Source organism: Furipterus horrens, unplaced genomic scaffold (assembly GCF_987537825.1).
Source record: "Furipterus horrens unplaced genomic scaffold, mFurHor1.1.pri manual_scaffold_15, whole genome shotgun sequence".
Classification (NCBI taxonomy): Eukaryota; Metazoa; Chordata; class Mammalia; order Chiroptera; family Furipteridae; genus Furipterus; species Furipterus horrens.
In genome coordinates, this window is record NW_028327185.1 from 5,910,424 (window position 1) to 6,198,781 (window position 288,358).

The 288,358-nt window shown below is 44.3% G+C and overlaps 1 protein-coding gene across 2 annotated transcripts; it reads right to left on the reverse strand.

Annotated features, from left to right (window-relative positions):
• Positions 1-1,617: 1,617 nt before the first annotated feature.
• On the reverse strand, positions 1,618-239,577 carry ESRRG (estrogen related receptor gamma). 2 transcript variants are annotated; one of them, XM_090263305.1, is made up of 8 exons: positions 239,166-239,577; positions 233,306-233,399; positions 138,493-138,908; positions 117,534-117,650; positions 49,822-49,932; positions 46,074-46,235; positions 11,214-11,483; positions 1,618-2,090 (listed from the first exon to the last, which is right to left on the reverse strand). In XM_090263305.1, exons 3-8 carry the CDS (start codon positions 138,893-138,895, stop codon positions 1,846-1,848), a joined length of 1,308 nt encoding a protein of 435 aa, XP_090119431.1. In that variant the 5' UTR covers positions 138,896-138,908; positions 233,306-233,399; positions 239,166-239,577; the 3' UTR covers positions 1,618-1,845. The 2 variants fall into 2 exon arrangements, with proteins under 2 accessions (XP_090119431.1, XP_090119430.1); XM_090263304.1 differs by lacking the exons at positions 233,306-233,399; positions 239,166-239,577 and adding an exon at positions 180,570-180,754.
• Between the last annotated feature and the right edge of the window lie 48,781 nt (positions 239,578-288,358).

The window sequence follows — 288,358 nt, forward strand, 5'->3', positions numbered from 1 at the left end:
AATTGTACATCCAATATTGTCTCTAATTCTACCCTGTGTCTAAAAGCACACACCACAAGAATCCAAACACCACAAGAACAAGACAAACAGTCTCGGAATGCAACAGAAAATTCAGGAAAAGCACAGCAAACATGAAACATTGAAAAGCTGAACTACATCTCTTTTGTTTGTTAGGATTACAATTTTAATTACATCTGTGTACATAGAAGAAGACTGTTCACATAGTACAGGGAGCAGCTGCTAACACTGGCCCATTGGGGTCGCATCGGACGGAGGTTACTGTTTCTTCGTTGTTCAGTGACTGTAGATTTCGGGGGCATCTAATCGATTTTGTCATTAGGTCACACCTCTCCACAGTCTGGAACCTGCCTGACTTTCTGGCTGTGAGAATACTGGTTGAAAAGCAGATATATCGGCTTAGCTCTTGGCAAAAACTGCAGGTTACTTTAAATGAACATTCCTAAATGAATCCACTCGTATGGACAGGTTTTAGAATTTGGTCAGGCCTCTGCTGTCTTTGATGATATTTTGGCATTGTTCAGATTCTGGCATTTGCCTTATTGCCTCTGAAATGAAGACTGGCTCGCAGCTCCTTCTGGGAAAGGGTCTGTAACTTCGCAAACAGGCAGTAACTGATTCCTAACCACCGTGGCAGCGCAGCTAGGAACTGTATGGCAGCGGCACCTTCCAGGTAGACAGGCGTGCTTCTGAGAACCCTCCGGATCTGGGTTCCCCGTGCAGTGCTGACAGACGTGACTGCCCAGAGGCACCCGTGGGATGACCTGCTCCTTTGTGTCAGTGAACATTTAGGTAAACTGGAGCTCAGGTGAAGAAACTGATGTTTGGGACCAGACTGGCACACAACATAAATTGCATCCGTGATAATATGCACCTTCCCTTCAACTATTGCTTAAGTTAAATTCCCATATTAATACATGGCTGAGAAGTGGTAAAGCTGGTACAAAAAAAAAAAAAAAAAAAAAAAAAAAAGAAAATCTCCATTTGTAAGAAGAAACAAAACGCTTTTAAAAATCTTCCTTCAGGATTCATTTGTCCTTCATTATTGTCCATAATTGTTCCAAGCCAGCACAAACCTGCAGTATTCTTATTTCTCTTTAGTATTGCATGAATGAATAAAGCTTAAACTATTCCCTGAAAAAGTTATATAGTAGCTAAACTAACAAATACCTGGAAGACTTGAAAAAACAATTAAGGAATCAAATGGCTGTAACTGATCTAGACAGGAAAAGCAATGACACGCAGCAGGCGGGCCAGCGAGGCGGCGCTGCTGAAGCTGTCCAATCGGAGGCTGCTCCCACGAAATCAAACCCTGGACTCAGCCCGTTCGCTTGTGTTGCACTGTCCTCTAGGTACGTGGGCTCCCTCTTTGATTCCTTAGTCATCGGGGACGTTGTGGTTCACAATAAGCTCAGTGGCATCCATATTATGGATTTCCATCCTTTGGCAGGGCTGGCTTCCTTCTCTCTTCAGTTAGAGACCGCTTGTAAAAGTTCCGCAGTGGAGAGAAGGGAGGGAGGGGAGGAGGAAGGGAGCAGTAATCAAGGAAGCCAAGAAATACGGGAAAGGAGGAGGAAGCGAGGGAGGAAACAGCATGAAGAGGAAGAGAGATGACACAAAATAAAAGAGGAGATTAGGTAGAAAGAACTTCATCAGGAAGATGCGGAGAAATCTGAAAGCTGCTTCATAGTCTTGCTGCTAAGTGATCAGTGCAGTCTTGGTTGATTTGTGACGGTGTTAACTACACGCTAAGCTTCTTCGACCTCGCTCTTGGGTTTCTCTTCCCTCTTCCGGCGTGCAGGACGAGAAGGCCCGCCACGCCGTCCGTCAGACCTTGGCCTCCAGCATTTCCAGAAACAGTTTGTGCATGGGGACTTTGCCTTCGAGTTTGACGTTGTAGAAATGCTGCACGGCCTTGGTGGACGTCTGCCGCAGCAGGGGCAGCGTCATCAGCATCTTGCCGGCCCTCCGCGGGTCTTCCATGTGCTGCCCGGCCTCGTAATCCTGCAGGGCTTCGTGTAAGACGTCCTGGAGCTTCTGGACGGCCTCCACGTCCTCTATGTGCATGGAGTCTGTGCAAGCGGGCAAAACAATACAAACGACACTGTTAATAATACAAAACGATGCCTATCGGAGCTATGAGCGCTAGTTGTCATTCCCCAACGTCTGAGCTCTAGCTGGGATGTGCTCATAGCCTCAGCCTTCCCATGCAGACTTAGAACATGGGAATCACTACAAAGGATCCATTATTTAAAAGTTGTGGGATTTTTGTTTGTTTGTTTGTTTCTCTTAAGACCGAGCCAGAGAAGCCTTTCTTTGAACGGATTACAACCTTGGCTATTTTATTCATTCCTTCATTCGTGTATATTTTTTCATTCATCCAACAAGTACAGAAGGCCATCTATTGAAAGTATTACTTCCAATGCTGGAGAGGTATAGTTGTTTAAAATTCGGGCCTCGCCCTGAAAAAGCTCCTATGTCCCAAAGGGAAAGAGAAACATGGACAGCCAAGATTTTAAGAATCCCATTACACACCCTGGGTCTAACACCGGGTTCAGCCGTAGAGTTTTTAGTGTACTGTTCACAGCAACGTCAACGATCCTCACAGAGCCTGCTTCTCCACTGAGACACAAATACAGCCTTTAGATTCATGAGGTCTGAATTTAACATAAAAACCTACTTCAATCCGGCAAGGAAAGGGTTAATAGGATTGCCACAATTTTTCTTGCAAGAAATGAGAGATGGTGGGGAAGTGGGGGAGGGGGGTATCCAACTTACAGCTCTAGTTGTAAACCAGACACTTAATTATATACAAGTTTGAATCATTTAGCACGTTTTATTGATTCTGATGACAGTTTATCTGTTAATTACACATAATGGGGTCTTTGGGGGGATTCTGCATGTTTAATAATTCTGGTTCTTGGAGAATGCAGCGTTCTAAGATATATGTAGTCGAATCTTTCATATAATTCAAATATCGCTTCATGTGCACAAAAAGAGAGACAAAATGGGATTTAAAATCCAGTGGCTAAACATATGATTAAAAAAAAAAAAATGGCAAAGTCATTAAAAGCTTAACTGCTGTTATTTTATTTTAAAATCTCTCTTTTTTTTTTTAGCGAGAGAAGGGAAGGGAGGGAGAGAAACATCGATGTCAGAGAGGAACAATGCCCGGCTGCTTCCCCGCGTGGCCCAGCTGGGGCCAACCCTGCAGGCCAGGCAGCACTCAGACCGGGAATTGAACCAGTGACCTTTGGGTTTGCGAAGACAAACAACTAACGGATCCACACCGGCTGGGGCAAAAGCTTCACTGCTGTTGTGCATGGTAACATGTTCTTAAATCTTCTCTGTATTTTGTTTGTTATTTTTTTCTTTTATGTGGTCATTTTGAATCATCTCAACCAGATCATTGGAGAATTGATCGCTATTTACATTCGGTGGCTGATGGCACCTTCCTTTGAAAGAGTTTTGAATAATCCGGAATACTGCTGTTTGTAAGTGTTTACTGCTCAAGACTTGATTCCTGCCTGAAGAAGCCCGAAGAAGGGATTCTTCCACATGGGAAGTGTTGACAGTGGTGCCCTGGGGTGGTAGGTGCTCAAGACCTTCTCCTGCACACCCCCCCCCCCATGTGCCTCCTGCATGGACGGTGATCTCACTCACTTCCTGTGTGTCTTGTCTTTAGAACAAGAACACAAAATTTTCAGAGTTGCCTGAGGGTGGGTAGTATGAGTGACAAAAACTAGTCCCGGAGGTGCCAACCACACGCTCTGATATTTTTCTCTGTTTTTGCACTGTGTGCTGTCCGAAGGGAAATGAGGGGCAGGGCCACGCACTGATGGTGAGTGTCCGGGGTCACAAAAGACGGACCCGGTGCAGGAAGGGGACGGGAGGAGGTGGGCTTCTCCAGCAGGTCCTGGGACTAAGTGAGCACTGAGAAGAAAGAGAGGGGACTGAAAGGATGGAAAAACAGAAATCATGCTCTTTATAGACAAAATTAAAACAAAGTAACTATTTCCAAGCAGAACAGCCCCCAGAAGCAGAGCAAACATAATAAATATACCAGGTATTAAGCACCTGTTTCAGGGGAGGCCTCTGATAAGCCCTTGGTGAGCACCACCCCGTTTCATCTCCCCACGGCCCTGCAAGTCACGTGGGGGGAAGGGTCAGAGCTAGGCGTGAGCTCGGGTTTCTTAGAACCATCGTATGCTGCCAGATTTGTAACACTGGACATGACAATTCCTTTTATTTTAAGTGAGTTGAAATTGTCCTCTGAACTCATCTCCTTCCACCTTCCACTTGCATCAGGAATCCTTTCTACAACGTTTTCATAAAGACATTGAGACATTCCCAGTTCTCTGTAGAGAGAGCGTTCCATCTGACAAGGGGCGGAGCTAACTATTAGCAATGTCTTCTTCCTATTTCTTTCAACTCTGTCTCCGGCTTCCAGACTTTGGTCCGGGCACCAGCTCCCGGGACAATACAGGGTAAACTTCCTTCTTCTACGAGGCAGGTCTTCCAATGCGGGAAGTCGGGGCGCGGCCGCCCCGGTACTCACCCCGAGCCCGGCCCTCCCCGCCACGCTGGCCCAACGAGAGATGTATTACAGGGTGTCACAGGAAATGAAGCAGGCACCGTGGCGGGGCGAGATGCTCGCAAACAGCAATTAAGACTTCAAACTATTCTTTAAGGGCTGTGATTTAGCTTGTGAGATTTAAAAATGATTTAATCAAATTACTATGATAATTTAACTTCCCGTTTGCAGAAAAGATTCTAACTCATTTCAGCTTTACCCGTGCTCGGATATGCTGATACTTTAAATACAAACTCCCTAAATCTGAACTATTTAATCAGACCACGATTCAGCTGGCAGACTGCTGAAGGAAGTATTAATCTCCATCAGAGATCCTAGTTCAAGTTCTGGCTCTGTAGCTTTAATCTTTGTTTTTTTCTAAATTTCTATATTTATGCCAGGCTCCATAGAACTGGCATTCATTTATGTAATTATTTAGTTTTGGTTGTTGGTGATGGTTTCTTTAAGCATATATTTTTAAAGGAAACAGTTCCAGTATTCATGGAAAAAAAAAAAATATGCCTAGGCTAAAGCCCAGGCCTATTAAATCGGAAAATTAGAAAATTGGGGCTGGATCAGGTCATCAGTATCTGTTAAAATCGAAGCGCTTCTCTGGCCATGTTAGGGTGGAGAACAACTGTACTGGACAATAAGACAAACAGGCTATTTTGAGATAATCGAGATTTCAAAAGATAACTAAACCGCAAAGGATAGGCATATTATCACCCATATATCAAGTTTCAACACCTAATAATAAAATAGAACCAGTTCCTAACTTCCGATGTTTTACTCTCTAAAGTGGGACCCTAAAGGAATGTGACTCTCCAACCATTAAAGGAATGAAACCCAACATGATGGAAGTGACAAAGGAGTGAGAAGGAGCCTCTGTCTAAACGAGAGCTTGTGTCCCCACGTTTTCGTACACAGCCCATGAGGAGTCTAACGCAGCCTCCCCTGGGCGGCAAGGAGCTGTGGCCCTGAGGCGCACTGGCTCGGGCCACGGCAAATGGGCTCCTGATGGATGTAGGAGCCGGTCCCATGTTTTTTTAAATTGCCAATCATAACGTTTTGATTAAAAGCAGGTCAACTGGATCCTAGGAAGATGTCAGTAGTGGCAGCAAAATACTTTAATCTCTCTAAATTTGCATACGAAAATCAAGAGATCAAAAGAAAAACTGGTGGCAAAACTAAAAACCCAGAGATATCGCTTACATAAAAACTAGGTGGCAAGGTATCCCCAAGACACACACACACACACACACGCAATGTCAAGGTCATTGTGTGTGCATCTGTGTTCTCGCCTCCATCCACTGTAGGGGCCCAGGATGAATGGCCAACCCAGGAGTAACCAGCAACCTAGCACCCAGGCTACACTTGGATTCCAGGCCCTGGCCCGGAAATATTCAAGATGAGCATGAAACTCATGAGACAGGAAGGATATTATTAAACTATGACGTCATTCAAAACGATACCAGAAGCTAACGTGAAGGCTGACCCAGAGTAGAACTTTACCAACACGAAAGAAAGGCAACCCCTGTGATCCACACTGACCCCAACTGGGACCATCTGAGCTTGAAAAAAAGATTATAACTATAGCTGACTGAAATCCATTTAACATGCTTAAATGCATGTTTCTAATGACATTAAAAAAATAGGGTGCCAATTCTTCATCTTTAAAACTGATAAATGAAGAAAAAGAATCAAACACTTAGCCTACCTTTCCTAAACAAACCATATTCCTGGTAACCAAATAAGGATGAGAAAAAGCATCACTTTATATAAATAGCCCAACTACTGAGTGAAAAAAAGAAATGGTAAAATTACAAACCACTATTTTGCAACCCCCAGCGATGAGTGGATTTAGGTAATCGCATCCAAGAGAGACAACCAGACCTTACACGCTTCCCAGGGAACAACGTACCACCTACGGGTGCCACAGGGATTGAACCTAAGTCTGATTAAGTTTCTAGATCCAGATGCTAATTTGCACGACATGCAAAAAAGTTTCTGATGGATAAGACAGAACTATTGTGTCTGGGGAGACACAGGTAGGAATAAAACCATCGTAAGACACAAAGAATTGATGACTGTCAAAGTCAGGACAGGACAGTGGTTAATTTTGTGGGGAAGGGAGCAGGTTGACTGAGATAAGACACACAGAGGGGTATCTGGCAAAGTTTTATTTCTCGACCTTGCTTTTATGTATATTCGTGGAGGAAGGCTGAAAACTGCGCCTTCAAGCGAAATCAAGTGTTTTTATAAGACGGAGGTAAAGGAAGAAAAAGGCCATGGCACCAGTGAAGCAAAAGGCTACCCTTCTGGCTTTGAAGAGGAAGGTGCCCTGCAAGGTGAGGCCTGCTGCTCTGGAAGTTGAAAAGTCAAGGTCACAGGCGGTTCCCATAGAGCCTCCCTGTGGAGAGGGAAGGGCGCGGCCCTGTGGATACCTTCTAGTCGCCAGAACTGCAAGAGGATGAATATGTGTGGTTTAAAGCCACCAGTTCTGGCAATTTGTTACAGCATCCATAAGAAGCTAATACTCGTTAAGCTATACATTTGATTTTTGTATGTGCCTTTTTAAAATGTGTTGTGTTCTATATTAAAATGGTGAAGGGGATAGAGAGGGAGTGAGAAACTGGATGGAATGATCCCTTCTAGAAGCTAGGGAGCCAAGGAGAGTTCCCCTCAAGACGATAGAAACACTCGGAGAACATACCAAGGAAACTGTTCATATATCAGGTAGGGAGCTGGATCCAATAACTATTAGGCCTTTTCTAACTCAGAGAAGTTATATTTCTAATGTTAAAATAGGAAGAACAATTCTGATTTTGTGCTGAACCATGGTGAGAACTTCTGACTTCAGCGCTTTCTGTTAGCACACGCTTATTTTTCAGGAACGCTGTTCTCTTCCCTTCCGGCTCTGGCTACGAAGCCAGGATTTTACGTTTGCACCAGCCACAGTGATCACCCCTATAGAGATCCTATCAAACGCTGAGCCACAGAAGGCGCGTGCAATCCACAGTTTCCCTCCTGCAGACTCTTCACGCAAAGCCCACGTGATGCTTGGCCCTGCTCCCTTTCTCTCACCGAGTGAGATTTCCCTGCTAGGTCCCTTCTACAAGTACTCAAGGACTTCTCTGTCCCTCCAGTAGCTTGTATTTTTCTAGGAGCTTTCTAACTCCATTTACTGGAAGTGATAGAGACAATTATACCCAATAAGTGAATGTTGATTCCAACGTGGGTGGTAAGTCTTTCAGCTTTCCTGCACATCATGAATGATCTGTACTGTGGTCATGAACTTTTGTGACAGAATGCTTATTGTCTTAAGACGGGTAAATGCAAATGATGTCATGCCGCTCCTTAGAAGTAAAATAACGGCAAAGCGCTTTACATGCTTATTACCCAGGCTGGAAACACAGATATACTTGAAGCAATATTTCCTCCACGGTGTCAATGCATAGTGATCACAGAGCATGATAAAAAATAAAATTAAAAAAAAATTAAGAACCAGTTTTTATTGTTTTCACATATTTGCAATATAAATATGTATGAAATGTAAGGATTGCATTCAATTAAAAAAACAACCCAAATATATTATCTTAACTAAAATGAAAATAATGCAAACAGTGACGGCAGATTTGAGCAAAAACCAAAGAACAGCAGAATCTGTAGTTTAAGTGAGCCTCTGAGTTTTGTGTGTTTTAGCTTCAAAATTAACAGGAACAATTATTTAGGGTTTTCAAATCTTTAAATGTGAGAATGACAGTGTTAGTTCATGATGTATGTGTGTATTTTTGGTCATGTGCCTTAAGACAGGGACTACATACACTTCCACTGCTGTTCCGGTGTCCTAAGTGTTCCTGAAGTCACATATGACAGAAACACAGCCACAAAAAATATGACAGCCATTAGCAGGAAGCCAATTCTCTGTTTCCCAAGCATAAGCACAACAGTTATAATTATTGAATAAAGACAGATGTTTAAAATAAGCTGAAATTTAGATTAATGAGACCGTGGTGGTTAACACCTTCAGCCATTTAGGGGCTGCTAAGATATCTATAAATAACACGGAAATAGATTTTTTTTTTGCACAAAGAGTTACTTATGGTGATCTGAAATCTCTAAATAAAGAAAATCAATGAGCTTTTTAGGGTGTCTAGAAATAGTATTAAAACATTTTCATATGGATGTATTTATGAGCAGTTTAAGAATCACTGGATCTAAGGAAAATCAAATCTACAACTTTATCACTGTCCTCCCATTAATGATCAAAAAAATAATAATAAAAGAAAAACAAAAGAAATGAGTGCATCATAGACAACACCGGAGAGCAGAGAGAAAAGGGCTTTCGGAGTCATCTGTTACAAGCTAAAATGATGGAGCCTGCAGGTGAGACAGGAAGAGAGAGATCATATTTATACAACACGGGGGGAGGGGCACCCCTAGGAATAAAATAGTCCTTATCGCCCTTAGTCATTTCTCTCCAGTACAAGTGCTGACTCAGATTCTATTGGTTTTGAGAGGCTAAAAGACTGTTAAAATAACACGCAGGAAAACGTGGTGACGTGGCGAAATTTTCTTAGAAAACATAATGCTGCTCAATATTATAATAAAGGGGAAAGGCGGGGGGCTTGTTAATTGTTTCTGGCTTTAAACAAGAAAAACAAACTAACTAGTTCTTTAAATACTCTAATCACCAGTCTGATAAAGTAGGTCACTTCCTCCCGCTAAGGGAAGAGTGTGTGGGATTCCAATATGTATAAAAATATGAATGATTATACTTCTCAACAGCAAAGACAGACATGCTGCCATTGAGGCATTCTGAATCATAATCCATAGCCAGGAAGTACGCATCTAACTTTGAACATTATACAGTTTTTAGCACTTCTGATGATAAAAATCTTAGCATTGCTCAGCATTCATGGTTAGTTAAAAATCGGGAAAAAGCAATTTGAACCATAAGTGATACAACCCAAGCTTGCTGTGCTTTCTAAATAATTACCCATGGAAACGTTCGGATTTGAATATCTATAGAATTGCCAAATAAAAATGCTTTCCCAAATCGTTCATCTAATGACGAGGGGGGCTGTAAAACGAAGCCTCTGCACGCTAATAAATTCTCAGAGAATTCCGATCCCATTTCCCTCTTTGGCTTTCCAGAGAGCAGGACCAGGCGCTGGTGAGGCTATGCCACAACCATGCCATTTGTCATCATGAATCATATCTCCCAGCTTCCCCGGCAAGTGGGAGAAGAGAACGGTGTGGCAGGAAGAGGGCTGTGTTCACAATTAAAAGCGTGAAACGCTAAACTCCATTATAAAGACAGATAGGAAAGTATAACTTCATTGCTGAGAACAATTTCCCTCCTATCAGTCCAAGGATTCGTGCATCAATATTGCAGATGAACGGTTAATTACAAAATCAATTAAAAATTATTTCTAAAAACAGTCACGCGTCCCTGGATCTCATGGGGGCAATTTGGGCAGAAGGTCTCATCTCACTAGGACCGCGCCAGATCACAAAGTCGTCATCCACAACTAAGCAAAAGCAATCTGGTTTTTCATTTTTCAGCGCGGCTGAGCCCAGCCTGAGATTGATCGTCACATATGGCCCCAGAAAACAAACTGTCAATACCTTGAATGCTGCAGAATTTGAACAAATAGCCGTCCGCCCATTCAAGCCACTCACTGCATCCCATTTAACAGATTTTATTGACAGCTTCCTTCTTGTAATTAAAGGGAAAACTACTGGCCGGCAACCAAGATAAAGTTCAAAGATAGGGTCAAAACAAAAGCAGATGGGGAGGCACGGTGTGACTGTCAGTGGCACAGAGCATCAGAGCGTGTTATTGACGCGCAGGTACCTAATGATCGGCCCGTCATTACGGAGGGATGTATCCGGAACTTTATGCAAATGCCGGAACAGACTTAAGACCACAAGAAAGCACCCAGGAAGGCACAAAGGGAAAAACAACAAAGCGCCAACGATTTTTACTTATCAGAGGTTGCTCCCTACTGCAGCACCTTCCGGTTCAAATGTAAAGACTGTTTATTCCCATAATTCTCAACCCTGACTGCATAGGCAGTAAGTACCTTTGAGGGGATACTCCCTCGGCAGAATTCGACTTCTAGAGAATTCCAGAAGGGAAGAAAACAGTATCCATTGATAACCAAAGTTAAAATATATATTGTGTATATATAGAGATAGATAGATAGATATAGATATATTATATATATATATATAGAGATTGCATATCTATATATATATATGTATGCAATTTTTTGCAGGGGAACAATGGTTTGTGTGTATTTGTAATTCACACTTATGTTCCCTTGTGCATAAGCGAATAGAGCTGATTTTGCACTGGGAATGGCCATACACTATCTGTTAGTAAACGCACACTGTGGCAAAAATCCCACAGCTTTCAATAGGAAAATATAATAAAGATAATTCCCCTTAAGTTGATTTTTCTTATTTCTAACTTTTCACTTGAAAGCTAGAATGATTCTAATTTTGCTGTTTCATACAGGAATTTACAGCCAGGTCTAGCAAATCTCTGGAGAAGTTAAGGCAAAGGCTGATACTGATATATTCAAAAATGGAACAACGACCACATCATGCCAACCTGAATTAGCAAGAGCTATTGCTTTGAGGGTGACGAATTCTTCTTTCTCCAGCTTCATGCTCTTGTATTTCTTTACCAGCTGCAGAATAGCATTGTTTAGGTCAAGCAGGCCCGCTAATTTGGACTGGTCTTCATCCATTATGTAATCATCCGCATAGACAAGTTCATCCTCAAAGGAAAGAGATCGGTACACAACCCCGAGGATCAAGATCTCCATCCAGGCGCTTTGCAGCAGGCTCATCTGGTCGGCCAGGGACAGCGTGGAGAAGCCTGCGTGGGAAGAGGGCAGACCCGGTTAGTCCAAAGCCAGCATTTCATCATGGCACATTAGTTTCCCGCGGGGGGCGGCCTCTGCCTTGGGGCTCAAGATCATGCTGAGTTTCGGTCAGATGCTCTTAACTTTCCCCCGATGGTTCTGCGAACGGCAAAGGAAAAGGCACCAACCAGCTTCAACGTGGTGGGTGTTTTCCTGAAACTTTATACACTGGGCTGAGGGGACTACAATAGAGGAGGAGCTTTTTATCTTTCACTTGAGAAGAAAATGGAATAAAATCGTTAAATAGATTTGATTTTCTGGTTCAAGTCTTAATGACTCTCATAGAAAGTCAGATTTTCAACAACCTCACGTCTAAAAACTACTATTGATAAACAACATAAAAGTTTCTTTATAAAAAGCCCAAAACTAAAGGAAAACAACTAATTTAGGTCACGTAGTGGAGTGAAGTTTGGAAACACTTCTCTACAATGGTCAGAAACGCCTTTGTAATTAAATACCTTGTCCCCAATGAGATTGAACATGAATTCCTTTTTAAAATGGTGATTATTGGTATAAAAGAGAGTGGGGCACTTAGCACCCTGGCCGCTCCACCAAATAGAAAAGTGAGTTTACTCTTGGGATTAAAAAGTTAAATGGGGCACTGGGGTTTGTGGAGAGGCTAGGAGCAGGGCCACATCTGCATTTAAATATTGGCTCCAGGGAGGTGCTGGCAATTTCACCTCGAGGCAGACAAGCGACTTGTGCCTTAATTTCTTAATGGAAAATATAAAAACCATTCAACAAGACACAAATGTGTAATATGCATTCAATAAATGCAGCTACATTAGGTATTATTTTTATCTGAAATACCTGGATGACTGTTTTCAGTTCTTCACTAAAAATCTGGTCTACATTTACACATGCACGCTTACAGTCCTTTCTGAGTCTGAGTAAACATATGTAAAAAATGTATACATTTTAAAAAATGAGGTTCAATAGGAAAAGATGTTGTAAAATTAAGCTTACTTGGAGTAAAGACATATATTTATAACTTAGAGGAACCAGATCTAAATTCTAAAAGAAATTTAAAGAATAAGGTCTTAGTGAATATATTTGATAATCAACCACATACTTTTACCAAGAGTCCTAAAAAAAAGAAAAAAAAAAAAGGTTATTATTATTATTGTTTTTTTTTTTAAAGTTCACCATCATTTCCAAACTTATGCCAGGAATTCCAAGGGTAACCAACCAGCCCCTCCTGTGGTCTTTGACGACAGTGGTACCATGATTTAAGGTCCTGCTACCAGTAGTTCTACAGAAGAGAAAATTTTTGGATAATGCAACTTATAAAATTTATTTGACTCCCCTTCTAGACTTTGTTACCCAAATCAAAAATACTCAGTGCCGCCCAACCTTCTCAGGCTGCTGCTATGGTCACTGCTGTCCCCATCGTTACGCCTGTTCAGCGGTTCACACCCCACGTGATATCCGGCGTGACAGCTCGGGGAGGGAGAGGAAAGGATTTCCTGGCCCGTTGGTGATAACTAGTAGTGTGCCATTTGGCGCTGGTAGGCAGAAGTGTTTAATAAAATCATCAAGACGGATTAGTCAGGCTGTAGGTTAGGGGTGCATCAGGCATCTGTAAAAAAGCTTTCTTTCATTGTTTATCAAGCTGCGGACACCGTGCTTGACCGAGCCTCCTCTGGACGGGCGGTGTGAGCCTTTTCAGAATGGGGTCGGATTAATAAATACCCTCATAAAATCAGCCATACCAATTGATATTTTAAACAGGGATTCCAAAGAGCAAAATAATGATCTTATGTGAGGATGTCTGGCTCCATCTGCTTCTGATTTTGAGAAGGTGATACTCACAACAAACAAGTAATATTGCCCTAATTTCTGCTCCTCCCCTCCCGCCCTCCGCCCCAAGAAAAAGAGGTCATGCCTACCCAAAAATCTAACTCAAGGAAAGGGGCTATGCAGAAATTTCTTTTGTCAATTAAATGGATGAAAAATTAAACGGTCCTCTAGGAAGCTGTGACCGAAAAGGCATTCTCAACGTGCTCAGCGGCCCTCTCCCTTCCCACCTCCCCACCGGCCGCTTTTCTGCAGCAGCAGATGGACGGAGCCCTCCACCCGCAGCCCCTTCCCGCGGCGGCTCTGTGCTCCCTCTGTTAGTAAATAGATTTACACATTCTCCAATCTCCACACATCTTTCTGCCGAATAATTAAAAGCAGGATGATTAGTTTATTGAGTGGAAGGAGGAACTTTTTTATTGAGGTCCCTCCATGATTTTATCAGGGCCAGCACTTTTACGTTGTCAGGAGGGGGAAGCCATCCAATTTTTCTTATCTGCCTGATTAATACAAACGCTGTTTCAGGACGCATTAATTAACAGATACAAATCTGCGTTCTCATGGAAGGATCAATACGGAGAAGAAAAGAGGCATCAATGTGAATTTAGTGCTGATGATGGAGAAGGCCCGCTATCGACATTCACGGGCACGGGAGCCGGAAAGTTGCTCAGGGCCCCTTTGTCCCTGCGACTTACAAATGAACAGGTTTTCAGCCATAACAGTGTTTCACATATTTCTTTGGGGTTTCATTAACAAAAAGAAAAAAAAAAAGCAATAAAAGTTCTTTTTTATTTTTTAGATGGATCCTGCAATTTGGTTCTTCTATGCCAGTAGCTGTGTGTGTGTGTGTGTGTGTGTGTGTATTTATTCTTCCTATAAACCTAATTTTCCCCCTTTCCACTTTCACTTCTTAATAATAATAATAGCAAAAATTAAAAAATAGAAGGGAATGGGTAAGGGAAGGTCCTACTCTGCGGGTGCGGGTCAGGGAGGACGGGAAGATGGATAAACCATACAAGGTTGGGCAACAACCCACACTTTACACAAAATAAATACCAGTCTGGCCTTTTCTCTCTTCTGGATCTATAAATAGCTGATTATCAAACACATTAACACTTTCCTACCTCACCTCTGTGATCAAGAAGGTAGCAGAAAAAGCTCTCCCGACCAAATGCCCAGGTAACTGTCTTACGATGAGATAGCTGTGCTCACCTGATCGCTAAGGAAGCTGCCTACAGAGCAGATTATATTTCCTTCCATTCCACAGAGTTCACCTACCGGCCGTCTAGGAGGGCTAGTGATATTTTACATACAGAAAGACACTTAGATGCAACACTATTTTTATCAGTAGATCTGAGCCAAGCCTAAAACCTACATGACCAAGACCTAAATGAAAAACACACGTTTTAATAAACTGAGCCTAAGGAATGTTGTAAACACACGATTGCGGTATCGGCACACACACACACACACACACACACACACACACACGTATCCAAATGGTAATTACTTGTCTGTGCTTTAGCAGCATTTACTGGTGTTTTATAGCTACAGGGTGAGAAGTTAGAGGTCCTAACCATCCATAACATTCAGCTCCCTTTGGAGAGAAACCTCTTTTCCAAGTGAAATAAAATATGCTTCGCGGTTCTGTCATTGGAACTTCACGTTTTGTACATCCCGAGATCTGAATCTTCGGTGTGTGACAGGTTCTCATTTTAAATGTTCAGCCGTATTACGGCTTTTTAAAACACACTGATACCACGGCACACTTTTTCCCTCCCCAGCTACAGCCCATCGCATGCGTGTTGCTGACAACTCCGATCTCTCTTCATCTGCCTCCTGGAGTCGCGCCGTTTACTGTATCTTGGGCATTTTGCTGGCAGAATGACCCTCTACCTTGACCCACAGCTAAATAGCGTGTTTATCTGCGACCCAGGGTGCTCCAAATAAACCAGATGACAGCTGGGAAAACATCACTGGGGAGGACTGAAAAGCAGCCCGCGAGGCAGGCTCCCCGGAAGTCACAGACTGGGAGAAAGTATGTTTGGGGCCAACCCTCTTGCCTCCGCCTTCCGGAAACTCCAGAGGATGACAGGGATGCCCTGGGCACTTGTCAAGTATTTTTTTTTTCTTCTTCTTAGCCTGACACACAGAAGCACTTTGCAGTCAACTTACAGAAAAGGCTAAGCATCGGAAAGTGGGAAGGGCAGAAAACATCTGACGGCTTGTCTTCAAAAATTCACTTTCATTTCAGAAAGCATACATGTTTATTTCCCGAACGGAGTGTTGGCAGAACTAGGCTGCTGTGCCGTCGTTTGGGACGAACCCCTGAGAGGCATTTTCTTCCCGGCTGCTTCCCAGAAACAGAGGGCGAGCTTCGTGTCTGTTAATATCAGCTAACCGTGGCATTGATTCAGCCGCTCGCCGTTTCTGAAATGCAGTTTCTCTGTGCCCCAAAAAAGCTGACACTTTCCAACAAACAGCACATCATGCTGGAATTATAATTATGCCACCATGACTCACCAAGACGCAAAGGAAGTTCACTGAGCAACGTGGCAACAGTGAGATGCTTTCGCTTCCATACGAATAAACCTCATGTGTCCAGGAACCGGCAGAGAAAAGAATAGTCTCGGCCCGAAGTTCTAGTTTTTGCTACCAAGAGATGCATAGATGCATAACTCTTGTTAGAGAAAAACTTAACTCTATTCTTAAGCTAGCTGACTCTTCCACGTGAGCAGACATAGGTTCTAAGATTCCAGATCATAGCTCTGGGGCCTGTAGCGTGTGTGTGCATGTGTATGTACATGTATTATATATATATGAAGAGCTTCTTCTTTGTGTTTTCATACACATGGACTTCATAGACTAGGCGTCCCAAGAGCCAGAGGTAAGCAGCTACCCATGGTCAAGGGCAAACGTGGGAGCTCAAATATCTACCTGGTGCTATTAGAAGCATTTTATTTAAAAGTCTTCTTGACGAGGGATGATGGTTATTATCTCTCTATTATATCAGGTATATCAGGACTTACGGGTTAGATATGATACCTACAGTGCGACGCTTTGAATCTTTTATTCACTCCAGATTTCAGTACGTAGGTTCCATCATAATCGGTTTGGATGAAATGAAAGAATACAGATAAAAATGTAAGCATAACTGAGAACAGTGGGACAGTGTCTTTTCCTGCTAATCAATGTTTTAACATTTGTTGATTCCTTAAGAAATTTGTTTCTTTAGTCCTTCTTTTACACTGCAAGCAGGGATCACAGAGATTTTATGGAGCCATTATTTTTAAGGAGTGGTTTCACAGGATAACTGTGAACCACTCAAAGACTCAGCTCAGATTCAAAATTTACTTCATATCTATGTGGCAGAACTGACCACCATCTACTGAATTTAGCAAACAAGTTGGGAGTGGGGTGATAAGTTAAAAGAGAGGAAGAACAGAATTCTAAAGGTGATATCTACCAGGCCAAGACAGGATCATCACTCTTTAAAAAAAAAGTATTGATTTTAAAAAGAGAAAGCAAAGGAGAGAGAGAGAGAGAGAGAGAGAGAGAGAGAGAGAGAGAGAGAGAGAGAGAGGGAATGTTCCACTTATTGATACATTCATTGGTTGATTCTTGTTTGTGCCCTGACTGGGAATCGAACCTGCAACCTTAGTGTATCAGATGATTCTCTAAGCAACTGAGCTACTCCGCCAGGGTAAGAATGACCACTCTCACGTGAGTTCACAGGTGCACCTAGCAGACAAGTTTACAATCTGCCTCCTCATGGCACAGAAATGTACCCCCTGTCCCCACGGCACTGGGAAAATACTTTCTTTAGCCATTGCCCCTTGTCTCCCAGTACAGCTTGCTAGAGAAGCTAAAAGTGTAACGGCAGCTTAAAAAGGGTATTCTCTAGTGGCAACACAGGAACGCCTCAAAATGATGACAAGGGTTTTCTGTTTGTTTCTGTGAGTGGGCGGTTTGTAGCCGCCAACCTTCCCTGGAAAATAAAGGCCGGGATATAGGGCAGGTGGCCGCAGAATAAGAACGCAGAGAACACGTACGTGGTGTGTGCCGTTCCGTCTGCAAATCTCACTCCCCCCCGCCCCCCTCCCTCCCAAATGCCTACAGAGGACCTGAAATAATGCCGCTGGCTTTTCCCAGGCTCCCTCTCACTTGGCCTCAACGTCTTCTGTCCTTTCATCTAAGCCAAGAAGAAAAGAAAAATTGCTGGGCGCTCTGGAGGCAAGTCTGAGCTGAGCTGCTTTAAAGGATGAAGAGCCAATGACCCCTTTACGACAGGCTTTATTTTCTGATAGTTGAAAACAAGTAAGTTTTGCTAGGAAAGATCACCTTTTTTGATGTGACTAAAATCTGACCATCAAGAAAAAAAAGGCAGGCAGTGCCACAGAATACAGGACTCTGAAAAAAAATCTTAGAACAGGGCATTTTCAGTCCTACTTCACCATGAGATGGATGCCGAGGAGGGAGAGGCATTGTTTTGAAGCCATGGTTCTGATTTGGAAGCAAAAGAACCTGTCTTTGAATCTGACTTGCTTTTCCCAATCACCGGTAAGAACAGGTTGAGATATAGCACAGGATGTCACAGGGCACTGACCAGTGGTCCAAGGGCATCCACTGCATGAGCACCTCCTCTTCAGGAAACCCCCAAGCAGCCTCCATCAAATGTTGCCTGATTCTTGATTTGAAATCCAGGACTCCCAAATAAATGCATATTGACTCTGTCTTGAACTTTGGGGATTTGTAAAGCTGACAGACATTTCTATAGAGGTTCAAAGAGTCAGTGGGAAACATTTAATGTCAAATACCCAAAAGCAAAGGGTTTGCTGTCATTGAGTGACACAGGAGGGCAAGAAGCTAATGTGAGGAGCGGTGACCTCGAGGTCTGGAGGTCTGCGTCCTCGTTTCACTGTGTTACAACACGCTGGTAACCTGGCCCCTGTTGGGGATGAACTGCATCTCTCCGAAGACTGTGGGATCCTAACTGCTAGGACCCGTGAACGTGACCTTATTTTGGAAACGGGGTCCTCGCAGATAATGCTGTGAAGATGAGGGCATCAGGGTGGGTGCTACCCTGATATGATCGTACTTTATAAAAAGGGGAACTATAGACAGAAACATACAAACTGAGGGAAACTGATCTGAAGGCACACAGGGAGGGTGCCGCCTACAAGTCAGGGGATGTTTGAGGCCACTGGAAGCGAGGAGGGAGGCAAGGAACAGATTCTCCCTCGTGGCCTCAGAAGGAAGCCGCCCTCCTGGATCCCTGGTCTCAGGCTTTCAGACTCTGGAGCTGTGGGACAGCGCATGTCTGTTCTTTAAGCCACCCAGGCAGAGAGCCTTTGTTACAGCAGCGCCAGCAAGCTCATACAGACTCAGAGTTGACTCTTCACCAGACACCTTGGGAGGATCTTCCATCGCCAACCCTGTCTGATTCAGAGTAACAAACTGAGAGCTATGTCTGTGAAGCACAAGGCTGTGGGGGCCACGTGAGCCTCCACAGATAAAGGTCACTGGGTTGGGAGTGAGTCAACCCAGCACGGGGGACGACCTCTGCCACCAAGTCACTGCGTGGCTCTGAGAAATGACTCAATTTCTCTGGTTCCTGATTTCACTTCTGTACCAAAGGTCTGGTCCAGGCCAACATCACTAGGTTCCCAATGGTGCCCCAGTAACGAGATTCAGATGAACTGACATTTAGCACGCCAGGAAAGGAAGCCCCATGCTTAGGACCATCAGAATGCAGAAGATGAGCGTCACAGAATCCCTGCCCGCTAAGGTTTCACGGTCCAGTAAAAGTATCATAGTTCAGACCACAATGAGGAAAACACGTGCAGTGCCACAGAGAAGGAACAACGTGGAAGTACACGCAGAGGAGGAAAGTTCGCTGTTAGATTGCACACGTCCTTCCAAGTGTGTCCATCACCTTCTCTGCATTCCCCGCCTCCCAGTTTTGGTTCAGGCCTCCACCATCTTTTCTGGGATGAAGGACACCTCAATTTTTATATCTGCTGTTTTCCTCCTTCTCCCCACTCGTGGCTACTCATCTTCCTTTGGACGAGGAAATAGAAGGATGCCATCTGCTCATCAGATGCTCGCTTTCTCCCACCTCTGCTGAAGGACAACACAGAAACTCTCCGGCATGCCATGCAACTTCTTTCACTATCCTGCCCTCTTCTCTTCCTGCCGCGTTTCCTGCAAGTCTCCCCCCATAACTCCTCTGCAGATGGTCTACCTTGCTGAAAAGTGAGCTCATTGCCCCAACCACAGTGACAAACCCCACAGCTCCGTAACGTCCCAGACTCACAGCAGCACCGCCCCCAAGCAGCCTCACGGGGTCTCTCGCCAGCTCTTCTCTTTTGTGTTTCTGGAATCAACTGCTTCCCTTCCCTTCCCTTCCACTTCTGCTGCCATTGTCCTTGTTCCCAGGCAGCACCCGGGGCAATGTGCCATCGGAAGTCGGAAGGGCAGACTGAGAGACCCTGGGTGTTCATCATGATGGTTTGCCCCTCCCTGCATCAGACATGGCAAAAAAGAAGGCCATGCACTCAAATGTGCAATTCATACGGCCTCTCCCTCTCAGGCCATTGGAGGACGACAGAGTCTCAGGAAGTAAATACTCACGTGTCAGAAGTATCGGTAACACGGCAGCCACTGAGCCGCACAGAGGCAGTGAGGTGGCTTCCGCTCTAAAGCAGCAAGTCGGACATTTACAAACAAGGAAGACGGTGCTTGTCAGTTGCAACCTTTCCCTCTGTCTGCATAAGACGGTGTCGATGCAATTTAAATGCCATTTAGACATGTTTCAGGCTTATCAAACTGGTCTGGATATCCATTCTTACGGAACCATTGTTGGGGGAACCATTTCTCCCTGCTACAGGAGCAAGCTGGGAGAGCCCCACACAAAGACTCTGAGCAAGTCACTGGGGCTGCGCTTAAGTTTAGAAAAAGTGAGGATGGACTTTGAGGAAATCATGCAGGAGCAGAATGATTTTTAATAAGTTGGGTAGAAATTCAGATTCAGATTATTTTGTAAACACTTTGTTTTTCTTTTTCTTTCCCCCCACTTTTGTGTGTGTGTGTGTGTGTGTGTGTGTGTGTGTGCATACCTGGCTAGAGTTTGAACTAATGAGCAAACAAATTAGGTATGTTGGGGACCATAATTTTTCATTTAAAATAGAGATATGGAGAGAAACAGAAGATGAATTTTGCTAACATAAATTTTAGAATCAAATTCATGTTTTTTATCATACAGAGTTTTAATACACGAACCAATAAATTAGTATTAAGGCAAGTCATTTGTCAGACTTCAGCAAGAGATAGAGGTGCCTTTAATAAACTTTTTAACTACCGGAGAAAACCGAACTATAGTTTTGTTAGCTTTTCTAAACAACAAATTATGGCATGTTAAGCTTCCCTTTAAATTTCTAACACTTGATATTTTCACTGTGTTTCTAACCCAAAAATATTTTTAAAATTAAAAATGCATTGTTGTGAATTTTTCTTTTGCCCACACATGAAGTTTAATAACTTTTTTTAAAAAGAGGAACCGCTTCTCTTGGGAACATTCAACCATTAAAGGAAATCTATAAATAGTAAGTCAGCCGTGGCTGGATTCTTTCTGTTATATGTGCCCTAACATAATATCCTGATATGGAAGAATCTAAAAGAACATTCTGTCCATTGAATAAATTAGAAATAAGCTGTAGTGGGTTAACAAATATATGTGTATGCATATATATATGCATATATATATATATATATATATATATCCACATATGTGTTTAAATATATATAACATATTAAATTTACAGTCAGCACAAAAGAGACAATCAGAAGGAAGAAGGAAGAAACCCTTCACCCACCCTGATCTAATTTTGGAATAAATGCTGCCCATCCGAGAGAGGTGGGAGTTCTCAGTTTCTCCCAATGTGTCTGCTCGCATTGATGAAGGCGGAGTTTCTGGCATTAAGGTCACAGAACCTTGTGACTGGAATCTTTTTGTCATCATTTTCCCATTTGTGAAGGCCACACCTACACACACTAAGGCACCACGTGATGTTGGTATCGTGAATACCTGGGTAATGGCATGAACTCACCTAAAAAATCTGGAAATTTTATTTCAGCTACTAATTACTATAGAATGGAAAGCGGTGGTCAGCTGGTGAGGCTTCCCTGACAGGACCAAGAATTGATTCTATCTGGGGTCTCTAAGAGAACATCACTGACAATTCCTGCATTAATTTTAAACAACACGCCTTCAAACCTTTTCAAATTTATCTAATTGGTCCCTTGGTATAGAGACACAGTTTCCAACAAGTACACTAATTATTAGACTTGGTGTCTTTGGTGTTAGTATTAATATCTCCCCTTTATTCACTTTTACTAGTTACACATAAAGCAGAAAAAAAAAAAAAAAACATAAAGAAAACCCTTCAGGTGTGCTTTGCTTGACTTTCTCAAAAAGAAAGACCCTATAGCTTAGTGTCTCCAACATAAGGCCTGGAAGGAGAAAAGGGAGGGGAAAAAAAAAAATCAGGTCTTCAGCATAAATGCAAGTTAAAGGATTTATAGCACTGGCCATTAAAAACAAAGTGTCATATGTATTCATGAAAGAACGCAGAAGAAATATGTTATCCATGAGATGCATGTCACAGACAGGAAATTACAGCACGCTGAACCTGACACTCCACATTCAAATACTGTTAGAAACCCTCTCAGTCTGTGTGTGAAGACCTGGGCACAGTCTCTGCTCGGGACAGTGTGGCCAAGCCAGCGTCTCTGAATTTCCAGCCCCGGGAGTTCTCTTTCAAGTCAGCCTCCTGCACTATTTTTCTCTGTGGCTAATGAAGATCTGTTTACGAATATTTACTCCCAAGTTCACGGCTGGTGTTTGCTGGCTCAAGCAGAGCGAAGTCATTACGGCTTGGCATCCGTTCCACTGGGGAGACGAGCAGTTATCTTATTGACAACAGAGACAACCCCTTCGATTCCTCCCGGCCCCCCCTTCTTTCCCTCCACGCTGCCCCCAATTTGGCTAACTGGCCGAGTTGAAATGAAACAAAAGCAAACACACAGGAAACAACACAGCTCCCGGAATTCCTCAGCCACACGGATGCGGAATCGTTATCCGGCGTAAAGGGCTGCCTGGCGTTGTGGATCGCAGATCCGTAACACACACACCGAGCCGGTGCCTCTTCTAATCACTCTCGCGGAGGCGCTCTTCCGTTCAAAAAGGGGGGCACGCGGGAGGGGAGCGGGGCTGTGGCGACAAGGCTCTCAGCTGAGTCCTCTGCTCCCTGCAGGGACACAAGCGCCCAGGGCACCGCTCCGGCTCCCTGCTGTGACCTCTAGGGAAGGGTCTTTATCTGTGCGTCCCATCTCCCTCTAGGCTGTGACCGGTCCCTTCCACAGACCCAGGAAATCCTTGCGGCTCCCACATTAGGTTCATGTAAGGAAACAAGCCCAAGAAAAATAGAAGGGGGACCGTCCGGGGGCGAATCCATTGGGAAGTTGCGCCGTTTCAACTCCATTTAAGTAGCATGAATACAATGTCCATGGCCAGAGACTCTTCACGTCTTCAAGAGTCCAAAATAAAAGGGGGTTAAAAGGAGGGGAAAAAAAAAAGCTGCCTGATTCTAATACACCTAATTAGCCATCGGCAGACTCTTAATTGCATACATTAGGGTGATTCCTTAGCGGAGATTAATTCTAAATATACCCAAGCAGCTGGTTACGAGGCTGTGGATTACAGTGCGGACTGTACTTTTCCACTTAATTAGATATCAAAATTAAGCAGCAACAAGCATTTTGACATCACAGCGATGGAGCCGCCGCCTGCTCTCCCAGAGCTGCACTAAAGTGACCGCTAAACAGAGCCGCACAGATGGAGAGATATTAAATGCCTCACTGGAAAGTAATTTCAAATAATAAAATATCAATATTTACATTTTAATTACCCCTACTGAGAGCAGCTCCGTCATTTTCGCTCTCGCGGACGCAGCACGGGGGAGTGGAATGACATTGTGGCTCTGGCTGCAATGACTATTTTGTTTCCATTAAAGGATGACAAGTGTTTTGGAGGCAGTGACACCGGGATGTGAACAAGAATGACAGCGGATCAGAAAATTCCCATTAAGGGACTAAATGTCTCAACGAGAGAATTTACCCTGAGCAGACGTTGGCTCCTCCTTGAAGCACTTCATCTATTCCAAATTCTCTGCTTAAAGTTTATTATGGGGGACGCCCTGGGGAACTTGCGTCTCCCATGAAATATTTAGATCCCTAAAAACGTTATACGCTGATCATCAATTTAAAAACAATAATCCTTGACGTAAACGAATATCCAGGAATGAGGGGGAACGCACTACCATGTCCGGGCTTTCCTTTTTTATTATTTTCTCTTATTGAAAAAGACAATACCATTGATAATGTTTCCTGGGAACATATCTATTTCCTGTCGAATACAAGGGGGGAAGCCTGGGAGGTGGCTTAGAACCATCATCATAAAAACGCGGGGTTTGTTTTCACTACCTTTGTATTAGTATTTCATTGCCTGCAGCCATCTCAAACAGAACTTCCGTGACATGGCAAAGGAAGCCAAGTAGGGGTCACGGGTTGCATGTGTAAAATGCACAGACATGTGTGTGTATACTGTAGATTTTCCTTCAGCTTCTGTTGTTAGTGAAAACGAGTCAGTTCCCCACCCCATTTAATTACTCTTTATGGGATGTGACGATGAGATCGTGGGAAAAATAAATAAAAGGTACATATCCGAGGTGACATACTGCGTTCACAAGACAGTAAATGAAAACACGGAAGGCCCCCTTTGGGGATGACTGTCAAAACCAGAGAGATCCTGAAAGAATTTTAATGCCTCCAGATACAAGTGTATCAGAGAAAGTCCACGGTCAGTATACTAGAGAGGCAGTTAACTGACCCCCTTTCTCCGAGCCTGCATTTATTTAATGTGTAGAGATGAACAACTATAAATGTGATAAATGGCCCACAGCAAGAGGCTGAATAGAATTTTTCAAAGAGGAGAAAAAGGGAAGTTGGGGAGTTATACAGGCACTTGGCACACGTTGATTTCCATTTTTTAAAAAATCAGTTTTCAAGATGGAACAAAAACTTGATCACAGACATGATATACTAATAATGCTTGTTCTCTAACCAGGAGGTGTTCCTCTTAGCAAAAAATAAAAGTGCCCGGGAAAGTATTGCTGAAGCATCCCTAATGCTTCTAGGACGAGACAGATCCCCATTTCTCAGTGACTAGTACCTTTTAATCTCTGAAAGAGCCACGGCTGAAAATCTTAATTAATTGTTCCATACTGCTTCAGGATCATTATGCAATGTAATAAAGGCCGTGTAATTATGAAATTTTACAGCCATTACCGAGGCTGATGGCTCGTATTTCATCCTCAGCTGGACCCGACGGCTTTTAGGAGCTCAGCTCCTCTTTGATGAACTACAGACAGATCTATCAGGCCCAAACAATATCCAGGCGAGGCGGCTATAATAGCTACCTACAGATGAAGCCATAGATAAAGATAAACTATAAATCTACACACACCAGTGCGGGCCCATCGCCTGGGGACGGCGGCGAGAGGGGAGACACTTGGGGAAGGCGTTGTTCCCACGGAGGCGGCCTCCTGCGTCCCTCGATTTCATAAAAGATGGAGAAACCCAGGTGAACGTCTCATTTATTCTCTGTATCTCAAAACCAAAGGAGGGAAGGAAAGGGTGTGCCTGCGTCCATGAGCATTGTATCTAGTGCGTTAGTTAAAGGGCAGCGACTGCTCAGATGGTCTAACATCTATTTCAGTGGAGGGGGGAAAAAATAAAGGTAAATACCAGGGATTTTGTCCCCTGCCCATAGAACTTATACAGTAACCTGAAATAAGTACTCTGAAATACAGTAGACTATAGCCCATGAGTATCTTTCTTATAGATAGTACCAAAATAATTCAGCCCTGGCTGGTGTGGCTCAGCAGATTGAGTGCTGGCCTGCAAACCTAAGGGTCGCCAGTTCGATTCCCAGTCAGGGCACCTAGCTGGATTGCAGGCCAGGACCCCAGTTGGGGGTGCACAAGAGGCAACCACACATTGATGTTTCTCTCCCTCTTTCTGTTTCCCTTCCCCTCTCTCTAAAAATAAATAAATAAAATCTTAAAAAGGACTAATTCAAGAACAAAAAGGTTCCCATCCTGAAACGTAGACAAGGAAAATAGAATCATATTTATATGTTACTAAAACGCTTGTAGCTCAAAAGTATTTTCATTTTGGAATGTAATCATTCATTAGAGCCTAAGAACTAATAAAACTGGGTCTCCTTTATAGAGACCATTTTAAATATCAAGTTAAATGGAGGAGGGCCATCCAGGAGGGTCATTGAACAGCCGTAAGTGCCACACTCCAGGGAGCAAATGGTTCAAGTCTACCTTGGGGACCCGGCAGTCACTTCTCAGAGCTGAAGCCCTCAGTCCTCAGGATGGCATCAGCCTCCTGCCGCGTCACCTCATGAACACGACCAGCCGCCAGCCTGCCCGCGCCAGGCCCCGCCGGGAGGAAGTGCCCATCTGGGGGCTCATCCCATTCAGGCTGCGGGCGGTGGCCCACGCAGGGCAAGAAAGGGAAGCAGCAGGAAGCGTGCAGGCTGTCTTAGAGAGGGGAGGTTGGCCAGAGGGGGTGCTGTATGTGTGCACAAAGGGGGGGGGTCGCATAGAAAAGGAGGTAATACTGGTTTAAGGGGCATTAAGTCTCTGGAAAGCACAGCTTGAAACAGTTCACCAAAAGGACAGATGAAGAGCGACACACACCGGCTTTAGTACTATCTCGGCTATAAACCAGCGGGATGACCTTGAGCTGGTCACTGAATTGCCCGACAAGGTCGCTGGACTGGACTTACCGGTCCACGGTCCACCCCGGACGGAACACCCCAGTGTCTGTGAGGCTCTTTGTTTGGGGCGGGGAAAAAGCGTGTATCCAGAACACGCCTTCTCTCCGTGAACACACGGCCTCTCTGCCTGAACCGCCCCCTCGGCGTGGCTGCACTGAACTCTGCGATGTCCTCTCCCCTCCCGCGGTGGGGAGCCTTGGATACCATTCTGTCCCAGCCGTTTTCTGCTCAGCGCCTCTCCCTTTCTTGTCATCTCCCCGCCCGACGTTCTGTTCCTTTCCAGCCTGTTCTCGCATCATCTGCCCTCCACACCCGAGAGACAGCTCTCTGCCTGTGTCCGCCTGTCTCTCCATTCCCAGCCCGCACCCTCTCACCATCAAAAGTCCTGACTAACCAGCGTGCTCACGCTCCTCTGCGGCCATTCATCTGAGCGCGCTGGCGTCTGGCTCGTGCCCCAGCAGCTCTATCATGTTACAGTCACCGGGATCCCCTGTCGGATCCAGTGGCCCATCCTCCTTCAGATTCTGTGTCCTCTCTCTGAGATATTTAGCCCGGTCTGCCCCCTCTCTTCCTTCTGGAGCCCCCCCCCCCCCCACCCAGTCTGGCACCTGAACACATGTTCTCTCCCTCTTCCTCTTCTACCAATCCCTGCCATGGGGCACTTTCAGTAAGTCTGCCTTGGTTTCCTGTTTTGTCCCTCACCTGCCCTCCGCTGCTGTGGGCGTCACAAGCCCACAATACCAGCACACACCTCTCCGCAAAGTCCCAGACTGGGCCATCCCCATCGAAACGTACCACAGGCAACTCACTCAAAATGTCCAAAATGGAACTCACTGTCCCCGCAAACTTATTCCAATGCATTCCCTCGAGTATCATCAAATCTTCAACAAGACAGAATCAAAATCTGCGAGTTATCTTTGACTCTTCTCCTATGTTCAATTTTTCCTCTGCAGAATCTTAGCTCCACCTCTAATTTCCACTCCCACTGCCTGATCCAGTCCCTCAGTGTCTTCCACCGGAACCAAACTCCAGGTTCCAGATATTTTCATCTTCTGAAGACTCTCAACAAAGCCAATGGCCTCAACAATCCATATATTATAAAATGGGTGTAAACTCCCATACTCTGTGCAGAGAAAGAGTTGACAGATGATTCATTACACTTACTTTTCATTTAATACACACTTTAAATTAGAACAAAAAGGTGTAACATCAGACTCGTAATCGATACCTCTAACTGAAGATTGCGTGTTGCCATAGACAAAGGACCTTATGTATTTTGTTGACGGGTCTCTCTGTTACATCACAAAATAGGTGCTCAAATATGCACAAAACTTACAAACTCGCAAGAACCAGGTGTCTTTACCAGTCTCCATCGGGTTTAAAATAATGATGTGCTTCAAATGTTTCATTTCCAAATTCAATTTCAGTATAAATAAAAATATTCAAGTAACTCTGCATTTAAAAATCCACTGTAAAGACATAGATGTAACATTGCTATGTGCTAAACTCAGTTTCAGCTTCTTCAAGTTCAAAGCCAAGAAAGTACTTGAGCAACAGAACTATAGAAGAAGCAATGGCTAGAAATAAAGACTTATTCAAAGCCAATTATATCCCAATATGACCCTTTCTTTATTCTTGTGCTTTTACAAAGGTATGTTCTTTAGGCAGAATAAATTCCTGCGGTGCTTGATTAAGATTTTTCGCTACTTAAAATTCAACAGTTGAGTAATTTCTTTAAAAAACAATCAAAGAATCTGCTCTTCTATTCCTATTGAAAGCTGGCAGTTTTTCAAGAGGTCCCTTTATAACCCAGGCAGATGACATTACCAGTGCGGGAAGGAGACAGAGATCCCTTTCGGAGGCAGACAGCACTAATAAAAAAGATATGCTTCAATGTGTTCGCTATTCTTCCAAGTTTTATTAATTAGGCAGAAAGCCTTTCCCACTGGAATAGCGCAAGGTATTTATTAACACTTCTTCCCACAAATAGAACAAATGAACAGCATAGGAGGTAATTATTAAATACACCGATCCCTTTATCAACTTGGCAGGGGCAACCCAAAAGACGGTTTCTGATTATGATCTTTTTCATGATATTTTAATTGTGCTTCTTAACCTGCTAAATTAAAAACTACAGGGCAATCTCACTTAGATCACAGACAAAGGAGATCATATCAATTTGCAACAAAATGTATGAATGTGCCTATCTGCTTTAATTACACCAAGAATTTAACGGGCAAATTCAATAGGATCACAGAAGGATTGAGAGCTCAATGTTATCTCTTAGCCAATGGCATTATCATCTCCCGTATGTTGTTACACATTACGGAGAAAGAGCCTCTGTTTAATATTAAGTTTGGGAAATAGTAATATGTGAGAGAGAGCGGTTGCCTCAGATATTTCTGAGTCTGTTGGTGACTTTGTGATCAGCTCTTCTATACATGTGACCTCGAACATAAGATGAGGGAGTATGGAAAATATCTAAACTGCCTTGGGTAAGAATTCCCAATATGTTTTTGAACTTCTATGTCTGAATGTCTTCAGAGCAAAATCCTGCAGGTGATTTTTGAACGTCTTCCAATTATATCGTTAGAGTTCTTTTATCTAGAATTGTTTGAAGTTCTCTATCACCACTCCAAAAAAAAAAAAAAATTAGGGATAAAAATATGTTTCTTTCTTTAGCACAAACATCCTGGAAATTTCTTCTGTGCCTCTACTGACTCCCGCCAGTTCTAGAGGAGTACTTCCAAAACGACTTTCCCTGACCTCCAAAGGTGGGGGATCGCCTTGGCAGCATAGATTTATGTCACATTAGAATTCCAGTGACCTTCTAATCATGTTTTGTTATCTCCAAGTTAATGTCCAAGTTTGCCTCTTGAAGGCTTACAGCTAAACTCTGGATTAGAAATATGCTGCATTTCAACATGTATGATTACCATTATTTCACTTATTTCCACTGGTTCGCTATCCAAACCATGATTACACTTGGGGCGCATTTTCTCAATCTGCTGAACAAAAACACCGTGCTCACCATCAACTGAAGAGTATTTTAACACTAACTTAAACTTTGCGGGACTCCATTCATACTTAACATCACCGTGACAAGTAATGTGACTTCACGTATTTTTTAAGGAGATTGGCGAGTAATTGCCCAACTATTAATGCAACGCAGCAATATATTTACATATAGTAATTTTATGTAAACTTTATACAACTCCTTGACAAGTTTATGACATACTCACCCCAACTCATGGGTTCTAAAACTCTCCAGATTAATATTACCATATCTAGAGTTATTGTGATGTTATTTGTATATGCTCATATAAAAGATTTGTCAAAAATTCAAATGTCTTTAAAAATACACACTTACTGAGTGCTTAGAGCATTTATCACTTAAAGTTTATACATTTTTATAAACATTATTTACAATCAGATAACTAAGAAAAGGTTTCTGTTTGATGAACAAATACATATTTATATACTGGTTACCCAATGTGCTACAACTCCTTCCTTACCATTGTATGTGAATCTGTAATTAGTCACATAACAAATATCCCCTGTAAAATTCCCAAGAAAGCTCTTCATTCAGATGTGCGTGGTCACTTTTCAGAGTTCCTTAAATTAACCTTTCTGTCTTGCTTTTAAACACCAACGAGGAAACTTACTGGCCCCCATGAATCTTCACTGATCTTGTTGACAAAGGGGCGAGGCCTTCTCTTTGGTAATAAAGCTTCCATATTTATTGATGGCTTACTTTATAAGGCTTCGCAAGACTGAACACGAAACTCCCAAACCTCACCAGGGTGATGGTCTAGGACACGTTTCTCAGTCTCAACACCACTGATATTTTAGGCTGAATCATTCTTCACTGGGGAGGAAGGGGTGTGAGGCTGCCCTCGGATTGGCAGGGTATTTAGCTGCCTCCAGGATGGTGACCATCCATGTATTTCTAGATGTTGCCAAACGTTCCCCGTGTTGCAAAATTGCCCCTGGGTGGGAACCACTTGTTAGGAACGATGACAACATCTTTCCCTTTCTAAATTAAGGACTCATCATTGAGAATGACGGTATTAAACATTTCTTGTCTTGGCCTACGTAGCATTTCCTCAGACCTGGCCATACACAGACTTCAACAAGAGGGACTCCTCCCTCTGCCAGCCCTGCCTCCAAGGCCAATGCCCGCCTCTCCCAACACCACCAGGCCAGCTTCATGCGCACGTGCCCCGGGCAGAAGCCGCCCTCCTGGGTGAATGTTCTGCTGCTGCCATCTTGAACTTCAAGATAAATGGTTAGCGATCAGTTCTGCGTTTTCAGTTTGTGCTGTATCCTCTCGGTTCTGTGGCCAGTCCTGTGACAACTGAACAGACCCACATTACCGAGATGCACCAATGGCACCTATGCCGTGAGATACTATCACACTAAAAAACAAACAAACAAACAAAAAAAACAAATCAAGTCTGGACAAAGAAACAGCTAGTCTATACCAGCAAGTTGGATGGGCCTAGTAAATAAAAAACAGGATTTGGAATCCAATTGATCGGAACGGAAACGGCATCTTCACTACCTTACTGGCTTTGGGATCTCAGGCAAGTAGTCTGACTTCTCTAAGCATCAATACCCTCCTTTGTAAAATGGCTTCAGAAGCAATCCTCCACGACAGGGGTGCTTTGAAGAAGAATTGAGAGGACGTACCTCAAACAATCAACGCAGGCCCTGACACCGAGTGCTCAGTGAACATGGCCCCATGAGTGTGATGATTCTGCCCAAGTCCGCTCTGGCTTGGGGGAAGAAAACAACATTCAGTTTCAAAAGTATATTTCCACAATTCAAAGCGTCGGTCCTTTAGGTTGAATCATACTTGCCCGATATTTTCCATTCACTATTCACAAGAAAAAGTCTCCAATGGAAGTCTTAAATAGGCAATCAGGGACTGAAACCCTGGCCCTGAACGGACACACCCAGGTCCCAGTGCCCAGGGCAGCACATCAGGGCAGGGCCGCGCGTGCGTGTCTGGTGATATCACGCCAAGTGGATGGGGCAAGCATGCGCGTTACTACGTTTCATACATTAAAGATGTAAATTTGATTCTTCGAGCTGAAAGCCAGGTGATTAATTCTCATAGCATAGTGATCAATTGGCGCAGGTGCTCCACCTGTATTAATGTTTGTTTTTGTGCGCATTAGGAGCAGGAGCACACCAATAACACAGGTGTCTGCCACGGAGCCGTGCGGCACTCCCTGCAGCCGGCAAACACTGGAGAGCCGCAGTTAGGCGGCACGTAGCACTGCCAATTTTTTCAATTAGACCCATTATTGATTTGATGAAAAAGCAAATTAAACATACCATGGTGGTATGTAAATCGGTTAGAGAGAGCATAAGGCTCTGGTACAAAGCTTCAAAGGCACGAGCTGTAGAGCTTTCCTCAGCTGTAACTCGTAGGGGCTCCTGCCCACTGCTGCAATGTCTGGGCTTCCTCGGGCCGCGTGGCCTGGCTGGCAAACCATCCCCTGGAAACAACGGAGCTATATTTAAAAAATTCACAACCGTTTTTGCAGAAAGGAAAAGCATGCTGGAAATCTAACTCCGAGTGGATGCTGAGATGCTAGAAGATGCAGAAGCGGCATAATACTGCTTCCGGGAAGCGACGGTGTATGTCATCCGCCCAGATGGGTGGCAGGGAGAGCGGCGCCACAGCAGCGATACACGCGGCAGAGCTGAGAAACTGATTCCGCTCACCCGAAGGTCGCCCTGACCACCACCCTAGGCTCCTGCAGGTATCCACCATCTGCATTTGGAACCACCTGGCCTGCCGTGATCAGAGTCTAATCCAACTTCCATATCCTAATCTCTTAAAATTTGAAAGACTGTGCTTCATTCATCAACGAATGATGTTCGTCAGTCCTGCTGACAAATGGGGCAGACAGATTGAAAATGGACCAGTTTAACCTTCGTTATTGGTTTCGTTAACAGAAGGAAGCTAATGTTTAATTAAAACTTCATCTTGATACTGCCCTATAAATTTGTCTTCACTGGATTACTATACAAGAAGGCTTCAAGGCTTTAAGAAGCCTACCCTGATTCCAGAGTTAGAGTTCCCACCACGATGTAGCTCTGGGACATGCCGCTCCCCATCACTGTCCTCACGACACTGTGTTACAGTTTCCTCTCTGCTTGTCAGTGTCCCCAATAAGACCTCGTCCATCCTGCTTACTTTGATAGCCCACTGGCAAGAGGAGCAATTAAAGATACCAACATATTTAAAATAACTAAGTAATGCTAACAAAAAAAATGTAATTTTGTCAATTTTAAATAAGATATTTGTATTAAATAATAGTGCCAAGAATTTGCTTTCGTCATGACTTTTCTCCAGTAGGTTAAAGGATTGGCAATCCCACAGGTTAAGCTCTGAGTTCAACCATAAAGAATATGATAAACCTGTCAAGACAAACTGGATTCAGTCGATGATGACTGGAACTGCCACCGAAGCAGCAGGTGCACCAAGGTCATATAAATGTGTTCTTCACATCTTATTTAGCAACTTACACTGGAGGGAGCAAATCACTTCTGCATAAAAGGAAAGGAAAGAACCAAAGAGACGTCAGTAACCAGAGGAGGTGGAGGTGAAACAAAAATCAAAGAGAGAAACGTTGCCAATGTTAAATGTCATCAGATCAATGACTGAAAAAAACATTTTTTTAAATAATAGAACTCAGGAAAAGAGAACTAGATAAACAAGGGACAAATACTGAGTAAGGACGGAAAAGTAAGAACAGACTGCACTGAGATGATTATATAGAGACAAGAGATATTGGATAGGATTCTCCATTTGTGAGAATTTCTGCAAACCAGCAAATGAGTGAGTGAGTGAATGAATGAATGAATGAGCAGGCAATTGTCACCATTCGTCAGAAGACACCGAGCTGCCAAGCAAGCCTAATTAGGAAAAAATACTCAGCTCAGATAGTCTACCCAAACACTTTCATTTCTTATCCTGTGAATTGTAACATTTTATACTTATCAACACTGAATTCCTGTGTCCCAAATTCACATTCTGTTTCTTCTCTGGCCACAGGAAGGCACGACACACATACATCCCCCCAACAGAAGCACTAAAAACTGAAACTTAGAAAAATGAAAAAAAAAAAAAGTTTTTGTTCCCTTCTTCCCCCTAGGGAAACGATTCCGTCAAAACAGATGAGGATGGAATAAAGCAGCTGAAGAGTTTTTGGTTGTTTTTGTCTCTGTTCTTACATTTGTGAGTTCACTTTCTTTTTTCACAGAAAATACAGAAGACTGGAGCTGGCGGGGTCAGCGGTTTCTGACGGGAGAAACGCATACGTTCCCTGTCACGCTGGCACTGGCTGTCACGGCCACGCAGAAGCCAGTTCGAGTCCTCCCATCAGAGTGGGCGCCACCGGAGGGACACCGTCGGAAGTTGGAAGCGAGCAATGTCCATTCGGAGCCCGTCTGTGAACTTTGCATGAACCGCTGGGAGTAATGTAGTGCGATGACAAACCAGTTATACCTTCCACTAAATTTGCTGTCTGGAATGAGCTGAAATAGTGTTTGGTTTGTGTAATTACGTCCATCTATCTTTATATTCCAGCGGCATATCGCAAATTGAAAATACTAAAAATTGACTGTTGGTTCTGATATTTAATGATTGCCAAAGACAAGACGATGATTTATTGGTTACTTACCGATGTGACACATTTGCATCTTATTAGACGGAGATTACTATTCCTTAAAATGCGGACGAGGCCTGATCATGTCTGATGGATTGATTTGATTTGCAAATGTAATCAAACTAATAAGAGGGGAAAAATGAGCAATAATGCCTTGTTTTTCAACTGGCAATCACTCCCCTGCCAACAAGGCTGATATCCCTGACTAAGCAGCCTTTCCACAGTCTTCCTGTCGCCTCAAATAAACAAAGGATGCTAAGAGCCTGATGAGAAGGTAACAAGCCCAGTATGGATGCCGCATGAAGGCCGTGCCTCTGAACCACGCTGCGGCGGGCGGGAACGGAAGTTTAACAATGGGAGGCGCAAGCGACCTTAGAAATCTCGAGAAAAGCTACAGTAGCATCACCTCTGTGCTCTTGGATTAGTTCAAGGTAAAGGGAGGACCTTTTCTTAAAGGAAAGGAACCCTGACTCCCTGGTGCAGTAAGCAGGCCACTAACTGTTCATGAAGGAACTCTGTTCCTAAGGTAGTTCAACGGTTTAACATTCCAGTGGGTTCAGAACAACCACGTACGTGTGGTTTGAGAACCACAGAAAAAGCCTCTCAGGCAGCCGCTGGTCCTTAGTGTCACCGGTGAACCCGCACCGAGACACAGAAGCAAGGGTTGGAGAGCCAGACATGGACAAGCTGAAACACCAGGCTGACGTCCGGCTCCACCGCTCTCTAGACTTGCGTGCATGTGACAGAAAAATGAAAATCATGACCAACATTCTGAAATCAAAACACGGTAAGTATTTGGATAGCCAATCAATGAGGCCTCATAATCATAAAGGAACGACAAAGATGATGCCCCACAAAAATTTAGTGGAAGGTTGTACCTAAGTAGGCTCTCACTACGGATTTTGGTTTGGTGCCTGAATGAATAGGTATTAGCTTGCTACAAAAATACATTGCACATGATGTTTCCATCAGGGAATTGAATATTACAAAGTGTTTAGGAAAATGTCAAACTGAATTTATAGAGCTCATTACCATATTCAGATATCTCAAACATTATCGCGGCTGATGTTTTGAGAGAGCCCATCACCCGTTCTCCACCCATATAAAATTTATTCAACCATACCAACACAGTAAGATCAGATTCAAATTAAATAATAAATAACTCCATTCTAACTATGTGAAATTGCCTTGGAAGTCTGAGTTAAAGTTTCATGGCAAATGCAGGGATGTTAAAACCTAAACCCTCCCTGAGTGTAAATGGATTGGATAACTGACCGGGTTAATTAAAATCCATACATTATTCACAAGCTAATTTTAACCAAATGTTATATACCGATCTGCCAGAGACATTACTTTCAAAGATTGCATCAGTGTTTACATAGCATGTATATTCAGAGGTGCTTCATAAATATCACATTGCGTGTATTTGTGTTATTTTACCTTTACGTTACCTAGACACTAAGCTCTGCATCGAGATACTCCACTGAGACCATTTTCGGCCCCATTGGGCTGTTGGCCATGGCGGCCAACCTTCAGCCTCAGTTGGGGTTTCTCTCTGCTGTATCTCCCGGCATGAAAGAGAAGGATCCTGAGCCAGACTAGTAAATGCATAATCCTTCAGGAAGGGGTTTGATCTGATCAGTCCAGATGTGACATTCAGTGTATAACTGAGAGAACCAACAGATCGGTTCATTGCTTATACTTGGTGGTTTACAATTTTTAAAAATATACCACAATAATGTTTTCTATAACATTTCACCGATAGCTTATCTTGAAGAAATATGTTGTCCATATACATATATGGACATGTATGTGCATAATGTAATATGTGGTATAATATAGAAAAGAGGTAGAGTTAAAATAAATTGCTAATATTTAATACTATGCCTAAGAATGCATACACTTCTCTGCAAAACTGGTAGCAGCAATGACAAATGTCAGCTGGTGCCCAACTGGGAGTGAAAAGACCAGAGTTTTAGTCTCAACAAGCTTGTGACTTTGGGTGAGTCCTTCTACCTGCCTGACTTTAAGCCTCTTTATCCATAAGTGAATGTGTAAGTGAAGGCATTTAACATTTATTAAACACCAACAATTACATGTCAAAGACTGGACTGGGCACTTTACTTACATTAGTTCACTGGATTGTCCTAGCAACGTATAAAGTAGACATTCCTCTCCCATCTTATACTTAGACAAATTAAGTTCATGTATTGTAGCAAAGCAGAATTTAAACCAAAGTATCTAACTCCAAAGGAGGCACCCTGTTCACTACAATATACGGTATAGTACCTCCTCTTAAAATGCAAGGTTCTAGCAAATGAGCTCTAAGGTCCAATCTGGCTCAATAATCTGAGAATCTGGGGGGAGGAGATCTCTCTTTGATAGTACCCCACTTATTTAAAAAGGGTGACACAAAGATTCCTCTAGGCGTGTTCCTCAAGAAGCCGGCGTATTTTAAAAACCTTGAAAACCCTGTCACGAAACACTCCCCATCAGAACAACAGCAGCAGAAATACATCTGAGATGCCGTTGGTAATTGCCCCGGGGCTGTCCCCCAGAAGCTTCGCCGAGGAACACGCACACTTGCGACCACCTCTGCCGTGCGGCCCGCGTCTGGGTGTGAGCCTGTGCAGAAGACGCCCTGCCACGACCCGGGAAATCACAGACCTCTCCCACGAATGTGCTGACGCCGTCAGGAGGAGCCCGGCGTTGCATGAACCCCCAGCTGCTCCTTCCCCCTGCCCCCCTCCTCAGCCCCGGCCACCATGTGCCCAGCCGCAAACATGCTGACTGGCGAGGGGGCCCCGCACTTCAGGTAATTAATCCTTTCCTAATGTAGGTTAAGCAGGTGTGAAGCCTCCTTCGTGCGGAGAGGAGGGAGCTGCTCTTTGGGGACACCCCTGGAGCTGCGGCATTTAATTGGGCCCCGCTGACCGTGCACCTGGAGGGCCGTCCTGCCGACCCCACATCCACGCACCCACCGGCTTCGCCCGCGTGCAGCTGAAGGCACTGCCCTTTCTCCTCCTTGATCGACGATGGAAACTATTTACAGTTCGGATCTAATGCCCGGCCTGGCCATGAACATATAATTTCCTTACTGGATGCAAAGCTCTGTGATTAATAAAGACTGCTGAAATTTGGGGTTTAATTAACTTGAATTGACTAGATAGCTCTCAGGTGGTACTTTTTTATTCATACAACAATCATCTGAAACTGCACCAAAAGTGATCCAGGTACGAAACAGAAGCTGAACACCCTCTTTACGGCGTTTGTATATTTCCTACAGTGCTTCAGAGGAAAAATCAAATCATACTCTCATTTTTTTCTGAGAAAAAAAAAGAGAAAATTTTCTACTTCAGAGAAATATCAAGGTATTATGAACAAATGGAGGTATTGTATCTGTTTCTCATACAGCATAAACTTCTTAGAAAGTTTGGTCAATGAAAGTGACTTGGGCGGGTAAAATAGGATTCTCTACCAGGATTCTTCTCATCGACATTCATTTAACGATGTTTAAAAACTGGCTTGGCCCTGGCTGGTCTGGCTCAGTTGGTTGGAGAGTCATCCCATAACCAGAAGGTTGTGGGTTCAAATCCTGATCAGGGTACATACTCAGGTTGTGGGTTCAATCCCCAGTCCAGGCATGTGCAGACAATTGATCAATGTTTTTCTCCCTCCTTCCCTCTCTCTAAAAGCAATGGGGGAAGGAAAAAAAAAGTCCTCGGCTGAAGACTGAAAAGAAGACAAGAAGAATAAGAAAGAAAGTTGGCCTGAACTAGGGAGGAAACAGGTTGATTTTAGGGAAACCATATACCTTTGGCCATACCTAGTACTGTGTTAAGATATTGCCTGATTTGTAAAATGCCACCAATGTGGATAGCTTGGTTTGCCTTGGACACAGGTCTGTGGACATTAAAGGAAAGAGAATAATAACATATATAGTTAAAGGGAGGGTAGCACCTTGACTATGTGGACCCCGATGTTGGTTTAATAGGAAAACTCATTCTGAACAAGAACAAGGTAAATGAACAGCAAAATTCAGCTGTAGGTTTCGCCTGCCCCTGTCCTTTCTATACCTGAGGATGCCTCCACAGGAGGGATGCAACACTCTATTAGATCTCAGCGTCGCAAAGTATTCTCCAAGATCCCTCCCGCCTTTAATTCCTCCCCAGGTGCCCACAGTGAGCTCAGCCACCTCTCTTTCCCCTCTGCTTCCTCCACACCAGCACCGTTTCTTTTCACACATCCAGCCCACACTTTGGGTCTTGAACTTGATGGTGACTTACTCACTGAACCTTGGTCCGGCAAGGAGGTCGGCTGCCTGAGTCACATAAAAATAACACGGCCAAGGCTGACGTTCTCGGGGGAAAACGGATACTGTTAAGCAGAGTCACATGGCTGTTCTCTACTGAAGTTGGTGATCCAAAATTAATTCAGATGCTTCTTATGGCGAAAAGCTCCATTCTTTACAAAATGCACACACACACACACACACAAATACTACAGGTACCGGCACTTGCAAGTTTCCCATTTTATTTTGTGTGATGATTGGAATATTTATTTTCCCGAGGAATTAGGTTACTTCCCAGCTTTCATGAACTAATTTTGATATGTACAATCCTGCATTACACAGCTATTTTTATCTACAAAAAGTATATGTACTGTACCAGAATTTCTGAGTTCAGCTGAGTAATAATACTTGCACCCTTTTCAAAAAGAAAACTCAGCAGTTACATTTTTTTTTTAAGAAACCACTTCACTCTGTGTGTTTAAATAGTGCTTTTAAATTGCTCTTGATTCTATAGAAAACTGTTTCTCTGATGCTCGAAGCCTCCAGCTGCCCCACAATTTATATCTCTTTCCTCTGCTCTTTGTTTTTCAGCCATTTTCCCTGAATGTCAAAGTCAATTTAGTGCATTTCACTTTGCTGAATAAATCAGAGGCGAAATCCTTGCTAAAAGTGAAAATTTGATTTGCTAAAAGGAGCTTAGGGCAACTATTAATCAATATATCCAGAGTGTCAAAGCCAAGGCCAGGATAGACATGCATTCATTTGGAGATTGGCTGAGGCAGATAAAGGGGGGCACAGGGGAAAAGGGCCACCAGCCCACAGGGGGGAGGCGGATTAGGGTTGAGGAGAGGGTCAGAAAGGAGCAAAGTGGGAAACAAAACATGCTGGCATCACCTTGGGTTCTTCTCCCTCCGATTCTTTAAGAGGTTGGCACATTTCTTAATTACGCATTTAAGCATCCAGGGGTTACCCTAATCATACCAGCTTTCATACAACAGTTTCCTCACATGACACAAAAGCTCTTTAACTCATCAAGGAGCCTTGGGAAGAACCTAAGAGTCAGAGGTAAGAGCTCCCTTTACAAACACAATTCCAGAACAGAAAGACACGAAATGGGCCAGGTCTACAGAATGCCAGTATTTTGATCATGCTCGGATACTTTCAGGCGATTTCACACTTCTGAAAGATCATGGCACAGAGTACGCTGGAAGGGCTTAGCAAGTACCAAGATCCTGCTGAAAACGATAACATTTTAAGACACAGAACATACAGAAATCTTCAATACTCAGGAATGTAACATTTTCGAAAGTATTGGGTAATCTTTCTCTATGCAAATTGACTCAATAGCTATGATTTTAATCTTTTCAAAAGGCAGTGCCAATCTTAGCACTCAGTTAAAATTGCAATGGCTCCCCGCTGCCATCGGTACAAAATGTTATTTCCTTAGCACGGAATTCAAACTTTTACATGATGGGGCCGTGGCTTCTGTCTCCAGGTTCAAGGCACACCTTCACCCCATTCTGTCCCTTCCATCCATCCATGTGACTCTGTGTGAGAGAACCCTCAGAGAGCTCCTCCCTGGGGCACAGCTGCCCAGTCGTCTTTCTGAATCTCCTGCTGCACCGTGAGGGTCTTGCAGGCAGACCCTGTGCTGTCCCACGTGTGTACTGTTCATGTGCAGTGCCTGATACAGCTCACTAGATGCTTCTATGTTTCCTATAGTACCGGACACGGTGCGGCACAGAGCAGACATCAAATACTTAAAAGTGCAGCCATGACTGCTATGAAACTGCGACTCCTCCCTGGTCACATGTATACGATGGCGTGGCTATGTTTGGATGGCAAATATATTTTGGGGACACGTTGTAATCGAGCAGAAGCAATGCCGGAACAGAGGTCCCAAGAGCTCAGGTAATTCAGCATGTAACCGAGTGGTGACTTAGGTCACTCAAACAATGGCACTGAGTGGTAAAGGTCACTCTCTGGGGGCATCTTTAAAACGTCTGGGTGTCTCTAGAAGCCGGGTCTGTGTCTAAGAAACCCGGCGACGTGCCTGTCGGTCATACTTTTTCATTTCTGCTGACTGTAGCTGTGGAAAATGAAGGCGGCCTTAGGAGACATTTCAGATCATTTTTTTCACAGCGTATTTCCCGACTTACTAGTTTCTATTTCCATAACACGGTTGTAGCTTCAGAAGCTAGGAAACATTCGGTTACATTAGGTTTGGCCAATGAGGATGGACTGAATTATTCAGGACAGAATGGTGACAATACCCATACATTGCTCCTCCTGGTTAACGGGCTCCCCTCTTCCCGATTACAGCCCGCGCTTGTTCTGAATGGTTTTTGAAATGGCTTTTATGAATACTAACTTTTTGGATCACTTGGTTTTCTCTGCAACCAAACGACAATCTACACGCAGCATTTTAGAAACTAAAAGGAACACTGAGTATGTTAGGCTTAGATCGTGCTTTGTAACTGGCAATTTAATTACATGTATACCTTCTGTGTATAACTTGCATGTGTATGTTTCCCCTCATTTGATTTTCATTATATAACTAACGGCTATAGCAGTTAAGTAATTTACAAAAAAGGCACTCAGCTAGTGCTACTGAGGCTTTCTGATTTTACTCTCAGATTCATTTTACCTTACGTACCACAACTACAAGTACACAGATTTAAAACCACAGGTGCACTAATTATAACCTCCAAATATTTGGTAACTGGATATGCTATAACTTAAGTAGTATTATTAAGTGCCAGGGCTTTGGTCTTAAATTCATATTTCATTCACTTACCTACAAGACTGAACTATTTCACAGTTCTGAAATCATGAAGTTATATGCAGAAAAGAAAAATTCATCTTGAGAAAAGAAGCCGCAATTGCTTTAATTCTTCCATAGCAAAATAGAAATTAAAAGCATGAGCAAATTCAGTTATAAAATGGGGTGGAATGCGTGTGCTCAGAGGCAATTCAGTCTTGTGCTGGGTAGTTTTTCAAGGTCGCGGGTTTGATTCCCAGTCAAGGCACATACAAGAAACAAGCAATGGACATACAAATAAGAGGGACAACAAGTCTCTCTCTCTCCCTCCCTCTCTCTCTCTTTCTCTCTCTCTCTCCCCTCTGCCCTCCCTTCCTCTCTAGAATCAATAAATTTAAAACGTTAAAAAAGCCTAATCGTAGAAAGCTCATCAATTGCCAATGAAAAGATCCAAAAATCCAAAACAGAGTAACAGGTGCTATTCATGTAAAACTCTTAGTCAGCGCTGCCCTGTTTCATACACTTTAAACTATAAGCACATCCTTCCACATATGGAAACATGCTTTCTGCTAGAAATGAAATTTGGATCTGACCGGAATGATTTCCACTGCATTTCTGGTGCTGTTGCCCATATCATAATCCTTTAACGATGCTACCAGTTTAAGATAAACAATGGGAATTTAAAAAAACCTATCTTCCACAACTTTGGTTGGGGGATTATATATAAAAATTGCTCTCTACATAAAATATTTTAGAAAAATAAAGGTATCTTTGAGCAGTGTTATTAGCAATAAGTGTTCAAAATTATTATCCCACAAATTTATCTCCTAATGTAGAACGAGCGTATCCATGTTCTTTAGGGATGTCTGTCATTTTTGGAGAAGTCTGAATGCTGCTGTTAAAATTTTTAAATGCCAAATCAATGAGGTCTTCAGACTACCGTCCTCACACAATATGTTTCAGCATAAATGGAAAATACTGGCTTCTATACGTTCAATTTCCATTTCTAACATGAATAACTAAAGCTAAGGACTGTTTTCTCACACTGTTTTCCCAGTGTGGTTTTCTTTTAGCACTTAATATTCCTGCTTTCACTTTACATGAAGCAGAACTGTAGGGATTTTTTCTGTTTGTTGTCCTTACAATAGACACAGTTTTAAAAACGTGACTGAGAGGCCCCAAACTTGAACAGAACACTCCTCCTTCAGTAGGTAATTATTTAATTTGTCATGCTAAAAATAAGCAGGCCTCCCTGAAACTCTGCCATATTTGATAAAGTACAAAATTGTCTAAAACCCATTCATTCCCTTAATTGTTCAAACGCCTACCTATTCTTTTCAAGTTAACTCTCTGGCGAGATCCATAAATATATTTAAGCCACTTATATAGGTCAACTAATATGGGTTATGCTTTTTTAAGCAACATCTGACTAAGCACATTCTGCATTTTGCTAACAGAGTTACAGTCCATAATAATATTTTAATCAACTCCGGGGAACAATAACAGATCGGGCTGTTGGGCTGATAGTCGTCTTATCACACCCTGTGAAACCTAGCTCTGCTATCTGACGGCGACTCCATGACTTGGCAGCCCGTTCTGCAAAAGGCCAACAATGGCGAGAGAATGAAGTGGAGTGTGCCGAGCCTCCGTATCTACATAAAGGAGATTAGGGGCGACAGCATTCCATTTTACAGCTCTATCATATTGTGTTAGCATGCGCTTATCCGAGCGCGGACGAAATTGAAAGAGAAATAAAAAAGAATCAGGCAGATAGGAACCAGAAAAGCGAGGCGTGAGCAATTTCTAAGGATATAAAAGGATGCTAATGGCGGGGCCCTGTCATTCTTAAAAAGGGCTATTAGGGTACCATCATCTGTTCTCCTGCCCTTATGCTCCTCCAACGAAAGTCAAGCATTTTCTAAAGACCTTGTGATCTCCCCCCGCCCTGTAGATAAAGTATGGTCATGTTTCATAACAACACACTTTTCCATTTATGTGATTCATTAAAGGAAGTCTACTAATTCTATTTACTGATAAAAAAAAGGCCCACTCCATATGTATTTTTCAATATTTTGTGTGGGATTCTTCACTTTTTTATGTAGCAGAGGGAGGTATACAGAATAGTACATTCCCAGCAAGGCAGAAAGACTGCTGATCTTATTGTAGATGTGAAACTTGATCTTTAAAAAGCATGTATGTGTCTCTCCGCATGCATGTGATAGTCAACAAACTGAGAACAGGATAAATAAAGAGATTAGAGGCTTAAATTTTAGTATATTAAAAGAAAAGGCTTCACGAGTGTTAGGAAACCTAGTATTGTGAATGGACAAACTAAGACAGAAAATCTCAGTTCTGGATTTGGCTTGAATTCCAGCACTGACCCCAGTTATCAGGTCTGGCTCAGGTTATCAAGACCCCGATGTGACTTTTAGCAGGGCAGAAATGTGACTCTACTCTTCCTCGTCTCTCCATCTTTGCACCCCACTCCCACGCTGAGCGTGGCTGCCGTGCCCAAGTCCCTGGTCCCCAGGTAGACCAGCACTCCGAGAGCAGGGCATCCTTCTAAGTCAAAGCTCCACACGGCGTCCTTCTTGTTAAACTGGTAAAAAAGAATTTCCGTTAGTTCTTGTTTTGCTAACCCCCTTCTGAAAAGCCAAGACACTCCTTGCAATCATTTAAAGTTCCCTCAGGGTGTCACAACAGCCAGAACCGTGAGCTATCACTCCACAGTGACCCGCTCTGGCGTTCCCCACAGAGAGGGAATAACGTCAGTGCTCACCCATTCTAAGCCTCCGTTGAAGTCTGAACACATAATTGTATAGTAATTGTTTCCCCCCTGGTACCGCTGTGACTCATAGTTATTTAAAGTTACGGCCTTCACAAAAGTCACGAGAGCCCCTTTACGATGACAAGTTCTTTTGGAAGCTGACATTTCTACTTCCATGCACAACTGGACCCACAAAGGCACTACTGACGTCGTCTTACCAGAGAATGTGGGAAGGAGGTGTTGAGTTTTATTGGTCCTTCGTATGGGATGTCTGTGCAACATCAAAGCATTGGCTAACAGATCCCTTAAACCAGGGAGAACCTGGGGAGAGTTCTCTTGGGCAATGGATATTTTGGAATCATAGTGACATAGCCTTCCATGCTGCACTTATTACTAACAATATCATTATTATTCTGAAATAGTTATTTCAAGTGCGATCAACCAGGACAATAAAATATACTGACCCGACTCCAGGAAGCAAGGCGCTGGGCGCCTCTGTGAGCCTGTGCCTCTGTGTTTACCTCCCTCTGCGCCAAACGCCCCTTTCACTGAACTCGGGATAATGGTAACCGGCTCCTGGGTTGGAACGACGATGCTCAGTTAGGGACGGGCACGATTCTGCCCTCCAGAGGGCGTCTGGCAATGTCTAAAGACATCCTGGTGTGTCACAACTCAGGGGTGGGAGTGGGCAGAAGCAAAGGATGCTGCTGAGCATCCTACCCATGAACGGGACAGTCCCCCACACCAGGGGGTCATCTGGTTCCAGATATAAAGGGTGTCAAGGCTGGGACACCCTGGGTTAGAATAATGAAGAATAATGATGCTTTACATATGTGAATATGTGAATGTGTGTGTGTGTATAAAATGATGAAATACGTAAGTAAAAATGCCTACACACACATACAAATGTTAGTGTTGTTTCTTTCGGCTCTAAACCCCTAACACTTTCCTTTCCGGTAAGTTTGTATTTATCATTCAAGCAAATTCTGAGCGTTTCCACTACTATCATTCCCAAATATCTTAACATCTTACAGTGCATCCTTTCCTTTTGGCTTTTTCTAAGAGTCACGTAGATGCAAGTACCCTCCCAATGCAACGTCAACTCTCCGTACGCTCCATTTCTCATACATTCTGTATGTACAGTGACCCTTGTGTAGGCGTGGTCTGAAGAACACACTTGAGCTCCCCTCTTTAACGAGTTTTGACTTAATTTGGGGGGCTTTATTAGCAAACAGTGTAAGACAAAGTAGCTGGTATAATGCAGAGTGATGTTTAAATTAGTTTACAATTTGCTGGGCCTCCTCCAGAACAGCACCGAACAAAGCCATTCAGAAACGTCAGCTGTGGCCCTAACCACTGTAACAAATTGTCGCCTGCACGATGCACACCTAATGACTTCAAATTAGCTTCCCTGCGATAGCGCCTGACAGTCCGTTACGACTGTTAGCAACATCGCTGGCGTATCATGACCAATAAATTGGTTTCAGTGTGGGTTGGGGAAGGGACTTCCATCAATTTGATTAAAGAAATTACTGTAGCATTCAAAGGATAAAGACAAACTAGTTTAAGGAGACAGAAATAAGTTAACTGTACCAGAAGAACATTGCTCATCATTCAGAAACTTGCTTATAAGCTATGTGAAGATCGAAATTCAAACAAACACAGAATAAGAGTGCTAGGCTACTAAAATTCTCAAAATTTGTGATTAGGCATAGTTTTGGTATTACAGGATGAGTCAAAAGAGAAAAGTAGTAGTCTATTTGAAACTTCTATTTTTAAGTTACCATACGAGAAAATTTCTGATATCAATTTAACATTTCTTTTCATAATTTTTTGGTATAAATTCATGGTAAATACAAAACTGCAAACCAAAGCTAACTTGTGAATATGAACAGTATAGGACTAAATCGTATAAACAGCCACTATAAACATCAAAATGCATTATTCTTAACAAGCAGAAAAAGGTATATTAGACTACTGTTGGCAAAAACAACTTTTAACATGAAAAGAAAAAGTAAAAGCATAGCCTTCAGAGAAAGCTCAGAATTTTGAAAGCACAAAGAAAAAGAAACTAATTATATTTGCTTTATCTTATATTGGCATTGTACCTTCATACATGAAAAAAAAAAATTAACAGGAGTTCAAGTTGTTACAGATATAAAAAGATTTATGGTTCTATGAAGCTCAGCAAAGCTCTAAATTAAGTAGGATAGTCAATAACAAACAAACGTAAAGGTTAACAACACTCCTAACGAGAACATCTGGAATTTGCCTGGATGTACCTGTGCAACTGTGGGAATGAAACGCAACCTTTTCTTTTTCACAAGACGTACCTGGGATATGCTTCGCCCATCCGATGATAACCACCAGCTCACGGTCGGCCAGGTCGCACAGTGTCGTGAGGGCTTTGATGTCGCTGTCGGGGACAGTGGGGTCGGGCATGGCATAGATCTTCTCTGGTTCAGCCACCAACAAATGTGAAACAATCTTGTTATCTGCGGGATCAGACCAGAGCACTGCAAGATCACTGTAGCATCACCCTTCTCTTACAAGCCTCAAAGCATGTGGTGCTTTGAAAAAAAATCCAGATCGCCTACAATAAACCCAACATATTCTCTCCTTCGGGTTCCATCTGTGCATATTAAACGGTGCTCAGGAAAACTAGTAACAGGACACACGCTGCTGCAGTCAGAGCGGAATTCATTCCTTTCTTCTTCAGTGTCCTCCCTGCCTTTGGGGGAATGAAGCATTTGTTCTAGAATGAACATTTCTTACAGCAAACAGATAAGAGAAGTTGGATGCTCTCTGGGTTCGCGCTTTGATTCTTAAGTGGGATTTGTGGAAACAGATTAAATAGTATACAACAGCTTTAAAATAACCCCCCCCCCCCCTGTAAACCACTGAAATCTAGAATCTAATGTGGGAGACAAACAACTATCAGTGCCCGCAGTCCTAATGGGCATGAAAGTCATTAATTGTCTTAACTCCTTGACGGTAGAGCAAAGGTCAGGGCCTTCTGCCTGGGTGCATGACAGACTATATAACTCTATCTCTGTGGGACGCATGAAAGGGAATTTCTTTTCTTTTGCCCTCTCCCTGCACACCCAGCCAATCTTCTGAACAGAGCCAGTATCAGTTTCCAGAAAAATACCCCTACTTAAACGTGACAGCATTTTTTTCTTTGGCGCGCCCAATTCTTTCATCCTATAGTTTCATCCGTCCTCTTCAGTTCATTCTCTGGTTCAGATTTATGGGTCTGAAATTTGTGAGAGATGTTTTTAAAAACCTTCATAAAATAAACACTAGAGACAAATGAAAAGCCTCACATCAAGGGTGTTTTATTGCTCAGGGGCATGTGTGGGTTTACAGCGGGGGCTGCGGAGCCTTGCTAACGGAGTGATTTCTCCTGCTGGCCCTGTTTTCAATTTCTCTGTGTGGCTTTAGCTTTTATACTTTCTGCTAAGTGAGGAGATAGAAGTGGGGAAGAATAAAACCAAGCATCTCAGTGTTCTATGTTCTATTACTCTAGAAAACGGGGGCATTAAGTGGGATTTTTGTGAGCGAAGGTTACATTTCCTCTGCTTACTCGATCCTTTCCTTTTTGCTCTAAGTTTGTAACATTTTAACCCAAATTGAAAGGCTTCCTATACTTTAGAATGGAAAACATAGCATTCTTGTAATCTCCTGTAACACAATAACAGGGAGACTTATCCAAATCATAATTAGCATTTTTCTGACATAATTTAAAATTTTATTATTATGGCTGTCACAGGAATTATATTTACTGCAAATAATCAACAAATAACCATTCATTGGCAGCAATATTCAATTACCATTAAACTGAAAATTTGGGAGAAAATATTCCCGAAGGCCATATTTTCTAGCAAAAAAAAAAAAAAATTGAAGTTAAATAGATTCTTTTTTTTTTTTAATTTGCAGGATCTGCAAAGAATGGCATCTGTCTCTCGTAGACGCTCTAGAAAAAACACCCTGTGTTTTTAGTGACACTTAGGCCCCTTTACGCTCCCATTGCTCAGACTGTGTACCAAAACCTGTCAGCAAGCACTAGATTCTCAGGGTCAGAAGGAAATGCAAGGATAAAGGGCGCAGACATGAACCCGAAGGAAATCCTGATTCTCGTTCTTACTTAGCACAGAAAAATGTTTTATCCCAGTCAATGGGTCAGAGAAATCTGGTGGAAGGTTGCAAACGCCCATCATTCAGATAATGGAATAGCCAGCAGCACTGTTTCTAGGTAAATCTTATTTAATGTCTCCCTAATTAGAATCAATAGAACCCAATTTTCATGCCTGGGCTTTCGTGGGAGACAATCAGTCAGGATCCAGAAACCTCCCCCAGCCACTGTCTGCGCCAAGCCCAGACACCGTCTCTTGACACTTATCTGACGGGATCTGAAAATTAAGTTTTATAAATGTTTGTTACAAAAACACACTAATTGGATGGACTCCGGAAAATTAACACAGAGGCCTGGAGATAATGAGTAATGATTTAGTAGGAGCCCTCTTTATCTCTGACGAAAGCGGCTCACGGAAATTGCTCTAATCTTCTTAAAGGTGCTTGACGAGCCGCTTCCCCATTTCTCAGGTTCACACAGAAAGCCATCCATGTTCCCCTGTCATGGGCTGGTGTGCATTTTTCTCCCAGGAGAGGGAATTATCAATGGCTTGAGTCAGTGTTTGCATACAGCGAAGGAGAAGGGGGCCCTCTGTGTGTCACTGCGTCCAGGAAAACAAAACCTCTGATGAAATTAAGCATCAGTGTTTATTGCACTTTATTGTATTATCAGAAAGTTTTTTAGTATAATGTGCAAAATCTGCTTACTGCAAGCCCTGGATCGGGTTTGCAGAAGGCCAAACCGCTTTCGCGGGCTGAGGAGCGGCTGCCAGATTGGACCATTGAAGGAATAATCAACATAATGTTTTTTGGAAAGGCAAAAGGAAACTATGCCATATGTTCACTTAAGCTTTAATTTTATGTAAAACTGGTTGTTCTTCCTTTGACGTAGCTGAAATGTCCTTTGGTTTACAGTTCAGGGTCTGTTTTATTTACTTAACGGAGCCCCATATGCTCGCTGAATGGTGCCCAGCAGCGACCCCTCCTGGAGAATCCGTAAGAGAAGCGAGTATTTTTTTCTCTTCCCTTGAAAGCAGGTTTGAAAAATCAAAGGACCCGAGTCTTTTCTAGATCTGCTCTCCTCTCGATGCATTTCCTCCGGCGAGGGCTGGCTGTGTCTTCTGAGACAAAGACAGCTCAACGTGAGAGCCGTTCCCACGAGAGCCCTCCTCGGCGCCTGATAGGAACACGGGGCCTAAACACACTAGAAGCCGAGGTCTGCTGCAGTACAGCTGTGAGTGGATTTTACAGAAAATGGGATACAGTGATTGCCTCAATCTATATTCCGGATCTTTTTAGTTAATGGCAGAGAGAACGGGGCTTGCCTCTCGCATCGCAAGCCGGCGTTCTAAAACCGTGGGCTCTTTAAAAACAATTCATAACACCCATAAGGGCATCTGAGACGGAACAAGCAACCTATGCTTGTTATTAGTATGGCCCATTCCTGCTTTAGTCTATTGCTAGCTAGAGTGCTAACCTTCTCGAGCTCCAAATTAATGAGGCTCCTAATAGATTTTCATTGGGAGGTTGAGCAGGCAAACTCATTTGGTTAGTGAAAACTACAAAAATCACTTCCTTGTGAAATCTGAAACGAACAGCTCCAATGGACTAATGATCACAGTATGATCCATTTTATGTACCTCTGAAAATAAAGATAACCAGTAAATGTGAAACTCGCACTATATAAGCTGGGCCTTAATATGCGCAGTCTCCCACAAAATGACTGGGTGAGAAAACGTGCTGGGGGAGAGAACCGTAGGGAAGATACAGACAATGCGCTGAGCTGCTGTTGCTCATCCAGGGCGATCCTTGCGAATGGAGCCATGGCCCCCCAATGAAGGCAAGTGCCCTTGGAGTTGGTAGGGACGGGCATGCCGAAACTGATGCACTCTGCCAACATGGGGGCACCCTGTGTGTCGGGAAGCCAGACACGTGTGCTGTACTTACATGGCTTTTTGGCTGGCTGCACCAGCTGAGGGTTCAGGTACGGGCTGTTCTCCGCATCTATTCTGCGCTTGTACTTCTGCCGACCTCCACGCACTCTGTCGAGACGTACTCCTGTGGGCAGAGACAGTCACCGACTTACTACTGAGGTATGTATCTTTAAAACCAATTCCATATGGAGAGAACACCACCTACGGGTGCTGGGGAGACAGCCAGGAAATGCAGACGGGTCCAGTGGTACTAGAGGGAAGTAAAACAAAAAGTGGCGGTGAACCCCAGATGGAGGGGGTGGAAACCAAATCCGGCACAGGATAATAAACCTGATAGACGTTTTATGCCAGGCCATCAAAGTCACATTTACACATCAAAGAAAAGGCAGTGTCACGGGCATTAACGCAAAGCAACTTTCTCAAAGGAAAGATGATGTAGTTTCTCAAATTAAAGACAATGGCAATTTGTGTCCTCTTGATCAGTTCACCCCGAAAGCCCAATGTGTAGGATTGGACAGACTGGGTGACCAGATATCCGACCCCGGCATCTACCAGAGGACGCAATACAGACCTGTGGGACTGAGCCACCTGGAAAGCACCTGCCTGCTGCGGAGGCGAGATGCAAGGACTGTCCCATATTATTACGACCCGATATTAACATGTCTCAGAAGGAAACACACATCTGTATTTTCTTCCAAATGAGAGAGACCAAGGAGTAGGTTTGGACTGAACACAGGACAGAAAGAGGAGCTTCCCGAAAGAATCCAGGCTACCGTGTCCAAGAAGGGGTGTGTTAGTAGCTCAAAGCAGAAGGGTGAAGCTAGAGGGGCTTTAGGAAAACTTTCCCTCAAAGGGTGATGGGTTGGGTCAAAGTTCAAGGAGTTTTTGCTGACAGTGGATTTAAAAGATCAAGGAAAGAGGAAAAAGAAAAAGAAAGGAACTCAACATAATGTTTCCTTTATCTGGGGGAGTGGTGGGAAAGAGCTTGTTAACAACCTGGTTCCTGGTACAGACTTGTAAAGTTTAGAACAGGAACACAGAACCTTTATCAAACAAAAACATGGTCACTTGGGAGTAAGCGTGAGGTGAGACCTCTTTTCGTGGGATTAGGCTGCACGTTAACTGATGGAACAGTACAGCATTATCTGTTAATAAATTCAACCCAGTAATGCATTGCACGTATTTTGGCATTTTTCAAACAGTGTACAAAATAGATTTGGTTTAACAGCATGATCAGTATTATTTTACTGAAGGGCCTCTCAGAGCCTTTAATATGCAAATAGGCCCCTCGGAGGGGGATATAACCTCTGCGATGTTTGCAAACCTATTTAACCAAGGATCCCATTTTTGGCATATTATTAATGTCATGTGACATGTGAGTGTGGGTTATCTGTGGTAGAGGAAACAGACTGGGAAGGCTGATATAGCTCCACCTGAACCCTGAAAGTGAGTATATATATTCGAATGGGAAGGATTATTATTGACCACAAAATAAAGAAAACACAATTTTTCATGTTATCTTAATAATAAATACTACTATCTTTTAGTGAAACACACAAACACCCCGGTTTCTAGGTAAAGCACACAACGTCATCCTGAAACATCAAAGCAGAGTTTAAATAAAATCAGGAGACACCTCCAAGAGCTCTTAGGTTTAGACAAAAAAGAAAAAAATTAAGTACACCAAGTATTCACTGAAAATAATACTGCATGCACAAAAAAGCTATATGCAAGAACATAATAAATTATTCCTAAACAGTATATGAGGAATGTGTTTCTTAAAGAAATAAAACAAAACTTGCAAGGCAGGACAGTTGATTTTTTTATGACTCTTTTGTTCTCTGGCTTTGGAAACTTCGATGAGTTCCTTAACTTCTTTGCTTTTCCAAATATAAGAGGAAGAGAAAGACAATACCCCCCCCCAGTGTTGTGCTGTAGTGATCTAATATTACATTCACATATTAACATATTTGGATACTATACAAATGTATCATTAAATTAGTTTATAAACTTTAAAGTGCCAAGAAAAAAAAAAGTTGCCACTATATCATAACATTATGGAAATACTGCTATATTATTTTATTTAAATGTATTTTGATCATTTATTGAAAAATCTCTCCCCATGCAGTTTGACAACCTACCCTGCCTCGGTCCTACAGGTAGACAGATTTGAGGTGTGATCGATTGGTAAGATAACTCAGAAAATACAAGCCAAATAATGATACTATTTGATGTCTAAGTGATTTTTAGAAATATTTGGTATCCCGTTCTATTTACTACTCATCCCTCTCCCTGACAATAGCATTTACACACATGATTATTTTAAAATAGGCACAGAAACTAACCCAAATTCCATCAAAAAGGATGCTTTCTCTGACTTTACCTAAAAGCACACAATACAAATTTGAATAAAGAACTGATAATTCTCCAAATAATCTGATAGATGATGTCAAAGCCTCTATTATAGCAGAAACAAACAAAAATAACAATATTAACAATCGGGACCTCAGAACTCCAGATTTCCCATAAACAAACATTAGTCTAATCCAAACATTTCCATCGAAGGTGCCAAAGCCTACTTCTTTACAAGTTTACAATCTTAAATACCAACGATGTCTGTTTTGACTTCCCCTGTAAGCCACTTACGAAGAAGTCTCGAAATAAGACTTCTGCCAAAATACAAGATACTCACAACGTTCAGTGTTTGACAGGATTTGAAGTTAATTAAGGCAACTTAATAGGTTTTCTATTCATGTGGAGGCTGCCAAAAGATTTTAATAGCTGGCATTACCCTACCAGGTAGCACGCTTCCCCTTCCTGCCGCTTCCCAGCGCTGCATGCGCCTACGCTGCCCCGAGGGAGTTGCAAATCTCATACGTTGTCAGAATTTACAAAAAGGGGAAAGCAAGACAGGCCAGGGAGGGGGGAAAATGCTGGGAGGCAAATAAACTCCAAAGGAAGCAAAGCGGTTCAGCACCAGGCCTTCTTAGGTCAGCTCATTTCACGTCTCCATTTTATGCCCAAGTGCAAATTTTTATATTAGATAGTCCAAAAGCAAACGTATTTTTCACATTTTTAATAGCACAAAGTCAAAGGCATTTCACAGGATAATAAAAATTTTCCCTTCAGAGAATTACACAGGATACTCTCACTGACTTTCCCAAATTTAAAACATGCCTTTTAATAATGTTGTTTCCAAACAAAGGTTTGCTAAACACAGGAATTACAAAGACCCCTGGAATGCTTAAGGAAGATGCAAATAGTCATATTAAAGTAAAACTAACTTTTCAAAGAGAATCGAGTTAACGACTTACTAGATCAATAGTTAAATAAATGTTATCAAACGTGGCTTGTAACTGAGCATCGAGAGCAGACTGGAAGGAAGCAAGACTTCTCAGACAATACGGTGAGGAGGGTGGGAAAGGCCTCCTCCACCATGAAAGGAAACCCCCCTCCTTGAAGTACCTAGCAGTGCCCTTGAACTGTCCTGAGGTTGCTGTGGGGGAACCATCATAGACAGAGGAGGAAGGAACCCCTTTGAAAAGCTGCGAGAAAAGGAACCAAGGCAGATGGGTGGTATCAGACAGCACAATGGAAGTCTAGTGGTCGCCTCTGAAGGGGTTCTCCTTTGGGACAGTCCCCTGACCGGTGTTCTAGTTTCATCCAGGGTAGCTGTCCCTAACCATGGGCTTCTTAGGAAGGGGGTGAATGGCTATTATTTGTGTATTCACATATATACTCCAGGGAGACAATAAAAGAGCCCATCCCCAGATAGCTTCTCCACCACTGCCCCCTCTTAAAAACAGCGATGCTGCCAAACGTGGCATCCTGAGTTGGCCCCTCCGATCCTGTTCCAGCAGCCTTCACTGCCTGACCCCGACAGCTCCCTGCCAACCAAAGTCTTCATTGTTAACGGAACACCTCCATCGCTACATAAAATGCCTTGGGAGAAACCAGAACGGGAGCCAGTGGCTGGCAGTCACTTGCTATGAAGAGATGATGCTACTCCAGGCAATGGGTTGTGGGCGTATATTAAGACATTTAATCCTTACAGCCATCCTGATGCGATGGGGCTATCAGGATCTCTTTTTGCAAATGAGAAAACCAGAAACAGCAGGAGGCAGAGTGAGGAGGGGGAGCTGGGGGGAATGGCCGTAGATCCCACTTTCTACGTACCATGTTCTACTCTTTCTTTGCCATTCAACTCTGTCTTGGGGAAAGCATATTTGGTGCGTGCTCCAAACGCAGAAGCACGGGCAGATAAAACCCAATTATCACGGGGAACAACACTCCCGTCATGATACAGGGGGCACGTAAACAGGTCAACAGAATGTCGTAGGGGAAATGCATGGATATTTTTCTTCAATTGAAAGGCTAGTCATTTTGCGCGTGTCCCTCCGTTGGTGACTTCACTTAGCAACGTTCATGGCCATAGGACTGTGGGCAAGCCAAAAGCGATGGAAAGATGATTCAGTCACTCTACTTTTCCACCGACACAGGGACCCAGAGATGATAACTTCCTTGCTCCGTGGGTCTCCTTAATGTGACTGCAATTTATACAAGGCCTGCTTTGCCCAGGCCCCAGAGACAGGGCAACATGAGGCCTGGATTTCAGACTTCAGGAGAGAGATCCAGGCTTTTTCATAGACACGTCTGGCCAACGGTAACATTCACTCCTGCTGGGATATCACGACAGCTCAAGATCACTGGAGATCGTTGGATTACAGGTAGAAACATCACTACGATTTGTTGAGCTGCCCTGACGGGCGTGGCTCAGTGGGCTGGGCACTGCCCCACAGACCGAAAGGTCGCTGGTTTGATTCCCGGCCAGGGCACCTGCCTGGGTCCAAAGCCCGGTCCCTGGCTGGCTGCCGATGGATGGGTCTCTCACACACCAGTGTTTCTCTCCCTCTCTTTCTCCCTCCCTTCCGCTCTCTCTAAAAATACATAAATAAAATATTTAAAAAAATAAATCTGCCGAACTAATAGGGTAAAAAAAATCACACAGGGAGAGAAAATGCATATCCATTAGGCGAACTTTTTTTTTTAACTGAGTCCTCAGTCACTAAAAGAGATAAAAGGCATGACTCACATTAAAGCCTCCTTGCTCTACAGATGAATTAACAATTAGCAAGGGGAAGTCTTTCGTTTTGGTCTCCTGATAGCTATCTGGACGATTAAACATGCGCGGCTTGCATAGCAAATTGCAAAGGCTTCCCTCCAGTTCAGGTTCCAGCTGCATCCAAAATACATTTGTAACAGATTTCTGTGCATAGGACATAACCCCGAAGAAGTTCCTCCTTCTTTTCTACAAGATGTGATTCACTGTTTGGGGCTGGTTCATATCTATATGAAGTTTATAATCTGGATTAGGGCTGAAATCAAGATGATAGAAATCTGGAATAACCTCAGACAGAATATTTTGCCGGGGACACGTTGTTCTATTAGCGTGAGCCCTAATCTATGAAACGTACACATACAAATCAGGTCATTGCAACAGGTGACACGTTTTAATTGAATGTCTTCTGTCTTCAATTCTGACAAAAGGTGAATGGAAATAAATGAGTCTGGCCGGACAGCCCTGAGTCTTACAATACCCAATATCTCGTGATTTTTAAACAGCTGTCTATAAACTGATGCTGACAAGCCTTGGACCTTTGCTTTCCGCTCAAGAGGAGGTGGCTGGGAAGGGGGAAAGAAAGAAAAAAGGAACAGAGGCATCCAGGGCGTTACATTAAACACGCAACACCTACCATTTTCACTCCCCCAATGTAATTAAAGCCAATCTCCCATTCAAAAGGCACAACTTCTTCCTTTGCTTGATGCCAGGAAGAAGAAGAGAGACCATACTCAGGCTGCACTTGCTAAACAGAGAGACTGCCTCTCTCTCTCTCTCTCTCTCTCTATATATATATATATATGTCTTTTCTTTCCCTTCCTTCTTTGTGCCTGTTAAAAATTTCATAAACCGCCCTGGCTGCTGTGGCTCAGTAGATTGAGCATCGGCCTGCGAGCCAAGTGTCGCTGGTTCGATTCCCAGTCAGGGCACATGACTCGGTTGCATGTCAGGTCCCCAGTTGGGGGCACCAGTGAGAGGCAACCACACAGTGATGTTTCTCTTCCTCTCTCTCCTTTCCCCTCTCTCTAAAAAAACAGATAAATAAAATAAAAGAAGTCTTTGTTTATAAAAAAAACTTCATAAACCATTAGAAGAGAGATTGCTGACTTATGCCTATCTATACTCTATTCTCTCTTGTCTCTATTTGATACTGGTGACTCTTCCCTTTATCCTTTCCCACATTGCCTTCTCGGTGACTAACATTATGAGTTAGCGGGTAACGACGTGAAATGTGGAGGCATATCAACATCAGGAGAAAGGGACCTGCTAATCCTCAATTACACGTGACACTGGCGGCAGTAAGTTTAACACAATAATACAGTCATAGCAGTGCACAGCACCCCATGGGGATGCTCTGTGCAAACAGAAGCACAAATATTATTTATGCAAAATTCAATGCTCTGTAAAGATGAATTAAATATGAAATCAACCCAGCTGGGTTACAGGTCGCTGGGTTGAGAGCCACAGTCACGCCGTTCCCTTCAATGGAGCGGAATACAGTGGCGTCTAATGACCAAAGAAGCACCCGCAGATTTTAAAGAGAACACAGGTTTAAAAAATACAGAAGGACTGACTCAGGTGACGGGGGAAGGTGGCAGTGAGTCTGGAGGTCATGTGGCTCAGCACAGGAGACCCCAGGTCACCTGGGCCACACAGAAGCGCTTACGAAGCTCAGAGGAGAAGCTTAGCATGGTTTTACTGGCGGGGAACGTTCTGTGCGGGCCCATTTGTTCGTCACGCCCAAAAATAACAGAGAAGTATTACTGGACTCAAGGAGAAATTTGGAGAGCCAAAGAAAAGGATGCCTGATGTTTAATCATATTTATTTTTCTGGCGATTAGGGTTTGGCAAAGTTAAGATCTGCAGTTAAGTAAACCTGTTACAAAGAACATGGCCAGGTCATGTGAAAAGAGAATTATACCTAGCACGTAAATGATGCAGGAAGAAAATCAGTTCAACAGATTAAATGTCAACGTAATATTAAGGTAGACAGGCCCAAGTCTGATACCAGTGAGAACTTTTCTCAGGACACGGACCCTTATTTCTCATCTCTGTGACTCTGGCAGCAGTAAGTTTGACACAGTGGTAACAGCAATAACCAGGCGCAGGCCTCCGTGGGGAAGTTCTGTGTAAAAAGCAGCACAAATGCTCTCTATGCAAATGTCGGTGCCCTGCAAAAATGAATTAAATATGAAGCTCAACAAGCTCATTTAATTTTGGTTTAGCCAACGGAGAGGAATGTAGTGGAGCCCACAGAACGTCTTCAGTGGGGTCGAGAAGAATTACCATGGTGTGTTCCCCCAACGCTGAGGTGTTGAAAGCTAATCCTCACGGTGACAGCATGTGGAGGTACGGCCTTTGGGAGGTGACTAAGTCACGATGGGATCAGTGCCCTGAGTAGAGACCCCAGAGAGCCCCCCTGCCCTTTCTGCTATGCGAAGACATAGGGAGAAGACGGCAGACTATGAACCAGGAAGCCCTCACCTTGATCTTGGGTTCCTCAGGCTCTAGACCTGTGGGAAACAAATTTCCCTTGTGTAAAAGCCACCCAGGCTATGACATCCTGTTACAGGCGCCGGAAAGGGCTACAAGAGAAATGCGTGAAGACAGCCAAGGAGTGGGAGAGACTCTCACGGGTCGGTGCAGCGTGTGTCGTGAAATACAGTGTTCCCGTCCCCTTCTCGGCCAACCCCACACGTGACCACTGACCTCACGCCCCTGCCGCCTGCACGGGTAAACATTCGCGAGGAACGTTAACGGAGGAAGGAAAGGAGCAACAGGAGAAAGTACGAGAGAACGCGACAGCCTTGGAGAAAACACACACGGAAGCACGACAGTCCGTTCTCAGTGGCGCCGAGTCCCGAGACCTCCGCAGGAGCCAAGAGCCGCCGCGCGAACTCTTTCAAGCTAATTAGACTACAGTTTTTCTCCCGCAAAGATGGCAAACTAGGCTGCTGAGGGATGTAAGCCCTCGTGAGAAAAACGGGGCTAGGAGAAGCAAGAGGGGCAGGGGTCGTAACACGCTTCCACGTGCGTGGCATGTTCAGTCGCATTAAAGAAAGGCCAATACGCAGACACTACCAACAGCAGACACGCTAAATAAATAATAGTTTCTCCACGGTTAATTCCCATTTATCATCCTTTGGTCTCTTGCGTATTTTCAGAATTTTCCTTCTACGTGCTTTCAGCAAGATGGGTAGAAATTCACTTGGATCTATGGTAAACAATACGTCTATGAAAAGATATTTTTATTACATCTGGTTTGTGAGCCACATGCTCAAACAGCGCTCTTATTTTACTGCTCTGTGCATCTACTTTTAATAAAGAGCTGCTCCAGATCCATGCTGAATTGTTATATAGCGTTAAAGATTTGGGGGGCAGTTGTACATAAGTAATCTAAACATAACCAAATTTCCTGTCAAGGCAAAGAATATTGGGGCAACGCATACTCTCAGGGCCAGAGAAAATGCACAGTAAAGGGCCGTGGCAGGTGGAATCCACAGCCTATACTTTTCTTCTTCCGTTAGGATGTGTGAGGACTATGTGAATGAACACAGAAGACCCCAGTGATAGTTCCAGATGCCAAACGGATGGGGTCTTAGCTGTGGGAAGCCTGTACTTGAACCAGGCTGTGGATTTCCTAATAGAACTCCCTGTGCTCTGCTGTTAAGCGAGGGGTAAGATGGGGGAGGGGAGTACTGTCCTGTCCTCAATATGGCCCCCCTAGCTAGGAGGGATCATTGCATCCTAAGGTGTGCCAAGGAGAGACAGACATACTTTCCTAGTCTTGCAGCAGCTCAAGACTGGATCCTGGGAGGAAAGATGCCAGTGAGACAGCCTCATATAGGAGGAAGAGGTAGATTTTCCAGTGTCCCAAACCACCTTCCCTTACTCTTTCCTCTCAACGGGGTCTCTCTACATTTTTGAAACACAATCTGGGTTTAAATCAAACTTCAAGCTATTTTGTGTATTATTTATTATATATTCATCTTAATGCCACAAGAAACTGAGGGTGGAAGGCACAGCGAGACAAGCTCCTGCCCCGGAAACAGCTTCAGAGAATTAAAATGTAGCCAACTGATCTGGTAGACATTTTCATTGTCTATTGCTCATTATGGCACACGCCTGCCACATAGTAGGTGCTCAAAAATACTTAGTGAATAAAGAAATAAATGTAAAATGTGCATTAGAACCATGCTCTCATCAGCTGTTTTTCATGTGATGCTTTCCTTATGATCTCACCTAATCCAGGAACCTAATGAACAAAACAAATGAGCAAAACAGAACCAGAGGCATGGAAACAAGGGGCAGACTGACAGTGACCAGAGGTGGGGGAGGGGAAGGATGGGGAAAGATGTGACAACGGTAAGAGAACAACAATAAAACAACAGAAAAAATAAATAAATGATGTATTTTATGGAGGAAAAATTTTAAAAACTAAACCTGAAATGTATACACAGAAGGGTATGAACTTAGAGTCAATAATTCCTGTTTATTGTTTTCCATAATGTACTAGTGTATTCCAGCTTTAGGAAAGTACAGAAAACTTGAAGACAACATAGCATGAAGTACTTAAAAAAAAAAAAAGGTATGACAGCAGAATTAATTTTTTTTTCAACATCCATCCTGGACAATATAAGAGGAAGTTGCATCTGATTTCTTCTGGGAAACCCTCAGAGAGATCCCTAGAAAACCTGACTAATGAGAATTATATTTAGCTACTGAATATCGAGCGAGAAGGACCACAGGGTGCCTATCCTGGGGAAATTTGACAAATGGAGAAAACCCTTCCCTCTCCCGAGGCGTTTTTATTGCCTGGAAGCCAGTGAATGAGCTGGGTCCCGTGCCCAGCTCTCTTCCAGCTCTCGGCTTCTATGAATGAAGTGCTGCACTTAAAATGATGCAACTGACCCATGGACTCCGCGTACCATGGCTTGGCAGTTGGAAGCATCAACACACTTCATATTTCCAGTCGGGGAAGACCAGAGCCAAGTGGACGGCACGAATGAACCAGATGAGCAGAAGGCTTTCTGGCCCGGGTCTCCGCGCTCCCCTCCTGGTGACCTTGGCCAAACGCACTTCCTTTTGTTCTTGGCGATAATCAAGTAAACCAAGTGCCCATGTTTGAAAAACGCTTCTGGCTTATTACTGCATTAGGAAAAGATCAGTGCCTGTGGCACATCGCTGTGGGGACTGAAGTATGAAAAATCATACAGAGCTTCAGGATGGTGGGCCCTTTGCAACATACAGACTAAATCACACCGAGGAGAGGAAAATAGGCCCTGATAATGGATGTTTTGAAGACAGGCATTGAGTGGCTAATGGCTACTCTCTTATTTAACCAAACTTCACCTGGAGTTTGAGTTTAAAAATAAAAAGGCAATCCCTGGCTGGGTGGCGCGGTTGATTAGAACATCGTCCAGATATGCCAAGGTTGTAGGTTTGATCCCCGGTCAGGGCACATACCAGAATCAACCAATGAATGCATAAATAAGTGGACCAAAAAAAACTGATCTTTCTCTCTTTCAAGTCAATAAACTTAAAAAATAATTAAAAGGCTTTGGCTAAATATGATCAGATTTCAGTAAATATACCATAATGGGTATATTTTCATTTCATCTATGGTCACCCTCTTTTCAGAAATGATAGTACATATGTGTATTATATGTGTGTATATATATATGCACATACAATACAGACACACAGATACACAGATATATACACATATATAATTTGAAACTAGTAAGACATAATTCAATGCCTTTATTTTCCTGGGAATGATTTGGCTGGCTACATAATTTCATAAGAATTATTTATTTGCAAAGTGTTCCTATGCAAAGAAAATGCATGTTATGTGCGTTTATACTGATATTCATATTAGGACTGTAAATTCAAATAAGTACAGGGATTGTTGATCTAAAGTGAATAAATGGAATGGACTATGTTTTTAAAAACAATGAGGGGTCTCTGGTGTGGTGAGTTAGAGAGCACCTAGCACCTGACCCCCAAACAGCGACACCCCCCTGCCGGGGCCAGTGAGCTGCGATCCTGCCACAAAGGAGTCAGGCAGGCACCTGAATGGGAGTCCAGAGTTTGCAGAACTTCTGTTTCCAAAGGAGGCCAGCAATCTGGATCTTTATATAAAATCCCCCCATCTTTAAGTGTTCACATAATTTTCTTTTAGCTAATTGGTGGCCCTCAGGCTACCAGTTTATTGCTTTCGATCTACAGTCCTTTAACGTAGGTGCCAAGTGTGGGAAGGTCCCCCATAGAGGCCAGGTCTGACACCGGATGGTGAAACCGATGACATTACAATTGGCCCACGGACTCGAGGAACAACTGTTTGGCCGTTGGAAGCACCGACGCACATTGCAAGTTGGTAGCTACTGAGAAATTACCCTTTTATTTCACTTAGGCCCACATTATACGTGGCATAAATTAAATTGCCTAACTGCTCAAGTTGTTCTCCAGGCTACATCTTGAAATGCTAACTTTAAAATGCTACTGAGTAGGGTTTTAAGTATAATAAAGACAATGCATACGTGATAAGGGTTTTCATTAGAAATCAAACAAGAAGAAATAAAAAATAATCACCTCTGCCCATACATAGCACCTGTCAGTTAGGAATGCTGGCACACATTGGTCCACGCCAGCCCCTTAAAGAACTTCTTGCTAAGCCCAGGTCTCCGCGGCTACTTACAGGCAAAGGTAGCAAAGGCTGCCTTCAAATTCATCCATGACTTCTACTGAGTGTTTTCACTTTTCGAAGGGACATCTTTCTGCTGAGTGAAATCTGTCGCAACTGCAAGCCAATTATCGTAATATAATGGGGTACATCTCCAGAGTCACTAAGACACACCAAATTAGTCATTATTGGGAATTAGCTGAAAGTTAAAAAAGAAAACAGTAGCGATGTTACTAGCATTTTGATAAAGCAGCATTTGGACCTCGGAGAAGGAATTAATGCTTTATAGATCGGAAACCCCGTGCCTTGGAGTCTCCGTGAACTTCCATTCCAATAGTTAAAGTACATGTCTATCAAACTGCTTATGAGAAAAAAAATTATGGAAAATAACCAAGAGTAAAGCTTTGTTCTTATTAAGAAACATGAATATGTATGTAATTTTAGCCAGACTAAATGAACCCAAAAATGAATAAATAAAAAAAAAGAACAATAATTGTCACAAGAGAAGGTTTCTCTCTCTTTCTGCTCTTCTGGAAGCATTTGTGTTTAGAGTTGTAAAACAGAATTCACATTTTTAAATACAACTATCCAGAAAGAAACAAAAGAAAAGGAAACCACTCTAGAGCAAGAAACATATACAGTGTGCCTGTCCTACCCCCTGCCTTAGTAATAAACCTTTGTAAAGCAGGGACCGCCTGCAGGCTTGCTATGACCATAACACGTGACCATCCGTGTTCACATGAGCAGCGTGTTAGTCCTGAGGTGTGTCCATATCCTAAGCATGACTCTATTTAGAAAGGTTACCTTAAGCCATTAACCCTAATTGTACACTGAATATCTTTTGAGACCACGTGGGCCCTGAATAGAGTAAAATCCGATTTTAGCAGCAACCTTATAAGTATGAAATGTATCACAGACAGTTGTAGGAGTTCCTCCACATGTCTGCAGACATGGGACATTAACACACATGTGCCCTGGCTACTGTTCCATTGTCAATTACCACTATCAATAAATAAGTGGATGATATCTGTGATTCCACCTTTATTCTCAGTCTAATGGTTTAATCTGAATAATGTCCACTAACCAGGAGGGGTTTTAGTATATGAAGTCAATTCTATTTGAGTTTAGCAAGCTTGCCAATTACAGTACTGTTATCTCTCTTTTCTCATGGGTTATTGTTTCTTCTGCAACCTTTTAATGTGGAAAGACCCCCATACAATACCCTAAATGATGGGAGAGGGTTTGGAGAGCTGCCACGCTGATGAATACGCTACTGAGATGCTGGGGGGGCCGGTGCAACCAGGGAGGGCACACGAGCTCTGGAACCTGCCCACACTCTGCCTTACGCACATCTTCCCTTTGGCTGGTCTTCAGGGGTGTCCTTTACAACCAAAGTAATAAATGAAGCGCCTCCCTCAGTTCTGTGAGCCGTTCTAGCAAATTATGAGACCTAAGGAGTGGGTATAGGAACGTTCACTTTAGAGCCAGTGGGCCAACCGTATGGGCGGCCTTGGACTGGCGACTGGCAGAGGAGGCGGCCTTGTGGGACTGAGCCCTGAACTGTGGGGCCCGCTGCTAACTCCATGCAGAGACTGTCAGACCGGAACGGAATCGCTAAACGCCCAGAAGGTGTCTGGGGAACCAGAGATCTGGTTGTTGGTGTCGTAAAACACTCCAGAAAGACAAAAATATATTCGCAATGGTGTCTCGATCTCAGTTTCTTAATTTCATTCTACACCACAGAGAGCGAAAGCTCCTTGGAGAGAGAGCCGGCTGTAAAGGCTGCGGGACAGAAAGTAGCAAACGCCTCGGGATTGTCTTTTCGTGCCAGAAAAGCGAGAAAATGAACCAAGGAGGAGACGGACAGGTCCAGAACCCCTAAGAAGCCAGCTTGAAGGGGCTCCCACCGGGTAATCGGGGACGATTTGCGCATCACATTAAACACGGACATCAATTGAGTATAACTCACTGAATGAAATAAGAATCCACAAGTCAGTCCATATTGACACTGATAAATGCATACACTGAAGGGTGAATGGGGAACAGATTATGTACATAATTCTGAAATTATCACCCCACAAAGCTCTTATTACTCTCAAAGGGGAAGCCTGGAAGATACCCTTGACCAAGGGGCCAAGCCATTACCATCAGTAATATGACAAGGGGGGGCTGATGTGCCCCCCGATATGATGCAACCAGATCGCTGCGTCATCTCCGCGGTATTCATGCCAGACACGTAGCCTGAGCCTGACCCTAACGAAACACCATAATAACCAAAATCGCAGGAGATCCTACAACATAAACTGGCCTGATGCCTTCAAAATCGGCAGTCCTGATACTCATGGAAATCACGTACATTTCATTATAAATCCATATTTTGTGTTGGGTCAAATACAGAGGGTGGGGTCAACAGGTTATAGCTGTGAGGATGCAGAGCGGTTTCTTCTTAAATAATTATGTATTGATTATTGCATTGCGTTCCATAGGAACAACTATAAACCTGTATGTGCCCCATCCTGTCCTGGTCTTAAAGAGTTTTCAGTAACCCCTTGAGGTTACTGTTTTCATTTTCAGGTCCTTCAGTGCGGCGCCCTCTCTTCTCAGCCCTGCCTCCCTCGCTCTTTCTTCTTCTCTCCCTTTCCCAGACTCCAGAAGCTTAGCGCCACCTGAAAGCAATGTCACCCACACGCGCCTTCAAACACTGATTCCAGTTTTCTTTTTCCACACTGTGAACTTGTATTTTCAATTGATTTTAAAGACAATGGAGTTAGCGCGATTTCAGGACGCACTCCCATCTTGGCAAAACCTTTGAAAGGTGATCATTTGAAAGACAGCTGGGTGCTGCTTTGTGGTTTACGCAACACGTCACCTAGCGTATATCAGAAGAGCCTCACAGCTGCTCAGAGAGACAGGCATTGCCGTTTCCCATTTCACAAGAGAGGAAATCAAGGCAGCTCGATCCTGTACGGGGTCCGTGGAGGATGGTGAGCATGCTCCCAAAAGCACCACAGGGACTGTCTGCATTTCAGCATTATAATAAAAAGAGAAAGCAGAAATCAATTAGACAGGGACGTCCCCTGGAATAAGCTCGTATTGTGCCCCTTGCTCGGTGCGAGTGAGTAACAGTCACCACGCTGCTATCTCAGTTAGCGCACGGGAGTCTGCGGCCATCTGTCTTCTTGCTCGCGGTGTCGCGCTTCTTGGCTAAAATGGACGGTGCTTGATTGTTCCTTGTGATTTTTTAAAGAAGAAGTGTAAAGAAACGGAACAAAGTCCATTATAGTTGTGGGTGCATTCCATATATCTGAGGCACAACTTTATTGCTTTAATTAAATGGAAATGGAGACCATTGTGTTACAGACATTAAAAAGACAATTCCCACCCTGAGACTGGCCCCTCCCCCCAACCCTGTCTTTTTAAACTGGAATGTGTCTGACACCCAAGCCGACCACTATCTGTCTAGAAGACTGGATTCTGGTCAACTGTAAATCACTACCTGTGTTCTAATTACTCCTCTAAAAATCCTACTAATTACAAGTTTACCACCATGTCTATTTTTGTAAACTTTGAATAGTTATCTAGTTCAAAGGTTTCCTGATAAACTTAGCATATCTGAAATCAAAAGGAACTCTATATATGTTTGAATAAAATTCTAGGATTTGGTCCATCCGCATTGGCTCAATGTTAATAGGAGTGTGATTCCGAAAACACAAGGGAAACCTCTTAGAACTGGTATAAAGGAAGCACTGCATGGTGGCATTGTAACTTTAACTGCAGGAGACAGGGTCAAGTCCCCACCCCTCAATTCCCAGGCGTGAGATCTTCAGCCCCTTGGGCTTCGGCCTGCTCATCGCAACTAAACGAGAAGATCCATCTCCGGTACGAGAAATGTCAGCTGTTCTGAGCATTTACCACGGCATTGCGCGTGTCCTTTAGGATCCTTTAGACATTGTTTCAGTTTTCCAAATTCTGTTCCAGAAATTAAGGCATTTTATTTTCAAAGAGAGCAATAATATTGTTTGTTTACACCTCTTTGAATACTGTTGTAATATTGGAAGGACAGCAAAATGCCCATGAATAGCTCTTTACTCAATGCTTCCATCAGTCCCACTGTGTGGCCAGCCAGCCAGGCTAGAGGAAGATGTAGCAACCTGTCTTCTCTAGGCTCACCTTTCAGAGGCCCCCCCCGTGTCTATCCCACTAGCTGAACAGAGCACTCAGCATCCTGGGGCCAGCTGATAAAACCTGATCACTCAGTTCACCATGAAGGCCAGCGGGAAAAAATCATTGGTTGGAGTTTGGGTCACAGGCTCCCCCACTTTCTGGCAGTGTGACCTTTGCACAATTCGCTAACACCTCTGAGTACCATTGTCCTCCTCTCCTGTGGAGGAAGAGTGAAGAATTAGATAAGGGACACCCCAGAAAGGCCTCACCTGGACCTGGCAGACAGCAGACATGCAGTCACTATGGACTCCCCACGGCCTTCATTTTTCTTCCTCCCAGGAGGGATGCGCAGGTAGAGCGCGATACAAAGAAATTTGTCTTTACTGGGGGGACTTTCAGGACTCGGCATTGGTAGAGAAGGTATTTGGGGACCTGGGGCGCTTCTAGCGCCTGTCCCATCCCCACAGGCAACCGCTTGATCCATCCAGCGGGGAGGAGACTGTGGCAGAGGCGACACTTCTGTGAACGGCTCTAGGGAAAATCCTGCACGTACTCGTGAGAGAATGGGAAGTCCATCCCCTCTCCTGTGAAGACAGACGGGAGAGGTGTGGTGTTCTAGGCGAGTGTTCGCAACACAGGCTTGCAAACAGACAACAGTATGATCCGAATACCACGCAGCACGTTACACAATGTTCAGTCAGAGAAAACATGGCCTCTGGCTCACGACTGACATGAGTGCTGGATGTCTAAAATTTGCTAGTCCTCATGATACTCCGCTGTCATTACTTTAAGAATGCAGGTCTGCTTGGCAATGACAGGGTCACAGTACAGAGAGAAACAGGGTAAGACATGGCGCACGGCTCCAGACTAACGTCTTCAGTTGTGGTTGGACTTACTTATTTTCCCACTTGATAAAATATACTCAGGAAATCCACTGAGAAGAAGATACAATAAGAGCCTGTTTCAATTATTTCAGAGAATTAAATTTCAAATACTTTTTAAAAAGAAAATGTGACTATCAAATTTCAAACACATGAAATGTCAATTTCTTGGAAAGGGGGCAACACGGATTTTACTTCTATTATGCTTTTAGTACCTCTCCTCTATTTTTTGTAGACATGTAAATTTTAAAGAGGGCTTCTTCATTAGCTGTCTATCCAAGTACGACTCAGGAAAATAACAAACGGCACTCCTGGCTGTTTTTCGCCAACTGCTAATTTCTTGAGATGCAGAATTTCTCCTGCCTCAAAGCCCTTAGGATCAAGGGAAGATTTTATTTTCTACGCTGTCGAATTATGGAAACAATTATACAAAGGACCCGTAGCAATTGTTCTCTGCATAATTCTGGTTGAAAAATGGAAGAATTTTAGAAAAGAATCTGCAACAAGTTGGGTGTTTGCGTAGAGCACAGGAAAGACAGGCATTAGAGCCACGCTCCGTCTGTGTTACTTTGATGTACACTGTCCGCAAAGCCAATTCAGAGAGCAATCAGGGATTCCCCGCAGCTCCGTGTTCTCTGGGGAAGCACACGTGTGCCTGCACCACTTCCAACCCGCCCCAGCCCCTTCCCTGGGGTCGCCGGGCTCCCGGAAAGCTGGCTGAGGAGCAACCTGTCACACGATTGCTGCTCAAGTCTCCCCTACCTGCTCTAGCAGCCGTCACTCTGCCCTGCATACACGGCTTTCCATGACTGCCTGAATGCATAAAGACCTCCGTCAGGGCCACAGCTTTTCATCTTCGGGGCTGTTCCCTCTTCTCCTGATAAGACTGCCACAGCCACTCTCAGGAAATGAGTACCTGAGAACACTTTGTTTTCCACGTGTGAAAACAAAACAAAACAAAACAGGGCCATGGCCCAACTTCAGAGATGGGGGGGGGGTGTGTGTGTGCGGGTGCTCTGTCTTCAGAGTCAGACGAGGATGTTTGAAAGGGATTGAAACTGACCAGGGAGCCTCTCTCCGAATCAGGAGGTTGCAGCTGAGCCATTACACTGGCCCATGGGCCTCCCTTCTCTTTTAGAGGTCTCATTGGGAGTGGAGGGAGAAGGGGTGGGAGGAGGGAGGGGGGGTGGGAGAAGGGAGGGAGAGGGTGTGGGAGAGGAGAATAGCCCAGCTACCTTTAAACCTATTTCTGGTTGTGAACATTAAACATTTGCATTCACTTTGGCCAAAACCACGCGCTGATGTCACCGCCACAAGTCTGTGCGCGGAGCACAGATGGCCACACCATCCCAACGCAGTCGGTTCTGAAATAAGTGAATCACGGCTTCGTCTGCCACATCCAAACAGTAACTAAATTTAATTTTTTTGCAATCAGTGGCATATGTTTGCATCTGTCTACCATATGACTTGGACCGAATCTGATCTGGCCAGGGCATCCCGAGGAACTTAGGCTAAACAATTCCTAGTGTTAAATGTATTACAAATAGCACAGGGGGACGGGTTAACTAATTAAGACTTTTTGACCTTTTGTGCATCTACCATGTTTGTGATCAAGGTAAGAGAGCTACTGACCATCTAGAGAATCTTCTCCGTTGCATTGCTAAAATGTTTAAATGTGCTCCACCCAATAGTAATAACAATAAGTGGACCACATTTAGTTTTCTATTACATCTAAAAGGGATCGGTCTGCCCTGGCTGGGTGGCTCGGTTGGTTGGAGCAACGTCCTGTATACCAAAAGGATGCAGGTTTGATTCCCACACTGGGGTTGAGGGTTCAATCCCCATGCAGGGAGCATACAGGAGGCAACCAATTAATGTCTCTCACATCTCTCTCTCTCTCCCCCCCGCATCAAATCAATATAACATATCCTCAGATGAGGATTAAAATATAATAATAAAAAATAAAAGGGATTGGTCTTATCTTTGTCCTCAGAGATTCACCCAATTCAATTTATTCAGATATGTATACAATGTTTATTTTGTGCTGGTCTCTGGGGCAGGTATGGGAGAGCACTGGAGTATTCTTTCGAGGGCTCACAGTCCGGTGGGGAGTCAGGCAGGCAGATAAATAATTATCACCACATCACGCTTGCTTTCTAACTGAGGTATGGGCCAGGCCCTAGGAGGAGCGTAAGGAAGAAAATTTAACGTCTCTGGCGAAGTCAAGAAAGGACTGGGCATTGCGGAGTCAAGACGTGAAGGCACAAATAGCGCAGAGGAAGCTGGAAGGACACTTGAGTCTCGGAGAGCAGCAGCGGCCGAGAAGCATGTGAAAAGAGGATCTGGAACTTTCTCTCCGGCATGGAGCCTTTTACATGTTTTGTCAGCGCATGATGACAGAAGTTCCCCTTTGGTTTCTCGGGCACACTGGCCGCACCTCAAATGCTCCGCAGTCCCATGGGGCTGGGGGCTGCGGGCCAGGGGCTGCCGTGCCAGGCAGCGCAGCCACAGAACGCTCACTCCCGTCACAGGCGCCACAGCCAGCGCTGCCCGGGGACGCGGGCCTCTGAGCATCAGCGCGCTGTGAGGTCTGAAACGCAGGAAGGGCCTGGTTCTGTCTGTCCCGAGATGCTACCCAGAGAAACAGAGCCTTCAGCTTACAGTACGTGAAGAGCCACCGATGAATTTAAGTCAGCGACTGTCAACCTTTTCCATCTCGCGGCACACAGGAACTGATTCCTAAGAGTCCGCGGCACACCCCAGAAAGACATTTTTTGTCAGTCTGACAAAGAACAGGCCTAATTTTGACTCATTCACACCGACAGCTTTTGTTGTGTGGGCTGTTGTCATTTTTTAAAGTTGGCCACCTAAGGGAAGAGCGGTCAGTGTCCCTAACTAAATAGTCAGGTATCGCGTATTTTAAAAACTCTTGCAGCGCAGCAGTTAAAAATCGCTGATTTAAGTGGTGTAGTAAGTAGTGGGAGAAGTGAGGGAGAGAAAAAATGGATGATTTGATCAGATTTGTGTTTTAGAGAAAACTTCGTTCCAGCTACAATGGTAGGGGGTGGTACACATACACACATACACACAGACACACACACACGCACACACACACAGGTATATCAGCTATAAATGCTTTTTCCTCTTAGTGTTCAGTGAGTAACAATAATAATAATGATCGTTAACATTTTTGAATGTTCATTGTGAACCGGGTACTGTACCCAAATATTTCATTTTTTTTTCAAATATTTTATATGTATTAACTTATTAAGATCGAGAGGTGAAAAGGTACCTTAGTGAACCATGTTGATGTCTCTGGGCCAACATTTCTGTTTAATTCTTCATATATATTGGTTTATGGGGCTGGACATGAAGAAGTGGGAATAGCAGCAGTCACTATAGAAAAACACGCGAACAGGTGGAATTGGTGGTATAATTCATTCTGCCAACCCAACATGATCATTAAGCAGGTTAGCCTGGAACTTCGGGCGGGGCGAGGTGGGGGGAGGCGTGTTGCTAAGGTGATTGTACTGGCTACATACGCTTGAAAATAGGTGACAGGATTTTATGGGAGTTCCAGTAAAAACCTCTTGAGTGGCATTAATGGGAACTTCTCTACATAGGACAGGCACTGAAAGCCCTGACGGGCAGTGTTCATACTGAAAACCTACATTTAAGAAATGGAGACAGCAACACTAAGCAGTGACTTCTCCAGGGACCCACATCTCATTTAAATCGTGAATGGAGGTGGCTGGATGTCTGGCCAAATCTTGGCTTCCTTCATTTTCCTAGGTAGGGCATTTTGCTCACCATCCTAATCACTTAAAGTCACACTGTGCCCCACAGTAAGCCAGCAAAATAAACTTTCTTCTTTCATTGCCAAAACTTGACCTACATCACAACAGGGGAAATAAAAGGCCTAATATGGTCTGGGACTTGGATTGCTTTCCCACTGCTTCCCTATAACTCATTGAGTGGGTAAATCAAAAGAAATAATTGAAAGCCTACTGTGTGCAGAGAAGAGGTCATGGACTAGAAAGAAACTCATAATTTTGACACTAACCTTTTAAAAATCTGGTTAAAAGATTTTATTTTTAGATATGTAGGAAATAATATAATAACAATTAAAAAACAATGAAGAGTCAGTTTTTAAAATATTATGTAATGACCTGAATCATGGAGCGCCATAGAGGTCTGAGAGTCTAGGAGTGATAGGGCTAACGACATGGGGCTAAGACGGAGAGACAGACCACCTGAAGGACATTGGTTGTAAATCAAGTCATGAAGGAAATGTTGGGGAACGAAACACGTTATTAAGTTTGGATATTTATAATGGGTCCCAGTGCCTTCTTTCGGATCTTTGATTACCACCACAATCAGAGTTTCAAAACTGAGAAGAGATTTAAGAGGTAAACCACACGAAAGCTTCCACAGCACGTCCTTGAAGAACATTGCTTTGTTTCATATCGTTTGGTTATCCTGTTGATGAGATGTTTGTAGGAACTTAGCTCCTGTTTATATCCATGAGCCTATGGTAAAACTGACTTCATCATACGTGGTCACACTTAAAGTCACAGTGCCTACGGACGACACTGAGTGAGGACTTACTGTACTGCTTCATAGGTCATTTTCCAAAAAAAAAAAAAAAAAAAAAAAAAAAAAAGAATAAAAGCACATTAAGAATTATATGCCTTTAACATTTCCAATAAGGAAGGAAACTTTCCACCAAGTCCCGTCCTTACAATTTCTCCAAACTTCGCTATTTACAACTTTTTAATATAATTAATGGGGTGTTTATATTGCTTAATGCTGAAAATCCTCCGATCCAACTAATTTTTAAAATAAATTATTCCACTTAACAAGGAAAAGAAATCATTTCGGTTTTTGCCCACATGCTGCAGTGCTCCGAGTATCCCATATTTCCAGCCATTATCCTTCCTTACAAAGAACCCACTTAATAATGTTCACTCCAACAACCTCATTTATTTTCCAGAAAATTAACTCAGTTTCAACCCTGATTAATGATTTCATCTAAATGAATCAAATTAAAAATTGAAAATTATATTTCAAAAGCCCAAGGAAAAAAAGTTGACCATTTCCAGTTAACAAATGATCCTTTCAAATATTAAAAGATGACCATGAAGAGTGGGTTATGGTAATAAAATCAGGCTCGGGCCTGCTGCTTATCTGGAGATCGCGGACGAGGAGAGTTAAAGGAAGAAAAAAGGAAGAGAAAAAGGTACCCGGTGCATTTTTAACACTCAAGTCCCTTGGGATTCCAAGCTGACTTCTCTCCTTAGGCTTTGTCTGTAATCACGATACCAAAATAATAGCATTTCCTGTTAATTAACACTGGTAGGGCTGGTGATGTGGTCTGTGGAGGGGGATTAGGAATTCTCTCTCCCTCTCTCTCTCTCTCTCTCTCTCTCTCTCTCACACACACACACACACACACACGGACGAATGGCCCCTGCTAACAAAACCTGACCCATGAAAGGTGCTTCCTGCTATGATGTCTTGTCTTTGAGATGGGAGCAGTCCATAAGGAAAACAAGCAACTCATTACAGAGAAACTCCTTGCCTGACACTTTTTTTTTTTTAATCTACTTGTCCACAAAGCTCACAGTGGGGAGCGATGAACAGGCAGAGGCCGGAGGATTTCTAGGGCCGAGAGAACGCTGCCGTGGGATACTATAATGGCGGGTCAGTCACACTCCACTTCTTCAAGCCCACAGAACACCAGGAGTGAGCCCCATGCAAACTGTGAACTTTGGGTGACAATGATGGGTCAACGCAGGCTTGACTGGAACAAATGGACCGCTCTGGTGGCAGATGCTGGAAGCGGGGGACAGAGTGCCCGTGGCAGGAATACAGGGACTGCGTTCCATTCGGTTTTGCTGTGAACCTAAAACTGACTTAAAAATGTCTTTAAAAGAAATAGACTCCTCCCTTCAAAATAACGCATTTCTGGTCCATAGGATTACTGCACTGATCCCAAGTCTTGTGAAAAAAATAACAAGACTTGAGAATAAAGCATCATGTAGTTTTCAGCTAGATTTCCTTATTTAATTCCGTTCTTTGAATGTGTGTCCATCAAGAGGAAAGTGAGGCGGCGTAACTGGTCTGAAGGCTGGCCTCAGAAAACGGAACGGAGGCATCCTGGTGGTACGTCCTGTCTCCTTGACAGATCCATCCTCACCGAGCCTTCCCTTCAGAGCAGATTGTTAAATTCTCAAGTTGCGAGAAGAAAAAGCTGCTTCTGCATGCCTCCCAAAGTCCCGCTGGGACTTGGCTCACGTGGGCCGGTAAGTGCCTTGCAGGTCTGTGAAGCCTGCAGCTGCGGGGGGGGCGGGGGGGTGCCCAGCTCAGAGTGCCAGCTCCAGCCCCCGACCACCCAGGCTGTGCACCAGCCCCAGATGGGCACACAGCCAGGGGTTCTGCTAGCCTGATGGGCAGCCGTGGGGGTGGGGTCACCCTGTGAAGGAAACCTGGCTGCCGGCCAGGGTCCCGGGACCTCCCCGGGGCTCCCCTCCATGCTGATTTCCAGGGACTGCAGTGCTCATCAAGAACCAACACCAGAGACGCAGGCCATGAGCCACGGTGAAGGGGGGCGATCTCCCCAATACCTAGATGCTCAACAGCAGGCGCAGATCTTGAATGTTATGGGGAATCAAGTGGGTAGGTTATTTCGAATATTTTCTGAACAGTATTAATTCCTATGAGCTGCTTGGGTTCTGCCAGGGAAACAGGACTTCAAAATGAGTCAGCAAGGATGCACGTTGGTTCAGGGAAGAAGGGGTGTGTTTGGGGTTTAGGTTTTAGTGCAAGTTAGCACTCCTCGGTGCCTTTCACTTTTGTGGTTTGTCCCCATGTCCCTACCGCAGCTGTGTGCCCGTGACCCCTTTGCCCACACGTCAGAAGACTGTTTCATGAATCACCAGCACAGGAGGCAGGTACTATTACCAGCAATTTACAAGGGGAAAAATAAAGACAGAAGAAGAAGTGACTTGCATCGTGACCAAAAAAAAAAAAAAAAAAGTACCATGTTACATGGCTCCTTACCTGTTATTACTAATCTGCCAGACTTTCTACAGCATACTTCATAAAACGCTAGGATCTTTTCAAAACTGCAAGCCATTCAAAGCCCTTACAACTGTAACGACTCTTAGGGCGCATTTTTCAAACACTTGCACTCCAATGGTTGAATGACTGGTCTAAGGTCGCCCAGCTGGTGTATCTGTGAAAGTGTCTGAAAAACTCCCAGGGTTTCTGTAGCCTGCTTAACTTATACTTTCATAGGCAGTAATTGTTAAACACACAGTTAAGGTTTCTATTCTCAGCAGCCTAGAAGGTGCTGGCTTGAAGGAGCCTCTCCCGTCTGCAGGGAATTTCTAATGATTCGGGGGGACAAGGATCAGGACCTAGCCATGCTTGCTGTACAGAAGATCCCTCTTCTGTGAAGTCACACTTACCCAAAATGGCTAAATGCTCATGCAGCCCAGCTTGTCATGAACTTGACAAGACTCTGTGATTATTCTAGGTACAAATAGTCTTTTGATGTAAATAAAGAAAATTGTGTCTATGGAAGTAAATATTCTTCCATACCAAATACCATTGAGTGCTTTGCACCTTTCAAACAATGAGGCTGTTTTTTTGTCTGTTTGTTTTTAAATCAGTACGAGGACCAGCTGTAACAGTTGCTAACAGAAGTCTTCCATGAACCACTGTGTCTGTATAATACATACTCTGACCAGAAACGCGTGGGCCATTTTAAGGCCCGGCCTCTGTGGGTATCTATTGCAGGTTAAATGTTCCCAACTGATGGCTGATTCAGCGCAATAGAGAGAAAGTCTGTAGACATCGTTCTAAAATATACAAGAATTTCCCTGATGTACACTCTTGATGAACCATATTTTCAAAATTATGACTCAGCGAAGTTCCCAGCCAAGCAACGTCTTCCCAGCGTGACGGAGCACGGAAATGAGTCTCCTCAAGCTTAAGGTTCGGAAAATAAACGGAAACTCACTGTACATTCGTTCTGTTTTTAAATGAATACCTGATCAATTATCTGACCTTGTTTCCACTGCCTACATGAAAAAAATTAAGAAAATAATTTTTCAGCTGCATCATAACTTAGTGCTAAACTATATTTATACAGGAGGAAGGAAGACAATAGGTAGACGTATTCTGTTTAATTTGATTTCTATAGATAACAATCTGATAACAATGATTTCAAAGGATTATCTTTTTACTTGAATTGCTGAATTTAGCTGGTATCTATACTGATCACGACAACCACATTAATTTTCTTGCTCTGACAGCTGACGTTACTGAAAACTCCTTTTTAATCATTAACTATATTGAATGACATTTCTAAAATAATCTAGTTTTAAAATATTACTTAATTTTCATTAATTTCTCTTGTGTTTCTTTTAACACTAAACTCCTTTGCTTACTTTAAAACATAACTAAAACCCACACTCTACACAAACTTCCTCAAAATTTATCTTATTCATCCATTATCCAAAAGACTGACACAATCCGTAGATCAACCGTAATTTTCCCTGAAGTAGTTTGCAAATATTTGCCATCACATCATTTACCTATTTGCTTTCTCTGGTTTGACTACTAGCTAGATGAAGATAGATTTCTATTCAATCTTCACCATAAAAAGACATTACAGAATCCTAAGGAACCTGTGAATATCCCACAAAAGATTATTCACTGAATATCAGTTTAAGTTACAGACATACAAAAAAATAAAAAACACGGTGACTCATCCATTTCAGTAAATTTCAAACTATTCTATACACCTCGGAGATTTCCAGTAAAGGAAACAGAAACAGTGTTTAATTTTAGCTACAACAACCTGGTCTTCCATTCCAGCACCCAGTGGGGACATGAAAAGAAATATTGTACATAAAATCACAAAATTGTCCTTCCCCATTTGTCAAAGCCTCAGACAGGAGCACAGAAACCATACCAGGCATTTCAACGGGGAGACTTAAATGTGTGAAATTGGCTCACAGGGTATCGGAGAATGTCAATGGCAGGGATGGAAGAGGCATCATAACCGCAGGAGGCGAGGGCTGCTCTTGGGAATGGTTGGGACCGAGGGAAGAACTCGGAGCTCTGGGCATCTGGAAGCTGCCTCAGGCTGAGAGGTGGGCCTTTGAGGAGCAGAAGCCAGTGGCCTGTGCTAGGCCTTCCGAGGGGCACTGTGCTGCTTGGTTGGGAGCGCCAGAGAGAGCCAGAACCTATGCCAACTGTCCGTGCCAGGGCAAGGGGCCTTTGACAGGGTGGCACCGTCAGGAACCGGTCAACAGGAAGCAAACATAAAGATCAAATGTCCCCCCAACCCGCGGCCTCCTGCTGTAAGTCCCAGCCCTCGCCTCACAAAAAGCATGGGTCTGAGCTTAGAGACAATGGCTGGAGAAAGGGCGTGTCGGCTTAAGGGGCTTTCATAGCCAAACACACCCACCTCACCACGAAGAACAGTCACCTTTCCATAAAAGTGCATCCTAGGCCACTGTCAGGAGCCGATAATCTGTTGCTAATACCTAGTGCTCACGCCCTAACACCCGCAGGACATTCTTTTCCATGGCCTATGTGACCTGCAATATTTATCCATGGCTCTTGGATCAAGATGCTTATTCTTGATCTTTTTCCCTTAAAAAAATTTTTTTATATCATCATTTGTCACCAAACACACCGTCATATTTCTGTGCAGGATGAACACGTCTTTGGAACACATTGAAACCCTAGCCTGGGGGCCTTGGGCTGCTTTGGCCGGTGACCAGGTGGACAGGTGGACGGAAGGGGGAGGGTGATGTCTGAATGGGAGGGGGGCTGAAAGCGTGTGTACTCTGAGGCCGCGGCCGTAAAGAGGAGCACGGAACTAGGCCAAAAAATGTAACAGACACAGCTCGAACCAGAACTTGATAGAGGGGTCCGTGTTCTTTTTCTATTTTCATTTCATTTTTTTGCATTAATGTTTTGGGTCAGATCCTTAATGTTGTATGAAAACAGAACCGCGGCCTCTGAACCAATTTACTAAACAAATAGCAGCTGCAGGAAAACATCTGTTTGGGAAAAAGGAAATATCAACTCATAAAATCCAGGGAAGGCACTGCAGTCCGCACTTCCACAAGCATGTGGGGGTCACACATGTGGAGCAGTTTGCAAAAGACGATCAATCATTCTATTAAAAAACAAAGTGTAAAACAGATAGCGTGACGATCTTTGCAACAGCAGAATAGCCAGTATCTGAAAAAGAGTTTAGAAAAGGATTTGCGAATATTTCTCAGCAATGAGAGGAACCATTAACATCGCCCTTGCAAAAGGTAATTTTTTTAATATAAACCGGCATTATAGCTAAAGGTAACTATATTGTCTATACTGTCACCAATAGTAGCAAGATTGGCATAATGCAATTACACGAGACTAAATGCAGTAATAATAACAACAGGAAGGACAAATTGTATGCGGAACTTGGGGAAGACATCTGCTCTATTATGCATGGATCTGCCTTATAATTCATCAGAGCCAAAGCGACTTGCTTTCTAAGATCAATCATTAGAGGACCGCTAATAAAAATTTCAATGAAACTATGAAGAGAAAGTAAACGAGAAACCGGATTTCATCCTTATGCTGCCAGCATGGGAAACAAGCAAAAAATCAATAAACAGGGCTGAAATTAAAACACAAAACAAAACAAAACAAAAAACTCTTTCTGAGGATGCTGTTTCCATTTTCATAATCACAGGAAAGCTGGTTTTTTTTTTTTGTTTGTTTGTTTGTTTGTTTCTTTTAATACTTTGCTGCTGCCGGTCACCTCCTTTCCCTTTGATGCACAGAGTTTAGGTTAAAACCAAGGAAAGACATACCACCCCCTCACCCCCCAAGTTCACATCATGAGGATAAAGCCGAGCAGAGAGCGGTAATAAATGTCAGACTTAGAAAAGCCCAGGCAGAAGCAGGGTTCCTTTTCTTACCTGTCCACACTTAAAAGTAAAATACCTCGCTGTTATCTCGCCGCCTGCAGAGCCTCCCCATTGTAGATTCAATAATACGAGAGGCTTCTTATCAGCAGCTCGGGTGACTGATTAGAGCTTCGATATGTTTAGACAATACACTGTATTTAACTGAATTTACAGATGCCCCAACTCGGACGCGGCAGTGAACGCCAGAGACTAATAGGAAATTAAACATGTACAATGGACTGACCCCGTTTGCTCTCACCCCGGTGTAATGCGTTTAGTTAACTTACTCAGAGTCACACTTTATCTTTTTCTCTATGGATTCCCTGGGATATGTTTCAAATTGTCCAGAGATTAAATCTTTTCAATTTTTTTTTTTGTTGCTGTTACCATTTTATGTAACCATTTCCCTTGTTATCGGCCACCCTTCCCCTTGCAGAGATCAGCTAACCAAGATGATGGTCAGTACAGCCCCCACCCCCCACCCAATGATCAGCTAGTCAGCAAGGAATGCAAAGGTACAGGATTCCATAATATTAATATTAATATAACATGAGAGGAACAAAAATCAGTCACTTATTTGAAAGCAATGGTGTATTTAACTCATTTGAAATTTAAATGTGAATTTTAATGTGCCCGGTACGTAACATGTACATACATACAGAGAGACAGTGTGGGAGATACGCTTTAACTCTTCACTGTTTCATCTGTTTGCTCATAAAAACAGCTGTGAGCACTCAGGTGTCTACCGCACGGCACGGCACAACTGTGGAGGGGGACAGGAAAGATGTCCCTGTGCTCTAGTACTGTCCTTCCGGTTAACGGAGGAAGGTAATTTATCACTGCACAAATCCACGGATTGATCTGTAGGTCTTCTTTGAAAAGAGGCTTTCGACAGAGTACCTCCCTCGTTATGATACAGCAACTGAATCCATAATGGGTTTGTGGTCCTGAGGATTCTATGAGGAATTTCTACGTTCATGTAAGCATATTACCTAGAAAGTATAATGGAAATCTCTAATCTACTCTGATCATAGTTAGACTTCCTGAGAGGGTTAAAGACAGTTTCACCTCAGTGCCGACCACATGCTCATATACCCCAGCCGGGACTTGATCCACTTTTCTTAAGAACAGGGTCTTGGGCATCATCCCAATACACCAAGGTTGTGGGTGTGATCCCCAGTCGGAGCACATATAAGAATCAATGAAATGAATGCATAAATAAGTGGGAACAACAAATCGATATTTCTCTCTCTTTTTTTTTTCTCTCTAAAATCAATCAAATTTTATTTCAAGTGGATGGCATTAGATGCCCCCAAACTGGTGACTAAGGCTGACATGATAGTACCATGGTGCTCTCTAATTAACCTTTGACATTTATTATGTAGACAAGCCGAAATACTTTTGCATCAACCTCATTTACAAAATAAATGTAAGAAAGTCCAGAGCAAGCTCAGTGGTCCAGAAAGATGGCCAGAGTAGGAGGTTGCAGTTCCCTATACATACTCCAAGGTCTACAGATTTGAAACTGAACAGAAAGATGTAGCAGCATAAACGCTACCTACACATATTCACACCTGCTCCTGAAATGCCAGCCCCTGGACCTACCACAAGGTCAGCCCCAATCTGATACCCCAGGAGACCCAGCCCAGAAACCACGATCTCAACATTACCAGTAACATCGACGACGGTCTCTTCCATTTTCTATTTTCTCCATAGCTATTTTTACTGAGTACACAAACTATTTTATTAGAATTTTGCATCTGGTTAGACATAAATATTTAAACAAAACAGAGAAGAAACATGTGACGAGGATGATAATGATAAGTGCCCGTATGTAGTCCTTTCAAACAGTTCTTCAATTGACTTGTTTTTTAAGCAAGGATGGCACCCAAGGAAAACACTAAAAGCCCAGGTAATCACCCAAAACCACTAATCAATAAAGCTGACTTAGAATTAACCATCCCAAAGGATTATGACCCCCCCACCCCAAATCAAAATTTTCCTCCAGGGGAAGAACAGAATAGTATGATATCAAGAGGTACTAATGTCATTTGAAAATCAAGTTATAATCAAATAACCATTACTCAGTGAAATGGACGTCGCAGTAATCACGTCTTTCTATATCTGAGCAGTCCAATAAATGTTACTTTCTTAATCAGTTCTGATTGGTATTTGCTATATGAGACAGAGACAAATCTTTGACCAATCTTTAATTAGTATCACTGATGAAATATTTATTCTTTTAATTTGAATTTAGAAACCCAATAAAGCCATGTTTGCATCTTTTATCAACTTAAATATTATCCTCCTTTATTGCTTTTGTTCTCACTGCAGAATCTGAAAATATCCTCCCGCAACAATGAGAATTTCACACATTCAGAGTAGCCCTCGCCTCACCACTTTTAGGGCAAATATTTAATACAGGCGTTTGGGTCCTCAATTCATTTCAGGCCTCTTTTGGAGGGGATCACGAAGTAGATTTCCTCCAAGTGTCAAGAGACAAAAGGAAGATATTTTTAGACACCCTGGGACCTTCGCAGGGAATCATAAATTCACCAAATCATAGCTTAATCCTCCCGGGAGCTCCTGGCGTCCAAGCCACAGAAACGAAGAGGCTGGACCGCGTTGCTGGGCCCTTGCGCAGGGGATGCGTGGGATTTCTGGTGCCCAGACACTGAACTCAGAAGCCAGCGTGCTATTTTTGGCTCCACAACTGATAAGCTGCCACCTCTAGCTTAACACATCCCTCCAACCAGAAACACTGTTACACAGTTCCCAGACCTGACGGTTCACGGGGACTGGAGCTCATTTAAAGGAGGCAGAAACCACCAAGCATATTATTAAAATCTAATGAAGCAATCAGGATGCATCTTGTTATAAAAAACTTTTGCCATTTTCCTCCAGTCCACAAAACACCTCTGAAATCAGGATATGCGAGATAATCTAGGGAGGTTAAAAAAAATAAATAAAAAAGAGGAGGGATTGTATCTTCTGAAAGACAGACATGTAAATGTCACATATGTCTTCCGTGTTGTTCTGAGGAGCCCCCAGTACCTGAAATTCTTTCCTAGTTACTGGTTTTGAATTTTCTTCCACTTCCTCTTTTGCCTTTTGCAATCTCCAGTGAAAACTCCCTCTCTCTGACGTGTTCTGTCACAAATGGGTGTTTGTACCGTGTACGACATCAGATGTCTGAACCAGACGTCCTGGTTAATCTGATACTCTACTGACATCGCCTACCTCTGATACCCCCATTACATTTACCCATGAACTCATTATACATTAAATTATAAACTTTTCCAGGGCACGGATCATATGGCTTCTGCTTACCATTATGTACTTAAAAAGCCTACCACAATGCCTGGCACATAAACATCAAAAAAAAAAAGAAAGAAAGAGAGAGAGAGAGAACACAGATGTTTTCTTAAAGAAAGCAACACTTAACTCCGGTCTTGAGAAAGCCTTGGGTAGAGTCCACCCCTACGGACCCTGGAGAGCTCACTTCCTCCGCGCTAGCTTCTGCAAGCGAGCCCGGAACTCCAGGTGGGCACGGTCTGACGCTCCTACATCCCTATTTCCACCCAGAAACAACGAAAGCCATCATCTACGTTTCACGGCTCGGCACTACCTACTTTATGAAGAAATGCAAAGTAGGATCCCTACCTGTTTTAATCAGATTCAATAAAACAGAAAACTCTGAGATTCATTAAATCATCTTCGCTAAAAACCGCTTTAGAAGTAACAAGTCTACTTTTTCTTTCCCTTAAAGTAATCTGTCATGAACGAGACAGGAGACATAGATATAAAAATAGCATAACTGTCGACACATTAGCTAACATATATGATGTGCATGTTGGCATTTCCTGTCAAAATCTTCATTAGGAGTTAATTCTGTCAAACAAAATCTTGACCTACAATTCTATTTGGTGGCGGCTGTCAGCTTGGCTTTCGCGCGTTCTCAGGATTATTTAAAGGTACTTTTCCATATTTAATATATGATGGCTTACTGTACCTTTCCGCTGGCATTTATCACCTCTCAGGAGTGATCAGTCTCCACGAAAGTGAAGTTCACTGTCACCGAGGGGTCTAGCCCTCATTTATTTCCCTATATAGTATTTGGTAGAGAGCAGGGTGTACAAAGCAGGTGTGCCTTCAATTTAGAGGTCACACGCTTAGCGACAGAAATGTCAGTTATTAAAATAGACCTGTAATCTTCAAAAACATAAACTGCCCTTAGAGTCAAGTCTAGATAATTGCACAAAATTCAATGTATATATTTTCCCTTGCTTGGGGTTCTAAAATGATCCTAAAGCTGCTGCTAGTTCCCAAACTAGAGTTCCTATTGTTGGCAGAATTTAACATTAAATTTTGAAAACTATAAGCCTATACTATCCCTGTGACCCAACTTTATCGTTGCCTGATTTCCTCATCTCTGTAATAGGTTACGTCGATGGAGCTGCGGGACTCGGAGACATTTAAAGAATATTTAGAGGAGTATTTTCTTTTTTTTTTTTTTCTATGCCACTTAGCTTCAGCACAATAAAAACCTTAATTTTTTTCTTCTGAATCTTTTAACCATTGATTAGAACAGGCTCAGATCAAGAATGTTGCAGAAGGAGTGATACAGCAGTGGGGAAAAAATAAGTGCCTAAAGCTTTGAACTTTTCAAACTATTTCATTTATTTATTTTTAGAGAGAGGGGAAGAGAGGGAGAAAGAGAGGGAAGAAACAGCCATGTGTGGCTGCCTCTCACACACCTCCAACTGGGGACCTGGCGGCAACCCAGGCATGTGCCCCGACTGGGAATCGAACCAGCAACACTTTGGCTCACAGGCCTGCGTTCAATTCACTGAGCCACACCAGCCAGGGCCCTGAAGCTTTGAATTTGATCTCCCTTGCACCCATCCCAGCCCTGCTACTTACAAGCCCTGTGAACACCACGCCCTAAGCTTCAACTTCCTGATCTGTAAAGATATGAGAATATTAACGCTACTAAAGCATTTATTTGTTATTTGTTGACTGAGCACTTATCGTGTTCAAAGCAATGTCTTAAGTGCTTTACATGTAGGTCATATAGTCCTTACGAGAGCCCTATGAGGGGAAAAAACAAAGGAAACAGAAGTACATAATGGTTCAGTAATTGCTCCTGAACCAAAACCAGCAGAGCCAGGATCGAGCTATTGTCCTGCCTCTGAGAAGAACTAAGATGATAAGAAAGCATCGAGGACAGTGCTGGCACACAGTAGGTCTTCAATACGAATGATAGGTTCTTCTTTCTCTGTCTCTGATCCTCTGTGTCTTGGGTTTCCTTTCACATAAATCATAGTCAGATTCTCTTAAGAGTAGCCTGAAGGACTAATTTGGTTAGTTAATAGATCCTAGCACGGAGTCACTAGATATGAAATCTGATAGGAGTGTATATAAGCATGAAGCCTACTAACAAATATAACACACATATGTGCTCAGACACACCCCCGTGTCATGTAAGTAAGCCTCCAAAGAAAGCCCTTGGAATACCCACTGCCATCCTCAATATTGATGGAACATGGATTCAGGTCACAAACATTACGCTGGATTTAGGGGGAGGAGGAGAGACGGTCAGACAAGAATAAAACTTACTGTCTGCTTTAAGGGCCCAGAATCCACTGGGGTACTCACTGTAATATATTAATAACGCACTGTAATATATGTTGCATTATGCGAGAGGTATGTAAAAAAAAAAATAAATGCCCTGTGGCATGTAGAGCTAGAAACAATGAACTCTGCCTGAGGATTCAGGAAGTCTTCACAAAGTGAAAGTGATTTCTTGTAGGTGTTGGACTTCCAGGCCAAGGTGGGGGTGAGAAGGGCCGTCCAGGTTGAGAGAATGACCGAGCCAAGCTCTGCAGACATGAAGAGCAGGCTGTGCTCATGAGAAGAACATGCTGGTCGAAGCATACGGTGCCTGAAGAAGGTTAGGGAAGTCATTTCGGTTCCAACGGGAAACGCAGCGTACGCGACTGCGAAGGAGTCTGGAGCTCATTCTATGCTGTGCAGACGAGGATGGGAAGAAGGGCCCTGAGGACACACAGAATGTGATCTGTCCTCAAAGGGGATGGACAGGGACGGAGCGAAAGGATGTGCTGTGGGTAGAACCCACTCAGATTAGCAACTAAGAGGAGCAAGAGGTTAGGAAAAGAATGAATTCCAGCATGTGTCCGATGACAGAAGTCTATATACTTGATGCTCTTAAGACTTACTCTTGCTCAAAAAGAAGGAAGGAAGGAAGGAAGGAAGGAAGGAAGGAAGGAAGGAAGGAAGGAAGGAAGGAAGGAGGGAAGGAAGGAAAGAAGGAAGGAAGGAAAGAAGGAATGACTAGCCTTTGAGGAAAAGGCAGGAAAAATACTTTTTCAGTTCCTTGGTGCCATATGATTGAAGCAGACGAGTAGCTATCTTGGGTGACAGTGAAGGGCACCGAAAGGAGCTTGTTGGGGCCCCTTCCCCAACCCCCCAGACGTACAGATGACACACCACACACTTCCCTTGTGTGCCCTTCTGTCTTTGACCCGCTTTCCTGTTTCCCATCCCTCTTCCCTGTGGTTCTTCCTGGGCACGAAAGCATCGGCGGGCTCACCCTACCAGGCAGGAAAAACCCGTAGAAATGATGGTCACATTCCACTCACACTGACGTTATTGTCACAAGCACTACTCACGTGACACTCCTCAGAATCTCATTATCGAAATTCAGGTTTTCCCAGAACTGCTTTGCGGGACTTACTTAACGCGCCCTGGAAGAACTTAATACACACAAGTGACGGGGACGCCTTTGCGTTTCCTGTGCAAACACTGCCCAGAAAAGCCATTCGTGGGACACATGGAAGGGGACCCCGCCAGCTAAAGACAAGGGTCAGAAAGAGCAGCGTGACTCAGCTGGTCTTCGGGGGCCTTGTTCTCTGCTGGTAATTTTCTTAGAACCAGTACCAGTGAAGAAGCTTCAGCTTTTTGAATTGAACTGTAAACTGTTTCCTGCTTTCCACAGCATCCTAAAGGAATTTCAGGGGGAATTTTTCTTTGGTCTGTAAAAGGATTCCCCATGGACTTGGGGAAGTCTTTTGGAAATTTCTGGGTTACTCTTGGGGGATTTTTCCTGAAATTAATTCTTCCTTAGAAATAGTTGGATTATCAATTTTCAAAATATATTGGAATTTTTTTATATATCAAAGTAGTAGCATGCCCCCAGGTACCTCTTCACAAGATTCATACAAATGCTGTCAGAATGGTAGCATCTCATGATGGCGGGAGTGTTTCTACCCTGCATTATTATTCACTGCAGTAAGAAGTCATTATTTAAAAAAAAACAAACTACAAAACACAGAATGTGTTTTTTGACAATTCTTCGTTAACCAATTTAGTTTTGGCAGAAGTGCTAGCAAATGTTTCCTTCTTATTTATAGAAATATGTTATTAGTGATTCTGGGAAACAGACTATGAACTGATGTGGAAAGCACCTTAAAACGCCGACGGGACCCCTGAAAGGCTCACGAGAACTGTCTGAGGCCGTGTTTACTGTGCTCCACCCTCACGCCATTTACTTTACTGACAAGCGCCTGCCTCTCTCCGCATCCCAATTCTGACAAAAGCCACCTTTGACTGTCCGTGACCCCCCTGGGAAACCTCCGGTTGCATTAGTAATGGGGACCGTTCACAGGGTCCCACGAAAGCTCCTTCGTAGCATTCTCCTCGTGCTTCTCTTGCCGCTGAAGTTCAAAAACACCAACCAGCACAGCAGGCATGTGAACGGTGAGAGACGGGAAGGCGAGGGCTGGTTTCACGTCACTGAGAACCACCTCCAATGACATCCGGACGCTTTTCTGCCATGGCTAACTTTTTCCCACACAAACAGGTTTCCCTGCGCTCTTCCCCTGGCTTTGCCAGGCGTCTCCCAAGGCCCTCTGCTCAGTCTGCACCCAGGGCAGCGGGTGTCTCCACAGGGCCAGGCCGCGCTGCCTCTGAAGTCCCTTCTCCGGGCCTCCGCTCCCAGCTTTACAAAAACACACAATTTGCAGATCAAAGAGAGACGATTTATGCTTTCATCCGGCTGACAGGCGATTCAATTAAAACAGATCAGCCGTGGGTGCCCGGGCAGGTGTCTCCCTCCGCCACGGCCGGCCCGAGAGCGATTAAATCGTGGCTGGCGAAGATGGAGGGCCTTCCGCTCCTGTTCCCGCAGTCACAGATCACACGGTGACAAATGAGATGTTACCGCTCTTGTAAAGCAAGGCTACAATCTGTCAAAATCCAACATAATTTGTGACCCTCTGTGACATCCTCTTTCTCTCCCTCTTTTTGACATTTGAATACAGTGATTGTACTAGAGTCAAGTTCATTTAAGTGAATATAGTCAATTCTATCTAAAGGCATACAGCCCGTGAGCTCCACCGTGGTAGCGGAACATACATCTGCCGAGGGCTCCGGCGACCCTTTGTGTTAAGTACATACCATTAACAATGAATTCTGATTTTTTCCAAGTTATATAATGTGATATCTTGACAGCCCAGACACTTAAAGCACCACTATTTGTTTTAAATGGCTTTATTTTATTGTTTAAATGTCAGTATCAAAATAAAGTAATGCATACAGTCTTGTCAGTTCTAGCGCAGGGGGAAGTGTTCCTGTTGAGAAGAGTCTTAAAAGAGTTTGTTCTAAAAATGGACTCAAAAGTCAATGGCGATGTCTCTTGGCTGAATCCTTAAGTGAGTCATGAAACATGTTTATTCCGCGTTTTCTGTTTAGCTGGCGCATTTAATAAGGCGCTGAAGCATAAACAGCAAAGGAAGCGGAGCATCTTAACATACTGAAGTTGACATCGTTGCTCGGTTTAAAAAGAAAAAAAATATACTGACTCTGGGAAATAATTGAGGAGTGCTTGATGGAACCCACAGCCCGGATAAATGCACAGACTCTCAGCGTGCTTTGATCGTATCATCAGCTGGATTATTAGAGTGGTTTAGTCTTAAAGGAAGAAAATAAAAGATTTCAACAGACTGGTTCAGGATAATTTCTCATGTTTTTCTCTATGAGAACAGCAGGGAGAATTGATTCTCTCATGCCCTCACTCGGCTCAGACCTGTGTGGGGTTGAGGGGCCTGTCACATTTAGAACCGGCATTGACTTTCTACTTCAAAGTCACTGAAGATCTTTTTCCCAGAGACTTCTGTTGGCCACAAACCTTTAGGCAGGGTAACGCCAGCCTTCAGGGAAATCACTCCGAAAGGGCTTTGTTTACAGAGAATGAAAGTGTAGCCAGAGCCTTTGAGCGCTTTTCTTCTACAGTTATACTTTAAGGGTCTTGGGCATCAAATGCTGTTCTGCTTGCAGAGCTCACTCTGTGATATACGTGTGTGAGTGCGCTCAGGTTATCCTGCTCAGCCGGGTCAGGTTCCCAAACTTTTCACTTGCTTGCCCAGATTTTAAAGTGTCCCCAAACTGTCCCACTTAATCTAAGGACTTCGCTTCAGAACCCCAGCTGCCTCCAGAGCAGACCCCAGTTTATAGCATTTCTGAACCATCGGCTGGGACAGGAAACTCACCTCCATTCTGCCAGGATGGACCCTTAAGGCCTCCCCAGGTTTAACGCCTGTCACCGCCGAACTGCTACGCCCGCGTGGAAAGGGTGTACACGATTGTAAGACCTACAGACCTTGCCTTACAGAGGCAGGATTTCAACCTCAGTCTGAACACAAAGCAGGTCAGCACATACAGAGATCTTCGCAATAAAACTTGGGTTTTGCACCCATCAAATAACATTGTCATAATATGAAACTCACTTGATCTGTTTCCTTTCGACCTTTTCAATGTCTGTTATATGATGTCGATTGTATCTTAACTTCCTCCCAACCTCTACCAATTTCCCTGCGTGTCCCAAGACCGGCTAGCTCAAACTCAGATATTCTCACTTAACTTTTCAAGTGAGAAGGACAGAAGTGCATATGAGTGGCTGATGTTAGCTGAACCAAAAGCCACTTGAGAAGGCCACCAAAAGAATAGTGGCTGAAGTCAATGAAGAGGCGACACTATTTATAAAGCATCGACACAATGTTTCATGCAGTGTAACAAAGCCCAAACCCTCATATTGTTAAAAATCCTCTTCCTGTGCCCAATGTCTACATAAATAGCAACATGCACACAGTGTCCTGAGCTGTTTTGTTTGGTGTCAGGCTAATCACAGGCATAGAACCAAACCCTTCCTACCCACTGCTGGTCTGCCTTGAAGAAAATCTTTTGGGGTAAGGGAGACTTCCAATGTGAGGAAACATAGTTATTACATAGTTCAAAAGAATCCAAATGATCTGAGCATCCAGCAACGGTCATACATGGTGGTCGTCACGTCTGACAACAGCATTCTGATAACAGGAATTCTAGACTCTTGGCCTGAACCTCACCCACCCAGCACTTGTTACTGCTGGGAGATTAATGTCATCTCTCTATTTGAGTAACCCACACAGACATCCAAAATTAGACTGTAAAGTAAGAGTACTCTTGGCTAGAAAAAAATGCTTTTAAACCTCAAGTTATAAATACTGTAAAAAGGCAAGTCCCTTGGCCTCAGGTGGATGACTATGCATTACAAGATTTTGTGATACCCAAACCCTGGAATTCCAGAAAGATTTAAGTTCAAATCAACATGCATTTATTCTACGGTTCAGCGCTATGGAAGGCTGATGGCATGAATATTTCACAGTAATGTTTCAATATCAGAATCCCCGTACTGGGATTCTGGGGCAACATACAAATTATATGTAACTATCAAAAACTTCAATGAAGCACTTATTTGATTATTGGTAATAGTAGTCATTAAAATTTTATGATCACTTAAAAGAATACTAAACAAAGACCGTTTAGCAAATTCCCTATTTATACGTATTTTAACAAGACTTACATAGCAACATCGGAATCATATTGAATTTGAGAATAAAATTAAACTTGCCCTTAAAAGAACAGATACATTCTGGATCCACCTGAATAAATTTGCTTGTTTTCACGATAGTGGGATGAGCCGCACTGACTCATTCTGTCTGCCTTTGGGTACCAGATGCAATATTATACAAGCTCTGCCCAAGAATCAGGGGTTCAGTCTACAGATCAAGATCAGAAGTAACTGAAGAGGTTTTACATGAACTGAGCCCCCCCATCTTTGCCTCATCTAGTACTACACCCTCTTTGCTCTGATAAAAACACATATAATGTTACACATATATAAAAGGAACCCCCGAATTTTACACATATATAAGTAATGCATATATAACTATTCCCGCCTATGTATAAATACGTGACTCACTTTGATTTAAAACTTTTAATAATACTTAGGCAAGCTCAGGCCCTGAAGCATTTTGATATTTCGGCTTGTTGATTTCTCATAGCATTTTAGAACACTGAAGAAAAGAGTTTTCAAAGTTGTGATCCTGACAATTTGCACAAACCAAAGACAGAATATAAAACTAAAAACATGAGTGAGATTTTTTTTTTTTTTTTTTACTTTATATGTTTAAGGTTAAGAATGATCACTGTAATTCAATAAACTTGAGTAAACACTAGACCACTAGAGATTCTCCAAAAGAGACAGATATGTGTGGGCACCCGGGGAAGCAGGGTACTCTGGGTCAACAGCCAAAGGTCACTTTGGTTGGCGTGGGACAAGTGATTTCCTGGCAAGCAATCCACTAGAACCCTTTAAGGCTCTGAAGGAATTTGAGACTCCTGGGTGGCAAGTTCATTTCACAAGGCGTGGAGCACCACAAACCCCCAACGAGGAAAATACCTTAAAATGTCTTCAAACTGAAATGCCCCTTCAATGTGCATTAGAGAAGGCCTGGCCAGACAGCATTGACCCAGCAAGACACAGCTGCTCCCTCCTCGGTCCTTCCCAAGGGTTCAAAATTCAAAGAACAATTCCTTTGATATTAAAAAGATCTCATTATATGTAGAATATAAATTCTCATATAATTTAGAAGGCTTCCACTCTATAACAATGAGTAGTATAGGTATTAAAAGTCTGGGCTCAGAAGTCAATTAACGGGTTTGAATCCCTGCTCTGCAACTTCTCAGCCATGCAGTTCTGGACAAGTTATTTAATACCTCTGTTCTCCGATTTTCTCATCTACAAAATGGGTTAAAAATAGCGCCCGCCGTTGTTCTAAGGATGAAATAGCTAAATGCACATAAAGCTCCACTTGTAAACCATCGTTATTATCTAACACATTTTAGGTCAGTCCATCAGAGAGCCAATTCGCTAGTTTAAATGCTATGCTGCCCCCAGAGAATCCTGTTTACCCAATTCAGTCCTTTATTCGTGCATTCATTCAATTGCTCATGTTCTCAGAAAGAGTTTGGAGAAGGACACACCACTAAAGGAATGGCAAGCCAATAAAAAAATTAATATGGCCCACTCTTGACAACAAGCATGCATTTTGGTGGGCTGGAGTAATTATTTGGATTATATAAGATAATCATCCCTGGCTGGTTTGGCTCAGTGGATTGAGCGTCGGCCTGCGAGCTAAGTGTCGCTGGTTCGATCTTCCAGTCAGGGCACATCAGAGAAGGAAAACTCTGACTCCAAAAAACCTCCGCTGCCTTGCGGCATACCTCTTCAGGGGAAAGGCTAAGGGAGTAAACCCCGACAGAAAATCCGGAGCCGGAGTCCCTAAGGCGGTTTGACGTTGTAGTCAACACCGGCAACTCCTGCGGCGCACCTGAAGCCAAGCTGTATCGACTCGTCTTTCCCTTGGACCCTTCAGCTGCGAAGAGAGGGGGGGTCTGCTCCATGGGCAACAGCAGACCCTCCATATCACCCTGCCCAGGCTCTGTAGCTTCAGCTTCACTGGAGAGGACACTCCAGCGTCATTGCAAGATGTCGATTCAACACGGGAGGAGACAGATACCGTGTCACTCCCGAGTCGGACTGCACAGCCATTCTCGGCGGTGCAGATAGACTCTTAAGAAGCTACACCATCGTCTCTCGAGACGGACGGCTGCCGATATATAAGATAATCGTTTCACTCATTCTATTTCATTCACCTTCCACGTAGAGTACAAAATGAATAAGGGATGTAACCACGTATCTGTGGTCTAGGAAAACGTTTATGATGTATTTTATTTGACCCCAAATTAAAAAATACTGATAATTACAAGAATGCGCATTCCTACAAGGTGGTGATCTTCTTTCAACCATGGTCCTTTGATCTGTGTCTGTAATCACCATTTGGAGCATCAGTCTCCTTAAACATCCTATATTTGCAGAAAACAGTTCAATGCAGAGCAGTGTTTTGAATGATGGAGAAAAGGGGATTGATCTCTAAACACGTTTGGCTCGCCAATCTGAAATCTGCGAGGCCTTGAGATAATATCGATATCATCATCAAGCTTGGGCACCAGATGTCAAGATGCAGGGTCTCCCATTGCGTTTTGCTTTTCCATCAGCCAATGAATATGAATAAGACCCTGAAAGCAGCCCCCAATATGTATCCACAGCAGAAACTTAATGTGAGTGGCATCTAAGTGATATTTATGTATAAAATGTTGCTTACTTATGCTAGGCTAAAGCACTCAGTCCACTAACCTTGACCTTCTCTATCAAAATGGGCAAAAATCCAATTTATTATCCAATTAAAGAATTTTCTTTTCTTTATGTTTCATTGGAAAATTATGCCTGTCTACTACTAAAAGAAACCTCCCAGTGCTACTAAAAGAAACATCCTAGAACTATGTGCTTAAAAGACTTTTGACAAAGAGGTCCAATATGGAGGGTCACACGCAGTAATTATTTTTGTCAAATCTGTACATCCAATCAAAAGAGAGCCATGGGCGCAGGAGAAAAAAGATGGAGAAAGAGCTCAACCCCCATAGTCACGGTGTCTGAGGATAAAGCCACACCTCTCTGAAGAAAGGATTCCTTTGGGCATTTCTCATCTTCAGTCCACACTGGAAGTCCGCAACTGTGACATTCATGCAGGCCATCTTGAGGAAGCAGAATGCGCCACAATGAACCAAGCCATTTGGGAACAGGCTGTCATCTTGGCTTTGCTGCTCAGAACTACAGTTGGGCTATAGCTCCTTCAACAATATTTCCAAATCCACTCTGGTGCTGGGTCAGGCTAACTTGGCCTTTAACATGTTTTGTGAGCTCACCTCTTTCTTGGTGGCATCACTGCCACCCCTGTCGTGGGGACCCTCATGGTCTGACACCGAAATATCTGCAATGATGTGCTCTCTAGACTCCATGCCTGCCCTCTCTTGATTCTTCCATTGTAGACGCATGGGCATCTGTGACTTCCCTTAAGGCAGGGGTCCTCAACCCCGGGGCCACGGACAGGCACCGGTCTGTGGCCTGTTAGGAACGGGGCCACACAGCAGGAAGTGAGCGCTGAGGGGGCGAAGCTTTGCTTGTATTACCCTCTGAGCTCCACCTCCTGCCCCTGTGATCCGTGGAAAAACTGTTTTCCACAGAACCGGTCCCTGTGCCAAAAAGATTGGGGACCTCTCCCTTAAGGCACCAGAGCCTTAACTGGTGACTACTCTGTACAGAACACAGGCCACATGTTGGGCCTGGAATTCAAGCAACATCCTCCAGGATCTGGGCCTTGTCTACTTGTCCATCCTCATCTCCAAACTCTGCTACTCACAAAATTTGACTCTAGCCAGGATGACACTTCCTGTTCCCTGCCAACACACTTCACACTGGTCTGTGACTTACTATACCTGTGTGACTTTGCTGGTCACGATTACTCCTGTGAGGCAAGCCCTTCCTCCTGACCTCTGCAGTTCTTAAGAACTACATTTCTTTAAGAACGACAAAAAGTTCACTTCTAAAGGACTTCTTAAGACACTCCGGTCATCCTTAGTCAGTGCAGAAACTGAACTCTGATAGCTCGTGTCTGCCATATTTACACGGCACCTCTGGTGGGCCCTCATGAATTGTTCATTTTCTTTTCGGTGTTCTTTGATCTTTCACAGCTAAGTCATCAGCCCTTTAGGGGCAGACACTTGACACATGAAATTCCCTGTACATGTTACAGCGACCTACCCGTCATGGAAAATTTGTTCACTATGATATTAAAAGAAATGCGTGTTTCTCCCTTTTATTAAATAGCTTCAATGGAAAACAAAGGAAAATTATTTATGTAATTATGGAGCATTATATATGTAATTAATATAAATTATATACACACACACACACACACACACACACACACACATACTTCTGCCATATGAGAGTATACATAATCATTTCATTAGGATGCTATGTTTTTTATCCGTTTTTTGTAAGCTCAATTTATAAGGTTAGAATTTTCATAAAGAAGAAATTTAGATGTATATGAACCACGCTGGTTACAGATTTCTTTTTACAAAATACTCAACATTGATTTAAGCCTTTTGAAGTCTCAAAATAAATAAATTCCTAGTATATTTGAAAGAAATTCTGCATTTCTAGATTATATTGGCACTTTTTAAAGGTACGGAAACAAAGAAAGAACGGGTATATTAGTCATGTGAACTAATCAAAATACTTCCTTGTTTCCTATAGAAGATATCATCCATTTAACAATATTCCTCTTTTTCCTCTAGGAGTTTAACATATGTATTTCCCTAGTTATAGTTCAATGCAACTTAAGACTAAACTTAGCATCAGTCAGAATCATTGAATTCTACCTTTTAAAAATGAGAAACAGGAAAGATCTCGTTTGCAGCATTAAACAGATCAGCATTATCCACCCAGGGGAAACTACACTCGAGCTAAATTGCTGCATCCTGTGACCAGTACACCCACGTGGAGAGAACTCACATCAAGTACTGCCTGCCTCGCTCCTCTAGCAGAGCAGACGGAGAGCCAGGGACAAGCTCTGCTATGGATGACTAAGGATGTTGAAGAGTTACTCTGAGGACTGTTGAGGGTTCAGGAAAGGACAAAAGACAAGTTAAAATGAGTCAGATGCTTGCAAATATGGACAAAGATAACTAGACCTTGTAGCACTAAACATGTACTCCTGTCACATGAATGACCTGTTTTGGAGGCATGACCCCCTGAGTGATGTTAGAAGCAGTAGTAATCAAATATCGAGGCTGTGATGGGCACGCACAGCTTGTGTGTGCATGTGTAGCAGAATGCACAGAAACACATATAAATATACCACAAGGGCAGGTCTACAGAGAGAGTAAATCCTCATGGTGCTCAAGGAGGGGGCATGTCTGCGTGGCTCAAATGTCCTCTTACAGCAGGACCATCCTTTATAACGAACTCTAATAGCCAAGTGCATATTCTCACACCAATACTCTTTGGGAAAGATCTGAAATGCTCTTCTTTTCCCCAAAATACGCTAGACCAGCGTCATTTCCACTAAGACCTAGCAAAAAGCTCTAAGAGGGCACAAAGAGGGCAGGAGTGACCACCAAACGCCAGCCTCCGTCTCCTTTTCCCACAAAGCACAGGCAAAGGGGTGCTGACCACTAAAAACCTGGAGAGGAATAAATTCCTAGAACCATGAATAGAAACCCGCCTTTGCTCATTTCCAGTAATACCACGCGTTTCTGTTCCTGTGTTCATTTATCGTTGCAAAGATGAAAAAGCGTTCAGATACTTAATGGCATCTAATAATAGGAGACAGTTTAGAACTGAAATAATTCCAGGCCTCTAAGAAACCTGTCAAAATTTCCCAGAGGTAAGAAACAATGACCTACAGTAGACTCTGGTCATGACCTCGGGGTCCAAGTGCTAACTCTAAAGAAGTGCCAAGAGATATTTGATGATAGGTGATCAAGACATCATTTTTACACCCTAGGTGGACCAGATAATATACTCGGAAATGAATATTCAGCACACCCACCTTCAGTACCACATGGGGATTCACAGACACACACACACACACACACACACACAAAACATTCGTTTCAGTTTAGGCTCCCCTTAAATAGACCCCTGACACAACTCTCACTGTCCTACTGCTCTCAAATGAATACCCCCATCCCTGAAATTCTTACCCCATTCCAGCCTCATAGTTCTAGTGGCTGTGAGTTTTCTTGATTCAGACACCCCAATATGGCCCGAAACACAATGACTCCATGCTCAGTACTTACCGGAGGGAGAGACTCATAAGACAGAGAAATACTCAGTAAGTAAGTATTCGGTGAATTGGTGTGTCTTCTCATACCAACTTCCACTCCCGTGGTCACCAATTCTGTCTCCCAGCCACGAGTTTCCTACTTAGCTTCTCTGAAATTATTGAGTCTTATAAAGTTGTTCCCTTCCCTGCCCCGCCCCATCTCTCATTTAAATGCTCACCAAATCTCTCAATTTCTTTCCCCATAAACTCCATCAAAACTACCTTTTTGAATGCTATAAGCCCTCAATCAGATACTGACTGCCTAATGCCTGGGCCAAGGAAACTTGACTCCTAATTTCTCTCCTTCCTTTGGGATCCACACTGGTACCTGCCTGCGTTACATGAACTCCGAACTACCACAACTATCTTTTAATGTCTCTGCAGACCGAGTTCACCCTACCTACCCACCCTCATCACACAGAGAACCTCCCCATAGCACCCTTTGGGCTTCTGTCCTAACCACACTTAGGCAAACTTCCTCCTGTCGTTCAGCTGGGGTTAAAGCATCGGTATTAACATTTTTCCTTCATACGAGGTTGGTCCTTATCATACTGTCACTCCTGATTTCTCTTCTGTTCCACCCGAGAGCATCATGCTTCCCTACACAAGAGGCAATGCACTCTACAGTGAGCCAAACAAACTCTGGAGGAGACTGCTCAGGTTCAAACCCCAATTTCGACATTTAAACATTAGATGACCTCAGACAAGCCTTATAACTTCTGTGTCTCAGGATTCTCATATGTAAAATGAAAATAATAATAATAATAATGATGATGATGATGATGATGATAATGATGATGATGATATCTACTTCATGAGATTGTTTTAAGAATCAAATGAGCATATATAGATATATGTGTGTGTGTGTGTGTGTGTGTGTGTGTGTGTGTGTATAATGTGCTTAGAAGAGGACCATGGCATGGTAATCACTCACCTGTTTTTAGTAGTGATTGTACCTCTTGGAGCCACTGTTCCCATTCTCTTCTCTCTTGTGCTCTCTCTCCCCTTTCCTCCCCCCTCTCCATTTCTCTTACCACCCCACTGTCGGGCTTGGGGGAACACTTGTCCAAGTGCATCCCGTGCAATCCTCAGAGTGAAACTCACCCCTTTCTCACTTCTGCCCACGCCGCCCTCAGGGAACTGTTCCTGCCCGAAGTCAGCTGTGACCTCGCTGCCAAGACCACAGGTACCGTGCATGCAGCATGGTGCCAATGTGACAACAAAGCTGCGCTCTCCTTTGGTGTGAAGGTTAATAAATAAACATAGGAAACCGCGTCGACACAAAGCCATGAGAACGTTTACTGCGGTTAGCTGCATGAAGCCCCGCCGCTTCCCCAATACCTGGGCAGAAACCTAGAATTCCGACAGCGTACTTATTTGAAGGAAGTGGAAACGTATTCAGTCCAAGCAAAGCATGAACATTATGCTGTATAAGAGCAATTCCGTCAAGAAATAAAAGACAGGCATGTGATTATTATCTCTGCTATGGAAGATGTGTTAGTGTGGTGATCGTGAAATAGTAATTAGTATTGGATCATTGTGGTATGCGCTCTAGAGAGCCTTAAGTTTTTTTCTTATACTGCGTGATAATGTTTAACATATACAAAAAATAAAAATATTTCTATGCTTGTTTTTTATATTTACAGAATATACAGTATGCTTGGAATCAATTAATTTCCTCACAAAGGCATGTGTATGGTTCTCTGGAAAACATATTCCACATGCCTCTATGAGAACGGTTATTTTACAATGTTCATGGAAAATGCACTATAGAATAAACCTGGTGTACCTTCTTCATATCTGCTGATTAATCTACCTATGATGTCATGATTACTATCAGGATTTCCGAGTTGGAAAGGATCTTCGGGCCTAGAGCAACAATGTTCATTTCACGCGCTTCTACATTTACCGTTGACATTCCACGTGTGAATACAGATAACCCCATTGAGCCAATGGGCTCCCATCTTAAAGATTCAAGCTAAAAACCAGCCTGGAGGAGGCACCCCGTGGTCCTGCTTCTGGAGTTGAGAAGCGCGTGAACGAACGTGGTCTGATTATTACCATCATTATGAATAAAAATTCCTACTTTTGAATGTGATGGGGGAAAGGAAGATCACAGACACAAACTGGAAAGAAAGTCAATAAAATTCTTTCGGAAAAGGGCAGCGAGGGCGGGCTTGCCTTACCCGCACACTCACATCCCGGGCTCCTTCATCCTTTCTCCGGCTGTACAGCTTTCTTCCTCAAACATAAATCTACGCCTGCCCCAAACAAGAAAGAACCAAACCTTCAAAGCTCCTCCTGAACCTCAGGCAAAATGTATAACCCTTAACTGGTGATCAGGATCCTTGGTCTTCATGGCCCTGCTCCATCCTCATCACCAGGAACCTGACTCTGTTTCCTCCCTCCCCTCACTGCTCTGTCCTTTAGCTGCGCTTACCTTTCACGTCCTCAAAGGAAGAACACTCTCAGGGCCTTTGAGCTTTTGCATCAACTGAGCTCTCTAGGACCCTGCCCTCTTACCCCCTCTCCCTTCCCCCCAACCCCGACCCTTCACGAGCTCATTCTTCTGGTATCAATCTCTACATCCCTTTTCAGAGACCCAAGACTGGAGATGTCCCTCCTACACGCTCCCACGTCTCTTCTTCCCACCACCAACCAGACAGTAGACCACTTCAACCACTAGTCCTCATCGCCTAGAATCCCACTTGGGAAGAAGAAGAAAGTTAACACAACTTTGTAGAGTAACTCAATGAATAAACAAAGGAATGACCCTGAGATCCCAGCGGGTCATTGGCACATAAACCGAGGAGCTGACGGCGAACATTTCAGGGTTCCATTTTATTAAATGTAAAAACAGGAAGGTAAGATATTTTTTCCCCAGACATAATGTTTGGATGCCAAATAATTTTGCTCGTTGGGTGTATATGGAGAAAAGATAGCCCCGTGAGAAACAAATTTAAGACACAGTTAGCCAGTTAAGTCAGAATGGAATAATGCTGGAAGGTTAGTAAAAAGTCCCTGTTGGACTTATGAGCCCTAATATCTAAGTCGCTCCCCGGGGAGGACTTGGCTCTTAAGTAAGAATGCTCACTTGTTTTCACCAGAACAGAATCTAATAAAGTGTGCCGATGCCGCAATACAGCTAATGACAGTGGAGGCCCAAGGCTCCTCTTGTGGGTTCCTGACGTCTTACCACCGGGAAGTAACTCGGGCACTGAACAGAGCAGGGATCTGAAAAACAGTTACGTGAACCTGAGGGAGAGCAACACCCTTGCTCTGCGCCAGGGCTAGAATTCGGTGATCGTTTCTTTAGGCACAGGGTTCCCAGACAGAAAAAGTAAACAGTCAGTTTGCAATTCCTGTGGTTGTCTATGGCTGGCTTCAAACACTACTTGGGTAGTTATTTTAGATCATTTAGTTAATTCTTCCCTTGTTAAAAATAAAGCAAAATAAAAGCCACACAGATGATGACTCTGACACCACAAAGATTAGTCAACTCCTGCTGAAGTCCCGGAGGACACTGGGGAAATAACCTGACTGTTAAGCACACACTGCACTTTCGCCTTTAATTCACAATGATCTGATGAAACACTAGTAAGAGGGTGCTATGAAAATGATCTGCTTCGAATTTTGGTGTTTCAGTCATCGGATACTTTCACTTTCTGGATCTTCCAACACAAAATGATCGCTGGTTTATAGTAAGGAGTTCAAAGTCGTGCCTCCCTGCCCATCAAACTTCATTTTGGCAATTTTTTGAAAACTTTGTAAAACTTGTACACAGACACTTACATCGCACAGGAAAAGGTTTCTACCTCTGCCAAATTTCAGCTGGGAACCAATTTTTATGGCCGGCTAATAAACCTGCTGAAAATAGGAGTTGATAATAGAAACCCTCCCGCGTCCTTAACCACAGTGCGCACGCTATAATAAAAAGAATTAATGCAGTCAATTTGTACTACTGTTCTCCGAACAAAAAACCCTATTTCAGCCCCGGCCTTTTCAGCAGCTGATTGGCAGCTCTGTCCATTTCCCCTCTCCAGCGTTGTCAGGACTCTTCAACATGATAATGAGCCTGTCACCATATTCAAATAGCCCTGTGACAGCAAGTTTTGTGAGTGTGACGTCCACGGCAAAGGGTCTGTCAAAAAGCACCTTTCAGGAAATGAAAAAAGAATGTTTTCCTGACGATCAGCCTCATTTCTCCGCTGATAAAAGAGTGAGATTTGTCATCAGATTTTGTCAGGGTTGTGTTGAATTTCTCTCTTCAAAGGTTGCTGTTTTCTCTTTTGTTAATAGACATGAATTTACATTTGGCCGTGGCGGGGGATAAATGATGAGGAAACACACGTTTTCTGTCCAAGGAAGCCGAGTCCCTCAGGTTACCATGGAGGGAAAGGGAGAAAAGAGAGAGGGAGAAATCTCTCAAGGTTGTTAGTTTGGGTTTTTTTTGATCCCATATAAAAACAAGCAAGAAGAGGAGGAGACTAACCTTTTACTAGTTGTCCAATAAACTCCCAACTGTGGACTACAGATCTGGGTTTATTCACGGGGACCAACTGCACCCCCCCAAAAACGTCCGCAGGAAGAGGCTGTGTGTGGCTGTCTCCCCATCCAGCCCCTTCCTCCGGACGCCAGGGAATCGTGATGTGTTCAGAGCGCAGAGAAAGCCCCTCGTGCAGGATGGGAGAGTTCTGTTGTCTTGGCAAATGCTGTTGGTTGGCTGAGTGCTGGGAAAATGTGTTTTCACCCCATTTCTACACATTAAACAATGTGTGTAACTGAGACGTTAGGAAGTTCTATGGCAAAGGGGAATGGAACAGTTGCTCTTCAGTTGTGAAGACGTATTTGATGAAAAGCCCAGTTCTGTAGAGGAGTGAGTTTCAGCCTCTTTCATCTCAGGACACACATAAACTAATTACTGTAATTCTGTGGCACAGAAAAACCCGTATGATACTTTTTTGCTGATCTGACAAAAGTAGGTGTAATTTTGATTGACTTGATAATAATAATAGTAATTACCTACCCTTTTTGCTCCAAAGTGACTTTTTAAAAATGTAGGTGCTTATCCTTGTAACTCATAGGATTTCTGGTACCGAGAATTAACCAATCAGACGCAACTTGATCATGCAACGTGAGTGACAAGATGCAGCCCTATTATACGATCTATATACTTATGGTGCAAGGAGACAGGCACCCTGGACGGTCTTGTTGTGCTTCCTGTCATCATTCCTTACGTGACAGTTTAGGAGAAAAAGAGGCCAGGGCCCCTGCCTAAATAGCCAGGTATTGCATGTCTAAAACATTCCCGTGACACACCAGTTGAGAGTTGCTGCTCTAGAGTATTGTTAACACTGCTCCCCACACACCCCAAATAAAGAAAAATCTCAGCATGTTCGGCCTTGATAAAATACCTAATTTAGCTATTTTCTCAGAAGGGGCACATTTATGGATATGTATGTGTATATAAAATGCATATTACATACTTTGGATATGCATTACATGTGTATATAAAATCCATGCACATACAGATGTACTGGACATGCATATAAAATGCCCGAACATACATACATGTATGCGTCGTGCATGTGCGTGTAACACACATACACGTGTAATGCATGTGTGCTCGTGCATGTTACACACAGTGGAAAGAATGTTAAAGTGTCACTTTTCTTGAATGTTAGTGTATCGGATTTTAATAAAATTCATACAGGTGGGTACTCGAGGAAAACTGGGAAGTGCCCGGTTTTCATAGTAGAAACAAGGGGGCAGAGAACTGTCATTCTCTCATTCCTGAGGCGCCCTGAATGCCAGCTTCAAACGCACAAAGACACCTGCAGATGATCCCAGAGGCTTTAGAGAAAGAACACCTATGAAAGTATTTAAATCCAACGCGTACTTCATCTCAGGCTCTGTGGTGAAAAAATTAAGCTTACATTTGAGAGCGCACACCTGATATCATATGGTTTAATTCATTGTATACAACTGTATTCAAACATTTTAAAAAGATACTGTAAAGCACACACAACCTGTGTCTCGTGCCCTGATTTTAGCCGATGCAGGTTTCATTTTAAAAGCAATATTTCCTTTAGTCCTTTGGTCTTCTGGCAACTTAAGCCTCTGTATGTGTTGACAGCATTTGAAAAGTCCTTCTGCTATTCAAAAACAGGAGAATCCCTGGGATTTTCATTCTCCATAATTCAAAAACATACAATCCCAGTATGTCTCATTTTGGCTGAGGTCTGGTTATGTCCAAAGGGCCCATAAATGCAAGACAAAGATAGTTTCCTGTTTTTGCACTTATCATATATATAAAACTGATACAAGTAGAGAATTTTCTTAATTAGAAATGAAGACATTTTGGTAGGGGGATACCTCAATCAATCTTTGCAGAAGAGGTTATTCTAAATAGATCAGAGAAGATTAAAATGCAAAATACAAAAGACAGTTGTTTTTTTTTAAAGCATGATTCACCCTTACTAGTTAACAAGTAATGAAGCTGAAATTATTGAAGAATTTCTGGTTTTTGTTTTGTTTTTTTTAATTCCAGAGAAAGAAAAGGAAGCAAAGAGGAAAAGTTGGGTGGGGCTGGAGGAGAATGGGGCCTCCCCAATATGGATAAATCGAGTCCCCAAAAGAAGATAAAAGTCCTTAAGGATCAGCAATACATTTGACTGATTTTAAGTTCGTTGGCTGGAGGGAACCATTATGAAGCCAGGAAATAGAGCTGTAGACAGCTCGCTTGCCTAAATGTTTAAACCATGACTTATTTGGGATTTAAAAAAAAAAAAAAAAAAAAAGAAATCTCAAACTAAGCCATCCCCAACATACAAAGCAAATTCCAGAATCTTGAAGACTTTCATTGTCTCTGAAAGTCATTGTCACCCCCCTAATCCCCTCATTAAAGCCGCAGAAATGCTGGGATGGCATTAAAATGAATGCAAACCATTTGCAGCCATCTCCTGCTCACGCCACCTCCAAATGAAGGCAGGCACATTGCATAATCCAGGCAGCCAGAGCTCCTGACAGGTGGATGATTTATGCTCATAGTCAGAAGAATCGGAGGGCCTGCCGAGGAGACAGCATGAGCGAGGCGTTGGCGAGACAGATGCTCTCAGCGGGCTCGCGGGGGCTGGCAGGCTCCAGCTAGTTCAGGTGCAACCTGGGCACTTTAAGTGCTGAGCTCCCATCGCCTGGATTCCAACACTCCGATGTGCCATTTGCAATCGTATATGCAATGCACACAGTGAATAACCTGCCAACGCCGGGCAAGCATGGTAGTCAGGCACAAGACCCCTCGCACACATCAGTGGCACGTACAGAAGGCCCAGCGCAGAGGGGGGGAGAAGCCAGCCCACGGGGGTCCGGTGAGTCTTATCAAACAGATGCAAATATTATGTCGCTCAGGAATCTTCAGTCCTGAAAATATTTAGCCCAGGTAGGGTAGGTGGGGAGTGACAAGATTCCCTAACAATTGGATCGATAGTAAGGATTGCACCGTGGGATTAGGAGAAAGACACCTCAGCAGAAAACCGACGTTCCTGTCAATTACATTAATTATTTCTCAGATACAGGACACGCTTTCGTGGCCTCACGTTCTGAAGAGGCATTTGGATGTTTGAGAGGAAAATGAATAAGGGATGGCTAAAAGGAAGGATTTCTGAGGGGCTGAGCTGCTTTGGAAGGAATCTGGGAAATAGTTTTTCAGAATTTCTCTCAATAGCCCCAAACCATAACAGTCTGGCAAAGATTACCGTATTGGTTTAAAGGGTAGATAAACCTCCTAATTACAGCTATTGATGACAAATTCCTGCTACTCCGATCTCTAACAGAAGGTATTAGCCAGCTCTTGACTGGTCAGCAGTAAACCACAGGTGGACAGAAAAATTCACCCCGTTGAGCTCCAAAGATCTCCACAGATCACTGTTCTGCTCAGCTCAGTATTAGAGCCTCAGGAATCAGCGAAGAGCATGAACATCGAAATGCATCAGCTGTGGGTTATTTCGGGTGAGTGTGACTTTCCTTTCAACCCCCAGATATTGCAGGGTCGCAGGTAAAACCGGCAAAGAGCGTTAGAGACGCAGGCATCCCTTCCTTTAGACAGCAGGATTCAAAGGCTTGGAAATTCCCAAGAAGCCACTTTGCGAAGCAAGATTTAGGGTACTGGCTATTTTTTTCCTTTTGAGGGGAGCAAGGGATGGGCGATGGGCTTTTTCAACTAGGCACCCCAGGAAGAGAAATTTTTGAAAGAACAAAATGGAATACACTGTCAGTAACGCCAACTGCCTCCAGACTTCAGAGGTCTCCCTAGAGAAAAAACTCAAACAATTTGAAGTCTTCACAAACTGTATCCAAATCCTTTTTCTAACTTCATTAAGCTCCAGTGCTTAAAAATCGTTCATAGCAAGTACTTTAATTAGAGACGAGCCAGGGCAGAAATTGCTGGGAAGGCAGGGCGCCCCCCCCCCCGCCCCCCCTGCCCCCGTAACCAGACTCTTACTCAGCCATGCGACTCCGTGAAGGGACAAACTGGGGGGTTGATCCAGTCCCCCCACCCCCAAAGAACTGAGGGTGTGGGGGAGTGGCCTGCAGAGAGAGAGGCAAACAGCATTCTGGCCTCATCAGTATTCTGCCAGTTGGCCACTGTCTGCAGGGAGCAAGAACAGAAAATGTGTTAAAGAAAGCAAGTTTTTCTACGAGAAGCAGCAGCAAAGTCATCTGTCCTGCGTAAGCCCGTTCTTCCTCTTTTGTCTCCCCTCCTCTCCCCCACCTTTCATCTCTGCTTTCTCCTTCTCCCTCGGACCAGCCTGCCCCCCAGCACTAAGGGACGGCCCTTGGCCATAGCAACTGCAGGGGCCCGCACGAAAGCAGCGTCCGAGCGCACAGGTGCCAGGCGGAACTCTGGGAGGCTGACACTTATTTGATGTTCTGGAGTCAACCCCGCGGTGAACCTAGGAGTTCAAGTCCACGCAGGAGTAATTTATACTCTACTTCCTGGCTGCAGGAAGGGCTGGGAGGCAGAACCTGAGAAGACAAGGAAAGAACTCACAGGCTCCAGACTTGCCAGAGCTGTAAACCCGAGTTGTTTCGAGATATAGAAACACAGCGAGCCAAGTGTCGCTGGTTCGATCCCCAGTCAGGGCACATGACTAGGTTGCACGTCAGGTCCCCAGTTGGGGGCACAAGTGAGGAGAGGCAACCACACAGTCATGTTTCTCTCCCCCTCTTTCTCCTTTCCCCTCTCTATAAAAAGAAATAAGTGAATAAACAAACAAACAAATAAATAAATAACGCTAACAATTAAAAAAACCACAAAAACCTAAAACAACAGCTTTTAATGGATCACGTGCTCGGTGAAAGTTCTAGGTGGAGGAGGGAGCCCCTTCTTCCCTCATGACTCATATATTGCTTTATCCTAAACAGCTTGAACCGCATGAACATTAGCTTCTACCCAAAGAAAAAAACCTAAAATCAAAAAGCTGTTGACGCTACAAAGTCCACTTGGGAAAAAGTTAGCAATGACCTGGATGAGAAGTGATTCTGGGAAGTCAAGGTCATTTGCTTCTGGTCTGTGACAGACTTTCCTGCTGTCCCCCCACAGCCCACAGAGGGGTCTCTGTAGTTCTGGCAGGTCCTGCTGACCCTGCCTGTCACCTTCAGCTCTCATGAGCGCGCGGAAGGGTCTTAGGCTGGAGTCACACAGCGCTTGATCGGGGACCTCTGACCCCGGTGAGTCACGGTGAGCAGCCGCGTGCGGACATCCCAGGCCCACTGTGAACACAGCACTCGGTCATTTTGGAGGGGAAAAAAACCACACAACAGGAAACGAAGATGACACTTGAGAGCAAGCAGAACGGATCTGTTTTGGTTGAGCCAAGCAGCGCCCTAACACCTGGGCACTGAAGAAACGACGCTGCCGATAATAAAACGGCGCACACTTCCCGGGGACTCACATTCGTCAGGCATTGTGTGAAGTATTTTAAACACATCATCTGCTTTAAACCTCACGGCAAACTCTGTAGAATACGCATTATTATCATCATCGCTATTTTATAGATCAAGAAAAAAAAGAGGCTAGAGACACTAAGAAACCTGCTAGGAACTGCCAAACCAACAGCAGCTCAGGACCGTCTATTAGCAAATTCCATGATCTTAATAACAGGCTGCGTAGAACAGTGTGTTCACAATATAATTCCCAAGGTGCTAGCGTCATTTAGCAAACGCTTGTATTAACCTCTGCCTTGGTGAGGCATCGCACTACCTCCTAGACTCCTGCAATGGGAGAGGAAACTAAGAATTTGTCATCCCCACCCCCCCTTTCCCACAGGCCCGAATTTCTTTAAAATATCCAGCCCAGAAGAAAAAGGAAAGCTTTTTTTTAAAAGAAAGTCTAAGGTACAGGTGCCTTAGCAGTCACGTCAGAGGACTTTTTACCAGTGATCGCTCTCACTGCGACGGAAAGTAGACAGAAGAAAAGACCTGGCAACTAACCCCAGCCTCCCGGCCCATTAGCTGTCTTCTGACGTGCAAACGACCCGGTCTCCCAGGACTGGGGACGGGCCCAGCTGCCTCTGCACGAGCAGGGTCCCCTCCTGGGCTGCCGGTCGCATTAACGGAGGCCGCTCAGGTTCTGCCGCGGCAGGTTAAGGCAGGGAGGTGAGGACAGGAAGAAGCCGTCGCTTCCTCAGCCTGGGAACTGTCACAGAGGCCAGCTCCCGAGGGCCACTCAAATAGAAGTGGAATTGCTTGCAAAAGCTAAAGGGGGGGGGGGGTGGCTCTTGCTACAGAGCCTGTGACGGGTTTTCGCTGCGGGAGCGCATAACCAAATAGTTAGGAGATTTGTGAGCTGACCAGGAGTTTCTCGAACGTCTCTGAGGCACGTGGCGTTTAAATTGAATTCCGGTTCCTTTTTCTTTGTCACCATTAGCAAAGGTTTATTTTTCTCCACTGTCCTCTCCAGATCCTAATGAATGACTTCAGGGGGGACCTCCAGACATGGACGGAATCATGGGGAAAATACGTGTGCTCACGGACCGCAAATGCGGACCTGTTGACAGCCAAGCATGAAAGCGAAGGGACAGATTGAAAATGAAATCATCAGGCAATGAATGACCTGGATGGCCCCTCAGGATGGATGCTACAGTCTCTGCCGCGGCACGGGAGGGGTGCCGTTCAGAAACATGAGCAGATCCCACATTACTCAAACCATTTCTAAGGAAAGATGGAAGTGGTCTCCACAGAAACTTCATGAAATCCTACGGTGGTCCTGCAGAGAGCAATACTTACAGAAATCAAAACACATTCCTGTCCTTGCCTAGCCCTTTTGTTTTAAAGTGTCTACACCAAGGGACAGTTCTGGAATCCTAACAGCTCTGGTACCAAAGGCACTCCCTGAAATGAAGGTCTCTGCTCACAGAAGGAAGAAACAGACACCGGTTACTGCCATGTGACGGGAATATTATAGTTCACCTCTTGACATGCTAGCAACATGACTGAAGAGGAAAAACCAAAAGGCTTCACTGGGAATATATCAGCTTCAGAGTCCGCGAAACCCAGACCCAATCCTGGCTTTCCCAGCTAGTTGTCTGATCTCAGGCAAGTTATTGATATAAAGGACTTAAAATAGGTCTTGCTTTTCTCATTCCTATTCATTAAATTATCAAATGTCTATGGAGGTCGATTTTTTTAAAAAATGCCATTTCTCGTTTTTTTCTTTTTCTCAGTGCCGGGGGCGGGGCAGCACTCAGGTGATACCAACTGTTATATAGTCAGAGTATTCAATATAAATTCAAAACGACATGCCTGCTGAAATCCAGTTCTGTCCCAGTCACACACAGATAAAGGGAAATGTAGAAATAATGTATATCTGATGATAGTCTCTGAATTGTTTTTAAAATCATTATTTATGACAAAATTATCCCTGCACTGAAATGTCCATAATGGAACTAAAAGCTAGGAAAGAAAGCGTGTTCCATTTTACTGAGCACCTTCTATGTATGCAGCCAGTATGCTAAGGGTCATGGAGGACTAAAATGTAAACAGACACACAGACCCTGTCCTCAGGTCTTTCATGCTTTCCTCCGTGACACATACTAAGTGACTAGCAGAATACCAGAAGTTCATACTCACACAGTATTTCCTGAGTGCTGTCTGTTTCCCGGGCGCCATGCCAAGGACATCCCATCTATTACCTCATCGAAACCTCAAAGCAGCCTCTCCTGAAGTTATACATACAGCCCCCACTTCACAGATTAGGCTTAAAAAGTGCAAAGTAACGTGCTCAGGACCACACGGCAAGTACTGAAGCTTGGGTTGCACCCAGACTCCTCTTCGGCACCACCCCGTCGTCACCAGCCACGCGGGGCTCTTTAGGTAAAATTAAAAATTCAATTCTTCGGTTGTAGGAGACACGGTGCAGGGATTCGGTCAATAGTCACAGATACCATCTGATCTGAGAGACCAGGCCTTTTGTCGTCACAGCCTACGTGCCTCTGTGGCCGAAACATGAAGTTCACATGCTCACCGGTAGGAAATGCCATAAATGCCGCTGACATGCAAACGGGGGGGACATTACATAACCGTCCACCATGAGGCCCACGACAAACTTCGCGGGGGCAGAAACGGGGCTGCCCTGTTCCCCTTTCACCTCTGGCACTTGATAAAGTGAGCCGTACGGAGTCAGGCGTCAAAAAAGGATCACTGCATGGATGGTGAAAAAATAAATGAATCAACACTTCGAGAGGAGCCAGACCAACATGTATTCTTTAGATCCACAAGGAGCTCCAGGGAAGCCCCAGGAGGAATAACCTGACCCCAGCTCAAGCCGTTATAAAGAACTGGATGTATTTCTTGAATAACAGACAAAAATATTTACATGGACTAGACCATAAGGCAAGAATCCACATTCCTTCCAAATATTTCCAAATTGTGCATGAATTGATAATAACCCAAGACTGGCTAAGGTCAGAGCAATTGCCATTTAATTGGCTTCAAACATACTAATGATTATGATAATGTTGCTACTGAGGAGACTTAATAGTCCTGGAGATGAATGTCTAAGAGATCCAAGAGGTGGGTGCCTGGGAGGAGGGGCAGGGAGGGAATAATTATGGAGGTCAGATGCTTGGGGGTCACCAAATGGTCACTCGGCACAGTTGTGAAGAAACTTTGCTTTCAGAAGAAATTTTAGGACAAAAAAAAAAGTTTTTTCAAAAAGGAGGGAGGGGAGTGGAAGAGGAAGTTGTATTTCCCCAAAAGTGATTGTACGCGGGAGAGGTTCAGTTGGGAGAAACTCACTGGACAGTCCAGGGAGAGGCCACTAACTCAGGGCTCAGGTGGCCACAAGAACAACACGGAGCTGAGATCTGAGAAGCTGGCCAGGCGAAATGGACTTGACCTCCCAAAGGGGTATGTAGCAGGCTGTGTGAACTGAGAGATCAGGACAGACATCTGTACAAAATGCACATTATCTAATCTGTACGGATTCTACTCCGTCAGTTCCCCATGTCCCCGATATAGCTAAAAACTCAAGTAAAATAGTCCAGGCATCTTAAAATTATGATTACACAGCCTATGTAGAAAAGACTTCAGAGCTGAAAACTAAATAGTTGAGAAAAATAGGAATTCTGATCCTAGATACACGCACTCTTTGGACCAACGGGTTAGCCAAAGGGCCACTGCTAAGAAACCCTCCCTTCGGGTTTTGCCTTGGGTCCCCTTTCATCACCACAGTCAGATCTATAAAGTAAGAGGTTGTTAAAACTGGGCCTTTAAAACAGTGGGAATTCTAACAGTCCTGCTTCCCAACATATTTCCATGCTTTGCTCTTTCCGTGGCAGTGTTCAGATTCATGCCAACTTCAGAAGGCATTGAAGCTGATGTCAGGTAAAAATTAATTCAGGATGGGGACGATCGGCTGAAAGCCATCACACCTGAGCATCTCCTCCTGCCGTACCTGGGCTGTGCACGGTCCCTGGGCAGCATGGCTGAGTGGGAGTGGCCGGTCCCTGATATTTGTTCTAGAAGCCACAAAGCCACATTGGCTCTCAAACAGCACAATCTGTCATTCACTGAAGTCTGGTTTGCCAGGAAGCCCAAGGATGGACTCCCCACCAGTACCATCAGGCTCAGGGAATTTGGCTAGCACCAGGCACCTCAGACTTCTGCCAGCTGATTGGCTTTGGGGAAGCCGCTGACCTACTCTCCACTGAGTGGTTTTTGTGAACCTGGAACGCAGCCTGCCTCTCATCATTGACCAACCTTGGCCAAGCCAGCTGGCTTGTTCCTTTGCAGACAGCTTGCCTTAGGGAACCTGGTTGGTGGCTCTGCAACCTACTAAGCAAGAAAGAGACACAAAACTACAGAACAGTCTCTTAAGAACGGACCAGTGCTCCTTTTCATTTGAGGGCAACTTAGGAATGAACAAAACCATGTAAGATACCTGAGTAATGTGGGTGGAGTAGAGTCTTAACAGAAAAAAAAAAAAAAAAAGGAGAAGAAGAAGAAGAAAAAAAGGTAACTAACAGGTGAGGAATGGTGTCCAAATGAACTAAAACCAGGAAGCACATCCTTAAACGAGCCTGACTCACGTCTGCCAGAACTCCTTTACATTACATTTAAGCACACTGTCATTAACATCAATGCCATGTTGACATACGTGTGCATTGGGGAAAAGGAGCAAGACTGTTGTCTGGAGACAGGTGGAAAAAGAAATTCAACCCCAAGAGTCCTCTGTGAGTGGGGAAGCACCCCCCGCCCCCACTTTGAGTGAATGTTGAAGCAGGCTTTCCCCTGCCAGCGGAGAAACCCACTGGGGATTTTCTTATAATCCAAAAGGAATAGAAATGTGGAGCATATTAGATATCTGCCGGCTTCCAATGGAAATGACAAATGGGGACAATCAAATAAATGATTAACTTTTAATAGTATTCCAATTAAAGCAGGCGGAAGGGAGCTAAAAGAACTGTTTCTTAAAATTCCAATCTTTCAGTCCTCTCTAACAAAACGCAGCGAGGGCAGGTTTATTCAGTTCAAACAATTCTTTGGTAAGTTTACATGAGCCAATCCATCTACTTCATTTCTAATGTAGCTATTGTTTTTGAAAAATACGTACCAGTGCAATTGTTTCAGAGAACCAGATGTGCACAGGGAGCCTGGGACGGCCTAAGACCCCCATGGGTTATACACAGAATCAGGGACAACTCTCTCAAACATCCGTACTTTAATTTCCCCCATTTATGGAACGGCTAAGATTGTAATGCCCCCAATGGCCGTATTCTCAAAATAACCGAGGCCACGCATCACACACCCTCCTCTCTACAAACACAAAACTTACAGGGAATTTGGTTCTGAAGTTCCCGGTCTGAAAACCGGAACCAGAGAGAGAACGTCTGCCCCAAGGCCCAATGTGCCTGGATGCTCCGATTCAGACTTAAATACGGTGTCATTTACTGTTTCACAAAGCCTGAGATCAGGTTCCCAGGAACTAGACAGCTTGAGCGTGGCTGATGTTTAATCACGCAGTTTATAACACACAAGTTATTCCAAAGATTATGTTGGGAGCGTAAGAACCTCAGAGTGGGATGACACCATGGAAGATAATCTAGTCTAACTGCCACATGATACTTGGACTTGATCTGACATCCCTTGCAGAGGTAGGAAACTCATGGGCCATTCTATTTCTGGAGAGTAAATCATTAAAAACAAACAAACAAACAAACAAATAACACAGTTTACCTGAGGAACCTTTTGAAAGCTCAGTCTCTTATGATATCCACAGCCTCAGAAGAATCCCAAGCTAACTGTATCCTGGACGATTTCAATCATTCACAAAGAAAAACTACATTAAACACAGAGCACAGGCCTGCAATAATATCCAGACTCCATCACTCAAATTATTGTGAGCACTTTGGCAAGTAAGGGTCTCTCTAAGCTTCCGTTTCCTCTGGGAAATGCCCACCCCTGGGGGTCATTGCAAGGCTTAGCAGGAGGGATGGGGATGGGGAAGTAAATCCAACTCAATACACACCACATAGCCTAATGCATATTAAGCTCCCCAAAATACGTTATTACTTTTACCTGCAAAATTTTTGCTATTCATTTCAAGATATGTTCTATCAACCAAAAGATCTCCAGCTGGTTTTCTGTACATGAAATAACTTTTCTGTGGCATCTTAAATATATTCCCCGGTGGCTTAGTGTCAAGGCAGGGCTCACAAAGAAGGTGCTCCTTGCTATTGCTTCTGTTACAATTTGGGAGTTTTGTTTAATACTCTGCATTAATGAGGGAGCTTCTTAGGGTAACATTACAACAGAGAGCAAGGAATACCGGGGAGGTCAGCGCCGTTCTATTAACTGTCACTGAACACAGAAATATTTTCCTTGAATACCATTAAAGCTTCCTCTTTTTCTTTGTTCTGCTTTTTGAAGGCAGTAAGAACCTAAATTTCCCTACCGATAATTTCTGTTTTTCAACTTGGCAACATAATGATATCAGACTTCAGGGGGAAAAAAAAAAAAAAATCACCTTGGCAATGTCTTCTTCAGAGGTTTTTACAAAAGGTATTTTGCTAGGATAAATTTACTAAGCAGGCTCTTTAAGTAAGCAAAAACACAGCTGCTTGTTACTAAATGACCTGAGTAGCTTTTTTTTTTTTTTAAAGAGAACCTACCTGGAAAATGCTACACCCTCTAAATGAACTTTTCATTAAAATGGAAGCTACAAAACGGAAGGGTAATTAGACAAGCGAGTGGCTCTTTGCTACTCCTGCTGATAGGGTAAACCCAGGGGGCTCCGAGGCCCCACGGCCACGTGGACATGAGGACTCGAGCTGCGGAGGCAGCAAAACCAGTGCTGGGACGATTTCTCCTTATATCCTGGGGCTCGAGACAACGGATGGGCGGGATGGCATGACAGCTCAGTGAGTCAGCCTGTGCTGTCGCACGTAAAATGTTCCTCGACCCGTGATGCGCTTGGGTCCCGATAAACCCACGCTAAGATAAAATTATCATGAGTCGAAATGTTTTCACTATGTCTGACAACCTCCTGAACTTCGTAGCCCAGCCCAGCCCACCTTGAACGTGCTCAGAGCCCTCCTATGTCCCCACGGCGGGCAGAGTCACCCAAAGCAATGAGTGCCTGAAGGTATCGCGGTGGACTCCTGAGATCGTGTGGCTGAGCAGGAGCTGAGCTCACTGCCCCCGCCCCGCACCACGGGAGAGCATCGTATAACTGCACATCGCCAGCCCAGCAAAAGATCAAAATTCAAGGTATGACTTCTACCGGGTGTGTGCCATTCTTGCACCACCATAAAGCAAAAAAAAAATCGTAAGCTGACCCATCCTAAATTGGGGACTTTCTATATATGTCTGTAGGCACACACAGATGAGGTCTAAACTGAAAAAGGAGAGGCGGGACGTGGCCCTGTGGGTGGTGACGGCACAGCTCAGAGAGGAGAAGAGGAGCAGCTACCGCCTACCACCGGGAGACTCCCATGGCTACCAGCATTTTCCTGGGGATTACACTACAGACCGGAGATGTTAAGGCCCATTTTTTAAAGGCAAAGTCTAAAAGCATCTTTTTTTGGCATGCAATAACTAAATTGGTCCTCCGTGCCCGGGCATTCACGAATACCATATCGTGTCTACATGGGGGTGTCCTGCTTCCATTTGAAAGAGTCAGAAAAAAAACATTTTTTTTTCAGCTGCCAATGTAAAACCCATCAGGGCAACCAACCACAAAAAACCCTTCAACCTTTGATCAGTGAATTCTGTACCTAAATAAAAATAATTACTGCTTTCATGAAATGTCTCTGTTTGCCCCTGACAGAGAGAAGGCTAAACCAGTAAGCCTTTAAATAACCAAGGAGAGAGATCAAAATAAAAATAAATCTTGGCCAGATTTATAGGAGCACCTTGATTAGGTCTTGTTTTTCCCTTCAAATAAACAATACCTGCAAAAAATGAAAGGCGAATGTTGTGGCCAGATATCTTGTAACAGATGGGTTTTCTCTGACATACACTATACGGCAGAGTGCCGGAAAAAATAGTGCTGGCCCATCATTTGTGAGGCTTCCCAGCTAAGTATAGCTCAGGAAGAAAAAAAAAAAGGTGGGGGTGGGGGATTTTTCAGGATGCAGCAAGGTGTAACCACTCAGATTTGAACAAACTATCATTTTTTTAAGAGTACTTTTTTAAAATTGATTTTTAGAGAGACAGAGAGAGAGAGAGAGAGAGAGAGAGAGAGAGAGAGAGGAAGTGGGGAAGAAGAACATCGATTTGTTGTTCCACTGATTTATTATGCACTTGTTGGTTGCATCTTGCATGTGCCCTGACCAGGGATCAAACCCACGACCTTGGCTGATCAAGATGATGCTCCAACCAACTGTGCTCCTCAGCCAGGGCTGAAGTGTACTTTTTTTTTTTTTTTAAGGAGGTCAGTACCCTGGCTAATCAGTCAGGTATTGCATGTTTTATTTTATTTTATTATTTTCTTTATCTTTATTATTTATTTATTTTTAGAGAGGAGAGAAGGGAGGGAGAAAGAGAGGGAGAGAAACATCACTGTGTGGTGGCCTCTTGTGCGCCTCCATCTGGAGACCTGACCCACAACCCAGGCCTGTGCCCTGACTGGGAATCGAACCGGCGACCCTTTGGTTCTCAGGCCAGTGCTCGATCCACTGAGCCACACAAGCCAAGGCTGAAGTGTACTTTTTTGAAGTTTTGTTGTATTATGTGGTCTTTTGTTGGTTCTCCAGACAACTGTTTCATTGCTTCCACTGGTAACAATGTTTTGATTCAAAAATTCTAACGCTAAAATCAAATGTATATTCAGATACCGTCCTAGCGCCGGCTCAGGAGAGGGTATATCTGATAAGGATTTAATCATGCGCAACGTGACCTAACCGGGGCTGTTCCCCCTCCACACCAGCACCCCCTCTTGCACCCCACACCGTTCGCAGAAATGGTGATCGCTAAAACTAAGGATTATTATTTTTAAAAGCGTGAAAGTCTCATTTTTCTATAAAGCACCCTTTTAATAAAAACTTCATTTCCCTCAGGCTACCCTTGATAGAAGATACATTTGGCTGGTTGAATAAAAATACCGGTTACAGGAAAGAAGGTTCCCATCAAAGCTGTTGAAACCTGATTTCATCTCAGATTCCAGAACTAATGTTGTTTTTTGTTTAAATAGATTTTGCCTGTCAATTTCCAGACCTGCTGCGCCTTCGGCCTCTGTATGGGCTGCTGTGGTCAACCTGGGGGTTACAGCAGCAAATTGCATTATGGACTGGTAATTGAATTGAACAGGTTTACATTTGAATAGATTTACTACATCACGATCTCTGACATACTGCAAGGGACTGAAATCCCTCTCCATCCATAAAGATACATTTAAGACGGTATCATTCTCTCCAGGTTGAGAAGGCAAGTCTTGAGCCAAGGAGATGGCCACACATAATCGTGCATTTATATGCAGGGCGGAATGCTATATTTCACTGCCTTTTTTTTTTTTTTTTTAAGTACAAAAGAAAAAGAACATTCCATATTTACTCATAACCATGCTATCCTTTCTCTTTGAGGGAGGGGGTGCTCAGAGAACTGGTATTTTCCCATCAAAGTGGGCAGAAGGGGTAAAAGAAAATAAATTATTGTGTGAGTGTATCAGCCACAGCAGGGTTGTCCTTGAAAACAGACGCTCCAAAGGCTTGGAAACAGCACTGAAGATGTGTGACTCTGAGCTCAGCACCAGGCCCACTGACTTACACCAACGATGTTGAATTAAGCACAGTTCACAGGTCTTCGGTCACTCTACACACCCTTCAAGTTTGCTTTTGCTCAAAGACCACAACGGGGACATTTGTTTAGGGGATAACATGTTTTTCTACTTCCTCCTTAAGCCTGGAAGGGCACACAGTCGGGTAACTTATAGTAGTAAAATCAAACTTGTCGAAACATTTTTCTCTCTACCTGGACACGGAGGTCTATCCCAATGCGCTCCAGTTTTTGAAAACAAAATCGAAACCTAGAACACGTCAGTTCAAATGCTGTCAATCCACATATTACTTTTATAACATTTTAAAAAAATACTGACTCGCTTTCTGAAACTAATGACTTCTCAACTCCCAACTCTTAATTAAGCCTTCTTAAGAGAGCGCAACTTTAGTCTGAGTCTCTACGGCTCACCTAAGTGGCACATGAACACTGAAAACTAACCATCCATCACTGCATGCTGAAATATGTTTTGCCTCTTACTCTGCTGTTGGCTTTAAGGCAGTGATTGAGAGAATGTTTTTCAACTGAGAAAGGTAAGCTACCACCGCCATCCTCTCTAGAAGGAACACGCTTTGTGGTTGTCGGGTTTCCAGCCCGCGGGCCCCTCTGTGCAGAGCCGTCCCTTTGGCATTTTTCCGTAAGGTCCCCTCAGCAAGAGCGACCGTGTGTCTTCTCCACTGTGTTCCTGGAGCCGAGAATAGCGTCTGGCGCGTGGGAAAAAGCTTAGTAAATACTTAGCAAACAGACTGTAACTGTAAAACACATTAACTGCCCTAGCAGGACCAAAGGCTATCCATTGAAAGAGAAGAAGGACATCATTACCCAGCCTCGTCTCTATCCAGTAGTGTAACACTGTTCCCTGTTTTTGTCTCTATGCCATGGGGGTGCCTGTCACCTTCTGCCATTCTCTCTCCTTTCTCGCTATAGAAATCATTCATATGATAATGTACATTTTAATAAAATTTAATTTAATATAAATGTATTTTTATATAAAATATACTTACATATACACTAAATCATTCTAATAGGCAATTTTTTTTATGTGGCAATATGTTTTGGTCATTTTTTCTGCAGGCTTTGAATATATAGTTATACACTTGTTTTGTTTTTTTTTTTACAGTTTTTTTACAGTTGAACACAGAAAGAAGAATTTGAGAGTCTTTTTTGTTACTATCAAGGAAGGGGTCAGTTCTTAGTGGACAAGAGAAAGAGAAACAGAACATGAATTCCACATAGCCAAGCACCTGATCCACTTTTCATCCTATTATAATGCTCACGGTAAAAATCTTGGAATGAGACCAAACCAGGGAAAGATACAAGACTGGTAATCACAACTAACTGAAGCTCTGGAACACGCTGGGATCTCTTTGGATTTGGAAGTTAAAAGGCCAGTGATCTCTAGTAACAACAAGATACACAAACTCACAGAGCCAACCTTAACAGAAGCTGTACATTAAAGTATTCAATTTAGCTGATTTTCTTTCCGACTTCAATGACCACATTTTTATTTTGTTCCTTCATAAAAGTATCATATTTACTTTAAATCCTGGCAAACTTTCTGAAGAGACAGAACTAGTAAAACCGATGGGGGCCTCAAATGTTGGAAAATGTTAGTTTCGGGTAACAGCTTATAAGCTCAGTAATCAATGTGTGTAAGAAGCTATTGTTTCAGGAATTGGAGGTATGACCCACCTCATTCCAGGAGACCATAAATGGTTCCACCTTTGGGCCTCAGGACGGCAGGCAATCAGGATGGTATCTGAGCCACTGCACCTCAGGGCGAGGTGACCAAGCCCAGGACGCAGATGAAGAAATGCTGCAGCTTTTATCTGATTAACTTTTTCCCTGAATTCCAAACCCCTTACCTACTCTTCGCCTTGTAAAAAGGGCCCGTTTATACTGGAATGTAAGACAATCTGTTAGGGTACAAACCAGCTGTCTTCTCAGACTGCCAACCATCTGAATAAAGCGCCATAAAGATTCCATCCCTATCTCTGCTTATTGGGTCTGGTAGGTGACAGGCAGAAGGGACACCACTTTTCCGGTTTTAAAACCTACACGCAGTCTGTAAAGTGCACATTTACAATAGCACGCACAGGTACAAAGCTACCTTAAGAAAACAAAACAGCTAAATCTAGGACTTCCAAAGAAAAGAATAATTTTCCTCTAAGCTAAAATATTAGTTTCACCAGACCTGCTGAGATACACAAATATTTCAGGACCTTTGATACAGGTGGAAACTGAGTGAATTCTAAAATCTAACTCTCTGGTGTCGGTTTCTGGCTGTGTGAGCTCTGTCAATCTGTTGAGCACAGAATACACGTCCTTGCTCATTATTCTGGGTTTGTTGCTGTTAACCCCAAATGAGAGCAATAATTTTAATGCCATTATTACAAGCTCTTTATAACAGACAACAAATTCCACAGGTAAGATCAAAGAGCCTAAAGAGTGCTTTACGTGTAAGATTAATTAGGAAAAAGAAAAATGGCAGCTCTGTGAAGTAGTGGATATGTTCATCAGCTACATGGTAGAAATTATTTTACAAAATGCACGTATATATATCGAAAGATCAACTTATGCACATTAAATAAATACTTTGTCAGTTCCACCTCCACAAAGATGGGGGGAAATCTGTGAATCGAATGAGGAGGAGACACACAGAAAGACGGTGACAGGGGCCTCCTGACTGTTCTTCTCCCTCTGTCTTTTGGAAACTGAGAGGATGAGAAGGACCAGATCTTCTGACACGTACCTGGTAGGTTGAGCCGCCCATCAGACATGGCCTACCACGTCCCTTCCTGTTGATGTCAGCCGTTGGCCAGGAAGTAGCAGGAAGGTCAGACAGCGAAGGAGCATTCTGCCTTCAGGTTCGGGGTACTCACGGTGACCCACCTTTCCCTGGGTTCCCTACCCTTGCCGCAATGCCCTGTGTACCCCGCCTGCCCCCCGTCCCGACCGCAAGCACAGGGCTGCTGGCGAGGGGCCTTACCTTCCTTCAGCATGCCCACTTTCAAACACTTCATGAAGCGGCAAGCTTGGCAGGATTTACGCCGGCGCTTGGTGATTTCACATTCATTCGTGGCCGGGCAGCTGTATTCTATGTTACCTAAGACACAGGGAGAGGAGAAGAGGAGATGTTAGGTGGGCGAGAGCCAGAAATATTAGCGTCCCAGATGCAGAGCTAAGTCTGTGATTCCTGTCCCCTTCCTCACAAAAGAGAGAAGAAAAAGGCACATGGGCTTCCTGAGCAGGTCACCAGCGACACAAGGCTGGACGCCCCATGACAAGTACAGACAATGCAGAGAATTCACTCTGTTTAAAATGAGCCTTTAAGTCATGATGCTTAGGGCATCCAGGCAAAGGTCTGTCCTTCCAGGCTCTTAGGATCCAAAAGAAATTTCAAGGCAGATTATTTCCATAAAACCACACACATCAAAGCGGCCTTTCTGTGTCGTCAAGCCTGGACCTGTTTTGGTGACTAACGCTGGGACGCATCGCGCTTATTGTCTTTCTGACATAAACTTCATGGTGATAAACCATCGGACGCTGTGAGGCAGGAACGAAGGAAGTTACCTGCTTCTTCCTGCAACACAGACCAGTCTTACAGAACAACGTAATGCCTGGTAAATGCTTCTCTTTGGTGAATCGCGGATCACAGTCATCGCCGTCATCATCATCATCATCATCACTGTCATCGTCATCGTCCTCATGCTGTTATACTACTTGCATCATGAAATCCAAACACTCCAGCCCCATGAAATGGTCATAGGTAAGAATAAACCGCTCTGAAATTGTATTTTTACTACTAGAATTTACATCACCCGCAGTAACGCCCACACATTTGAAATGACACGGAGCCAGAAGATGCAAACTTTAACTCGATTTTCTTTTTTAATCTGTCACAATGATAGCATGTGGTATCTGCCCTTGGCCTGCACACAGCTTTGTAAAGAAGCTGCCTTTACACCAAAGCTTCTCGGTCCTGGCCAGGTAGCTCAGTTGGTTAGAGCGTCATCCCGATATGCCATGGTTGCAGGTTCGATCTCAGGTCACGGCATGTACAAGAAGCAACCAATGACTGGATCAATAAGTGGAACAACAAATCTCTTTCTCTCTCTCTCTCTCCCTAAAATCAATAAATAAAAATTTTTGAAAAGAAGCCTCTCTTCTCATCAGCTCCGTGTCATAGCGCTGGACCGTCTTCCCTTCTTCCTAACCCTTTCCCCTTGTGATTAAGTGCATTAGTATCTTAATGAAAATGCATTCTGTTTATTGCTCTCTGGGGAAGGGGGAGGTCAGCACACCCGATGCATAAATTGTCATCAGAGACAGTCCGAGCATAATTGCAATTTTGCTGTCCCCGGTCTACAATACCCAGGGTCCATCCAAGTCCCCTGAAACCAGGGCAGACTCCAGTAATTAGCATAGAGTCTGCCTGGGACCACGGCATTGATGAAATATTTCAGAGTTAATCACACTTTGTAAACACTGATTTATATCGACTACCTTTCTGCAGACTGATGTCGCCTCAGTAAATATCACATTAGGGGATTGCAGGATGGGACAGACTCAAATCCTCAGCCACTGCTAGTAACACCTAACCACATATAACCCCTGAAAACTGGTTCAATATGCATGACTTAAAAAAAGCGGGGGACAGGGGGTGGAGAGGGGGAGGCTGTGCATTATCACTTGAGATAAGCCTCTCCGAACTGTCTGACTACATTAGCATTCTAATTCAGGGCATTTGTACTACTAAAAGCAACTACTTTTTTTTTTAACAGAAGAGGTTAAATAATAAGAGTACATAATACTAACAGCATGAATGGAAGTACGCCCCAGCACCTTCCTCGGAGATACCACTGATGCCACGTTCACAGAAAACCAAGGATAAGTCAAAGGAACCAGCCCGGCTGGTTTGTGTCTGAAAATAAAAGGATCTAGAATATGAACTTCAGATGAACCATTTTTCACTGCAGAGTTTCTTAAACCATCACTGAGAACTTATTTGGCACCAGAAGAGTGTTGCAAGTAATTTCCTAGGGGTTCATTAGTATCCTACTACTAGAACCTTCCAGCCACGTGGCCCTCCGTATACGTATTTGAAAAGAAACCCAGGTCTTTGCTTTCTTAGGAAGAGCCGAACAATGATTAGTTAGAAAGAAAAACAACACAAAACAAACAATAAAATAAAATAAAATAGAATAAAACATTTTCCTGCCAGTATTTCTTCCCTTTACGATGCCTGAAAAGTCAACAGGAAGGCAAACTGGTCACTTCCCAGTATGGAGGTGGGAGCAGTAGGTCCCACGCTCAGAACGCAGGGCTGGGGACATCGACTGGGATGATCTACCACCCACCCCCTCCCCCACCCTCCCCACCATCATCTTTCCTTTCAATCTAGTACCTACGCCTCTTTGAAAAGCACACCCTCATCCTGCAGGACAGCAAGCTTCCGACAGGAACCTGACCCAGGCCTGGGTGGGCACACACCTGGGCGACGGCCACTGTGCCCTCACTGATCCCTGTCCAATCCAGGCCGCGGGCCCCTGTCACGTCCCTCTTCCTGTGACTGCTTTGATCACTCACCACCCTAGTTTTTTTAAAAAAAAGCAATAGATCCCCATGGTCTCCTGGATGAAATACATAATATTAGACTAGCTAATGAGGTCCCCACCCCTCAAACGCTCCCCTCCTTTCCCAGCGATGTAACAATCATTGCCTTCCACGAACCTTCTGATGCAGCCGATTTGATGTATGTATTATATTTAATTATTTATCGTGGATTTTTCGTTATATCGTGGGATTTTGCGGTACTGTATATGTATGTTGTTAAAGTTAGGTAGGTTTAAGAGTGTAGAATATGTTTAAGAACATAAGTAGTGTTTATAAAAGTGTGGAAAAATTTAATAAGGGAGTGGGGAAGGTTAATAAGGGACTGGGAACGGTTTATAAGTGTGTGGGAAGAGTTTATAAAGCCTTAAAATATATATAAACACTAAAATAAATGTAAGGTTCCTACTTCGCGGATTTTCACCTATCGCGGGGGGTCTAGAACATAACACCCGCGATAAGTGAGGGATCACTGTATTCCTTTTTGCTGTGTCCTTCAGACTTCCCTGACAACGAGCTATCTTTGCCCCTCGTCTCTTCTTAAAATTACTTCCGTCTCAACGTTCAACTCAAAGTTCAGTCAAACCTCTCATGAACGTTTCCCAGCCCAACCTAGCAGAAAACGATCTCTTGGTTCTCATGTCTTTTCAGGTACCGTCATCCTCCAGACGCTGCAGGCAAGAACTCTTTCTGAGGCGGTAGAGAAATTTTCAACAAGAAAGTAGTGCATGAGTCAAGCGACATCCCTGGAGTGAACTAATATTGTCTTGCCGTCTCAAGGTCATTTATGTGGACGTCAATTACCAGGCCGTCCTGCAGTAATTAACACCCACAAGGTCAAGTGAACTGGACAGCCTATGAGGAAGCCATAGTAAGGGCACCAGGAAAATAATCGTCCAAATCCAGAGGTGTAGGAGAAAATTTAGTTAATTTTCCAAATCTTGAAAAGTACCCTTGACAACAGGGGAACTGCATGACAAAACAGAGAGATTATCAAGAACAAACACAGTAAGACAGAGAGGCTTCTGGGAGTAAGGGGTGCAAAGGGGAAAAAAAAATGTAAGAGGCTTTAAAGGAACTAAAAGTGCACCTTGATATGAAAAGGATAAGAATAAAAGAAAATATAAAGTACAGATAGTTATTTAATTTTTATCTAATGATAATACTCTCTCTCTTTTAAACAATATAGGTACTCTAAGAATTGCAGCCACATTGGAGACTATAATGTAGTTACCAGTAACTCAACAACAGCAGCTAAATCTATGAATGACTCTTCTATGAAGGACTGCACTAAGATTTTAAAATTTCTTCATAAAACAGAATTAATTGTCAAATGGCCACGAGACTGAGGCCGCATACAAAGAACTAGTCTAGCTCCCTTCCTCACTGTTATATTCTATAATTCTTCAATGACAAAGAGAAAGGCAAAGGCTGAAGAATTTCTAATAGTGCCTTAAAATGAATTATAGAAGGAGGAGCTCGGTCTTATTCCTTGCTGAACCCTTGGTACTTTTCGATGAGCCTGGAATTTCGTGTCGTGTGCTGGGACGGGATAGACAGACAGATGTGGCTCCGGCTCTGGAGAAGTCCCAGCCAGCCTTGCAGTGGAGACCAGACACGTCAACGCACGGCCCCAGATCCAGAACGACCACCCACGCTCACACACACGCACCTCCACAAAAGCAGAGTTTACGCTCAGGAAAGCCTGCCAGCCCTTTACCCAGGTGCATGTGTTTGAATTATGCTGTGAAAAGTATATAAATAACTACGTTTAGGTAAAGACCTTTTCCCACAGCTGCAGGAAACACGGCTTTGTAAGAATTTCACCGTGAATAATAGATGGAAAATATAGTGCTCCTGAGTGTTTCCATAAATCACATGTCTGTAGCTTAAGTGTATAGAAACTGTTTACGGTGAAATCAGGTATGCTTCGGCCAAATGTCCTGTTTCAATACATTTGTCTTGACATACCTGGATGATAACCTTGATTTCACTCAGTAACACCGGTTCATATCTTGAAAAACAAATCAACACCCTTCTGAAGAACTCAGTTGCTGGAGGAAAGCCTCTCTCATCTCCGCGAGCTCCCATTGAGCTGCTTAGTTCCTTGCTGTTGGCTAAGATCACCCACCCAACAAAGTCTTTGATCCATATTAGAGTCCACAGCGATGCTGCCCTTGAAAAACATTCCCTGGTCCTTTCACTACTCAAAAAAAAAAAAAAGAAAAAAAGAAAAGAAAGTGCTGCCCCCAGCATGGGGGCACCAATGTTCTGTCTATTTTGGTAACGGCGCAAAGACATGACTCCCAGCAGAACTTAGAGTCTTGATGGGGCGCTTGTTTTCCTCGGTTTATGAAAGTGGAGACCGCATGAAACTATTTCCAGCGGCCACTGTGGGCACCCGGAATGTCACCACGGGGCCCACGCTCAGGACGAGGCAGAAGTTACGTGCACGGCCAAGGATTCTTTCAGACACGGAGTTCTCCTGGCTGACTGCTTGCGATTTTCCACGGCGTGTTTGTTAGAAGGAACCAGGGGCCGCATCGGGCAGCTCGTGATGGCAGGACGGGGATCGTCCCAGTTTTGTCAGGAGCCGGGGCAGTGGGCCGAGCTGAGAGGGAACTGGCATCGGCGTGGAAGCCGTGGGGGTGGGAGGCAGGCTGACGGTAATGATGGGGCCGTTTCCAACATTTCCTGGCGGCCTTTCAGAAAGGCCTGGGATCCGAGTCCTGGTTTCAGAGTCGTCTGTACAATTCATTTGCAGGCAATACAATTTTCTCACTTACTGCTTAATAGAATCTTGCAGCTTGCTGGCGGATGGAATAACAGGGTCTGTGTAAAACTGCGGCCTGGAGAGCCGGCGGGTAATTTGTATATTCCTTTCAGTCGCTTAATGGACTTTTACAGTTTGGCAAGCGAAAGGGCTGAAGGATGTAAATTAGCATGGCATCTCAAAATAAAAATATATGTCAGACCTCCTCCCTGGACGTACATCGCTTGCACGCAGTAATGAAGCGTCCAGACTGATGGAGTTCCCGAGAGTTGCCCTCTTGCTCTGAAGCACGGACATTACGGACTTCACAATTACAAAGCCCATTTGGAAGCATCTGCATATTTCCCCTCAATTGTTTTAATTTTATTAACAGAAGCAAATGGCTGGCGCTGACCCACAGGGCGCTCCAAGTGAGGTTTATCCAATTGTTTTCCAACATTAAGTGATTTTAAAATAATGGGATTGCCTCAGTACACAATTACAGAGCATTAAAAACACGTAGGCAATAATCTGCAGTATTTTTGTTGTAAATGCCCCAAACAAAAGAAAACCTTTTATTGTACGGTAGTAAATGTCCTTTTCCATACAGAGAGAACTTCCCTGTCCTTTTCTTTCCTGTTTTTAATGCTTCCTTTGTTTCTAGCTACTTCTGGCTCATTCCACCTGAAATTAAAAAAATAAATAAATGGCATCTATCTCTGGGATCATATAATATGGAATAATAATCGATTCCATACCTGCTGCAAAAAGTCATAACTCCATCAACGTGCACTTAAGTTGTGTTTTCTTTTTCCAAAGAAAACACCCACAGCTAGACTTCCAGATCACTTACCCAGGGACACGCTCTCTGTCCCCAAAGGCCTGCTTCCGACACTTGTTGAAGCTTTCTTAGAACGGCCACTAGCATTGCTGTACAACCGTAAAGGGGAGGAGGCCCAATTACACTTCATTCGTCGTTACCCAGAACACCGGACTGCCCTCTTTATTGCAAGACACGCTGCCAAGTGAGTTTTGTCCATTATTAAGTTTCAAATCTCCCTAAAAATGTCAAAGCTCTGCAGGTCATTGAAGCTATGTTGAGAACCAAGGGTCTGCCTCCAGCTCTGAAAGAAGACGCCCGAAATTATTACAAACAACGACAGTGGCAGACTCCTAGCGGGGCCCTGGGCCACCTGCGAAGTGGAGGCTGGGATGAGGGCACCGACCCAGCTGGCACCCATCATGCCTGGCGTCACAGAAAGCAATGGTACACACGGGGTTATGCCAGGATCTTATGTTCTTTCCCTTTTTGCTGCCTCTCTACCTTCTAGAAAATGAGGTGGGAGACAGGCGGGTACAGAAAAGGTCTTTTGATATTTGGCTCTTTAAGTGTCTACAGAATGAGCGTCTGATCATCACAAACCTCACACATAAGAGCCATAACGGTACGTAGGCAAGAGAGAAGGCTGTGCATAGGAGAAAAAAAAAAAAGATGAGAAAGAAACCCACAAGCAGACAGACCCTGAGCAACGCGTAGGGACTGGAGACCAGAGCACACACTCTGGGCTTATCGTCTGGGAGAGCCGGGCTGGGCGGGTGGGGCCCCGGAGCCTGCACGGGAACCACCGTCAGGGGTGCCTCCCTGTACTGCCTCCCCAGCCCCACGGCCACACGTCCCCATCGTACTGAACAACAACAACGAAGTGGTTCAGCAAGGAAACAAAGCTGTGACGCGAGGTGAGATCTAGCACTGGTTGCTTTCCCAGTTCAAACGAACATATCCCATCTCAGTGTCTCCCAAACTTGTCAGCATGGCCATCCCTTTATGACGTGAACGCTACAACCACGAACCAAACACGAGGCCCTGTGCACGCGCACCTCAAAAACAAAAAAAGCTGGAAAGCGTTCCCGGACGCCCATCCTCAGCATCTTGCCTTGCGTATGGCTCAGGAAACCACCCGGGGACGAGGGGACAGGAGGAGAGGGGAGAGAGAGAGGCAATGACAGCGCTGGCTTCCAAGCCCAGCTCTGCTATCGATGAGCTGCATGAAGCTGACTTCGTCCCTTCGCCTTTATGATCCTCTGTTCACGGAAGGGCACGGGTGAATCATCAAACCTGCTTTATACACGTTTTAAGCATCACATGAATCCTGTTATTGAAATCACATACACGTGTGTTCTTCCTCCCGGGAAGAAAGGAGGGAAACATTGTCAGAGCCCGTTGTTTATGAAACACTGTGACTCTGGGGTCGAAATCTGGGGCTCGGGGTACGAACAGGGTGTGCCATTGACCCAGAGGAGCTGATGGGGGATTTTCTGTTGCCAGCAACTCCAGCAAGTGCAGCTGTATTTTACAGAGACCAGCAGAGGAGGAAAGTATAATAACTCGTGCCATTTTTAAAGCACCAAACTGTCTAAGAAGTGGATTTCTGAGACGTCACCCCCGTCTCCTTGTGAACATGTGCTGTCACTCCGCCGAAGCTCATAAACGGCCCGTCCCTTTGTGCGATCTGATTATAACGGAGAGGAAAGCGTGTGCAAAGCTCTTCAGAATCTCACCGAGCCTTATCTGTTGCCACCGTCCCGGGGCATCTCTACCCCTGTCCCAAGCCCACGCCCTTGTCTGACACCCACACTGACTCACTCCAGTTTCATTTCTCCATTGAAGCTTTTGTGGGGCCCACAAGACTGAGTTAGGGGGCCTCATAGGATTAACCAGCTCATCTCGCACTGCTCTTACCACTTCACATACTTAATCGCATGTGTCTACCGACCTGCCCGCCTCCTGTCTCAACTCTACAGAGTCCCTGGGGGCAGGGACTTACTCCCCGTGGAACCCCGTGTCCACGGTCCACTCAAGTTCATCGCCCACAGGAGCCTCTCGTTATCTGTCAGCGTGGTTCTTAGTCATCCTGATCCTCATTCCCTCATTTTAATGTTTTGCCTCAAATCATTCAAAAACAGAAAACAAAAAACAAAACTAAGCAGAGTCAGTAACACAGAATAAAAGTGACAGCGATCCCCCGACAATGCATTCCGTGGCATAAAGCAACACAGATATATAAGCCATTAGGCTTCGGAGAACTCCTCCACCCCAGCGGGTCCAGCCCCCGTGTCCTACGCAGACCACACAGGTGAATGCGAACTAACCACCTATGAGTACTTGACCCTCTTCACGAAGGTACAGGCTAGGGAACTGCAGGGCAGACTAAAATGCGGACACCCTGCTATCCAGTAGATTACTCCTTCAATGCACCCATTAACACTTGCTTATCAATCCTGTAATAAACATCAGGGGTGCCAGGCATTCCTCTTTGTGTTTTACATCTTTGAATCCCCACCCCGCAGGGGAGAGAATTCCGTCGTCGTCGGCAGCCGTCCGTCTCCAGAGACGATGGTGTAGCTTCTTAAGAGTCTATCTGCACCGCCGAGAATGGCTGTGCAGTCCGACTCGGGAGTGACACGGTATCTGTCTCCTCCCGTGTTGAATCGACATCTTGCGATGACGCTGGAGTGTCCTCTCCAGTGAAGCTGAAGCTACAGAGCCTGGGCAGGGTGATATGGAGGGTCTGCTGTTGCCCATGCAGCAGACCCCCCCTCTCTTCGCAGCTGAAGGGTCCAAGGGAAAGACGGAGTCAATACAGCTTGGCTTCAGGTGCGCCGCAGGAGTTGCCGGTGTTGACTACAACGTCAAACCGCCTTAGGGACTCCGGCTCCGGATTTTCTGTCGGGGTTTACTCCCTTAGCCTTTCCCCTGAAGAGGTATGCCGCAAGGCAGCGGAAGTTTTTTGGAGTCAGAGTTTTCCTTCTCTGATAGGGGAGAGAATTACGGCCCAAGAAAAGAGGTAAACTTACCCAGCGTCACATGGTCAACCAGGGCCTGAGCTCGGATTTGAACCCAGGCACTCTGGATCCAAAGTCTGTGCTCCTGACTGATACATGCCCGAGGGCGGGGCACTGGGGGTTGAGTGGAAAGGGTAAGAACATCAGTAGTGCAATTTGGGAGTCACAAGAGTCACGGAGATAATATAAAATATAGCGTAGAAAATATAGTCAACACTATGGTAGCAACTCTGTATGCACCAGATGGGTCCTAGAAATATCGGGGGCACCCTTTATGAAGTACATAATTGTGCACCCACTCTGCTGTACACCTGAAAGTAATACAAAATTAAGTAAAATCTGTGCTCTTCACTGGGATGCAATGCTGCGTGACTCTGATCTTTTGAAAGTGAGGGAGTGCTGTTCGAGGTAGAAACACAAAATAGAATTCCTGTCTCCTGAGAGGCTGCTTCACGGAGCTGTCACTGCTGCCGCTGCTGGCCGGGAAGGGAACCCTGGGGCCTGCCCGGGGTGACGTGACAGTGGACCCTGGCATTGCCTTGGCTGTGTCCGACTCACGGTACAAGGGCAGCTGTGGGAGTGGATAGGGTTGCTTTTAAGAGAATGGAATCTCTCAGCACCTCACAGAGAAATCCCTCAACTTATCTCTGTACCAACATGGTCTGCGGCCAGTGTAACTCCACAGACACCAGACAGACCCGTCACCAAAGCAACAGGTGTCAGCCTGTAAACAAGGCATTTTAAAGATCCCCCAATAATGCTATTGTTCATGCCAGTGGGGGGGGGGATGCAATCCACCATCAGGAAGATGTGTTCTGACACACATTTAAGAGAGAGAATGTTTGTAATATAAAAATACACTCGCTGATGAAAACAATGAAGAACATAAGTATCCCTGATCCAAGTTCTGCAGAAAGTCAGTGTTTTCAGCTTTGGCATGACGGTACTTACTTGGAAAAGACACTGCTGTTCTGCAGTGCGGGACATCGCCCACGTGCGTTGTGGGGCCAGTTCATCTTCAGTTGTGAGTCCCTACGGTGCGGGGGCCTGTCACAGGAACCTTCATACAATGGTAGGTGTCGGGGTACAATTCTAGGAGCTAAACTAACCACTAAAAAAACACGGTGGTGAAGTGAGCATTAGCAGATAAAAACCAGGGACCGAGACGGAAAACTGACGTGGCGGTACTGAAGAGCTGGACTCTCACACTTTGCATTTAGGAGATTTCGGAAAAGGATTTATAAAAAATTAAGTACTTTTAAGACTTACTTTTGACTGTTTGACTGCCTCCTCTTTATAAACCTTTACTATCATCTAACTGATGGGGGACTCAAATGCTGGAAAGTTTTAGTTTCAGTAATCAATGTGAGTAACAAGCTATTGTTCCAGGAATTGGAGGTATGACCCACCTCATTCCAGGAGACCATAACCGGTTCCACCTTTGGGCCTCAGGGGGACGGCAGGCAATCAGGATGGTATCTGAGCCACTGCACCTCAGGGCGAGGTGACCAAGCCCAGGACACAAGGACCACCGCCCGGGCACAGATGAAAGAATGCTGCAGCGTTTGTCCCATTATCCCATTAGCCTTTTCCCTGAATTCCAAAGCCCTTACCTACTTTTCTTACAAAAAGGGCCCGTTTATACTGGAATTTAAGACGGTCTCTTAGGGTACAAACCAGCTGTCTTCTCAGAACACCGACCATCTGAATAAAGCGCCATAAAGATTCTGTCCCTGCCTCTGCTTCTTGGGTCTGGTAGGTGACAGGACGCACGGACACCCCTTTTCCAGTTTCATAATCATCTTGTGGGGAACAGTCTTAATTGCCCGTCTTTAACAACGGAATGAAGAATTTTGCCCATGGACTGAAATCTCTCAAGGGAGATTCATTCTAAAATTATTCAGTACTTTAAAAGCTTTAAAAACACATAAAGTAGGGTAAGGAGGAGGTGAAGAGCAACACTCGGGGTTGGAATGTCTGAGACCTGACTGTGTTGGGCAATTATTTCATTGAGCCTGAAGTTCCTCGTGTACAAATAATACAATAATGTGATAGAAGAATTAAATGAGATAATTAATGTAAAGCACTTAGAACAATGTGTGGCGCATCCTAAAAATGGAAAACTCTATTATGATGATGACAAATCAGCAAATTCTTCATCTATTACAGGTACAAAGACATTGTATTAAACTCAAGAAAAGGAAAAGGAGGAAGAGGAGGAGGAGGGGAAGAAGGAAAGAAGTACCAGAGAGGAGGCAGAGGAATTAGAACCCTGGGCACTGCTGGAAAAGAGTATGGTGATTTCTCAAAAAACTGAAAACAGAACTACCATAAGACCCAGCAATTCCACTTATGGGCATAATTTTTTTTAAAAAATGGAAACAGGGTCTTGTAGCGGTAGTGATGGGGGACTCAGATGTGGAAAATGTTAGTTTCCGGTTACAGCTAATAAGCTCAGTAATCAATGTGTGTAAGAAGCTATTATTCCAGGAATTGGAGGTATGACCCACCTCATTCCAGGAGACCATAAACGGTTCCACCTTTGGGCCTCAGGGGGACGGCAGGCAATCAGGATGGTATCTGAGCCACTGCACCTCAGGGCGAGGTGACCAAGCCCAGGACACAAGGACCACCGCCCGGGGCACAGATGAAAGAATGCTGCAGCGTTTGTCCCATTATCCCATTAGCCTTTTCCCTGAATTCCAAAGCCCTTACCTACTCTTCTTATAAAAAGGGCCCGTTTATACTGGAATTTAAGACGGTCTGTCAGGGTACAAACCAGCTGTCTTCTCAGATCGTCTACTATCTGAATAAAGTGCCATAAAGATTCCGTCCCTGCCTCTGCTTCTTGGGTCTGGTAGGTGACTAGCAGCATGAACACTGGCTTTTCTGACTTCAGTATGTGCACCTGCATGTCCGCTGCAGAATTATGATAGCCAAGGAGGGGAGGGGAACAACCTAAGGGCCATTGATGGCTAAATGAAGAGAGAAAACATGCTTTCAAAATGCAATGGAATATTATTCAGCCTTAAAAAAAGAAGGAAATCCTGCCACACACTACAACGTGGATAAACTGAGGACATCTCTCCAAGTGGCCTACACTAGTCATAAAAAAGACCAATACTACATGATTCCACTTATGGAAGGAGGTACTAAAAGTACACAGACTCACAGAAAGATTAGTGGGTTGCCAGGAGGTGGGGGGCATGAACCTGGGGAATTGTTAAATGGATACAGCTTCCGTTTGGTAAGGTGAGGAAGTTCTAAACATCTGCTGAACAATGATGCGCCATCATGAATACCAGTGAACGATAAAAATGGTAAAGATGAAAAATTTAGTGCGATGTGTTTGTTATTTTTCACAAGAAAAATTAAAATAATTTTTTAAAAAATAGAAACAATGCTGAAACATCATTAGTTTCAAACATAAACTTGCATTTACTTTTAATATAAACTAGAAGACTTTACCAACATCCTTTCCCTAACTTTGGTTTCATACAGTGTTTTCAGCTTGTTTAAGGGAACGCCAATGACTCGGCCTTCACTTGGGTGAATGTCTCATCAGCAATTTCAGAAGAAACTGAATTAATGTGGTGGGTTACTTCATCGGTCCTAAGAGAGTATCTGAGTTTATCGAGTAATATATCAGAAAATGAGTCCTTGCCTTCCTTTCCCTCCACGTTCACACTAAAGAAAAAGAACTTCCAAAACAGGCCACTGAGCCCACGCTGCCCTCCCTCACAGCGTCCAAGACTGGAACGTTAACAAGCAGCAATGTGTCCTTCTCTTAGGATTCAGCAAATCATATCGAGACATAAACTTCTGAAACAAATTAGAAAAAAAAAAAGTGATGCTACTATTCACATCAAAAGGAACTTCAGACAACAGAACTCTCCTCTCTCTCTCTCTCTCTCTCTCTCCCCCTATCTTTATTATAAACATTTAATCTACTGTAACTGGATTTAACCATAACAAATTCTGAGTTGATTGGAGAAAGGGTCTTATCATATAATTACTTTAACATATGGGATAAAACGCATGAATTTTGAAGAATATAAAGTACAAAATATCATTCTTACAATTTGTACTCAAGCATTTAACATGGTGCCCCTCAGACTGGAGCTATTCAAACAGGGTAATTTACTGGGGGCCTCCGGGAATGAGGCCGCCTTACTTATCAGGGCTTTGTTCTGGGCTTTGAGAGCAGAAGAAAAGAATGAAAGGTTTAGTATCTTAAAAGATACCTTGGGGCTTGGAAGTTTATCGTGCAATCCAAGAACAGCCTCCACACAGTGGTGAGCATGGGGACAGGGCCGAAGTCCCGTCTCAGCCCCAGCCCACTACCTAGGAAGCACCACTACAAATGTCAAAACCCGCACCTTGCTAACAGAGGGAAGTCAGTGCACTTTGAGAGACTTAATCGGGACCCACCCGTGAAGTCCCTCAGATGGAAGCATGCCAACCCTGCCGACTTCCTTCTCAGTGGGTATCGTCGGGAGGTTGGTGGGACAGCCCTTAGGGTTTGACGAGCTGTAGGCTGGGGCGGGCTAAGACAAGAGACTATGTCACCAACAAAATCCCTGGAGGACAGGGCGATGCTTGGGCTCTCTTTTCAGAGAGCGATGGAATCCGGAACAGGAATGTCTGGATGCTCAGGCGGGTCAGGGCGCAGGAGAAACGGGCAGGTATCACTGGATGGGGGATGCTGCCCCCCTGGGGCCAGAGCAGCTGGAGCTCTCAGGCCAGCTCCGCCCACGGCCTCACCTGCGAGCATCTTCCCTTCTGGGCTCTTTCTGAGGCCAGGGGCTCAGGTAAGCCCCAGGGAGCCTGATTTTATTTTCCCAGTGCCGAGGGAAATTTTCGAAAGGAAAAAATGTATTAAAAGAAAAGAAAATACATATGTAACGATAACCCAGAAAGCACCCTCATTTTTCCTGATGGTATAATGGAAGCCATATCAGAGCAGAACCAATGAAGAATATACTAATATGATGGGTATACGAGAAGCTCAGTGAAATATGAAGGTAGAGCTATTTCAAAAGTTACTTAAAAGCTTCCTTTTTAAGTTAATTGTGACTAATGTACTTTTAAGAATTTGTGATAATAGTACTACTACAAAATAGCCTTTTTCTAATAAATAAAAATAAATTAATATCATTTGCCAAACATAAAATACACACTGTAACTTCTTTCTCATCACTGAGAAATGACAGACACTATGACGGTCACTCGTTTTGTAAACATACTGTAAGGAAAGTAAATTCTGTCCGGCTAATTTGACTAATTGCCAATCTCACTAATTCAGAGTGAACTACAGTTGGACATTTTACCATGACAGGGAAGTTACATTGCAAATTCAGTCCATCCCTCAATGCCACTGGCATATACCCCTCACATGGGGCAGGCTCTTACCCCACGTCACCGGGAGGAAAATGTGCCCTAAGAGGGAAAGTTAAAATGATGTGTCACCTTTGAATGACTTTCAACACACCGTACCATAATATGATAAGGTTAAGAAATATGGAAAATGACAGCAAAGATTCTGGGGTCTCGAACCTAAGCTCCTAGCAGCTGCAGGACAAACTATGGTGACAATCATTAAGCTTTCTTGTGTTTTCTTTTCCTTGATTAAAGAGCAACCATGCCATTTAATCTCTGAAAATAATTGCTCATTTTATACAACCCAAGACCCAGCTTTCTGTCAGCCATGCTCTGCGCTACTTTACCTTAATTTACATTGATTCTGTTTTCTGATTAGCTTGCTGATACACTCAAGGCTATGTCATTGTGAACCGAGAAAAGGACTAGAAAATTCTGATCCCTGGAAAAGTAAAAATACTCTGAATACTGAGATAATGGACTAAACAGTCTTTGTGACAGAAAACGTGCTTTGATTTAAACAAATGCTATGCGAAGCTGTGTAGGAAGTCTCCTGGAATGAAAATCTTGGTAGTCAAGGCTGCTTTCAAGGAAGTACTTTGAGGGTGTTTGGTACAGCTGACATCCAGCTGCGGCTAGCAGTCAAATCAAGTCTGGGCCTGTTTTTATATGGCCCCAAGCTCAGGATGGCTTTTATGTTGTTAAACACCTTTAAAAATAAAACCAGGCAGAGTATACAACAGAGAAGGTATGTGACCCACAGATCCTAGGATACTTAGAATCGACTCACTATCTGTTTTATAACAAACTCAGTAAGTAGTGAGGAAAATGTGGGTCAATTCCTAAAAGTCAGAACAGACTATGAAAAACAAAACATTCATTCATCCCAGGAAGTAGGTCTGCTAAGTTAAAACTAAGAAATAAAACCATAAATTATGCTATTTCCTAAGACACCCATTTACATAATATATACTCTCAACAAGGAAAGTCTGCAATACTATTGAAGTAAACACTGAAGAGAAGTGTTAAAATGGCAGGAGCAGACTAATATTTCTCATTTATAATTTGGCAACATTAATGCATTTCAAAAACTAGACATAATTGGCATCAAATGTAAGGAAAAAAAAGTCACACTTATAATAAAAGCAAGTTCTGAGTCAAAGCAAATGAATTCTTGACAATATTTCTTTTGAAAATATTACCACAATATTTAATTGAATACCGCATCTACACTTATAAATCACTGGGATTCTTCAAGTCAATTTAGACATTTCTATATTATTTGGGGTTTTAATTTTAGAACATATTAGAGATTTCAAGCTCCCATTTACAAGCCAGGGTAATTACCTTCTCTAAACACTAAGTTAAACAGAAGTTAATTTATGATGTTTCTTTGGAAAGTTCCTACGACATAACAGATCATTGGTAAGTACCTATTTCCTCCTGCGCCGCAAGCAGTCCATCCCACAACCAAAATAGCACATGATGGCAAAGAAAATGCAACACCCAGAGAAGGTCCTCTAGGCCCACGCGCCGTTCAGGAAAGGGCCGGCCATTCAGGGCGGAGAAGTCTGCAGAATCAAACCCAGGCGATGTCTGTCCATAGCCTGCAGCACACGACTTGCAGGCAAGTGCCTAATCTTTAACGTCCCCTGTTGAAGGTGACGCTCAGGCTCTTACCACTGCCTGCTGAGACCCTGACAGTCCTGGGCTTTGTTGCTAGTACCAGGGATCCATCGACAGGCCAAGCCGACAGCCCAGCTGGGGCCCACTCCCTTGGACCCCACAATCCCGAGGACCGAGAACCCTCGACTTTGCTGGCTAAATTGCAATATGCTCCACTCCGGGGCCCTTCCGCGGGTCCACTCTCTGGAAGGGTCCTGGGCAGGACTCCAGGGCTGCTGAGCACAGCTTAAGGCTGGTGCAGAGCCAGGGGGCAGCTGTTTGGGGGGGGTCCGCGGGCCTTGGACACGTGAGCAGGGGTGTCCACACTACGTACAGGACAGGACAGGAGTGGAGGGGGGCAGACGTGGGCTGGCCACCACCACCTGAGGACTGACTGCCCAAATCCACCGAAGTCAATCCCTTAGTGAGCACTCACTACGGGCCAGGCGCTCAGCACCGTCCCGCCTGAAACGGGGGCTCACAGAACCCCAGGTCTCGGGGCTGGTAAGCGGTGGAGACTCGGGGACCTGGTTTTATAGGAATCCAAACCCATGCTATAATGGACATCTGAAAAACAACAGCAACAACAATATATATATAATGTTCTCCTTTTAAAAGTGGAGAAAAGAAGGCTTCTTGTCTCCAGCCCTGGGATGATCAGTTGCTACATTAACCATACAAATATATGTAAGTAATAAAATGGGTATTGACTTTTTTAGGTATAAAGACATTTTTCTTCTCTTGCCTCCCTAACAAGCATCCAGGGAAAACATAAGAAGATAAAAACAAAAAAAAAAAAAAACAAACAAACAAACAAAAAACCCCTACTCATTTATGAATTGAGGCCAAAATTAGAACCAGGGGAAAAAAATCAGAATTAATTAATAAGCCTAGAAAATGACGCTGAAGTCACTGCTTCCCTGTAACACTGCTGGATGATGGGCTAGCACTGTCAACATCTTCTAAAAAGATTTTGGTCAACAGAAAACACAAACAAACAATCAAAAATCTTGATTTTTACCTAGCTACGTGCTGACCTAATTCAATACTTTTCCAATGATAACTTGAAAACATTCAATAAATAAAATAGGCCTTTCTGGTTGACGTTCCCTGAAATCTATGATTAATTACCTTTCAGAACCGGAATATCACGCTCAGCTTTGCCAAGAACAATTCTCATTACTTTTCCCCAGATGCGCTCTGGATATATATATGTTCTTGTGGCTTTAAATGGAAGAAGTATTTTTCCCAACTTTTAAAATGTGTATGTATTACATGTTGTATAACCCATCTTAGAAATAAATTATTATACTAAGAATTATGCGTTGGGGTGCACCCATCCCTTGGTAAATTCAATGAGAGCAGAAACCACACTTGTATCAAGTCCTGGCCACCGGGGCTGGGAGACCCGGGGAAGACTGTTCTTAAGGCAAAATGCATAATTGCTGGGCTATCTAGGAAGAGCTTAAAAGGAGGGAATGGGGAAGCTACCATTGATCTGTCAGAGACAGTTTGGCTTCAGTGCTGCCTGAAGGCTTGAGAATGGATCCTCTGGTCCTTTCAGGCTCTGAATAAACATCTGGGAGGACACCTACCAAACCGGTTCCGTCACTTTCAAATCTCTGGAGCTCCATTGCTATCACCCTTTGACCACAGAAGGGAGGGGCCGTTCCAATCTTCCTTACAATTACCACCCTAATTATTACATTACGCTTTCAAAACGTAATCCCTTTATTTGCCTCACTGCCTTTCTGGGGCCAAGCAAGCACCGAGGTGGGCTGCCCGCCGGTGTCCTCGCAGCGGGGCCTCGCGCAGTGCCACGCAGCTGCCAGCGGGCCAGGTGGGCCCGTCCGGAGTGCTAATCCGGACAGTGACATCTCTGTCTCCTGCTCCAAATCCGTGAGAGGTGCCTGCTCCAACACGGAGCAGACCTGAGCATATTCATCAATGCCAAGAATCACCCTGTGCTCTGCCCTGTTACGCGTTTGGTCGCGTTTCAGCACCGGAAGGAGTAAGCAGGCACAGCGTTCCAACTGTTTCATTCCACTGATTGTTCAGTAAGTAACGGCTGCACAGCTATTCATACCTAAGCTAGACGGTCTGCTTAAACAGCTCCCAGGAAATTGTGTTTTTCAAATACTTGTTCTAGCTTTAGAAAACATACTGAGGTCCAAAGAGTTTAACCTACCCTCTCTCATCCACCCCAAAATATCAGGTTTTCCCTCAAGACAGGAGACATTTGTATGAGGAGTTCACCTCAATCCACCAACCTTTGGAAACAGAGCTTTAATAAAATGTAGATAAAAAAATAAAACTCTAGCCAGCAAGCTGCCTGGCTCACAGCAGATTCTCAGAAAGTATTTGTTGAGAAAGTGGGAGTGTTTTACACACTAAGAACCTTCTTCATATGTCAGTATACGCAGTATTTATTAAAGCATCACAAAGTATCTGCTTATCTTTGTGTAGGGAGACTCAGAGCTGTGTACACTGAGTTAACAAAATCAACTTACTAACAAGTCAAATATTAGATACGCTGTAACGTCAGTATTCTGATGCTGTTGACAATGGCTGGTAAGCACCCCAAAACTGGAAGTGCATTTTATTCCCAAGTTTTGCCATTTTGTAAATGGCCCAAAGAGTTTTTTCCAAAGGGAAGGGAGGCTTTGCATGTAGACTGTCATTGTTTTTACTTACATGTGATTTTATACTTCACTTAGGTAGGAATGCCTTCAATTAGAGTAAATAAAAGAAGGATTTTAATAAGAAAATGCTAATAAAATACGGCAATGATGATCCAGAAAATATGAAAGGATAGCTATTAAAACATTTCGGTCCTCCTCCCTAAGCTGGCTTACGTTAGCTATAACTATGAAAGACTATGAAAAACTTGGGCTTACATATCTACTCTATTATGTAAGCGTTATGATGTCTGGAGAAACCATGCGTCAGCCATGAGTCCAGGAAGCCACAGGCCAGAACACACCCAAGCCAGGAGGAGGTGGTACAACCTGCCCCTGAATGGGCACCGGAACGTTCGCTGCGACTGATCGAGAAGCCCTGCCCTGCCAGATGCTCCTCCAAGAAGGGTAGGGGGTTCCTCGGGTGCACAAAAAGCGTTTCAGAAGCACCTTTGGATCAAATATTGAGAAGGATCCGAGTTTCACAAACAATCTCGTTTGCACTTTAAAACCTGGAACATCACGAAGTCATTAAACTGATTTCTGCTGGGCCCCACGAGAGACCATGAGGTGACAATGGTCGGTGCCAAACCAGCAGCAACGTGGTAATAGAGAGGGCGTTCCCCCACTTGGGTGAGAGTCTTCCTGGGGGGCTTGGCAAGCGCAAACCGCTGGGCTCACCCCCGAAATGTCTCATGGAGGTGATCTGGGTTCATATTTCCAACAAATCCCCACATGCCCAGGTGATCTAGGGACTGCATGCTGAGAAGCAGTTACAGAACACAGCCCGGCATAGGGCAGTAGTGCCAACCTTGGCTTTGCCTTGAACATTAGCTCAGAAGATTTCAAAACCCACCCTGTTCTGGGCGCACCCAAGGCCAATTAATTCAGAATCGGGGGGTGGGGGGCAGGGTGTGAGCCCTGGGATCGGTGATTTCTTAGTCGCCAGGTATTTCCAGTGAGCTGGCAAGATTGAGAGCTACGGAGATGTGGCGGGAAGGCACCCTTGTATCTGTAACTATTTACGAAGATGCATTTTGTAAACCACTGAACAGAGCAGAATCACTGATGTGCTGAGGATTCTCAATAAATAATTCTTCCTTTCCCCTGTTTTCTCCAAAAGGTTATCACAAAGGATCTAAAAAAAAGGGAAATACGATTTTCTTGAAAGAATACAGGTCTTTAACTTTTGAAATGAACTGACTGTGTTCTGTATTTGTGGATTACTAATTTAAAGAGGCACATACAAAGTTGTCATGTTTTTTCTATATTTTATATGGGAAATAATATTGTTAATTATAATCTGGAGACCTAGAAAGGCTTGGGTATGTCTAATATATGTGTACTTTAATTTGGTATAATTTGGAACAGTTTTTAAATACAAATTCATGAAAAGGGTGGAGAAAGTATAGCCAATCATAGAGAAGGCAGGAAAGCAGTAGATAATTAAAATTGTCGAGAGCAGCAGTTCTCGAAGTCTAGTCCCTGGACCAGCAGTGTCAAAATCACCTGAAATTTTGTTTAAAAACATACATGCTTGGGCCCCTACCCCAGGTCTGAGAAATCAGACACTCCGGGGGTGGGTCCCAGAGCCTCGTGTTCTAACACTGTCTCCAGGTGGTCTGGTGCAGCCTGCAGCTGGGAAACCACTGATCTAAAGCATTTATTATTTCCACGCATCTGCAAGAATAACAGGAGAGCCCAAAGCGCTACAAAGCCCGTGTGCATCTGTTCGGTCGCTTTATAGCCCGACATCGCTCTGATCACAGCCACGGTCCTTTGTTTCCATCCTTCGAGCGTCACAGAGAAAGAAGAATCGACCGGGGGCATCCCTGGAACAGTTTATCCTGTAAGGCCCCCTCTATCAATTTTAATCTCTTTCTATTGTGAGCTCAAGATAGAATTAAGACAGTGAAACTTGACCAACAAGGTTAAGAACTAGGGAAACCAACCAACCCCCCACCCAACCCTCAGGTGAGTTGGCACGAGGTTAGGGGGTTCCCAGGTCCCAAACTAACCTTGAATCGTCCTCTTGAAGAACGCCTTGCAGGCTTCACAGGACGCGACCCCATAGTGGTACCCAGAAGCGATGTCGCCGCACACCAAACACAGTCTCTTGGGCATGGAGTTGAGCATGTACTCGCACTTGGTCTGGGGGTCTTCCACAATCGTGCTGGAGCAGTCATCATACAGTTTCCTGACGGGCCCACTCCCTCCGAGGATCGGGGCGGAAGGGTAGAGCGGTGGCGAGTCCAGTCCGTTCTGGTGGCCATTCATGGTTGAACTGTAGCTCCCACTCGCGTCCGAAGAGCCCCCGGGGCTGTGGTGGTTGACGCTGTCCGTCAGGGAGGCCGGGCTGGAGGGTTCCGTCTTGATGAAGGACGAACAGCTGGAATCAATGTGTCGATCTTTGTTGGACATTCTGCAGAGAAGCCTGCGATTGAGGGAGAGACAAACAGAGGGAGGAAGAGAAGGAGAGAGAGTCAAACACAGCGGCCACAAGAGGCAGAAACAGAGGGAAGGTAAAACAAAGTAGAGGCAGTGAAAGGGAAGAAGGAAGGGAGGCAAAAAACAGAAGAATTCCTATATTAAAGACGATGCTCTTTGAGAGCGCTGCCTCAGGCCCAGGGGCTTCGCATCACTCACACGCTCGTCAATACCTCTTGTTGTACAAGAAGGGGATCAGCATGCGGGCGTGACCGGGTTACAGAGAAGTGCCCAGACAGCCATGAATAAAAGCTCTAATGGGTCCAGCTCCCGTTATTTTACCTTCCTCTTGGAGAACCACTATCAACATTCAAATCAACTCTCTAGATTATAAACGGTCCCACAGAGCAGGAGGGACTTGCAAAGTCCCCATCAAGTCTAAAATAGTATTTATTTTCACTCTGCTTTTCCTTTCCCCTTTCGGATTCTGCAATCCCTTGATCATGAGAAGAATCAAATTTTTATTTTCAAGACTGAACAGATGAGTCTCTGGCTCTGGGATTACCGTTGGTCAGCATAGTTCCTTAAGCATCACCATGTCCTTGAGTGATCTAAGACACGAAGGGCATATACCCTCCATCACGTGGCTTCTTTATTTAAATGGTGCTATTTCATAGGCATTAAGCAATATAGAGAGAGATCAAGTATGAAATTCTAGGTGATGTCTAAGGATTACTTCCTAGAGCCCATACAACTCATGAAATGATCACCAACATTGAATAATTCTGTGTGTGTGTGTGTGTGTGTGTGTGTGTGTGTGTGTGTCATTTGCCACTGTAGGGAAGATGAAACAGTAAAAGCCACCTGAGGCTCCAGTATACCTGTGCATCCACAGATTTGATATTTTATATTTAGCAAAGTAAGAAGGTGTCACATTTTATACTAGAAAACCATGAGATTTGTAATGGTCCCCCTTTCTCCCTGTCTTGTGGTCTTTGAACATGATACCTTCTGAAAACAAGTATGAACAGCTATTGCGACAAACTCGCTTATCTAGAAGAAACTTACTGCCCATCTTTCTTTATTGGGCCCATAAGGGATTCTGTTTCTGAAAAGGCAATTAGATGAAAAGATATGATTGGACCTATTTTACTTCCGCTTAGCCACAGGGCAAAATCCCTGTCAGCAAAGTCTCTAAGACCCTTCTGATCACCCACAGAAAAAAAGAGGTGACAGTGGAGAAAGGGACTTGGATCACTGCTTTGGAATGGAAAGATGATTTCTGGGAACCACCCAGGATATCGGTCACTCACCAGAATTTGGGGGAGTCCTCACAATATAGCCAGGTGGACACAGTGATCTCTTTCACTATAAATCTAGTGATATGTTAATCACCACACAGACCTCACGCTCTCCTCCACAAGTCCCTTCCGTCACTGTCCTGTTACTTTAAAATGAAGGAAAAAAGGAAGGAACTTCCCATCAGGAATGTGAAGTGTTCCACGAAAACCACCTCTAGAGCAGGAATATGCCTCCCGACCCCTACCCTGCCCATCGGACATCGCGTTCCGCTTCCTGAAGTTCAGCAGCCTCAGGACGACGTGAGAAAAGCAACCAGGAAGGAGAAAGAGCCCAGAAGATGTGGCCAGTTGCCCACCCGTGTTTTCCTTTCCGCAGGAACCAGCAGAAGGAAACATCGCCCCGTGGCCAGCCTGAAAGAGGGTGCCCTGTCCTCCCGTCGGGGGCTTGTCCCCGTCACCGCTAATGAGCGCTGTAATTAATAGATGGCTCTCCCTGTCTCCCTGCTTGCTCTGGGAGCTGAGCACTTCCCTCAAGTCAGCGTTTAAAAGAAAGCGGGTCGGCGCTGACTTACACCAGCCTGCAAATCCCTTTTAATTTAGAGCACTTACCCCACACTCTTCACTTATTACCTTATAATTACGGGGCCGCTCGCACATACATTATGATCTTAGCCTAGAACTGGAAGTTATTAGGGTACTAAAACATGGCTGTCCCCGCTTCCTCTCTGTGGCACTGCATTTCTCGCAGCTATGACAATTAACTCTTTCGCCTCGGCCTGCCGGCACCGCTTCTGAATTACCCGCTCCCGCCCGAAAAGAGTTGCTATGCGCTTCTTCATCGCAAAACATACCATGTTTCCTTCAGGCCCTCTTTTTTCTTTCTCTTTTCTTTTATCATCTGTGGTCCCTTTTTCCCCAATTTTCTCTCTCCCAGACTTTCACTCATAGACTTCTAAAATTTGCAGAACGCTTGATTAAGGAACAAGGCCACACATGACCCTTCCATAAAGAGCGCAGTTACTTGTTACATCACTAGATGTTTATGTGTCAAATGCACGTTGTTACGGTGCCTGAAAAAATTGGGGAGTCTCCAGCCAGCTGTCTCCTCCAGAAGCTCTGTCCACAGCTTGGCAATCACCTGGATAGACTCAGGGACGCCGAGGAAATTCAGGGTGTCGGGGAAGTCTCTGAACAACGGTACGTATTACCTTTCAGAGCCTCAGAAATTTCCTGAAAATCATACAGCTAGAAAGCATAAGAGCTGGGATTCAAACTCAGGTCTGACCCCAAAGGCCAGTGTAGACATGTCTTAACACTACCAGAGAGATTTTAAAGGTGTTCATTGATTTCTGTAAAATGGCCAAACAAGGAGGGGCACGGTGTCACCAGTGGGGACCTATTCCATCCACAGCTCAGCCATGAGCAGAAAGGGGACCCAGGGGTCACTGCACTGGCTGAGGGTCGTTCCTGCTGAGTCCCCTCTCCAGTATGGGAGCGATGCCTGAGCAGAATCTCTGGAAGAACACAGTGGTCTCCTAATGACTATTTAGCTCATTATCCTGAACACCTCCTAGACACCATTCCATTATACCCTAAAACTACAGCGGGTCTTAATTCTCTCCTCTCTGTCTCTGAAATTCTATAGCTCTATTATTCAAGCCTGAAATATTCACAACTATCTATAAATTCAATTGTCAGCTGGTGGGTTTTATTCTAGACTTCACTTCAATCTAAAATTAGAGGCACTAAAATTCACATTAACTCTAAGAGGAATGTAGTGAGTAAGACTTTATTTCAAAAGAACACCTTTTTGTCAGAAAGAGCCATTTTCAAGATGATGGCTTTATCTGTAGCCAGAGAGAATAAGCCCAGTTCCACATTGTGCTGTTAATGCAGAAATCTCCGGTCACATTGGATTAATAAAAATCAGAATTTAGTTAAGAATTATGAATAGAAATAACATACTGAAAACTGTGGGGAATATTTATCTTAAAGCCTTAGTGTGGTTGCTTTTATTTTATTTTATGTTATGAGAAATGATGAGAAGCACAAGGGACCAAGATTGTGATTTTCCAAAACCCTTCCCTGACCCACCACCCCGAAAACAAACTGAGGGAAAAATAACTATGTCAAAAATATGTCATTTCTGTATAAGAAACTATATTTGGGAGGTTTAGCAGCCTTCCCAAGACCAGAGAAATTTCAGTGCTTTCGAAACACTTGGAGCAGTTTGAGATATGTCTTAAGTAATTCTGATTTTCATGCTTCATCATAGGAACGTGTTGCCTTGCCTTGCCTTGCCTAAGGATCGCAAGGGTAAGTTTTATATTTGGTGTTAAGATATGAAGGATCAGCCAAATAAAACTTCTTGGTTGCCAAACTACATAAAAATGTAATTTTTGGAAGTTAATTAATTGTGTGTATATGTTTCCACATACAGAAAGAAAGAATAAGAGTTCAAGATAATCTCTAAGTTATATTTAATTTATATCATAATTATGAAGCAAGCTTACTTGTTTTCAGGGATTCCAGCCAGATGCAGGTAAATGTGTGATCTTGAGTAAGTGGCTGTGAATGTCCACTCATGCATGTATGTCTGGTGTGGTCCACACTGCCCAGGAGGGGCTTAAGCATCACCAATACTGTCATTGGTAAATGCTGGGATAACAATAATATTCCATAGTCTCATATATTATTATCCCATTCATCAAAGTAAAGTTCTTAACAAACAGCTGTATTTCATCTTTGGAATTTCATGCAAAACTCCAATGTATTTGCTACTTCAGTTCCCTACTTAAAAAAAAAGGTGCATAGAATCCTCATAAGAAGCACGTGTGCACAGCTGTTCTTTGCCTTCCCTGATAATAACACGAGGCAAGAATCTTTGAAACGTTTATTATACTTAAATCAGTGACAGACACCTTAACAGGCTCAATGGACAGCTAAACAAGACACTATTTTATTTTCTTTCTTAAGAGATGAAAAAGATACTCATTGTTATAAATTCCAAATACATTATCAATTTATAGCCAAGGTTACAAATACAAGATAAGGAAGAAAAAAGAGGGGAGGGGAGGGGAGGGAAGGGGAAGAGAGGGGAGGGGAGGGGAGGAGAGGAGAGGAGATTCCTTAGCCTCATCACCCAATTATAGAATTTCAGGACTAAAAAGGAAGGCAATCAGGCTCCACACCTAATGGCTAACCTATTCAGAGTAGGAATGAGTCTGAGCATTTGTTAGTCTTCTACCTTCTGAAATCACCAGACAAAATATTTAAGTCATTGTGTTAAAAAAAAAAAAAAAAAATTAACAAGCTTTTATTAGGTTATTTTGTTTTCTGTTAATGCTTTCGGAAATACACCTCCAAGACAAAGCTGCAGCTCCCGGCAGGCCAGGCCTCAGAGCCCAGGGCCCCGGCAGTGCCTCTGCAGCCCCAGAGTTGCAACTTCAAACAGCTCCTTTCCAAGAGCGTTTTTCTCCCGGCTTCAGATAATTGCACTCCAAAGTGGCAGACTGTGAATCGCTTACTAACAAAATGGGCACCAGTCGCTACTGTCAGAGGGTGGTGATGCCCAAGAAAGGGAAAGCAAGCGAATGAAGTGTCATGTCAGAAATCAACTGTGCAACGTGTGATTTGGGAAAACATGACTACTTTACGGAGACAGGGTGTCATTACAGCATCACTGTAATACGCTGCTTTGACAACTGCCGGCTCTAACGTATCATCATTGCATTAAGGTACACTGGCTTAGCTGGGGAACGGAGAGAAAGGATTTTTTCTTTTAATAAGAAATATCTTAAGGTCTGCCTGGTTAACCCAATGGATGGAGACCATTAATGGTAAAGAAAGAATTGTAAATCCGGACCCACAAGCTCAGAAAGATTAAAACTTGGGAGCACACCTATGCACGCACGCTTGGGTATAATCTTAGGCTTCTTCCAAGAAGCGGTGAGGCCAATCTATTGAAACATTTCTGCAGAGTGGGATTGCCATGACCTAGTCATGCTGCTCCTGGATTCTCTGAACAAATAACCTGAGCACTTAGTCGAAAAGTCTCTTTCCAACTGACTCCGTCAAGAAGAGGGAGCAAACAGCTCCCCGCCAAGCTGGTGCTTACGCTGCTGACGAGAGGCAGAGGCAGCTACATGACATGGGAACAGGGACCAACTCTCTGAAATAACAAATCAGAGCATCCATCTAAGCTAAACGCTCTTCTAGTTCAGTGAAAGGCTGGGCTTTACACCAAAAAAAGAGGAACTTTAGGACAAATCAAGAACAGACTGGTCTTTTCTGGCCAGTCATTGAAAGGCAAGTGCCCGTGAATACAGGGTGGGGCCAAAGTAGGTTTCCAGTTGTACAACCCAGAGTTGATTCTTGTATTATTATTTATTAGTTACTGTATTATTTTCCACATGAACAACTGCAAACCTACGGTTGCCCCAGCCTGCGTAACTTCATACCTAACAACTAAACCACGGTCAGGAAGCATCTCTCCTAGGCCCTATCTACCTACTTTCAGGGCTCTAGAGTGCAAAGCTTTTTTCTCTTCATCGATTTTGTTGTAACCTTAGTTTGGTCGACTGTCCTGGTTTAGTCGCTGAAATCCTGTGTCCCAGGAACCAATCAGTTTCAGGCAAACCGGGATGGTTGGCCGTTCAATCTGACGGAGAAAACTATAGAAGCATATGACTCCGCCCTTACCGTTATTTCTAAAGCAAAAGAGGGAAATGGAGAATATTTATTTTCAGCGACGGAAGCCCAGAAAGACAGCAAGAGACATTCACTGATAAAAGCACACGACCTAACAAGACTGGGGGTGTGGTAAGCGTGTACGTCTTAGAAAGTGCCTTCAAGACATTTTAGTGAAGTGCTGATGGCCTTGTTAAGTGATCCAGACTGTGTTAGATCTAGAGAACCGTGGTTGCTTAGATTTGCATGGCCAGGCAATTTCTGATGCTTCCGGACTGATAAACCTTCATTAATGGGGAGAAAGCATGGCCCTGGGACACCATGATGTGTTGCTGTACGTTATGATGGTTGACACTGGGTTCGACCTGAGGCACAGGTGCCTCATAGTGTAATTTATCCTCAGCTTGTTTTCTTGGACCCATTTCAATCTGGGGGTGCGCATCTCTTGTTTATAGCTCTGAATACAGTAAGTGAGCTGCTGCCAGATCAATGCAAGTATTAAATGTATAATAATGCTGGGTAATTGCATACATGATGTTTTGCATAATTAACTGTCTGAGCTTTTCTTTACTATAATGGGCACTCATGTAATATAGAGTAGCTATAAGTCTATAAAATATACACAGATTATATGCACCATGATTCTGCTTAAAACTCCTGCTAATCATTGACATTGGCTTTGAAGGGAGAGCTCTCCTCCACTGCCAAGTTCAAATCAATCCTTATGACATTACTTTATAACTAACATGATATTTAACTGATGATGGCTATTAGCCATTATACAGATTGCATTCAAGGACTGTAACAGTAGGGGGGAAATACCACTTCGTTTAAGCAAACTTCTGCCATGTAATCAATATTATTGAGGCAAATTAAGTGTTTTAACAAGTGTGTATATTTGCCCTAATGCAACTTAATTAACTATATCCTCATGACTGCCCAACTCCATGACACCGGGGGATGGTAACAAAGAATGTCAAGAAATGCCTAGTCAGAAACTCAGATGCTCCACGGATGTGAAGCAAGCATTTTATCTCTGGGCCCTAAGGATATCCCTTTCCTTACACAGCTCCTCTCCTGGGACCAGAAGCCTAAGACCAGAAGGGCTTTGGAATAGTGCACCCCACGTCAACTGATTTGGGGCGTTAAGTGCCCAAATGCTCACAAGGTCACTGTCCCCAGGGCAGGGTCACACGGCCCTGGGGACGAGGTGGGGGTCACTGCTGGAAAGGAAGGTTAGTGTAGGGTAAAAAAAACTACATGAAATAAATCATCAAAAGGAAGCTTGCACTATATGCCGAGGGCAACATTTATTCGGTCTTAGAGATTTACTATGCCATGAATAGACCTCCTCTGCGGTAAGCTTTCCGGAGAAAAGAAATAGTCTCCGACTTCTACAAATCTCTGGTCTTTCAAGCAGAAATATGGATCAATAAAGTTTGCTTGTGTTCAGACACTTCCGTGTTCAAGCAGTCAAAAGAGCACACCAGAGGGAAAAAGCCCGCACGACAGGAGAGGACTGACAGCTAAATGAAGACCTTCTGACATCATCGCGCCGGAGGAGACATCTACAGACGTCCAAGTCATAGAGAGTCTACGCACTGATCTTCACAAATTACAACGGAACGCAGATGCGTCACACACTCTCCGGTGATGGAGTTCACGAATAAGATGCAGGTCAATGACGGCTCGGGCTGCCTGGATCCCCTCTTCCTGTTCTGTCTGCTACGCCAAGGCAGGGAGGAGAATGCTCTCCGGGGTTGATGTGACGCTATGGAGGCCACAGTATTAATGTCACCCTTTACTTAGGAAGAAAATGTTTTGCAAAAGCAATCACAATGACCAAGAAGCCTGCTGCCTCAGTCAGATTGGCCAGTTCACTCGGAGTGGCGCTCAAAAACGTACCCTAAAAATGGGCGATGCACAGTGGTGAGAGAATCTCAACTCTGAGAAGGAATCGCTGCTGAAATCAAGATTGCTTCGAGCACACGGGGACATTTCTATAGCAGGGAGAGATTCACAGTACCGGCACCGCCAGAGATAAAAAACCACATTTTCCCCTGCTGGACAGTGGTTGAACTTTATTTATACTTTTGACTTAACAGCTTAGTCTGCACTAGTTAACATCTGGATGCAAATGCAGCTGGTCTGGGAGGATCAGCAGAGGTTACGATGATAGTCTCTTGGTATCGGGTGTTATTCAGCTAAAGCAGGAGTGGGGGAGGCGTAGAGGAGGGGAAATCGGCTAATTATGAACCCTGAGACGTCTTCCGCTGATCTCTCTCTTTTTAAACATTTCAACGAGCTCGCTGCTGGACGTCCAGGTGAAGCTTAAACCCACGAGCTGCTACGTGCAGGCCAGGGAACACAACGTGACACACGCACACAGTTCATTCCAGCCCCGGAAATGGCCGCGGATTTGCTCTGTGGCTGACCAGGTTTCGGAAGGATTCTTCAGCAGTGAGACAGCACCCAGCAAAGCCAATGGACAGGCCTGGAGCTCCGATCAGAAAGAGTTGCTTGTCGTTTCTCCTTCAAAGGTCCCTCCAAAAACGTGCAGCGAACAATTTTGAAATCTCCATTGCAATTCTGAAAAGCTGATTAAAGAAGAAAGAAGTACTGCGGCCGAGTCCCCACAGCTTGCCTTGGACAGGGCGGCGGGGGTACGGGCTGGCTCTGGGCCGGGGCTGCGGGACCCGAGGCTGATCCTCAGGGTCCTCGTTTGTACAGTGAGAGGATTCACCAAGCCGCTTTCTGAAAGCACTTCTGCCACTTTTAAAACCTGTATTTTATTCAAATGAAGACCCCGCTGGCCTGCGATTTAGATTAGACCAGTAGCGGGGGCTGTTGCATTAAAACCCACTCCTCAGATTTCCATTTCTGTGGGGGCTACTGCACGCAGCAGACGTTCAGGGCCATGACAGTGTGTGTCTGTGTGTCTCTGGGTATGTGTGCACCTGTGTGTACATGAGCCCGTGTATGTGTGCCTGAGTCTCTGTATATGTTGTCTCTGTATATATGTGTCTGGGGAGGTTTGCACGCGTGTCTGTGTATGTGTGTCTCCGTGTGTGTCTCTGCGTGCGCTGCATGACAAGGAATAATTACAGAAACAACTTGCTACCTAACAGCGGACGTGCGACAAACACGTGGAGCTGAGAAATCCTCCCCAGTGGCCTACAAACGGACAAATGCGCAGGCCTCTCGGTTTTCCCTAGAAATGGCTCTCCCTTTGCTCATTACGTGTGTTGGGTGGGAGGCGTTGCGGCAAGGGCAATTCCCTGCAATCAGTGCTTAAGTGAATGTTTGTCCCCGCCTGCGACACCATGCTGTCAGCAAGCAGTGGGGAGCCCGGAGTCGTTACATTTGATTTGAGTGCCGGTAGGAGGCCTCATTTCCACCAACTGTTAGGGGCTCGCTCAGAGAGAATCTGCTCTTCATTTCTGGAGTGGTTTTTCCCTCTTTCCTATTTCCTGTTCCTTGATACGTCGTAAGCCCAAATGCCGCGTGAGTGTGTCCGGAGGGGACGTCAGTGACTGTGGATGTTCTCAGGCCGGGGGGCCCGAGCGGAATGGGTCCAGGCAACGGGTTCTAGTCTCTCCCTTGGAGTCTCGGCGTTGGAACTCTGACTCCTTAAAGCATCCTGAGGTCAACACGGTCAGACTGGCCCGGCCACACTGTGCTTCCATCATTCCGCTGGGTGGGACTTATTTTAGCTGATGGAGCGGATGTCCCCACAGTTTTTATTAACTCCCCAAAAGTATGGCCCCTCACCTTCTTGGGCAATTTTGTTGAAATCATTGCTATTTTTTGGTAACTGCTTCCAATACCTTTCATTTCTTTTTCCGATTTGATCATCTTCCTAGAGCCTATGAAAGAAAGTCCTTCTCCTAAAAATGATGGTTTGGGTAATCAGGGTTCTCTCAGTGCCCCTGGCAACACCTTTGGACAATGAAGAGCAACTTTAGAAACAACCAAAGCACAGGCATGAGCCAAAAGTGTGGAGGAAAAAAAGAAGGAAAAATCCCTCAGAGACAGTACAAAAATTGAGGCTGAATAAAAAAAAGTAATTAAAACCAAAGACTTAAAACTGTAATTAAGAGAGAATTCCATGAAGGGGAGGCGGGTGACCCCGTTTTTCTAAGCACGACACGGCGCAGTGTGGAAATAAACTAGAGGCAGGTTTCGGTGAGCGGAGCGGGAAAGCCGTGTCTTTAACCAGATCAAATTCTCGAAATTGGCTGTCAAGACAGCTCTGCGGTGATTTATACCCGTCTATCAAGTTCACGAGCAGGAGAGACAGAGAGAACAGAGGCAAGCTGCTGTCGCTCCCGTTCCCAAAGACCCTTTAATTCCCAGAGCACCATCTGTTACCAAATCTCATGCACGTTCCCCCTTAATCTGGTTCAGTTCCATAATGTTAATTCTTCCCCAGCCCCTAGGAACACAAACTGCTAAAAGAAAAAAAAGCTTTGGTTCTTGGTGGGTGAGAAATTGAATATTATAAAGTCAAGGTGTTAAGGCGCTAGTGATCTGAACAATGCATCGTCTTCTCTATTAAAATGTATCCCTGGTAAAGGGATTTGTTTTCCGCCAATGCAGAGATATGAAATCGTTCATACTGGGGGTGAAAGAAAACACTGATATAAAAGTAGGCCACGGACTTTAAAAGCAGAGGTTGTCATAAAATCCAATTGTTGTCAAGTTTAGTCACTTTCAGAAGTGGCTATAAAATCACTTTGTCATGGTTTTCACATACAGAAAGCCTGAAATTATATTTTTGTTAAGGAAACTCAAGAGGGTGATGTATATATTCAGAGCAGGGTAGGGGTGAGTCCAGGAGAAATGAGAAGGGAGAAAAATCACACAGAATTTAAAATTAAGGGATGAACACGGGTAAACACAAATTCGCCTCCTCGATCTAAGATTCTATTAACACATTTTCGTTCCCCATCATTTCTACTCAGAGCCAATATGATACGATATTGATTGGAGCTATAAAATTATAAAGTGCTTCTTGCATCAGAGAAAGATTAAACTATGCGTAGTAAAGATTTAGTGTGAAATGCATTTTATTGCCTTCTGATGCTCTCAAAAGGCAACAGTGACTACGGAGCTCCTGGCATACAGCACATAAGGGAGGAAAAGATGTCTGGACGCTGGGGAAGAAGTTTTGGCTACGTGTTTAGTCAGCAGGCTCACTACCTCGTTCTTCTATGAACACTGGAGGAATTATCCTTTGGTTGTCAAACACTGGCTGGGTTACATGCTATCAAGTCCTCACATTTTGTAAATAATCGGAGAAGCTGTGATCAAAATAGTTACTTTCATGCTAGGCATCATTAGTGCCCATAAATACATTTTGGTAGAGAAAATTTTAATATGTAAATGCCGTCACTGAATTGGTAGTATCTTATGACATAATTTAAACACATCCTAAATCTGTTAGATAAAGATAAATACTCTCAGGAAAGAATATCTCATTTGATGAAATCTTCTGGTTAACTAGTCATGAAGATATTTCCAACTATTAGCAACAATAAAAGCCTGAATTTTGCCCTGGCTGCTGTGGCTCAGTGGTTTGAGCATCGGCCTGCGAGCCAAGTGTCGCTGATTCGATTCCCAGTCAGGGCACATGCCTGGGTTACATGTCAGGTCCCCAGTTGGGGGCGGAAGTGAGAGGCAACCACACAGTGATGTTTCTCTCCCTCTCTTTCTCCTTTCCCCTCTCTCTAAAAGTAAAATAAATAAACAAAACAAATAAAATAAAAAGAAAGGATTTGTTAAAATCCTGATTTTTAAGAGATACGGGAGGTTATGAAAGACAAACTGTCCACAGTCTTGTTATGAACAAAAAAAATTGAGACTATAAGAAATATGCTTATATAAACACGTGAACATTTTATATATAGATCACCTATAAAAACATCAATGGATGTCGTAAACAAATGTAAGTGATTAAAGATAATAAAGATGATAAAATATAATGGCAACACTGTTAAAGTTTTCAATATGCAAACACTGTTAAAGTTTTCAATATGCATTAATGAATATGCTAATTCTGATACCCTTAAGTTATAAATAGCAATTTGTATTGTTTCTATTAAAGTTGTAAATTTTAAAAAAAAATTTAATTTTCCTCACACATAAAAATGGCTAAAATTCACAAGACTGAAAACATCAAATGTTGGTGAGAATGTGGAGCAACTGGGACTCATATGCATTGCTGGTGGGTATAAAATGGTAAAAACTGCTTGAATGTTTCTTATAAAGTTAAAACAGACACCGTATCACAACAATTCACTCCCAGATATTTACTTAAAAAAAAAGAAAAGCAAAAATGTGTCCACAAAAAATAACTATTTATATACAAATGTGTAGCACAGTTTCATTCATAATATCCCAGGCAAAAAGTAAACAGATTATCAACACACACACACAACACACACACACGCACGCACACAATGGAATGCTAGTGAACAATAAAAAAATGAACATTGATAAATTCGATAATACGGCTGGATATCAAAGACACCCTGGCGAGCAGACACAAGGCAGACACAAGGAGCGCATACTCTAAGATTGTTTGTGTGACATTCTAGAACAGGCAAAACTATTCTTTGGGGATAGGATGACCAGTGGCTTCCTGGGGCAGGGGCTGGGGACAAATGGACAGAAAGGAACTGGTGTTGGTGTGTGCTACACAAATCCATTTGTCAGGAGTCATTTAACTGTGCACTGACAATATGCATTCTGTTATATGTGAATTTTACCTTGATACAGTTGATCTAAAAGGAAAAATTGGAACAATACATTCAACATAATGACTCTGTGTGGCCAGAAGTTTCCACTGATTGCTATAGCCCTACCAGGTCTTAGATACCCGGATCTAGGCTACTTTTCGTCAGCAGCTAGCTCTAAGTTTCATTCACACACAAGGACACAGCGGGTCAGGGAAGGGAGACAGATGCCTAATTCAAGGCCCCTCATAATGAGAGGTAGAACCTAGTCCATTCTGGGTTTTCATCTCCTGGGCCAAGTCTTTCTTCTAACTTACTAAAGAGGCAAAGGATGAAATCAAAGTTAGACTATAAGGGATAATAATCTACTGATTTGAATGATAAACCCATTTCTGTATGCTGTTTCTAAAAACATGTAAAATACTTGTTACTGGAAACACGAAATAGTTCCATGCATTCACGTGCATATTTTGGAAGTAAAGCAAGCTAACCTGACTTCATTCCCCCTTGTCTGGGCACAAAACATGGCCCATTATAAAATGGCCTTTGTAAATATGCAGCACGCGCGTAGTGACATGTCTTTGCAAGTAATTCAAAGTAGGTTTTAAAATTTTTTGGTTTGGTTTGGTTTTATGTTTGCAACAAGGATGTGGGTGTTATGGGAGATAGAATAAGGGGGAAATTTGGGGTTTACAAAGTGAATGCTAAAAGAAAGAGAGGAGAGCCATCTTTTAAAAAAAAATACGGTTTAGACATAAGTATAAACAAAGTACCAAGTGTTGGGGGAAAAGATGCAATATATAAAACATGAGTAGGTAAAATTACACATTTCAAAAGAAATGGCTAATTCAAAGAAGTTTCCAGGCAAGAAAATGTGCATAGTTAGGCAAACTTAAAAAATGATTTCATCACCAATTTACTAGATAGATGCTTCTTAGGTGGGGATTTCAGATGACTTTCCTTAGCGGGAAAGGAACCAGATCTCAGAGCGCACAGCGCTCAGGACTCGTGGACCAGAGACGACACCCTCATGTCGCTGCTTCCCATTCTCCTGCAGAGAGGACTCTGCAGAGAAAAACAAAACTGTGTATTCCTGAAGACAAATCCGGCCAAGTTCAAAAGCGGTCCCTGTCGACGGCTCCACACACTCTACAGGCTCAACCCCAGGGCCCTGCGCCAAGGAGCCTGGCGCCCGCCTTCACTGCCCCGGCTGGGGGCTTCGCTTCAGCCCCAGAACTCACGCCCCCAGCCTCGGACCTCACAGGTGCACAGTGCCTATGACACGTGAGTCCCCACCTGTCCGCTCTCCCGTCTCTCTGCAACACAGCCCCTCCCCTCGGCCCCATCACCTGGCCAGCTTGTACTCGCTAGTTAAAACCTCATCTGAGTTATCGTGTCCCCAATAAGTCTTTCCTGACACCCCAGTTCCCCTTCATGTTCCCATAACACCGTGAGCCTATTTCTACAATGACACTTAACACCCTGCTTTCTGATGGTTTCCGTTTTCTTTTTCAATTACAGTGTACGTTCAGTATTATTTCGTATTACTTTCAGGTGCAGAGCGTACTGCTTAGATAATGATATGCTTTACAAAGCTGTCCCCTTGCTACTTCCGGTACCCACCTGGCCCCATAAATAATTATTATAATACTGTTTGGCTCTATTCCCTATGCAGTACTTTACATCCCCATGACTTCTGTAACTACCAATTGGTACCCCTCAGTCCCTTCATTTTTTTCACCCGGACTCCCAATACTCCTCACCTCTGGCAACCATCAGTCTGTTCTCTGTGTCCATGAATCTGCATTATGTTGCTCATCTATATATTTTATTCATTAGATTCCACATATGAGTGAAATTATACTGTATTTGTCTTTCTCTGACTTAGTTTACTTAGCAGGATACCCTCTAGGTCCACCCACGCTGTCCCAAACGGTAAGATTTCATTCTTTTTCATGGCTGAGTAGTATTCCACTGTATATATGTACCACAGCTGTTTTATCCACTCATCTATTAATGGGCAACTTGGGGTACTTCCGTATCTTGGCCATTGTAAATAACACGGTAATAAATATAGGGTGAAATAGTTAACAACTTGCTTTACTGTATGCACTTAGGTTTCTGCCCCTCCACTTCAGGAGGACCATGCATTATTTTCTATTTCTAAATTTAACCCTTTGTCTGAGTTGCTGAGTGAGTAAACAAACCATGAAATCACATATACACCTAAAGCAGTGGACTTTAAATGTCAGAGCACAAACTTCCTAAATTAAAGTGTTCATGACAATCTCAAGAATCTGTGAAAGAAAGCATCAAGCATAGAACGGTTATGTTTATACGTCCCTAAGTTCACAGTAAACCTGTTAAGAGATTTGATGTAAAACATAACAAAACAAAAAGCCCTGCAGGGTGAAGGGGTAAATGATTAAAAGATTTTTAATGAGATGCCCAGGCTCTAAGTTCACCAACACTGTCATTTATTAACTGTGGGCTCTGACATGTTACCAACAAACCTCAGGTGCTGAATCTGTTAAATGCGGAGTACGTTTAATACTGAGCGGTGAGAACGTGAAATAAAAGTTATTTGCAAAGGCAGCATTGAATTCAAAAGACCATCCGTGGGCAAGAAGGAGAAAGGGCAACGTTAGGATAAAGGAGGGTGACCCAGAAGTGGGGGAACACGTGGCAGGCGCAGAGAATGAAGGAGGGGTTGGTCCCGAAGAAATATAGGGAATACTGAACCTGCTCGGTGTCTGAAAGCAGGCTGGGGCCAGATCGTGGACAATCTGAAATTCCATGGCGTTCAGATTAGGTGCAATTTTGTAAGTGATGGGAAGCTGCTGAAGATTTCTAAGGAGAAAAGAGATATCACCTCATGTGTGTTTGCATTAAACACAGTTTTGGCTCCAGCAGCACCCATCTCTCACCCATTCACCCCTATCGTATCTTGGGCATACAGCCTGATGAAACAAATAGACCACATCTCTGCGCTCTCAGTGTCTGGAGCCCAACTAGGAAGCCCTTGGACACACCCAGAAACATGGTGAGGAAGCTGTGAACTGAGGTGGTGGAAGAGGGAGGGAAAAAGAAAGGAGAGAAATACCAGAGGCATCATCAAAGGAAGCATCCGCACCCCTAGTGATCCATAACTAATGTATAAGAATCAGCCAAGCTAAAATTCCTTTGACAAAGTAAAATATAAAAACAAACTAACTCCTTGTGATAGAACCACTTTTTATCTTGACTGTGCTGGGAGTCAAAGGGATCTACATGTATAATAAAATCACACAGAACGACACATCTAGAAATGCATGTAAAACCGGTGAGACCTGAATAAGGTCTGTGGATCGTATCAAGGCCACGTTCCTGCTTGTGATAATGGACCATAATTACTCAAGAAACTGAGGGAAGGGTACGGGAATTCTCTGTATTCCTCCCAACTACTAACTGCATGTGAGTCTACATCTATCTCAAAATAAAAAGGTTTTCAAAGCATTTTCCTTGAAGACATGGGCTGAAGTCTATTTTACTTTGTGTTCTTAGTACTTTGGACTATGCCGAACTCATATTTGCCACTTAATAAATGTGTTACTTAAGAGACGTAGCTGAATGGATAAAGAATAAACTGCAAGGCAGTATGTCAATTGAAGACACTATTATTTTTTCATCATTATTTTTTACTAACATTGTTAGTAAATTAATCGCCTGATCACATGGGTTTTTATGTCTGGCTTGTATCCGTCTGATATCACATTAAATATCCAAACTATGACTCTAGTAAAAGTTAGTAAGGTCACGGAGATGATGGCACAGAGGAGCCTCTATTCTATCGCTTAGGATGGCAAATTCTCAAGGTAATGTTCTTTAAAATATTGATATGATCTCATATGATCCAAAAAGATATCTGGGATTTATTGTATTTTTCTCCCTATTAGTGGGAGTAAAAGTTACAGCCACGTACTGGTTCTCAAGACAACGCTGTGAGACAAGCTTTCCCTCCATCTTATAGAGGAGGACGCAGGCCTGTGACAGAGCCAGAACCTTCTAGGCCTACCTTCTGTACTCTGAAGTACAAAATGCTGGGCCCCAAAGATTTAATAGCATTGCAGCGGTCCCTCTTGGTGTCGCCGTTCACTTATCGCGGCCTCACTGCATCGCGGGATTTTTAAAAATATTATATTTAATTACTTATCACAGACTTTCCGCTACATCGTGGGATTTTGCGGTCCTGAAGTATAAATACTAAAATAAATGTAAGGTTCCTACTTCGTGGAATTTCACCTATTGCGGGGGGGTCTAGAACATAACACCCGCGATAAGTGAGGGATTGCTGTACTTTATAAAAGCCAACAAAACATGTCAACAGTGGTCACACCTATGAACCGCGACATGAACACTCCCACCTTCTGAAGGTTTTGCTTTCCGGTACTTTAATTTTCTTAAACAGCCGCATCCTCGGCAAGTGCTGTGATGCATCTGTGATGACTATTTGAACCCAGGATCGGAAAAATGAGACCGGAAGGAAAAAAAAGTTACTTAGTCCTTAAGCGACCAAGAGAATAACAGTGTTAAAGAGTCAAAATTACCGAGCAACTTAGAAAATGCTAGGGTATTTATATCATAAAAAGGCAAAGGCTATAAAGGATGATCATTTAACGGGTACAAGATTACAGCCTCTGATAAGGGAAAACTGACTGATTTCACAGCATGCAGCTAGACATAAGGTAGAACTTCCTGCCAATAAGTTGCTGCCATTAAGTAACTATATCGCTATGTATAATTAATGTGTATTAATTAACTCACTGTGCCTCAGTTATCTGATCATTAAAAGGGGGTGCACTAATGAATGCCTAGACTATCTAATGCACAGAAATGTTGGGACTCAAAAGAGAAAACAGATATAAAAACTCCTGAAAAGCTTACTAAGCAATGCAGATGTCAAGGGTCAGGATAAATTTGTTGGAGAAAATGTCACTTAATCATTGGAATAATCAAATTGGAAAGCAAATCTATACCTCTTTCTGAAACGTAAGTCCATGCTCACCTGGGGTTCTCACCCCGTGCTTATTCAGCTGCTGAGGTTTGTTGTGACTTATGTATGTTTAAACACATTAGTGTTGCATGTTCATGTCCACTGAGTTTTCACCCGTGGCAGCGCACAATATCACACGGAACGATGTCCCTAACTTCCCCGTGTCAGAGATTAAGAGGTTAGGCCAGTAGTTTGTATCAGAGCTCTAAATGAACGAATTCGCGGATCTTTAGGGGGCATTTACTATGTGCAAAGCTGGGGAGGGGGCCTCTGAAGAGTATGAGGTCTCTGTCCAAAGGAAAGCGTGGTGAGTTTCACAGACGGTCAATGTATCCATGCTAAGAAGTAAGGCTCTGTGGAAGTTCTGCAAGACATTAATAGGTTAGAGCCTTCCGCCTGGTTCCATGTGGGTGACGTTAATTTAACAAAGGTCTGCGGGGTGGGGAATGTCACTGGAGGTAACTCCTGAAACTGCTACCAACATCCAACCATCTCAGCCACTAGCCACAGGGAGGACAAGACAAGACAGTGTGCATAAACGTATCCATCATAGTCCTCCTGCAAGGACTGTGGAAAACTCTGTGGGGTCTCTTCAACAATGCACAGTATTGGTTATGACGGTCCCCAGCCTCAGAAGCTACTGGGTCCCACACTCTCAGAGACTTAAGTCCCGCCTCCTTTGCTGGCCTCGAAGGTGAGGTCCTCCCAGGCAGTCAGTTGGCCCATTGCCCAGCAGGCAAACAGGGTTTTACCTGTTCTTACCCGCAGCGCAGGTGGGAACACGGAGGGAAACCTGGAGGAGAACAAAATGACTGCGGCCCAGCTCGGGAGCCACGTGGCCAGCGGGGCTAGTAGCTGAGTACTTGGATGTGTAAGACTTCGAGTCTCTTCCTGGAGCACGTGTGTGGCCAGGCAAACTGCGCGCTCATCACGAAGCCTGTTTGTTTCCTGAGAAATGGCACATATCGCAGTAGGTGATCCTCAGTACATAGCATGGGCGTGACAGGTAAGGAAACTGAGGTTTATAGCGAGAAATAAACTGGGGTTGGGGAGCAGGGAGCAGATAAAGAAATGGGAACGGGGTGCTCAGTGCGGCTCCATCACCCCAGAAACCTCGACTCGCAACCTGGAGGGATGCTTCCCTCTCCTACCAAATGGACCACAGACTCGGCGACTCGGGGAATTGGGGCCGAGAAAACATGAATCTCGTGAGAGACGGGCACTTCCCCAACATGCACGTATTTCCCCCGACTTTCCAAAATTCGGCTGATGGATCAGAAGCCCAGATAATAACACTGGCTCATGTGGGGAACTTCATTCATTCATCCATCTCTCTACCCACGGAAGGTCATGGGGCTGAGGGCTGTGCGCTGAGACCAAAGCCAGCACCTACTCAAGGTCATCGGCTTGCTTCCCTGCACTGAGGGATCAAACTCACTGTCAAACTGAAACTGGACAACCTACCAAAATACCTGTTGCGAGAAAATGAATAACGATCATCCCACGACCATGTGTGATTGGTTGCCTATAGGGGGTTGTTACCCTAGTAGTTTTATTAACCAGGAAAGCGAAAGATTTATGTCATGGGGGATAAGGGCACGGATGCTCTAAAAGAGAGAAAATATGGCAACAGTGCGCTGTACATCACCGACCGGATAATTATTTATCTAAAAAGTTGGCATTCTCAGACTTCCAACACACAGCGTATAAAATTCATATATTCAAAGGGGACCTCATAATAACCTGCTGACTGCTGGTGATGGATATGTTTTTAATCCAAATGACCACAATCTTCAGTCTACCTGTCATGGAGGGCCAGGAAAGAATGGGATTTTCCCTCCATAACTCTTGCCGGTGAAAGAGAAAAAAGCTGGGATCATGATAAGTGGCTCATTCCGATGGACAAATGGACATGGAGCTGGGAGAATGCGTGTGAATAAAAGTCACCGCTCCTAAACTAATGCCATTGTCACTTGTTACCCTTAAAAAAAAAAGACGGAGCAAGGCATGATTTCTGCCTCCTTTAGGTCTGCAAAGCCCAAGTTCAAACTGCAACAACAGCTCAAAATTCTTCTGCACCGGGTCAGTTCATTTAGAAATCGCCTCTTGCTGGGGAAGTCAGGGGAAGGCTGGTGTAATATTTGACTATTAACTGGAAGTTATTCTACACACACAGCAAGAAGGGAGTTGATGCTATAGTGTTTTATTGACTAGGGAGCCTCATCTATGGATTTCCTCCTTTGAGGTCTAAAGGAGTTCCTATTTCTCATTTACAGTCTATCAGAAAAGGCATGTGACCTGTAGTTTTTAATTTGTAGAAACCCACTCAATCAGCCTGGGCTGAAATTTAATGGATGGATCCATCATCATTGGTCCAGAGAGAGGGAACTAGGCAGCAACAATGGCCAACCCATCTGTTTCTTACATTCCACGCCGCCCCCTTTTTTCCCCCTGCCTCACCTGCTCAGATGCCTCTCAGTCACAAGCCAGGAGGAGCCTTTCAAGGGCTTTGTTTTTAAAGAGAGAAATCAGAGTAAAAATATACTGATGGAAATATAGGAAGACCCTCTGGCTATTGCGGTTGTGAAAGATCTCCCTCCCTTTTCCCATCTACGGTAGGGCAATTGTATTAATATTCAGCAAATTTACAGGAACAAGAAGTTCCCCTGACAAATTAATCACTTTCCAGGCATTTTATCATATAAATAAAATATCACAGGAGAGTAAAGTCAGTTCAACCAGTTGATTTCACTCTTCTTCAGGAAGCTCACCTGAAGTAGGCTGAGGACCACCTCCCAGACACACACACACACTCTCTCTCTCTCTCAAAAAATACAAGCTGGGCTCTCATGCTACTATAAACAAGGCTTTTAGGACCTTCTAACTTCAGAAGCCAGACCACAGCATGACGGTATCAGTAGCAACGAGAGGTAAGCCTGTGCTGTGTAAGAAATGGGACAGACTGATGCAAGGGGACCTCATCAAATATCTTGAACCTCCCAGTCCTGGCTGGAATCTACACATTCTCCTTCAGAGCTTTACTTCTACACTTGCCTCTAGTAACATTAAGTTTTATAAACACACACACACAGACACACACACACACATATTTTATAGTCTTTGCCCTTCTCTCCCTGTCTGGGCGGGGAAGAAAAGCGCAAGGGGCAAGGTTTCTGTCTTGGCTTGGCTTTTCCCTTTGCTAATTTCAGAAAGTGAACCCGGCAATTATAAGGGGTAGGAGGCTGATAAGGAGCCACACAGGCAGGAGAAAGTAGGTTCAGTTCAAGCTTCCCTGACTAATCCTTATTATGACTCATTTCGACTTCAGCATTTGTCGCTTGAGGTAAGAAGGCAATTTGGCTTTGAGAAGTGAAGTCTCAGTTTTGTACCTTCCTTCTAGTGCTACGAACAACCCCATTATTAAAAGCAAAGTGCGGGGGTGGGGCAGGAAATATTTATCGGGTGCCCACTCTCACCATGCATTTTTAATTTTTGCATGCTATTTTATTAGGTCATAAATCTTAACATATTTTAAGTAACCACATACACTTCTCTGGCTTCCAACTCCATCAGCTATCTCCTAGGATCTTACATCCCAAAATACAGTGCATCTTTTTTAAAACCTGTACGCCATGACCGTCCAACGAGGGCCCTGAGAGGAACAGTAGGACGTGCTGCCAGCCATGGACAGGAAACAGTTGCAGCAAGGCCCTGGTGGGTTTCTCGTAACTGCTCTGCCCCTCTGTGTGCACAGATGCGGCTCCTTCTCTTTGCCCCCACCAGCGCACCTGTCACCTCTGTGGCCGCAGGTTCTCTCCCACCAACCACGGCTAAGCTTTAACTTATATCTTTTCAGAAAATAAAGAAACCTGGCACCATGTCTGGGCCAGCTGTGACCCCAAAACAGAAGGGGACCAGGCCACACTGACTGTCTTCAGTGCTTAAGTAAATACTGTCCTATTTATTAGGGTTGCTTTGGGGAAACCCCAAATGGTCGCCTCTCCTTATGGGCCCATAAAAATATCCGTGATTCCATCCCACTTCTTCCCCATGAACGGGGCAGTGAAGTTCTTTATAGGAGGCTATTAAGAGCAACATAAATGCTACCATTTGCTACTTATCCCATAGAATTAATAATATCATAACTGCTGTTACGGAGAAGTATTTAAAGCAGATAGCTTTCCATAAATATAGCTGATTTGGCTAAACTGTCAACAGCAAATTTCAAGAAAAACCACTAAAAGGAGAGTTATTTTTGAAATATAGAATGTGCTACCCAAAGGCTTTTATTAACATTTATTTTATTTTTTCTAAGTTCTAATTAAATCATTAGACGTAACAACTCATTGCAGAATTATAAAGTTAGCATTCTGAAAAAGCAGACTGCAACACTAATTAATGTCCTTCTGGGTAGTTCCTTGACAAATTATGAAATTCTTCTTTTAAAACTCCTGACAAATACTTGGGCACCTAACCTTCTTTAGAAGTTTATGTTCATGTCTTAATGAAAACACCAATCAAATAAAAATAGAATTAACATCCAGACTATGGATTTGGGGGTCTTACAAGAGAGGATGAAGGAGGAAATCTCTAAAATGGTGAAAGATGTTTATAGCAAGTACAATGTTCAGATATACATATTAATTTACTGAAGTTTTCATTGCCACTTTATGGATATAACCACATTCTAAAGTCAAAACAAATATGTTTTTTATCATGATTTTAGGAAAAATTGATTACATATTCCAGGCAAAGTTGATATAAGCACATGATCTAATGAAATCATATACATGTCTATTCAAAGATAATATAAAGCCAGCCCTGTCCAAATCAGACCCAAGACGTCCGGACACCCTGACGTCAGAACCCAAAAAGAGCTGCAACAATGCTCAGGAAGCCTCTTGCTTGTAAGTCTTAAATAAAAACGAAATTTTAAAAATAAGCACAGAGAGCCGTGGTGAGTGAAAGCAACTTAGGCCACATGTAAGAAGCTGACGTGTTCTTCTAGAGATATATTTAAATTTTGTTCTAAAACATTTCATGACTTTGTACATTTATAAAGTCTCAAAATATCTCCGTGGGCTCCCTGAAGTTGCCAATTAAACACGGAGTCAACTCCTGTTCTTGCAGTTAACCCCCGCCACTGCGCGCACACGTGACTCCTAATTAATTCATGTTGCTGTCAACTTCGTCCTTCTTTGCCTGTCAAGAGTAGTCATTTAATCAGCGGCAAAGAGTATCCACGTGACTCTAGGAGGCAGCGACCGCTATCCAGGAAAAGGTAATGTAAGGAGAGTAAGTAAAAGCCCTTGCTACGAATTCTGGACAAATGTAACGTTTTTGGATTGGGGGTGTTCAGTGTGGGGACAGAGGGACCTGAAAGGTCAGAGGAGAAAATGTGAATGAGGGATGTTCCTGAACTTTACTTACTGCCCTTAAATTTCAGGGAGTCACTCAGCTGAAAGCAAATATCTCGTTCTATTTGGTGCTGGAAAATGATTTCAAATGCAAATAAAAAAGGAATCATCTCAAATACTTTCCGAAAAAAAGGACTGGCTATAAATCAATTTTCTTAAAACAAAAGGTATTTTCTTAGAAGGAATAGGAAGTAGGTTACTGGTTAAATTTTGAATTTGCAAGAGGATTCATTCACATGCATATATTTGGTTCCAGATACACATTGCTTATTTAAGCGAAGGCAGAACAGGAGACCCATTAAATATACTTTGCAACCGAACGGAGTCGAGGGGGCTGGTATAAATGCACCCTAAAGAATCTAGTGTATTCCGGAATACACATATTCACAAACACAGAGGCTTGTCAGTTAAAACACACAGGCTAGCTGTCATATATAACATCCGTATGTCCAGAGTAATCTCTTAAGTAAAAGCAAGAGAAATGCATAAAGAATCATAAATTAATTTAAATAGAGCCCCTAAGCCCACCCCCAAAAACCATCCTCTAAATGACTCTCAGGGAAGAAAACAAACCTGCATGGTACCGATTCCTTCTATAGTTCTAAACTTTCATTTACAATTTAGAATCATTTTATAGAGACTAGCTGACAATCAGAGCCTTAGAAGCCTAGCTTGTTAGCTACAAAATGACACCAGTAAGTCTTCCAAAACCATTTTGTTTTCTTATTTCAGGAAACAGCCCATTTCAGGATAAATGACCTGACCCCAGTTTACCATTTCTTTAAGTTTGTTATTTTTACATTAATCAATTAGTTCCTAGGGCATTAGTCCCTGGCCATGTGGTTTATCTAGACCCAAAACACACAGTCATACACAGATTCCTCTGATTGAAGGTTTTCATTTCTTATGTAGTATATATTGATGTACATGCTAAATTCAGTAAGTTTTGTACACAGTGGCTATCTAAAGGATTTTCTGACTGGTGACACATTTTTTGACTGGAGACATACACAAATAAAAATAATTTTTAATGTGTGTTATCTAACAGGAAAAAAAAGTACATATATGTATAAATCCCAATTCCCTAAAAAGTCAGATGTGTTATTTCCACCAAAAGAAAAAACAATCATCTCTTTCAGGAACGACACACGGTTGTCTGACTTCTGCTAAATCAATGCCGAAATACATTAGCTTTCATCGGTTTCACTTATGCGGCAGGTCCCCAAGGTTCCCCACCTGAACCTGGCCATATTTTCAGCGCAGAGCAGGCTGCGCGCTATCTAAATCTAGATAAAGCGCATGGGTTTGTCAAGTGTACGTCTAAATCCACACGCAAAGCCAACGCTCTGGCGCAGGGGCGGGCAGCCCAGAGCTCCCGCCCACGGGCCGGGGCGCAGGAGGTGCGCTCGGCCCCTCTCCTTGCCCCTCTCCCGGGTTATCTATGCCGGCTACCTACATAATTCACACTGCCTGCTTTCCAGCACGAACGCCCCTCCAAGAGGCCCACAATGAGCCCTGCACTCACCAGATGGACTCATGAATGCAGCAGGTGGGGCAGATGGCAGGGCGCCCTGTCTGAGGCTGTGGGCTCCGGCAAGGGCTGCCTTTTCCTCCAGGTACCTCCTCCTCCTCCTCTCCTCCTCTGAGCGCGCTGCTGTTTGGGGGTGGGGTGCAAGCGGGGCTCTGGCAAAGCCCTTACATGCACAGCTAGAGGACTCCTACATTACCAGCCCCCCGACCTGCACCCGCCCCCCGTCACCCACGATACTCTAGGCTCTCGCTGTTGGTTTTTTTCCTAAAGACTAAGGCGAAGGTTTCCCAAAGCATGTTGGCATTACTATGCGTGCAGAAAGATGCACACATCTCTTTTAAAATTCCACCTCAGCTCAATAGAAACTGAAGACAAGTCAGGAAGACTATGGGGGGGGGTGTATTTTCACAAATATTTTGCAAACATCACAGATGAAGAGAAAACACAGGTGAGATGACTCAGCACCTGCCTGCAATGCTCTTACATAAAGGTAAGCCGCCCTCTGCGTCTACGTGGGGGAGGGGTGGGGAGGAAAGGAAAACTCTGTTTTTTTAGCTTTCTCCTGAGGCAGAAAATATGAGCAGTGCTCAGGCTGGGATAGTTCTTTGTCTCCTATTTCTCATTTCCAAAACGCCGGGCAGGCCTTTCCTTTCCGAAGTTTCTTATTCTATAGTATAACAGCAATAATAGACAGTGACGGTATGCACTGCACGGGTCCCTTGGAGCTGGAACTTTGCGACACCATGCTGCCACGTTTGCACGAGACAATCACTCTGTAAACAGGTAGCACGCATTTCACTCAAGCATTAACACCTGACAAAATGTCTCCCGAGACATTCCTGGCCTATCCCAATGGGCGACGGTACCATGATACCATGACTTTTAAAAACCTCCTATAAACTTAACTGGTGCCAATATAAAGCGTATTACCTCACTTCACTCATCTAATTACACACGTCGAAAAATGCAGAAGACACTCATTTCAATGACCTGACACAAAACAGTCTGTGTCTTCAAAATAAACTAAAACAGTAAGTAAATAAATAAATACATAGCTCGAATAAAACGCATCCGCTAAAGAGAGGCTATAGGGAGACAGGGGGCTGCTTCAATTCTGGCTTCTGGTCCTCAGGCAAATTGAAATGCCAGGCTTTTGGGAACGGTACCAGGCAGTTTTGCAGGAATGCTGGGCAAAGACAGTGGCTGGGAGACTGTTTCAAGATTAAGGGCAAGGTTTCCTTATATTGTAGAAACGACCTTCAAATAGGCATTTACTTTGATGAGAATGAGTTTACCAAGTCAGACCTCTCCCTCATAGACAAGCCACAGAAACCTTCTAGAATTCAAATAAATCCTCTCGGCTTTCTCTATGATCAGGGAAATGTCTTTTTTGTTTTACTTACATGATCTTTTAAAGCATTTTCTCCCCTTCCATTTCCTGTCTAAAAAACAGACCATACCCAAGTAATGTAGAGCATTTTTAGGCATAATGGCAACTTTGGGGATCAAATCTGTAAAGGTGTCACAAGAAAGCAGTGCTGGGCCACACTGGCCCAGATGTGACCCCGATCAGACTCGGGCAATATTCAGATCTCAATGGATAATTCCTAGCCAGGCTCATGTTGCCAACCTCACACCAGCTCTGAAAAGCCAGGCCAGGCAAGGAGGATGCAGACTTCCGTTTGCTCAGGGTTTATGTCAGACTTCTGCTACTTAAATTCCTGCCATCGTTTCCTGAAGATGGGCCCAAGTTCAAAACATCCCATTTAAAATTTTATTTTTTTAATGCACACAGATCATTTTATAATTTTATCATTTATTTCAGGAACTTAGTTCCCAGGACAGTGCCTTGAACAGAGGCCAATATTTTTGTATGAATGACCAAGAATATGCAGTTCAATGCACTAAATTGATTACTTTAATGCTTTTTAAAATTACAAAGGAATGCATGTAATCTTTTGGATGCAACACGAGAAGTTACTATAAGCAACCAATTTAACACTAAGAGAACTAGTTATAAAAAATACAATTCAAAAATCAATTTTAAGTTAATATCTTCTAAACTTGATTTTATTAACTATCATTACTTGATTTTATTAACTATCATTACTTGATTTTATTAACTATACTCAAAAGATGTGACAAGTCATTTACAGAGAAAGACACATATGACTTTTTTTTAAAAATGTGTTTATATTAGTGGGTCTGCTGCATGGGCAACAGCAGACCCTCCATATCACCCTGCCCAGGCTCTGTAGCTTCAGCTTCACTGGAGAGGACACTCCAGCGTCATCGCAAGATGTCGATTCAACACGGGAGGAGACAGATACCGTGTCACTCCCGAGTCGGACTGCACAGCCATTCTCGGCGGTGCAGATAGACTCTTAAGAAGCTACACCATCGTCTCTCGAGACGGACGGCTGCCGATACGATACGATTAATTTATTTGCCGACAACCTAGTTAATGTACATAACCAAAGGTACTTAATAATACTAAACATAAGGGTAGGGTCATTTCTTAGACAGAAACATGTTATAAGACAAATGGTGTCTTTAAATTAATATTTAAAGATAATAACTGTGGAATTAAAATATAATTTTAAGAATTTAAATAGTTCATAATGACTTGGATATTCTTGGTGTATTTAATGTGTGTTAAGACTGCCACATTTAAACTGACAATACTCTAAAATAGAAGGAATAGCAAAGTCTACAAAAAAGAACGCCATTTTAACAGTTAAAAAACAATAATTATAAGCAAAGTATGAAGGGATGGATAGGTAATTTCACTTTAAGGCCTGGATAAAAAGGTAATGAAGGGAATGTTTGTTATAAGATGCTGCTAAAAGTGAATGATAAAGTTTTGATTTTTGACACTTCAAAATTATTCTTTTAGTAAAGTATTCATAATATTCTCAAACTGATCTTATGTAAATGTCTATATTTGCACCTACTTTTGGAGTCTCAGAATCCAATGTGATGGCATTACATACAAATGACAAAAAATAACCTGTATTTGCTTTGCATGTGTTCTAAGAAGAGTTAACTCATATGTGTATCTGTATAGATGCGTATGAGTGGGTTTGTGTATAGAAAATACAGTTTCTTTAACTAATTGGATTGTTATTTCCTTATATCAGACACCTTTCTGGATGAGGGCATACCTTAAGGTTTCAAAAGACACATTAGGCTAAACCTAATAAAGAAGATACAGTTATCCAAATTTTCATCTGCTATGTGGTATAAACTAGAATTAGTATAACTTCAAGAGGAACTATTTTTAAATGCTACTTTTTTCTTCCCTAAACAAGACACTGGTAAAGTGATTCAAAGGCCATAAATTTGTGAAATCCATGAAGTCTCCTACAACAACTATGATTGGCAGGGGCTAGCTTTCTTGTTTCCCATATAGGTAGCACTGTTAGAAAAAAACATTGGGGGGGAGGTGCTGTTACCTCTAACTTATTTGTGGTATACTTACCTAGGTGAAATATAAGTCACACAATTAAACCCCAAAAATAATCTTAAGAGTAAACCAACCTGCACTATTTTTTTTAGAGGTGGGACATACAGCCCACTGTATGACTATCAGCTTATAATTTGTAAGTATCTTTGCAACATGAACCTGTAATCCTGGTTCAAGATTAATCCAGACCACTTTGGATCTGTTCTGTTTTCCCCTAGGAAAGTCTGAGAATTTCCTACGTAAGTTTTGAGTTTATAGTTTAGAGAGAGAGAGAGAGAGAGAGAGAGAGAGTCTACAGAAGCCAGACCCTGCCTCCCAGGCCCCCACACAGAGCTCTCAGCAGAACCCAGTGGACACCGTTTAGTAAACAAGGACTGCACAGGACCAGCGCGGCGTCTGTCCCCCTGCCCTGCCCTCCTTTTCAAAGCCACGCAGTGGCCCTGTTTTCAGTACACACTGTCGTTCAGGGCTAATCCTGTTTTAGGTTGTTCACACCTGCTGTGGACGCTCAGCCTGCTGATGGGCTGGGGCGCACGCTGCTCAGAGAGATGCCCATGAAAGGGGACACTGGACAAAAGCTTCTGCTGCGCTGACCTGGAAACAAAGCCGGCCCAGGGGGCAGCGAGCAGGAGAGGCAGACCCGCCAGGTCTTGCCTCTCGTTTGCAAAGAAGGCTCCGATGTCCCAAGTCTGCCCCCCAAGAATGAATGCCACCAGCTGCTCTTTTGGGAAAGAAACACTGAACCCCAATGGCTTATTTATAGTCTTAAGGCTTTTATGATTTTTGGTAAAGCGAATGCCAGTGCAGTCAAAAAAGCAAAAGTCTTTCAAATCAGGCATACACGCCAGCCACTCTGTGTGTCTTTAGCAAAAATCAAACAAAAAAACCTGTACCTGAAACAAACCTAATTATTAATATAAAAAACTTTGTAGCTCACCTCTTTATTCTGAGAATTTTTACACCCCCAATAAACAGAGATACAAAATCTATATTCTGCCATCAGAGGCCACTGTGTGAGGAGCACACGGACTTGCAGGCTAAGAGCACCCCATCTCTGCCCCCCACCCCGCACTGCCTGGGCCCAACAGCAAACATCAAAAGAAGTGACTTATTTTTTGATCTTAGGACCGCGATACATCAAATGCAGCGCCCAGACAGGGGGCATGGGCAACTGAAGGCAAACTCAGGACCGACCGGGCAGCCAGCAGGAGGCTTCCCCTCAATGAAGTCCCGGAGGGGTATCCACCCTCCTTTTCTCGGAAACAAGACGTAAGCTGGCGCGCGCTCACCCAGAGGGAGAAAAACGTACCCAGTCCCGACGTGACCCTAAGTCAAGAGGCACTTGGGGCTGACATTTCTTGGCAGTGGCCCCTGAACCTCCCCAGCCTACCCAAGGTCAGACCCACACCTTTCCTGTCTGGGAGCCAGACTCTGCCCACAGGTGGGCGCAGGGAACCCCTCTCGGCCAGCCCAGCGCTCAGCCCCAACATGAGGCGCCCCGCTGAAGGAAGGGTCAAGCGGGAGCTCTGGGGTCATTTTATGGCGCCTCCTGAAGCACCTTCGGTACCTGCCATCGCCGGCGACGCATCACGGCCGCCCCTGCGCAGCAGCGGGGCGTCCGCACCTGCCTCGCCCACAGCAGCGCGCGGACTTAACGGAGCCGGCGCTGACCCTTCTGTAGGGGACGCAGGGGACACACGGGCCGGCGCGTTAAGGTTCTGCGAACAAACGAAACCCAGAGTGAAGTACAGGAGGTGTCCCATCTTTTCCCCAGTTTGCTTCCCAACTATTTACCCTCGGCCACGTGCGCCTCGGGGAGGGTCAGCACGTGGGTGGCCTCCCTGGTGAGGCCAAGTCTGGCCTCAGCAGGGGAAAATCTACCTGGATGCTCGGGAGCGGCTGTGCTCCAGCAGGTGAGAAGCCGGCGGACGGATACCCCCTTTTCCGGTGTGCGTAATACTGTACACGTGGGGACTCTCTAATGGTGTGGAAGAAAGAAAAAAAGTTAAAAGTGATACTACAGTATATGTGGCATGCTTGTAGACAGAACTCATGTGCCTCCCAAAACCTCACCCAGCCCATCATAAAATTAAAAAAAAAAAGTTGTCGCTTTCAATTTGTTTATAGAATATGAACAGGAGAGGGATAAATGTGATTATGTTGAATCACATAAAATTGCTAATTTTTGGCCATTTTTTGACCTACAAAAATAGCATTTTCGTGTGGTTAAATCCTATCACTCACGTTCATACAAAAAAAAAAGCAAACAAACAAAAACAACCCCGGTTTTGTCAAGCAACGAATGCCATACCTCACTTGAACTGCCTACCAGTTTTCCCTCAGAAGTCCATCTCTAGTCTTGTTTTGTTCTTTTTCATTATTATCAGAATGAGAGGATTTATCCAGTATATGTCAAGACTTAAAACACGTTGAGATTCGGGGTCCCCAGGCCTCCAGTCATCAAAATTTCATTGGCAACCAAGTTTCGCTCGTGAGAACTTTCACGCATTCAATGGCGTGTTAACCTTTTGAGAAGCAACTTGGAGCTCTTGTATCAATGGAAGAGCAACCACTCCCCTCCAACTGCCAAGGCCATGACCAGGATGTGACCTGGTGGCAAAACCGGACCCTGAAGCTCCTCCTTGGAAGGGTTTGAAACACAGATGCTTTTTGCCCCAGTGACTTAAGTTTGCTCAGGACACAGAGCACTAGCGGCTTTCTGATCAAATGCTGTAGCGTTTCGCATGTAGTATTGGAGGCAAGAAGAATACCCTCAGATAAGGAGGGGAAAAGCTGCCTTGCCCGGGGTCAAGGTGTTCTTCTTCTACCTGCTGCCGTCTCCCAGGGCCCACCCCACGTGTGCCCACTCCTGAAGAAAGTTAAGACTTAGGAGTCCTAACTTAATTTTTATTTCCGTGTGCATCTTAAACCGTTACGTGTCCAGCGATTTTTCTTTTTATTTTTTTTATGTTTACAATTGAAGTCTTTGTAAGAGAATAAAACCTGGGAGCCACAGCTCAAAACGTGAAGGGTGCCTGCAGTAAGTACTTAAATTATTTTACACCTAAATGGAGCCCAGTTGTTTTTAGTTAAAATTTAATAAACCTTAAACCGATGACCTTTCTTCCATGGAAAGGCCCAGAGTTGCAAAAAGCGAACTTTCCAATGAAATATATTTTAAGGAACAGTTCTGAACAAGGGCTATTTAAGGCTGAACGCTTTGTCAATTTATCAGCTTGTGAACATTCTCTTCCTGAACTCCCCGTGCTGCTGAATGGATAGAACCGTGGTGCCTTGCTTAATCGAATATTATTGATTCGAGTGTGTCACACTGATCTCATTGAGAGTAATCAATAGTAATCCAAAATCAATCAATCTGCTCTTGCACTATCATTTATCAAATCTGAATACGCCAAATTATTTGTAGGCGTCAAATTACAAAGAGGAGAAAATGGTAGAGAAAGTTCATGGCTTAGAAAGAAGAGCAAAGCCAACATCTCTCTCTCTCTCTTTTTTAAATAAGGGGAAGCTTTAACAATGGACTAGCTTGGACAAATACATTCATCTTCTCATCAAAGTCTCCTAAATAGATAACGAATCTCATTCCATTCCTGGGGGGGGGGGGGAGATACGATTTCTTGAATCAGTTTGCTGCTTCAGCACGGAGGATATAAACTTAGAGACGCCCCCAACTTCCTCAACAACAGCACCCCAGCATTCATCCAGCCTGTCACCCACCTGCTGGGAAACAAGGAGACCCCACTGCCATAGGACAGAACTGCGTCTTCTAACACCAGAAATGATGCTTAGCAGAATTGGCCTGGGAAAAGGAATACTTAAATTTCTCCAGAGAATGAACAGCGGAGACGCACCTGCTTATCAAAGAAAGGTCCTTTTATCAACATATCCACCTGAAATTTAGTCAAGGTAACAAATCCTCTGATTCATTACAGCTCACTCCAAAAGCGCTCCTCCTATTTAACGTGAACGAAGAAAGGCACAGAGTGTCTAAAACATTTACTTTCGCTAATGTAAAAGTGTTGGCATTTTACTTCATTCCTGATAAGCCGGTGCCAAGAGAAGTGATTATTCTTTTATTCCGAGCCTATCAGCATTTCAAAAAGCTCTCTCAATCTTATCAGGCGTATGAACAGCAGTTGCTGAAAACAGCATGTACTGCTCCTCTTTCTTTCTGCCCAGCTATCTGATCAACCCTCGGCTAACTAACTGTATTTACACACAATCAAACGTAAGCTGCGTCTTCCGTGCGCGACAGCCAGCTTCCAGTTGGCCCTGGGTTTTTCTGCTGTGACATTCACTTAACCAAAATGTCAGCAGCAACTACCCCAAACTGACAGCCATCAAGAAAACACCATAAAAGCACTCAACTAGAATGCATAACAAACAGAAACAAAAGGGAAACAAATATGAAAAGCTGGAGGCAATCTCCCTGGAGCTTGGAGTGGAGGAGGAAGATCGGGCACTTACCTTTTCTCAAAGTAAATGATCCTTTGGCAAGACAGGGAAATAGAAGAGAAATTTTAAGAAAGAACGCTGCTGGGACTGAGGAGTTTCAGCGAAGTTTTTTGGAATTGTGCAGGCGTCTCAACACGGAAACAAAGTAGGTCCATCACGTAAGCACGCGCAGACAGTACCTCTGAACTTATCCCGTAAACTGCAGGCAAGACAGAGTAAGGCTCACGGCAGACTTTCCAATCATTAAAACCCTCACAGATGCGCTAGACATTAAAGTTCTGTCCACTATAAGGCAATTAAAAAAAAATAAAAAATAAATGTAATTGGAGTGTTGGATTTCCTTATTTTCCTCCTTCTTCAGACGTAACCAACTGAACAGTTCCACATAAAAGCAGGGAAGAGGGGTCTTCATCCAGACTAACGTATGCAGATGATCTACTCTCTATTTCTATCTTTTAAAAAATGCTTAAACCAGTTCATGGTTCATACCAATTGAGAGACAGACCTAATTACTCACGAGTTGTCCTTCGGAGCACGAAAGGCAACAGTGACAATTCTAGACCAGAAGAGGCATGTGAAATTTCCTTAAACGACTGGAAAATAAATGCCTAGGAACGACCCTGTGTTGGGCTTCTGTGCTCAAGCTGTCCCGTCGCTCCTCGCCTTTCTCTGCTGAGTAGCTAGGAGAGAGCAGGCAAAGGCAGCCACAGCTCCCACCTGGGCCCAACTCCGGTCCCTGTCTAGACTCCACACACAGACGGAGCCTTTCCTGAGGTGTGTAGAGCCATAAGATGAATTAGCCAAGTGTGCAGTTCAGTGCCACTCAGCTGATGGTTGCTTTCCCATCTGTGACGCTGCGATCCCAGGGCTGATGAGGCAGGTCTCATTTACGTCTGCGGCTAAAAGGGACGCTGCTGTCATTCTGTGGGACCCAGCCCCAAAGGCACACAGTCACCTTCTCGTGGGAGAAAGATGCGGTTCTTATCAACTATGCAGGGTGGGGGAAAGGTAGGTTTACAGTTACACGAAACATCTTATTACTGAATTATTATTTATTCATTCATTATTGTGTTATTTATTTGTATTATTTATCTTATTATTTTTCACACCCTTACTTATGATTTATCTTTTAGGTAATGATAGTTGATAATTTAACTTTCTTTTGTCCACCCCTGTGTGAATAGATCTTTTCCTTTCTTCGGTCATGAACAGTTGGTTACAAATAAAATATTCCTCCTCCTTATATATGATCTGTTTTAATAAATTCATGGATGGCAAGAAAACATTGTCAGAGTATAATTCACTTATGGAGAATGAATACAAGTTAACATGGTCCTCCCCTTACATGTTTGGGGATGTTAAAGTCCTACGATAATTTGGAATTATGGAGGGCAAAGGGCAAACAATTGAATTTTTCTCAGACCACAGTCTATATGATTTTTCACATTACCTGCCATTTCTGCTCACTCTGAATGTAATTTTAGACCTTCTTTTCAAGGCAGAATAATTTTTATAAATAAAGTGAAAGAACATAGTAACTGAAAAGTATACATTTTAAAACATGTTAATTCACAGTGTATAAGTATTAAAAGGAAGAAAATATATTTATTTAATAAGTCCTTTGTTTAAATTCTCAAAAGCCATTACAAAGGAGTAAAATCTCCCCAGAACAGATGAAAAAGAAATCATCATGTTCAAAAAGATCATGGAGGAGAAAAAGAGGACTTAGTGGGCTTTGGGGGGCTGCTGCCTATTTTCTGTGCATAAGTTCATGCTTCACTTTTTTAAACCTCCATTTTGCACTGTGAATAAGCCACACAAAAGGAAAGCAGAAGATTTTTTTTTTTTTAATTTCTCAGGAAATGTATTTCAAGCATGGCAGAAAAGAGAGGCCCTCTGTTAAAAGTGGGCTGACAACGCGCCTGGTTCTACCTTCTTCAATCTGCATTTACTTCCCACGCGAGAAGTCTGCCACCCCCAGCTTTGTCACACAAGTGCCAATATTACTTCTCATCCCCCAGAAATATTTGAACAAGCTTAAGATATACTCTTAAAACAACAAACAAACAAACAAACAAAAAACCTCTTTATGATCTATACTGTCTCTATTCCCACAGAGAAGCAGGCGAGCAGGCTGGTTCCCATTACCCTCCCACTGGCCATCAAGTCTCCGGTACAGTGTGAGGGTGTATTGGTCGCGTCCCCCTTACTTAGGAGCATCGTGACCAACTGTTTGTGAAGAAGGTGCAGGAGGAAGCGAAGTGAAATTGACACGTCTGTGATATGCCTGATAGCCTTCAGGAGGCCCCATGTGAATTTGTTTTCTTTGGCGACGGAAGTGCTGCCAAAGCATATCACACATGACGTGTACTTCCAATCAAAAGAATGGGAAGTATAGACGTTATTGCATTTCACTCAAAGCAATACCAGAAGGCCCAGAGACTGCCTTTTATAATTAAAATATAAATTCCCTCCGAAGGGTTCTTTTTACAATGTATTCTAACCTTAGGTAGGCTCTCCATGAATTTAACACTTTAAATAAGTATTTAATAGATTTTAAATGCTAAAAGCAAGGGTTTTCATTTATTATATTGTGTGAAAGAATTCCTAATTATATTTCTAATGGCTAGTGCTGCATATTATATATTTATATTCAAATGCACCTATAGATCTGCGCCAGAATATTAAAATGGATTTGAATTGGCCAGGGAGAGGCCAATTTATTTAAAACTGTACCTTTTCTGTTATTGCTTTGCCTTAGTGAGTTATCTTCCAAATATACACACGTTGCCATAAATTAAAAAGGCATAATATTGGAAGAATTGAAACATAAAAAGCAAGTTTTCGCCAAACATTTTAAAATATCTTTTTTAATTAAAAAGGGGAATGAATGGATCTACACACACACAAAATCTAAATCTTCTCAATTTGATGATTTTGTGTAATTGATTAGGAAATATAATCAGAAAATACTGAGAAATATTGTCCAAATCAGAGGAAAAGCAACATCATATCTGGTACTTCTGTAAAGAAAAGTAGAGAGGAAAAATGTGTTGGCTAAAACTCTGAATGAAAATTAATTTTATTAGCTAGGGTTTCCTAGACCTTAGACAGTGTGAGTCTAAAATTAACTTTGAACAAGAAAAAGATACCAGGTAAACCCTTCAAAAGGCAAAAACTGTCACTCTCAATCTTAGATAATAAAGGAGCTAACTCTGATCTGATGGATTGGCAAAATGAAACAGCAGGATTTTTTTTTTTTTAACTTAAGAGACATTAAATTTGTTAAATGTTATGCAGAAAAATAAAAGTTAGGAAATGAATCTGGGAATTTAAATAAGAATATAAATTAGAACAAAAGTTAGAACAGAAAGAGCATTTGTAAGTGTTTTGTCTCAGCACTCAGGCAAAATTACAGACTTCCAAAATTACTTCCTGGAAAAAAATCCAAAAATTCTGAAATCTATGCTGTGTTTTATACAAACATAATATTTATTAATTTTCTATGTTTCCTTTTAGTAGAAAAAATAAGCTAGTGACATAAACAATGCAAAAAAAAAATGAAACTCCTATTTTGCATTTATTTGAAAGCTGTCATGTTTACATCAAAATATATATTTCAGAGCCAACTGTATAAGAAAATAATGTAGCAGATTTAAAACTGTTTCTAGGGCCCAAAGCATTAAAGTGTGCATTTAATATTGGTAGCTTATTTTCTATTTTACAAATTATTTATGATTACTAGTAACTGAATTTAGGAATGATCCAAATTAAAAATATATAAAATCAAAAACAAGTTTACTTACTAGGTAACTTGGTCTTTTATACAGTAGTTAAACCAATTGAGTTTAAAATCAGACCTGATAAATACCTAAAATATTCATACTAGGTTGAAATCATGCCTGGCAAATTTAACTGGCAACTAACTGATTAGGAAAATAATTGTTACACAAATGCACGTGAACTCTCTTAACAGCATCTCTGTAGTCTCTGCATACACCTCTTCCCATCTATATGCATATTTCACAGGCATATTATACGCACACGTGTGTGCATTCTATCTGCTGAACTGGATTTTAAAATACCTCTTGAGTATTTCTTTATTTACAATGGCACAGACCACGTATATCCACATACACATGGCAATGAAAATAACAATCAATGGCAAACTGTAGAAAATGCAGTAAGAAGAACGTCAAGCGGCCGAGATGGTTGGTGTCATCCCTGCGCAATCAAATACACACATAAGTATGATTGGAGAAAGGGACCCTAAATATTTCACTGTCAGAGCATGTGGGGCACTGCAATTCATTTCTATCTCCTGTGCTTTAGGACAATGACAATTTAATACAAGGCCAGTGGATGTAAAAGAGATAAAAACTGAACAAACTGGGCCAGTGTAATCAAAGATTTTCTCCAGAGAGCTGGCGAGGACCGGAGCTCGTATGCACTTTTAACAGATCAACAATGTATCGTTTCTCTCTTCCATGACTGCTACGAAGCAAAAATCGGAGCGCAGCCCATCTGCCACATGACTTGAAAGTTCTATTGAGGAACCTCAAATGCTCTTTTATTTCTAAATGCTTGATAGCTGATTCTAAAAAGTTTATTTCTTATTCATTAATTGGTTCCATAAAAACCCCTGCTATTTATTGCCACTGGTGTGACACTGTATCAACCAAAAGCCCAGATTTTAATTTATTTCATGTATTAACATAAGCAAAACCTCCAGAGCTGAACGGCATGTCAGGAGTAGTTCAAAGAAATACTGTGTTTCAGTGACAAGGTTCCAACAAATGTTGAGGAATGTTTCACGCGTGATACGGACCTGAGATTGGGCATTATGCTTGCCTTCCAGAAGAAACGGTCCCTTCTTTGTCTGTAGTTCCGGCTGGAATGAGTTCCCGTGAAAGCGTTGTTAAATAGACTCTCAGAGAAGTTACCTGCCCTTTGTGATGAATAGCCCCGTGAACCGAAAATTAATTGCAAAAGTACGGCCCGCCTAATGAGGTGGTCCTTATCTTTTTTCAGCACAGGAAGCACAGGTATTTTTCTGCTGGCTCAATATCGGACCAAAAAAAAAAAAAAAGGCCTAAAGTATCATTAACTAAATAAAAATCTAATTAAAAGACCTCAGAGGCACAAATGATCTTACATTCTAAGACCTGGAAAATTTGGAGTTAAAACTGATTTCCTGCATTATTTTCTTTTTAAGCCTTAATTTCTTGTCTTTTTTACTTTGAGAAACACACACAATATATATATTTTCTCTGGCTTCTATTAGCATTTTTAAAAGCTGAATTACAATACCCTTCTTTAGAAGATGCCCAATATATATTCCAGGTCAGATTAAATCAAAGAAATTTATCAAAGGCCATCAATGTGGAATTTAAAGAAAAAAAAAAAAGAAGAAGAAGAAAAGAACAATGACACCTTTCTGGGGAGAAAACACTAGAAAAATGATCATCCATGCAAGAGAATTAATGGCTATCCACAAGGGCTTTGCTAATAACATGGGTTAATTACCGCTGCAACACGCTAGGCTCAGTAAATAAAACAGCAGTGCTATAAACACAGTAAGATGGGAAACCGTCACTGCCAGGACCCACTCCCTCCATCACCCTTGCCTCTGCCCAGGCCACGGGAAGCCCTTTCCAGTCCTTTCTGTAGAAGGGGGATTTCTAAACTTAGCAGCAAATGTGCAGGGTGATACAGAAACACGGTGACACAAAGGGCCGGTGGAACGTGGGTCCTGTCCGTGACTCACCACTCCCATTCAGCCCCTTTTGCATGAACTCAGACACACTTTTTTTTTTTTTTTTTGCTTACTCCAAGGAGAAATCATATATTACATAATACACACTGTCTGGCTCTCTCGACTATATATAGTTTGGGAAATGTATACAAATAGCAGTGGTTATTTAATTTTTAGGAAACATAGAATGAATCTGTTTCCCTTGAGTGATGTCAGAGGCAAGATTACTAGGCGACAGCTCAGGAACACTCACCCCAAAGTGTAGCTGGTTGTCACTTCCAGCAATTTACAAAGAAACCATCTGAAAACCCCACCTACACCACCTACCTTTCAGGCTGCAGGTGTTTCCAACAGATTTGTAGAGAAGAAACAGAAAGAAAAGTAATATGGGCTCCAAGTCTGGAGTTGAACTATTCTTTCATAGAAAAAATAAACTTAAAAGTGCCTTTTCACAGTTCTCAAATAATATCACATCTAAAGTGGCTCAGCAAGCTCCTATCTTTTTTTTTTTTTTTTTTTAAGCCTGACTTAGCCTGGCTGTTATTGTTCTGTATACATCTTTCCTTCCTGCCTGTATTTACCCCATGTATTCTGACATTATAGGATTACTTTTGGATAGTTGTATTTCAATTTGCTTTAGCTTTTAATAAGGAGAGATGAGGCAGAGAAAAAAAAAAAAAAAAAGACTCTAACACAGAAAGAGTGGGCCATATAAAATAAAACTTACAGAGCTCCAAAGAGGAGCCCTAAAGCCCAACTTTGTTTAATTTTCAACGCCTGGATTTCAATTGATCCAGCTGAAATGTACTGGGCTGTTCCCTCCTTGCCTTGCCTGTACGGGAGGGTTTCAATTGCCTTTCCTTTTTTCAACAGCTGTGGCAACTGTTAAAACAGTCAGTAAAATTAAGTCCTCTCTATAATCCTGTAGTCAATGTTACATTTTAATCAGAGGTTGAAAGGGATTCATGCGATGAGCACACTCATTTAGAATGATTAGGCTGACATGTATGTCAAAATGAGCAGAGATATTATTTTCATCTATTTATGCTATCAGTTATTACTGCTATTAAATGTGAAGCGAGCTTTCAAGTATTATACCCTTTAATGGGCTGGCATATTTCCTAAAATAAAAAAAATATATACAGTTACAGGTTAACGTTTTAGGCTCACCTAATGCTGGTCAATAAATTGTACGAACCTTTTCCAACAGTCTCCAAAGCACAGATTGTCCAAGACTGCCCTCTGATACTGCATTACTGGTTTCATTTCCATGTACACACACACGTGATGGGGTTTCACCCACTACAATCACTATGAATATTAATAGCATGTATGAATTCTGTGGTTTATTAATTGAGACAGAGAGGCAGATGCGTTGCTTAGCATTAGATCTTTCTGTCTGTCCAGTGAACCACGTAACCATCAGAACGGCATCCAGACACGAAATCTGTAGTTTTTTAAAGATGACTTTTAATTGAGCCGAAAAGAAAGCTAGTTTGAATCTTGCGCCAAAGCCAAAAGGACAGGTACTCTGATTTCATTCAAATGCATCTGCTTGAAGAGGCTTATCTAAACTAATTACTCAAATTAGCTATAAGTTAAATTCAAGGAAGCTACTTTAAAAAGGAGCCTCTGGGGGATTTTTAAAGTTTGTTTTGTTTATTTATTTAAGAGAGAAAGTTCAGAATCAGGGGGAGCTCAGAGAAGGCATCCTTCCTGACAGGAAGATCTTTTAAACTCTCCAATTCTCCGGACCCAGGTCCACTAACCTTCAAATTACACCTGCTCGTGGGGGATGGGGAGGCTGGGAGGGGCAGTCCTACCTTTGTTTATTTTTCATTTTTACTTTCGCACAGTTTAATGTTGTTCCTGCCTTTGAGTGTCTCACACTGATGAAAGCGCAGCCTTCCAGTCTTGCTGTGTCTCCTAGTCCCTCGCTCGGCTAATCTCCACCGTGTGAGTGTGTCCGTGAGTGTGCAGGAGTGTGTGAGCATGTATACGTACACACACACACACACACACACACACATACACACACACATACATGCACGCACACCGGGGCGGCCGCCTGCAAGTCACTTTCATTTCTTACTTAATTCCAAGCGATGCAATATGCAGTCACTAAGGACAGCTAGTGGACAGCCACCTATAATACACTGCCTCATCTTCTGGAGTTTTACATTTTCTTCACCATCTATAGAGGGATATGCTGGCCCAAAGCATGCTTTTCAGAATCATCACAGTTGGTACTACGGCAAATGTAAAAGCAAAGCAACAGAGAGGAGCCAGACACAGCTCCCGTGGCGTACTCATATTTTTATCCTAACAGCAGATTGAAATTAACTTTATGACCTACTCGTTCACGCAGGAATGCCTAATTTACTTCTCCACCCGTGCTCACTTCTTCCCCATTTCAGGAACCCAGATATGTGGATCCATGTGCGTAAAGATACCCCTAAAGATGATTTAAACTGCATGTCAGAACAAAAGTACTTTTCTGTATTTTCTGGACTTGAGGCATTAAAACAAATCCACACTCTCAACACTGTCTATTCAAGGGGAAATTGAAAAAGTCACTACTGTTTCTTCTTTAGTTTTTCCTCCCCTTAAATATTTATAATGTGTGAAAATCTCATATTACTTAATGGACTGATTTGTCAGTTAAGTGCTGACTTAACGCTAACCATGCAAATAACATTATTCTAGCCCTGAATTGCAAGGGGCTAGTTTCTAAATTGTTCTCTGAAGGAGCATTAGTAAATGTGCAATTTTGCCTCTAACTCTGCCGGGGAAGAAATGACAAGGAGCTGAAAATATCTGTCAAACTGCAAATACCTACGAAGCACTCCATAGTATAAATCATGTTGAATATTGTATTTTAAAACATCTTTCCTTGGGAAATAGGTCCCAGTAAGAGATGCATTTAACAGTTCACTAAGCATTTGTGCCAAGTGCCTATTCTTAGCACCTGAATAAGAAGTGACGGTCACACAGCTGTTTTACTGACGGTCACTGAGCTTCGCCTCAAAGGTAACATTGTAGTCAGAGAACCATTTTCGACTTACTGAATTAGGAGATCACCGTCCACACAAAAGCACAAGACAGACACGAACACGCACTCGCGCACAGGGAGCACCAGGGGCCTTACCTGAACCAAGGCGCAAAGATACACTCTGTCCACCTCCCAGCCCAGCCCGCCCCCACCCCCACCACACACGCGCACCCCCCACGCCGAGTTTCAAAAGGAAAGAAAAAGGTACCTACTCTTCCTCGTAGTGCAGGGGGAAGGATTCAGGGAGGCAAAGTTCTACCGAATCCATGGGCGGCCGGCGACCATTATGTGCGCACCCCAGCCATAAATCAAAGTTTCCTTGACAGAGCGCGGCGCAATTAACACAAACGTTCTCCCAGTGACAAGCCTCTAAGGCGCGGCCAGTTGGGACCAGAGCTCTCGCACTCTCCTAATCAAGGACTTAAAGCCCCGATTGGAGCTTATTAATATGAAGTAGGGCTTTACATATGCAGCCCCGCCGGCCCAGCCCGGCAGCCGATTGGGGGGCCGCTGCCCAATCAGGACGGAGGCGACGGGAGGCTGCCCGAGCGCGCAGCCAGGCAGGTAGCGAGGGTGCAGACGAGCCTCGGGGGCGCACAGGGAGCGGGAGAGAATCGGAGCCAGGGCCGGGGCGCCCCGCGCTCCCAGGACACCCTGTGCTTTTCCTTCCTTCTTTTCCTTCTTCCTGTCCTTGCTTTTTTTTTTTTCCCCTCCCCTCCCCCTGGGAAGCTGCAAAACAAACCTAACTAACTTAACTCTCTCAGCACTGGAGGCGCTGCTTCCAGCCTCGGATCTGCGCGGCCTGGAAGAGAAGAGCTCTCGCGCTCGCGCGCTCGGTTCCTCGGGGCGAGGAATCCGCGGCAGGTGGAGAATGAAGTTTGTCCGGCTGCCGTCTGTGCTTCCCCCTCCGGGCTCGCCGGCGGATGACCTGAGCGGGCGCCCGCTTTCCGGGGCACCCGTAACCGCCTCCCGCCTGCGGCCCTGTGCGAGAGCGTCAGCGACATTCTTGTCGATTGTTCGGGCATGTGCGCGGAGACCGCATCTTCCGGGCGGAATCCAGTTTCGCACAACTGCAGGAGAGGGGCTGGGGCCTCCAGGCCGCTGGAGGGAATGCCTGTGCATGTCATCTGTGCGAGCATTTCTTTACCTGCCGCGGCCTCTCTAGCTACGCGAACAGGGGGCCTCGCTTTTCAGAACTGCGGGGCAAAGTGGCCTCTGCAGTGTCAGGGGTGGCAGGCCGAGCGCAGCAGGGGAAACAGGAGATCAAAGCCATCTCCGTGCATTGGGACAAAATGAAGACCGCCTTTTGGGTGCAGACAGCCGGCGCTCAGTGTTCTTAATCGTATGCTTACTTCAGACTGGGAGACATACACAAATCTCCATGATTTTACCCAAAACATCGGCTTTCCGGTAAAGAGCAGTTTACATATGTGTTCCTCTACATAACAGTCCCTGAATGCTTTTACAAATCAGCTCAGAAACATTTTGTAACTCGTCACACGGTCTGGTCAGCATAAGGACTCCTTCCATAGATAATAATTTGCAAAACTAAGATTTCTCAAACAAAAGTGTGTTTTTAAAAGAGGATGATGGGGAGGTGTTTTTTCCTCCAATAGCGTATAGCATGTTTTCCTATAGCAAAGAGTTTTCTTAAGTCCCATTTTAAAATATAGAATTTTTTTATACTAGCAAATGTGCTTGGAATAGACATCAGCTATTTATAGCAAAGAGATAACTGCTACCTTATGGAGAGTGGCAGACTCACGATTTTGATAAAATCCATCTCTACTGCTTACCAACCTTTTGTGGCTGTCATAAGCCCTCCATGATATAAATAGTATAATCTCTGAGATCAAAATAAATTAATTCAGGTACTCAGTGTGTATTAAATTCACCAAATCAGAACTTGACTCTTTTTCTCCACCCTCTCAAATTTCCCAGGTCTATAAAAAACAAAACACTAAAATAGAACAGCCGCATTAAAATTCAGAATATAAAAATGACAGACATGACTTGGTTCCCCCCAGAGAAAAAAACAATTTTTCTACCATATATTTAGCCATATCTAAGATATGGACCCGATTCCTTTTATTTGTGGTCTAAATGCATGCAAGTTTCTAAATGGGAACTCACATAGCAAAAACTGTGCGCAAGAATACTGTATAAAAGCAGGTAGTAAAAGCTTAATTACCAGTAGCATTATGCTGTCTATATTGTTAAATGTGAACTCTGCAATTAAGATGTAAATTTGGTTGTGAGCAGTGAATTAAAAGAGCTTTGAGATGTGGAAGAAAATCCAAGCATTCTGGAGACACTCAGGAAAAAAAAAAAAAAGATTTGTCTATTCAGTCTAAAATGAGACATGTAATCATTTTATAATTAAAAAATAAATAAAAAGGCACTTGAAAAAGAAACATGATTTTTCTAAAAGACAATGTAAGAAATATGGAAGCTAACAGAGCATTAGAAATACTGTTTTAAAAATATCATGGATTCAAAGATTACTTTCTTGGTTTCTGAATAAACCAAGATTCTTGGGGTAAAAAGCAGATCCGATTGTACATATTTTAAATTGATACGCAAAAAAAGTTTCTTCTTCTGTCCAGAGACCTTTAAAAAATTTTTTTAATGTACTCAACACATTCAGCTTTGTCACCTGTGCAGAATCCTGGACTGTTGTCACTGGCACTGCATTAGCCGTGGCAGAACCTGTCTATTACTGCTCCGAAATGGCTTTTTAAAGAAAAGCTCTGTAGTCAATTATTTACAGATGTACCAGAAGCCACCACGCTGCATAGGAGTTATCTTTTATTCCCTGGAATTTTCTTATTCTCTTTGGTCACTTACTGGATCCATTCTGAACCACTCGATTGGGTTAATATATATTTTTTAACATACTGAGGCTCATGTTCACGGGCACCTCTTTTTTCTGTGCTCACAGAGATCCACGTCCAAACATACCCGCGGGAGTCCCCACGGATCTTTCGCTACGCGTATTTCATCCACGCAAAGGTGCCATGCCCACGAAGCCAGCAGCTTCCTGAATGACCGGAGGTACAATAGGTTTGTAGGGCTGTGTGGTTCCCCTCGGGACCCATGTGTCCCCTCTACAAGTCAAGGACCTAGGATTACACCTACTGTCTTGAATCTAGTTTAACCAATTTAAATTTAAAATGATATCTATGGCACTACACTTGCCAGACAGCCTCCAGAATATTTTATACACACACAGCTTAGTCATTGCAAGCATCTTCCCCCGTCACGGAGTTTTCTAACCTTGAAGGAGGAAAGAGTGGATACTCACAGGAAATAAACACACCACGAGCAATACTGGGCATAGACCTTTAAGAATTGCAACTCAAATGATTTGGAGAAAACAAACAAATAGATCCAACAGCTTAGAATAAATACATCTTGCTAATCAGTCTACATACTTCACAATCTTACCACAAGGAGTCTACTCAAAGCAAGATAAATGGGACCAAACCAAAGGACCTTTAAGGACTGTTTCACAGAGAATATTTATAATTAAGTTAATATCAGTATATTATGCACCACATCCTGGGTCCCAGCAGAGTCTCAATCTCTTCTTTAAACAATTAAGTCACAAATATCCAAAAGTCATCATTCTTGGGCCCCAACTAACACACAGACACCAAACTGAAAATACACTTCATTTCCGTTTGAAAAAAATAGAATGGCCACACACCAAACTGCAGTGGGGAAAAAACAAGGTCAAGTCCTGTTGTCTATACCTGAGCTCTTACTGCAGTTTCATCAGAATAATTTCCAAAACATTCTCACTACACGTTCTTCTGCTGCTCAAAGGAGATGAGAAATGCTTGGTCTTGCTAATCACTGCATGCTAATAGCTATTTTGGGTTCCCACGTTCCTTTTCTGAAAATCAGCAGGACTAACCTGTATTAAAACGTTTACAGTTACCTCCCTCTGTTTGAAGCAAAGTTTGATTCTGTATTGCACATCTGCCATCGTTAAGCATTTAAAACTAAACAAAGGCGCTGCAAATCTAGATTTTCAAATTGCGGGTCTTTCCTCGAGATCATAACACCTTCGCAAAGCTGTTCAGCTTTTTGAATCATCCTCCCTGCTGTCCCGGACGCGTAACGTGTAATATAATATACCATACTACAAGTAAGCAAACCAAGGCTATTACCGACTACTGTCTTTAACTCCAAAAGAAAACCCACAGCGAACATCCCTGGGAAAAGAACCTTGAAGGACTGGCAGGAGACCGAAACCTCCATCCTCCTTGTGTCCCCACATGAGCGGTACGGCCTTCCGCAGGTCACCTCTAAGATCTGTCCCCAGTTTCCTCATCCGCACCAGAGATTCTTGTATGCTGGAAATCGGCTGAAGAACACACCTCCCAGCCCCTGAGAACACAAGACTTCTTTCCAAGTCAGTCTCCGTGCTCTGCTCTTACCACCAAACCTCTACCAGTTCATCATACCGCATTCTCTGCTGCCTTTTATTCTGAGGGCACGGGCTTTGATATTTAAATTATTGCCTCGATTGGCAAGAAACAATCACTTCTTCTGCAGGTGATCGCTTCCACAGAAGCAGTGATATCAATCCTTTCCTACTTACAAACCTCTTGTCCTGTAAATCCATCCCATTCCCAAACTACTGCATCTGTGTAAAAAATGCCCACTGTCCGGGGGGCAACCACATCACCCCCATAACAAACTCCTTTCCTCGTGTGTTTGCGAAAGTGGGAGGCGGGGGGAGGTGGACGGATCAAAGGAAGTCAGAGAAACGAATGGAGGTTTCCGTTTAATTAATTCAGGATTATTTCACTTTCACTTTGTCAAGCTAATAATATACATGGTAAAATGTCAGTAAAAATTAAATTATAAACTACAGTAGCTCCAGTGGGAAAACTGACTTCAGTTAGATTGTATGTTGAACATACTTACCAAGGTAAAATACCAAGTGCATTTTATAGCACCCTCCAAGCTTTCTATAATCTGCATGGCATGTATTTACAGAGCAATCATTAACATTTTGAGATTATACATTAATAACTGAGTTGCAGTTATATTCTTTCCTGAATGTTAAGCACCACAAGCTAAACACAGCAAATGTTCAAGGTCAATGTCCCATTTTAGACCTTTTCAGGCAGCTGTAATATTATGATAATCAAGCTTAAAATATTCCTATAGAAAGAGGAAATTAGCCTTTTCACTTGAAAGATGATTACGATAAACAATAAACCTAAGAGAGGACAAAATCCCTATTTTTAAAAAGCCATAAACTGTTGACCCGATCATGTGTGTGATCATCTTGTCCAAAATAAAAAGGGCGCTAAACTCTGAGAGGTAGGTGGGAAAATGGTGGGGACCGGGCAGGAGGGGGGCGTGGAACAAGAATGAGAGACTTCCGAATAAGCAATATTTGCTTGGATATTAGAAAAATGGTCAAATTATCCACATTAACCATCCCATTTAACATAGACTATATTTGAAGCTAAAAGTGTATACATCCATGAAACACCAAAAAAAAAAAAAAAAAGCAGAAAGTACTTTTCTGGATGTATATAAATGTTCAACACTATTTGAAAGTTCTCTTCTTTTCAAGTGTTTGTTCAAATTTTCAAAGGATGGGTAAAAAAAGAAAAAAGAAAAAAAAAAACTGAGTTATTTAGCAGCTGGTGCCCATACAAACAGGCTTAAGAAGGTTTTTCATTTGTCTTGTTTTTTGTTTTTCCGATGTTAGAACTTTCTGACACACTTGGGAGGTTCCTTTTTATAACTAAATACATTCGATGAAAACCCGCTTCCCCCCACCAAGGGATTTAATTAGGGGGGAGGGATGTGTCTGCTGTGCCCGGGAGAAGTCTGACAGCAGGAGGCCTGAGAGTGAGGGGCGGGGTACGCTGGTCTGGGACTCGGCCACGCCTGGGTCTCAGGTTTGCATCCTGAGGACCGAGGCTTCAGGCCAGAGTCACCTACGTCTCAGTGTGCCCCTCTGCTCAATGGGAATAACAGCCACAACAACCCTGGGAAGTTGTCACGGGGCTTCCCGGAGTTCAGCCAAGTGAGCTTGGTGTCTAGTCCCAGCTGGGGGCACCACATGACATAGGGAGTGGGCATTCTGGCTTACACCGGTCGTCCTAGCCTGGTCATCGGCGCATTCCCTCCTTGGATGCCCTCGAAAGTGTCTCAGTTTGGATAAAACATGTTACCGTCGTCCGACACATAGGGAGCCTTCCGGAAGTATTAGCCATACTATTTTTAAATCTCACCCAATGAAAGAGGGGGTATAAGAGGATGGTACTATCAATCCTTTGGCCTTCCTCTTTGATTAGGAATGAGATCAATGTACTAATATCTAACAAATGAAGTGTAAGTATTCCCCCAGTGAAAACGCCAGTGACTTGTACCATAAGGTGGTGTCAAGGGCTTGCTCTAAGACTGCCCCCTATATGTCGTCAAGAAAATAAAGGACGCCCCTTATAGCAAAGGGCGTGGCTCTGTGTGTCTCCAGAGCGCTCAGTTGTGCGTTGTTGGCCAGCAGACAGGGGCGAGAGAAGTCGCAGGGACGCCTTCTACACGCCTCCCCCAAGTCATTCGGTCCATACTGCTGCTGACCTGTTACTATTCCACACACAGGCTCGTTCACCCAGGGGCTCCTTGGATCAGACATGCCCCAAACTCAACCCATTCACAAGGTTCTGCTCTCGTGCCACTGAATGGCCATTAATCTGTGGCAGAACAGAGAGTCTGGACAACGTGAATTACAGGCAGGGCGAGACCATGGGGAATGAGTCCAACTTGGTTACCTTCCCGGGGAGGAAGATAAGGCTCAGAGTAGTGACAGGCCTCCACTCAGGTAACACACCCAGGTGGCAGCAAAGCGCATTATTAGAAAAGACTGCATTGTCCCCCTTCCCAGGGCTTAGTCACAAGCTCCAAATGTTGATCCCCCAATTGTTGACAACAGACCAGTGCACGGAACCCCAGCGGAGAGCCCAGTACTCAGGGGAAAAAGGTCCCAAGGAAGAGCCAAGGGACATCTGATCCCAAGAGATAAAGATGCTAGTGTATACCAAATTGTCCTCTACCTTCTGCAAAAGTTTAGCAAGACAAAGAGTCACCTCGAAGCCTGATGTGGGGGTGACTTAGAGATAAATTTCCTCTCTTCCTCACAGCTACTCGGTGGTCCTTTTCCAAGCACATTTTGACCATCACTTCTTTTAAGACTCCAGCTTTTTTTCCATGGCCACTCCTCCCCCTACCCTGACCCGACCCAGCTGTGGCCCTCAGAGCTGTACAAGAGCTGGCAGTGACCCCAGGCCCTGGCCCCGCCGGTGTTAGAGGAACACCGTGAACATGTCGGATAAGGGAAGGAGCAATGAACTGGTGACAAATGTTATTACTCAGTTTATTACTCAGTTTCAGGGAGGCTGCCAAATTTTAACATTATAATTCAGCTGAATTATTAAAATAATATAGGGCAATTTAAGATGATAAGAGGATTTAAAACAAGAGAAGAAAGAGAGGACCAGGCCTACTACACTAAGGTACTCCAGCACTTAACTTCCATTTATTCTCTTATTTATTATTCCACTGAATGCTGAATACTTTCAGAAAGAAGGTGGACTTCTCTTTTAGGAGACCACGGGGGGAATTAATTAGTCAGCCGACTAATGCCTTTAGGCCTCTGTCTCCCTCTTCTTACTGCCTGCAATCCTTTAACCAAGTTCTTGAACCAAGCATTCTGGCTGGTGGTTCATTCCAAGACACCTCACCTCAAGGAGAGCCCCTGGAAATTTCTAGAAAACCACACCTTGGGTGCCAAAAAAGAGCGAGACAGAGAATCCCCTTCCTACTGCCCAGGGAGATTAAAATAACAGAATGGAGATGGGGAGGGGCCCAAGGGACGATGCCAGACATGGATACGAGAGTCTCCGTGCCTCACCTGCACTTGGTCGCTAAGGTGTACAGCTATTGGTATCCCGGGCTTTCTCCCATCAAACCTAGAGCCGCAGAAAGCACACAATGTAGGTAAAGACCCCGTTGTCCCGAGCACCGAGTAACCACTTGAATTAGAAATATGCAATACATCAAAGAAGAATCGCACCAGAGAGAAAAGAAGCGAATTGATCCATCCTTCAATAAATGAGAATTCTAAACAAAGAGGTAAAATGGATCCAAAGAGTCAGATTTTTCCAAACTTTAGATTTTCAACATGTAGCTAGGTAGACAAGCTTAGCTACGTAGAAATATGTAAAAATTATAATTATTAAGTAGACTAAGATTTTTGCAATAATTTGACAGTAACAAAGCCGTTTCACACACGTATCTTCTGTTCCTAGAACAACACCGGAGGGCGCACAGAAGCTCTGTTATTACTGTCCCCACTTTACAGGTGACAAAACTGAGACTCAAAGACTTTGACAGCCCCAACATTGGGTCGTCATGTTGCACAGTCAGGACCTGCATTTCTTGTTCCTTAAATTCTACATCTTTTGCTCTCCCGATCCCAAGCTGTTTCCCACAGATCTTTTTGCATCTTCTTTGAAAGACACTCAAGGAGCACAGACAAGCACCGAACATTGTTTTTTCTAGGAAAGCGGACTAAAACTGCTTCTAACAACAATACGCCCTGTTCTTCTCTTCTTTCTGAGAAAAGGTTCACCTTTTAGATGTCTGCTCTGAATCAGACCCTGTGTAAGCTCCCTGGGATAGACACATACATGCGAGAACGTGAACTACAAAAAGGAAACCCGAGGTCTCCCGCTCCCTTCTCTGGAATTGATTTCTCTCAGAAAGGTTCGGTGTGACACCCAATGATCAGTTTCCTTTCCACAAGTTCCAGAGTAATGCAACGTCGTCTGATTCTCAAATATCCAAGCCACGGAACTAAGACACTCAAGAAGACACCAACCCATTCTTCATTAGCACAGAAGCAACGCACATTTTAAAAATTTTTAATTAAATTTAAAAGTCATCGTGTCAGCCTGGAATTTTTCCAAGCTTTCCTCATTCATTAAAAACAACAACAAGACCATATACAATGTAACAGCTTTATAAACTCCAGTGTTTTCTCATTATTCTACTTCATCTTTCTAATCTTTCCAGAATACCGTAGAAGGTGCAGAGTGCCAGGTGCTCTTGGGCCTGGTGTATCAGCGCTAAGACGATCTTGGAAGGAAACACAGCCACAGTGTTTTTCTCTATTAGCAAATATGATTAAATGAGACAATATTAGCTTTAATGGGCTCTTGCTGTGGTTAGAGCTTTCCAGTTTGGCCCACCAGTGGCCTCATTTCCATCGATTGAGCAGTTAGTCCTGCTCAGTTATTCAATCCCTATCAATATTTTGAGATGTACAGAATGCAAATGTAAACATCTTGTTTATTTTTACCAGACTTAATTCATAGGCTTTTACTGGGGGGGAGAGGGAGCTCTAAGAAAGTTACAATTTATAAATAAACCATAGAGTGCGCCAAAGACATGCTCCTTTCCTTGTAATTCTGGCTGCAAGTTTAGCCACACACACAGGGTGGACAGAACCCCCTTCCAGGATTCCCAGGCTGGCTGAAATGTCTCCTCGGTGGGCCTCCTCCAGGGGTCCCCACATGGGATCGAGGTGTCCCATAATGCTTTGCACTGACTGGTCTACCTGGTTTGTATTCATATCAAGGTCCACTGCACTGTGGCTCTGTGCTCCCTGTAGGAAGCATCTTGGTGGCCTTTTGTCATCTGGGCTGTGCCTAGTACTGTCCCCTGGGCATTTCAGGCTCTCGATAAACACTGCCCAAGAAATTGCTGATTTGGGCGAAAAGATTGTTACATTCACGCTGCCTGATTTTTCTGAAAATTAGTTTCCATACTTCTCTGAAGAAATCTTGTCAGTATTGTAATGGGACTAACATACTCACTTTTTCGTAACTTGCTTACTTGGTTCACTCAGCTCTTCATGTTTCAAGATGTGAAGAAAAAAACCCTGAAAATCGGGAGAGACCAGCGTGGCGACTGGCAGAGCCTCAGGTGGTTGCTTCTGCCATCGTTTACCTGAGGACTGGTGGATTAAACTCTTCTCCCTTCCAGCTCCCTCATTTTTATAATGGTGATGATGCTAACCTCATATTGCCGTGAAGAGGATTAAAGGAAACGGCCTGTATATCAGTGGTCTCAACATCTGAACAATCCCGATTCCCCAGGCCACACCGTGGCCAATACACTTATAATCCCTGGCATCAGGGTTTTTTAAATCTCCCCGGGGGTCGGGGAGGGGGGATTCGATAAGCTGCCAATGCGGATATCTGAGAATCACTGCACATTGCTTAGCCCAGGACCTGAGAGCATTACGTCACCATTACTAAGCCACAGGGAGAGCGTGTCAGGAAAAGCGCCAACTTGGGTCCAACCCCGGTTGTGCAGCTTGTTGGCTGTGTGATCTGCGGCAAACACCCGCATCGCTGTGTCCCCGTGTCAGCCTCTGTTCAGGACAATAATGAACAGGAGGGAAGAGAGGCTGAAACACACCTGGTGTGCCTACTTGAGCAGGTGGTTGTGAAGACCAATGCGGCCATGTAAATCCAAGCTCATCGTGAGTTATGCAAATGGAAGCAAGGATTATTCTTACATAGAGCTCATAAAAGCGATTGCTAACCTGCAGAAATGTCAGCGGCCCACGCCATCGGTCGGGGCACTACATGCAAGTAACTTTTAAACCTCTCCTAACTGTCCCACCCACACGACATAGCTTTGGTCGTTGGGAAGGTCATGTTAGCCTCTCAAGTCCCAGCGCGAACCACAGGTGATGCCACGTGGCTCCCCCTTACAACCACTGGGAGACCTCTGAAAACTACTGACACTTGGGGTGACGTCACCCAGACTCACTGAGGCAGCATCTCTGGGAGTGGGGTCCGCACCATGGTATTTTGGTAAGAGCTCAGCTAGAAATTACCAACTGCGGCCAAATTTGAGAGAGAGAGCGAAAGGAGAACTCTGGGCTCTGGGGGAGGGGGTGGCTTAGGTAAACTGGAAGGCATGTGGCCCTCAGCTTCTGTGTGACCTCACACCGAGAAGCCAAATTGCCACGGACCCATCAGTTTGTGGAATTTGACTAAAATACACGCAGTGCTGCCGAGCCCCGAGGTGAACAAAGAGACCCACAAAGTATCGATCACTGACGTGCTGAGTATCATTTAAAAGTACGTTCCCACCCTGTGCTTCAGAATAAAAACGGACGTGAAACGGTTTCACACAACAGTAACCTGGCGTCGTAAACGATTGAATGGAGTTGCTTTTCCTTTTCTTCCTCAGATTCCTAGGCATTGTTTGAGTGGTTTTACAATGAACACGGATGACTTTTCTAAGAGATGCTAAGAGTCAAATAGAATCTAGGGCAGCGGGGAGTGGCAGAGTACTAACAGAGATACGAGAGGTAAAAAAAAAAAAAAAAAAAAATGAGTCGCTTGTATGTGAAAAACTCCAACACTTTCGAACTCCTGGCAGAGTCCCAAACATACACACCCACATTTCCCTTCTTCCTGCTTTTCTCTGTTTCCTCCGCTTAGCAAAACCCTACTGATGGTTAATATTCCGTCCACTCTGGGGGGCCAGAAGCCGCTCCTTACAGGACACAGCATCTGCCACCCCACTATGGCCGCCCTTAGCCAGATGCTATTGAGATGTCCCCTCCATGTGCCTGACTCCCCCGCATCTACAAGCTTCCTGAGAATAAAACTGCGTCCTGCTCGTCTTTATAACTAATCCCAGCTCTTAGGACAAGTGCACTAAAGCTGATCTCTAAAGACTCGTTAACCGGAACTAAAAAGCCGCCAGGCCGTGGGAAGTAGGCAGGGATCCCTCAAGAGGCGAGAGGAAGATGTCATGTAATTGCGGCGTTATTTTTTAAAGTAACTCTTAGCGAAGAAGATTCCTGTACCTGGCTGTCTCCGGTGATCTTCGGGACTTGCTACTTGCGCTTAAGCGACCCTTGCCCCGTGCACGGAATGGATCGGTTCTTTGAAATGCTGCTATGCGGTTCTCTTGGGGGCACGGGGCGTCTACCCCAGCGGTGCCCCGGGAGAACCTCCGGGGTTCCCTGGAACCTGTTCTGAGCACATTCGCAGTCGCCACCTGGAGGGACCCTGAGGATGCAGTCCGGGAACCTATATTCCATCAAATCGTCCAGGCAATTTTAATGCAGGCTCAAGTTTCAGACCTGGTGGTCCCAAAAGCAGGCCCAGTGCTCAGCCTCTTTCCAAAGCGAAGTTCTCTAGAGGCCAGGGAACCCCACACTTGGATAAGCCGGTATTTCAGAAAAAAACAAAACACGGCTGAATTTAAAATCCTCAGCCCTGGCAGGGTAGCTGGTTACAGCATTGTCCCCATCAGCCAGGGCTGCAGGTTTGAGCCCCAGTCTCTGTCTCTCAAATTAATAAATACAATTTTTAAAAAGCCTTACCTCATGCCCCTCAGAAAAATGAGACTTAGGATACAAATAACGAACCTGTCTCTTTCCTGGAGTCTGTCTAGCCAGAAGCCTTCATCCCGCACCATCTTCTCTGGAGATGGTCTTGTAAAGGCGGCATGGCCACATCTCAAGTCCTGAGTCTCCCCCTTGACCCCCAGAACACTAGCCCCTTCCCTGCTGAAGAGCAGCGCCCAGAATCAGTGACTTGCTATTATTCCACGTTTAATCGGCCTGACCTGTGCGATGCTTTTTATCTGGCTGCAGTCCTATCTCTAAATTCCCTATTTTGAATGAAGACCGATTTAGTGACATGCAGGCTTGCTATGTAATGAAATGCAAACAATGAAAAGGCTAAATCAGTTTACCAAAAAATCTATTTGTCAAACAGTGTGGAGATGTTCCCAATTTAGTCAGGGCAGTTTATGCAGCTCTTGATAAGGGGGTTAAAAATGTAGCTGTTCCCCAGATGAAAATAAAGGCATGCACACCGCAGATATATTCTGCTTTCAAAAGTCTTTGTTGTAACTTGTAGCTAATTAAATGCCCTTATACAAGAGATGTACACATAGCAAAATTAGAGCATTTATCCCCCCCCCCAAGGGATCATGGATAGGGGAAGAGAGAGACACCAGTTTTCCACTTGCCAGTCTTTATATTACATTCGCTTTTATATATAGCTTCATCAGCCTGACCCCCCCCCCAAAAAGAGCAAGCACAAGAGGGGTGTTTTTTGTTCAGTTTTGGACTGGAGAGATTTCTAAGCCCTGCAAAGGAATGTGCTTACCATTAAATAAAAACAGAAGAAGAAGAGGAAAAAAGAAATAGTAATCCTGCACTAGGTGCTTGTAGAATAATCACACCTCATACACAGCTTTCTATACAGCCAACAGTCACTCAAAATTATCAAGAACTTAAAGGGCTCCCATTTTTATTTGTGCAATGCCACGCGGCCCTGGAGTTCATTTGCAGGCAGAGGTGTTCTGTATTAAACTTGACATTTATTGGAGTGGCTTTGAACTCACCCTGTCACATTTATCAATATGGGATTTTATACATATTGACATTCTTGAGTTTTTCCGTCTTCTGAACTTAACTATTTCACTGGGCAGAATTTAAAGTGTTAATTTTCGGTTGATGCTTTTTTTTTTTTTTAACCGTCTAAGACATTGATTCTTAAATGTAACTGCCAGTGAGTTATCCCGGTCTCTAACCTGTGTCTTCTCCCTGCTCTCACACCCCGTCCTCGTAGAACAGAACCACATTGGATAGAAAAACTGAACTTTGGCTAAACAGAGCAGCCGTTGCTAGATAATTAAAAGCTCTCTGGGAGAAGAAGGGCTTGGGATAAGTCAAAGAGCCTTTAATGACAAGAAAGAAGCACAGGGTTATATTTTCTCAATGGACTGTAAGTTCCTTGAGGACAGGAGCTTCCCAGCTTATCCTAATAGTACCTAGCAGAGTGCTGGTTGACAGCAGAGGGCCAATAAGTATTTCTTTAATGAGTCCTTCCTCATTCCTGTACTTACCCCCTCCACATCTTTAATGAGGTATCTTGCATATAGTAAGTACTCAATAAATGCCAGTTAAATAAATAAATCATTTCTTAATCTTATCAGTTCTTTGAAAAATGCAAAAGTAGAGAGAGGGACATAGTGAAAAAAACGTCAGTTCCTAGAGAGAAAAAAAATTCTTCAGAAGAAAAATGAATGGTTCTGAATACAAAATATGCTTGTTTTGTTTACACAGCAAAAATCAACCGTAAATCAAAACTAGTTAAAATGTTGTATTCACATCGCCCTCTGGTGTTGGGCTCTCCCAGATAACAAAACACAAACAGGAGTTGGAGATTTTTAACCTCCGAAAAGGAGGGTTCTACTTTCCTGATAAATGCAAAATGAGCACAGCACTGAATGCGGGGTGCATTGTGCTTCAACTTTGCTTCAGCGTTCAAAGATGGAATTCCTGACTCCAACAAGGGTGGGGACCTCCGGTATATTTGCTTAATGGAGTGAATCTCCCCTTTTGTCAAAGTCATGGTCTCGAGCCCGAGAGTCAGGAGAGACCCACGGAAGAAGGCCGTCAGCGATACTGCATGCCTCTGTGTAAAAGCTGGGCATTAAATTAAGACCCACGAGACGATGACTCTGCCCCAGTGGCTCACGAAGAGAGTCTACCCCTTGGCCAAATCGGCGAAGTCTGAGCAAAGCTGTGGAGGAGGAAACAGAAGTGACGGCCCAGGCACAAGCTATTCCCTGGCGACTGGCGGCAGGAGTGCGCCAAGGGGGCTGAGAAAGCACAACAAGCCGCCCTCAGAGTGGCTCTCGGCATCAGCACCGTGGAGAGAGCCCCGGAAGGACGACCTCAGGAACAACCCCGTTCCCTTCTGGCGACGGCACCGAGCTCAGCCAGTCTCCCGGACTGAAAACACCAAGTCTTCAGGGTAATTGAATTTAGAGAGTGGGTTTTCTTTTTCTAAAAACTAAGAGCATATTTGCAGGAAGTGAGTCCCAGAAACATAAACTAGAAGCAGATCTTGGCACGATTCCTTGTACGAGTTTGCCCAGCAAGCTGTTAGCCACTAAGTGCTCTCCCCGCTGTCACGGTCGCCACTGCCCCAGGTCAGTATCACGAGTTTACCACGTGCTAGGACTGTGCTCAGCACTTTCTGTAATTTAGCTCATCCGAGCCTCACGATCTGCTTAATAATAACCCAATCCTACTGACTACAGCGTCCGCAGTGGGCGAGCGGCACAAACAACTCTAACCTTGCTCCTCGGACCCGACCTGGGCTCCTGGCCATCCGCTGCTGTTAGAAGCCACGCCTTTCTGTATTGCCATTGCTCTGAATAGGATGCTCATGGCCTGTGGTTCTGTTCATGTGTGTGCTGCTTCCCTCTTTATATCCAAGGCCTTGATCGGAAGGTTTGAGTGGGTTAAGGGCCTTAAGAGGACCAAGCTAAAGAGATCAATCCGGGGCGGACAAGGAAGCAGGAGGGGATACGGAATGCATTACCTGCTAGAGCATCTCTTACTTTGTGTCTGTACGAATGGCCCTCAGAATGCCAACCTTCAGGGCACCCAGGCAATGTGTTTATTTCTACTATATTTGGCTAGCATTTATCACATTGTTGTTAGCACTGCAGTAGGCGCTAAACAAAATATTTACGCACAAGAGGAACACAAGCCCACATCCTTTCCTTAGAAAGGAAACACCAACTGCCTACAATTCAGAGAGTAACTTGTTCGATTCGATGTTTTTATCAAACCTGCAATCTCATCTGAGTCAAGCCCCCCCCCCCACCCCGCACACATGGACAGACACACACACACCCCCAACACACTCTTGGAAGCCAGGGTTCAACAAGGTTGGAAATCCACAGATTTTAGCCTAAGACTTTCAAAATACGTAGCACGTAAAAAAGAAAAGAGTTTAAGAAATGCACGCATATAGGGCCAGCGGAGGTTGTCCCCACACGTCACCATCTTTGTTCCCGGCGCCGCCTGCGGTGTTACCTATGAGCTGTCCCCTTTTGCCTACAAAAGTGCCCCGTCTTCCACCTGTTCTTCTAGCGGCACCTCTGGGGCGCTGCTCATGGAGCGCCATCAACCTCCGTGATGTCCCTTGACTAGGTTTTCTCTAGTCCCCATCTGCTTCGCTCTCCAGGTGAGATCAGACAAGTCCACTTTCCTGTCACTCTCTGAGCAGGTGTTCATTGGGGTTCCCTTTAGCAAAGGCCTACGTTTCTGCTCTAGCTACTGAAGCTCGCAGCCTACTTTGCTGGGGTTATACAAAGAGTCTCAAGGTCCTCATGAAAATCGTTGGATGAGCCATCAGAGGATCGGCACGGGGCCGTCACTTTCCTTTTATTACCAGATGGCATTTAGAGACATGTCCATTAAAGGTATTACTCTCTGCCTAGGTCGCGGGTTTGATCCCTGGTCTGGGAGCTTCTGGGAGGCGACTGATCGATGTTTCCCTCTCATATCAACGTTTCTCTCTCTCTCTCTCTCTCCCCACCTCTTCCTCTAAAAGGCAATTAAAAAACATCCTTGGGTGAGGATAAAAATAATAATAATAATAATAATAATAAAAGATATCCCTCTCTGAATTTTCCCTTCTTTTGAATTGTTGCTCTTCCTTCTTTCATTCATTAAAAAAAATATTTTTCCAGTAACTGCTCTGTTCCAGACACTGCTCAGCTTAGGAATCTTTACTCTCTGAAGCTGAAGGCTGGGCTTCCCCCAACTTTTCCGCTGTCCAATGTTCCACTAAATTAGTCATGCAGGTGACGTTGCCTCTTGGTTAGGAAGTTCCTGAGTTTCCAGTCAGCTCTGTCCCTTACTAGGGGCTTGTCCTTGGGGAAGTTGCTTGACCTCTCTGTCCTTAGTTTCTCTATCCAGAAGGGACATACTCAATAAAGACTGGTCATGATTTTTTCATTGTGTTACGGTGACTTAATATTTGTATTCTAGCCTTCCCAATAGGGCAATTCCCTGTGTATTAAACTCATTCTGTAAATTATAAAGCAGCCGCAAATATAAGGCGGCATTACTACTTTGTATAGGGTTTACAGTAGGTTTTCACGTAAAGTTTTACGTAAGGAAAACATTTGTTTAGCACATACTCTGTCTCAAGCACTGTGCTGTGCGATCCATATGAGTAATGTACACAAGCAGACGTTATGATTTCATATTTTATGAAGAAATAGAAAGAAGAACAGGAAGCTTAGGCATTCGCAGAGCCGAGACAACCAGCAGGTAAGTGACAGAACGAGGATATGACCTCGGGAATTTCTGTCACCAGAGGCTGCAGTGACATATGCTTTACCTGGGTGACAGGAATGTAAGACAGGCCAAGGGCAGGCTGAAGAAAAGAAAAATAATGCCCAACTGATAAAACATTGATACTTACAGGCAAAATACCAACTTCATGGGGACAGCGTTTTCACCCCCGTGTGGCGCCCAGGTAATTAAAATTGCAGGAATGTCAGAGCCAACTTTTAAAGGAATTCTTTACTTCAAGTTCTTAATTTTTATAGCGTTGCCTTCTTGCCTGATAATAGAACTGGGACTGCATCGCGTTTGAAAACGCAGACAGATTTATTCACGTTTAAAGCCATCACTTGGAACACAACGGCACTTATTTACATTCTGTAGCTGACAGCTGGCCCGGAGTGCACTAGCAGCGGGAGAATAAAAATACACACCGACTCTTCACCCCTGCCCTGGAGATCTTAGAGGGCTAGCAAATGCTATGTAAGCAAAAACTGGTCCCTATTTCTAAAAACTGGCCAGTTCGCTCAACTGGTTAGAGCGTCGCCCCGATACGCCAAGGCTGCAGGTTCAAACCCTGGTCTGGGCACATATAAGAAGCAACCCATGATACACAAGAAGGTGAAGCAACCAAGTGATTTTTTTTTCCCCTCTCCCTCTCAATCCCTCCCAAATCAATAGATTAAACATTGTTTCAATTGCTGGCTTGTCAAATAAATAAACTGTGTGGTGCATTAGCGCCTGCCGTGTGCCTAATGACCCCCCACACACACCATTTGGTCTTGTTTTGTGTTATACCCGTGTGCCTAAAACTGAACTTCTTCCTAAAACAGCCTAAGTTAACTTAACTTTTTTTTTCTTCAATCTATTCAAAGCCCTTGGATTATTAGCAGGCATTGTTGGTGCGGCTTAGCAAAGGAACCTCAGCTAAGAACCCATAAAACGGGCTTCACAGGAGTCCTATTCTCATGCACTTCCAGCATAAACACATGACTTTCAATCTCCCCAAATCCCTGTCCACACATAATCTCCTTTATTTCTCTCACCTGTTTGTGAGATCAGTAACGTTCGTTTCCCAGTTTCATTTGTTCTGACACGAAGATTCGGAGGCTGTTTGAATTGCTGTGGAACACAGCCTGTGACAGAGACAAACTCTACAGCATGGACCCCCAATCCCACCAGGTGTCCCCTCTCTGTGGCAGCGTCCCCTTCCATCTTCCACCATCCGGGGCGCTATAAATATACCTGCGGTCCCGGGGCTGGGTCCTCACTGTGCCACCTGCATGGCTCTGTCCCTCTGCACCGCTCCTTAATGTCACCACGATGCTAGGGTGAAATGGCAGGGACCCCTTCCCCACTCCCCACCCACCCCCACCGGAAGTTTCTCTTGGTTTCTCCAGATACCCCGATACAGGAACATAGCAGGACTGACTGCATTTCCATCTACACGAGACATTCGGGTTCTGTGAAACACTCTGGGAACACTTCATACCACAGGATCTCTGGGCAGCCTCTCTTCAATGCTGGTTCTGCTGTGAACAGTTTGTGTGACTCTGGGCAAACCATTCGATCTCTGTAAGCCTCAGTTTACTGATTTCACAGTGAGAGGCAGGGACCAAGTTATACGGAGAGTCCATTCAAACCCCCAAATATTATTAATCTCTAAAAATGGTATTCACGAAACTCAGGAAACCACAAAACATGACCGATGGGGAGAATGCATTACCTGTTCTCTCTTATTCTGGGTCTCGTGCTGCCTGAGCCATCCATTCCACTTTGCTTGTTTCCTCTGACTGAACCAGAAAGGGATCGTATAAAATGAGTGCTATGCCCTGGACAGGGAGCTCAGCTGGTTAGCGCATGATCCCAGTACACCAGGTTTGCGGGTTGGATCCTCACTCGGGGCACTTACAAGAATCAACAAATGATGCATAAATAAGCAGAACAACAAATCGATGTTTCTCTCTATCTCTGTCTCTCAAATCAATAAAAAAATAATTCTATGATGTTGATAGCATGCATTTCAAATAATAAATACTACTGACATATCATTAGTCTTAAAAATCTTAATGTGCCCGTTCTGTTAAGACTGCTTTGCGAGACAATTATTGATTTGCAAGTTTCGTTGAGAAGGGGAGGGGCTTTTTGAAGCAGAAAGTAAAGCTGGAATCTATCATAAAGCAGGAACCCTCAATTCATCTGCAAATGCATATCCTTGATCAATGTCCGCTCAGGCAGGTTACAAGTATCACGTTTTTAAATCCACCCTACGCAGATAGGAAAGAAATGGAGATTCTGTGATACCAGAATGCCAACTACCCTAATCTGACTGCAACCTCTTTTTTTTTTTTAAATTCGGAATTAGCAGAATAAGGAAAATATGCAAAATAGTCTAATGTTTCCCAACCATAGAAGCAAACACTTTCCCAGTAACTTCAGATAACCTAAAATGTGGTCCCATCTCTCTCGCTCTCTCTCCTTTTTCCTATCAGTACCAAACCAAGAGTCCGAATATCAATAGATCTATTCATGTTGGCTGGTTTCCACATAATACGGATTTTCCACGTTTCTTCTGCAATTCGCTCTATCTAAACACACAGGAGCATCTAAGTGTTTCTAAACTAGGACTTGCTCAGGGTCCCCAGGTAAGCTCGTGAACTCTGTGTCAATCCACACTTTCTTATTCCTTATGGGGAATGCAAGTCACCCCTGTATTTACAAAGTGGCAGGATTTGGAAGGTGTCGTCGGGTCAGCCAGCTTCTGGAGCTCGCTGTGACCAAGTATTGGCTTAGGGCAGGGAACTCAGAGCACAAGAAGGCAAGCAAGTCAACGGGCGAAGGAAGTGGGCCTCGTGGACTGGAAATGGTCAGGATGAGAGGGATACCAGTGTGAGCTGACCGGGGCAGCGGGCACACGGGCCTGTCCCGGATTCCTCTGCATATGGGGTGGCATTCCTCAGTTGCCTCTTTTCAAAACAAGCAGGCTCCTGCTCCCACCGAGTCGGCCCTCCATCCCTTTTACCGCTGAATGGCGCACGCTCTTTCCCGCAGCCCGCTCTCATTTCGGGCTCTGGGGCCACGAGCCGTCTAGCCGAAGGCTGTGTGCGGGGCCCCGCGCAGCTCAGGTGTCTGAATATTTGTTTGCATTGCTCTGTCATCACTTACAGAGCCATTAACCAGCTCCTGCGACCCACTGCTGGGCCACGGCCAGGGCCACCCTGTGCCCTCGGGCAAACAGAAGCAGTTGGTCAGCGGTCCCCACGGTTTGCGTGTCTCTCAGGTTCCCTGAGCACTCACCAACGGCACCTGTTAAAGCTGCTTCTGCTAAGCTGGTCTGCACTTGGCTGGCCGCATTTGGACTTCCTGGATCCCCCACTGGATACAAAGCGATTAGGAAGCCCTGTGCGTCTGGTAACCAGCGCAGTGGGGAGCGTGCTGTGTGTGGGTCCAAAGGAGCACCGTGTGTTCTTCCCAAACCCGGGCAGGAGCGCCTGGCTGGATTCCCATGCCCTGGACACCAGAACGGGCTTCGATGCCGGCCGCTGTTTAACGCCATTCCAAAGGGTCTGCTCGAATGGGGTTGCCATCCCTGCATCAGTCTTTCGTTTAGTAAAACACGTAGCTGAGCAACGTCCCTACGGATGTTATTTGAGTCTTAAAAAACTTCCAATACAGTGCCTGTATGTCCCACGTCAACAGCAGATACAAATCATCGCAGGGAAATAGAAGCTGTGCAAAGGAGAACCCTGGATACGAACGTCCGTGTTTTCCCACTGAAGTTAAGTGCTGATGGGTAAACAGAGGTTTACAAGCTTTTCTACCTGATTCTGTCTGCATCGTTACGAAATTTAAACTGCACATTTTTCCAGGGAGCAATTCTTAAGTTAATATATTCAACTAGTTGGGAGCAAACGCACAGACACACACACACACACACACACACACACACTTAACACGTTTCATGTTTTAAACATGTGGGCAAGTTAGAGCTCAAACAAGCAAAGGTGACCAGAAATCAGTTTCTCCCTCCCTTCCTCCCTCCCTCCCTTCCGATCACCATCCATCGCCTTTGCAGAGAAACCTGTTTCCGAGGCAGAAACGCCGCCTGCTCAGGCAGCCCTGCAGTTCCCTTGCGAACAACAGAGGGCACTGATGCTTCTAGCCTGGCCACCGTGCGCTCCGGGAGCAGGAACTGCTCCTCTCCCGGTGGCCGGCCTCCCAGCTTGCCCACCCCCAGGCCCACATCCCATCGGGGGTCGGCATTCCCTCTCGGCTAAGAAGGCTGCCTTTATTCTTTCCCTATTAGTCTATATTGTACTTTCAGTTCTCAAAGCTCCGCTTAAGAAAACTGTTCCTCAGTAAGAGTGTGTGATCTCCTTTTAATATCTCCCGGCTTTTCTGATTACGAAGAGCTGTTCTTCTTACCTTACGGCGCAATGTTCTAACCGCATTTCAATGTCACTCACCCAGAGATTGTTCTATGTTGAGCATCTTGGCTTAAACGAGTGACACGCCATAGGCTCTGATCCTTGACTATAGCTCTCAACAGCCTACTGCCCACGACACAGTGGCTACCAAACGTCACAAACTGATCAGCTGACAGGCAGCAGGCCTCACCTGTAGAAGCACGTACTGTAGATACGGTTCTTCCCTAAAAAGAGCAATTTACTTCTTTTTAAACTCAAAGCCATAACAATTTAAACTCTTTCACTTGAATCAAATGAGATGCATCATCCATTTTCCTGATGCTTGCAGGAAAGAGGAAAAGCATTCACGAGAAATGCCTCAGGAGAGGGCTCTGTGTTTAACTATTTTCTCACCATAAAAGCGAAGGTCCCCTCATCAGAGAAGACTGTGGTGTTACACCGAATGGTTGTGCAGAACATAAAATCTCATGGAGCACCACTGCCGGCTGCCATCACCTACCCTTTTAAAATGCTTACCCATCCTTTTCACTGCTATTCGGAGCCACGGATTTACTTGTCACCCAGGAGTTGGGAATTTTGGCATGCCAAATTGAAAGCGTACCCAACCCCGAGGAGTAGACGGGCTATTCTTAGTCTCCTTACGCACCTAAGAGGAAATGGAGCAATGGACGTCTCTAGGACAAGCAGAATTCTTTGGAAACTCTGACTTCAGCGGCAGCTAGACAGGCAAGGCCATTGTCACGTTAGAAAAGCAGCTGGGATCATGAACGATGGGAATTTCAGCTCCAGTAAGAGAGACGAGGGCAAACGCTTAGAGGCTGTGGCATTATTGCCATAGTCCTCGTCTCTCATTATTTTAAGTTTCAGTTACGGAAATGAGAGACATTCTGCCCATGTCTTCTGACGACTATGGTTTCCAGTGGAAAAGCCAGCTCCTGACATGCGGGGTAGTCAGCCTGAGCCCAGCTGTGCAAAGCGCCTTCCTTGTTTCTCTCCTGCCCCCGTCCCCCACCCTTAGGCCCCTCCCACCACTGCCCTCCCTGCCAAAGCCCCAGGGCCTGGGAGACATGACCGACCCCGTCACACGTGTGGCTAAAATATCTGCTGCCTCTTCCCAGCAAAAGTCAGGGGAGAAGGTCCCCCTGGAGAACTCCTCCATGGCTCCTTTTCTGAAACGGACATTGGAACCGTCTTTGTTAATCTTGGGTTTCAGACTGTTTATCATATTTGGTGGGAGAATATGAGGGAGATGATCTTTTTTTTTTTTTTTTTCTTCCCTTCCCTTTTTGGAAGAAGCTGTCCCCATGCTGTGGCAGAGATCCCTGACAGCCAGCCGTGCCTCTGATTAGACAGCTACTCCATAAATGACAAACCGCCAGAGTCAGGGTCATTATGCGGAATGGGGTCCGCCATCTGGTCACCCGCTCTCAACACCATGAAGGCCATCATCTTTGCTCTGTGGCTTGGTGACTTCGAGAAGCCCTTAGCCACAGTGGAAGAAAACAAATACGCGCGCTCATTCCAAACTTGCTTGGCCTTTTAACCCTAGAGTGTCCGGCACTTGGAAAGGCTATGATTCCCATTTAACAGATGCTGCAACTGAGGAAGAAAAGAGTTAAGTGGTTCGTTTATAAATAGCTCTTAAAAATCAGGTAAAAAAAAAAAAAGAAAAAAAAGAACACAAGATGGGCTCTTTGTTTCAATAACAAGAGAGCAAACAATCCTCTTTCTCCCTCTTGCTCTGTGTAGGAGAAACTTCACACACATTTCATTGCCACTTCCTAAAAGGTTCTATGCGATGGAAGTCACAGGTATATGAGACAGGAGGGGACAGATTTCTTATTGAAAAGGTTGGCACTTTGTAGCAATTCATCCTAGCTGCCTCTAGGGAAAAATAATAAAAGATTTTTAGTGAAGTTGATAAAATGCCAGACAGGAACTAATTCTTTACTTTTATGTATACTTCTTTCCCGAAGCAAACAGGAGAAACACACCTCTCTTTACCTCTGGCAAGCAGTTCAGGACACACTGCCAGAGGCCCCGTTCTCTTCAGAAGGAGCTACCGGGCATTACCACGAAAACTGGCCCAATCGAAGACCTGGTCAGCCCTGCAGGAGCGGGTAGGGTGGGAATCACTCGCTTACTCTAGACTCTCACATTTCTGTCTCTAGTCATGTCTTCTGTATATCATAGTATTTCAGAAGCACAGTAACACAGTGATCAAGAGAATAAATTCTGGAGCCCGTGCCCAGACCCCATTTATGCCCCTTACTGGCTGCCTGGCTTGGGGCAGGTAATTTCACACAGATGTGCTTCAGTTTCTGCTCCTATAAAACAGGTGTATAAGGCTAACTGTTCCACTGGATTGTTGGCAGAATGAAAAGAGTGAAAATGTTATGCTACTTAGAACGAACTGTTCAGGTGAAAACCCTGTGCTGTCTTCTCACTAAATTGTATTTGCATCTATAGGTTGAAAATAAAATAAAGGTAAAAGTAAAAAGAAGAGGTAAGTTTATACTAGGATGATGTCTCACTTCTCCTAACAAAAATTACATATTTGACTTGGCTGTCTTCATAACCTACAGGCCTGTCAACTAGCATGAGCAAATGCTCACTGAAGGCAAAGGTCACACATGCACACCACATACACACACACATGCCACACTCCAGAGGACCACCAGAAGTCCCGAAGCATACATAAGCTGGTGTCTTGTATTAAACATGAAAAAGTGCATACCAGAGCTTACAGATATGCTACTTCTTTGCAAAGATAAGTCGATTCAATAGGATGCTTTCAATTAACGCTTCGAGATCCGATTGCCTGGTCTATAATATCAGACTCTTCTCATCGCCAAAGCAGGTTGGTATATACGAGGCATAACAGAAGGAGACCTCCAACGGGGATTGTAAAAATCTGTATCAACTAGAATTAACACCCTCCTCTAAAAAAAGTAGAAAAATGTCTGTAAAGATGTTTAAAAAATTACTACTACTACTACTTACAGACTTCTTTTTTTCTTAAGTCTAAGTTCCATTTAAAAAAATTAATTTCAGAGGTACACGTGGGCTTTCTGCCTATTTTAGAATAGATGTGCAAATGCACGAAAGTGTATTTATTCTTAGATTCGCGTGGTCTAGTCCTTTAACAACGTCTGTAGGTAGAATCCAAATAAACTTAAAGCCTACACAATCTCCTAGCTGAAAAACAAAGGTTTGGGGGGCTATAAAATGGTATGTATCATGACTTCATATCGACATATAAGAAACTCCATTTTCAAATATCACAGGAGGGTGGGGGCAGGGAGCGGGGCGGAAGAAGCTGCGCGGATATCGTCTGTCTGCATTTCTCTCGGAGCAGGAATAAAACCCGTCCCCAGGGGCGTTCCACGCCACGTAAAGCTGGGTCTCCGGGGCCTGTGCCGCTCGGCCAGGACTCCGCGCGGGGCACCCGGCTCGGTGCGGCGCCTGCTGAGCCTTCCCTTGTGGCTTGCAGGCCTTGAGTCAGAAGCCAGGCCGGCCTCACTACTCCTTTTTCCCTCCCAAGCCGTAGAGCTTTCAAAAGTAACCTAATGGGAAGCAGCTAGATATTTTCAAAGAGAAGCATTCCTTCCTTCCCAGTATTCTGAAACACGGACCAAGAATGAATGTGACCTTGAAACAGCGTATTCTTTTTCAAGGGGTCCAGGTCTTAGGGACCCCATACCTCCCACCCCCTCCCGGGGCCTGCAGGCATGAGTGGGAACACATACATGCACACACGTTCACACATGGTAGTCCTATCTGGGGAGTCACTTTCACAAAAGGATACAACTAAGACTTTTACTGGGGGCCAGTATCTGAAAACACTCCCTAGAACGTTTAAATTGTGTCTGTCCCTTGCGAAGGTGACAGTCAGTTTTCATTGTTCAATGTCCTTGGGAGGTATCTTTCCTCCTGCTCCCTTAGTTCAAGTTTACTGACCACTCAAAAAAGAAAAAAAATCCTCCTCTAGACTCTATCCAGGGACTTTGGCCTAACCCACTGCTGTGACTATCCAGAAAAATCATTCAGCCTCCCTCCCAGCTCTGTCTGGGTATCTGTTCACTCCCTGACTTAGAATTCAGTTCCTTCGTATCGAAGTATTTAGAGCCAGGAAAAAAGAGAAAGAAGCCGTGGGTACCGTTTTTGCCATATTTACATCAAGAGGAGGGAAAGGATTTGGTAGGAAACTTGGAATGGAACGGCTCACGTGAACTTTCTTGATGATTTGTGGATTTCACTCTCAACTGTTCCTTTCCTATTTCAGCTCCATTATAATGGATAATTGGGAGCGGACCGCACAGATGGGGAATGCACCCATCCATTCATTCGACAAATATTTCAAGGCGTTGACAAGGACGTCAAATTGGCTAACATGTAACCAGGCCTCCTTAAAGAGGCAGATCACGACAGAATATGGAAGGAGGCTAGTAAATCTTTTTGTTTATATATTCCAGGTATTCCATGCATACATTTTCCAAGAACAATCAAGAGAAGGCAGCTATCTTTTCTATGTTTTAATGAGATAAAATACTCTTAATAAAACTTGACTTTGCTTTTCTTTTTTCAAAGTAAATTGGTAAATTTATGATGTCTGGTAACCTTCTAAACTACGCTTTTTTAGAAAGTAAATCTCGCTCAGAGTGGTTAGCACATGAATGACTGACTTGTCTTCAAGGCAGAAAATCATTTGGAAATTTCACGTCATGGTCTGTCTTTATTCCACACAGACCAGAACCCTAGATCTTAGATCCCACCAAACTCATGAAATGCGTATTATTTTGTGAAAAGGGAGCATGCAATTAAATAAATGACTAAATGAATTGTCAAAGTGACTGCACCTTGCAGCTTTGGTACAGAATTTCTTACCCGGAATTATTGAGTATCCCTGTATAAACAGCATCTTATACTACTGTTGGTGAAAAGGAAACTCGGGTTTAGCCACGCTTACTGATATGTGCCTCCCGTGGTCCCCACACATCAGGGAAGGGTGCCCTTTAACTCAGCCCACGCTGCCCAATGCAGTGGAGGGTCAGAGCACTCGCTTCATATATGTTTGTGGAGCCGAATCTCCTCTCTTTGGTGGAAGCGGCCAGTGGCCCAGAGAGCAAGAAGCAGCATGCGATGTTACGCTAAGGATTTACTTTTCAACTACAATGTTTGAAAAGCCCTTCAACTTCTTATTGCCAGGGTGCTCTTTGCATCTGCTAATTTCAAGGATTCTAGAGCACTTTCCCAGTGGATGAGAGGGAGGGAGGTCCCTAGAAGGAGCAATCCAGAGAGGGGCCCTGACTCTGGCCCTCAATGCAGGTTGCCAGGAATCTAAGAGGAATAACTTGCCCCGGAAACCCAAAGAGGTTCAGGTCCCTGAGTCAGGTGCTCAGTCAACTCTGATATACCCCGGATAAATCTAGCTTCTTGCTGCCAGATCTTAAGGAAGCCTGTGTACTTTGATTTTCTACCCGAAAAATACATAGCGCATTGAACTTACAGGCGTGAGTGGGAATAAATGGAATAAAATGCAAAGCTCTGGTACTTCATAAAATCTGTTCTCCCCTAACCCCATCAAAGTAGGCCCACTAAAACAAACGTGACATATGCACAGGGCTTTCCTCTCTTCTCCTCTCTATTCCAGGAGAGCAGAATGGTCTGCTATGGGAGCCAGACTCCAGGATTCCAGAAGTAGGCCCTTTCTTGGCTCTCGAAGAAAAGAATGATTGGGAGTAGAGTGGGGAAACAGAGATTATATTAACCAACAAAACATTCCTAGTCGTTTATCTGCATATCAGGGCAACCTGGACTCACCAGGAGCTGGAACAAGAAGAATCTGTACTTATCAGAATCAAGAAAATCAGGTTCTTCCTCTCTGACAGCTACAGTTCTCGGCATGGGTCTTGATAAAGCCTCCCCTCTCCACCCCAAGGCACTGAGTGAGAGAGAGAGAAAGAGAAAGAGTTCCTTTTAGGTACTTTAAAAAAAAATAATTGGTTTATTTATTTATTTTTTAGAGAGCGGGGAAAGGAGAAAGAGAGGGAGAGAAGCATCACTGTGTGGTTGCCTCTTACGCACCCCCAACTGGGGACCTGACATGCAGCCTAGTCATGTGCCCTGACTGGGAATCGAACCAGTGACACTTGGCTTGCAGGCCGATGCTTAATCCACTGAGCCACAGCAGCCAGGTCCTTTTAGGCACTTTTAAGGGGACAAGGGAAGGGAGGGCAAATATGGGAACAATTTCCAAGAAACTTGCAAATATCTACAGAAGCCACTATTTATTTCTAGACGTTAAAGAGTGAAATAAAGACAACAGAATAGCAGTTAAAAAGAATAGTCATTATTCATGCTACTTTAGCTTTAAAGGGGCACAACACCTTTCCATAAGCCTCCACCCCTACCCCACCCCCACCCCCCACCAGCAAAGGGACTGCCACAGGTCCCTGGACGTTTTTATGTAAACGCTGGCATCCCAACGTTGGGCAAGGCTCTGCTCAAAAATAACTCACTGCTTCACACTGTAACTCTTCATCCTAAAGGTTTCCTTCTCCTAAGCAGCAATTCCCTCTGCTCTGGCGGGGAGAGGAATGATTTGTTTTTTCGTGGCTGGTTATTTATAAGATGTCTACTCTAGATTAGTCCCGCCTGAGTGGCACCCTAAATGGCTCGTTCCCAGCAGCCCTCTCCTTCTGATGGGGCGCTGACAACCCCTCCTTAGACTGTCTTTCATGGTCCACGAGGGCATGGAAAACCGCGGTGAAAAGCCCGTGTGTCCACACAGCCCATCTCTGTAATAAGCACTTAAAACACTTTCCATTAATATCTTTCTCTGCGTGTAAAACAAAAGCTTAATGCTGCAACCCGGCCTTTGACAATTTGAAAAAACAATCAAAAAACACTGTTTCCATTTTTAGCTGGAAAAAAATGATGACCATGCAAATCAGGCTTGCCTGAGATGTTACCCCCAAGCGACCGCTCCGTGCTGGTGCACTCTGGGTTGTTTTCAGCCAAAATATTGAAAGTTCAATAAAAATCCAGAGGCAAGGCCAGCAGGAGTAAAGACAGAACCCACCGACCTTTCTGTCTCAGGTGTTAGCAAACACCTTTGGTCTGGAGAGAGAGCCCCGTCTAATCCTTATCTGAATCTACAGTTAAGACTTCAGAGCTGCAGAGAGCTGTACACAGGTCTGCTCCCTCCCTTGTAAATGACTGAACCTAAATCAAATCAGGATTCAAATATATGGAAAGGGAAATGTCTGAAGTCTCCCTGAACGAAGAGATAGCACTCTTCTTAATGCAATGGACGCCTGGTGCCAGCTTCAGGCCGCAGGAGCTACTGGGCAGGAGAAAGGGACAGACAAACAGCTTCAGAGAAGAAGAAACGATGGAAAGAAAGAAGAAGGAAGGAAGGAAAAATAGAAAGAAGCAAGCAAGGAAGGGAGGGAGGGAGGGAAAAAGGGAGAGAGGGAGGAAAGAGAGAAACCCCCCTTGGAAAATGTGTCATGAAGTTATGATGACTCAATTCTTTGCTATAAATAAACAAAAGCAATCCCAGTCCCATGGGCTCTGCTGCCTTCCCCCCTCCGCGTGCAAACGTGCTTTGGATTCGAGTCCCGCTCACTCCCTTCAACGGTCCCCCCAGCAGGCTAGTGCGCACACCTCAGAAGGAAGCACTGAGAAGTTTTCCGTTTCCATCCTTGCGGGCTTCTCTCAGTTTCCCACAAACGCACACCCCTGTTGGAAGGCGCTCCGTCTGTTTAATGTCATGAGTGACTGTTTCATAAACCAAACAGCCGCTCAGGCAGCAGGCGGCCGTGAAACTGACGTCTCAATGCGGCGGCCCTCGGGGGCCCGCGGCCCCAGACGGATCTGTTCTCCCGAGCGCAGGCCTCTTGCTCTATCGCAAGGGCAGGCGCTTATCTCTGTGCTCCGTCCAGGGATTTCTTTGTCCAGAGACTCAGCCAAACCCAGTTCACATTGAGCGTCCGGATTTTTTTTTTTTTCATTCCTCGGGCAATTTTTTTTTTTTAAAGCGACTCAAAGTCTACAGTATATTTATTCATTGACTACTATTTTACAGATATTTTCCCAATACTGACAAAGTCAGATTCCTTTCAGGTCGACGCCTAAGAGCCAGCCTCCTTCCTAATCAGTGGGATTGGGGTCCCTAATAAAAGGCTAACGTGAGAACAGAAACACATTTACAGACCCGGGCACGGTGGGTACTTGGAAATTCAAACTTATGGGGTTGTATACTCCCAGAAGGGTCTGACCATGCCCATATTTGAGGACTATTATTATTACTATCCTCTTACCAGTATTATTTTTAGCATGTATTTCGGCACAGGCATGGTCCTAAGACTCACAGGATAGCACTTTTTTTCCCTGACTCAGTCACATAACCCCTCAGCAGGGAATCGCCCCATTTTCAGGTAAAGTAACTGAGGCTCAAAGAGGTGAAGAAATTCACCAAAGGTCCCACTGCTGACCCCTTGTTTAAAACAAGGTCTCACTGGCTTTAAAGCATCTGTTCCCAGACACAGGTCCTATTGAAACTGGTCATCAGGCAAATTAGAAAATGCATGTCTGTGTGATTGTCTGTGCTGGAATGGCTGGGAGGCCTCTAACTTACACGTTTGTACTTCTGCCAGACAACGGGTCCAGGTTTTTTCGTGGAAAATATCGCCGTGACTCTAGGCTAGAGCTTCCAGAAGCAGAAGGTCACATCAGAGTTACAACACTGCCCAGTGTCCTCACCATGGCTGAACAGAGGGGCACTGGCCAAGGCACGGTCATCTCCCCAGGGGGAACCTTTCTGGATCCCTGTGGATCCCCCCAAACCCCCAGTGTCTCCCCCTTATACAACCCAGACGTCTCCCCAATCCTCCAGCACGTAAGCTCTGCCCGCCCTTTTGTGGACTTCTCATTCCATTTTTAAAACTGTTTTGTTTTAAAACCAGTTCCCACAATAAAAGGAAAAGATACTAAAGACAGAAACCAAAGTATAAAGCTCATTACATAGTATTAAATAGTCATTCGGTGAGAAAACACTATGGGTGCTTTGATATTCCAAGCACTAGGCTCCGCACCAGCCGTACCAATTTCCTCGTGCTCCCAAAACGTGTTAAAGGAAACCGAAGGTCACGCCTCACTCACATCCCTCTGCTCTGGACTTCGGGAATCACTGTCAGCTCCTCAGAGGGGACATGATTTTGATTCCAAGCGTTTACACGGACAGTTCCCTCAGCAGAGCACCTCATCATCCGCCCCTTCACTTGGCTAATCCCTGCTCACTCCTTCAGACCCATCATTTCTTCATTCATTGTATCCCTAAACAGGGTAAGTGTTGTTCCAACAGGTTTTCATAGCATCCAAGGTTTTCCCCTGCATAGAACCAGGCTGTGCATGTCCCCTCTGAGGCTGTGAGCAGCCCAAGAGATGGGGGCTGGTCTAGCTTATTCACTGTTGACTTCGCAGCAAGAAGGACAATGCCTGATATTCAATAAATACTGAGGGAAGAAGGAAGGAAGGGAGGGAGGGAGAGAGAGAGAGAGAAAGGAAGGAAGGAAGGAAGGAAGGAAGGAAGGAAGTCTATCTTAGAGTAAATTATGTCTTTCTTAAAACCAGTCCGAAATAGCTCAAATCATTTTAAAATGGAAGTACTAGATATTCATATATACATGCATACATCCTATCCGACAGATAGCACCTGAAGCAAGGCAGTTAACTGCTATTCACGGCCTGAGATTTTATTGTGCGAAAATTAGAATGAACAGTAAAGGAAAGACATTCTAGATGGAGTTTAAAACTTCTGAGAGTCACGGCCAACTTCAGTAGAGGGACAGAGACCTCAGAAGACAGGGGCTGTGCACACTTTTTGTGTTTTGCAGTTTTGACAAAGGGCATTGATATTTTATCAGGCATGGTGATTCAATTGGATAAGTGTCACTGGGTGTCAGTGTATGGGACAGGCATGCCGGCTTCACGAGGTGGTCAAAGGTGATTAAAACACTCAATACTCTTGCAGGGGATGCGAGGGGGAACAGGAAACAAGGTAAAAACAGGAAAGGCACAGAGTGTTATCCTTGAAGGGCTATTAGCATCTTATTTGTTCGGTCACCTTTGCTCACACAAGCTCTACCAGCAGGCCCAGCCTACGATGTCCCCATCCAAAACCCTCCTTAACCTCCAGCTGGGAAAACACCAGCATAAAGTCCAGAAGAGGGAAAAAAGAAGATTTAGAAAATCAGTTCCACCACTTCATAACATTTTTGGTTTGTTTGTTTTCTATCTATTCCTGGAACTCCCCTTTTGCAAACTGCCCCGTCCTGCGTCAGCTCTAAGTAAAATGATTATTAATTTATACAGTGAATGCACTGGTTTTCAGAATCAAACAACATTTTAAGGGGCAAATTTTACTAATGGGACACCAGGAAAAATAATTAAAATTTTACACATAATCCATTTTCGGATTGAGAGGGAATGTTTGTTGAGCGGATGAATGAGCCACAATTTTCCATGAACCGCAAACATTTACCCCCGCAGATCTGTCAGGCAGGTTGGCGACAACTAACCAAACGGGGGCTGACTTGGAGGACTGACTGCCCCCCTCCCTGCCCCTGCGGGTGCCTGGCATCGACACGACAAAGCCACAGGAATAGTAACAGCAGGATACTTTGAGACGAAGCCCCGTTAACTTTTCGCCTGTATTTTCAAGCCCTGAAAAGAATGTGCTTTCGGGACCAGGCTTACATATGACCACAGTCTGAAGTCCCTCATCCTTGTCAAGGAAAGGGGAAAAAATAAATTAAAAAAGCAACCAAGCTCATTTCCAAATCCTTTCTTTCTGTGAACTGGTATTTGACCCAACAGTCACAGGACTGGACGTGTCCTGCTTGGGGCCGTCCCGCTATCCCGTGCCTTGCCCAGCGTTCAGGGAACTGGTTTCCTGGTTTCCAGCCCAAAGGTGTCTGTCTAGTTCTCTGGCTGTCTTGACTCTCAAGGGCCGTAATAACGACACTCTGTAGTGGCTGTGAACAAGGACAATGATAATACCAGCACCGTGCTGAGTGCTTCAGCCCCGCTGGTTTGTGAATTCTCACTAGGATGGGTGTTAGGATGTTAAATGCCCTTTTTCCTACGGATAAAAAGAAAACGAAGCTTAGGGAACTGTGTCGTGGCCCAAGGTCACGAGCAAGGAAGAACCAGTGCCCCATAGGAAGAGCTCAAATCAAGGAGCACATCTATGATTCTTCCTCCTACAAACTTAACACAGTGTGGGAGCTCGAGATGATGCTGAAGGGAGATATTGAGGGGCAATAATGGGATATACAAGTACCCCACACAAATGCTTGGATTATTATTGGAGTAAAATGGCCTATATTGTAAATGTTCGACAACCTATGTGGCAGGCATTTAATACATGTGTTTTGGATTAAACTCCCAAGTGTTCTTAGGTGAGAACACCAACTCCTATAAAATTTTTTTTTTTCAGATCCATTCTCATCATTTATAGGCTAAAAAAAAATGATTAAAAATGGAAGGCAAAATTGATGACGGCAAGGAGGACGATTCTATTGGGAACCATTTATATAGCAAGACAGCATTTTTGTGAAAAAATCAGTTGGGCTCACGTTCCTCATGCTGGGTTCCTTCCTAAATGAGCTGAATACACTTTGACGAAAAACCTCACAAAACAATGGCTAGAATGTGACTATTTTCCAGCCATAGCATGTTTTTGCTGATTATGAAGTCCCTTCAGGAAGTACTACAGTTTTCAATAAATCTCTAAGAAAAACAGAATCTTTATTATTTGGGGGAGAAAAAGTCCTTGCTCTCATTCACAACAGTGACGCTAATTGTGAATACCTTTTGTACAAATTCCATTTTCATTCTCACTACTGACCAATAAGGGACAGTGCAGGAGGACTAGGAGAAAGAATGAACGGGCAAGAAGAAGTGGGTCGTGAGAGAGGAACCAGAAGAGAAATCATCAAAGAGAAAACTGGCTACAAAACCCATGTAGGCCTAGTGTTTTGGGGGAATTAAAATCAAGTAGTCCCACCCCTCGTATGGCAACACCTAAGAACTGCCTGGGACGGGAACACGTTCCATGGATTTTGGTGCTAAAACATTTGTTGACCTTGAAACTCTTTATCTGACGTGGCAGGGAAGGGAGTGCACTATTCGATGGCATGGTAGTAACTGCTTCGTTCATTCACGAGAAGAAATTCCTAATGTATTCCAGAAGGCATACCATAGGCACCACCTTATTTTCTGCTCTTACATAAAAAGAGAATCCAAGTTCCCTTCGAAGCCTCTGATAAGTCCACCCTGATGTCTCTGGGCCCAGACATGAGTCGGACCAAACGCCGCCAGCTGTAGCGGATGCGGCCTTCTCTACCCATCATTCGGCTGGTGTTGATGTATATACTGGACTGTGGCCATTAAATGATCTCTTTTCTGCTCTAAACTAAGTTCTCTTTCCCTACAAATAGACCTTGAGGAAGCTCAAATCACTTACAATCACTGAATTTAAGAACCAGAAGGGATCTTCAAATCATAATAGTCCAACTCCTTGTTGTAACAGATGACAGAGGACCAGCACAAGGAAAGACACTTGTCCAAGGTCATGAGAAGACGCGCACCTGACTCAAATGCTGTTTCCATTCATCTCATCATGGTGACTCAGCAAACTATCCCAAGTTAACAAGGTTTTCCTTTCTTTCCTTGTTCCTTATATTTTTAAAGTCACATTGACGTCTAAAAAAAGAAAAGAAAAGAAAAGAAAAGAAAAGAAACACACAAAAGAGCGGGTACTGGCCAACATTTCAAAGATAGTATTTCTGAAAAAAAGAAGGCATAAGAAGGAGGGCGGGGGATTTTTGAGCCTAATGAGTAAAATGCCACCCAGATAGGTTAATCATAATCCAATCACATACAATGTTTATCATGGATTATGGTAACAATGACTTTAAAGCTATTTGAATAACAAGATACTGGCTTTCGGTCAGCTATAGCTCCATGATGTCTGCAATTTTCAATATATCTCATGGTAGAGAAATATAAGCAATCGTTAAGCCTTTGATTGCGACTAGTACAGTTTACTTAAATAGATACATAACTTATACAATGCTGAGCAGATAGCTGAGTAACTACAAAGCAGTCACACGCCTATGGCTGTGTGACTCTAAATGGCACGGGAGTCTTTCACATGTTTTTCTTCTTCAGATGAATGTGCTCATTATGATAGCTTATATTTATTCTGGGCTTCAAAAATTAAGTATGCGTTTTGATCCTGGGGCAAGATAGGCAGGGAGAGCGTGGCCTGTTAAAAAAAGAACCCATTAAAATGTCAGTTGACTTTATTCACAAAACAGTATCTCCATGAGAGGACTGTAAGCCATTGGGTAGCTACGCTTGAGATTACTGGCAAGAATAAAATGTTAAAAGTCACAAAGCCTTTGCACCTACCCAAACCCCTGGTACGTTTTATTACTGAGAGTGGCCCACACTGGGCTCGGCATCTAACGTAGGTTGTCTCTAATCGTCATAAAAACCCTGTTAACAACAGAAATTTGAGCCCACTTTCCAGGTGAGGAAATAGCTCAGAACTGTTTTAAGAGCAGAGCAAAGCCGTACAGCTAACAAGTACAGAGTCTACACTCAAACTTGGGAACGTCTTGCTCCAAAGTCCAGGCTCTGTCCTTGCACCGTGTATTCTGTCACGATCTATAAAGTACCCATGCGCCACTGCAGAAGGCTTGGTCTGAAACGTCAGGTGAACAAGCTATGCTACAATAGCCTGATAATAATCTGTAATATCCCAGTCCTGTTTAGAAAAATAATAATTTACTTGGAGAGAGGAGGAATCACTTTTACTTACTGACTGCTGATGACTCTCCTATGAGGTGAATATTATGTAAATGATCTCAGCACGCGAGGAAGCTCAGTGTCACTCACGCTACTATCTTGTCCAACATCACGTTCTACAAAGAACAGGAGCCAAGATTTAAATCCTGCCATGTCTGGTTTAGAGCCTAGGCTGTTAATGGCTGTATTTTGAGGCTCAAAATCTAGCATCAAAATAGAACAAACTTATTTTAAAACCACGCTGTTTACCAGAAAAGCCATCCACAGATGCCTGATATGTGCTGTTGACATCAGCAGCAGAAGTAGATGCTTTGGGAAATGAGGAGGGAACAAGTGATGAAAATATTGCCTCCTGAGCTCAGGGAACTTGAAAACCAGGAGGAGAATAGAAGAAAAGTGATAAAACCCATCATGGCAGGAAGTGTTCCATCAGTGTCCCAAAATAAGAATGAAGAGAGTGCAGTTCCACCCCAGACGGAACAGCCCTTCCCAGCGGTGTGATCAGGGTCGTTTCCCAGGGACGTCCTGTGGACTGTGGAGTGGGCCGTGAACAGTGGAATTTGACTACACATTCCAGGCTGGTAAGAGGGAAGGAGTGGTGGGGCCAGATCAGGCCACGTATGTTGTGTAAATGGGAAAACAGCACGGGATGACATCGGAAAGATCATCTGTGGCCCTCAGAAGTCTTAACTTCTGGCTAAAAAATACGGCCATTGTTGCAGGTCTTCGGAAGTTTCAGAAGCTCTTAGAGTTAGAAAAGAACCAATCCAGAGTATCTGCAAAGCAGCCAGGTGTATGCTGGCCTTGGGGGTTTAAGGGTTAATCAAGAGATCAGTTATGAGGCTATTGCAGTCGAGTGAGTATTAATGCTAGTCACAGATTGGTGTAGGTATGTAGACTAGCAGTGGAGATGGGGGAAAAAAAGTATCAGGAAGCAAGGCCAAGGATAAATTGCCAGGAACTTTCAAATGACAAGGAATGAAGGTATAGATTCTGACATATTGACTGTGACATGCTGAAGGGACATCTGCACTGAGGTTCCAGGGAGACATTTACAAATCTGGAAATTGAGCAGAGATACGAGTGGCCTTAGAAATTATGCTTTTGGGTTTACCCTGCACAAAACAGGCAGGTAGACAAATCATGAAGAAAGAGAAGAGAGAAATGATAGAGAGGAAAATAAACTCGGGATGAGCCCACATTTAGGAAGCAGAATAAAAGACACAGAGCTACCCACCAAGGAAAACGAAGAAGTGAATCAGGGCAAAAAAATCAAGGGGGGTGGGCAGGCAAGAGGATAAAAGGGCATTCATGACATAAAATGCTGCAGATGTGGAGGGGATGAGGAGTGACAAATGAGGAACGCAGGGTCACTCAACGTGGTACCAGGAAACCAGTCTCTCAGGGGCCTGGAGGCTGGAGGCCAATGTGCCTCCGCTCTGCGGAAGGAGACAGACAGACCTGGGCCGTGACTGTAGTGGAGTCTTCATGGGATTAGTTTTTTATGAAGCACATGGAAGACTTGAGCATGTAAAAGGGAGCAGACAGAAAGCTAGTTTGATTGTCTTGGATTCTTTTGCATTAATTAGCATTTATTCATATTTAACTTCATAAACATTTGCATCTTTTCACCAACACACGTCAGGCCTGCATCAAGGTCCTTTAGCATTGAAGACAGGTCAGCTATTGCCTTTTGCTACCACGTATTATCTCATTTAACCTCTAAACACCACGTTCTGAACAACAAATACTTGTTTTATTTTTGGATTACATTTTCTACATAACTGCACAATAATTCCTGCCTTTTCTTAGAAAGCCGATAATAGATTCACGGCCAAAGACCTGCTGTAAAGACCTCTTCATTCACCCAGTCAGCCACCCGCTCACACACCCACTCTCCGTTCACTTTTTCATTCATTTATTCACCAACTTATGGCTTCTCTATGCCTAGTGATAGATAAGATGAAACCTCAGCCCTGATGTATCAACCACTTTGTGACAAATCACACACACACACACACACACACACAGGGGTTTGGCTTATTTGGAATATATATATATTTCAATTAACTGGAATTTTTCAAAGGACAGATCAATAAAAAGAAAAAGTCACTCGCGTTTTACATTAATTTCACTCATTGAATAAAGATGCTCAATAGTTCTTTACCATAAAAACACAGATGCTTATAGCAGTATGAAAAAATTCAATTGGAAAATTTAAATTAGGCACATTTCTAATTTAATGCCTTATTATCTTTGCCATAGCGTGTGCGTACAGTTATCTAATAAGCAAAATGTGTAGAACAAGGAAGAAGAGCCCTGCCCTCAGGGAATTTATAATATATTCTAATGTATTCTAATGGTGTGTGAAATATACATCTAAAGTCAGAATTTGTCAAAATTCCTTAACTGGGAGATGCTGATAACTATGTCCGAGTATGCAGCTAAAATATTCCTGCCATCGGGGGAAAGGTGTCTTTATTCACTGATGCCCGTATATTGTATTTAAAAGCTTCCTTATGTACTGCTGGAAAAATAATTAGCAGGCCTCTACCTAGAACTAGTTTGAGAAAATAATGCGGCACAGCCCGGTGGAGTTTATTTTCTGTATTTTTTCTTTATCTTCCCGGCGATATCATTAGACAAGCAAGTGGTAAATTTATTTATCGTGTTTGTTTTTAAAGCTGTGTGTTTCTTTTTTTTTCAGGGTAGAGCTAACGGGGTGAAGGTAAATGGCAGGCCCCAGACTGTGGGGTGAAATGGCACTGCTGTAGCCATTGGGGGACCGGAGTTCTGGTCTTGGCTCTGCATGACCTCAGGTGGACACCAGCTCTCTCCGCCTCTGGGACCATCTCTGTTTAAAAAGGTGTCATGCGCATAAACTGAGGGCAGGTGTAAGGGAGTCAGGGTAATGGGATCCATGGTGAACTGGAGAAAAGACACCCCACTTAAAAGCGTTCGAGTTCTCGTAACTATTCAGACCAACAAAGAAACAAAGCTCACGTCCAGCCCACACGCAGCCAGGTAGCACAGTCCACGTTGGCTGATTGCAGAAGTCATTTCTGGCTCCAAAACAAGAGGCCGATGGTGCTTTGCTCCCCAAAAGACCTCTGCCCTTTTCAAGCCCTCACTCCCCTGACTCTAAAATCCCAGAGGAAATCTCCAGGCAGCCCCCAAGTTCTTCCTTCAGGGAGGGAAGAGTCATATTTGGATCTTTTTGAGAAAACAGCTGGTGCATTCCTCGGCACAGATGCGGTTCCAGTCATAACACCCCAAAGTACAAAAGGGGTTTTGTATACAACGCATAAGTACGAATTGAGTAAAATGATAAAAACAATGCAACAATAACTAATATCAACTACGATGTCATTTTACGTATTTCATTTAGTCTCCATAACCATCCTATAGAAGAGGTATTTAGCCATAACTTAGAGATGAGTGCATTCACAGCCAATAAGACCATGAAGCTTATGAACAGTCAAGGCAAGGTCTGAACCCAGACGTGGACACTCGGACGCCAGGCCCAGCGCACTTGGCCTTGAGGTTCTTAGGAAAAAGCCGGGTCAGAACGGGCTCTCGGGCAATGGAATGAGTTCGCTGTCTGCTGCCCCTGGCCCCTGCGTCTGTGCGTGGGAAAGCGACGCCGTAGGAAAAGCGGAGGTTCAGGTTCCTCTCAGGAGGATGAGTCGCCCCACGTCACAAGCCTGCAGCCCGGGCCACAGAGCGGCTCGCAGGAGGCCACCGCCCGCGCACCAGATGGAAAGCACACGATGTTCCCTGCGGCGCGTGGTCGGAGGCCGGGAGCCGTGACAGCCCGTGAAACCCTACACTGCGGCCTCCTCTGCACATCGGTCACGCTGTGCCGTCACCGCAGGGCTCACGCTTTATGAATGAAAACGTCTGCGGCTGCGCCCTCCAGGCCTGCCTCTCTTTCCCCTCCTGCGAGGCGGGTCCCGGGCACTGTCCTACGGCCGCTGCCATGTGTCAGAGGCACTGTTCGTGCGTGAAGACTGTGGAGGACTGGGAAGAAGGCTGATGCTGTATCAATGACAGGGGCCAGAACAAAGCACTACTAACTGCACACGCTCGTGGGAGGGCCCGGAAACTGGGAACATGTATGAACAGGCTCCTACGGAACGAGCAAACAGGGAAGGCCGTGCGGCAGTGAACGAGTGCTTTTCTTTTTATAGTTTTTAACTGTTGCTGAAAATGGGATTGGGACTGTAGTGGAGATGTGATCGTGGAAACACTGTCCTGCTTCCAGTTTTCCTTCTGCACTCGTCATTCATCTATTTATTGAGTAACGAGAGGGGTGTCTGGGCTCCAAGACTCATCGCCTCTTAGAGTTCCCATTCCTCACGCTTTTATAGTTGCCCATTCCTGGGGCTGCTCTCCTTCCCTGGACGTCAGACCCTAAGACCCTCACTCATTGTCCTGTTCACTGTCCTACCTCCCCAGCCCACCCCTCCTGCAGTTTATTCTAACATCAGGAGATGTTGAATGGCCATTTCTAAAGATCAAGTTCTATTCAGAGAGCCAGTGTGTTAGCCTGGATAGCATTTCCATAGATTGATAGATTTGTACTATATATACCTGGACATACACAATATAGACGGACCACCCCCGTTAGTAGTAAGGGTTTTACAGGTGCGTGAGGATCTTCTCAGCCGGAGAGGATGAGGAGCACCCACAGGTAGTATCACGGCCTCCAATTAAACACCCAGAGAGTCACTTCAGTTTCCTGTCTACCTGTTTTGTCACTGAGGCTTTCCTTTTTAATATGTTACAGACCACAGGAAACAGTTGATAAGAATCAGCAATGTCTTGTTTCAAGGACAACAGTCCTGGAGCCAAATCTAAGCGAGTTCTGATGCCACTGCTGAATAATTGCAGGAAGTCCTCCATGCCACCCTTGGGTTCTTGGAACCGAGGGGAAAGGAAGTGCCATGAAACCAGTTTTGCCACAGACGAATCGATATAAACAAGCGTTAGTTTCCTATGTCATCGCCTCAACATTATTTCCAAACTAGGTTGAACTAAATGATGTTTGCTGTATATGACTATTGGGTAAGCATGGGAACTCAGTTTCTTAATCTTTAAAATGGGATCCTGTCTTATTTGTTTCTAAAGTCCCCACATCTAACACATTGTGGTAGCCCTATCGCACTGATTCTCTCTCTCTCTCTCTCTCTCTCTCTCTCACACACACACACACACATTGGCATTTGCTCTACCAAATGCCAAGACAGGCATGTTCCATGATTTCTTGAACTGTGGAGGATACTCTCCTATGCTATTCCTTTACCCCCCCCCCCATGCTAATTTAGGAACACATACAATCAAGGCTATACTCCTAAGGGAGCAGAGTTGTCTGCTGCCCTAAATTCAAACGATAGCTTCCTTCATTCACCTTGTACCTGTTATTGCAAACTAGTTAGCAGAAGAACAACGGCCTGAGCCCAGGGTTTATGAATACATACTTAGGAGCCATTTAGGGTATCTGGTCTCAGACCTGGGGAAATTATAAAACTGACCAAACCAAGAAGCATGGGGGAGACCGTCACCAGTTGACCCCTGGAGAAACAGATTCTGGGACAAGACAACATCATACGCCGCAGCGCTGCCAGCATACCCTTTGTTAGTGGTTATTCGAGTGTTATTTGTATCTCTATTATTATTAGGAGCCTTAAACTTCATATATATTCCTTCTGCCAGAGGAATACATTTATCCAATTCACCTTCAGAAGGCTCTCACTGTCTTTACAAAGTACTATCAGTTGCAATCATACTTACTTTTGAACCACAATGGATTTAAAAATTATCTTAACACATCTTACTAACAATCTAGTCACAAATGCTAAGGTCATTAGAAGTACCTTTGAGGTCAGCAAAGGGGAGGAAAGATTCTTCCAGGCAGATATTAGAAGAAAATGCAAGGCTAGGGTTCAGTACTTTGGAAATGACTTTGGCCTACTGACTTCCCTCTCCCGAGACTCAGGAGTTTCACCTGAACAAAGGGCCTCATCATGCACTGCTAGGTCATGTTAAAGACCAAACGAGCCACCGTATGTAAAGAGACCGGCACCCAATGTATTATGTGACCTCAAACGAAACAATGTTCGCTTCTTCTGCTGCATTGTCTTCTACATAAACTCACCAAGGAATTTTCTGAGAATGAATCTCAAAATTGAAAAAAGGCATATGGAGTTTCTATAGCTCAAATTTATAGCAAAAAAAAAAAAAAAAAGTGCACAAAGAAGGCCAGTGCAAACACATTTTGACTCACGAACCACAGCCAGTGATTAAACCTTCATACAACTTAACAGTTTCAACTTTTACATAAATACCACCAGGGCCTATCATTCACATTATGGATTTCAAGCTTAAGCAACGTGACTTAAAAACAACAAGCCGGCCTTTAAAGGTGTGCTCGCAAAGCGCTGACACCTTCAAAACTGAAAATGCTCCACGTATAAGATCTGAAATGGAAAACTGAGTAAGTCTTCTCTTTTCCCGGCAGCAGTTATCCGGATGGATCCTGGGAAGGCCTGGACATTTTTAAAGGCGAGTTATTGATAGGTTAGGACAATTTCTCATGGAATCATATATATATTCAGATATAGAATAAGAGCTGGTAATGGCTGAAGTTCGCTAACCACTTACTGAGGTGCTGTGTGTAAATTCTTCAATGGACACAGAAATTCTACGGGGTCGTCCACGTCAGAGTTTCCGTTTTACCAGAGAGAAAACCAGGGCAGAAAGAGATGCGGAGGCTCTTTGACTCCTGCTTGCTCTCCTCTGATCTAGACTATTTCTCTAACATAACAAACCACACCATGGGACTGAGGTTTACTGAAGGGATAACGGTCCGCGGAGGAGAAGGGATTTGCAAGGTCCCTCCGCTAATTTGTGATGATGTCATGACTGGACTCCATACCCAGACCCCTGTCCTGTCCCTCACATCCTGTGCCGTTTCTGGATCGTGGCTCCAGCACAAGAGATTGGAACATACTCAGCCAAACAAAGCGTGTATGCCCGTGACACGGAACTCAGCAGTGACTTCTGTGACGTGTCGGTCTGTCAACAAGTGTGGGTCTCGTATTTTTCTCCTTCAGCGCTAAACTCAACTAGTGAAGTTCAAAATCAATAATTTGGTGTTGCAGTCTAAACTCTGCTGCCCAAATTCAAAATAATAAGCAGTATTATTGTCTGACCCAATGTAAATAGGAAATACGCCTGGTTTGTGGCCATGAGTCTATAGAAGAGGAACGTAAATCACTATGTCAACCTCTTCGCTAGTTGCATACCACAGCACCCTTTCATTTAGCAAATATTTATTGAGCACCTACTATGTGGAAGTCACTGCCCAGCACCCGGGATAAACCCCTGAACAGCAACAAGAAGAAAGCTCTCACCTCAATCCTTGCTGGAGAGCAAGACCACGAGAAGCCGGGGTAAACTGACTTGGTTGCTGCTGCTTTTACAGAGCAGTGGGAAAAGCGGCAGATAAACACTACATTTGCCTTCAAATTTCTCTGATTTCTCAGTGTCCAGCCATGGATTTAACCACATTATCGTATGCAAAGGGGGTCCATCGACAAATCAGCTACTAATTATTTAATGTCTTCTGCATTTCCAATGCTACCACCAGACATCAGCACAGTTCAAAGGAGCTTATATTTTAATGGACTAATCAAAGCAAGCAAAAAGAAGTCAGCCAGCGTACATACCAGCCTCGGGCACTAACGTGGGGCAGAACACCTCAGCAGGCGTGACTGCGCCCTCTTCACTTCTGCTCCTTGCCGGCTGTCCAGGAAAGCCAGGCACACGAACAGGTAATGGAGAGAGAAGTCATGGGGGGGGGTGGGGGGGTGGCCAGCCTAACTCTCCTGCTCGTTTCCAGACAATTGCAGGGAATCATTAATGTGCAAAGTAGGAGCCAGAATAGCCAGATTCATATTTATGTCCTGCACAGTGGTATTCAGACAGGCCGTGTGCAAATGCTGGCCATTTCAAGGTGACAAGCCTATGACTGAAAAGTCTGGAGGTCGATAAGTCTCATTTGGGGTCACCTGGCCTGGCTGTCACCTTGGCTGACAAAAAGAACATTTTTAGAAAATAAACCCTAATAAGCTTTAAACACCTAGGCCTTCATTTCCAAAATAATTAACACACACTGTTTCTTCTAGCTTAAAAAAAAAAATAAGAAACAGATTTCACATTTCTTCCTGTTATTTGCAAGCCTTGGGTGAGTAACTAGTCACAGACTGATTATAAAGGCCTCAGTTTTCATGCAACACAAGAGCACTTAAATAGAACAGGGCTGGTAGGTACCTTTTAAATTCCTTTTCTTTTTGGTTCAAGAGACAGATCTGCTCTTGTTACAAGATGACAGAGTAATTCACTCATGGAGTCGTCACTTGTGAGTAATGGCAAGAGTCCTTCCTTCTGGGGGCCTTTTCTCTCGGGCTCTGTCTGCCCCTGTACATATTAATGTCTAATTTCCGTGTCGCTTATCAAAATGCAGACAAATATTTTCTGCTGTCGCATGGGGAAGATGGAAGATGTTTAAGGAACTCCAGAGGTATTCAAGCCTCAACCAGGTCCGAATGTACTGATTTATGTGAACCAAAATCCACTGCTGAAAACTCTTCAGCTTTTTTTTTAAAAGCAGAATTAGATTATTTAGCAGCAGAATTAGATTATTTTCACTAGAAAGAGCTTCTCATGAACTAGTTCTTTATTTTAAAGAAAAGTTCTGCTCTCAAGATCGCTGCTGACATTTTGGAACGGTCAGGGTCGGGGTGAGGCTCGTCATTAATGAAAGCCTGGATCTCCATTTCATTCCTTTAATCAAATGACAAGTCCTAGACAAACACAGCTTCACAGTATCCCTTCCCCAACTTACACACGAACAAAACAGGCGCGCTGGAGAAAGCGAGGGGAGGTGGGAGGTAAAAACCATCCCTCCTCAGTGGTAACAGGTGCTCCGTCTTTTGAACCAATGAGAGATTCGGGAAAACATTTCCTCCTTTGTTTCTTCTTCAAAAAAAATCTACTCAGCTGTCCCTTATTCATTATAAATAAAATCATGTATAGGTATGAGAAAGTGGAATAAAGAAGAAATGAGCTCCGATCGTAGATTTCTCCTAGGAATAGTCAGGGGGCATATTAGAATCTTCGGGGGGGGGGCTGAGGATTAAGGGAATTGGGGGGATGGGCTTAAACAGTTAAAAAATGATTTTAAAGTAATTCTGATAAATCCTCTGGTTGAGAACTTAGAATGTATCTGCTTGGTTTGCCTGATCCTGTGTGTTAATTACATTACAAATAGCTCCAATCTCGATGTTCTTAGAATAATACATTTACTAGGAGAGACCCTCTGCCAAGTGACTATGTCTGAGGAATGGGGCTAATTATAATTACCTTTTGTATATACGTGTGTGTTGTGTGTGTGTGTGTAATCTACATATGCATCCACATATGGGGGGGGTTCTGTAAGTGCATTGCTAATTTGTTAGCTGCGCAATTACTAATATCACTGTACTTAAGAACTCAATCTTCCTTATCACATCTAGCTCCTTCATAAACTGTCTTTTACAAACCCATTTTTAATTATTAATTTTCTATTCATTTTAAGGAGAGAGAGGAAGGGAGACGGAGGGAGGGAAAGAGGGAGGGGGAGAGAGAGAGAGAGAGAGAGAGAGAGAGAGAGATCGACTTGTTTATGCATCACTGGCTGCTTCTTCTACGTGCCCTGCCCAGGGCGTGAACTCACGACCTGGGCATATAAGGGCGATGCGCTAACCAACTGCGCTCCCTGGCCAAGCCTTCATTAATTTATTTCCGAGAAAATCATATCCCCTGACCCTACCATTCGTGCCTGCTGTATGTTGATACCCATGTCTCCTTGGGCTCAGAGACTAGCCTCTTACGTGCTCCCAGTCTGCCGACCTCAGTTCATCGGCACTCTCTCCGACTGCTCACAGGTTCCTAACGGCCCTCCTGACGGCCCAGGCAATCCCGCGGTGACATGAAGGGCGAAAGGACTGCACTCCAGGGGCCCTCCCGGACTGTTCCCGAAGGCCTGCTGCCCCGGCTTTGCCCCGACTCTCCTGCTGTGTTCTAGTTGGCATTCAGTCCGAAACATTTCCTCCTATGAGTTCATAAAGCCTCTTATAGTCTCAAAGAATTAGAAGTGCGTTTCATCCCAAAATTCAAAGTCATGTTATTCTTGCACTCTTCTGCGATACGGGTGACTCCGCCGTAACTGGGGGTCCCCTCCTTGTTTGGCGCCTTGCCCCTCACTTTAGTTTCACGATCTCTCGGTGAACAGAGTTCTTCCTGAGCTGATTACTATTTCATTCGGTGAACCCAAGGGATGAAAGCTGTGCTGGTCCATTCGCTACAGTAGCTGAAAGTTCCTGTTCCCCCCATCGCCCTCGGAGACCCTCTCTGTCATACGTCTTCCTTTCTTCTCTCGCCGACGTACAGTGTTTTCTCCACAGTTTAATTCCTTGGCTCATTTTCCATTCCTCTCCTGCCTGGTTTAAAATATCCATGATGCTACAGCTCATTGTAGTCCAGGCTTTGCTCTTTTTTTAGTCATGAATAACTTTTGCTTGAGATTAAAAGTAGTCTTTTGCAGGGGCCTTTATTCTACTCCACCCCAGCTCCTAATTTATAATGAAAGAAACCCTTATATACCTTATTTTTACAAACATAGGAACATACATGCTCATCCTAGAATTTATGGAGGCACACACACACACACACACACACACACACAGCAATAGATTCAAATTCTGAGATTCAACAGAGAAGGGAGTTCATATAACATTCCAATCTAAAAACAAACCTGTTCTAATGAACCTCTCTGTGGGGTCATTTCCTTATCTTTGATGGACTTAAAAAATCATAAAACAGATGATCTACCCATGTTTCGCTGAGATGACTCCATTTATAAAAGATGATTATTTGGCCCCAAGTTCTCTTTCTGCCTCCCTCCTCCCTGTCGCCCCAAACCCCCAACAAAAAGCTTACCAGTTGGTTAGTCAGGGCGTTTTGAGTTCATGGAAATGCTAGTATTATTTAACAATAAAAATAAAAAATCGCACTCGGGCGAGTCCTGAATTATTCATGCCCTCCGAGCTGACATAATTTGGCCAGGCCTCTTTCTATTGCCGCTTCCGTCCCTATGGCTGAACAATTCCCCAGTGGGTCCGCCTCGGACTCCTGGGAACAAGGAGATAACAGCTGCCAAGTGTTCCCTGGGGACGATGTTCTGAGCTGATGTCCAAACATCTGCAGCCAAAGCCTGAACTACGAACACAGCGAGGAGTACCCTCAGTGCCCGGAATGAAAAGTAGAGTATTAACGAGACTGGTTTTTTTTTTTTTTTAAATCAAATTCCTTCAGAATTTAAAAATCTGCGGTGACACAAAAGCTTGCAAAATTGAACCATCACGGGAACAGCCTTGGAAGACGTCCCTTGTCACTCTATGTTTTCATTACGGGGACATAACGAAGGTGCCTGGTGTGGCTTTGACAGGAAAAGTTACCGTGGGCAATGTCAGGCTCTCTGTTCAGGAAGGAGCTGGAGGAAAGGGGAGGATGTACGTGCGCAGGTAAGCACAGCACAGGTAGGGCACAGGAGGAGGGATGCACTCTCAGCAACATGACAGGAGCCCGTGTGACGAGCCGCTCTGATGACCGATGCTTGTCACCCAGGAATTCCACCTGCACTTGTGGGGGAGAGCTCACTTCGGCAGCAATATCAAGAACGAGCAGAAGGAAGCAGGAGAGAGCAAGAAGAACTCCAGGCAGGGAACACTGAACTTCTTAAAAATGGTTTTGAGAATGTCCCCTGGGGCAAGGGAAGGTCCCCTTTTTAAAAGCACTGTTTATTGGTTTGCTCACTTCTAGGAACGATTTTGAACAAGTCCTTGGTGTGGGCGACAGGGCAGTGCAGAAGAAACCTCTGTGGCCTTCTTCGAATGAGTGGTGTTCGGCGTGGGAGAGGGAAGAAGGCACACAGATGGAAAATACTGTAATGAACCGACGCGTTCTATTTAAAACCTGTTTGTCAGCCGTCGTTAAGTTGACGCTGTCAGCATGGCAACAAGTCACAACACTGTGTATGTTCTGCTCATGCCTCAAGCCGGGATGGCACCAGGCACACGCAGGTCACTGTGGTGGGAGTTGAGGAATGATGTGAACAGTGCCGTGGAACGGCACATGTCTCATGTGCTCGTCCCGAAAGGTCGGCCATCGGGGAGGCGGGCAGGCCTGCGGTGCCGCTTCTTCGTGTCAACGGGAGCTGGGCGGCCCAGCAGGGCGAAGGGGACGCCCTCCTCTACCTGGTTTCATTGTGGCAATCCGTGCGGAGATTCCAGGCTTGCAAAGATGATGTTCTCCACGGGACTTGCCTCCCCGTTGGCTTTAAGACAAGGGCCAGGAGGGCGACGCTAAAGAGCACAATCTCGACCTAGACTCGGGGACCATAAGCTCTGTACTCGGGCTGTGGCAGACAGAGCTGCGTTCCTGGTTCCTGCGCCCAAGGGAAGGCTGCATCTCCCAGTCTAGCAGCCGGGAGGGCATGTGACCAAGCCCTTGTCCATGACTTATGAGGAAAAGAGCACTTCCACCTCATTTCTGAGAAAACATCGGGACCTGGAATTTAGTCATGTCCCCTTTCCTGGGCTTGAAAGACCAATATCACTGTGACCTTGCTGGTCATGTTTTGAAGGGGGCAAACCTACCAGCAGCCTGAGTCTCCCCAATACTGGTGAGGGTCGGAGCACCTGGTCAACCTGGAGTACGTGCTATGGTCTAGCACATGGGAGAGAAACAGATATTTATACTCGTCTGCACTGTTTTGGAGAACGTCTGTCACAGAAGCTTCTACCCTGACTCATTCAGACCCTGCGTGTAAGGCTGAATAGTGTGAGGCCTTTGGAAGGTCACTCAGCCCGGTGACCTGGCTCCTTATCTGTAAAACGAACACTAGCATACTTGCCATTTTTTTACCTGATGGAATGTGGACGTAAATCCTTCAGAAAAGTGCTGTTACGTGCACATAAAATATAAACTATTGCAGGAATTCAAAGAAAAGAGCAATTATTTGTAGTTGGAGTGATCAAGAAGATTACAGGGAAGAACTTGCGATGAACCTTAGTCATGTTTGGATAGGGTTTTAAGTCACTAAGAGGGTGTGTAAGGAAGGATAAAAAGCATGGTGTACAATTGAAAATAGACAGGGCATTGTTCAGTGAATAGCAGAGCCGGCTTAGCAGTGACAGAGGAATCTAGTAAAAGGGTGATAAGAAATTAGGCTGGGAGATAAGTCCGAGGGCCAGGTCACAAGGGGTAATAAAGGCTTGAGCACTAGAACAATGACCTCTGATTAGCTTAGTTCCTGGTGTTCCTTTCATCCCCTTTACCCATGTTTGGTTCAGGAGAGTTATTTGCTAGAGACACTGTCCTGTAGAGATGTGCCACTTGAGTCTGGGATAACCATCATGTGATCTTAAGGGAAAGGTCAAGAGAATCAGGTGCCAAGCCAGAGCCTCAACACTGCAGGACAGTTGGATCAGCCTGGCGCACTTACCTCTCAGTGTTCTGTGATACAGGAAAACTAAATGCTTCTTTTTCAACCAACACTAATTGGCATTTCTTTTACTTGCAACTGAAAGCATTCTTAAAGAGCGAGCAGGGTGAACAGTTAACTTTGCATCACAGAGAATGACCCATCTGGGTCAGGATTTGACCTCTGGACGATGACTGGCAACACCGTCACTGTTATTTCTCAGACACGTGGCTTTCATGATCAATTCATTGAAGCCACAGAGCCTCACAAAAAGCACTCAATGACACATCTATGAAAGCAATCTAGATATTCCCTTTCGAAGAACCTCTCTGCTTTTGATAATCTGTACTTATTTCATAAGCACAGCATTTTGATCCTATCACAGTTGCATGAAAATTACACAGATATTTTAAAGAAAGCCAGCGAGAAGTTTTTGGGTAAAACTTTCAAGCTAGGAAAACCCTGATAAATCAACTGCACCTTCTGCATAGCTTCACAGAGAAACCAGGCTTAGGTATTACATTACATGCCTGGAAAAGCCATGACCTAGAAGTCAGCCCCCTCCTTTTCTCTCACACACACAAAATCACACCGAGTCCCCTTCCTATCAAGTCAATTTTCTTTTGTTCCCAGGAAAAATTTATGTTAAAGCCCAAAGAGAGACGTCAAGGTTTCCTGGCTTTGCCGCCATTTAGTGCGCCATACCAATAGCCCAGGTATCTAAACATAACATTTTAAATGCCACAGTTTAATAACATTTAGACCCAAAGAACCTACCTAAGCACCTACGCAAGGAAGCACGTTGTCAATATGATTCACTATCCCGTTGACACCCACTTACGATTTGCTAAGTATCTCCTTTCATATCGCGTCCGATATCTGGTCTATTTCCCTAGGTGTAGGCCTGAGTTAAGCAAGGATTGGAAGTCTGTCTGAACATAAGTACAGTTCTAGAAAGTAATACCAATGTAATTTATTCGTCCTCTCTCTCTCTAGCTATTATTCTCTATAAACTTGCTTGGTTAAAGCAGGAGAAAAGCAGCTCTATGTATTTATGGACCTCAATCAGTACTTCAAACAAATACACAGGAGGAAGGGGAAGGTAAGTCCATCTGCTTAGGTATCTTCTACACATTGGAAGTGAAGGTGGGTGGGGGCAACAGGAAAAAGAAACAGAGCAATCTGAGGCACGTGATCAGGCAGAATCAATGCCACTTAAGAGACGTCACCTAAAATGATCTCGTCATTAGGAACCAAACAATTCAGTAGGTAGGACGCTTCCGTCCAAATCAGGAATGGATCTGTACACACATGGGCAAAAGTTTTTCTCCGATTATCTCCCAGGAAGCCCCACACCGCTTTGTTAAATACAGTGGTTTTGATGCCACACCAGAGGAGACAGCACTCATTCAAAGACAGCCTCTCCCGGTGCTCCCCTGTGAGCTTCCACAAGGCACCACAATCCAATCCCGCTGTGAGAAGGAAGCACTCCTAGACCACTGCCTACAGGAATACAATCAGGAACCTTCAACCCCTTTCTTTGCAGACCGTCAGAATTCAGAATTTCTATATAAAAGAAGTTCCTAGACAGATAGCTGAGGTCGCTGGGCCAGGCTTAACCTCTGCGTCCACCACCCCCGCCACTAAACTGACTCCCCTTTCCTTCCCACGGCGCTGGCTAACATCTGCGTGGTTTTGGTCCTGCGTCTCCACTGAAAGTCTTGGAAACTGAGCAGGTCAGTATTTGGGCGGAAGACCCAGAGCCACAGCTAACCCGCAAAGCTGCTCACAGGTTCCTGATTCTTAAGTGACATAAAAAGAAAAAAAAAAAATCGTTGTTTTAGGCCATTACGTTTCCAGGCTATTTGTTATGCAGCATAGTACATACTAGCAGGTACTAGCAGGTTTGGGTTTGCATTTTGTTTTGTTTTCTGATCTTTAAGTGACTTGAGGATAGAAGCCATGGCTTATTCTTTTTTAGGCTGATCAGTGTGCTTATGGACACATCTGATCCAATAACCATTTTCTGAATGAATGACCCTCTCCTTCCTGTGTTTATCATTAAAGTAAACTCAATGACAATTACACAATTACACTTACAGACTTCTGACTTAATGAAGGACTTTTTTTTTTTCATAGTGTGGTTGAAACCCAGAGAATATAGAAGAAGAAAAAAAAATCTGAAATGAGATCACCTCTCAAAAGCTCCAATTTTTTTAATGCTCCCACCATTAAGAGTTCAATATAAATTTACAATGAGGCTTAGTGAGCAATTTAGGAAGCCTTGGCCTGCTGCCTTCCAAGCATTCATGATCACAAATTAGAACTTGGCCTCACCAGCGAAGACATGACAGCGTGATGGGAAAGACTAAAGGCTGACGTAAGTGTAACAGGGATAAAGTCCTACAGGCCCTGGGTTTTAGGGGGCAGTGGGCTTCGACTCGGGAACCCGGGGGAAAACACTCCTGAAGGTAACTCTGTACTCCTCGGTCACTTGTCAGCTCAGGGAGAATCGAGGGTCATGCACCCTCTTGTCCTCTGTAGGTGGAACTCCATCCTGCAGGGGTCTGTCCTGGTAGACAGCTCATCGCATGCCCATCACTCCAGATCCACTAACCTCCGAGGCCACAGGGGAGAAGGGCTTGTTGGAGCTGACACTTATTAACAGTGCAACCATTATGATTATTATTTTCCATTGACTAAGTCCCTATGCTAGGCAGTGACCTCACAGAGTTATTACTCCAGAGTGACGTGAAAAGGGGTCAGTGAGTAGAAAGAAGAACTGCGAAGGTTCCGCTCAGCAGAGCTGACGTTTTACCAAAGGGAAGTTCAAGTGCTGTGAATGGAAAGGACAGCCTTTCCTGGGAGGTGCTCTGCCCGGATGACAGGGACAGTGCCCCTGGGTAACCTCCGGCCTTCTCCTTCTCCTGGGAAGGAAAGGGCTCAGGAAAAGCTCTCTTCCTTTTCCTCCACCCTCCACGTGCTGACAACTGAATACAGCTCAAGAAGCCAAGAGCCAGAATCACGTACTTTTTTGTTTGTTTGCTTTTTGTTTTTGTCATTTAAGAGAAATCACTAAAATATTAAAGCAGAAAAGAACTGAGTGGTGTGGTGCATGGAAGGGCCTCAGGTTCCGTTCATTTCCATCCCAGAAAACCAGCCTTTGCGTCTTGTGTCATTTGACAAAGACTGCTCATGCTCCAAAACGTGAGGCCCGCCCCAGAGGCAGAAAGCGCCGCGCTCTGAGGACCCTAAACCAACGGACTCAGAAAACCAGCGGACAGCTCTGTGCCGGAACTCCCTCTGCGTTTTCATGAAAATAAACACGTAATCAGACTATGTAAAACATCCACTTTGAACATACGTTTTAAAAACACAGACATAGGTAAGAAAACAGAGGTGATTTTAAATGTCGGATCCTGGGATTTCGATTTAAGAGGGTAAAGACTGTTGTGTCTCCTTCATCTCAGAAATCCAGTAGAAGAGCAAGAGGGAGAAAAAGAAATGCATTCTCTGGTTTCGATAAAAACAGGAGACATGCTTTTCCCTGAGCTCCCCCGCAGGGAACGCTGGAACGCGGAGTCCAGAGCACTAACCGTTCAAGAGACCGGCAGGGAGTGAACGGAAAGGAAGGCCACCTGGGGCATCCGCCGGACCCAGGACTCTTCACTGTGAAAGCTCAGGGGTCAGGGCGTCGGGCCCGGGCACCGGGGCAAGGCCGGGGCGCGGCATGGCGCTGACCACATGGGGAGCGGGCTGAGCGTCTGCACCCTGTCCTCTACCTACCCCCTGTGCAGCGCGGCAGACACTGGCCCTCCTCACCTTGCGCTGGAGAACTTGAGCTAGAGGAGCTCTGGCCTCGGGAATGCCAGGAGCGGTGGAGTGGAGGGGAGCAGAGGGCGCCTCAGAACACCTGCTGAAAGGAAAACGAGGCCATTACAGGGCAGCCAGCACACCCGCACCCCGCTTCCCCTCTGGGCTCCCAGTACCCCACCCCCCAGGCAAGTGTCTATCTCCAAGGCAAGACGCTCAAGAACTCTGGGAGACATAGAAGGTTCTAGAGAAAAGACCCACAGACGCCAATATTTGGGGATTCCCTCTACAACAACAAACTGTCTTACAACCCCCCCCACCTAGAGCAATGCCAACCCTGTGCATCGAAGGACCCCTGTGTAGTGCCCCACTCTTAACTATGAATGGGAGCCTTCGAGCAATTCCTTCTTTGTTATGCTATTATCTCTCCCAGCGCCCATCCAATCGCCTGCCTCTCTTCTCCCCGTGGAACCTCCTCTTCCTCAGCTCCCGGCTTCTCATGAACCCCAAGGTCTGATTTCACCACCAGCCCCCCACTCCCCTGCTGTTTTGAAACCCCTAACTCTTCCCCAGTCTCCCAGCCTCAACCGCTCAGCATCCCTTTTTTAAAAGACAAACTATTTTATTTCAGAATTTTAAATTTGCACGAACGTTGTAGAGAGAGTGCAAGAAAGTTCCTATCTATATATCCCAACATGATTTCTCCTACTGTTATCATTCTACTTCAGTAGGGTCCATTTATCACAAGTAATGAACCAATACTGATGCATTATTGTTGACCAAACTCCATAATTCAATCAGGTTTCCTTAATTTTGACTCCTTCTTCTTTTTCTGCTCCAGGACTCCACCTAGGATATCACGTTATATTTAGCTGTCCTGACTCCTTAGGGTCCTCTTGGCTGTAACAGCTCCTCACACTTTCCTTGTTCTCGGTGACCTTGAGGAAGACTGGTCTAGAATTCTATGGAATGCCTTAACTGAGATTTACTTCTCTTTTTCTCGGCGTCAGACTGGTGGGTCTGGGTTCTGGGGGGAAGGCCGCAGATGTAAGAGCTTTCTTCACCGCATCATGTCAAAGGTACACGCTATCAGCATGGCTTATCATTGTTGATGCTGACCCTGGCCACCGGCTGAGGTCATGTTGACTAAATTTCCCCACAGCAGAGTTTCGGTTTCCCACCGCTTCCCATACTATACTTTTGGGGAGAGAGTCACTGTGTAGAGTCCACACTTAAGAGGTGGGAAGCTATGTCCCTCCTTCTCCAGGGAAGACCACAAAGATCATTCGGGGGATTCTTCTCAGCATCACTCCTGACTCCTCATGCCCTTGCGCCCACTTCCTTCATCTTCCCCATAGGTAGGCAGTACAGTGGGGTCCAAGTCAATACTGTAACTCCAAGAGCTGACTCTTGATTGAAACGAGAGACACTGAATCATTTATTTCTGGTAAATAATTCTGATAAATATAAAACTGATGTTTCTTTTCTAAACATGTCGCATTCAGGACCAGCAGAATTTGGAGTAGCATTTTTACTCTTTACACAGAGACTCTGTCTTGCTTTCCTGTCCCATTGAGAAAGTATTTCAGGAGACAATCTACCCCAGGAGGCTTTAACTATCCACCACTACCACCACCGCCAGCAGAATCATAGCTTAAATGGCCGATTTGCTTCCTCAGGGTAGAAGGGGACCAACATCATCCCTGAACCAGCCATGACTTAATGGTATTAACAGCGAGTCCGGCATTAGGCTGGGGCTTATAAGCAGTGCAAAGAAGATGGGCCCTGGTCTTCCAGAAGCTTACAACTGACATAGGGAGGCAAGGGTAAACCTTAGACACAAGAACTGAATGTACCATTGCAGACATTTATGAGTGATTTCTCCCTTCAGACTGTAGGCAGACAGGAAAGAATTCAAAGGAAGGGAATGAGCAATATGTAATGACAGGGAGAGCCAAGGACAGTGAGACATATTATAATACACTTTTTATATCAACAAAGGGTTGTAAAATCTGAACCGAGAGGACAAATCGTGGCTTCTTCCCCCCGCCCAGCCTGGCATATGTCCTCAATACAAGCACAACCTAGAAGAAGCAAACCAGAAACATGCCAGGCCCTTCTATCAGTGGGGGTGGATTTCCCGATAATCACTGCAGACATTTCATTTGTCAGCAATGTGCATTTTCACCTAGAAAGCCCTAAAACCAGAGCATGTTTTGAGGACGGGGTACCCTCCCAAACCCATTCACTTGTAAGTGAAAATACCCTACCTCATGGAGGGGGAAGGAGGAGGAATCTCAGTCTCTTTCAAACAAAATTACAGTGAACCAAGAAAGGGAACAGAAGTTGTTAAAGGAAAAAAAAAAAAAAAAAACGTTGTAAATGAGCTAACATTGCAGGTAAATCGGAACTAATAGAACAGATGATTTTACTGAAAAGCTAACACTTCTCAACACAGCTGTCTGCCCAGTCAGGGAAGCATTAACATCTTGTCACCGAATGCCCCAAACATATCAATGATATGAAGTCTAAAAACAACCCAGAACAACAGAAGGAACGTACCACCGAGTAGCCAGGGGCCCACCGGTGTTCTAAACCGCCCTTTCCTGTGCATCAGGACACACCGAGGAATTTGCAGAGGCAGACGCGTTCGGGCTGGAGAGAAAAGCAGGCAATCCATGCAGATACCTCTGGATAAATGGGGGTCTATATGGTGAGGCTGCTTCAAGTCAGGAATGTATCCCTTTAACTAGGGTAAGTCATTTACTATATTCTATTTTAATGAGAAAGAAACATCATTTTCTCAAATTGAGATACGAAAGTAGGGGTCTTTAATTACTTTTGGGCCAGAGGCTCCTCTGAGGATCTGATGAAAGCCAGGGACTTTCTCCTCAGAAAGTCATAGACGCTCACAAAATTTAGCGTTCAATCGCAACAGAGTTACTGACTCTCATCTCCGTCCACCATCGGACACATTCCTATCTGGACTCCTCGTTGTCTGGTGGGCACACGTGTTAAAAGGCTTATAAACTCCTGAACTTATAAAGGCCTATGCTAAAGAAACATGATTACAATCTTCTAACAGGAGTTGTAAAATATTATGAAGTAGAATAGGAATTATAATAAGCATTCCACTGTACTTACTGATTTGCATATAGTGGTACCCATTTAATTTTGCACCAATTCTTGATATTTAGAAGCTCCTTTCTACCTCAGAGGCAACCCTGTCTATTTATTTTTCCATTTTGTCCCTCCTGCATGCAACTAGACACTCAATGGCTCAGAAATAATTTGCAGAAGGAAAGCTCAGTCACTTGTGTTCTTGACAGCTCTGAGAATGTGTTTGGTCGCTTCTTCAGTCAACAAACTCTGAATACCGACTCTGTGCTGTGTGGTGAGAGGGGGCGGGTTTGAAAGAGAGAAAATCTCTCCCCTTGAAAGATTTCCCCGTCTGATGCACTAATGGGAGAAGTGAGAGTAGGGGCGTCACAAGGGAACTGTGAGGACATCAGGCTCCTTCTGCTTGGGGAGAAACTGAACTGCAGGGAGGCCGGCAAGAGGCCCCCAGGAAGGGCAGGGAAGACATTGGGACACAGAGGGAGCAGCAGTGTACTCTCCTCCAGGAAACCAGGCCTGGGCCAAGGGAAGGGGCGAGGCAGGTATGGGGGAGCACCCCGGACACAACGGCAAGGAAGTCCAAAGAAGGGAGAATTCACTGAGCGCCTGCTTTGTGCCTGATCATGCCAAAACCTAGTTTAAAACAGCCAACAAAAGGTAGCTGGAAAGAAAGTAAAAATAGTGGGCAAAATGAAAAAAAAATGCAAAAAACAAAACTACATTCAGGACCAGCTACATTATTTGTGACCCCAGTACAAAATGGAACTGTTAAGAATGATTAAGAATTTAAAGACGGCAACAAGCTCCAGACCCTCTGAGCACTGGGCGCTGTTTGCCTGCCCAGGCCGCAGATCCACAAATCTGGCCCTCATTCCACCAGAAGAAAGTTCCAGACGCCACATCGAGCCTTTACTGCCACAGCCCAATCACCCACGTTTCTCAAAACGGCACCCACGAAGCTCTTAACGTGGCCCATGCGCCAGGCTGCGAGCTTTGTATTTCCTTAATTTTCTCAGCGGCCCTCTGAAGTAGAGATTACTACCATCGCTTACAGATTATAAAACCAACCTGAAGAGAGGGAAAGGAATTCTCTACTAAAGGAAAACCTGATCTTTTCTAGCGTAGAGACCTTCCAATGGCTTTGCACCAGACTCTATGACAGAGGACGCTCAATTGTGACCTGTACATTGGTGTTTTTATTTCTTTGCTCTGGGTTGGTTTTTGAGCCACGGAAGCCCCAGTGCTGTGAAGTCAACCTATGTAAAAGAAATATGTTTCCATTCCTTTTACTTTTTATCCAATCCCAGAGAGTTCGCGCTGTGCTTCCGCCCACCTCCCTGACCTGTCACTGGTGAGTTTCACGTAAGCCCTTAGGCCTTCTCCTTTGACTCTCGCGTATAAAATAAGGTGCAAAACAGCCATTCTCAGGAGCCCCTTTGCCAACAGTTGAGGTTTCACTGCCCGGCACTTGTCATCGGTTTGGCCCATATAAACTCACAAAAATTCGTACAGGTTTAAACGTTTCTTACGATGACGACGACTTTATGACTTGTTTTCCACTTTGTCCCTGATTCTCTCTGATCTTTATTTTTCTCCTCAGCAGAAATGACCTGCGCCCAGAGTTCTCTCCCCCCTCCAAAGCCCTGTGACTTTATTCTACGGTGTTTTGTCTGGGGGAGCTTTTGTTACGTCAATGGCAGGCCTACCGGGATGAAGCAGGTCCCCGGCCCTGGAGTGCCCTGCCACTTCATCACCTGCCAGGACCTCTCTCCCCACCACCACCCCTATTCTGCATCTACAACGGGGAGGCAGAAAGATAAAAAAAAAAAAAAAAAACAGCCAAGCAAAGGACCCAGCACCTCACAGTCAGCAAGCAGGAGTTTCCTTCTGCAGCTTGTACCCAGGGAGGCATAAGTGGCATTTTCAAAATGATTCTGTCAGCTCTGTGACCATGTAATTCATTCATTTATTTTTTTTTTATCCACTGTTTCGACCCTGGGTAGCAATGTCACGTCCATATCTCATTCAGGTGCTGCAGGGAAAAGCCTAACAGCCCTGGGCCAGCAGCCAAGCCTACCAGGGACCGACGCTCGCCTAACTGAGCAAAGATTTGCTCTGCACCCGGTGGGGTCCGAGTGCACGCGCAACAGAAGCACTGGCCAGGGAGCCGCCTGGAATCCTAACAAAGCAGCTCCCAGCGTGTGCTCAGGCAAGCGGAACCGGCCCTTCCACCGAATGCTAAGGGCCTTCAGTCTGGGTCCATTTTTAAATTCTTTTCCATCATTTCTTTTCTAAGCAAACCCTGGGATTTTCCAGGGAAGACAGCACATTAGCACACTGAAATCACAAATCCTTGTACATTTTAAAAAGGCCGTTGAAGATTTATTAGCCTGTAGGAGCAATCATTTCATTGCAACGCCACGCACACAATTTTTTTTTTTTTTCAAATGACCAAATTAAACCTGCCGCACAAATCTGTGCTTTGAAGTCCCTGCTGAAGGATCATTCCTTTGAGGGTGTGATTAAAAAAAAAAAAAGAAGAAGAACTGAAACGCTCTCCTTTGGCAGATGCCCACACATACAACCCACCCCTGCCCCACCCGAGATGTCTTCATGTACAGAAGCAAATCGCTCTTGTTTAGACGTTTCAAATTCATTTTCCAAGCCAGGTTTGAATTTCACTGTCCCGTTTCTCCCTGTAATTTCCATGAAAGCCCATAAGCATTTACAAATGGAGGAATATCATACTTACAATTTTGGGATGTGTATCGTAAGGAAAAAGACACTGTTATGTTTGTATATTGCTGTCCTTCCTGTTCAGAGACAAACCCACTCTTGGGGAAGCTGCGGAGCTACTGAGCCAGTCCTTCCCACACCACGGGCGCGTGAGGGCTGTTCTGAATGGAGCGGCTGTGGCAGGTAGCCGAGTGTGCTGTCGTTTGAGAGTTTGCCTCTTAGGTCAGTTTCAGCCCAGAGCCAACCAGATGACTGGCCGTCTAACCTCACTGCATCTGGTGACACGCAGCTGCCGAATCAAAGACTTAGACCCATTCCCCGCGTCCCACGGACAGCGGTGTAGACGTGAAGAGGCACACGCGTAACGGGCCCCCGAACTGCACCTCCGCTGAGTCCGCGCGCGGCACTCCGAAGCGGAGCGTGGATAACTAGACAGGGGCGGCTGGCGGCGGCGGCGGGTAGGGTTTTTTAAAGCCCTGGCTGCCTCCGACTTGGAAGGCAGTTCTGTTCCATTACATCAGACTCCCGGTAACAGGATCGCACCCACCTATGCGAGCATCAGAAGTCCGCGCGGGTCACAAGCGAGCCACTCTCCGCTGCCAGCCGAGACGGGCGTGTGCCGCTGTCGTCAAGACCGCACTGTACAGTTTGGCCAAATCGGTGGTCTCGGGCGTGCACGGAGGTACAGTCTGTCAGACTGAAAGGCGTTTGCCCGGCTGAGGTGTTAGGTTTCCACGATGACAGTTGGCCAAATCTCTGTGGGCTAAAACACTCTGATTTGTAATTGGAGACAAGAATCTCTTCTTTTTTTTTTCCTTTTGGTATGCTGTTTAGCTTTGGCCTTGCCCTATTCAGTTTTGTTCGTTTTTTTAAGGCATTTCTGTGCAGAGCAGTAAACAGGGACAGATGTAGGGCTCTCTGTCAGGGATGTGGTGTGGGTAGCTTTGGAAGGGCCACAGAGGACAGTCATGGTGCCTTCAGACCCAAACCTGGTTAGGTGGGGAAGGGTTCTTCAGACCCGTCTTTTCCTTCCTCTGCGGAAGGGGGAAGCTGGACGCTGTCACCGAAAGCCAGCGCAGCAGGCAAAACACATCCACGGACTGTTAACACCCAGCCTCCCACAAGGCTGCCTCTTACAGCTCTGTTTTCTGCCCACAGTCTGTGCAAGCAAGTGGAACGCCGCGCCCACTGCACGCGGAAGGGCCGCAGCCTCTGTCTCCTCCAAGTTCTGTCTGTTTCAGAGGCTAACATGCGGCAATTAGTCTAATTAATGTGAAACAATGAGCTGTGTTACCACTTATCAAATTGATTGTTCCCCTATCAAAACAAAACAGGCTGGCTTTTTGATGTAATTTCAAGAGATGATTTGAAATGTCATGTTGCTGCAAGCCAATTACCTTATGACTAGAGTCACTCACGGTCAACAGAATACATAATTAGCGCCAATTTGGGGCAGGCTGCTTACTGCTCGTATGCTAATTAACTGTCTTTTGTCATAAAACAAAAAGGTTGGAGGGAAGGTTCTGAAGCAGGTCTTTTTTATTTACATTTCTTTGTGCTTATCAATGTGAGGCATGACAATGCAAAAGAATAGAACATTTTAATTCCACGCCTTCAAATTAATACTCAGCTGCAAGGTCAGTCCTAATGGGAGCCGACAACACCATTCACCTCGCGCGCCGGTCCTGGCCCGGTGTATTACATTACTCATGGAGTTAAATTAAGTATCGGGGAGAAACGCATATGTAAGAAATCCGGAGCCGGAGGAAACAAATCCCCCCGTGCACGTCTTTAGGGCTTTGCTTGCATCTCGTGAGGGCTGGACAGCGCTTGGTTGCCTTGGGAATTACATTCAGGTGTCGTCTTTCTATGTCAGTCTTGAAATTTGAAGAGAGTAGGCCCGTTATGAAATGATGCTATTGCCTTTACCGCCCCATGGCAGAGAGAGAACGCCTTCCGGGCCCCTGCGGGCGTGTACAGGGATCCTGTTCATGAGTCCGGGGCTCCCGGCCTGATCTGCAGCTTCCTCTCGTCTGTGCAAGCCTGGCAATCCCACAGTCTTGATTAAGGAACTGATGCTGTATGTCTCGAGCTCCATTGCTTTCTCGAGGTGGCTATAATCAGTAACTGACAATTAACAATCCAGTTCACGGCAGCCTCAAGTCACGGTGTGCCATGCATGCTAGTAAACACACTTCTGGTTTACAGAACAAGTTGGAAATCCCCCAAATTCTGACACTATAGTCCCACTGCCCAATGGCACTGTTTTACCTACAAAGACAGGAAGGCCTCTCTTGGGCCTCCCATGATTTTCTATAAGAAATGTGTTGCCATTTTGTGAGAGTTCAAGAACTCTTTTCTTCCGTGTTTTCCTGGGATATGGTTCAAGTCTTGCGGCCACATAAGAATGGCCCAGCTGTAAAAATGTCCCATCTGAACTAGAAGCTTAAATGAGTCTTGACTGGAGATGCTCAAGAATTCGAAACTTCACAGTTTGGAGACTGCACTTCAGGTTTGCCAACAATCATATGCAACAGTTTACTGGTGGTACCATCACAGCGCCGGTCCCAAGCTAACCAGCCCGTTCCTCAATCCATAGCATCATCATGCAGAACATCAAGTTCCATGTCCTGGGATCTGTCAAAGGATTGGTCTTCTAATGTTTCTCAAATGGGAAGGGAACAGGTTAGACAGGAAAGAAGAAGAGGAGGGGGCGGAGGAATTGCCCAGTGGCTAGTAGTTGGCTTACATGTGTAGCTGTGTAGATGTCTGCATGTTTACATACCTGGCACTGTGCTAAATTTACATATTACCTTAACTTGTCATGACAGCCCTGCAGAGTGCTTCCTAGTTCCCCAACTCTCTCTTTTTCTAAACGCTAATGCTAAATCAGGAAGGCTTAGAAAGGATAATTAATTCAGCCAAGACCCTAGACCTGACCTGGACTCTAAAACTACCCCTGCCCACTAGACAGGCTGGTTGGTGTTTCTGTGGTTGTTTTTAAATTTTAATACACTGCCTGAACTGAATAAGGGTGGGCCTGCTTTGTGCTAGGAAAAGAAAAGAAAACAAAGACCTCTGGTTGTCATCATTAAAAGCAGATCACAGTGAATTGGGGCCCGTAAGGAGGCATGTGACGAGTTACATTTCTGTCATTGGAGGCCTTGCAGGTAGAGGTTTGCGTGACAGCAACATTTGTGGGCTCAGCTGCAACCGTCTTCTTGAAAATTTAAGAAAATGGTAAAGCATACGGGTGTGTTCAGAAAACAGGGCATTTTCTTTTCCCCTTAAAAGCTAAAATTCCTCAGAACTGTTTTCTTTGGGGCTGTAAGCAAACCTGCTCACCTCCTGCAGAAAACAAGTGTCTTTGTCAGCAGATCTAACAAGGTGTTGAGCATCAAAGCCCGAGGGACGGTCACCCCTCTCACGGAAAGGCAGAGAAGAGGCCTCTGGGAGCCGGGGACGTGCCTTGATGGGCACACAGGGAGCCGTCCCCGCAGACACATTGTTGAAATGTCAGTCAGAAGCCCGGCTCGCCTCCACCACCTTTCATGGAGCTAAACATCTCTTTATGTCAGAACAAATTGGGCAAGCCTCAACTCTGCTTTCTTTTCTCTAACTTCAATAAGAAGAGCTCGCGGAACGAGAGAGGGAGGGACGGAGGGAAAGCGAGGGACAGTTCAGTTCCCATGAAAGCGCCGCGACACAGCGACATGCCTGGAAACTGCTCCTGGGGACTCGGCCTCTTTGATGACGGTGGTGGCCGTGAATGCAGGCCCTGCTCCCACACGCGCTGCATCAGGGCCAACGCTCCTTCCCCGAGCTGGCCCCGACGTCCAGGCAGGCCTGGGTGCTCTAGCGCAGGTGGCAGGGGCGCCTGACCTTTCCCCGCACCCCGTTTCTACTGCTCTCTGCTCCTGGTTACCACCTGCATGTCTGTGCTCGGGGCGGGAGAGTTGTCATGCAGTCCTTACATGACTTGACGGAGGCAGATACGTCTGCCTCTGTATGTGAAGTCTCAGAGGACATGTAAGAGTGGGAAAGGGTCCAACGGGGACAAAGGCAGCGTGGCGCACGATGGGGGGGGCACCCACCATTAGAGTCAGACTTGGGGGTGCCTCAAAATCAGGTGGTAACAGGACACAGTGGCATTCAGCACATGTGGGTCAGCAACAGAGGGCATACAAAGGCTATAGCTCATGCATATGAGATACGTGGTATATTTCATATATAACATATATGATGCATGCATGTATAGGTAAAACATATGTCTGGCATATACATGCATGTGTGCGCACACACACAGATTTTTGTCTAAGAATTAGCCCAAAAAGCAATCCTTGGGAACAGACAAGCAGCAGATGCACACAGAAATTAAATGTAGCCAGTCTTTATGCAGAGCCCTGATCAAAACCGACTGCGCTCTGTTGTGAGAGGCAAAACAGATTTCTAAAACTAAAGACAGTAAAATATTGGATTACTGAATTTATTAGCACACGTATGTAAAATTTGAATTCTACAAAGATTTCTTTTTGAAATGGGAGACTATGGTTGCTCCTGGGGAAGTGTTTGGTATGGGAGAAGATTGAACCTATCAAGTAAAATGAGATAATATAAATATTTCATTTAGGCATTATCATCTCTCTTTATGATGATGAGAAGACATTATTACCATATTTTTTATTCTAACTCATAAAAAATGGTCTATCTTCCACATTTGTAATGGGCTACAGCACACTAATCTTAGTTTGGCATAAAGCTCATACAAACCACTCAATATTTTCAATATAAATGTAATGACTTCTGATTTTCGGGAAAAATAACAATGCTCAAAAGAAAACATTATGAGTTAACTCTAACCTCTCCTATTGGTCATCTATGTAAGTATGTGCACTGGCAAAAAATAAACTTTCTGCATATTCATCATGAACAAGACGGCTGATAATCAGTAGGAGAGGCAGCAAATTTCTGCTTGAGGATTAGGCTCCAATTGGTTGAATTTCCACACCAACCTGGCAATTTTACTATTAAGTCAGCAGAAGTGAGTTCTTCCACATGATGCCACTCACTACCGGAGAACATCAGGCAAAGGGGAAAGAACACGCTAGAATAAATTGTGCATTATTTCTGGCATTAGTTAAAGGAACAGAGCATTATAAGGGAAAAAAATACAGTACCATTGATTTTTACAGGTGTTTAATACAGATAAGCTGAAAAAAGGGTTTCCATTTTAAGCCCAGTGATGGCTAAAGATGCATTCAAATATGTTCAAAAGCAATCTAAAGTCTTCTAAAATGGTGTTTAAGCTATTCAAGCAAAACGTAAATAGTTTTTGTCGTAGTACTGAGGGGCGTAGAACAAAGACAGAGTCCAAGGGGCTGCCTCGGGCACACTGCGGGCCACGGGACACGCAGGGGGTCTTTAAAACAGGGGCAATACTGTGTATCCATTACAGGGTCCCAGGTCCTCTAGAGAAAACAGTGACAGACTCTGTCCTCAGAAAGGGAGAGGCAATGACCCTGCAGGTTCACAGGTCCCGCTCAGCACCCTTAGGAGACGAGGCTGGAAGAACGACCAAGTGGGACACCAAACTATGTTTGAGTTACTACAGAAAGAAACTACACGCAGAATTTTCTTTTACCTTGTCTGCTTCTAACACATTCCTTTAAAGTTCACATGGGAAGAATAGAAAACATTTTTTTTTTTGCTTTTATCTCACAACACTAAGGGGATACCTTTAAGTGTTTTGCAAAAACCAAATAAAACGTTCATGATTGTACAGCCACTGAATGGATCGTTGTTCTAGTTCATGCGTGTGGGGGGGGGGCCACTGGCCTCTGGTTTCTGCAGAGCTGTGTGTTTATACAGTCGATTGCGTAAGAAGCAGAGCAAAAATGATAGCAATCGCTCTGAGCCCAGAGCCACAGCATTCGGACATGTCACCAGACGAGGAGAGAGATTCCCGCTCGGATTTGTCTTCTCCTCCTTGGCTCTCAGTCTTTCCCAGAAACGCATTTCGATAACTCTGGTTTACACTATAAGTCCAATTTCTATAGTTTGTACCCCTTGTACTTTTTTTTTTTTTAACCCTATCCTTTTCTATTCATGAATTTGGCCTGATATCATCTTCTCCTTCCCTTTGCTCTTATGATTATTAGGATCATATCCTGAGTGACCAGTAAGCATAAACTCAGTGCCTGTTTTTTTTTTTAAATCCTCAAAGATATGTTTTTGATTTGAGAGAGAGAAAAGAGAGAGAGAGAGATCCTGAACACGTCTTGACCTGGTATCAGAGCCAGCAACCTTGTGGTTTACGGGACGACACTTCAGGGCCAGGGCCGGGGCCTGTGTTCCGTGCCACAGGACAATGGGAACAGAGGTGACATAAGTGAGGACAGAAGGGACTCAAGGGGCAAAAAGATCCCTTTCAGAACAAACATAAAAATAATTACAAACTCCATGTTCACGGGAACAAGAGAACCCTGTGCAGCTCGGTCGTTAAGTACGAGTGCTGTGGAATCTGAGCAAGAGGAGTAGCCAAAGTTCAGTTGGATAAGTCAACTGTCCCGGTGCCCAGTCACCAACGGATCCCGTGAGCAGGGCGGGCTGACTCATGTTCTGGAGATGCTCACGGGGCGAGCCCACGCCTCAGATGCTGCTGTCTGTCAGACACGCGATACCATCCGTTGAAAGAGCGTCTCTGGGAGTGATCTTGCCCAGCCAGGGCGGTGCTACTCGGGGACGCTAGCTGGCTCGGCTGGGACTGCCTGTGTGCCTCAGAGCTTCTGGCTCTAAAATGTCATGGGGCTCCTCTATGTCATCAGCGCGAAGGGGACACGGAAGGTCCGTTTTGTCACATCGGGAACTTGGTCCTATTCTGGCATTCAGTTAAAATGGCTCAGGAAATAGGACTCAAAAAACATCAGAATTTATATACTATAGAGTTAAACTAAGATACAGATTTGGAGTCTGTAGGTGGAGTTGATTGGGCAGCAAGCACACAAGTGTCGAAGCCAGAAAGTCAAGGTTCCAGTCCTTGTTTGACCCACACTGATATGCATGAAATGGTCTATTGGTGCTTCATAAATAATGGCTATTATTATTTTCCTGGCTTCATACCCCCACGTCCTGCATGGGTAGGGGAAAATCATTCATAAACCTGTTCACCCCCCTGCGAAAGAAACCCTGCCACTCTTGCGAATCTGAGGAACAGTAGCTGGGTGGTGGTCCTCCCTGGTGTATTGTGACTCGATGTAGATCTAATTCTCAATGAAGAGCCTAAGCAGACAAAGTTGTCATGTGTTTCTCAACACTGCTTTCCCACCTGCAGCACCACCAATGCCCCAGGAGCGCGACGACCCCATGATTACCCATGCTGCGTTCTTGCTAAAGGCGGCGCTGTGTGCCCCAAAGGCTTTGCTGCTGTGCTGAAAACAAAACAAAACACCCCAAAGCTCCTGTCCCACTCCCCACATACTGTCATCATTTAGTGAGAAGCCACCCCACCCCCACCCCCGCCAGGACAAGGGGCCATATCTGGCAATCAAACCAAATTAAGCAGTCTGACTGTGCTGTGGCCACGAGGGGCAGTCCGTGCTTATTTAGTATTTATTTGTGGGGCTGGAAGGGAATTCCATCTGTAGAATGAAATTCACAATCTAGAGGGAGCTGAATTATTCCATGCCTATATATACAAACCGTTTTGTTTGCTTGTTTGGGGAATTGCATGTCAAAATCACTCAAATAACCGGTAGATTCAACTTTCTTCTTCTCAGAAAAATGAATGAATAACCAGTTGTTTAGCCAACTCCAAATATGCATTTGCAAACGAATCTGTAAATGTAGACACAACTCATTATTAAAAGAAGAAGCATAAAGACTCCTCGTTAGCTATGTTTTTTTAATCCAACCGTATCAATGGTTTTTTAAGCTTGCCATGTAATATTTCTGCTACTTTCTTCAGTCTGTTTCTCTTTGAAAATGTGTTCTTTGCTTATCCCAGGAGTTTCTGTATGGCTTCAGGCAAAATACTCCAGAGTACGTTCACCACTACGAACTGTAAACATTTTTCTGCCTGATTCTGCCCAAGGCTCAGAGCCCGCGAGAACGTCTGTGGCTGGTTTCCGAAGCCCCAGAAAGCTCCACAGAGTCACCAGAAATAATTATTTTTTAAAACTTGCCAGTTTTGCCGGCAGAACACAACTAAAATTTGTACTTTAACCTAGACGATCACTTTAGTTGTGGAGAGGCACTGAGTAAAAACATTTTGGTTTTTTGCATTAAATATGATCAGCTTCAAGGACGAGATGCTGCAGACTGTAAATCTCCGTGAGGTTATTTCTCCCTGTTACTTTCCTGCACCTTCCCTCGCTGTAGCAGAGAGGAGGGATGTCAAGGGCTTGATGCAGGGAAGAAGCACAGATGAGCGGTTAGCATATCAGCACCAGAGCCAGGAAATGGGAATTCTATTGCTGGCCAAGCGGTCTTGGGTGAGCTCATGCCTTACAGCCTCAGCTTCTCCATTTATAAAAGGAAAGTAATGCGCGCAGGGCAAAGGAGAGCTTCACGGGGCAGCGCTGAGTGCTGACCACGTAGGCCTGAGCTCAGCGCTTTCAAGGGCTGATCTTAGTTCATCCTCTGAAGTCGATGATATTAGTTTCCTGATTTCACACGGAAGGTAACTGAGGTGCAGAGACGTCAAGGCATTAGCCTGAGACTGCACAGCGGGGAACCCACCGCGAAGGCTGAGCTTTAACCCCCACACCACACAGCTCTCTCAAGCCCTGGAAGAGCTGGGAGGCACAGCAGGTGCTCCAGACGCAATCCAGCAGGCTTGCAGAGAGGGGGCCCCGGTGTGCCCTCTGCGTTTGGGGCTCTGTGCTTATTGTCCCAAATCCACACACGGGGCCGCTCCCGCCCCGGGCGCAGAGAGGACCACCCACGCTCGGGCCTCTCGGGCTGCCTGCACCTGGTGGCCCTCACACCGCAGTGGCAGCACAGCCGAGCAGCGTCTGTCTGCCAAGGGAACCCGAGACGGTAGGGCACGGCTGAGCGCAGCTGGCGGAGGGAGGCTCCGGTTTCCCAAGAACCGAACACAATAGAGCGGCGCTGACTGTCACATGGCAATCACGACAGCACACGGCTGCACATTTTTCTAGCCTGAGTGTGTGGACTATTTAAAACTCTTTTTTCCCCTCCTAGCTGTTACAGGCCTTTCTAGGTTCAGCTAGGGGACTCTCGGCCATATGCTGTGCACTGTCTTTTTTTTTCCTTTGCAAACCAAGAACCCACACACAGATACTGGCTTCCGAGGGCAATGGGCACCATCGCAACCGCGCCCTTGCAGAGCGTAAGGAGCAACGCTACGGCTCCTCCGCTCCAACCCGGTGTTTGCAGGAAAAGCCACCTTGAACTTGACTTCCACAGATGCCAGTGGAATGCCTCTGTCACTACTAGGATTCACCTTAGGTCTCAGGGCGAACTTGCCAAAGCAGGAGCAGAGGTTTTTGAAGGTGACAGCCTATCTTTGGGGTGCTGGATGAAACCTGGTTTAAAAACAAACCCCAGTGAGTGTTCACTCTGCAAACAGTGGTCGTTTAACACATTTCATGACTGCGAATTTAGTAAAAGCTATCGATCATCCTATCCCATGACTTCAGATAAGCAGGGAATAGGGAAATAATGCCTTCTGTGCTTAAGCCAAACATAACTAAGCGATAAATAAGAAATGCTACGGTAAAAGAACCAAATTTTCAGAAACACTTCAGTACTCTAACATGTCAGAAGTAAGATCACAGTTGGTACGCACCTACCTTTCCTGAAACTCAGAAGTGCGTACAGGCACCCGCCGCACCAATATCTGTACATCTTACAGAACTAGGTTGGGTAAAGGGAAGCCTGCTATCTGCTATAATCTGCCTGGAGGGAGGATAAAACGGAAATCATACATATAACTTCTAAATATTTTGAAAATCTTCTTTCTACAAAGAAGCCTTTCAAAGAGGGCCAACTTTGATGGTTCGCTAATAAAGAAAGATTATCTTTCCAAAAAACTCGCATAAATAATGCGGGCCGTATGGCAAGCCTTCCTTATCTTATTCATGATTTAGAGGAAAAAAGAAAAAACCATTTGGTCTTTTTTATAGTCAAATATTCTCTTTACAAATGCTGCATTCTTTAGTTCAAAATGAAAACTAAATTTACACCATTTTGTAGCAAAGTATCACATAGTGCAAACTGTTACTAAAACAAACAAACAAACAAACAAAAACCCCCAGGAGCTTAGTGAGTCGATACAGAACAGCTTTCTTAAAAAGAGGACCAGAACTGTGGGAAAACCTGCCCTTGCCACACACCAAATAATGTCTGGCAGTTGCGAAGGATCTAGAAAACTAATCGCTCTCTTTTCTACAAATATTGAAAAACCAGCTACACGATGCAAATGACCTGCTGCGCTCCACCCTTGGTCTTTAAAATGTATTTCACCAGAAGAGCTAATGTATCATCTATGTATGAAAAAGATGTACAGTCCCCGCGTTCTGAAACACGAATTCAGAACACACTGCCGTCAACTCCGGCAGAAATGATAAAGGTAGGACAGATGAAGAGGCGAGCGTGGCTTTTGGAATGATACGACGTTTACGCCAACCTTACATAAACAGGCTTAGATGGGACACACAGCGCGTGAGCTCTGTGGACACTCCCAGGTTTCATAATCATGTGTAGGGATTACTCGCTAGAACAGAGACATTTCATTCCTGTTGGGCCGAGGGATTACAGCAGAGAAACATCTAATATTCCATTTTTTAATTTCATGCATTTTTTATTTACCTTTAATGATGCTGTATATATTCATCATCCTGAAATATTAAAACAGTATGAAAAAAGTAATAAATTGGTGGAAAATTTAGGGAACAGAAATGCAACAGCACGCAAATCACACACTATTGAGTGCTCGATACACATTTAAAATTACTGCCTACGACGGCCAAGCCAAATTCCTAGCAGATTTCTGAAGCACAAGTCACAATAAGGAGATCAGCAGAACAGACTGAAATAATAGAATATTCATCCCTCTAATCCATATGCAATTCTTTAGGGCTTTTTTTTTTTAACAATGCATATGAGGTCTGACTGTATTCAGGATTTAAATAAGTTGGCTCCCTCCTTCCTGCTCTTCTCTATTTTTATTAAAAAATGTATATATAGTTATTATTTCTGCACTGCTGCACCCACGAAGACAAGATTAGCACATCCCCTCACACCTCAAATGAAACAATGGCATTTTAAACAACAAAAGTGTTAAAAGAAAGGCAATTTATTCACCCCACGGAAACCTCCTGAAACAGCTTTTTGGGGGAAGAAGGAAAGTTGGCAGCGGTGTTTTTGTCATTTAATTCCCAATTAATGGATCGATAAACTAGTGCCTTTAAATGTGGACCAGAGGAGCTACGGGTTGGCATTTCATCTTTGCCTCATTCACTTTCCCTGGCAGAGAGATGAGACTACCTACCCGGCGCTGTTAACTCCTGCAACGGAGAGCAGGAAATTCCAGGAACAGGTCACCAGCCCCGCGCGGGGTCTGAGCGCTCCTGGAAGAGCACCTGGCAGTCTGGGGCCATCAGCGGCCCAGCAGTCAGTGCGACCGGCAGGTGCCTGTGAGCTACATTTTCATCTTCTTGGCCCAGGCCCTAACTGTTAGTGTTAGTAGTAAGTGCCTTCCAGCAGGTGCAGTGTTTTAAAATGAGCTTTTGTGGCTTTCTTTGTATGTTATTTTTTCTTTTTCTTTAAGGTGCACTTATTGCTTCTAACAAGGAGGAAAACCAACAAAACAGAAGCTTCTTAAAAGGCTACTTTATTCTTTCAAGCTTCACGTATATCTCCTTCTTTGAGAGGCCTCCGTCTGTTCGCCCCAAAGAATCAGTCGCCCCTTTACTAAGGTTGCTAGCCAGTTTCTTAGGGCCCAGACTGCACTCCGTCTCGCTGGTCTGGTCCCACGCCTTATAAACTTGCCCTTTCTAGGAGTATAAGTCCCTTCAGGGCAAAAGCTGGGTCTTCTTCCCCATTATTCTCTCTTACTGTAACGGTCACAACTCTTTCCAACCACGTGGGTATTTCGTAATCTGTTGCTGTTGAATTAATTGCAACTACTTTTATGAAGTGTTTTTATTTCTGTTACACTCGCTGTTTTTCAGCTCACTACTCCTGCTAGATGATCCCATCGGCTGTGGGTGTGGCTACTTACCGTGAATGATGCTAAACACAAAGACACAACACCTTGTAGAAAATAAATGAGAGACTGGCATGTCCCACAGCCTCAAACACCGACTGGCTCTAAGAGAAAAGACAGTCTGTAGCTCAGCTGAACAATGGAAATACTTACAGGATGTGGGGCAGACAGAAACAGGAACGTGTTAGAAATAAACATTCCTGCTATCACCACTACAAAAGTGTATGAGAAGCGGGTGGGACAAAGAGGCATTCGCTTCACTTAGAAGAAAATGGGAGATTCTTTCAGGGAAGAGATGCTACCACTCCTGTTTAATGAATACAAACGCACAGCCTGGTAAAATGTCAAACAAGAGGAAAGGCCCTAAGCAAGTTCCTCCATCTCTTCTTCAAACCCTGGGCCAGCCCACGGCCATCTGGCCAGCAGCAATGCCTCGGGAGCCCTCCTGAGCCCTGCCATGCGCTCCGGGGCCCACACACACACGCCGAAGCCACCCAATGCCAATCCAGTTCCTCCTTGAATATTTTAACCACGTCTCTTCATTCCTCTTTCAAGACGTGAAGACACCGGAGCGGGGAAGTATTCAAAATGTGGACCGGTGAGTGGCAAGAGTAAAGGCGGGGAAAACAACTCACTAAAGCTGAGTAAACTGTAGGGGGACACGCACTTAACATCTTCTTACACCCCCGCTGTCTTATGTCAGAACCAACTGCCTTCGATTCTAATTATGGCACCATGGGCCGGTCTGCTCCGTGACATCATCTCTTTCCCAGCTCAAGTTCCCAGGCCAGAAGCCTTTCGACTCCAGGCAATCATTCAAGAATTCGGTAGCGTTCTCTCAAGGTCTGTGGGAACCAAAAGGTGTCAACCCAAAGCAGGTGTTTCCATCGCTCTGGGATTCCTTGCTGAGTCCCTGCAGCGTTTGGCCGAAGCCTCTCACACAAAACACACTGCTTTGCAACGAGTCGCACGGACGTCTCGGGGCTCATAAGTCACCGGTGACAACAGGGCAAGAGGTCCCCTACGATGGGGCAGAGAAAGCGCTAAGACTTAGAAACTTTTAAACTCTATTCCACGTGCAATCTTCATTCATGAAAGCTTGTCTCCCTGCCCGTCCCGTGTCTACCTGCTCTCTTTACGGCTCCGTGAACTCTGCTTTACCTGCCTTCACGGTCTACTCATAATCCCCTGGAGGCTTTTCTGGAAAATAGTTCTAAAATAAAGCACATTATGCAGTTTCTAGAACCTGGCTTGATTGTACTGATCCAGTTATATGTGTGTTCATTCACATAAAAGTGTGAGCTAATAAGGACATGCCAGAGTCAGGCCACCTGTCACAGACACACAGAAAGGAGAGTCACGGGCAATGCCCGCTGTCACCCCTCTTACCGTCTCTGCTCCCTCCTCCTGGCCCAGACGTGTGCTTTCCCTGCATAAGGAAGCTCAGATCCCCTCCTTCCAGCCCACTCTCTCTGTCCTTGAAGTTGCTATTTAGTAGGAGCTTCTGTTGGATGGGAAAGTCTCTAAACACTTTATCCACTCGACCAAACCATGTGAAACCCTGGGGCTAGTAATGGCTCAATATTGTAAGTAATGGTTAAATATTGTTAATAGTGGTCACATATTGAAAAGTCCACATGATACAACCTAATCCGGTGTCTCATTTGAGTCCCCCAATGACGTTTTGTCTACGATCATCTCCATTTTATGATTACGGTGTAGAGTTACATGACCAAAGCTGAGCTTCTACAATGGGATTCAAAGCTCTGGCCTCTAACCTCCACATTGCAAAGCCCCGCAGTGACTCTCCAGCACCCGGCTGAGCAGAGCAGGTAGGGCTTGGAACTTTGGAACAAATACACCACCTTTTGAGTGTTTGAAAACTCAGTCTAGTAGATAAGAGGACGTCAGGCTGGGGCCGTCTTTCTCTATAAGGTGGAAATATATTTTGCTAAGAGTTGTTTGAAAAGGGCATCAATAGATGATAAATTTTCCCCTACGCACAGATAAGCATTGTGCCCAAGTAGCTTAAAAAAATCACTGCTCTTTAATGGAGTTTCCTTAAGAAATAATGATACTCTCTAAAAGTCTGAATGGATGACAAAGTGTATAAAATAACTAATACTTGGAGGAAGCCAATTTCCTAACAAACCCAATTAAACACATCTCACGCATAAACGAGATGACCAACAACAAAAGCAAATTTATCCCTTAAAAACAAATAATGATATCAAGGTTGTAATTGCACTTCTTAATGAAATTCTCACCCATTAATAAGTTTAAAGAAACATGAACTTTTAGCTGTAAATATTTTTCCCCAGTCCTTCCCTCTTAAGCCATTCAAACTCACGGGCACACGCGTGTTGTGTCACCAAGTGACTTAGGCAGGTGTATGGATGGCTTATCTTGAAGTCGCTGAGGATTTCTGCAACTCCTCAGGCTTGGGCTGCTTCCGGTATCACGGATTATCAGTGTGTTCCTTCATTTGTTTATATAAACGGGCCAGTGGCTGTTGAAACACTTCAGAGCACTTCACCAGGACAAACAAAACTCCTGAACTTTAAATATCCGACAAGAAGAGCGACTGACGAGGTGGACTTGACTTAGCAAATCTCAGTATCACCTAGAACCCTAATACAACCTTCCGGATTTACAAAGAAGGTGCACATCCCAGACTCCATCTTACCTACAGCTCCAAAGAGAAGATACCCTCTCCATCTGAGACCAGACTCAAAAAGTAATACTGCCACCTAGGAGTTTTGCTAGCTTTCTTTACCTGTTGTTGAGACTGAAGGCGTCTACCCAGTTAGAGAGGGGGAAGAGGGTCTTGGACTTGTATCTTAGCCTCCCAGACTCTTGATTCCCTCCTATACTCATTCCCCCAAGATATTTCCCCGAGAAATCCTGCAACGAACACCTCAGACTAACATCAGGATACCTGGATTTCAGCCCCAACATTCCCATTATTTGAAAGACTGTGCAGAAGTCAGCAACCCCCTCTGAGAACCACATCTCTGATCTGTAAAAGGGGGAACAGACTTGAACACAAAGGCCATTTTCAACCCTGATGGCCACAGTTCTCCCATTTCATGCACTTACAATGGTGAGCTCAGCTGACTGGTTTACACAGGTAGCCGGAGAGAGCGTGTCGCAGTACCGGGGCACATAAGTGATGTAAAATTTTCCCAAACAGTGACAAAGGGTTCTTCGTGTCGTTTCCTTTACATGGAGAAGAAACTAAGAGCATACTTCCCTGGTGATTTTTAGGGATGTCAATATTATGACCGCCTGGGAGATGCGGGACAGCCACGCTTCATAGCTCCCTTTGGAATCCCACAACCTAACTTCGGCTCCTTGGACATGGCTTTGCTCTGGCGCCAGAAGGAAAAACACAAAGGAAAACACACTCCTTTCAATGGATTTAAGCCACTGAACCTTATTTCCAGTTTCCTTTTGAGGCGGACCAACAAGCTGAATTCTAGCTCTTCCCAACTGTTAGGTGTTCTGATTCCACCAGCTTGTTTGTCTTCTCGCCTAGACCATTCCAGCCACCAGGCTTCCAGTGGAAAAGGCAAGTTTCTTTACAGGACTCATGGCCTGAGAGCGAGAGGGATTTCTCAGGGAAATTCAAATCTTGCTCTGGCTACTGGCCTATGATTTCATAGCCTACAGTGCAAAAAGCATTAAATAGCCACAACCTTTGCTGCTCATGGACCGCCCTCCATTTATAATAAAAGACAAGTCTGTTTTGTACACACCCATGACAAAACACACCTGGCTGGAGACCTGCAGGACCTGGGGACAGGTTTCCTCTGATAAATAAAGGGACATTCCTCTTACTTACCCCTTCCCTGATGTACCCACGGGCACACCTAACAATAGAGCCAAGCCCAGAGGGAAGTGAGAAAATGACATTATCGCCCCCACATTCCTCAAGAACTGCCTTCTTAGGGGCACTGTCCAACGTCTTGCCGAGTGCTGCTCTGACTTTTAAGTCACTGTTTTTTTTAAAGCCTGTATTAAAGTGTAAACTACCGAATGCTAAAATGTAGTCTCCAGTGCAAACCCGGACGGGGATAGCTTCTGAAATTCTCCAACATACTAAGTCATAATTGGGTTTTAATGCCTAACATGGCGGAGTAATTTAAATGTTTAGAAAAGAAAACAGTCTTTCCCAGAGTTTGGGAAGTGGTGAGCCTATTTCTTACCCCGATTAACTGAGGATCGTCCTTCCAAACAAGAGCATCCCTAGGCATCCGCTCCAGACCAAGGGTGCTGAAGGCACACACCCGTTTGCCAAACTAGAGTCTTCCTGTGGCGGCCTGCTAGCACATCTGTGTCCGTGAAATGAACGTGGGGAGTAACTGACCAGGAACCACACTGACTTTGCTGTCACCTGCCCCAGCTTCCTCAATGAAGAACAATGTTTCAAAGGCGTAGCTTCAACTGTCTGTCTGCACAGGGTCCTGCTTGTAGGCAGAGGCTGGGCTAGCATCAGCAGCAGGTCAGTAGCCCACAGAATTTGTCACTGTGGCACAGAAGTGTGTCATTGATGACTTGATCCAGCTGCCTGCTTCTTACGAGAGTCCCTTTGCCACCAGGTTCTGGCCCCACACCATGAATATCACGACAGCCCTGGTGGGTCCTCGTGCCCACTTCCTGATAAGCTGGGCGGAGAATGCAGACACTGTTATCTCCGCGTGTCAGTTCTGAAAGCCCCAGGCCCAGAGACAAGTCCCTGTATGTTCCTCCTGCCCCTTAAGGGCAAGGTTCAAGAGGAGAGGCTTGGCCCCAGGCCTCAGAAGAACAGGACTGGTTACATGTCTGAAGATGGCTTAGAGACTCTCCTTATAAAAAGAACACTGTCAAATGTGGATGATCATACCCACACGGCGTCCTGTAGAATAATGCAGGTGAAGATGGATCATGGATTTTTTCAATGTGACGTGTTATAAAAAGGGGAATCAGAATTTTGCATTTGTTAGCACCACACCAGAGGCAGGAAGAAGGAAAGGGCAGCCTGAAAATCGGAGGGGGTGAATCCTAAGTTAAAGTTAATGCAGGGCGATTCAGTCAATAAATGAAGGAGACAAATCTGTTTGGTTCCCGTGACGCTGGAAGCGTGGGAAGAGGTAGGGGAGGGTAGAGCCAAACACCCTAGGGTTCAAATCCAGTCTCTGCCACTGAAGAGCTGAGCGACCTCAGAGAGCTTGCTGACCCTCTACGAAGCTTTTTAGAGGGAGACGGACTTAAGGTACCGCGATTCCTTATCATCAGCACCCTAACGAGAACCCTCTGGAATTGTAATGATATGGTGCCCTCAGCCGAGCGCAGGAAGGTATGGGGTCGTAGGCAGCTCCGTCTCCCATCACTTACTAAGTCCCCAGATTTAAACTGGCCCCATGAGCTGTGGCCAAACCTTCCCAACCAATGAAGCCCATCTCTTGTCTGAGTTCAAGGCTCCATCGATCTCAATTTTATAGCATCCAATTAGGAGGATAAACCCCTGCTCAAGTTTCTTATACGTCCCTTGCTAATAAAACTAAGAGAACAGCAAGATTTACTGAATTGTCTCATGTGCTGGGATATAGAAGAAGGGCAGGTAAAGTTACTTTGAACTGAAGCTGGGTCCTCATAATACAGCGTTCAGGTCACCAGGAGCCAGGCACGTGTTTAAGGAAAACACACACAGGCGCAGAGACAGACAGACGGACGGCGTGCAATCAGTAAGTCAACGCGCACAGGATAAAGGTACAATTCTAATGCGATACGTGTATCTGGGCTTGTACACAAACCGTATGCCGAAATGCAGTATCAGACTCACACGTCCGACATGGAATAAGGCACGCAGCCACACCCACTGACCTTGAGGTTTAAGCACAAACTCCCTGGCGTGGGCTTGCTGGGCTATCAAGTACAGTTTACCCCTGGCCGAGAAGTCAAGATAGGGGATAAGCAGAGGTTAGTGATAATAACGCTATTCAACTATTAGAACAGTAGTATTGGCTATCGTGCGAGAATTGTTTTATAAACATTCCCTGATTTAATTTCATCCTTACACTAATAAGCCTTTGAGGTGGATGTTACTGATCCTATTTTGCAGATAAGAAAACTGGAGAGACCCCCATGTTTCTGAATCCAAAGGGCTTTCTCTTCATTTGGGGCCATGCCACATAGATCTGAACTTCAGGCTGCCTCCTAGAATCTTCAACAGATGACACTATTATTGCTTCTGGTCGTCAGTGCAGAAAGGAACTTGAAATGGTTCCTCCAAACTTTTCCATACTTGGGTTCTAGAAGGGTTTGTAAAATTCTGCAATGATCAACTGGCCAGGGGATCACTGGCCAGTAAACTTCGCATCTACAGTTAGGGCAGAGTTTTCACAGGAGCATTGGAGCTCGTCCCCACTCCCAGCTATAGCAGAAGGGTTCGAATCTTGCTGTGCCTCACACACCTTGACTTTGACCCATTGCTTCCTTCAAAGCTGAAAGAAAAACGTAGCTCCGATGAACAGGATGCGGTCACAGAAAAAGCCTGAAAAAATTACGACACTGGTGTATAATTTTGTGTATGATAAAAAGATGGTGATTTCCATTTTCTTCTTTAGATGTCTGTACTCTTAACATACTTTACAACAGACATGCATTATTTTGCTCCTGAAAAAGTTATGTTAAAAATAACATGGTGATCTACTGGCCTCAGGATTTTATCTGAAAAGATGTTGCTAAAATGTTCTCTCTTGTTGTACTAAGACACTCACCTTATTCCACTCTGATTTTTATAACTTATTAAAATATGATTTGGAGTTGTATTTATTCGATGTTCTCCGGATTCTCTCCTGATTTCTAGCTCCTTACAGTAATAGTGGGAAAAGCTCTGATAACATCCTAGCTCTGTCTCTTACCAACTATATGACCTGAAGTAATTTAACCTCTTAATTTCTTCACCTATAAACAGGAATAACAGTACATATCTCCTTGCATTGAGGGGAAGTTTCTTAAAATTTTCTAGTTCTCTATAATTTTTCCTTCCCTCTTGATAAAGATGGAACTTATTTCTTAGAATTCATTTGACACTTAGATTTTCTTAACTTGGCTTTGCGTTCACCAGTTGGTCAAATGAATAAAATAAAGAGCCTAAAACTGTTTTTGGTGTCAGGTTGAAAGCATGCAGAGGATGAAAAGGAAAATAAGACCTGACCACTCATGATCAAGTAGGACCTAATAGATCCGTATCAATAACCACAATATAGGCTAAATGCTAAGGGAAATAGGAAAACGGTAGGTTAATTTCAAACAGGGCCAAAACAAGAACGATGTTACTTATGTAAGGTGGCATCTGAAAAGGGCCTTGGAAGACGGGCAGAATTTCACAGACTGAAATTTGGGGACATGATCAAGAAAAATGACCAACTTTTCTCTTCATGTCCCCAGCATTTAGCACTGTGCTTACACCAACCTTTTCTCATCACGGCTCATTATTCTCTGCCAAAAACATACACCTTTCCTGGTTGAAATGAGCAATGACGGACCATCTCTCAGGTCCCAAGGAAGAACCAGAGATTGCATCTGGGGGTGACTTCCCAGAGGGAAGAGCGTAGTTCCGTTACAAAGGCATATTTTTATACATCTTGTGCAAATTTAAGGGGGGTGGGGTGGTTAAGCCAGTTGATCATCATCACGAATACCGCCATCACCACCCCGTCATTGTTGGTGCCCCCATCATCATCATCATCATCATCACCAGCATCACCATCAGGAACACTCTCTGGCCATCGACCAGACCCCTTGATAAATCCTTTCAGTGGTCTTTTCATTTATTTTCTTAGAGCTACACTATCCCCACATTAGTGCTGAGGAAACTGGGGCATCACACGGGGACAAAACGTGTTTAAGGAGCCCCTAACTGATAAGCGCAGGAGCCTGGATCCGAATATGGACCTGTCTCATCCTGAAAGGCCTCATTCTTAACCACCCCACTGCACTGCCTTCTCACTTTCCAGAGGATCCATGGGATCGAGCCACGGATAAAACAGCTGCCAACTCAACAGGGCAGATGCCATGGTGTCAGGCAAGTCCTCCAAAGGCCCCGTTCGAAACAAAAGCATCCCCGCAGGGACAAAAAGCACAGGCGTGTCCCCTCGGGGGCTGTATTGACATATCCCCCTGCTGAAATTTCTTATGCAGCCCTACAGCATATTCACTGCAGGTGCCATTAGCTCACTCCCATGTTCCCAACGCAGGGGCGCATTAATAACACAGTTAATATGAAGTGTTTAGGGCCTCCACATCGGTGACAGATACGACGCAGCCGAATTTCCCCGACCACGGAGGTCATGGAGGAACAATTTGGTAGATTTCATCAACAGTTCTAATTATGTCCCTGTCAAGTTGAGAACGAACTAATCCATAACGGGGGTGGGAGGGTGCCTGAAGACAGTGGCACCGAAGAGTAATGTACGGCCTGACTCAGGGTCCTTTTCGTAGTTCGTGTGCACAGCACGTGACTAACAAGGGGGTTCGAAAAGGAATGTGTTAGGGAGACACAGCGCTCTCTTTTGAGAGGCTCCTCAGGGGTAAGCTTAGGGGCCGCTATGAGGCAGTGACTTCAAGGAGTCTTGTTGGTTCAGGCATCGGGAGTCCAGGGGCCTGCAGGTGGGGAGAGGAAGGAAGGCAGCCCTGCGCCGTGCCTGGGCTTCTGGCAACTGGGAAGATTCGAGCCCCGTCCCTTGAGAGGCTTTGTGGGCAGACTTCTTACTCTGACAGGCGCGAGGCTGAGTGCACGGAAGCCGAGGAGGAGTCAACTTACGGAATAGATTTTTTAAAAATAACAGTTCAATCCTCAGATAGCACTATCATCGGAGATACAAGGATATTGTCAGAGGAGGAACAAAAGGGACCCTTTTATGAAGCTATAAATAATGTGCTAATGGAACGCACAAAGGGGTCCGCAGGAACAGCAAACTGAAACGTCACGCGGGCCCCCAGGGTGCCCCCACCCTGCATCCAAATCGTGAGCCAGACAATTAGAAAAGAGGGGGCAGGAAGGATAGGGGCGATGGGGTGTCGGGCGGGAACACACCAGGCAGTTTTGAGTGATTTTCCACTGTGATCTCTATTGGAACGCAGCTCCGGGTCTCTCCAACAGTGTAATATTGTACACGGCACTCTCATTAAATATTTCAAAGGAGGGAGAGCAAGAAGGAGGAAGACTCCTGAGGCTGTGCCTTTCTTTTTCTTAAGAGTTAAGGCCAGTAATGTTAGCAGCTCCTTGGTTATTATGACCGATCAGTTGTTAATTAAAATAAAATGAAGCTTCCTAAACTTCAACACTGTATTGCAAATTATGCAAAAGACACAACTAATTGCATTATTAGCAGAAATTACATTTAAAATAGCTCCACACAAAGAACTAAAATTATCTAATCTAAACTTGCTTTTACCAAATGAACCTGAAGAGATAGAGCTTGGGGCAAAATGAGGGTTTTTCCTGCCTCTCCTTCAACAAAGGGAGAGAAACAGACAGAAATAGCCAGACACACACACATACACACACACACACACACACACACACACACAGAGAAAGCCTTCAACTTTATTACTAAATATTAATAGAAATACAGTAGTAAATACATTTGAAATTACCATAAGTAATCTATTAGATACCAAATTTAGCCCCCTCTTACCCAGGACAACATTATATGCATTAGGATATAATTCTTGATCATCTACTAATAATCTTCCAGGCAATGAGTTGAGGAAAACCAGGATTTATTATTACTAAGGCTTTCTTGTGTCTTTAAATGCAGAGCCTGATCAAAGACGGGGTAGAAGGAAGCTCAAGAATATTGAGAAAGATATCATTCACTGGGCCCTTAACCTCCCCATCTCTGTATCTATTTAGTTAGAAGACTCTTATCTATCGTTATTTTTTCCCCCCAAGTGGCTTCTACCTTCGCCAGGGTGGACAGTCACAAGCTGGCATTGTCTGCAAATGATTTCTTTTGCTACACAGAGACTTCAAGATGCCCATGGGGACCTTCAGGGTCTCTCACAATGTCGAAGTGGCAATATATTAACTATGAAACAAGATGGTGCATTTCTGTCTACAAGCAAGCCCTGCGCCGTTGCTCACTGGATATCACTGTGCACTGAATATCATTTTAATTAAATTTTTTCCATTAAACAAATGCCCCTCAGCCCTTATTATCAAAGCCACAACCATCTCTACTCAAGAACAGCAGCTACTTAATAAAACGTAAGAGGACAATCTGCCATATACATTTCAGGTAATTCCTTCTTGCTCAACATGGACAGACACACCTGAGCTGAACAGAGAGTTCCTTCGGACTGTTAGTTTTGGCCAGGTGTCTGAAGCAGGTGGAAACCACGAACACCGTTCTCCTTATCCGGGAGAGAGAGACGAGTTACTTACTGAATGCCATCCTGCTTCAGAGTTATATATCCAGTATAATCCTTTCTATACAAAGCCAGACTGAGAAGCACCTTACATCCAAAAACTCTGGAAACAAAAGCTCAAAACTGATGTGGTAAAATGATCCTGTTTGCCAATAAACTGTTCTTTCCATATGACAGTAACCCCAATATGCCAAAGTCGTGGGGGGGGGGACAATACACCTCATTTCTTCATGCTCTTTTTAAAAAAGGCCTTCACCACCACCTTCCCTTGTTAATTTAATTTCATTTCCCCCCATAGGTTATGCACCAAGATTTAGGAGAGTTACAACAGCCCCATAAGTTCTCCCTTAACTTCTTCGATAGGTTCTTTGACTTCCAGTGAAATGATGTGCAAGGAAACCAGTGTTACCACAAATCTGTTGATAGACACAAGAGCTAAGTTCCTACTGCATCTAATCAACACACAACTAAATGACACGGAGAGAGACTTGTGTCATTCAAGGATCTGCTTTACCACATGTTCAAAATTCTTCACCATTCTGTTCGGAAGCCCTAGACCTAATCAGTCCAAATCTCTTCACGTATCCCATGGGAGTCCTTGTCGAGAGTGACTGCTTAAAAAGCCACCTGTAGGTTGACCACGTGTAGGAAAATTGTGTATGTTATCAAAAGAACAATAAATATTACACTTCCAATTTTATAAAAATAGTATTTGATCACATGGCATTTTGAAAATGAGTAATTTAGAAGTAACACCCCAGGCGAGAGAATTCATTTAGCCATCAGAATTCAGTCATAAGCTCCACAGCATTTGGTAGCCAATTCCAAGACCGTAGGTAACACTACCAGCCTCAGCTATAATTTAGGGCAGCATACAGCTAAGAGCGCTAGTAGGCTGCCTATCTGTTCCAGTAATCATTACAAGACATCTGTGTGTAGATTTTCAGGCTTTATGGGATGTTGACACTTTATAGTTTCTAGGTAGCTTGGTCATTATTCAAACTCTGGACTCATTGTTTCTGGGAAAAATTTGACATACAAAATTGGCCAGTTAGTTCCCTCATTTGGTGTTCTTTTCTTTTCTTCTATCTTTTTTTTAAGTCCCGTTTTTAAGGGAACAGCCAGTAGATACTGCTTAAGGCTAAATTTAGGGGAGAGAAAGATCATCTGTCTAAATCAAGGTGGTCAATCCAATTACGGAATTCCTCTCAGTACAGCTGCCCTCTGGCTGCTGTGTAACACTGTCATCTCCAAAGCGCTCTTCAGGGACTTCGCTGGGGAAACGCTGCAGGCACTGAGCTGCTACCCACGCAAAGTTCCACAGGACGAGCGGGTGTCAGCGTCATAATAGGGGGACACATATGTACAGGCTGCCCTGGGAGGGCCCCCAACCATCACATGAGGGACTTATTCTCTACATTGGAAGGTATGGGTCATTGAATGTCAAAGCTGAGATGAGCCCAGGGGCCTCTGGCTCCTTATTTTGTAGACTGACCTCAGGGACAACATTGTCCCACTAACAGCACTGAAGGAGGAGGAGATAAAATGGTCCCCCGTTCATGCACTTTGCAAGCTATGAAACTGACGGGAAAGTCATCAAGGCCAGGAAGCTCGAAGTTTTTTAGTGTGGACACTGGAGTCAAGGATGGCCCATTCACAAAATCAGACAGGCAGGAAGTGCTTCCTGGAAAAGAAAGAGGAGAAACCCCGCTGGACAAATAGGTACATGTGAGTTTCGGGTAGCACCTTGAAGTGGCTCTGGACAGAATATGGTAGGGTTACTGGAAGTTAGAGGACAGGTCTGGGGTGTCCGATGCATAGACATCAGCTGTGAATCTCTACGGTGGAAGGAGGGCCATGACAGATGCCATCGTTGGGTGAAAATAAAATGTTGGTAGGAAACAGAGAAATTCAGGTGTGTACGGGGCCCTACGATCTGAGGAACAAGCAAATGTTGGTGAGAAAAGGTCCATTAAGTCCCGCAGAGAACTCAAGCACAGGAGGATTTTGCTCCATGTCCACGGGTTCCCTGACTGGAAAGTCACTAGTAACCAGAGACGCAGTGATGGAAGGGAAGCAGAGACAGCACCGGATCCTAAGGGGTTAAGGGTCAGCTCGGTGAAGGTCAGGGTCACGAGACATTTTTATGAGAGATTTGATGGTGAAGGAAATAAGAAGGGCAGAGCAGCTGCGTGAGCAGTTACCAAGGCATAGGAAAGCTTCTTTTCCCTTCCCACAGTAGAAAAGGGGTCGCTGGAATCAGAGGAATTGAGCCTGTTGGTAGTCGAATCTCAGAGAACATAGGAAGGGTGGGGATCAGCGTGGAAGGTCACATGCCCAGAGTGGCAGGAGAGAGAAGATGCCTAGAGCTCTGATTGACTTGGCAGTAGATCTAATGGCAGATTGAAATGTGTGACAATTTCCAGACTTTTAGACGAGTTACAGGCGACCAGGAACGCCGTCAAAGCAAGGCTGAAACACATATACTACTGCAGTCTTCATGCTACAACATGTAACGGCAGGACTTAGCTAAAGTGATTTTTTCTGATGTCTTGTAAACAAAACAACTGTTTGATTTATTGAAATTTCTACTTTTTATCCCACTGTTCTAGAATCAGGTCTACCAAGCTCAATAAAATTGCATTGTTTCAAACAGCAGAGTTTCAAAAGAACATACATGTTCAGTTACGGATTTACCTCTAAGACAAGTACAATATTTGGGGAGCCCTAGGACCTGCTTATGCTAAGTGAGGGAGGCAGCCAAAGTTGTTATTTTAACAGAAAACTGGAAAGATAAATTAGCAATACAAGACTGTTTGTCATTAGCCTGATTTTCAAAGCCACCAACAATATTAGAGGTAGCTGGTAGGTCTGGGTTAATGTGAAGACCCAGCCCAGACATGTTAACAGCAAATCATTTTTAGAAACAAAAAACTTTCTTCTTGTCTCATTCCCCTTCCTGTGATTAAACCTGCAAGCTAGCAGATCAGTTTTGTCAGCAAGGAAACTTAGGGCAGGGAGAATAAAATGAAACAGGAAAATTAGGCTTCTCTCTCACCGGTGAGTTAAAACCCATCAGCAGTAAGTCACTGAATTTAGCTGCCTGTCTCTGATTATTTTATTTTACTTTTTCACTGTTTGTCTTTCTACAATCCCAAGCCTCACAAGACCGGCACGGCATCCCCCTCCGCAGGAGCCTGACGCCAACCCAACGGGGAGGACCAGCAAGGCAGCGGGAAAACGGGCCCCCTCTCCCCGCCCCCCCCTCTGCTGTATGAAGGCGGCGTGGTGTGAATGAGCTGTACAGCAGCCACCAACCTCGTCTCATTTTTTTCTGAACAATCAGCAAGACCAGCATCAAGTGCCGCGGTGGCCGCGTAACGCAACGTGGCAGCAAAGCGCGCCCAGCATGCAAACGTTGGGGGCTCATTTAAAACCCGTGTGCAGCCGAATCAAACATGACAACATGATGGCCGAAGGAGAGGCTGTTATCCCGAATGCGCGCGGGTGGGTGGCTGCAACTGCCTTCAGCGGCAGAGACGAGAGAGAGGGAGAGAAGAGAAATAACTCAGAATGATAATCTGGATAAAACAGGCTGTGAGGCAGACAGGGACACACACACAAAGACAGACGCACCGAAAATAAAAGGCAAAAATGTCCTTATTTCAGAACACGGCTGGTCATGCACAGGATCACCTGACGATAAGAAGGAATTGCACGTGAACTACATATGATAAAACATTGGTCCACTCGCAGGGGAACATACAGTAACTTGAAAACATGTAACCCTCTCCAGAGACATCTCCAATTTTTGGAAACTGTCATTTCATGCTTCAATTAATAGGCCACCATCTAATTGTCTTCACTAGGGGGCAGAAATGGGGAGTCACGATCTGGGACTGGCAAATCCTGAGATAACCCCATGGGTTCATGCCCAGGAACCCAGAGGTTCGTCCATTCATCGGGTCACCAGGAGATTGTACAGAGTGGGCGGAGGAGATGACGAATTCATTCCGGAGACCACAGGGAGCCCGCAGCAGGCTGATGGGGCACTGAGCCACAACCGTGACCACAGCTTCTACGAGTCTGGCTTTCAACACGCAGAGAGATGACCTATGGGGTCAGCTGGGATCGGTCCTTCCTAAGGTTAACAATTTAAAAAGCCCTGAAGTTAATTTTATCTGATAGTTATGGTTGCAGACTTCTTAGGAAGTAGCGTACAAGGTCATTCAGCTTTCAGAAGCTTTACATGGCAAGTCTGTTTTTGTTTTTAATAGAAGGAGTAGGTTTAGGGGAGGCTGTAGCTAACAACGCAACTACAACCCAGGTTTGGACGATGAACGCTCTAAAAATCTGGTTCCCCCAAAGTACTTCTCTTCCCTTATATCTGAGAAGGCATGAAACAGAAACCAGAGCCACTCTGACAGCTGGCTGGTTTATTCCTGTCCCCGCTGGAAGACACACCTTTCTCCTTCCCGCTGAGTACCTGGAGCCAGGTATCGAGAAGCAAGAGTGAGATCACGTCCTACTTACTCACAGTGAACTTTGCAGCGTCCAACGAAAGCCGGTTCTGACGCTGGTGACGGATGAAACAAGCTGCGATCTGGTAACGGGAATTGGCTTAGCTGGTTTTTCAGTCTGCGAAAGCGTAGGCCTTCGTGCGGAAGCGACTAGGGGTTAGGTACCTCGGTGAGAGGGGTCAAGGGCTTAAGACGTATAAATGGGCAGTTACAGACCAGTCCCAGGACGGAAAGCACAGCAGAGGGAACACAGTCAGTAACATTGTAACAAGCGTGTGCGGTGCCAGCTGGGAGCTGGAGACATCGGGGAACGCTTTGTACAATATGTGACTGTCTCACCGCTCTGCTGTGCACAGGAAACCCAGACAAAACAAAGCTGAAGGAAGAAAAAAAAAGTGCCTGGAACATCTATAGTTGTAATATCAATAAATATTTTGCTATTAAAAAAACAGAACTGAGAACTAGGGGGGATGGATCCCCCAACGTGTGTTATTGGTAGGTAGGATAGATAGTAAAACCCAGGCAGGGAGGAGAGAGACATGTCTTACCTCCTAACTCACGGCCCTCAGCCTGGTCCGATAATACTGCCAGGTGTCCCAACACCACAGGAAATGTCACACTAGCACGGGGGGAGGGGGGTCCTTGACATTCTGTGTATTGCCACTGCTATCTGGGAAAGAAAGCCTGAAAAACGGTGTTCACCCCCAGGCCTGGAAGACGGGAAAGGGTCCACAGTGTCCAAAGAAAGAGCCCATAAGACAACGTTGGTCACCTGCCTGCCTCTGGTCACTATCTGCTCTCGCGAGGAGTCCCTAGCGTTTGCAGGAAGAGCCCATAAATAGCTTTGGGTAACTGCCTCAACTTTAACTGCCTCCTGCCATGTATCTGTTTTACAACAAGATGAACAAATGGAGTGGGGAGCAAGATAAGGTTTCGGGCTAACCGATCCCCACACATACCTACGTTTGGGTGGTCACGTCCCCCCGGGAAAGCTGACACTGACTGCCTTTACCTGTCAGTCAACATGTAACTTCTCCACCCCTCCCACCAGCTGTTGAAGTCCTCAAGACAAAGGACCAGGGAGCTCTCGACACCGTCCCCCTTGCCTCTTGCCACCCTTGCCTTGCCCTACCCTGACCCTCTGCCTTTCACCCCCACCTCAGCAAGGCCCGCCTCCTCCATGAGAACAGATCACCCATAAACCCTGCCGGCACGCTCACAGACTTGCTGTAATTCTGGACTGCGTCGGCAAGAAGAACCGAGTTTCTCCCGCAACATTATAATCAGCAGAGAGGATGGACGAGAGAGAAACAAAAACACAGATTCCACTAGAACAACATGCTGGTCTAGAACACATGAAGGTGATGGCCGGGGTCATTTCGGGGAGTTCCTTGGTTGCCCCACGTCTCCCCACGGTGCACAGGAAGCCTACTGTTACCACACGTTCATTTGCTTTTCTCTCGTTAGTACCTTTTTGTCACAGAGGTATGTCAGCCAAGAACCCAGCAGCCAAGGGTCCCCACCCCCCACCTGTACTTATACACACAGGAAAGGCTGCCAGCAATGGTCCCCTCAACAGTCCTTCTGCTTTTTAAGGAAATCTTGGAGCACAGTACTGTGAACAGGCTGCTTTCTGGGTAAGTATCTGACTCTGAACCCAGGGGCCTGCAGTCTGCTCAGCATGGATTTGCACACGCTCCTTGACCTGGGGGATTCTAGAGGAACTCAGGGCAGAAACCGTAAGGTGCATGAGCACTCGGCAGAAACAGCTGCCTCCTTGATTTAGGATTCACCTTGAACATGAAGGGCCAGGTCTAGGAGCATTTTGCTGCCCACTTTGGAAAATAGTTAAGAAGGCCTCCTCGGAACAGCAGTGGCCAGGTGAGAACCTAAAACAGTAAGACAGGTAGCTTATGGGAAGTTTATTTTATCCTGCTAACACCTCATAACCCGCCGACCCTCCTCCTGGCCTTCAAGGGCAGATGCAGCTTGTAGTTTGGATCAAAAGGCAAAAAAGTAAGGGTCATGTTTAACATAAAATCTTTGGGAAATGTAGAAGCTAGTTCTTCCACATTCAGCAAGTAGAGTACCATCACTTAAAAAAAAAAAAATAGTTTTACATTTAAGAAAGATAACCAAGGAAAAAAACCCCTGGACTTAAGACAGCACAGATGATTTTTATAAAGAGGAACATATATTTCATGATGTTCAGTGTTTATGTCTAGTTTTCATTTTTCAAACCTACATGAAATAATCCTCTGATATAAAATAGATTTTCATTATTCAGGAGGATAAAATTAATTTTTTTAGACGCTATTGCCAGATCGGACAAAATAAGGCCAGAGGATATTTTCTTCCACTATTGACATTAGCAAAAAGGACTGGGAAAAAAAAAAAAACCCAGTCACCAAAGGTCATTTTTGAGGCTGGCCAGTCTTACAGAATCAATGCTATGAAGCTACTCACGGCGCCTGGTTCTGTGTAAGGTTCTTCACCCCCCTTTCCTTTTCTGTCTGGGCCCAGTTCATACCCCCATACCGTGGCTTGAGAACTCCCTGGCTCCTAGTTCAGTTAAGACCTGGCTTCCCAGGGAAGTCTGTCGCAGGTGTGCAGGGCAGCTATCCCATCCATCCCGGGCTTGCATGGCACGCACTACCAAGGGACCCCATCAGCAAAGAAGGACACACGTTATGTCTGAGTGGAAAGCTCTCTGGAAGGGGACACCTGGGTGCTGGTCACAGCAGCTACGGCTGAGAGTCCATCTGCCCTCAGAGCATCAGGAGGCCACCTCGTGTTCCGTCCCAAACTCCACTTCTCTCTCCAGTCCCATCTCCCTAAAGCAAGAGGCAAACATGCTTTCTGCCTGAAGATGCAGCACCAACCTGGCTGTCACCGAAGACGCCAATTAAGCCGTATGTGACACGCTTACGAGCTAACCCAGCCAGAGATCATCCTGGCCATTCCACAGAATTGTAAATGGTTTCTACACGAGACACGCATCTGCGTCTCCCCAGGGGCAGGAAAGTGTCGCGACTAATCCATGAAGCAAAGGTGTCGTGCACTTGACAGTGTATTTATTCCACAAATCTTCCAAGAAGTAAAAGATGCCTGCAGACGGCTTTGTCGTCTCCTGGGCCCGGTGTAAGCTCACATACTGAAATGCACGGCTGGGATTCTCCTTTGAGTTGGTAAAATTGTCTAAAAACCCACTCGTCTGGAATCCAGACTTTACACCTGTGAGATACAGGCCATCAGAATAGTGACTGGGAACAAACATGAACATGGGTTAATTAATATTAATGGGATGATATTATATGGATTAATTCTTCTTCCTGTCTGCCTTCAAAGGAATAAAATTACTCCTACCCAGTCTTAAGTTCGTGAAGACCAGGCCATTCAACAGACCCCCTTGTTGCTCCACAGCTCAAACACAGTTTCTTCTTTTATGAAAAATTTATTTCTATGCTTCTTTTCAACGCTGTCCCAACAAGGGGAGCTGTTAAGAAACTGATTTTTTTTTTTGCTCGGTTTTTGCCCAAGTTTGTGAGTTTGTTTTATGCAACCATAACATGACAAGCAAGGGGTATCAAAACTGTGATTTTCATTAAGGAACGGAAGACAGCCTTTTCCACCAGGACTTCCCACAATATTCCATCAGCAGAAGTGCGAGGCAGGTCGGAGACACGAACTTTTCCAAGGTATTAAATTAAAAGATGTTGAATTAAGTTAAATGCCCCACATGGAACTGACATTTCCCCCTTTTTAATGCAAGCTAAGATTGATGAAAAATACCACTTATCTACATTAAGGGTCAAACTCTCTCGCCAAAGGAGCCTCTGGTTCAGCGCATCAGAGCGGAGTCAGTCCTCCATAATCCAAGGACCAGGACGCGGATCACATTCTGATGATCCGATTAATGGGGGGACACTTTGCAATCATCCGGCAAGCAAGGCCCCTAACAGATTGTGGGGCTGTAACATCAATTTCTTAAGTGCATTTAAAGGATTACAAATGTTAGTCCTGGCTTGGGGCTGAAACACCTACTGAGTTGCTCGGGACCACATTACCGTAATTGGGTACCTGAATTAATGCCATTTCTTCTTGATGGGCGAGTGGAATGCATTGGAATTAAGAGTTCTTTTTGCTGTATTTCACTTCCTCATTCTTTCTTCCTCTTTTTTTTTTTTTTTTTCCCCTGGAACATAAATCTGAATTGAAATGACTCTTTTTAAACCCAGATAGCTTTAATTACAGCCCCAGGGAATCCAAGGGTTGTCCTAATTCTGCCTCCTGCACTTTTGGGTGTGGTCTCCTAGGGCTTGTTATCTTAATATGCAGGGCTCAGGAGATGAAAATACAATTCTTGTCTCAATAAAATGAAGGGGGAGGGGAGGGGGGAAGGGGGAAGACCCCTTCTGTTTTCCCTTCCTTCCAGCCAGACAAATCTCTTGAAGAACACAGGGGATAGCACTTGAAATTCACCGAAAGGCTGGGCAGTTGAGAACCAGAATCACCCTAAACCTCTCGTTCTTTCTGAGACCAGTTCACATAAAAGCTCTGATTACGGGAGAACCGAATGGTCGGGCATCTTCTGGATATTTTGATCTCTCCTCAGTTCCTCAACTCAGGCGCAATCACATCACTCCCCTGCTTCAAACCTCCCAGAGCTTGTGGTAAAGTGAATAGAATCTAAGTGTCACCCCTCGGTGCAGAGGGCCAGACGCCCCCCTGCTCAGGCTGATGCCACAGTCTCAGCCCTGCAGCCCACAAGCACAGCTCTGGCCACCCGGGCCTTCCCTGCCATCAGACATGTCCAGCTCTGGTCCTTTGAGGCCCTCCGCTGACACCCTTGACCGATCCCTCCCCCTCACTCCTTACGGTTTCTACTCAAATGCACACTTACCGGCTGGTCCCTGACCCTGCTGTAGCACAGGACTCAGGCACACCACGCTGCTCCAGCCACGTGGCCTCTCTCTCTCTCTCTCTGTGCTCTATCCTTCCTCATGGCATCCATGTGCACAGGAGCACATGCAAAATAGTAATGCGTGCACCACACATGCACATGCCGCGCACACACACAAGCTCCATAAGCATGTTTCATTCACCACCACAGCCCAGGTGACCAGAACGGTACCTAGCGCAATTCAAATATTTGTTTAGGTGAATGGAGCTGAGGTTTTGCGTGACTGATTCTGCCTCATTATTCTGGTCTCAGATCAAATGTTTTCTCTGCAGAGGACCCCCAAGTGACTCTTAACTAAAGTCACACTTTCCTACCCCACTCCCTGACGTCACTAGCTACCACCTTATCTTTATCATCTTCCTATTACTTGTCAGTCTCTGAAATAGTATATTTAGTTATACGTGAATATATGTCTATTCCCCCACCTTATTCCTCAAATTCCATGAGGGCAGAGAAGAAGGTCTTCTGTCTTATTCACCTTGGTTCTTTCGTGCGGAGAATAGCACTTGGCATGTGGATGACATGCCGTAAATACTCGCTAGATGTGAAGGGATCTAATCCAACCAGAGACAGTCGAACACGCGAGAGCCTTTATCGAAACAGGGTTACGGATGACGCAAGTCTTCTTCTCCTAATCTCATCGGTGACACAATAAAGAACTAAATAAAGATAACATTCCTATGGCGTAACTGATCCCACTTCCTGGAGAAGGCCTGGCCCCTGTAGTTAGCATCCACTTCCGCACAGAAGAACGTAAAAAAGAAGTGTGACTCCGAGCCAAGCTGGTTCTGCAAAACTGGGGGTCGGTGAGGCCTGCCCGCCATGTCTGTTCCGTGCCCTCTCCCTCCTGGCACTGTCTTGCTGAGTGTCACTTTCTCCCAAGTCTCTGCTCTTGGACCTGAGCTAATCTGCTGAAGCTCTGGATGCAGGAGGGAGAGCAGGCATTAGCAGCCAACATGACCCTGGTCTCCTGGAAAAGGGATGTCCCTCCGCCGGTGGGTGTCTGCCCCCCACTAGGGGGAGAGGGGGACTGAGAGTGTTTTTCCACAGTTCCAGGGAAGAAGGGATCTGCAGAAGGGGTCCCACTGCCCCTTCTCTTCCATAACCGCTTAGCCTTTCGATCCCTGACAGTAAAAGTAATTTTTTTTTTAAAACACAGGAAAATTTAGATCATGTAAAAAGAAAATTAAAATTATCCATAACCCTAACACCCGTATGTGACTATGTTGGGGTTTTATTGTATGTAATCTATTCTCTTTAGACAACTTTACATAGCTAATATCTTATTCTTTATGCAGTTTACAAATCTACTTTCCCCATTTACTTTATTTTTTATAATTTATTTATTTATTTATATTGATTTGTTTTTAGAGAGAGGGGAAAGGAGAGAGGGAGAGAAACATCACTGTGTGGTTGCCTCTCACTTGCGCCCCCAAACTGGGGAGCTGACGTGCAACCTAGTCATGTGCCCTGACTGGGAATCGAACCGATGACACTTGGTTCGCAGGCCGATGCTCAATCCACTGAGCCACAGCAGCCAGGGTTCCTCCATTTACTTTATTTGTGAAAATATTTCCATGTCTTCAGAAATTCTTAAACAACAGAATACCTCATTAGAGGGATTTATTGTAATTTAGTTAGTAATGCTGTATAATAAATTATATTATACCTATAAAGAAAAAAACAATAAGCATTTGTCTTTGTCTATAGGGACTGGCAATTTTTTTCTGCAATATTTCAGGTCTTTTTTTTTTTTTTTTTTTTTTGAGCCATATGGTTTCTGTCTTAACTATTTAATTCTGCCACAGCCATCGACAAAACGTAGATAAATAGCTGTAACTGTATTCCAATAAAACTTTATTTACAAAAATACATCGGACAGTAGTTAACCACCCCAGCCCCTGATCTAGAAAACATCTCTGATCTTTCTCAAGAGTGCATTCGCTCAGTCAAAGGGTGGGCGCGTTTGTAACAGATTTTTTTGTGTGAGGAAAAGGTGCTTTCCAGGATGGCACGTGCTTCATTTTTCACAATAGCAGCATCACTTCTTCCTCAGCGGGGAGGAGTCCTGACCCCATTAACAGTCCTCAAAAGGGAGGGAAACGGGGGCCCTGGTGAGGCTGAGCCTGGGTCTTCACTTTCATCTGGCGGGCAGTCCCTTAATGCAACTCTCTTCAAAGCTAGCCTTTCATAACTAGTTCAGTGACGGAAAGGAAGTTTCCGGGTCCTATAAGAGCAGTCGCCAAACCCGGGAAGGGCACAGGTGCTTCAATTCTCAGGGCTCTAATAACACCGTAGCCCTTCCGGGTGAGCAATGCACTGGCCACCAATGGAAGGGTGGCTGCTCCTTTCTGGTCTAAAAATGACAGCTAGTGGCTGGGCTGGGGGTCAGTTAAAGGGGTGCAGGGATGGAGCAAAAATGAAAAAGGACTCATGGACACCAGTGTGGTGATTGCTGGGGGGAAGGAAGTATAAGAGGACTAAATGGTAATGAAAAAAAAATATAAAGGTTAAGTGAAAAAATCTGTAAATAAATGAGCAAGACAAGAGGGGGGCGGTTTAATCGCATGTTGTGATTTCTGCTTAGGTCGCAAAGCTGTGTGACAATATTAGTTCCAGGACATCAGGGCCTTCTGTGTCTAATTCCTGTTACCAGGAACCTATGGTATTCAAGTTTAAAAGTGGGGAGAGTATAAATATCTTCTATCTGAAGTTTTCAAGTAACATTTAGTATTTTCATTACAAATCTACTCTCCCCTGGCATTTTGTTCCAATTTTAGTTTTATTTCATCAACTGGATGGGGGTAAAGAGCCTATTTGCTATTTATCTTTATTCTCAGTAGAGAAGGAATCTCAACAAATGCCTCAAGGGAGTGCAAAGACTCCATGATGTAACTGGAGTAGACAGGAAATGGGTCCATTGTAATGCCTAATGTGACCCTCTCCAGGGGACGAGAAGCAGTGTTTGGTGCATTCTGTCGGGTTTCCTTCCCACAATGGTACAAATACACTTCTTTCCCACAACTGGGGAGGGTTCCCGCAGTACCTGCAGGCCAGGCAGGCCAGTTTTCATTCTTCAGCAGGTGATAGTGTCCACATCGGGCATGGTGGCAACATGGCACCAGGCCCTAGGGGAACTTGCTCTTCATTCTGGCTTCTTATAACACATCCCAACGGTTGAGCTGAAGGGTCCCTACACCAACACTGGGCATCTCATTGACAAGACACAATGACAGTGGTTTTGCTCTCTTAAGGTCTAAGACACAAGGCATGTTTAGGAAGGGCAGGAGTGACAATGCCATCCTTGCCGCCTTCTGTGTCTACTATGTATATATATTTAAATACCTTAAATAAGTGCTATTCTAAAATGTTGGGGAAAAGTAGAGCTTCTCAGTCTTGGCAGTATTCATATTTGGGGCCAGATCATTAATTCTTTGTTGTAGGAACTGTCCCTGTGGATGTTTAGCAGCATCGCTGGCCTCTGACAGTAGCTGCCACCCAGCTGTGACAACCAGCTGTCCCCTTGAGGCAAAGTCATCCTGGTGGAGAGCCACTTGATTAAAAAGACCTAGGATGGCAGCTAAACAGCAGAATGATGTTCAGAAGCAGACACTGCACTTGGCCATCAACGCCGCCCAGTCTGGTTCTGAGAGGGGAAGAGCAGGAAGCCCTTCGGGCCGCCGCCAGCTACAGAGAGGACCAAGCCCTCCAGGACATGGGCCACACAGACCCTTTCTCCTCCTGCACTTGGAGGAGCTGGCTTGTCGTGTTCCAGAGTCATTACCGCGCTAGACAGGAGTTTCTTGGCTCTTTTTTTTTTTTTTTTGACTCATTAGATCTCCCTGCTCAAAATGATTTACACAGAGATAATTAAACTTAAGCCCTAAGGACTAGTTAACTGTTTAGCAGTGTATACATTTCATAGACCCATTTCCATACATCTGGTTTTAAATTCATTAGCAGAAATGAATAGCTGCGGAGCGCGCTGCATGGCGCGGCGCGGCGCGGGGGACGCCCGCTCAATGGCCGCCCTCCATCACGCCCGCCGCGGCCTCCCCGCCGGGAACGGGCCTCCCAATTTGCAGCGAGGCTCGTATGCACTGTGTTCAGGGTGAATCATGGACTGAACTTCAGAAAATATTCGTCTCTCTTTGCTGCGCCTCCGGAACATTCCATCAGCTTTAGAGAACGGAACCCGCACTTTTTTGCCTCTTTGAAACATGGGGGAGAAGCACTTAATAGGCAATATTAGCTTTGCATATGCATTAGAAATGTATTTTCACTAATACATCTTTCCTTAAAGTCCCCTAAAAGCACTTAAATAGCTTGTAGTTTCTCGTCTTGGCCTATTTCATGAGGAGCAAGCGCCTTTCTGATATAAACCACCTGTGACCCATTAATTATTTATTTCTGAATGCCTATATAACGAGAAAAAGAGACAGCAAATCTCTTTCCTATAAAGTTAGCATCCCAATGATAACGCATTTGGAGATTTCTGATAATTAAAGGATTCTCTATTACAAATAATCACACGCGGCTTCAATCGTAGCTCACCAATATTTACAGTGTTCAGCTCAGGTTTGAAAGGGGGGCAGGGTGGACTAATGTACTGTTTACACTCCAAATCCTCGGGGTTCCAGCCCCGCAGAGGTAGTACAAAGCGCTGTATCTTTCCTTCTCTGTACTTATCTTAATCCTAATAAGGAGCCAGACAAGTGACTCCAGAGTCTGGGGCTTATCAACTGGAAATAGTCACATGAGCCCAACAGAAGACAAGAAATGCCTTATATAACAATGCTACACACAGCGTTATCTTTAGATATTCAAAGGTATGCATTCCAAAGCCTATAGGAGACTTTCGTTTATTTATGTATTTATTTATCTTCAGAACTCAGGTTCCACTTGTTTGTACTGCATCGGAGAGCAAATGAACAGAAATGCTGTTGTTTAGGGTTATCTGAAAACAGGCTTTATTCCCAAGAGATCAAAACGGTTCTTCCTGCCCCAGTGCAGCTCTGGCTGTCAAGAGCGACCTGCTTTCAAAGCTAGCTTTGATACTGGTTATTGGGGCCATGGGTTAATGAAGATAATAAAAATGCCCGAGCTCCTCAAATATTGAGAAATGTCACTTTCTATGGGTGGACCCCAGAGTCTTCCCCATCGGAAGTCTGAAGGGACTCCTTCATGCAGATCACACAGACAATAAAAATATTGAGCCATCCACACTTCGCTTTTCCCAGCTCATGGCCTGGGTTAAAAATAGGACATGACTCTGAACTATACACACAGAAGGGGTTTTCTTCAGCAGCCAGACGTCTGTGAAGTTTCTCTTTGGGTGGATGGTTTACTACGGATATTTCTAATTATACTTTAAAATTTTAATTTCAAATAAATGGAGACTCAGGGAGGTGTACGGCACTTCACTCTTTGTCTTTCTAAAAGAAGTGTTTAATCAGTTTTACAGAACATTTTATTATGTCTACATTGAGCTAAATATGTTTACTGAGATTTCATATTTAAAAATATATAAAAAACTATAGATGGCCAAATAATCTAGTCTTAATTTCTAGAGTGACTATATGTCTTCATCAACCCTCCTTTCTTTTCTTTTTTGTTTTTATTTTCATCTGAGGATATATTTATTGATTTTTTCCAGAGAGAGGGGGAGGGAGGGAGAAAGAGAGGGAGGGAGAGAGAGAGGGGGGGGGGGGGGAGAGAGAAATATCCATCAGTTGCCTCCTGTATGTGCCCCGACTGGGGATTGAACCCACAACCTAGGTATGTGCCCTGCCTAGGGATCAAACCTGCAACCTTTTGGGTATGGAATGATTCTCCAACCAAGCTACCTGGCCAGGGCCATCAACCTCCTTTCACAGGCTCCCAATGAGCTTCTAAATATCCAGTGTGGATCGCGTCACATCCATCCTGAAAAATGTTCCATGGGACAGGTTCCTACCTAATAAACAATAAACTCCAAACTCTCATATAACACTTGAGATCATCCCTATCCCGTCCTAAATTTAGCACTTTTTTTAGCACCCTCACCAGGTTCTACATACACCTCCACTTCAGCTCCTCACTTTTCTCTCTCCTGCACATCCTTGTCTTCGTTACAGTCTTAGAACCTTAAACAGCCCCCCCCCCCACACACACTCATGCCCCCCTCACTGCTCACCAACGTGTTCATCCATCACTACCTGCTTCCCTTACAAAGACCAGCGAAGCTGCCTGTGCTCCCTGCCCACTGAGGCCCAAGGAAACTTCCGTCCCTGTAAACATCCACAGCGCTTCCTTTGATCTCTGGCTTTCATCTTTCCTACTTTTCGACCACTTCACGATACTTTCTGGATGAAATGATTCAACTGCTTATCCTTGTCTTCACTGAATCTCTGTGGGTTTTTTTTTATTTATCATTGATAGGTTTCAAAGTCTGTTTATTCCTTCTAGAACATGCATGCTTTCTATCAAATCTGAAACACTGTGATAATCCTGATAGAGTTGAAAAAAAGCTCAGACACAATGCCATCAATTCCTTTGTGAAGAAGCTGGTGTTGGACTCAGCCGACTGCGTCTGCCGTCGCCACAAAGGGCCTCCGTCTTTCTGATGACGCTGCCATCTCTTTGAAGAGCAGGCAGGTGTCTCTTCCGCCTTTGTGCAGCTTAGAGCGTCTAACAAAGACCTGGAGGTACTCGGATGGATACACAAGTCCGAGCATAAGTGAGCACTCGGCACACTTCAATGAAACGCAGTTGAACCGACTGCCCTTTCCATCCCCATGTCTCGGGGCAGGAGAAGGAGAAGCAGGTGCACAGAGTGGCCACAGCGATGTCTATGCGGAGTGGGGCCGCGGCCCGTGGGTGTCTGACAGTCTCAACCAGTGGACACCATCAACGGCAAGAACATGCTCAGTGTTCCGGAAATGTCTTGCCCTCTGCATATACCTGCAGACGAACAGAAAGGTACTGGTGGGAGAGTCTATTGGGTTAGGTCTCTGGGTCCATGTCAGCCTCCATTTGGAAAGAATTTGTCCTACGTGGAATTACAACCAGAAAGAGAAAGATAACCTTTTCTTCTATTTCCAAAATCTCCTGGGACTTATGGACAACTGGTATGCTACTTGGATTCAACCTCCTGAAACAAACAAACCCAAAACAGTCCTGTTAAAGTTGGCTTGAACAGTGACAGGGCTGAGGGACAAAGCCAGGCTCCTGGCAACCGCACTTGAGAGACAACAAACAGTAGACCTGTCTTTGGCTGAAAGTCGCTGCGGATGTTATGATAGCTGTGGCTTGAATGCCTGTTTGGTGCCAGGCACTGGGGTAAGGCTTTCTGTGAATTATCTCATTTAATTCTTAGAAACATCTCTGGGAGTATGTTTCTGTTTCATGGATGAGAAAAGTCACACTGTGGACAATTAAAAAAATGTATAAAGTCAAAAGATAAGTTAGGCCCTATGGCCAGATGAAGTGGCGACCAAACGCTTTTTAAAAAACTCAGTGTGAAGACCATACTCCATGGTAGCCACGGGTCTGAATAAGGGACATGTGAGGGGAAGTGTCCTCTCTGTGACTCATCGGCATTTATTCTATGCAATCAGTTGTCCCTGCCTGTCCACTCATATGACCCATGAACAACCACAGCAGCCCAGCAAAGATGATCCCACTCACACACCCGCAGGACAGGTCTTATGGCAGCTGTCCCCTTGGAAGTCCCACCGGGGAAAGAGTCCCCTGGCAGAGCCGCGCAGGGTGCATGGTGTCCTCTCACTCTTTCCACCCCCATCTCTTGCTCTCGCATGTTCAGGGGTGTCCTCTCAATTCCAGGTGAAGCAGAGGTGCCACATAATGGGAATCACCCCGCCACCCTGCGCCACGTGACGGCCAGGGAGTGCCAGCCAGCTTGGACATCTTCAACTGTCTTCTGTTTGTGATGAGTCAGAGAGGTGGCCTGCCACCTGGACATCATGGTGATGCTGTGGGCACCAGAGAAAGCAGTCATCCAATTTACTTCTTTTTTTTTTTTTTCCTGTAGCCCCTGCGACTATAACTCAGTCACTTAGTTTCTTATTTAAAGAATACTTTCTGTGAAAAAATATAGAGTTGAGTTGAGACAGAGTGTGTTGAGCAAAGGATGAATGGATCTCACATCCATGACATTTTCTGGGAAGCCTGCTCTTTAGTTTTTCTGTAAAAATATGACCAGTTGCTTAATCTAGCTTTCTTTTCATCTCTCTCTCTCCCTCCCTCCCCTCTCTCTCCCTCTTTCTCTCTCTCTCTCTCTCTCTCACACACACACACACACACACACACACACACACACACACTTTGGTAACAATACAAGCCATTTGATAGTGAAGAAACAGAACTTGATCTTGACCTGAAAGAACTGAAACAGCTCTTGGACCAAGTCCATCTCTTACATCAAAACATTTAATGTCACCCAAGGTCTGGGTTCAAACAACCCACAAAATAGCAGATTATTTAAAAACCAGATTCACACCTCACTGAAAGGGATGTAATTTGAAGCACACACCAGTAAAACTAATTTAACCTTTGGAAACTTATCTCAGGAGAAGAGAGTCAGAATCTCTTTATAAGATTTTTAAGCACTGCAATTATTGATGAGGAGTCTATCGCCTCTGTTTTCTCTGATCAGGGAGGGAGAAAGAGTGGAAAACCCACTAGAGACATCAGCCGGTGTCAGGCCGTTTTTCAACTGCAGAGAGGGCGTTTACAGGGGATTCTGCCAGTCTCTTAAGACCCAGTTAAGACGTCTTTTTAAAATGCCTTAAAAAACCCAACTCATACATTAATCAAGTTGAGCCCCATCCATACTTACTGCAATACATCAATTACTATGTCCTTTTTTTCCAAAAAATGAATTCCAGTTGACAGCAGACACCTTATTAAGGGCCGCGAAAATGATACAATGCGTCGAAGGTTATTAATATTGCTCCTTCTTTCTCCCCACCATTGTCTTGCTGCAGTGGTCTGCAAACAAATTCAGGCTGCATTACAATTAATGCCAGCGCAACAGCTTCTAACGACTTCCAGCTTGCTAATTTTTTACGCTAATAATAAAAAGAAAAAAAAAAAAGGCATTGCTATGCAAGAACGACCTCCTTTTATCATCCTAGCATAGGACACCAGAGAGTGTCTGCTATTGTTCACAGGAAAGACAATTAAACCCTGGAACATCAAACCTAAAAGTGACAATCGGCTCCCAAGCACTGGGCCCTGCTCAGTGTTCCTCTGTTTTCTGAACTGAGAGAAAACAATTCTCTGAAGACGTTTCTCTCCTGGTCTCCTTTAACCCCCCCTATGGGGTGAAGAAAAGTTTAAAAATACGCTTTGCTGATTTACACATCTCTGCTTAGAATTTATTAACTGTCTAGGGCCATTGTCACTAGCTCACTCGGCCGCCTGCAGGTTTAAATTCTGGACACATGAAAAGAAACACAGCGACATCACCCATGTAGTATCACACTTAAAAACAAACATTAAAGGTGTTCTTCAGAAATGCACACAATAGAGAAGTCTGGAAGGAGAGAGAAAGATCAAACCCTGCACGTCTGTGCATCGCAGCCTCTCTGGGGACCGTGCTTAAGTTGCTCGGTGTTCAGACAACAGATTCTGGTCCCGATGTGAATTCTCCGCAAACCCAGAGTTGGACACCCTCTTCCTCCAGCCGTAGCGACATCAGGACTGGAACCAGAACACGTGCCCACTTACTGGAAAAACACCGCGTGTTCGGGTGTTCATTATAACAGACAGAACATAAATACAGTCACTGCAAAGGTCCCTGACTTTCTCCAAGCTTTTTCCAATTCTGACGGATTGTTTGCCTGTAGTATAAAGAAAAGGGGACGCTACATAAAAAACCCTGCGTGCCCCTCTCAGCTCTGCCAGCCGGTGATCTCGGGGTCTTGACCCAATCTTTGCCCCTCTCCGAGTCTCCGTTTCTCCCTTGTCAAATTCGGAGGGAACACAGCTCTTTTTCTCAAGCATGATGGTAAAGATGAAATGAAATGAAACCACTGTGCACTGTAATTACTGATCAATAAGTCAACAAAGTAGCTGGGTATGTCCTCTAAAACTTTATTCCCCGATTAGTAGTGAGGGACAGTCAAGTGCTGATGGCCACCCCTGGCACTCAGTCAGCCAGTTTTCAGTAAAGGGGCCCCAAACTTTGTTTGGCCCTTTATTGTATTCCATTTTCACAAGAACCCTCTACAGTAGGGACGATCAGTTCCTACTGACAAACGAGGAAACTGAGGCCCAGGCTGGGTCAGTGATTTGCCTGAGAGGCAAAGCCGTGATTTGAACATGCAGCCCACGCTGTGACCCATTCTTAAGGCGCCTTTCACGGTGAGCTGCCTCTGCCGGGCCGCAGGTATTGGAAGCGGGGGCAACAGGCAAGGTCAGGAAACCCGCGCTGGAATATGGGCTCCGCCAGTCCCCCCTCAGTTTTTGCATGTCTGAAATGCAGATAACACCTGTCCCCTGGGATTGTTCCGAGGATTCCATAAGCCAGGCCACATGCAGCATTTAAAAAACTACCTGGCTCATAGCAAACACTCCGTAAGTATGAACGAATGTCGTTACCCTCCCCATCCAGCAGTACATGATTCGTCCTCCCACCCAAGACAAGCAATCTGCAAGACCCTGCAAGGAGCGGAGGAGAAACAGTGGTCTCTGAGAGATGAGAAGCAGACGGGGTCAGACCTATGATCGTCTACTAGCTCCTGGCCCGCAGAGAGGTTCCGCGACCCGAGTTGGACAGTCTATCAGACTCCTTCCATTCCAGAGGCAAAGCTGAGAGTCGGGGGAGTCAGGGGGGCTTGAGCTTGCAGGAGACAATATCGGACAAGAGGGGGCGGCCCGGATAGAGAACTCCGCAGTGAGCAGCTGGTCCCTCTCAAGTACTCAGCCGAATACTAATGCTAAGCTTGTAAACAGCCTGCCCGAAGCTGGGGAAAGAGCCACGCAGAGCGCTCGAGGTAGCTGACAATGCCCAGTGCCTACACAGGACGGAGAAGAATACCCGTCCTTCCCCGCTATTCATGGCGCTTTGGGTGAGATGCGCAGAAGACTGAGAACCGTTCCAGTTCAAGTCAACAAATCTTAAAAGTTAGGTTCTAAACACTCAGACTTTTTCCAAGTAACTTAACTACACCTCAACACAAGGCTCAAGAATATTAACAGAACTGCAAAATATCCAGCACACAACCAGGTAACTCCTCACTGTCTGGCATCCAATCAAAGGTTACTAGACATTCAAGCCAAAGCAGGAACAGAAAACCCTCAGTGAAGAGAAGAAAACATCCATTGCTTGAATCAGACCCCAAACTGACCCAGATGTCAGAATTGGCAAAGATATTAAATGCTATAATAACTGTATTTTATATGTTCAGAAGTAGAGTCAAGGGAGATTTGCAAGCGGACATATCGACGAATCTCCCCAAACCCCAGCAACAAGAGGAAGAGAAAGAGACTCCATCGTGGCCCCTCATCACGAAGTGGCTCAAAGTCATGGATACGGAGAAAATCTTAGAAGTAGCCCGAGACAAAGCACTGTAGTCAGGAGACACAAAGGTAAGCCTGACAGCAGCTTTCTCGCTGAAAACAACGCAAATAAGACAGGAGAGGCTCTGAGTCCATGCGTCTGAGTGGAGCTTAAGAATTTACATTTTTAACTAGTTGTAGTTAATTCTGGCGGTGCCTCAAGAACCACTGATATGTGTGAGAAGCTAGGGAAAACTCCGAAGAGAAAGAAATTATAGCATTTTTGAATAGCTTTTATTTTTCCTTAAGTTCGCAATAAAATAACATTTAATACATTTTTATTATACTCTGAGATCTTTTTCCCCCTAAAATGTTGCTATTTTCTTAGAGAAAACCCCAGGCTTTTCAGGAATATATCTTAGACAGATTGCATTGGCTTATAAGCACCATCCTTCCGGAGAGCAGTCAAGTCTCGAACCCACGAGCACATTCAGAATCAGGCCAGCTAGTCAACGCCCTTAGTCTCTCACTTTGTTGTATTTCCTCTCTGGTGTCCCTTTGGGGAAATAGGTCCAAGATCATTTAAAATCTTAATCTATCTTTCACAGTCATGGGTGCCGGCCCTTGCTCTGCCCTTTGAGTACTGAGCTCTTACGCTAACTGCTCGCTTTCACTCGGCTGATTCTAGCCAAGTCTGAGCTTAGACATCCGCTCTCAGGAAACTTCCTTTCGTACACACCACACCCACCCTTCTGCTGAGGCAGGGCTTTCCCCCCCTGCGCTCTCCTGCCTGCCTTCACGCAAACTTCCAGGGGTTTACTCCCGAGTGCTTTCTTCGGAAGTCCCATTTCTTTCTGCTTACTAAAGGGCTCATGCATTTCCCTTTAATTTAGGGAAGGAGCCTTTGGGACGTTCCAGCTTTCCTGCACCTTTCTGAGCGTGAGGGATACAGATGGGGGAAGACAGGTAACAAAGCCTATGATTAGAACATTGCAGGAGAAGCAGGAGGAATGCAATGGTAAAGCTATATGACGTACACACACAAACTATTCGGGGGTGTTCACAGCATCTCTAAGGACAGCGAGGTCAAGGAGATGCTATCCTTAACCCAGACTGGATCACTGGGCAAATCAAGTTGCCCAATTCCTACTCATGCATTTGACATATTTATGGGCTGCTTTTATAGCTTCTGATCACAATTTCCTAAGAGGCCAGCTGGTCCTTAAATCAACAAGTCAGTAAAAAGCAAGCAAAGCCGAGACTTGTTAACAGAATTACCTGCGAGGGGGTCAGCGCTGGTTTGGAACACAGCTAACACATTGATGAGAGTCATTTAAAAATGTCCGCCCATGAATCCGGGTTCCTTTTAAGGATCCTGACTGCGCTTTCTCGTGACTGTAGATTTCTGCTACCACGGCCCAAAACAGGGGTTAAAGGGACCAAAAGAATGAAAATGATGGAGGAAAAGAATTCTCCCCTGAAAGTTTTCCTTTCAGCCAGAAGGCAGGATGGCCCGGGAGGAGGGGATACTGAGGCATTTTTCCCAGCAATGACTATGGCCTTGTCACACTTTGGGGGGTGGCTAATCAGACTTGGGTAACTGGGGTGATATAAGCAGGAAGGAGCAGGGAGCCTCTGTCCAGTCTGGGGGACACTGCTAGAGGCCAAGGGTGTTGGAAGAACACCCCAAATCCTCTGGGCAGGCTGGACAATGTTTCCTATGCAGCTCAGCACTAAAGAAGCCCAGCCGAGCAAAGCAGCTGGCCTGGGACATGGGACCTCAGGGGCCAACAGCTGGGGGCCACATCCCCAAAGCCATAATGGATCCCAGCCCTCAGCACGACCGGAACTGACTAAAAAGGCCTTTTCTCATCTGACAGAAAACTCTGATTCCCAAAGGAAATTGATTCTTCTCACCTCACCCTCTCTCTGGTCTACCTACATTTTGATGAATGAGAATAAAAAGGAAAGTTGGACTCAGACTAGGAAAGTTTCTTCTAAGAAGGCTTCAAGAAGATGAAATATTTTTTAACGCCATGAAGAAAAAAAAATAAAATTACCAAAATGGAATAAAGAGAGTCCTAGCCACAGAAATTCCACTCTCATGGATTTCCAGCCCCTGAGAACTTCCCTGAAAGGGAAGGAAGGACGAAGGCGCCATTTGCTCAGCTAGATCATTTTGATTGAGACTCATATGTTATTTTAAATGAACATTGCTCAGCTAGTTAAGCCTTAAAAATCAACCATCCTTGACAATCGTCCAATTTTTTTTTTAAAGTCTCACCTTAAGGGTTTCAGAGAAACACATTTGCACCGTACGCCATAGCGGGCAGGGGCCAAGCTTTCTACCTGGCTTCACAGCTCAGACGGGACTGCTGGCCTTGCTTCATCTGCGGCTTTGAAAACTTCGTGTTACAATTTAAAAGGAAAGAAGTCAGAGGAAACTTAGAAAGCAAAATGGTGCCATCACCTTAGCAGATGAAACAACAGGAAATTCCAATGCATATTAAATATATAATCTCATAGACAATCCCACTCGATTTTAAAGATTTTTACTCATACTAGCTGACTAATAATGTTAAACAAGAAAAGAAAGTACTACATTTTTTTGGTGACACTATGTTACTTACATTGGCATTTTTGTTGGGATACTGACTAGGGAAGGACAAGAGCTCAAGTCTTCTTCGCATTTTCTCTGTGCTGAGTCCCTACATTAGACAATAGTAGCAGCTCTTACGTGCATACTTATGATAAGATTTTTCTTTTTTTTTACTCTGCAAAAGTTCAGAGCCTTACAGCTTATAGTAACGCCAACAAAAATGTTTAAGGAAAGATCATCCAAGAGAAGACATGACATTTTGCAGAGTCTTGAGTTTATCTTTAGAAAGCGCCATTCTAAATCACGCTCGAATGAAGCGGCCCAGATATTTGTGTTAACACAGAAGTTCTGTTTCCATTAGTCCTTGCTCAGTCAATGCAAATACTGCGAACAAGCTGTTTAGCAGCAGCAGACGTTACCTCTCCCACTTCTACAGACAGTAATATTGTAGAACATGCTCCTGAGCAATAAACCTATTTACTAAATGGGCCCGCACACAAGCTATGGATACACACATCGCACACATTTTACTGGACAGATTGCGTGGCCTCCAAATGTAGTAGAAATACACACACGTGTGTGTGTGTGTGTGTGTGTGTGTGTGTGTGAGTGTGTGTGTATGTATATATATATATATATATATATATGTATGTTTTGGTTTTTTTTTAATATCTTCATCTCTCTATCTTCTAAAGGGGATTGAGGTATGCCTTCAGACTCTGGCCTTGGTGATTACATTTCCTTTCATTCTTTGATGTGGGTTTTTCAACTTAAAGGGAGAGTATAAAGCAATCTTTTTTTTTTCCCCTGCCATACAGACATTTTTCTAACTTGACATTTTTTTAATTTCCCTAATGACAAGTTTCTGTCATTTTCTTCATCATGGTTCAAACTGTGAAATGAGAAAAAGATATATTTGGTTTTAAGTAAGAAAATGATAAAATTTAGTAAACATTGATGTTCTTCTTCAAGGGCCTTTAAGCCGTGTACTCAAATATGGATGCCACATGTATGTTGATATGAAATCGGAATTGCTATTCTCATTTCGTGCATAAGAGGAAACTGAGACACAGAGTGAAATCACCTGTCCAGCACCCTGGAAAGACTGCATCTGCCCCCAGAAAGTGATTGAGAGGCAGACAGAATAATTGATATGGCTCATTTTTCAAAATAACTCTCCTTTAGCTTTAGCAATATTTTTCTAAGGTTATCTAAAGACTATTCCGTACACCTGAAACTGATAGAAAATAATATTGGATGTAAACTATAATTTTAAAAATTAAAAAAAAAAAAACTGCGATGTAAACCTCCACAGCACCCTCAAAAATCAAACAGGTATTGTAACATTGAAAGAATATTTTATTTTTTCTAAAGTTTCATTTCACAGAGAGCTAAACTCTCAGCCTAAGTTGGAACATCAATTCAAGTATCATTGTCATACATTTGCAATAATTTTTTATAGCTTGGGAAAAATTTTGCCTTTATGTATCTGAAGAGAAATTTCTGTAAGTAAATTAACAGGAAAACAAATTTTCATAGGGGATGTTTAACTACATAAGATAAAACATCTTTATGAGCCACTGTCATTCAGAGTCAACCATGGCTACAAAAAAATTCATAAGCAAATCATTCTTAAGTTTATTTTCCCAATGGCCCTAAGTACCTCTATTAGCATGCTTTATAAACCCCAGCCCAATTCTGCGTGAGTTCATTTATCACGGGCCTGGCTCCCACCTGTTCCTCACTCTGCAACTGTCACCATGGCAGGCATTTTTCTCTTTTCAGCATAAATTTTTTTATATTTATCTTACAAATTATAGTACAGCAAAATCAACATTTGTTTTCATGTCCAGACTCCTGAATTTTAACACATGAATGAATTCACGTAATTACCACAAAACTCAAGACACAGAGCAATTCCATTTACCCCCCACCCCCTAAATTCTCTCTGGAGTTTTTTTCTCTCTTCAGTCCAACTGCCCTACACCTAACTCCTGGCAAGTGCTGGCCTGTCTCCAAGTCTGCAATTGTGTCTTTTTGTGACTGTCACAGAGATGACATTATACAGTATATAAACTTCTGAGACTGCCTGCTTGCATCCGGCATGCAGAGTCACCCGCACTGTTGTGTGGATTAATGGGTTCTCCCTTTCTGATGCTGAGTCGTGTTCCATTGTATGAAGGTACCACAGTCTGCTCATCCATCTACCCTCGAAGGGATGGAGAGAGAGAGAGAGAAAAACACAGATCAGCTGCTTCTCCCACGCGCCCCAACGGGTACCAATCCCGCAACCCAGGCATGTGGTTCATCCGTCCAGTTGCCCAGTGACCCTCGCCCCAGCTCCAGGCCACCCCAAATGATACTGCAACAAACACCCTTTCCTCTGTGTCTGTACGGACCGTGGGAGGGCTTCCTGGGGGAGCTGATCGAGACCAAACTGCTGCACGCGGCGAGCTTCTGTTGGCTCTACCAGTCAACAGTTCTGCCCGCCATGTGCTCGGAGTTCCAGGTCTCACTTTTGGCCAACGCTTGACTTCGTGCCCTTCTAATTCCTGCTTTTTGCTTATCCAATTCATGCTGTTGGAACCTGCATTTCTCTTCATGTTGATGAGTCTGAGCACCAACTATGTGCGGTCGCTCTTTGGGCTCATTCTTCTAAAAATTGCCTTATCTGACCGTTTGTGTGTCTTTTCAATTGGGATTGCTCGCTTTTCCTTCTTTATTTGCAGGAATTCTTTTTATAGCCTAGATATTAGACATAATAGACATAAGCAATTATTTTCTTCTATTAACTGAGTTGTGATTTTACTTATGTTTTTTTGAGCACAAATCTTTAGTTTTCATGTTAAGTTCATCTGTGTTTTTGTCTTAATTTACCCTCTTGAGGTTTTGAAATAATTTTTTCATTTGTAAGTCACAAAGATATTCTCCTATATTTCTTCTATTATTTTTCATAGTTTTATCTTCCACGTTT

What these genes read in the sequence shown, in the direction of transcription:
- ESRRG (XM_090263304.1), bottom strand. Translation starts at nt 180,625, where the DNA reads ATGGATTCGGTAGAACTTTGCCTCCCTGAATCCTTCCCCCTGCACTAC. An exon ending in CCCCTGCACTACGAGGAAGA is followed by an intron (nt 138,909 to 180,569) that starts GTAGGTACCTTT and finishes CCTCAATCGCAG; the next exon opens with GCTTCTCTGCAGAATGTCCA. An exon ending in AATAGCTCTTGCTAATTCAG is followed by an intron (nt 2,091 to 11,213) that starts GTTGGCATGATG and finishes CCGCTTGCACAG; the next exon opens with ACTCCATGCACATAGAGGAC.